Source organism: Pygocentrus nattereri, chromosome 5, assembly GCF_015220715.1.
Source record: "Pygocentrus nattereri isolate fPygNat1 chromosome 5, fPygNat1.pri, whole genome shotgun sequence".
Lineage (NCBI taxonomy): Eukaryota > Metazoa > Chordata > Actinopteri > Characiformes > Serrasalmidae > Pygocentrus > Pygocentrus nattereri.
The window spans coordinates 33,953,420-34,179,010 of record NC_051215.1 but is presented as its reverse complement, the minus strand read 5'-3'; the positions used below and the strand labels follow the sequence as shown (position 1 = coordinate 34,179,010).

At 40.3% G+C, this 225,591-nt stretch overlaps 13 protein-coding genes and 2 long non-coding RNA genes across 24 annotated transcripts in view; 10 read left to right on the top strand and 5 right to left on the bottom strand.

The window, feature by feature from the left end:
• Window positions 1-226: 226 nt before the first annotated feature.
• alox5a (arachidonate 5-lipoxygenase a) lies at window positions 227-12,037 on the bottom strand. The gene is made up of 14 exons (XM_017725409.2): window positions 11,813-12,037; window positions 10,726-10,924; window positions 10,063-10,144; window positions 9,573-9,695; window positions 8,257-8,363; window positions 5,889-6,061; window positions 5,632-5,778; window positions 5,122-5,325; window positions 4,883-4,969; window positions 3,922-4,100; window positions 2,642-2,763; window positions 2,088-2,188; window positions 1,083-1,253; window positions 227-996 (listed from the first exon to the last, which is right to left on the bottom strand). The coding sequence occupies exons 1-14, from the start codon at window positions 11,960-11,962 to the stop codon at window positions 817-819; spliced, it is 2,025 nt and encodes a 674-aa protein (XP_017580898.1). The 5' UTR covers window positions 11,963-12,037; the 3' UTR covers window positions 227-816.
• A 4,118-nt stretch (window positions 12,038-16,155) lies between these two features.
• On the bottom strand, window positions 16,156-73,508 carry slc25a16 (solute carrier family 25 member 16). 3 transcript variants are annotated; one of them, XM_017725445.2, is made up of 10 exons: window positions 73,380-73,508; window positions 28,416-28,560; window positions 24,834-24,926; window positions 24,498-24,631; window positions 23,857-23,920; window positions 23,613-23,734; window positions 23,117-23,183; window positions 22,814-22,976; window positions 22,092-22,160; window positions 16,156-17,964 (listed from the first exon to the last, which is right to left on the bottom strand). In XM_017725445.2, the coding sequence occupies exons 2-10, from the start codon at window positions 28,513-28,515 to the stop codon at window positions 17,808-17,810; spliced, it is 969 nt and encodes a 322-aa protein (XP_017580934.1). In that variant the 5' UTR covers window positions 28,516-28,560; window positions 73,380-73,508; the 3' UTR covers window positions 16,156-17,807. The 3 variants fall into 3 exon arrangements, with proteins under 3 accessions (XP_017580934.1, XP_017580926.1, XP_037394660.1); XM_017725437.2 differs by lacking the exon at window positions 73,380-73,508 and adding an exon at window positions 31,687-31,796; XM_037538763.1 differs by lacking the exon at window positions 73,380-73,508 and adding an exon at window positions 31,304-31,433.
• Window positions 34,577-86,052, top strand: tet1 (tet methylcytosine dioxygenase 1). Of its 2 annotated transcripts, XM_017725421.2 has the most exons (12): window positions 34,577-34,911; window positions 35,784-37,382; window positions 68,526-68,576; window positions 73,506-75,615; window positions 75,801-75,891; window positions 76,266-76,359; window positions 79,653-79,861; window positions 80,026-80,176; window positions 80,507-80,596; window positions 80,823-80,960; window positions 81,349-81,658; window positions 82,033-86,052. In XM_017725421.2, the coding sequence occupies exons 2-12, from the start codon at window positions 35,952-35,954 to the stop codon at window positions 83,115-83,117; spliced, it is 5,760 nt and encodes a 1,919-aa protein (XP_017580910.2). In that variant the 5' UTR covers window positions 34,577-34,911; window positions 35,784-35,951; the 3' UTR covers window positions 83,118-86,052. The 2 variants fall into 2 exon arrangements, with proteins under 2 accessions (XP_017580910.2, XP_037394659.1); XM_037538762.1 differs by lacking the exons at window positions 34,577-34,911; window positions 35,784-37,382 and adding an exon at window positions 68,101-68,355.
• A 2,884-nt stretch (window positions 86,053-88,936) lies between these two features.
• On the top strand, window positions 88,937-95,983 carry eif4e1c (eukaryotic translation initiation factor 4E family member 1c). 2 transcript variants are annotated; one of them, XM_017725476.2, is made up of 7 exons: window positions 88,937-89,040; window positions 90,349-90,440; window positions 91,354-91,449; window positions 91,560-91,623; window positions 91,757-91,870; window positions 92,006-92,145; window positions 94,497-95,983. In XM_017725476.2, the coding sequence occupies exons 1-7, from the start codon at window positions 89,023-89,025 to the stop codon at window positions 94,609-94,611; spliced, it is 639 nt and encodes a 212-aa protein (XP_017580965.1). In that variant the 5' UTR covers window positions 88,937-89,022; the 3' UTR covers window positions 94,612-95,983. The 2 variants fall into 2 exon arrangements, with proteins under 2 accessions (XP_017580965.1, XP_017580947.1); XM_017725458.2 differs by having other exon boundaries at window positions 89,008-89,091.
• A 243-nt stretch (window positions 95,984-96,226) lies between these two features.
• On the bottom strand, window positions 96,227-113,722 carry si:dkey-228d14.5 (uncharacterized protein LOC796266 homolog). 2 transcript variants are annotated; one of them, XM_017725508.2, is made up of 8 exons: window positions 113,485-113,722; window positions 111,524-111,713; window positions 110,347-110,394; window positions 109,528-109,599; window positions 109,373-109,440; window positions 108,974-109,104; window positions 107,436-107,613; window positions 96,227-98,727 (listed from the first exon to the last, which is right to left on the bottom strand). In XM_017725508.2, the coding sequence occupies exons 2-8, from the start codon at window positions 111,586-111,588 to the stop codon at window positions 98,540-98,542; spliced, it is 750 nt and encodes a 249-aa protein (XP_017580997.1). In that variant the 5' UTR covers window positions 111,589-111,713; window positions 113,485-113,722; the 3' UTR covers window positions 96,227-98,539. The 2 variants fall into 2 exon arrangements, with proteins under 2 accessions (XP_017580997.1, XP_017580989.1); XM_017725500.2 differs by lacking the exon at window positions 113,485-113,722 and having other exon boundaries at window positions 111,524-111,827.
• Window positions 112,473-120,473, top strand: zgc:110319 (uncharacterized protein LOC796111 homolog). The gene is made up of 8 exons (XM_017725487.2): window positions 112,473-112,558; window positions 114,515-114,606; window positions 115,037-115,172; window positions 115,579-115,645; window positions 115,773-115,881; window positions 117,200-117,263; window positions 118,053-118,227; window positions 118,378-120,473. Exons 1-8 carry the CDS (start codon window positions 112,491-112,493, stop codon window positions 118,447-118,449), a joined length of 783 nt encoding a protein of 260 aa, XP_017580976.1. The 5' UTR covers window positions 112,473-112,490; the 3' UTR covers window positions 118,450-120,473.
• Window positions 120,474-121,227: 754 nt separating this feature from the next.
• On the top strand, window positions 121,228-139,977 carry ccar1 (cell division cycle and apoptosis regulator 1). 5 transcript variants are annotated; one of them, XM_017725529.2, is made up of 26 exons: window positions 121,228-121,314; window positions 122,388-122,543; window positions 122,917-123,092; window positions 123,444-123,563; window positions 127,461-127,493; window positions 127,943-128,139; window positions 128,250-128,376; window positions 128,473-128,586; window positions 129,731-129,923; window positions 130,024-130,165; window positions 130,442-130,597; window positions 130,702-130,927; window positions 131,135-131,248; window positions 131,961-132,127; window positions 132,899-133,109; window positions 134,246-134,329; window positions 134,422-134,610; window positions 134,815-135,006; window positions 135,374-135,607; window positions 136,513-136,648; window positions 136,741-136,829; window positions 136,928-137,074; window positions 137,272-137,395; window positions 138,076-138,261; window positions 138,428-138,633; window positions 138,733-139,977. In XM_017725529.2, exons 2-26 carry the CDS (start codon window positions 122,432-122,434, stop codon window positions 138,787-138,789), a joined length of 3,732 nt encoding a protein of 1,243 aa, XP_017581018.2. In that variant the 5' UTR covers window positions 121,228-121,314; window positions 122,388-122,431; the 3' UTR covers window positions 138,790-139,977. The 5 variants fall into 5 exon arrangements, with proteins under 5 accessions (XP_017581018.2, XP_017581008.2, XP_037394608.1 ...); XM_017725519.2 differs by having other exon boundaries at window positions 134,422-134,655; XM_037538709.1 differs by having other exon boundaries at window positions 121,301-121,319; window positions 134,422-134,655.
• Window positions 139,978-156,920: 16,943 nt separating this feature from the next.
• Window positions 156,921-177,877, top strand: stox1 (storkhead box 1). Its single transcript, XM_017725540.2, has 4 exons — window positions 156,921-157,428; window positions 172,206-172,358; window positions 173,920-176,227; window positions 177,412-177,877. The coding sequence occupies exons 1-4, from the start codon at window positions 157,098-157,100 to the stop codon at window positions 177,563-177,565; spliced, it is 2,946 nt and encodes a 981-aa protein (XP_017581029.1). The 5' UTR covers window positions 156,921-157,097; the 3' UTR covers window positions 177,566-177,877.
• Window positions 177,706-179,665, bottom strand: LOC119263447. Its single transcript, XR_005130273.1, has 2 exons — window positions 179,475-179,665; window positions 177,706-179,020 (listed from the first exon to the last, which is right to left on the bottom strand). It is a non-coding gene; the product is annotated as an uncharacterized LOC119263447 (long non-coding RNA).
• si:ch211-198a12.6 (uncharacterized protein LOC563253 homolog) lies at window positions 179,665-185,325 on the top strand. The gene is made up of 2 exons (XM_017725566.2): window positions 179,665-179,925; window positions 181,714-185,325. Exon 2 carries the CDS (start codon window positions 181,848-181,850, stop codon window positions 183,426-183,428), a length of 1,581 nt encoding a protein of 526 aa, XP_017581055.1. The 5' UTR covers window positions 179,665-179,925; window positions 181,714-181,847; the 3' UTR covers window positions 183,429-185,325.
• A 334-nt stretch (window positions 185,326-185,659) lies between these two features.
• Window positions 185,660-190,654, top strand: LOC108444380 (toll-like receptor 4). Its single transcript, XM_017725553.2, has 3 exons — window positions 185,660-187,958; window positions 188,119-188,285; window positions 188,375-190,654. Exons 1-3 carry the CDS (start codon window positions 187,872-187,874, stop codon window positions 190,575-190,577), a joined length of 2,457 nt encoding a protein of 818 aa, XP_017581042.2. The 5' UTR covers window positions 185,660-187,871; the 3' UTR covers window positions 190,578-190,654.
• Window positions 190,655-192,437: 1,783 nt separating this feature from the next.
• On the top strand, window positions 192,438-195,161 carry LOC108442180 (toll-like receptor 4). Its single transcript, XM_017722104.2, has 3 exons — window positions 192,438-192,524; window positions 192,703-192,869; window positions 192,959-195,161. The coding sequence occupies exons 1-3, from the start codon at window positions 192,438-192,440 to the stop codon at window positions 195,159-195,161; spliced, it is 2,457 nt and encodes an 818-aa protein (XP_017577593.2).
• A 9,029-nt stretch (window positions 195,162-204,190) lies between these two features.
• On the top strand, window positions 204,191-211,816 carry ftr14l (finTRIM family, member 14-like). The gene is made up of 6 exons (XM_017721468.2): window positions 204,191-204,679; window positions 206,930-207,025; window positions 207,154-207,387; window positions 207,615-207,774; window positions 207,880-207,939; window positions 210,468-211,816. Exons 1-6 carry the CDS (start codon window positions 204,263-204,265, stop codon window positions 210,989-210,991), a joined length of 1,491 nt encoding a protein of 496 aa, XP_017576957.1. The 5' UTR covers window positions 204,191-204,262; the 3' UTR covers window positions 210,992-211,816.
• On the bottom strand, window positions 207,245-214,692 carry LOC108441773. The gene is made up of 4 exons (XR_001858972.2): window positions 214,553-214,692; window positions 207,841-207,905; window positions 207,561-207,684; window positions 207,245-207,381 (listed from the first exon to the last, which is right to left on the bottom strand). It is a non-coding gene; the product is annotated as an uncharacterized LOC108441773 (long non-coding RNA).
• Window positions 214,693-214,701: 9 nt separating this feature from the next.
• The window catches only part of zgc:154058 (uncharacterized protein LOC795538 homolog), a 54,442-nt gene continuing 43,552 nt past the window's right edge, over window positions 214,702-225,591 (top strand). Inside the window, exons 1-4 of the mRNA XM_017721472.2 lie at window positions 214,702-215,059; window positions 215,343-215,561; window positions 221,997-222,044; window positions 224,503-224,589. Coding sequence (XP_017576961.1) covers window positions 215,497-215,561; window positions 221,997-222,044; window positions 224,503-224,589 — 200 coding nt within the window. The 5' untranslated portion in view covers window positions 214,702-215,059; window positions 215,343-215,496. The remainder of the gene's footprint in view (window positions 215,060-215,342; window positions 215,562-221,996; window positions 222,045-224,502; window positions 224,590-225,591) is intronic.

Here is a 225,591-nt window from a genome sequence, read left to right as displayed (position 1 = left end):
TTGCTTGCTTTTTTACCAATTAGACTAAGCGTGTAATGTTAATGGCCTTCCCTGGTAGTTCTTTATAAGAATGCATTAACCAGTCTTTGCCTGGGTTTGGAAAATCTCTCTGAGCTCTCAAGATTGGCCCCAGAGTGCATCAGCCCAGTCCCTGGGGTATGTGAGCCTGCTTCAAATATAAAGTAGTCATTTTCTTATTGATAGTCCAATAACCAAACAGATGCAGTGAGGTGAGATATGTTGTATTCTTTCTTTGCCAGCAGGAGGTGTTGTTCCTGGCTTTTGTCAGATCCTCAGTTAAACAGCCTTTAAACCAGAGGTCACAATGGAGCCAGTGACCGTTAGAATACAAAGTTGTCAGGTTAGCAAACTCATTAAAGATTGTCGACTTTATATGAAAGCTAGAAAGAGCACAAACACTCGAACACATTTGCTCGTGTTCATTCTGAATATAGAGGAACTGTCACTTCTGATGTTAATCTTACAACAATTCTGGGCTCATGTTCTATACTCTAACATGAGTCGCACAGCAAGGTGTGGCTCAAATATGTCTTTATTTAATATTTTGATAAAAGCAAGCAGGAAACATCTCGCACAAGACAAAATGGACAAATCCAGTCATAGCATAAGTGACAGGATGCTGAATTTCACCATGTTTATTTGTGTAGCTATATTACAGAAAGAATAAGAAAAGAAGCTATGTATAAGATGTCTGTGTATGGGGCAAGAACTCCAAAACTTCATGAAACATCTGAAGCAAGCAATGAACTAAATAATGTATCGTCACCCTTTTGAAACTCTGCCAGCTGTGCAGGCTCAGACAGCCACGCTGTTTGGGATTCTGTCTGGGGACAGGTAGTAATAGGGCAGTTTCTTCCCCTCGTTGCGATTCTTGATCAGTTTGGACACCTCCGACAGCTTTTGGTGGAAAGTCTCCACAGCCTTCTTTGTCTGTTTCTCAAAGAAGTGTTCATCGGGATACATGCCTAAGAACAACTGTAAAGAAAATATTTTAGTTTTTCTGAAGTAAAATCATTACAGTAGAGTACGTGCAGTGGAAAGGGTTTGTTTTCTGATCTAACCTCATTTTCCTGGAACTGACTGAGAGCCCACACGGCTCCAAGATGCCAGCAGGAGCGGCCACGGTCAGGCAGACTCTCCACTATGAACTGCATATCCACCTGGCCCTTGTTGGTAGGCGGGGGTTTCCGCATGGTGGGGGGAGCGTTTGGGATCCACGAACACCAGTCATACTGCATCAGTTTTGAAGAGAATGAAAAGTATATTTCATTCATTTGTCCATAAATATGTAGAGACTGTGTGTGCCAAAAATCCCACTGATTTGTGGAACACCCCCACCCACATGATCATAATCATGAACTACTGTCATTACCAGCAATACCACCATTTAGTCTTATGCTGATGTGACTGAAGATACAAGAGTACATGTGTTTGACCTTTGAGTCTGATTATATATTTGCGTTGTGTCGTTCTCCTTCTCATGTTTTCAGAACACTACAGTGTCAGGAAGAAGGCCATTTCTTGTTATAGACACTATAAGTTACCCTACATGGCCAAAAATACATGGACATCACTTTAGCGGGTTTGGTTCTGTCTACCACATCCTGAGACATCTTTCTAACAACTCATTGTCAAATTTCTGCCCTGCTAGCACTGCCCTGGTCAACTGTAAGTGCTAGCAGGTGCACTAGCAAGTCTCAACTTCTATCACACATATATTTAACCTAAGAATAACTCGGCCAGTTTGCACTGTAGTCCACATAGTTGCTGAAATAACTTTAGGATTTGATAAGTCTGATATCATAAGGGGTCAATCCTATTTAATTATATTTTGCATTTGAAATGTTAAAGATTAATGTATGGTCATTAATAGTTCTGCTTTCTTTGGGTGCATTTTTCAAGGTTTAACTACACTGTAGTAACACTCTCATGGTTTGCAATTATTTATGCACCATTATTGCATCAATTCATTATGTTTTCCCATATATCTGTTATCTGACATCTGTTTGGTGTCTGTGTCAGTTTAGGATGGGATTTAGGATTTGAACAAGAGAGAGAAACTCTACCTGTCCGAAGTTGATGGCAGCATGTTGCGCAGAGGCAGTGAAGATGACAACAGTCAGATATTCCACCAGCTGCTCTCGAGTCTGCAGCGATTTAGGGAACTCTACAGACAACCACAATGTACTTTCAGTCAATGTCCTCAGACACAGCTCAGAATGAGATGAAATGTGCCTGGTTTAAGGAAGGATGTTTGTACATGGTGTACATTTGTTTAGAAACCACTTTCAAAATACCTCTGACAACTTTCAGTTGAACTTGGGTTATTTTCTGGTTTCCGTGAGTGTGGGGTTCTTTAGTGCCTTCAAGTTTACATGAAGGCAGTGCAAATGAATAACACTAATTAGGTCAGTCTGGGGTTAGTTAGTTATTTAGACTAGTGTTTCCTGGAAGCCCTTCAACACTGCACAGTTCACCTCAGACAGCAAACACAAGACCATGCTGTGTCAAGGGGGCAATAGGACTGAACTCTGATTTAGAGGTATGACTAAAGTATTCTGCTTACTTACTGTATAGTGCTGCAAAGACATTCATTTTAGTGTGATGACTTTGTTCTCACCGCAGTAGTCAAAATCCTGCATTCCAAAGCTGCAGACATCTTTGATGAATGCCTGTATCTCGTCATCCTCCTGCACTGTCTCATCACTGGCATAATAGATGTTCACCACATCTGTCACAAAACTACGAGAAGACACAAAGAAGAGTTTCATATACTTTTAATATTATATTCTGCCAAATGAAATTTTCTTAGATTCCCATAGTACAAATGTTTCTACTACTAACTCCAAACTACTACTAACTCAAATTACTAACTCAAAACTTAAATCAACCTGAAAACAAAATTCATCTGTTCTGTCTTGTATCTTGTGTTGATCTGTTCTTCATGTCCCTAGTCACAGTGAGCACAATTCGACACATTATATCATTTATAAGCTTGTTGTTCCCTGTAATCCTGAAATTATAGGGGCTTTTGTCCACTAACTGTCTTCTGTCTATAACACGCTTTCTGATTTTTGATTACGTAACCTTTAGAGGTGGAACACAGTAAATGTCTTTTTGGGGATGGGATTTGAGTTAATGAGTTAACTAGTACACTTCTAAAAAAGATGGTTCATCAAGGTTTCTTTAGTAAAGGGAATTGATCTAATTAGATCCATGAATTCTATTGAGAATCATTACATGCATGAAATTGTTCTTCAGATTGATTAAAAAATGTGTTGCATATGGTTCTGTACAAAACCTTTATGACATTGGTTCTATATAGCATCCAAAAGGGCACCTCTATTGTTACAATGTTAATCTTGTAAAAACAGAAGAACTGTTTTTTGGTTTTAAATGGAATCTGTCACGGTTGGCCCCTCCCAGTCCTTTGCTCCTTTGTTTTGGTTTTTAGTCCTGCCCCCTGTTTGGTTACTCCGCCCCTGATTGTGCTCACCTGTCCCTCATTGTTCTGTGTATTTAAGCCCTGTGTTTGCCCCTTGTGTTTGCCAGTCTTTGTTTGTCTTGGTCTTTGTTTGTCTTGGTTTGCTGGTTATTCTGGTTTTTGTCATGTTTTACCCTCGTTCTATCCGTGTTGGCTCATTGACCCTGGACTGCTTTGACCATGACCCTGGATTTGCACTTAATAAATCTCGCTTATCTCAGCATATGCGTCCGCCTCCTCGCTCCCCCTTACAGAATCATTGCTAATGGAATCATTCCATTTACTAAAAAATGCTTGAAGAACCATCTTTTAAGAGTGTAGAGTAGATTTGAATTTGAAAAGATATGCCCATGTAAAAGGTATGCACTGTCATGTTTTTTTCTCTACAGCTGTGTGCAGAATGGCTCTCTGACTACCTTTTGACAACTTCCCACACTCTGTTGCCATCATCTCTGTAGAAGTAGTAAGGCACTTCCTCTTGACTCTCCATGCCTCGAGCCTTTATGGCATCTGGGAAGCACAGGGACTTGTAGGTGAAAGTCTTCATGGCCCTCTGGACAAGTTGTACATGACCACCTCCACCTGTGCCATTAGCCTGTGCACACACAGTCATACTGTCATTTTGCTGTCATCAAGGTCTGGATGTAACAGAACAAGTTAATAACTTGTGAGTTACATACAAAATTCACACAGCTACCCACTTTCTAGTCAAACTTGCTAGATATTGTTTCTGAGATGGTGAATTGTTTGCTTAGTTCATGAGACACCAGTGGAATTATGGGAGCGGCAGTGGACTGAAGCACACAATGAGAATCACAATAAAGTTGGTAATTTTGTACCTTCATTTAAATAAGAACATTTTAATTAAACATATTAACAGAAGAATTACATGAAGAAAACTGATAACCAGTAACAGCAAGGAAAGGTGTGTTAAATAAAATGACATCAGAAGAGTCAATATGTGTTCTAAATGTAGGCTCAATATATTCTGAATAGGTTGCTTCTTATGTAGTGTAATGGCACGTGTTACTGAATATATATATATATATATATATATATATATATATATACTGAGTGTTCAGCCAACACTAGCTGCCATATCAAAACCTCAAAACTATTTCCTTGCACACACTAAGAAAAGTCCATCTGGCTTTACACTGTGCGAACATTTCAAAATGAGTAGACCAACAGAAAACTAAAAATGTTTTTTCCTTTAAAAAATGACTATTTCTGAGAAATGAGATATTTAACGATGCTTAGTTGACATAGGCAGATAAATTAAGTTTAATTACAATAATATAGTGAATAAATAGCAGTGTATACAGATAGAATCACTTGTTTTGGTGAACTACAATTGAGAACTAAAGTTAATCCTACCTTGTCAAAGAGTCCATTCTCACATATGAGCTGCTCACGTGCTTTGGTGTTGATGGCAATCGTAAAGCGAATATGCGGTAGAAGCAACTGGAAGTTGAAACCGTACAACATTTACTTACATTCGTATGTTTAATTACTCTGCACAATTGAATGTGTTCTTATATGGAGTATTAGCAATAATCAAATATGTATCCATTGGTAATATTTCAGTAATGCTTGAAGTTCAAAGTGAAAAATACCTTATAGACTGGATGGACAGCAGGCAGCTGCCTGAACATGGCGATGCCAAAAACTTCTGATATCAAATGGGTTCTGAGAAGGTGCGTCACTGTCTGGTGAACATGGAAGTCGGATGATCTCACCCAAATCTTGGCCAAGAGCCAGTCATGCTGATTATCACTAGGGAGATAGATGGGGCTGTCTTCTCCTGGGTTTTGACTCAGCTTTTAACAGAAAGGATATTTGTGTTATGCCTGACAGTCTGCAATTTAAAGGTACAACACTATCCTTCACTGAGATATTCCTATTCATATTTGAGTTCTACTCATTGCTTATATACAGTATAAATGTGCTGGTTTTTGTCACATCAGAGAAACTTTACACAATATATCAAACTTGTTTGTCACAAAAATCAGGGAAAGTCTGTTTGTCCATGATATGAGCCCTTTAATTGTTCGTTTGAGTCAGTTGTTAGTTCATACGACCATGTGTTGAATATACTGCAGAAGAATGTAACTACAGACAAATACCTGTATGGCGATTGGCAGAATTTTGTTCTGGCTGTTTTTGTACAGCAGGCAAATCGGCGCAGCCAAATACTGTGTGGTGCACGGGTCTGTAGCGTTTGGAGATATATCCTCCATTATCTCATAATCAGCGATGTATAAGTTTCCTGCCTGCAAGCCACAAAGAAAACACACTGACAAGCTAGATTATAGGTTGAGGAGATAAGAGTCAACTTTAGTGATATCAGACTTTTAATTTTAGAGTTTGCTTGAGTGCAAACCTTCAGCTCCTCCTCCAGGGTGAGGTCTCTTTCCAAGCAGTCGGCCACCATTTCATGCGTGACTGGAAACTTCTCCGGTATTTGGGTGCACTTCTGGATCATGACAGGATTGCAGCCATTTAAGAACTGATATCCAAACATAAAGTCTTCCCTCCAATGCTGCATCACATACTCTGGGTAAGAAAATGAAAAATGAACATTGTCATAAGATTCTATTTGTTAGATACCAAGATTGCTGTTAACACTTTGTGTTCATAAGGTTACATGACATCTGCATTTATAGTCCTACACAAATATTTATAAACACTTATGCAGATTAGTGTCAATTGTCATAAAGGTCAAACATGTCAACTTTGATATCTATCTATATCTATATCTACATCTATATCTATATCTACATCTATATCTATATCAAAGATGGATTTAGGGATTCTGCGGCTCTGGGCCTAAGACAAGAGTAGCCAACTGCACGCACATTTTCAAATTAGTGATGCAGTTGGCTACACTGCAAAAAATTATATCTTGGCAAGTGAAGTCTAGTCATTATATCTAATGTTTCTCATTTTGAGATTGCTGTAAAAATAGTTATAAGATTATTTAACTTGCTAGACATTTTTAACTTGAATAATTTTATTATGTGAATCTCACTATATTAAGAACTCTCTTTGCTTGTCTAAAGAAATAACAAGAAAAGTTAATGTAGTGAAATAATTAAGTACAGAGAAAGGTAGAAGTAATGAGTAATGAGATTCTGTTTTCCAGAAAGTAATAGGTCATTTAAACCCATTACATAGTAAGGGTACTAATGAGTAACTTGTAATGGAGTACTTTTTTGCAATAATACCTTCAGCACTAGGAGCTATACACCGATCAGACATAACATTATGACCACCTCCTTGTTTCTATGCTCATTTTCCATTTTATCAGCTCCACTTACTACAATTACAGACTGTAGCCCTTCTCTGCATACTTTATTACCCCCTTTTTACCCTGTTCCTCAGAGGTCAGGACCCCTAAAGACACAGCAGTGCTGCTGGAGTATTTAAACACTGTGTCCACTCACTGGCCACTCTATTAGACACTCCTATCTTGTCAGTCCACCTTGTAGATGTAAAGTCAGAGTGTGTTGTGTTGGTCATTCTCTAGTCCTTCATCAGTGGTCAGAGGACGCTGCCCACAGGATGCTGTTGGCTGAATATTTTTGGTTGGTGGACTGAGGTGTTTAAAAACTCCAGCAGCACTGCTGTGTCTGATGTACTCAGACCAGCACAACGCACACTAGCCACGTTTACATGCACCCTAATAATCCATTAGTAATCCGACTAATAGCTCAATCGGAATAGAATGCGTCCATGTAAACACCTCAATCGGAATAGACTAGTCCGATTGAGGCCATTCAGAATACAATTTCTATCCGATTGGCCGTGCAAAGATTTTCGCCAATCCGATTGAATATAATCGGATTACAGACTCAGACTGAGAGGTTTATGCTCACTCTATTCAACAGTCTGAGGAAAATCTTCGTTTACATGCTCGCTACAAGTAATCCGACGCAAAATGACGCGCATGCGTGGAGTAGCACTTAGAGTGAACGTTTCCATGGCAGCGAACATCACGTGAGGTCCAGTCGGCGTGAGATGAGTTTCCAGTTGGCGCGTTTGTGTCTTAAATGGCTTTAAACTGATGTCAGGCTCAGGAAAACGTCCTTCACATGCGCTTATAAAGGAAGACGTCGCGCTCTGAGACACATAAACTGGACGTCCGTCCCACCGCCGTCTTTTAAAGCTCAGAGTATAAACCTCGTCTCCTCTGCAGACCAGCTTCTGCTACAGTAGGTCTTATCTGTATTCTACAGGAAACCCTCAGGTCATGCAGGCCATTTTGCCTTGCTCACATCCCACCCCCAACATCTATATCAAGTGATAATGCTTTTATCAGATATTAGGTTAAGTCATGACGGTTTCTGAGGTGAAATGACAGACTTTGTATTTACATGTGTCTCATACTGACATAGTGCTGATAATATGACCAAGCTTGCCAGGAGCTTTCATTTACTATTCATAAAATTGAAGCTGTCACATTATGAGTAATATGTCGTTGTGATATACACTGAATTACAGAGTCAGTTCTTATAACATGCTGTCATTCCCCCCAAAATAGCGTCATGACCTGAATCAAAAAAGAAAAACGAGTCATCTGATATCGGTGTTGCATCAGCTTGACGTCAAAAGCAGCCTTTGACATTGACTTTTGTTACAAGCCTTTATAAATGTTCCTGTGAGTTTGTGTCAGTTGTCAGTGCAAGAGTATGTGCAAAATTGGGACTGTAAAATATTCAAACCACACAGATAAAAGAGTCAGCCTCAACCTGATATTGTGTTCTTGATCCTCACAAAGATGCGCTCAAAATCAGAGAAATCGCCCCATGATGACTGGAACATGTGCATGAACTGGTTAACATAGAGGTTCTCTATCCTGAAAAAGGGAGAACAGCCAGGTAAGAATAGAGTTGCATGTATTGTCTGAACATTAACAGAGGTTTGTTGATAGTGAAACAACCTGAACAAAGTTCTGGAACTTCATTAACTTTGCTTCTTAAGCAACATCATGGGTTTGTGGTCTATTTTTCTGGTGCGCAAACATATATAGTCATTTAGAAAGCCACTCAGTGACTCACTCAACCTCATTATGTTCACCAACTTCTTTAGGCTCTTCCAATAAAGTCACGAAGTCATGATGCACCTGCATTTAGTGGTAAATGATTCATTCATGTAAATTCATGTAAATATTTCAAGCTTTCATTACACTGAGCTTTGGGCTGTACTTAGTCTGAAACTGCTGCCTTAGATGTTTACACTGATGCTGCAAAATGAGGGGTCCTGAAAGAAATAAATGAATCAGGTAACTAATTATTTACTAATTACTAATTAAGTATCAAAACTATTTGTATTTCAGGACACTCACGTATGCAGTGTAATGCCAAAAGCTTAATAATGTTAAGATCACTATCACTATGGAGACTGTTCAATGTCATAACTGTAATTTTTGCTAGGTTTTTTTTTTAAAAGATATTTTGCATTACTTTAAAAAAACCCTTGTAGGGCCTAGAGTTTCTTACTTAGAAGACCTCAAAGAAAAAGTTATTTGAAACAATGGAGTGTAGAAAATACAAATGAAAGGAGAGATGCAGAGTGGATAACTAGGATAATTATGGCACCAGTCATAGGCAAACATGGACAATGTTTGTATTTAGGCATAGAGGGATGCATGCAAATATGGCTTACAAGTAACAGTACAATGACTCTTCTGTTGGAAAGTTCCTACAGTTAACCTGGGGTGAGTTGTCTCAGCCTCTAATGGTTATTTGCTATGATGCCTATATTTGTCTATTAGTAAATATAGTACAAATAACTACATTCAGCTCTACATACTAATCAGTACATGGGTATCAAATGCAAAGAGTTCTAATGTTGTAACCTACCCCGCTAGCAGTAGGTGGGGTAAGTAATAGAAAACATCCCCAAAAACTCATCTTTATGAACAGATTTATTAAGCTTTGCTTGTCAATTGTAAATCGTTCCCTTTGTGTTTCTACTGTTGCAGTGCGTCCAGTAGGTTTAGGCATTGGTTTATAACTATAAAACACTTTGCCACAATATCATACAGTAACTCCTCGGGACTCACGCTTTGCTGTAGTTGAGGATGAAGTCTACACCTTTCTCGCTGTCAAACTGGATGTCTCGTGGAAGCTCTTTATGGGTTTTAGCATCGATGCTCATTGGGAAGCCAGGATGCCATTCCTTCCATCTTAAACAAGAAACGTTTATCAGCTGCAGGTATACTTGTACTGAGATGTTAACAAAATCACTGAGAGAAATACAGCATAGCACACACAAAGGAACCAAGCAGAATCTCTGGAGCATATAAAATGAGATTTGATTTGATGGGATCTGGTTGACACACTGTAAAACTGTGAAAACATTCAGGTAACATGCTTAACATGCTTAGGTAGTTTTAAAGAAGTGATTTTTAAAAGAGTGAATCTGCTATAACTGGTTATTTATTTTGTGCAATTAAATTTGAACAAATCAAATGGCTTTCCATTCTTAAACCATTTCAATAAACATCCTCTACTTTCTCTGGTTGGTGAGGTTTGAGGCATTTTAGGTCAGACCTGTATGTCTTTTGTCTGGTTTCCAGTTCTTTGCGTCTGTGCTGTTTTGCCACCCTAGTTTTGTCATCCTGTGGCAGTCGTGCTAGAAAACACACATGGAGAAAGCACACTGCGTCACGGCCTTCTTTAATCTCACAGAAATGACTTACAGCTTTGCGATTTTAAAAAGGTTTCAGCACCCCTGGTCACATCACATGCTTTGTTTTGGGGCTTACTTCTGAATTTAAAAATCCTCTACAGGGATCAGTGTTAAATATGGCAAATCTCCACACATTTTACTGCACAATATTCATTTCTTTGCTGGATTTAACACATTGGAAGAAAATGAAACAGAAAATGTGCCTAAACTTTTCCACAGGCCACAATTTACGTGTAATTTTCTTCCAATATTTTTCAATTCACAAAATAACCCATACACTGTTCAGAAATGTGTTCCCTGTAGAGGATGTGCACTTACTTTTTTTTGTCTAAACTTGTAGTTTGTCCAAGGGTGCCTTAACTTTTGCTTAAGACTCTATAAGTTGTCAGTATGTTCCAAACCACAGCTAAAGTGCATAGATGTTATATATTTTGAATGCATAACTTTTTTATATGATCAGATTGCTTCATTTACAGCAGTTCAGCAAGCGACACCCAAATCAGACACAACAACCTGATCCCCACCTCGGCCATCTCGAAGGACAATCTCCTTATCGTCCACCACCCAGCGAAAGCAGGGAAACTCAATGTAATCTCCAGAGGGGGTCTTCACTGTGATGTATTTACAATACCAATCATCATGCATCCAGTATTTCTTCTTTTCAATCTTTACGAGTTCGATGTCACCAAGGTTCTCCCCCACAGTGATGTCATACGAGTCCACCTTGGATTAAAGAAGCAGTCAGCTGAGAAATAACAGGCTGAGGAAATTGACTAAATGTTCTAAAAGGTTTACTTCTGCAGAAATGTGCACACTTTACTAGTGATATGTGATATAAGAGCTAGTGATAAACAGTACACCCATTGAAAATACACAGGGATAGTTCCTGCAGTCCTAAAAAGAACAGATCATGATTTGACATGAGATAAAAACCTACTGGCAAACAGCCAAAGATTTTACTAGAACATTCACAACTTCTTATTTATCCACCTTGTGTATTTTGTCCAGACTTAGTTTCAAAGTAATAAAAAAACATGAAAAAATATAAAATATAAAAAATTATATGCCCTTTTTTGCGTATGTGAGTGTGTGTGTGTGTGTACACATATGAGAATACAGCATTAAGTCAAAATAAGGTCAAATTTAAGTAGTCATGAATAGGTTACAAATTTCCTAAATGGTTCTAGGAAGAGCTTTTCATTTGTATGAAAGCTTTACATAATATGAAAATTCTTCTACCCCTAAAAACCTCAGCTTTATTACATCCTAAGGCATATTATTCAGTATTATACATAGAAAACAAAGCCAACTGACTGTGATAACTTTAAAAAGGTTCTATAGGCTTGCACAGGTCATCATCATCAGATTTGTGTTTCCTATGCAGGGGTCATCAGTCCAGCACAGTCTGACAAATTAACTGCACACGAACAAAGCCTGGTAAATGACAGTTGAATCAGATGAGTTTGATGGGGGGAAATCACTACTCTGTGCTGGACTGTGGCCCTCCAGGACAAAAATCGATCGCCTCTAATGTACGATGCCTTCTTGGTCATGGATCCCAACCAGTGAAAAGTTAGCAATGAAAAACTGCTACGATATGAAAGATCTTACCGCTCCTCTTTCAAAGTCATTATATAAGGGTTTATCCAGCAGAGTTCTCTCACTGCAGCCCTCCGTCCCCACCAGAGTCAGGTAGATGTAATCGTCTGTACCCGCAAACCACTGGCTGCCCGTAGCCACGGTCACTGTGTAGCAAGGCATCCTTCTCTTATACAAGGACAGGGATCTGTTTCTCCACTGCTAACCTCTGCAGCCTCTTGCAGAATGCATTTCCCTTTCTCTACTGCACACACATAAATGTACATGCACGCACACACACACACACACACACACAACCACATACACACACACACCCAAGTATGCGTTCCTGATCTCCCCAGATACAACATGCAAATGCACAAACATGACGCCGATTCTCAGTAAACTCTGCTCCATGAGAAGGGAGCATTCAGATGGGGATCGAAAAACAAATCTAAATAAGATAACTGTACACTCATAGGCATTTCTTGTGGATGTTAACTAGTACTACACAATACACCCTTGCTAAATACAAAGGATATGTCACACAATGTATCAGAGGCATTTTTGTGAGAAAATTCAAAGTTATCTAATGTAAAGCATGGCAACCACATTATCAGTTAAGGTTCAGTATCTCACATTTGCTGACAATCACAGATAAGGCTGCACACTAAATGTGAAAAAGGAAACGTGACTATTTGCTCTGCTACATTTTCTTTTCAGGACACAAACAGATCTGTTTGTAGGAGGTGGCACGAAGCTGAAACTATTCATTGATCACATTATATACAGGATGGAGTGATTCATGTTATAAGGTAGGCTACATCTTAGCCTTTTGATGACATGTAGGACACGTAGTCTTACTTGTCACTGTATATTCTACAAAAACAACTTTGCAAAATAAACCACAAACAGTATTCTGTGTACAACATATTTACCAGTCAAATTTGCCGCTACTTTATGCAGCAGTGCTATACAAAGCTGCAGGAGGGAAATGCAAATAAGGGAGAAGTCAGACTGCATTCAGTCACAGCTAGAGATGAAAGGTGGAAACTTGGGCCAATCTAGCTAGAACAGTGGTTTCCAGCCCTACTCCTGGAGAACCATCTGCCCATTTCAGTGTTTTCCTTTCTCTAACACTCCCTCTTAGGAAGGGCTTGTTAATCATCTGATTAGTTTGACCTGATAAGTCACAAAGAGCCAAAAATGTCATACGTCATGCAGGAACCCTACAGCTATGTTGGGAAAGCCATCGAATGCACATCGTTCCCTTTGTGAGAAGTACAGTAAGGATGGACGGGTGGACTGATACTGATACATCAACGCTTTCAGTCCTGATGTTTCTCTTTTGTCTTTGAGAAAAATACTGAAGCGTTTAACCTCTTAAAGGACCTTAAAAAACCTGGCCAGGGCCAGCAGGCACAAAGCTTTAATACATACCTCTATGACCTACGAATAGCTCAACTAGTTTGCACTGAAGTCCCTGTAGGTACTGAAAAATAAGACTTAGTATGTAATAAGCCTATGTTTTTAAGGGGTTCACTGAATATCTACCTGTTATGAAACTGACTGTGAATTTGATGCTGATATTGAAAAAAAGACTGATACTGAAGAAAAGTACTGTAAAAAAAAAGTCAGCTCAACATAAAACTATAAGGTAACTAATTCCCTTGCTTTTCTTGAGTAAACTCAACTTGAGAACACCTAAGTTCAGCCAACTCAAACTTTTTAGTTTAGTCAAAAGCTCTCCCAACTCGCATTTCTCTCTATAGAATATAGAATTGTTTCTTTATTCCATACTCCATAGTTGGCACTCTTCTATCATACAATCCCAAAATCAATGTGGTTCAAACTTACAGTCTTCTGATGCTGGATTGAATTATTAGACTGTTGCAACAAACATTGTGTATTTTACAGTGTAGTAATCATTTCAGCACACAAAACTAATTTCAGGAGCTTGTGAGCTGCAATGGCCTAAGCATTCATGTTGACCAGGACGTTATGAGTTTGATCCCCAGTAATGCCGTATCCATTCAGAACTGGAAGCCAAGTATAGAAAATGCCTGGTGGGATTGTTGGATGGAGTCACAGTTAATGGGCAAACTCAGTAAATAAACAAAACTGTAAATTGTTTACTTAACTAAAAACCTGACATCATTTGTACCTATATATGACTTTATAAATTAATAAATTTATAATAAATTTATAATAAATTGACTTTGCAAATACTTTTTATCACTCAGTCTAGACTTGATGTTTGTGTCTGAATGAAAATTCAAGCTACTTATTTTTGTGAGAAAGACAAACTCAAAAGATAAGTAATAAGAGAGCATGTGGCACAGTTACCCAGAATTCCTATAACTAATTAGTGGAATTCTGTTTATTAGCTCTTATGAGATGTTGTCTTCACACAAATAAAAAAATAAACAAAAGTGTTTAGTGTCTCTGCTTAGTAGTCAGTTTGGCAGCTCAAAACTGGATATCTGGCTACCTTAGTTAGACGCATGTAAGTGTCAAGCAGACACAAAGTGAATTATTGTGGGTGCCATTAAAAAACCATGTTCCCATTCACCTCCCTTCTAAATCTATGACTATAGCAGCAAAGTATAATATACATTTTTTTACACTTTCAGTTTCTGAGAGACATTTGCAGGAATTTACACACCTTCAAAGATCTCCATATCCAAATAATTCTAAGCACATTCAGTGGTGAAGTCTAGATTCAAGGCGATTGCCTTGTTCTGAGAACACCAGCAGCGTCTTTATTTGCATATTTCTTCTCTTTTTTTTGCCATTTCTCAGTAACAGTTTCTTCACTATAAAAGCTTTACGTGCTGTTTATCAGATGGTGACAGTTTTGGTGGCCTACCAGGTCTTGCACAGTTGTTTAGACTCATTTTCTCTACATATTTTAGGAATTTTAAACTCCAATTTTGGAAACTCCTGCTTTTTCACTTATTTTGCTTTGTCCATGTTTTATGCAAGTGAATTATCATAAATCTCCTCAGAAATATCTCCTGGAAAGTGGCTGTTTTGACTGGAAATTAAATAAATGAAGGGTGGTCTCTTTTTTTCTGTGTTTTGTATGTTTATATATTGGACAATGTGTATTATTGTTTTGAAATGCCAGTAAAAATAAATACCAATAAAAAATAATACATTAATAACTCAACTAATAACTAAATAAAACATTGTAATCTCTTTGCTGACGGTTATAAAGGGTGCTCTAGAATTCAGTGTGGTTTCCACGATGGTGTGGGAGTAGGACTGAGTACTGGTCATAACTTAAACCTAATAACCCACAGGATTTTAGGCATTCAGCCAGTTTCCATCACCCCTGCAGACTGTTAGGGTGGGAAAAAAAAAAAGTTAGCGCTGAATTGAGCTAACGGAATCAACAGTCAGAACATTCTCAACATCACAATGATGTTGACACAAGGAGTGAAAAAGTCACACATCATGGTGAAACATTTCAGCTGTGTGAGACACGGCTGAGACGCCACTGACTGAACACCACTTTATCTCTTTCCCTTAATCAGAAATTTACACTTCAGAAGATTTCAGAAGATGAACAGGTGCTGGTAAAGGGGCTGTGTGCTCCAGAAATAGTAACAAAAAAGTTAAACTCTAAAACACAAAGAAAGCACATACAAACAGGATCCAGAAATGCTACCACCTTTTCTGGACCTGAGCTCATTTAAAATGAACTGAAGGAAAGTGGAAAACTGTCCTGTGGTCCAATGAATGAAAACTCAATGAATGAGTCCTCCAGACTAAAGACCACTCAGCTTGTCATCAGCGCACAGTTCAAAAGCCAGTATTCATGATGGTATGGGGTGCATTAGTGCACATGGCATGGGTTACATGCTCATCTGTGAAGGTGACATAAATACTGAATGATATATATGTTTTGGCAAAATAGGCTGCCATCGAGACGACGTCTTTTTCAGAGAAGGCCTGGATTACTTAAGCAAGACAATGTAAAACCACATTGTCCATTTAGAGTCTGGGTGCTAAACCGGCCTCCCTGCAGTCCAGACCTGTCACCACTAGAAAGGTCTGGCGCATTATGAAATGAAAAAAAAAAACAAAAACAAAGGAGACCCCGAATTGTTTAGCAGCTGAAATCCTATATTAAGTATGAATGGGATTATGTACATATATGTATGTGTGTCTATATATACTTGCACACAAACATTTACATACACACATAGAGACATGTATTCTCTGAAAGGGATGTGTACCTTATTTTAACATAGAACTCAACATGTAAAACCAAGGGTATTTTGCCTACGACTGTATGCTGAGAACTTGCCTTTTTTTCCCCCCACAGTCATATTTGAAATGTGGATCATAGGAGATGAGGTAGTCAAATAAATACATATCATGGTAGTTTATTTACACAAGCAGAAACATCCATTTAATTTGTGTAAGCACTGGACAAACAGATGCAAAATTAGAATGAAAAAGTACAAAAAAGGCATTTTTCATTGATCTGTAGTTCAATACCAATGAAATATTTGTTCATAGCATTCAGTTGCATTCTGCATTCAGACATATACAAAATACACTATGATCAAATAATAATAATAAATAATAATATTGCTAAAATTTCTCTCACATACATTTTAATATAACTGCAACATTAACAAGACATTTCCTTTATTCTCCAAAACCCATGGCCATCGCATTGAGACATTTTGATTTAATGGCATTGTTATAACAGATTATAATAAAAAGCATGATTGTACAATCTCCCACGTCTGTGTCGTGTCTCAAATCAAGGCTGTATGTGACAAATCTATAAATATTTACTTTCAGTCATTCGTCCAGCCAAACAGACAGAATCATTTATTATGCTATAGAGAGCAGCAACTGAAAGTAAAGGCATGTATAGTGCATGATGGACAGTAACATTGGGTTTAAAAGTGTTTCACTGATAAACCTGATCTGTCCACTCAAGACTGCCACCAAGTGGCGATGGAGATTAAAAACTCAAATTATTCAGATCCAAAAAAAAAAAAAAAAAGGTTTAGAAGTGCAACTCTTGACTGACTTATGTGTCTTCTTAAGCATAAACTCTAACATCATTTTATTTTTTCTACATTAAATGACAGACTGAATGACATTAGACTACATGTTCCATCACATTGGCTGTTACAGCAAAGATACAATATTACAGGTAAAGGTTTCAGGTGGTTTAAAGTAACTGACAAACATAAATCTGGCAAGGTAAATGTGATCTTTAACCTGACCCTATCAGGTTCCCTTTCTCATCTGTAAATAAAAATGTCCATAAAACTCTCCTCTACTACCGGCATGCACATCTCGATTTCTCACCGACTGTGCTTTAAAAGAAGAGAAAGATTTCTGTTGAGATAAAGCATGATAGCATCTACTACAAACCAACAGAAGATCTCGAGCTACTGTAGAAGGCATGTGAGCCATGATTGATCTGAAACATGAGTAGAAATACTACTTTCACAGAATCATATCAGTCCTCCACTTCAGAGGCAGCGGAGGTAGAGGGGGTGGGGGGATGCCGATGAAACATCTAACTGTTTCTGAGTAAGGTTTTCTGATTATTGCAGTATTATCTCAACCCTGACAAGCACTTGATCACAAATATCCCATTCATGCACATAGTGGATTACAGCTGTGACATACAGACACAATGTACACTAACAGCAGCTGAAAGAAAGACCTATTGTGCGTCACTTGTTTTGCGTCACAGAAGACATGAGTGCACAACCTCGCTGATTGATTAAGGCAGACTGTTCAGTGCAACCAAAGTTCTTTCCATAAGCTGATCATTGTAGGTGATAACTGTTACGGGGAATTCCCTCTCTCGGTCTCCAGAGTGGGTTGGTGAGGCATGGCCCTCAACCTCATGCAACCCTGGGGGGTTTGATGGGCAGTCTGACGAGCTGGTCATTGGATTTGGCAAGCAGGGCTGCTGTGATGCTTTAAGTATCTGTATGACAATTTGTTCTTCCTGTGGAACAGAGGATCAGCAACAACTGCTGCACTAGTTCAAGTGCAGGATTTGCTTCATGAATTCATACGTGGTGAAGGCGACTGCCTGGGATGGTACACAGCGGATGTAGTTGAGGGACAACCCACGGTACAGTCCTTTCTTAATCCCATATTGGCCATACACATGCTTAAGGGTCTTCGTCAGGCTACTGCTCCAAAAAACAAAATAGAAATAAATAAATAAATCAGACCAAGGTCAACCACATTTTAGAGCTGCAGGTCCATGTAACACTGACCCAACGCTCAAGGCCAGCTCCAAACAATCTCTTAACTGCACCAACTAAAACACTGTAGGGGTTTACTGGTGCTGGAGAACGTTGGGTCAGTGTACTCTGGCCCTTGGATTTTACAAAAGGCTTCAAAAAGACTCCTGCGCATTTACTGGATTGCCTAAAGGGCATTTACAGGATTTCACAACTGTTAAAGCATAAGCCTTAAATGAAAACAACCAATGTTTGTTTTTTTTGCTTTTTAAAAATACCAATTCAAATACTTAACATTAATAGTTTATTTGCTCAAATGTTTTATTTGCATTTCTCATTGCTCTCCCACACAATTCTAATGTAAATCTAAATTAGTTGCACTGAGTAAACCTTGATTAAGTAAGTCACAATTACAGCTTATTTGCTGAATTTAACATATTGGGAAACCATAATGATAAAAAAAAAAAAAAAAAAAAATTTATTACTTTACAATATGTTAAACTCAGCAAATAAACCAAAACTGGCCACTAACATTAGCAATAAAATGCCAAGTTTAAGTTCTCTGTAGAGGAAGAATCACTTAGAAAATCATTTAAACATGTCATAGTCATATTACACAATCTGCAGTGATGTGGTTCTGTTGGAATGTCCAACAAACTGATAACAGAGGCATCTTTAGATTCACCAGTAGCAAGAAGGTAGCGATGTCTTTCCTAAAATTGACCAGCGGCTGGAAAGAAATGACTTACCAAATTATGCAAGAGTGTGGGACATATACATACCTAAATACACACACACACACACACACACACAATTCCAAAAAAGTTGGGATGCTGTACAGAATGTAAAAAAAAAAAAAAAAAAAAAAAAAAAAAAAAAAAAAAAAAAAAAAAAAAAAAGGTATGCAATGATGTGCAAATCATGTACATCATATTTTTAAAGGAAAACACTACAAAGACAACATATCAAATGTTGAAACTGAAAACTTTTATTGTTTTTTGAAAAATATTTGCCCATTTTGAATTTGATGCCAACAATATGTTCCAAAAAAGTTGGGACGGAGGCCTGCTTACCGCTGTGTTTCATCACCTCTTCTTTTAACAGCACTCTAAGTGTTTGGGAACTGAGGAGATGCTGCTGTAGTTTTGAAACGGAAATGTTTTCCATTCTGGTTTTCCATTGTCTTGCTGAAATAATCAAGGCCTTCCCTGAATAAGTCGTCGTCTGGATGGCAGCATATGTTACCAAAACTTGTATATATATCGTTAAGCATTAATGATGCCTTCACAGATGTCCATGTCACCCATGGCATGCACACGAATGCCCCCTTAAACCATCATGAACACTGGCTTTTGAACTGTGCACTGATAACAAGCTGCATGATCTTTAGCCCTGAGGACAGTGTCCATGATTTCCAAAAGGAATTTCAAATGTTGATTTGTCAGACCACAGGACACTTTTCCACTTCCCCTCAGTCTATTTTAAATGAGCTCAGGCCCAGAGAAGGTGGCAGCATTTCTGGACGATGTTTATATTTGGTTTCTTCTTTGTGTTTTAGAGTTTTAACTTGCATTTGTGGATGCAGTGATGAACTGTTTTCACAAACAGTGGTTTTCAGAAGTGTTTCTGAGCCCATGCAGTGATTTCCATGACAGAATCATGTTTGTTTTTAATGCAGTGTTTTCTGAGGGCCCAAAGATCATTTTTACTATTTCCAATTACATATAAGGTTTAAATGATTTGCACATCATTGCATTTTGTTTTTATTTACATTGTGCACAGCATCCCAACCTTGGGGGGTTGTATATACAGACACACATACGTATGTATATAATATTATATATGTATGCACACACATACATACATACATACATACGTTTTACACTCACTGGCCACTTTATTAGGTACTAAAATGTTGCACTCCATTTTGCCTTCAGTACTGCCTTAATTATTCGTGGCATACTTTCAACAAGGTGTTGGAAACATTCCTCTGAGATTTTGGTCCATCCTGACATGATAGCATCACGCAGTTGCTGCAGATGACTGTGGAGGCCACTGGAATACAGTGACCTCATTGTCATGTTCAAGAAACCAGTTTGAGATGATATGAGCTTTGTGACATGGTACATTATCCTGCTGGAAGTAGCCATCAGAAGATGGGTACATGGTGGTCATAAAGGGATGGACATGGTCAGCAACAATACTAAGGGCCCCAAAGTGTGCCAAGAAAATATCCCCCACACCATTACACCACCAGCAGTAGCCTGAACCATTGATACAACGCAGGATGGATCCACACTTTCATGTTTACGCCAAATTCTGACCCTACCATCTGAATGTCGCAGCTGAAATCGAGACTCATCAGACCAGGCAACATTTTTCCAATCTTCTACTGTCCAATTTCGGTGAGCCTGTGCGAATTGTAGTCTCAGTTTCCTGTTCTTAGCTGACAGGAGCGGCACCCGGTGTGGTCTTCTGCTGTAGCCCATCTGCTTCAAGGTTCGACGTGTTGTGCGTTCAGAGATGGTATTCTGCATTTCTTGGTTGTAACAAGTGGTTATTTGAGTTACTGCTGCCTTTCTGTCACCTCAAACCAGTCTGCCCATTTTCCACTGGCCTCTCACATCAACAAGGCATTTTCCTCCACACAACTTTTCTTTTTTTCTGACCATTCTCTGTAAACCCTAGAGATGGTTCTGCATGAAAATCACAGTAGATCAGCAGTTTCTGAAATACTCGGACCAGCCCATCTGGCACCAACAACCACGCCACGTTCAAAGTCACTTAAATCACCCCCCCCCCCCCCCATTCTGGTGCTCGGTCTGCACTTCAGCAAGTTGTCTTGACCACCTCTACATGCCTAAATGTGGCCATGTGATTGGCTGATTAGCTATTTGTCTTAACAAGCAATTGAACAGCGAGTGGCCGGTGAGTGTGGTTTTATATATATATATAAAAAAGCCTACTGCCTGCTCTTCAGTCCAGTTAAGTATTTCTTTTCAGCACGGTAATGAAAGGTACATCACTGACCTCACATGTCTTTGTTGGACGCAATGGATGCTGCTTTAGAGAAAATCCTAGCAGACACAACATGACTGCATCATGCTGAAAAATGTTTTCTTGCTTTTAACAGCACAGAATATCAGGTGTATCAGGCCACACAGACAGGACAGTTTGAATGGACAAGTGAGAAGCTGCACTGTTATGTTCTTTTTTTTCTACATTAGTTACAAATTTTATATAACATTATTGTATTGAGCTTATTCCTGCTGAAACTCAAAAAAACGGGTACTTTGAGTCCTCCATAATTCAAATGGACCAAACAGTTGTACATGGATAAAATATATGAACATATCATATATACATATATCAGTTTACTTACTTTTGGCCAGAATACTTCTGGCTGTGTTGATATAACACATTTGTGTGCAGTTGTTTACATTCCAAGCACCATTGTTTTCAGCATGTTTGTGTGTGCAATTGCTGTGATCAGTTGGCTACAGAGAAAATGCAAGTTTAATTGAACAGTAAGTAACTTTGCGAAATTAGGTAAATAATTATTTTCTTGTTTGATTGTTATATTAACACTCTTGCAGCAATAATAGTCATTTGATTTTGGTGACATTGAGCTTTTTTAAATATGGATTTATTTAATTTTAAAGCAGGAATTCAATATTTTTAGTCAGTTGTCACCTTTTGCAGGTGACAAAATCTGCAGCACAGTATAAACTGATGTGGTGATTGTACTTATAAATTTCATTACTTTAAAAATGCTGCAGAAAATTTTAAGCAAATAAAAATATATTAAGAAAAGCAATTTGGAAACTGTCATTATGTATAAAAATGAATGAAACTTAATAATAAATTAATTTTAAATAAAGGATTTTGAAGCAATATTTTAACAATGTCAAAGTTTCAAAACATGCCGATCACTGTCCAGTCCATATATGGAAATCATGCTGCAAATACAGCAAATTTTGAATTTACTGTTTCTGTAATGCCACAAAAACTCAATTTCTAAAGAGCTCACGCAGGCAACATCTGGCATCTTAAGTAAAAAAAATAACACTTACAGACATTTATCTGAGTCAGGGAGCACTACTCCTAACTGCATTCTTCTCCGGGCAACATCTAGAGGATATCTAAAACATAAAAGGCAGAGATACAAGAGAAAGAATTCAACTGCAGCAGTAACACTTCCAAATGTGCAGGTGTAATATTTATACTGTACAGTATTACAGAAAAGTGTTTTACTTCAGTGTTAAAAGTCAACCCCCAACCATGTACTGTTATATTGTACTACATCTAGCTTTAAAGTGTCATTACCAGAAACCTGCAGACAATACTTCACTGTAATGGCTCTGTAATACAAGATATGATACATAAGTTGACCTTTTCCTGGTCTTATTTTCTTCCAAGGAACTTATGAAATGCTTAAAACAACAGTGTTTGTAATCTTCTGGTGGCACAATGTCATACGACAAAAGTGCAGGTATAGTCAAATTCAAGAAACAAATTTCTTTGTAAAAGAACACTGACAGAACGAAATGACAAATATCTTTGTAAAATAATGTCATACTTTTGAATGAATAATATATTGCAAAACTAGCTGAGAGCCCTTAAATGGCAGCAGAAAAAGTGACACAGGGGTGCTTTGGGTTGACAACTGCAGGAACTTGTTATGCATATTAAAAGTTAATTCCTGATTTACTTGTAAACTATAAAATGGCACAGAGATTCAAAAACAGAGTACTGTAAGCAACTTCCAAATAAAAACATTCAAAATGTAACTCACGATATAGTCTGAGCGATGGCCCCAGCGACCCCCCCACACAACAGGTTGACATGAGTCTTCAGAACCAGGACATCAGGGTTGTCTAGTGATGGCTTGCCAAGGAGCTCAGGGAAGTGAGCCAGCCCCAGACTCTTTAGAGTACCAAACGTGAAAAAGGAAAAGCCTGAAGAAGAAAAAGAACACCGATTATTATGTCCAAAGAAAAGGCCCCCAGCATCACCGAGTGTGCAGAAGCAATGAAACCAAAAAAAATTATTTAAAAATTAAGCTTTTTGAAGTGACAATAACACATAAAACATTTACCTGCATAGGGAGCCATGCCAATGATGGTAGGAGTTAGACCACGGTAGAATCCAGAGATGCCACCCTCCTTTAAAGAGAAAGCATAACTGGAAGAGATACAGACTCACAATTCTCATTCTCAAACTCTCCCTCTTAAAATAGTGGGTGATATGGCAAAAATATAAACACACAGGTTTTTTGAAATCTGCAAACAAGCTGAACAAAATGCACAAGCAAAACAGACATGCCATATTTATTCTTTATTTCAGCGTTTGCTAAATTAAACTACATAAACTAATGTTAAAAAGAAACAGGAGGGGAAAAATCCAATAATTGGTAATAGTGAATAAAAAAATAAAATAAATAAAAGTGAATTAATCCAGTCAGCTACTAGATGTTCAAAGTTTTAGAACTACTGATGATTTACTCCAACAAGCACATTGTAACATAATTTACCATGATGTGACAGTCAGAGTATATCATGGCTACATTCATTACCCACCCCAACCCCTTATACCTTCAAGTAGATGGTTTGGAAGGCGTTTCCTATGCCAGTGTAGCGATGATCTCCCGTCACCTGAAAAGCCAGGCGAGCACGAACCACGTCAAGAGGATAAGTGCAAATGACTGCAGTCATTCCTGAGGAAGAAACATAGGCACAAAGAAGCGAATTCAAAACCAAACTAAAAAAAAATAAAAATCATTGCTTGAGCTACAATTCTACAAAAATAAAAGTTAAGTGGATGGTGAATATTACACACCTGCCATAGATCCAGCCATGAGCCGATGAATGTGTCCAGATATACCAAGCTGTGTACTAAGAAGCTATATGTGCAAATTACAATGAAGATTATTACATACAGTTTTACAACTAGCATGGGGAACACAAAAGGACAAGTAATTTTACAAACAGTACTGTAAAGTAAAAAAAAAAAATGAATGAAGAAAATAAGGGAAAAAGCATGTGTTTCTAAAACTGGAGTTAAAAAAAAAGTATTAGAAGATTAAAAAATGCAAGACCTAGTAGACCACCAAAACTGTCACTAACTTTCATTTTCAAGAGAGGGGAGAGAATAAAGCTCCACTCTTGCTTCAGAGCTGAAAAAACACAGGTATTTCTGTCCATCCCTCCACTGTGAGAAGACAACGCAACACTATAGGTGTTAAAGGATATGTAGCTGTCATAAAGCTGTTACTGAGAAAAGGATAATTGCTGAAAATGAATAACTTGTACTTAATTTTGATGTTACTTTGATGTAAAATTAAATAAACAAAAGGTGGTCTCTTACAGCTGCACAGTACTTTATTTTAATGAACTGTATTGCACACAAAATAAATAAATAAATGAATTAATAATAATAATAATAATAATAATAATAATAATAATAATAATAAGACATACTTTCTTATAATTGTCAAAGGCCATAAACTGAATGGCTCCATAAGGGAATATCCTGACCATCATCGCCCCATTCCCTTTGTACAGTCCGAGGAAGCCTTCTTTTTTTGGCACAGCCCTGAGAGTAGCAACCACACCTACAAAGAGTACAGGCATATTGAATTTGTTCCAACACTTCAAATTATAAATCAAACTAAATCATCTAGTTCAACCTAGTTTTACATTAAAAATGACAGTGCTAAATGGAAGAAAAGGGGTTCTTTGTATACTAAGGCTCTATATCAATTAAAGCCCTTTTCCTTGAAGAATTCAAGCCAAGAACCATTTGATTTGGCTTACCTAAGTGTTTGTAATGAGGACTGTGAGCTTGGAGTAGAATTTTCACTCTGTCCAGAGGTGCAATGGTGGTCTTGGCACAGCATCCTGCTACACCTATTAAAATAGAGTGATACATCATGTTATCTAAAGCATTACTAATCTTTAATGGCTAGCCTGGGTCAGGAGGTCAAGAAAAGATCAAAAGATGACGAGCAGGTTTCTGTAACATGCATATTAAGGTACCAGCTGTGAGTAACTCACGTCACTGTTAATCATAAACAAACCACCGAAAAAGTGGCATTCAACTCAAAAGCCATAAGACGAGGTTAGCAGTTTAGGTTCCTTTATTCCAAATGGAGCACAACAGTTAACATTTCTTTTTCATCAGACTCAAACAGCATGTCACAGTCTAAAATCTTTTAAGAATATTAATAAAAATATAGTAATAAAAATAGCTTAATTTTAAATCATAAACTAGTCTCTGTGTATTTAAAAAAAAAAAAAAAAAAACACACACACAACACACACACACACCCACCCCAGAAAACAGAGCCCACTTGTTTGCATTCAAATACTACTATATTTATATTACACTCAGCACACAGTGCACACAAAGTGCATACAAAATTATGGGCAAACAGAGCTCTTAGACCCATAGAGATACAGTACTGTGCGAAAGTCTTAGGCACCCAAGACACATTTTCAAAATCAATTTATTTGTGTAGTATGTGTTTATTTGCTGAAAAGTGTTAATATTTGAATAAACAAAATGTATAGAATATATATATATATATATATATATATATATATATATACATACACACACATATATATACGTACATTTATATATATATATATATATATATATATATATATATATATATATATATATATATATATATATATACACACATACATACACACATACATACATTTATATAATATATATATATCACTGTTGTCGAAAGAAAACCTCATATTTCCAAAATGGTAACTTTACAGGAGAAGGCAAAACCATACTTCACTTTCAATGTAAGTCAATGGAACCAGACGTCTTTCGTAGTCATTTTGGGCCATTTCTTTTGGTCCATCCTTCATGAAATTTACACACAATGTAAAGACCAACAGGCTTTTTTATATCATGTCAAAAACTGAAAAACGACAAAAATGGAGATGCAAGGTTTTCTTCAGACAGCAGCAAGATATATATATATATATATATATATATATATATATATATATATATATATATATATATATATATATATATATATATATATATATATATACACACACACACACACACACACACACACACACACACACACATACACAGGGCCAAAAAAGTATTTAGTCAGCCACTGATTGTGCGAGTTCTCCTACGTAGAAAGATGAGAGAGGTCTGTAATTTTCATCATAGGTTCACTTCAACTATGAGAGACAATATGAGAAAAAAAAACAACAGGAAATCACATTGTAGGATTTTTAAAGAATTTATTTGTAAATTATGGTGGAAAATAAGTATTTGGTCAATAACAAAAGTTCAACTCAATACTTTGTAACATAACCTTGGTTGGCAATAACAGAGGTCAAACGTTTGCACAGGTTTGCACACACTGTAGCTGGTATTTTGGCCCATTCCTCCTGCAGATCTCCTCTAGAGCAGTGATGTTTTGGGGCTGTCGCTGGGCAACATGGACTTTCAACTCCCTCCACAAATTTTCTATGGGGTTGAGGTCTGGAGGCTGGCTAGGCCACTCCAGGACCTTGAAATGCTTTTTACAGAGCCACTCCTTCGTTGCCTGAGTGGTGTGTTTGGGATCATTGTCATGCTGGAAGACCCAGCCACGTTCCATCTTCAATGCTCTCACTGAAGGAGGTTTTGACTTAAAATCTCACGATACATGGCCCCGTTCATTCTTCCCTTAACACGGATCAGTCATCCTGTCCCCCTTTGCAGAAAACAGCCCCAAAGCATGATGTTTCCAACCCCATTATTCACAGTAGGTATGGATGCAACTCAGCATTCTTCTTCCTCCAAAAACGACGAGTTGAGTTTTTAACCAAAAAGTTCTATTTCGATTTCATCTGACCACATGATATTCTACCAATCCTCTTCTGGATCATTCATATGCTCTCTGGCAAACTTCAGATGGGCCTGGACATGTACTGGCTTAAGCAGAGGGACACGCCTGGCACTGCAGGATTTGAGTCCCTCACGGCGTAGTGTGTTACTGAGGATAGCCTTTGTTACTTTGGTCCCAGCTCTCTGCAGGTCATTCATCAGGTCCCTCCGTGTAGTTCTGGGATTTCTGCTCACAGTTCTTGTGATCATTTTGACCCCATGGGATGAGATCTTGCGTGGGGCCCCAGATCGAGGGAGATTATCAGTGGTCCTGTATGTCTAACATTTTCTTACAATTGCTCCCACAGTTGATTTATTCACACCAACCTGCTTGCCTATTGTAGAGTCACTCTTCCCAGCCTGGTGCAGGTCTACAATTTTCTTCCTGGTGTCCTTCGACAGCTCTTTGGTCTTGGCCATGGTTGAGTTTGGAGTCTGACTGTTTGAGGCTGTGGACAGGGGTCTTTAATACAGATAACGAGGTCAAAGAGTTGCCATTAATACAGGTAATGAGTGGAGGACAGAAGAGCTTCTTAAAGAAGAAGTTACAGGTCTGTGAGAGCCAAAAATCTTGCTTGTTTGTGGGTGACCAAATACTTATTTTCCACCATAATTTACAAATAAATTCTTTAAAAATCCTACAATGTGATTACCTGGATTTTTTTCTCATTTTGTCTCTCATAGTTGAAGTGAACCTATGATGAAAATTACAGACCTCTCTCATCTTTCTAAGTAGGAGAACTTTCACAATCAGTGGCTTACTAAATACTTTTTACCCCACTGTGTGTGTGTAATACACATATACATATACACACATACATACATACACACACACACACACACACACACACACACCAAGGTGTTGGAAACATTCCTCAGAGATTTTGGTTGGTTATTTGAGTTATTGTTGCCTTTCTATCATCTCGACCCAATCTGCCCATTCTCCTCTGACCTCTCACACCAACAAGGCATTTTCGTCCACACAACTGCCGCTCACTGGATATTTTCTCTTTTTCGGACCGTTCTCTGTAAACCCTAGAGATGGTTGTGCATGAAAATCCAAGTAGATCAGCAGTTTCTGAAATATTCAGACCAGCCCGTCTGGCACCAACAACCACACCACGTTCAAAGTCACTTAAATCACCTTTCTTCCCTATTCTGATGCTCAGATTGCACTTCAAGTTGTCTTGACCACCTCTACATGCCTGAATGCATCGAGTTGCAGCCATGTGATTGGCCGATTAGCTATTTGTTTTAACATGTAATAGAGTGTCCGGTGCATGTATATTGTGATAAATTCACTGCTGAGGTAAATTGTTTCAAAATTTGCTTAGATGCCTAAAACATCTGCACAGTACTGTATCTCTCAGCACTGCATACAGACCAGTAAAAGAGGGTTTGTCAATATATCACCAGATACACAAATTAAGCTCATTCACAACATTTATTCATCAAAAAGATACAATGACAGACTTCACCTCCTGCTACGAAAGAGCGGAACCAGTAGTAGTAGTCCCTCTGAGCAGGACCTGGAACCTGAGGCTGACCAGCTGAGGACACAGACACCTCTATTGCCATGCTGCTTATATCAGGACTCTAGTGCAGCCATGCCTTCGGAGCAATCTGAAACATCAAAACAACATTTTAACAGCTTTGTAAAAATGACATCATGCAAAGCAAAAAATGCGATGAACACTCAATAAACAAGAAGCTTAAATTACTTCATATAAAACCATGATAAACCAACAAATGCTCATTTGTAAGATATTTTAAATATGATCTTGATCTTTGAGAATGGTCTAAAAATAGGACACCTAATTAAATATTTATTTCTGCATTAATAAATATGGACATAGTAATATTTCGTCTTCTTTTAAACAATATCTATTGATGAAGGTGATGGAATTACATGAAACATCATGCAATTCCATCATCTTTGAAATAACTTCTGAAATAACCTCAATTAGACATAAACCGTCTAGCAGTCTCTGACACTGACCGGAAGAAAGTTTTCCCACTCCTTCCTGCAGAATTCTTTCAGTGTTGTGATGTTTAGGTATTTCTAGCATGCAATGCCCATTTCAAATAACCCCACACCACGGTGAAGGACTTTGTCGCATGGTGCGAGAGGAACCACCTGCAGCTCAATGTGACAAAGACAAAGGAACTGGTGGTGGACCTGAGGAGGGACAAGGCACCGGTGACCCCTGTGTCCATCAGCGGGGTCAGTGTGGACACTGTGGAGGATTACAAATATCTGGGTGTGTATATTGACAATAAACTGGACTGGGCTAAGAACACTGACGCCCTCTACAGGAAGGGCCAAAGCTGTCTCTATTTTCTGAGGCGCCTGAGGTCCTTCAACATCTGCCGGACTATGCTCAGGATCTTCTATGAGCCTGTGGTGGCGAGTGCTATCCTCTATGCTGTTGCATGCTGGGGAAGCAGGCTGAGGGTGGCAGATGCCAACAGACTCAACAAATTGATCCGCAAGGCCGGTGATGTTGTGGGTGTGGAGCTGGACTCGCTGACGGCAGTGTCGGAGAGGAGGACGCTGTCTAAGCTGCGGGCCATTATGAACAATGGCTCCCACCCACTCTACGATACGGTGATGAGACACAAGAGCTCATTCAGCTCAAGACTCATCATACCAAAATGCACCACAGAGCGCCACAGGAAGTCATTCTTACCAGTGGCCATCAAACTCCATAACTCCTCCCTCAGTGTGTGATTCAAAAAACTGTTCATATGTGCAATAACAACAATTGTGTGTGTAGAGTACTTAAATCTGGTGCACATAAATACTGTAAATTCTATATATTGTTTTAAATTATACATACTGTAAATTCTATATATTGTTTTAAATTATTAGTAAAGTGTTTATTTTTACATAAATGGCTGCAACTGTAACAACTGCAATTTCCCCCTGGGATCAATAAAGGAATCTGAATCTGAATCTGAAGCATCTCTTAGGATAAAGATTTAGGCTTTAACTTGGCCATTCCAGAACTCTCCATTTCTTTCTTTTGAGCCTTTCCTTGGTGGATTTACTGAAATGTTTAGGGTCACTGTCATGTTGCTTCGGTTTATACATGGTCTCACATTTTCCTCAAGCACCCTCTGATACAATAAAGAGGTCATGGTGGATTCCATGATGAAGAGGTTACCAGACCCTGCTACAGCAAAGGATCCTCATAACATGATATTTCTACCTCCATGTTTCACAGTTGGTATGAGGTTCTTGTGCTCAAATTGTGTGTTTGGTTTGCAGCTAACACGTCCAAAGTGCATTGGGCATGATTCACTAATACCTACATAAGTTTATTCTTAGATTGTTCTTGAGAAAGGATACTAAGAAAAAGTCTCAGTCAGATTTATGATGTGTTCTTAAACTGCAGAACCTTTGTGCTCATGAGTGTGCTTAGATTCTGTTCTTACCCAAGAACAAATCCCAAATAAGAAACCACTAGTGCATTCAGGAATCTTCGCAAAGGCAGCAAAAGTGAGTTTTAAGAATGCTTGGTGAATGAGGCCCATTGTTCCAGAAGTACTGATCTTTGTCTACGTGTTCTCTGGCAAACTTTAGTCTTAACCCTAACCCTAACCCTGATATGATATGATATATGATATATGATATAATATATAATAATATACATTTATTTATTTTTGACAGCAAGGGTTTTCTCACTACACACTTCCCATGAAAATCAAACTTGCCAAGTCTCTGTCTGATTTAGATACATGTACATCAATGAAGTGGCAAGACCACATTTTTGGACTGATAAAGCCTTCTTTATGCAACTTCTGTTGTTCTCGAGCTAAACTTGTTAAGACAGTCTGACCTGAATCTGCCATGATGACAGTGGTTACAAACACCCCCACTTGTAAATTGTTTTCCAGTGGACAGTGGAATGGCTGATTTCTAATTGTTCTGAGACCTTTTTAAAATCCCTTCCGAAAGCATTCATAAGTATCTACAACCTTTTGTCTGAAGGCCTCAGAGAGCTCTTTGGACCTTGCCATGATGATATCGCTCCCTTCAACAATCAAGAGCAAACCAAATTATAAGTCTGAGGTTTAAACGAAACAGGCTCCTCCAAACCCTCTCCAACAATAATCTAATCGGTTGCAGCTGAACTGGTGCACCTTATTCGAACAGGCATTTTAAGTAGTAATAAATGTGGGGGTGCCTGGGAGCTAGACAGACAGTGAACAGCTGTTCTGCAACTGACTCAGTAAACCAGTTTTGGTCATTGCTGGGAGCTAATGCAACGCTCGGCTGATCATTTCAACAATATTTCGAAATCTTTTGCTACTCAATAACAAATACGACATAACCAGAATGCTCGAAATACAGCCGTCCTACCCGATAACCTGATAAGGCCACCTGAGGTCGGGGCTACAGGCAGACAGCCCTTCCACCTGTTCAGGACACACAGACAACACAGACCGAACACCACAGGCCACAACGCCGCACAGATCGTGGGAGTCATGTAATACCAGCTAACCTTTGTACCGCCATATAGTCTTTCGACACGACTAGCTTTCTACACCCGATCACACTCGTTGGATAAGAGCGGACTGTGCGCAGCTCTGTGTGTCAACAGCGAGATCTGCTTCACTCCGCAGTAAACACGGTGATTAGCGAGGAAGCTAACGAATAAACAGCCGGGGGGCGAACTAAACGCAGTCTAACAGCACATTATGTGCATGAGTGTTAAGCCGTACAGATGTGGAGGGTGCACTTACTGGGGAAGCGGAAGACTTCAGAGCTGCACTCTACACGTGTGCGCTCGTTTCAGCGCAAAGCCAGCCGTAGTGCCCTTCATGGCTACTTTTCTGGTCGCGTACTTACCGCGTCATCAGCGATGACGGCTGTCAGATGCACCGCGCAGCACCAAGTCATTTTTAAAGGAGAGTCCCACCGATTTCTCTACGTTTCTACAATACTAACTATAGTATAATGTCTTCTGCAAGATGTAAACAACATGACATCAAAACGTTTGGTTGTGAAGGATTCGGTTCTAAAGAAATGTACCGAGTCAGAATTGTTCGCAGGGGTGGAGATAGGAACCTGACGTCTGGGGCGTTTAATGCTAAAAGGTTATTACAAGAAAAGTCTATAAATATTCTCCCTAATGTGTGAAACGTTGCTCTACAATAGTTTTGAGATAAGGTTTTGCCCCTAAAATATATTTTTTAATTCTGTCTACATGCAGGGCATTGTAAAGCAAAACAGTCCTCGAAGGAAACTTCATCACAGGCTAAACTTGAAAGATCTCTGGGTTCACTGGTCGTTTTGGATGATCATTCAAATGGCCGGATGCACAACCAATCGTGGAACACTGTGGTAATATAGTATAATGTATGTATGTTCAAGTCACGAATATGCTTGAACAATACCAAGTAAGAAGCCTGACTCCTGAAGGGGAATGTCTTCTAAATGTAACAGTATGAGCTACAGCGCACTGGAAGGTAATGGCCCTAAGAACAGTAGTCACATTGTATTACATCATTTTGTTTCTTCAATCTCTTTCGATCCCCTGAGCTGCCAGAATGTGGCTGAAATGCCTTTGAGTGAGGCACCTAACCCCCAACTGCTCCCTGGGTGCTGTGGATAGGGCTGCCCACTGCTCTGGGCAGGTGTGCTCACTGCCCCCTAGTGTGTATGCATTCATTAGTGTGTATGTGGTGTTTCCCTGCATAGATGGGTTAAAATGTGGAGGTGAAATTTCCCTGTTGTGGGACTAACAAGGGTAACTTAATTTAGCTTAACTTAGATATGGACAGCTGTGGATTGCTGGGGTTCCAACTCACCTGCTGTTGGGTTTACAGTGAAGTACATGTTTAAGGACACAGATATCAAAGACATTTTCTGGTGCTCGTGAGTGGGGCAACTAAGCAAGAATTTGAATCACAGTGGTGCCACAGCCACCCATAACTGGGACCCCAAGTGGAGAAAACACCTGGTGGGACCGCCTGATGCACATGGATTAAGCTCTAGTACTTGCTGGCCAAAATACTGCAGACTTTAGGACGCTGCCTTGTTAAACACACCAGATTCAGCTCTTCAGGTAATAAGCATGGCATTCATGAACTGAATTCAAAGCATTAGATGAGGGTAAATGCTAATATCTGCACCCCTTTGGCCTGGAAGATCCCCAGTTTGAGATGCCTGGTCTGGTGGAAGGCATCCTGACTAGTGAGTAAACCGAGTAAAATATATATTGTTTACGTTACTGAGATGCTCATTTTCAAAACTGCGAGTTAGGAGAACCTTTGACTAAGCTAAGACGTTTGAGCTGGGTGAAGTACTAGTGTCCTCAAGCTAAGTTAACTCAAAAAAGGCAGTGTACTTATTAAGGTAGTTATCTTACTATATTAAGTTGAACTGACTTTAATTTTTGACAGTTGGTATGAGGTTTTTGTGGTTCAGGTTCACACACAACACTACATTTTTGCAACACATTTCTTTTTCCATTACAGTCAGACAGCTGAGCTTTGATCTCAGTTCCTCAAGGTCATTCTACCAGACGTCCTGTGAAAGGGCTGCTTTTTAAATATAAGCAATGTAGCAAATGGTCATTTTGGAGGGAGATGGGGTTCTCTTGCATTCCCTTTCCATAAACGCTATTTATGTCCAGTCTTTTCCTGGTGGTGGGGTCATCAGCGCTAACGTTTACCAGATCCCTGGAGGTTCCTTGTTTTGTTTTGTTTGTTCTGATGTTCTACACGGCCATCATCGAGTCCATCCTCAGCTCCTCCATCACAGTGTGGTATACTGGGGCCACTGCCAGGGATAGACAAAGGTTGCAGCGCATTGTGCGCTCCGCTGAGAAGGTGATAGGCTGCAGCCTCCCATCTCTCCAAGACCTGTACATCTCCAGGACTGTGGGGAGAGCGGATCAGATTATAGCAGACCCTTCTCACCCCGCACACGTATTATTTGATCCACTCCCCTCGGGCAGGAGGCTTCGGACCATTCGGACCAGAACCTCCCGCCACAGGAACAGTTTCTTCCCCTCTGCCATTGGACTCAAGAACAATATACAATCACGTCACCTCTTTATAACCCTGCCTTGGTCACTTTACTTGAATTGCACTACTCCACCTGCACTGTTGTATATAGTACTGTTGTACATGCCTTTTGTATTTTTATTTTTATTCATTCTATCTATATATTTGCATAGAGTATTTATTTATGTGGACTTAATTTTGCATGCCTATTACTACTTGTTTTTATGTTGCACCTTCATGCCGAAGCAAATTCCTAGTCTGTGAATCCTGTTCATTGACAATGGCAATAAAACTTCTTCTGATTCTGATTTTGTTTTACTCTGCCGCAGTATGTGTTACTTTAATTGCCATGATTGTGGAAACTGTGGAGATGTTCACTGTATACTTTTATATTTTTAGACTATTCATATAATTCACATGTGCAGCAATATTAGCAACAATATCAACAACAACAGCAACATTACTATTTTTATTATTACTATTATTGCAATGTATTATAGCAATAACACAACCAACAACATTATTATTATTATTATTATTATTATTATTACTGGTGATGTCGTGGTCATTGTTTTTAACAGGCTATGTCTCTAGTACTCAAAGTCCCGACCGACAGTGCGCTGTCAGCATGTACTCCACTCCACGTTTTCCTGTCACCCCTCGGACGTCCATTAAATAGCCGATGTGAGCGGGGAGCGTAGGTCGTGTTTGGGAGAAGGGGCTGTGGTGCCTGGATTTACGGGTTAAAGTGCTGTTGTACTCCGGGGCAACATGTCAGTGTTATTAAGTGTTAGCTACATTATAAAGACTACGTGTCGTCCCGCTGCTCCGGCGTGCTGCTGAACTTATGGTGGCTCGACCAACTTGCCAAATTCGCCAAAGGAAAATGCAGGAGGATCTGCCGAGTCTCACAGGCGTGGAGTATTATTAGCAGTTCAGGCAGTGCAACTGTGTCCGGTATGTGAAGTATTTGAACTCCCTTAAAAGTGTACACGGTGTAACACGCCAGCACAGAATTATCTTCACCTTGGTGACTTGCATCTCTCCACGGTGCAGTTGTGTAGTTACCGTGTCGGTTTTAATCCAAATCTAGAAAAGTAATACGGGCTGTTTCCAGACGCGGCGGTGAGCTTGTAGCAACGATAACGGATCAAGCGAGCAGCAGCAGCAGCGAGGAAACTTGAAGTAGTCCGGCTAAGCTAGCTAAAGCTAAAGCTAACTTAGCCAAGTTCCAGTGTGAATGTGCTAATAGACTTGCTGCGCCTTCACAGCTATGTTAAGCACTTGCCAGCTGTAATCAAACCGCTCGTAGCCTTTGCCGGCTGTATGTCCGATATCTGTTCAAGTGTTTAGCCGAGTATTTACAACTTTGTTTAAGCCCTTTGTGGTCAGTGAATCCTGCCACAATAGGGCGCTATGTTTAAAGCAGCACTGTTGAAAAGTGCAGCCGTTCCTTTTTAGGCTTGAAGTCGCTGGGTTATATGATCTTGTTGGGGAAACGAGCAAAGGCGTTAAGGACGAAAATGTGTAATTCTTAACCGTACTAGTCTTGCATTGTAACTTTCTACATTTTATTTACATTGTTGCCTGTTAATTACACTGTAACTAATGTGTTACTATCTACCCAAGTACACTGTTACTAACAGCAGACCAACAGCTGCACAAATCATATGAACCTTAACACTTCAGTGCCGTGCATTATTACAGCTTGTGCAAGAAATATGATGAATGTGATTCATTGCAATTTTAGCTTGTTGTACTACTAGATTTTAAGCTGAATGTTGAGTGGTAATGATTAGGTTGATCATAATTTGTTTGATTTTTTGCAGGCATGCCCCTGGGAGGCCACAGTGAAATGCTAACTTGTTTATAGTGGGTCTGATGATGGAAAAGGAATCACAAGTGTCATATTTTAAATATTTTAAATCTGAGAATTAATCCATTTCCCATGTCTGCTGGCCTGTCTCTCAACCCTCTGACCCTCATCAAACTTAGCTATGCCTCATCCTCCCAAACCGTCAAAGAAGGTCCAGCCTCCAACCAAGCGAAATGTTAGGAAACTGAAATCCTCCACTGATAGAAGGCGAACAGCAAATTCAAGCAAACCCAAGGGTCCAACAACACGTACAAGGCAAGTAAAGACCAAGAAGTCAACAGGGAAGAAACCGGCTTCCAAGAGGGTCCAGGCAAGTGCTGTTAGCAGGCTTGCCAAGAAAGCCCCCCAAGGAAGAGCAAGCAGAACCAAGAATCCATCTGACTTAACAGGATCTATCAAACTTAGACACACACGCAGCTCTCTGACACAACATGGCCCAGCTGCAGACCTCAGGGGCAGGAGGAGGTCTTTCCGGGGCAGTCTGTTGTCACACAGTGGCCCACAGGAAGTGAAGCCTCCTAGGAGGGTGGCCAAGAGCAGAGAGAGAGGCCAGCAGGCAAGGGAACAGGACACTCAGAGAATTGCAGAACCTGTTAAACAGGCTGATGATGATGATGCTGATGACCAACAAAGCAAGACACCTGTTACCAGTGTAGAGGCTCTACCTGTCAACTCAAGCTCTGAAGAAAAAGCAGATGAGGAGCATGGAGAACCACTTGTTAATGAGACTGCTACAGTGGAGGAGGAGAAGTTTGAGGTCACTACAGAAAGGGTACAAAGTGAAAACAGCCCTGTGCCCCTTGAGAACATGGAGAAACCAAGCACAACTGATAAGTCAGATGATTTGTTCGCAGAAGAGCATGACCCAGCCGCTGAAGCAGACTCTGTTTGTACACTTGATACCTCAGGCCCAACAGTACCGTCTCTGTTACAGTCATGTGACATTGCTTCTCAAAGCGCCCTAGAAGACTCTTCTCTACCAGATTTGTCTGCAGCATCTTCCGTATGTGAAATTCCCAAAGAATCACCAGCACTTCAGAACCCCACAGATGCTAAGCTGGTAGAAGACAGAGAGCCTGACATCACCACAGTCGTGAAAACCAAAGAGGAGGATCACAGAGATGAGTTGTCAAGCAAAAACGAAGGAGCATTGTCGCTTCTGTCATTGAGTGCAGGCATTTACAGTGGCTCTCTGGACACTGGGCCTCAAACAGCAGGCTCTTTCGACAGTAAAGTGTCCAGCAGTACAGATAGCACCCAGTTCTCATTTGATACAGAGTCAGAAGCAGGAAGTTTAGAGCTGGCTCTTGAGCACAGGGCCACTGGTGCTTCTCCGCTGCTGGAGGCAGACATCCGACAGCGCTTACTGCAAGCTCAGGTGAGAAGAGAGAGGAAGAAAAGGAGTAGATGCGGGACCTGCGGGCCTTGCCTCCTCAAGATCAATTGCGGGCAGTGCAGCTGCTGCTTGAACCGAAAGACTGGCCATCAGATCTGTAAGCTCAGGAAGTGTGTGGAGTTGAAGAGAAGACCCTTGCAGACCACAGCCAGAGAGGTAGGCCACCTGACTGTACTTTGACCACTGTTTCTGTTCCTCCCCAGAGGTGAAACTGAAACTCTTGTTTTAAATTGCAGTACTGCATCAGTCTTGACTTGTCATGCGATTACACATATTACACATATTCCATCCATACTCATACATTGTCCATCATACATTTTAAAAGCTTGTAACTTTTCAAGAATATGTCTTACAAAGGAGCATGTTTTTTATTTGCTGTAACAGATTACACTAGGCAAGTTTATTTTGAGGAAAATAACAGCAGACATGTAAATATTTGTAACAGTAACTATTAGGGATGTAAACGATTAATGCTTAACAGACAAATGAGCAATTGTTTGGCCAATGCTATTGGTTAAAAATGTCAACATTAATTTAATTTAAATGTATTTTATTTCTATTTGAAGTGTTTATCATTGACGTTGAGGAATAGTTTTGGTTCTGCAGTTGGTTCTGTTGATGTTGGCCTACTAAAAAATGAAGTGCACAGCTATAAACAGCTACAACAGCTTGGTGGTGTGCTGAATCCCTTTCCGAAAGGATGATAGCACATCCACAATGATCAAAAGAACGTAAAGTAATTAAAAAAAGAATATTATTCCTGCTGTACACATTTTCCGATGCAGCCCATTCTTGTATAAGTGTGCACAGCAGTTTTAGCTGCTACAGGAGTTTTTATGAAGCATAATCATTTTAGTTATTGCTGTTGTCTTTGTACACATGCAAATTGTTATCAAAAAAAACCCAAGCAAGCCATTAACAAGCCATTAACAAAGCTACAGTAATAACATGGTCTTTTATTAAAACAGTAAAACTAGATGCTCTAAAACTTTCGATACCCAGGGTTTTGTTTTCTGTGCATGTTGGCCATCTGGCTTTGAAAGAAGTGGTAAGAAAGAAGTGAAGAAGAGCAATAAGGCAAGCTTTTAATGTGATAAACAGAGGATGGCTCTTATTAACGGCTCAGGGATGGGAAACACATGGGTTTGTAGTAGAGCACTGAGCACTTTTATTGCGGCGCTTCTGCTTAAGAATGCGTGTGGCTGTATTCTCGGTTTTATGTGACTGTTAGCGGTACTCTGAGCTGAATGGGAAAACCCTATCACATGAGCTGCTGTCAGTTCAGCACGTGGTGTAAGTGTTTGTGCGTGTACGTGAATGAAAGCCTTCCATGTGCTGAAGTGTGTCTCCACCCTTCCTTATTTGCTGTTGGCAGAGAAAGCTGTAGCGTGCAGTTTTTCTCCTGAGTTGATCGCTGTGCTTTCAGGACATGTCACGTCATGCATTTTCTGTTAAACTTGCCTCAAGGCAAATGTGAGAGTGCTTCGCCACCTGTGGGACTTAAAATATTAGCTAGTTTCTGCAAATAAGCAACTGGGGGTATCTGTATTAGTGTGTCTGTGGCTTCTTAAGAAAGAGAGGAGGGAGAGGGATCAGGACAACATGACAGTGCCATGGCAAAGTTGAATTCAGTTATTGTAAAATCGTGACAAATGCGTTTGTTAAATGTAACATATGATAATTTTGTTAAAAATGCTGCAGATTTGGTTAAAAATTTTGGTTAAAATCTGAAAGTTGATTTTTTTTATGTTACATAATTGATCATCTGTACAAACATGGTGCAACGTAGTGCATGATTTGTTAAAAATTGTTAGTGGCTTGTGAAAATGTTGTGGAAGTGATCAATTAAAATGTAAATACTTGCAGAGATTTATAGAAATAAAGTGTTGCATATTGACATTTATCTGTTTCCTACCTTGTTAAATCATTGTTGATAATTATTGTGAGAAATCATTAATTTGATTAGTGTCTTCACATAGATGAATATTATTAATTATTAATAATAACATATAATTCAAGGTAAATTGAGCAGATTTGTTATTTCAAAAGTGTGTATCAAACTGGTAGCCCTTCGCATTAATCGGTACCCAAGAAGAAGCTCTCAGCTTCAAAAAGGTTGGTGACCTCTGCACTAGACAGAAGTCTGGAAACACATCATTGGTGCCTAAAATGTAGGTCAGTGTTCACATCTGTCGTGTGGTCTGACTTTGTCATGGATGATATAAAATTGATGAATAGAAATGCTGCCCATGTATCACAGACAAGGTTGAGGGAGGATGTGCTTTTAAAATAATAGGACACAATATATCCTACTATATGCACTATGCACAAATGGATCAAGGTGTTACAGCCCTAGTCACTGAGTGGGTTTAATAAGTAACATGCAAGCATGTGAATTTCTAACATATTCAGGTTAGGTGGTTAACTGGTTGTCCTAATACTTATTATTCAGTAACACAAATAGCCATGCTAAAAGGAAGGCTTATAGGAGTGGGGAAGGCCTGTTTTTTAAAGGCAATGAAGACGATTCACTTTGTTGAAGCATCATATGTTGACATTTTCTTTGTGTTTATAAACTCATGACAACATGTGGGTGGCTGCTTTAGTACCATAGCTTTACACCCGTTTCCACTTCAGGTAGTGCTTTATGTTTTGCCCTGCTCACAGATCACAGCATGTTAAATATCTCTGCACCTTATTCCACCACTTCATGTCCAGAAATGTGTGCTCTGTTGGTGCTGCACTGTCCTGTCTGTTTACTGCGTCTACTGTCTGTTTAATTTATCCCATTTATTTTATTTTCTAGCTGAATTTTTTGTTTGCACACTATGTCTGCACGTTTGCACTTTGTGCTTTTTGTTCCTTGTTGCACCGTGTTGTTCCTGGAGGAACGTAATTTCACTCCACTGTGTATTTGTATATAGATGGAATGACAATAAAAGCCTCTTGACTTGACTAATGTTCAAACATGCATCACGAATATCACATAATAAAGTGAGTAAATTAATTCACAGAGGTTCATGGCAAGTTATTTCTAACAATACTTCTTGCCAGTTTTTAGTATACAAAAATCCTAACTTTTAAGGAGAATGAAAAATGTTAATGGAAATCATTTTGGAACATTTTTGTTGGTCCATTCATTATAAAATTTGCACACAAAAGCCATAATTTTCTAATTTCATAAACAAATAAAAACTGATTGGTTCAGTGAAAGATGTTTTTGGCCCAGATACAATGGCCAGGATAAATCTGAGCCAATGATATAAGATCAGGTGGTTTAAGGATGATTAGGTTAGATGATTCAAAAACAGTTTAATAGAGGTGTATCGTTACACATATTTTCAGGTTTGATATGGTTTTCAGATCTGAGGTCAAGATTTCATTTGAATTTGATAATAAAATAAGCCTCAAAAATCATACATAAATTTAAAAATGGCTTCAGAATAAAAGCGCGACTACATTTTTCAGTACCCACTGATGCCGAGTACAATACCATACTGAATAACCTGCTTTGAATAAAGTCGTTAATGTAAATGAGTGCAGTGTATCTTAAAAGTTAAGTCATTTTTAAATGACATGTGTCAGCTAGCTATGCTACATTAGTTACCTTTGATTGAGTAGTGCTGCATTGGAGAAGAGTGGGCTTTGTTCCACATCACCGATGAATCCCTAGCAATGACGCATGCATTGCCAAAGCCACTCCCCCTCCCTGCCTACCTTACTCTGATAGGATGCACCCAAATGCATAGTTTTGATCATTGACAGTGATTTCCACAAATTATGGCAAATGACAGACCCTTGGAAGAAACTGGGGTTTATATAACCATACAGTTTTAAATTTCTCTAATTTTATGATCATGTATTGAATAAGTTAAACCATTAGTATTAAATGGATTCAAATTGACATTTAATTTTTTTATGTTGCTAATTGATTCAGAATAACGAAAAAAAAATGTTTTGCGAAATTGAGAGTCTCTCAATCTAAAGTTTGTTTATACTTTTTGTTGTATAATGTATAAAATGTATAGTTTATACATTTATGCAGAAGAAATTATAGACCAATCCATTTGTTCACCTACATTCTTAAAAAATCTACTGCAGTTGTGGGATGTGTTTGTGCAGATAACACAAGGACACAAGGTTAAAAGGAGTTTGTAGTGACTCTTCTGGCAGGGTGATCAGGATCAGCCTGTCTTCACACTTACAATGCCAGGAAAGACGTTTTCTACATGTCAAGTGACAAACATAATCCACTAAAGCTGCTAAACAGGCTGAAGATCAGGCCTAGGAACAGGTACTGTACAGTCCACATGTGTAATAAAGCTGGACAGATTTTAAGTTAATCTTTAAAGGGCTTCAGTTATAAACAGACTACCTGTGAAAAATCACTTATCTCATAATATAATGTAGCATGTCTGGCGGTGTATATGTGTCTCTGGTTCTCAGAAAATTGCCCATGTTTCTTATAACGGCCTGTTTGCTGAGACAGCACTGCTGCGTACCTGTAATAGCTACAATTTAGTACCTGCTACATTCTGCCTACCTCCTACTATTTCTGTACTGTAACATTTGTGTTTTGTTTTCATTTGTATGGACTCTTCAGGCTTGTTTTCTTTCTTCCAAGTGGCAAAATAAAGCTGTGACTTTGCTCATGGTTACATTTCAAGATGACATTTTGGAGATTTACCATGTATTCATTCCCATTCGAGCAGGAGTCTAATATTATATGGCCTCTATTGCTCATTTATGGCTTTTTCAGGTAATGGCAGGGAAAAGTCTGGTCAGTGGGCAATGTAGCAAGTTAGCCAGGCCATTCAGAACTGTGGAGTATTCACGTATGGAGGGAGTACAAAAAGCTCTTCTGTAACTATTTAGTGTCTCAGGGTGCCATGGAGATGGAACTACAGCAGTTTGCATTGTAAATGTGACAGAGGCTTGTTGAGCTTTGCAGAGGAGGATAAGGAAAGAAAATCAAGGGAAGATGAATGGTAAGAGGCCAGGTGGCTCAATTAGGTCTGGCTTTAGTCATTTCTGACAGCACTCCTGGGTCACACTGCATGCTCTGGCAACACAGCAATATATGATGATCCAGATACTTCAGCCAAATACGATTTCTAATACAGGGTGGGTTGTGCCACACCACTGGAATTTTACATTATTGTTCTCCTGGGAAGCAGTTTTAGGTAGTTACTAAAGGTAGTACATTTATATTGAGAATAAAGCTTGAGTGCTGATAGCTTGAGGGCCTTTCAGATACTCTTTGTCTTCATAGAAGATAAGAAGACACGTCTGTGCTCTCACTGCCTGGTCCTGAGGCTTGTTCTTGGCTTGGCTTCAATCCTTCCTGCTACATCTCATTCTTTTCTTACCAGAAATCAGCTCCTTCTGTAGTTTAGTAAAATTTTTGGTGCACAATCTTCAGAACATGCTTATCAAAAGGGTGACATTGTGCTATGGAAATATTATTATTCCATTATTCAAGACCCAGTTCTGTGTGATGTCCTAGATTAATGCTGTTTTATTTCACTGTATACTGGTATATCGCTGTCAGAAGAAAATCTTGTATCTCCATTTTTGGCATTTTGTGGTTTTTGACATAATTCGAAAATATGTAATTATCTAAATTTCACGATGAATGGACCAAAAGAAAGGATCCAGAATGACTTGGAAAAAAGTCTGATTATACTGATTCACATTAAAAGCAAAATATGATTTTCCTTCTCCTGTAAAGTTACCATTTTGGAGATACAAGGTTTTCTTCCAACCACAGCGATATGTTTGCGACAACAATTAAGCTCTTATTTCTATTGAAATTGATATCCTGGTTTGATGAGTGATAGATGAACTGTATACCTATACTCTACCAATGTACAGAAGAGTGACTGGATGTGTTGGGTCACCTTCATGAGATGAAAACACCAGAACAGCTTCAGTGACTTTTGGCATTGATTCAAGTCTCTGGAAATGTACTGGAGTAATAGAACTCCATTCATCCAAAAAATCTTCCCTCATTTGGTTTTGATGATGGTGGTAGAGAGTGCTGTCCAACACGATGGTCCAAAATATCTCATTGGTGTTCGGCTGGGTTTAGATCTGGTGACTACAAAAGCCATAACATGATTTACATCATTTCCATACTCATTAGTTCATTCAGTGGCCTCGTGTGTCCTGTCAATGGGGGCTTTGTCATCTTGGACCACTCCCAACAGGATAGAAGTGTTAAATCGTAGGAAAAAGGTGATCAGTCAGAATAACTTCTGATCTGTAGTGACCCTTGCCTCTAAGGGGACTTCTCTGCATGGAGTACCACTTAGAGTAAACGTTACCGTGTCAGCGAACATCATGTGAGGTCCAGTCAGTGAGATGAGTTTCCAGTTGGCATCATTGCTTTAAAATGATGTCAGACTCAGAAAAATGTACCTCACAATACTTATTAAGGAAGCGGCAAGAGGAAGACGTCGTGTTCTGAGACACATAATCTGGACGTCCGTCCCACTGCCGTGTTTTAAAGTTCAAAGCATAAACTTTGCCTCTTCTTCTGACCAACATGTATGGAAGGCAAATCCAGCCAAAAAGGAAATGAAAATAAAAACAATAAAATGTAAATGCAAACTTCTTTTTGCCATTTCTTTTTCCAAACATCTCTGCAAGTATCCTGCCAAAATTGAAAATGAAATGAAATGCCTTCATTTGCAATTTCATTTTTCACATAAGCACGAGCCGTTTGTGACAAAAATAAAAATAAATTGAAAAAGCTAACAAACAAAAGAGTTTGCGCTTCATGAAGAAAAGCCAAAGTGAAGTTTGTGTTCTCTTTTGTCTGTTAGCTTTTTCATTTTAGATTTGGCCGTGAAAAACCAGAATAACGACTAAAATGAAATGAAAGGCGTTTTCAATGTATTTTTATTTTTGTCACAAACGGCTCGTGCTTATGTGAAAAATGAAATTGCAAATGAAGGCATTCCATTTCATTTTCAATTTTGGCAGGATATTTGCGCAGATGTTTGGAAAAAGAAATGGCAGGTTTACATTTACATTTTATTGTTTTCATTTTCATTTCCTTTTGGCAGGATTTGCCTTCCATAAACATGCCCGCCATGTTGAACGCTTTAAACTTTCGCTATAACGCGATGCACATGTGCAGAATGTACTTACATGTTCCGATTGGAATGTAATTGGATTCAGGCATTTACATGGCTATTATTCTTGTGTTTAACGGATTATTTACAAGATTACCCACCTTGATCAATCGGGTGGAAATTGTATTTCGAATGGCCTCAATCGGACTAGACTATTCCACCTGTGGTATTAACATGGACTTACTCTATTCCGATTGAGGTGTTAGCCAGATTATTAACAGATTGTAAGGGTGCATGTAAACGTGGCTGTTGTAGGGGGATCAGTCATTTAGGTCTGTACTGTTCTCTTGGTGTACTCCGTGCTCGCCCACTTATGGAGAACATGGTGAAGGTTGAGTCATCAAATCACTTTTTTCCAGCACTCTGCAGGTATGTTAGGTCTGAAGTTTGTTTTTTGCCCAACTGAGCTCTCAGATGTGCATTCCTATTTGTTTTGAGCAGTTCATTAATTGCGATTATACTATATTTTCCCTCTGTACTTTTATATTTTCCTCTTCCCACTTAATTTCTTATTTTCCCATTCTCCCTCCAAAATCAAGGTTAGCTGGGCCTGCTCAGCATTTTTATACATGCCACTGAGGATGGTAGGATGTTAAATTGCTTCCTTGTATTGCACAGTACAACTGCACGATATAAGCATCTGCACTTGTTATGTTTCTCCACTTATTTTTTCAGAGTTTTCCTTTGTCACCTGTCTTTAGCTAGTGAGCTTTGCATATAAACTGTAGATCTCCTTGTGTGCTAAGATGCATTTAAATCATCTGTCTGCCTGACTGCTATTCTCACACTATTTGATTAACTGAACCGAACTGTCATGGTTTCCATGGTTTCATCCTCAGTCACCTTGACATCTAGTGTCAGAGCATGTGTCTGCCTTCTCAGGCCTTGATATGTTTGGTAGATGTAATAAAGATCAGTATCTTTGCTGTGCTGTGATTCAGGAGTTGCTGTTATTTCTCTTTTTATGTAGTGCATGAGCTTCTGGCCTCTAATTATATAACAGTAAAAGTAATAAATGTTTGGTTTATGAATTGCATTTTTTCTGTGTCCACACATTTTAGCAGCAGACAGATTAATAACATTTTAACATTTGTTTTTCCACTTACAAAAGGTTGTGAATTTTACAATATTATATAAGCATCAAGCTAGGAGTACCATCATTTGATGTTGCTCTAACTTAAATATGGCTAATCGAAGCTTATAGCAGACATTAAAGTACCGTTTTTTTTTTTTTTGCTTCAGTAAGCTTTATTTTTCGGTGTACTGGATGATGGTGTTATCCATACGGCTAATTTCTGATTGTACCACTATGGCATTTGCAAATACCAAACTAACAGCTGTTGAGATGTTGCAAATGATGCTACAAAAAGCTTCCTTAAATTGCTTACAATGACATATTTTTCACTAGAGAGGTCTCCAAATCCCAAAAGGTATGGTGCTGTTTTAAAGGGGCTGTCATATTATTTCCTTAATCCGTTTATGCTTTAATACAGTTACAGTTAATGAATTCCTGTGTCAAGAACAATGTTAGCCATTTCAGTTATGAGATTCTTGCAGTTTTCTGCTTCCTCTCTTATATTTGAGCTGGGTGGGACTATTTTGGAAGAAGCTTAATGTCAAGTTTTTTCTTACTAGTCAGAATTCATCAACTACATCTTGCCGAAGTCTCTTTAGTTGTGCCTTGTCACTAGTGGATCTGCATCCTCTGGTTTGCTCTGCGCACCATTGTCACACGTGTACACTGTATTAGGTACAACACTGCCCAATTGGTACCCTACATGCATGCATCTTATGATGTTGTATTAGCAGATTAGCTTGGAGTGTTTAATACTGAAAACACTATGTAAGCAGTCTCATTCTCTTTAATACTACAATTCTTTCTATGATTAAAGACATTCAGTTTAGAGCACCAGGAGATGGAAAGGATATGGACAAAAACCCAGTAACATGCACAATGTTACTATCATTGGTTTAGTATGAGAGCATGTCTGTGGTTCAGTCTCAAGTGGTTCCTTACTCCCTGTATGGTGCACTGCATAGGTCATGAAATGACACCTTCTGCACCCGGACAGTGCAATAAATGTTAGATAGGCTGTTGTGCATCTATGTCTGAATAGAAGCGACTCTGATTTGGACATACACAGATCAGACATAACATTATGACCACCTCCCTGTTTCAGGACCCCCATGGACACTCACAGAGCAGGTACTATTTGGGTGGTGGATCATTCTTAGCACTGCAGTAACACTGATATAGTGGTGGTATGTTAGTGTGTGTTGTGCAAGTGGATCTGTGTTGATTTTTGATAAAATGGACAATAGGTGTAGAAACAAGGAGGGGGTCATAATGTTATGCCTGATCGGTGTAATGCACTATTCGTATGTAGAACCCTTTAAATATAATGACCTACATAGGGATTAGGAAGCCATTTGAGATTTAGCCTGTATTTTATTCATTCTATTGTTATTGTAGTGCAAATATAGGCCAGGAATGCTATCATGCATAACTCAAAGCAAAACTCAGGTGCTCAGGTGGATGATTACACCTGAACGCTCTGTGTTTTCATTAATAAACATGTAAGATAGCATGCCAACTAAGCAAGGAAGAGTGCAAAATTCTCAGGTAGTCATTACTGAGTTATAACTAATTCATAGCCCAGTTTCTACCAAAAAACAAAAGCTTAAAAAAAACTAACTGCCTGCTGCCATGGTGTTGTTCATGTTGCGTTGACTATGCCACTGTCAACTGCAGCACCCACACAGTTTTGACAAAGCTTTTTAGCTTTTAGCCGTTCTTCCTAATTTAATGTTGGTTAATGATCATTAGGTCACAAATCTTCAGTATCAAGGAGAAAGTTGCAAATGGGTCGACAGCCCCTTTACATTAATGCTAACTCTCTGCACTGCAGGTGTTTCTGTCTTTACAGAGCTTCATTGTATTGTTTCTCAGTCAGTTACATTGTCTCTACTGATTTTGTACCTCTGAGCTCAGCACTCTCATAAGAAGCCTTTAAGTCCAAGCTTTTGTGTCTTAGTGTAGCAAACATACAAATAGTCTGGCTCAGTACTCTCAACACAAACATACACGCGCACTGTGCCAGTGAACTCGTTCAACCCTCTGAAGTTTTGCTGTTGTTCAGTCATGGAAGGAAGTCTTGAACAAAATAAGCTTGTGTGACCCTACACCCACATCCCAGCAATGGTCACTTCAACACTGGGAAATGCCTGGCACTTAACACTGTGATGCTGCACGAAAGACACACCTAATAGGGAGAGTAAAGTGTTCAGTACTGTCAGTACAGCTCTTTTTGTAATTGTACCAGCTTATAATTGTTCAGCATACGAATGAAGAGACATTTGAAGTAAAACTTGCTTTTCCCTCAGAATACAGAAAATGGAGAAACAGTGTAGGAATGTGTCATAAGTGATGTGTGTGTGTGTGTGTGTGTGTGTGCCAGCAGAGTGGGCCTGGCTGGTAGGAGGCTGAGGTGGTAGAAAGGATTCATAGGAATCGTGAAATGTCAAAAACATTGTGAACATCTTTGTAGCACTCCCTGCTATTGTATGATGGCGTCTCATACCCTCCACACTGCCTACCACTGTACACAGAAGGTAGCCACACCTGAAAACACAAGCCACATCATGTTCAATGTCTCTTGACTTGCACTGGGCACATCACAGCTCTGTGAATGACTTCTTTCTTGTAAATTAGGGTTGAGTGAAAGGCACATTAGAATATTTAGGTTTTTACAAAAAATATGGCAGCATTTGAAAAATAAAAAAGAAGTCAACAATTTACCTCAGTAGTCTTTACCTAATTAGAGCTAATTTTGCAGTCTAGCAGTGGAAAAGGTCCATTCACAGGATGAATTAAACCTTTAATCCAGCGCCACAATTAGCTATTTCTAGCTTTTGAGCTACTCTTCTCCATTAACCCTTTAAGGTCTACAATAAATGTTGCTATTTCTGCCATTTAACCTGCTCTTCTTTATTATCCAACATGTTTTATCTTAGTGCTTTTTGTACATCTTTTTTTGCTATATCAAAAAATATGTCAAATTAGATTGGACCTCTGTATTTTGTCAATTGTTACACCCTCATAAAGTTCACATTTCTGTCACCTTTGTTGTTAGTCTAATAAAACAAATCAGTAGCGATCTGAATTCAGTTCTGAATCTGTGCGCACACTCACTCAGAAGAACAAGATAACACAGACAAAGCTGCAGGTACAATGTACTATGCTAAGGCGGCAGAGTATTTACGACACATGTCTTTGAATGTATTTGTGGCGAGACATGCTATTTTTGCAAATAGATTGCTACATGTAGTGACTACGAATAGGCCCGTCATAACTATTACATAATCACCTAATCACAGTTATTTGAGCTAACAGCAGCTGTTATCTCTATCTCTAACATCTCTAGATGTTAAGCTTTCACAGTCAAATGCTTGTGTCACAACAAACAGAATGGGAATCGGTGCATTTTTATCCATCAGACTAAGGATCAAGATCAAATACATGTAAATTAATTTATTGACACACTCATGGGAAAACAACAAACGTTCTAACTTCTGGCTGGTGTTGTACCACCTTTAGAGTTTACATTATGAATAATATTTGTTTATTTGAGCTTGATCTCGCTTCAGGTTGGAGCTACTGTTCAACAGCTAGGAAGGAAGCCAGTATAGCCACTTTAGGCTTGTACTTCACAGTGAGAAATAAAGGTTCTGTGCAGGGACAATGTTTCGTTCATCAAGGTACAACAGCCGTTTTATGGTCCAATTCTGTACCTTAAATATGTTTTTTGTTCCAGGTGAAAAGTACGTATTTGTTCCTTTTCATAACCTAATGTTTTGAAACAGAACAATGAAATAAAAAGCCTGGAGACAAGACGGGGTGTGTGGAGTCAATACAGCTTCGTAAACTTTGTGGGGGGTAGTTGTGGGCTGGAGGTTAGGGAACCAGCCTTGCAACCGGAAGGTCGCCGGTTTGATCCCCTGAGCCGACAGGACATGACTGAGGTGCCCTTGAGCAAGCCACCTAACACCCCCTGGGCACTGCAGACAGTGCTGCCCACTGCTCTTGGCAAGTTTGTTGACTGCCTAGTGTGTGTTCACTAGTGTGCATGTGGTGTTTCATTGCACGGATGAGTTAGATTGCGGAGGTGACATTTTCCCCGCTGTGGGACTAATAAGGGTCATTTAATCTAATCTTAAAAATATAATTTCAATGGATTATGGTACAATTATGTTCCCTGACTAAAGGTATTGAGATGTACCCTTGAGGGTTCCGCCCCAGGGACAGATTCATACCTTTTTTCTGAGATTGTTCAATAGTTCGATACAATGAACAAAAGAAGTTACGTTGTTAATTGCAATTATTTATATAGCAATTAATTTTCAACTAAATTTTCATGGTTGTGATGGGCACAAGTACAATACTGTTTTTAATATATTTAAAACATACTCCTGAGCCTTTGACGTGACGTGGTTAAGGATTCCTGGATTACTATTTACCAATATTATTTATGTGCATTGGATCATCTATAGACCATCTGTGATTGGTCAGAATGCAAGTAATTAAACATTGGGATTGGGTAGAGGCTCATTAGCATATTGTCAGTGAATAATCTGAAAATTATTGAGTTAACTATATTTTGTAGCCCTCTTGCACAACGAAACTACACTGCTCAAAAAATTAAGGGAACACTTAAACAACACAATATAACTCCAAGTAAATCAAACTTCTGTGAAATCAAACTGTCCACTTAGGAAGCAACACTGATTGACAACCAATTTCACATGCCGTCGCAAATGGAATAGACAACCGGTGGAAATTATTGGCGATTAGCAAGACACACTCAATAAAGGAGTGGTTCTGCAGGTGGGGACCACAGACCACTTCTCAGTACCGATGCTTTCTGGCTGATGTTTTGGTCACTTTTGAATGTTGGTGGTGCTTTCACACTCGTGGTAGCATGAGACGGACTCTACAACCCACACAAGTGTCTCAGGTAGTGCAGCTCATCCAGGATGGCACATCAATGCAAGCTGTGGCAAGAAGGTTTGCTGTGTCTGTCAGCATAGTGTCCAGAGGCTGGAGGCGCTACCAGGAGACAGGCCAGTACACCAGGAGACATGGAGGAGGCAGTAGGAGGGCAACAACCCAGCAGCAGGACTGCTACCTCTGTTTTTGTGCAAGGAGGAACAGGAGGAGCACTGCCAGAACCCTGCAAAATGACCTCCAGCAGGCCACAAATGTGCATGTGTCTGCACAAACGGTTAGAAGCCGACTCCATGAGGATGGTATGAGGGCCCGACGTCCACAGATGGGGGTTGTGCTCACAGCCCAACACAGTGCAGGACGCTTGGCATTTGCCAGAGAACACCAGGATTGCCAAATTCGCCACTGGCGCCCTGTGCTCTTCACAGATGAAAGCAGGTTCACACTGAGCACATGTGACAGAAGTGACAGAGTCTGGAGACGCCGTGGAGAGCGATCTGCTGTCTGCAACATCCTTCAGCATGACCGGTTTGGCAGTGGGTCAGTAATGGTGTGGGGTGGCATTTCTTTGGAGGGCCGCACAGCCCTTCATGTGCTCGCCAGAGGTAGCTTGACTGCCATTAGGTACCGAGATGAGATCCTCAGACCCCTTGTGAGACCATATGCTGGTGCGGTTGGCCCTGGATTCCTCCTAATGCAGGACAATGCTAGACCTCATGTGGCCGGAGTGTGTCAGCAGTTCCTGCAAGATGAAGGCATTGAAGCTATGGACTGGCCCGCCCATTCCCCAGACCTGAATCCGATTGAGCACATCTGGGACATCATGTCTCGCTCTATCCACCAACATCACGTTGCACCACAGACTGTCCAGGAATTGGCAGATGCTTTAGTCCAAGTCTGGGAGGAGATCCCTCAGGAGACCATCCGCCACCTCATCAGGAGCATGCCCAGGCATTGTAGGGAGGTCATACAGGCACGTGGAGGCCACACACAATACTGAGCATCATTTTTACTTGTTTTAAGGACATTACATCAAAGTTGGATCAGCCTGTAGTGTGTTTTTCCACTTTAATTTTGTATGTGACTCCAAATCCAGGCCTGCATTGGTTAATAAATTTGATTTCCATTGATGATTTTTGTGTGATTTTGTTGTCAACACATTCAACTTTGTACAGAACAAAGTATTCAATGAGAATATTCAGATCTAGGATGTGTTATTTGAGTGTTCCCTTTATTTTTTGAGCAGTGTATAAGAATACGGGTTGCAGACTGTTGCTTATAAATGAGCTACATTTGTTGAAGAAAACAAAAACTTCTGTGTCCACTTTTCACATATATAAACAGTAAGAGCAGCTCAGCATCTGGATTGTTGTCATGTTTATGTTGCAAGAAACCTCATTGCTATTTGTACTGGCTTATCATACCGTGGTATCTGTGAGGACTGTTTAAACTGAAATGAGTGTTTGATACAGTGTTTCTCAAGACGCCCTGCACTTTTTAGTTTTCCCTGCTTTAACATACCCGATTCTAAATAGGTAATTATCAGGTAAAAACAAACTGCACCCAAGTTGAACTGGGAATCTTTGATCTTAGATGTGCAAAATAGTGGGACTTTCGGAGCAGTATTGAGAGCCGCTGCTTTAATGCATTACAGATTATTCCACCGAGGATTTTTTTATATGGGACTTGGGGATATGGGTCAAGGAGAGAGATTAGAAATGACAGTGCTTTCTGTGGGAAAAAAGACCCCAAAACCATACAAAATCCCTATCCAAGGATATTAATCTCTGTCTAAACTTTTGGTTCATTCAGTTTAACCAACTTACTGTGGTGAGGTGAATTTAATATGCCTTGTGATTTTAGGGTACAGTCTAAACAACATTTTAATGTCAGCTTTCTTTAAGTTAGTTTTAATCTTCAAGTCTTTAACTTAATTTTTCATCTTTGAACTGAACCAGACTCACTGAACTCAAATGAACACACATTCTCACATCCATTTCTAGGAGACAAAAAATAAACAGTCATGGAGCAGTTTACTCGTGGTGTTTTTGCTGCTGTTGTGGAGTGCCACACTAAAGAAGCAGCAGGTAGAACATTTGGGTGAGACCTTGGATGTAAAGTTAGAGTTTTTGATGTACAAGCACTGCACTAAGTTTATTAAAAAGCTTTGGTCCACACAAGTGTCTTCTTGTAAGTCGCTCTGGATAAGAGCGTCTGCTAAATGCTGTAAATGTAAATGTACAGTGCCCTCCATAATTATTGGCACCCCTGGTTAAGATGTGTTCTTTAGCTTCTAATAAATTGAGGGTTTTTTTAAATAATATAGGACCACGATGGAAAAAAGAGCAAAATCCAACCTTTATCTCAAGTGCATTTATTCAGTAGGAAAAAAATCCCACATTAAGAAATAATTGTTTAACATCAAATAATGTGTGCCACAATTATTAGCACCCCTGATGTTAATACTTTGTACAACCCCCCTTTGCCAACAAAACAGCACCTAATCTTCTCCTATAATGTTTCACAAGATGGGAGAACACAGAAAGAGGTATCTTCGACCATTCCTCTTTGCACAATCTCTCTAAATCATCCAGCGACCTGGGTCCTCTCCTCTGCACTCTCCTCTTCAGCTCACCCCACAGGTTTTCAATGGGGTTAAGGTCTGGGGACTGAGATGGCCATGGGAGGAGCTTGATTCTGTGTGTGGTCAACCATTTCTGTGTAGATCTTGCCATATGTTTAGGGTCATTATCTTGCTGAAAGACCCAGTGACGACCCATCTTCAGTTTTCGGGCAGAAGCCACCAGATTTTGTTTTAAAATGTCCTGGTATTTCAAAGCATTCATGATGCCATGCACCCTAACAAGGTTCCCTGGGCCTTTGGAAGAAAAGCAGGCCCACAGCATCACTGATCCTCCCCCGTATTTCACAGTGGGCATGAGGTGCTTTTCTGCATACTCAGCTCTTGTGTTACGCCAGACCCACTTACAGCATTTGTTGCCAAAAAGCTCTATCTTTGTTTCATCTGACCAAAGCACACGGTCCCAGTTGAAGTCCCAGTACTGCTTAGCAAACTCCAAACGTTTACGTTTATGATTGTGAGTGAGAAAAGGTTTTTTCCGTGCATGCCTCCCAAACAGCTTGTTGGCGTGTAGATAGCGTCTGATGGTTGTTTTGGAGACTTTGTGACCCCAAGATGCTACCATTTGTTGCAGTTCCGTAACAGTGAGCTTTGGAGAACTTTTTATTTCTCTTATCATCCTCCTCACTGTGCGTGGTGGCAAAATAAACTTGCGTCCTCGTCCAGACTTGTTTACCACTGTTCCAGTTGTTTTAAACTTCTTAATAATTCCTCTGACAGTAGATACGGACAGGTGTAGGTGAGTGGCTATTTTCTTGTAGCCATTGCCTGACCTGTGAAGGTCAACACACATCTGCCTTACTTGAATGCTATGTTCCTTTGTCTTTCCCATGTTGAAGAGAAATGGCCTCTGTGTCACGTCATAATTATACCCCAGGGAAACAGGAAGTTGTGAATTGCTAATTAAATGTTCCTACATACTTTGATTAACTTCGTAAACTACTGTAGAAGTGACAGAAATTCTTTAATTACATTTATTTCCTAAGAATTGTTAGGGGTGCCAATAATTGTGGAACAGGTGATTTTATGAAGAAAAATTATTTCTTAGTCAGGGATTTTATTTTCCCCCTAAAACTCTACTTGAGTTAAAGGTTACATTTTTCTACAACTTTCAGTGTGACAGTATGTTTCCACAATAAAAACTGAATTTATTTTAAGGCTTTTGACACATCTTAACCAGGGGTGCCAATAATTATGGAGGGCACTGTAAGTGTCTGCCATTTTTCTTTGTTTGCTGTATATATTTCTTTTGTGCCTTAGGTCTCACTGGATGTTGGGGGAAATAATTCAGATTGAGTCATTGACCAGTACACTTTGAGATTTCGCTAAATGCTAAATACCAGCTGATAACTCCAACTGGTTTGAATCTCAATTACAAGACAAAAAATCATCTATGCTAAAGAGTCTATGCCTCTCGCACATGCCTCAATTTTCTCTCCCAACTGTCCAATCTTACCGCCTTAAAAACTGTAGACTATAGCCAACAAACCAGCACAGACAAGACCCGACTGAGAATCTGGGCTAAAGCTGGGCGTAAGGTCATGTAGCGTAAAGCACCAGGCAGTTTGAACAGTTATAGGTCACTTTTCACTGTAAGGCCAGAAGCATAAATTCAAGAATGAAAACGCAAACTACAGTGGCCGGATAACACACTGCAAACTCAAGGCCTTACTGTACAAATCCAGTGCAGATTCTTAAATGACTGTAGCATACGGCTGTCACGAACATGCTAACGATTAATTGTCATATAAATATAAGTTGTTCACTCTATGCATCTAAAGTAATTGGATTATTAGCATCTTGCTTCCTAGCTGTGTTTAGTAGGTAGTTAACATTGGTAGCACAGATAATTGTAAAATATTGGGTGCACGCACACAATCTCACACAAATGGCTCTGCTACACAAAGTTATGGACTTAAGCAAACCATTTTTTTTATTTAGAGTTAAAATATAAGCAGGTCCCATGACGTCTCAAAAAATGCATTTCTGCTTTCTGTTAATTACATTTATTTGCTTCCACCCAACACGGCCAATTTACATTTTGCTTGTTGCAACTTAATATTATTGTTAAATCTAATGGGCAAAATGATCATCGTTATCGTCTCACACAACTGCCTACTGTGGCGATCAAAACACCCAGTATTCAAGGGGTTGATAAAGGACAAATGCATCTGTAGATGGGATCTGTCGTTATTCCAACAGCCATGACTTGTTTTATTGGAATGAAGAAGTGATGTATTACATTTTAAATGAGTGGACTAGTTCTTGGAGAGGCTGGTCTGCGTTGATAGTTGGATGGACGAAATCACGCTGATGGTTCAAGACAACTTGGCCAGGCTTGACTGTCAATATTGCGCTCCTTGCTGCGATGCTCAGAGTGCAGATTATGGATGCATTATGAATTACATTATGCATTATGAATTACGTTGTGACAAATTTTCAGCAGTGCGTGAAACGACGTTAGCTTAAAGCATTTGTGTTTGTGTACCGGTGTGTTTCTGGCCTAACTTTCACTGCTTTTGCCTCTGTTTGTCTGCTTTCCCTTTTCCTCTGCTGTTATCTGAACGGGGAAGGGACAATGAACATGGCCCAAGTGTCATTTGTCTTAACACACACACCACACATCCCCCCTTTCAGGGAACCTGGTGGTAGGAGAACTGGGGTCTGTTTCCTCTGACAGTGATAGAGCAAGCTGCAGGCGCACACTGTGTCTACCCTGTCAACATCCAGTACTGCTCACAAGCTCCACATTCTGGTCTCCAGAGTAATAAATTCAACAATAAGTCTTAAAAGCGTGACTACACCCCAAGACCTTTTTTCATTAACAGCTGAAATGTACTGGTCTGTGAAATGTGAACACATCTTTCCAAACTGCAAAAATGTCATTTTTATCGTGGTCAGTTCCGCCTCTGCAGCTCCGCCTCTGGTTCAACTCTGCTATAGGCACGGATGATGTGTCTTCATACCAATACCATGACACGTCACAGTATGCAAATCAGTCAAACAACGTTACCAGCCTGATGACGCTGTACTTGTGCTGCGCTCATAAATATAAAAGGATAGGAGCCCAGACCGAGGAGATAACCACACTCTCGCATTGAGCTAAATAACCTGGCCTAAATAACCCCAGCGCTGCCTCGCAAGGCTACGATATGCCAGCTGTCTGTACCAACGGTAAATAACGCGGTCAGTCTAAGCTTAGTTTGTAGTAAAGATGTTGGACCGATTAAATGAGGATTCTTGTGAGTTCCCCATAAAAACTGTCGGCCTTGCATCCAATTCACGTTTCCCTCCACAACTCAAAATCTTGGGCGCATGACTTACTGAACAGACATCAACAGCAACCAACACTGGAACTACGGAAAGCGATACGTTTCAGGAAAGGATAAGATTAAATGGCCATTGTTACTGACTGTCCATCTTTTGTCTGTACAGCCTTTCTCAGACTTTCTTCCTGCTTTTCATAGTTTCAGTGTTGCTTGCCATTGATTTCTGTTCAGTGAGTTGACCAAGGGTTCGATTTATAAAGGGGAACGTGAATTTGCGTGGATGTAAGTGCCATGAACAGCTTGCGTAATGTAAGGATTTAGGGCCACTGATATCAAACTGAATGAGCAAAGAAATACACTTGCGGAATTCAGTACATCTAAGAAATCATAAATCAGAAGCTAGCTGTTGTAGTTTTAGGGATTGTTCTGCTGTTCAGATGCCTCCCACACTCGCTGCTAATCATTTCCTGGTCCTATGTTAACTTTTTGGTGGCTTGAGTCATACTGAGTCATACTTGGCACTGCCTGATCAGAAACACCTGGGCATGGTAGTAGAGATAAATCGTCAGCTTCGTAAGACCTTTCATTTGCAAACATGACATTTGATTCAGTCACTCTCCATATTTTTTGGTAGCTAATATATGCAAGCTCTAAAAATAAAGTTTTCCCTTTTAGCCCCACCTCCAAACCCATACATCACTGCAGTGCCCTTCCCAGTGTGCCCCTCCCATTTTTGAGCATGTTTCAAAGTTGAGCCAGGGGTGGAGTTAGATGAAAATAGTGGGGTGTAGTTACTCTTTAAAAATCTCAAAAGGGGTCTTAAAGTAATAGTTATGTGAAAAAAACTGTATACAAATTTATCTTTATCCCAAACATAGTTGACCAGCCAAGACATCTTTGCTGTTTAAGTCTTTAGTTTGGTGCTACAAGGCTAGTGTAGCTAGCAACTAATGAAAGCTCATGACCATAAGTTAGCACTATATGATCTGTCTAACACACACTTGCCTCAAACCTCATTGACTTGGTAAGTAATCTCAAATAGACTTGCTTGCATGGACACTGTATAACACACTGTTATCTATAAAAACAGATATTGTGTTGTGAAAATCCTTAAAAGAAAGACCGTTCACTCAACAGCCATCCTGGCAACACCCCCAGGCAGTTTTTTTCTAGTCATACAAGACCAGGCTCCTGTTCTTTGAATGAAGACAGACCTATAAACCTGAGTCTGAAAGGCACATTAATGTTAATATGTTAAAATGCTAAAATCAGACAAAAAACAATAGTTTTTAGTGTTCTGGCTCAAATAATGTACAAAAACATGTTTTTTGTACACACAAAGTGATCAGCTTTTCTTATTTAAGAGCAGGACATTCTGTGGTACATATGCCATATTGAGCATTATGAGCTTGCCCATTCATTTTTCAGTGAACTTTCATCTGCACCTTTATAATTTGTCTGATAAAAGCCATCTTGAAGCCTGAATTTTGTCTATAGTTTTGTCCATTTTTATAAAAATATTATAGAGATCAATTACATAATTAGTCTTGAAAGCACGGTAATAAAAATGGCCTATTTTGTTCTAATGGACCTTCTGACCTCTAAAGAGAGGTCAGAAAACGATTTGGTTGTGTGTTGGTGTGCAGTTTGCATGGTGCTATTTGGTGGTCATAATTTAATTTAATGAAAAACTAAAAAAGCAAACTTTGGACACTAAACATGTCTCTGCTCATTGACTACAGATCAGAAAAATAACTTTTTTAGTTAAAAGGTTTTCCAAATTCTGTGAGTGACAGTAATTTGCTACTTTCCAAATTTTAGGCTCTGACTCACATGCCTTTTTACAAAATAGAAGGCACTTAGACATATATAATGAATCATATTCACCTGGCTAATGCGTTATTTTATTGGTCCATTGGTTCTGTTTAGAGAGGAGTGAGGTACATGACTCTCTTCCAGGCTCTCTGTTCCTGCTGCCTGGAGTCTCATTTAGCCTGTGGGACCTTGGCCCAGGCATTTAGTCATGCTTCCAAGTTTGCCACCATTTATTCCTTTATGTATCATGAGAAGCAGCTACAACTTTCCACCACTGGTCCATCCACAACTACCACCTGAATACCCTGGGGATGGTTAGCCTCTCTAGCCACTTAATACATTAATGTACATGTAGTACTGACTGGATGTTGATCGCCAAATCGCATTTTGATACATTGCAGCAGTATGGGTGCTTATTTTGCCAATGCGCTGACATGAGCATGATTAATGCCTACACTGCTCATGACTAACGAAGGCTGGTCAGCTTGTTAAAGCACAACATGTGGGACGTTTTAAGAGAAAGCCATTAGGAGCACCTCATGAGAGAGGAAGGTGTTTTTGGAGGGAGACAGAAGGGTTGGACAGTGTTATTATTTTTATATACTATTGAAATGTAATGTAAATGTTTAAAATAATGAATCATTTGTGCTGTTATCCATGATTAATCTGATTTATTTGCTCTAATTTGACCATAAAGAAAGTTTTTTGTCATTCAGAAAGCAGTGCATTTTGTTACACTATGTGAGTGGAGCAAATTAGGTTCAATAAAATATATTTATCACATTCAGTAATTCAAGTGTAGCATGAACATAAAGTCACGTAAACGAAGTTTTCAGTTGTCATCACCAGTGAAAGCAACAGGGGCTGCATGTTTCAACTCTGTGATTCTAGACCCCTTGCTCTAGTTTCATTAGGTTACATGTAACTGGAGCTTTGTAACATGATTTTGTTAGTTTAAGGGTTGTTGATTTTATCCATAGTTCCCCCCAAGCTCTGTATTATAGTCTGTGTCCTCGGTTGCTAACATTGCTGATGGTGTTGTGAGTATTAGCAGTGTGTTTTGCCTGTAAATGACACTTGTGTTTGAACCAGAAGACTACAGTCGCAGATTCTTAGGAACACACGGTATGCGGGCAGCTGGGGTTCAGGCTAGAACAACAGATTAAATGGTTAAACTAGAAAAATGTATTAATGACATAAAAATGGTGTCTTTAATAATTTATTGCATCAACACATCATTAATGAAATAACCTTAACTTTGTCAACGCAAGTATTTATGGAAATACATGTTTAATTCTGTAATTCCATAATGAATTACAGTTACAGTTCTAGGTTGACGCCTTGGAAGTTTGAGTAAAGTAAGACTGTATGCACAACAATAACTTTTCATCAAAGTCAAATCGTAACAAACTATCTTTTGTTATACTCAAGAATTGAAAAATGGAGGAGGCCTGTGTTAGCCTTCGCCCTTTTAGTGTTGGTAGTATTTTGTGACTGGGGGAGTCCAAACTAGCGGGTGGCATTGGAGACACCAAAATTGGGGAGAAAATTAGGTAAAAAAAAAAAAGAAAAAAGGAAATAACTATAAAGACTGTATAAAATTGTAATACAACTGTTAGACTGGTGTAGCTAACATGCCAAAATCCCGCTCACACTGTAATAAAGTGTAATTAAAATTCCTCACAGAACTGCTCTCAGATCAGGTTAAAAAGAGAACCCCTACACAGGCTCTACAAGAACATATTGCGAAAAGAGAAACATCAAACTGCAGAAATACTCTGCAAAGGATTTTCGCATTAAAAGAGAGAAACGGCACAAGATTTTTATCGGATATTATTTCAAACTTTCCTATACAAAAATTACAGAACATTAGAGTTCATTACAGCAGGAGAGGCATGCTATTTCACATGCTTAGGCACATGCAACGTCATGTAAAATGTCTTTTAAGTAGAAAGAATTATTTTCAAGCTGTGTTATATTTAGCACTATTACTCATATCAGCTTTGAGGTGGATTTTCACTGGTCAAATATTACCTCACCAGACTGACTCTTTCTTCTTCCGAGAGGATCTCACACGCGCTATTATTTGACAGCTGCAGCGTGAAGAAGGCTGCTGTCTCAAGGCTGCTGACTCACTACACGACCCAAAACTCAATTCAGCTAGTCACCACAGTCGTCATCACAGAACACACAGCAACAATAGCCGCACATCAGGAGTGCTGGGGGTGGCAGACACACAGTACAAGAAAGCACATTTCAGAGGCAGAACAGAGTGCTTCTATTAGGAACAAGGTTCACATAATATGTGTTTAGCATTAATTGGATCGTGAGAAGCAAAAAAATGCAACCAACTTCTGAGACTGAACTTCTCAGACTGACTATCCCTACAGTTTACTTTGAAAGACAATTCCTAAAATGAATGGAAAAGCAATTCCTAAAATTAATGGAAAGCAGTCGTGGGCTGGAGGTTAGGGATCTGGCCCTGTGACCGGAAGGTTGCCGGTTCAATCCCCAGCGCCGACAGTCCATGACTGAGGTGTCCTTGAGCAAGACACCTAACCCCCAATTGCTCCCCGGGCGCCGTGGATAGGGCTGCCCACCGCTCCGGGCAAGTGTGCTCACTGCCCCCTAGTGTGTGTGTGGTGTTTCACTTGCATGGATGGGTTAAATGCGGAGATGGAATTTCCCCGGTTGTGGGATCAAAACAGTATCACTTAAACTTAAACTTAAAGAGCGGACACGCTAAATACTGAACAAAATGATATTGTTGAGGCCTCTGAGGAATTGCCTATTAAAAGTATGTTTTTTCTGACATTGAAAAATGAATCATTTAATGGACATTTTTGTCTGAAAATGAAATAAAAGAGTAATATGATTTTTGCACAGTACTGTACTTTATCTGTTATAACAGAAAAACATTTGCCTTACTATGCAAAATTAATGCCTTAAAATCCCAGGTTTCTTACTATTTATGGCTTATTATTCAGTAACTCCACAGATTATAATGCAAACTGGAGTTATAATTAAGTTATAGAGGTATATAATAGAAGTTTGGAGCTGCTGATGAATCCTAGCCAGTTAAAGGGCTAAACTCCCATGGTTTAGTAATACAAACAGTGACTCAAACTGCAGAATTTTTTCCCATGTTTTTATATGTACATTTTGATTATGTTTGGACTGCTTTGATGACTAATAGTAACCTCGTCTGACAAGTTGGGCTCTAAACTGACGTTAAAGTAAAACCTGTCACTCCACTTTCAAACAAGGTCATTTCTCCACCAGTCAACAAATGGTCATGTCATACAGCTGACCTAAACCTGCCATCTGTTTGGAACATGCCACCTTAGGTGCAGGTAAACTCCAATTTTCTAATGGAAATATGCATTTTAATAACCATTCTATTCTTGTTGTGTGCTGGCATAGACTGTGTATAACAAGCTGTTGTTTAGTTAGTGCTTGTGTCTGCTAACTGGTAATACCTGACAAGGTGTGTACTGCAGTGCTGAAGGTAGGATGTTACATATTACTGATATTGACATTCAGAGCATTTTGGTTACATAGTAACATGTTGTTTGTCTAAAGTAATTGGTGTTAAAAGTTAAACATAGCAGTTACCCTGTCCTTATTTGACCCCCTTGATCCACATGTGGCATGTGGATTTTAATGTGTGCAGACTGGCTTAAACGTCAGCGTCTAGAGGCAGTGGAGGGGTTTGTGAGAGGACTCTCAGAGCTGCTCTAAACACATGTCTCATGGGAGAGAAAGCACAGCTGTGAAGTCGGAGGTGTTTTACATGTCTCTGTATCCTGAGAGAAAGACTGGAATGCCTGCCGTTAGTGTCTTTTAAAGAAGCATAAGGTTGATGACACAAAATATTGTTTATCATGTGAGTGGAGATGTATTAAAGGGGAATTCCACTAATTAAAAAAAAATTCAGTCATTAAAATGTAAACGGTCATTCAGAATAGTTGGAGATAATTTTGAGAAGGTGTTTAATTTTTTTTTTTACCTAATTTTCCCCCCAATTTAGTTGTTTCCAATTCTACCTGCTAGTTCCTACCTACCCAGAGAGAGCAAGGCCAATTGTGCTGTCTTGGACTCCCGGCTATGGATGGCTGCATTTTCACCAGGAATCAAACTTTAATGATAATAGGGCAACACTTAGACGCTTGCACCACTTTGGAGCCCTAAAAATGTATTTTTGAAAGGCCATTCATGGCAGACAGTTACATGCAGTGCATTGTGAGGCAGAATAGCACCCAATTTTTCCAGATTTGCCACTGTTTCACCATCATCAACATTACATCTAAAAACTCAGAAGACACATGTAGGTGCACTGGTGGATTTGGATAGTAAATAAAATTGCTATATTTGTGTTCTCCTGGGGTCATATTGCAGAAACTACCTTATCTTGTCTTAAGATCTGACAGGTCAAGATAACAAATTCATATTACAGAGGCAATTGTAATTAAATTACTTTAATTTATCTTATCTTACAGCATCTTTTCATAGCTCAAGTTAGCAAATCTTAAGTTACTTGATTGAAGTCAACAATCAACTGTCGTGTCTGTTACCTAGCAATCGACCATACGCACACAGCTGAAATGTAAACGCATCATCAAATTAGTTAGCCAGAGAGCTAATGCTAACTGCAGTTACTGATGTACAATAAAAAGTCAAACAAAACTAAAGCGCAATAAACTTAAAAGTTAATAATGTTGTAACAGCCTTCCCTGTTGTTTATCAGAGCCTCACCACTCTGCAGTTTCAGTTTCATTTCCCAAGCACTTTAGCCAAGCTGCTAACTCTATTCAAGTCAAGTCAAATTTATTTGTATAGTGCTTTTTACAGCTGATGTTGTCACAAAGCAGCTTCACAGAATTCCAGTAAAGGCAAAGTTTTAGCATGAATGTAAACACCCCCAGGTGAGCAAGCCAGGGGCGACAGTGGCAAGGAAAAACTCCCTCAGAGCTGAGGAAGAAAAGTTATTATACTGCTAATATTAATAGCAGTAGTATTAGTAGTAGTAATAGCTAGGAGTCTATGAAAACATAAATGTAAGGTGAGGAGCTAGTCCAAGGCAGGTGGCGATAGCTGGGGTGTGGGCAGCTGGTCTGAAGTGGGTAGCAGGAGAGCTCAACAGTCAGTCGTCCATCAGTGTCTGGCTGGACAGGTGGGCGGTTGTTTACTCGGAAAAAGGTAGAGAAATGGAATTAGATTTGTTCTGTTCGGGTGTATGTAAAACATAGAATGTGAACATTTCCAGAGTGTGGCTAACGACTCCGGCAGATCTGACTATAACAGCTTAACTAAAAGGAGAGAACCAGAAGGACACACAGACACGTGAGCACTTTTAAACAGTTTGGCGTCCCTCCACTCTATTGTCCACAAACCTGAGTGACTGCGTGCAAGCAGCGAGACGACAGCAACAGCATCTCAGTTTACTATAATTCCCTGTGTCCATGGACCCCTGGAGCTGCTGCCTTTATCTAAGGGGGAACAATTAACTACCAAAAGCTAATCTGAACAAGTGAGTTTTCAGCCTATATTTGAAGATTGCAACTGTGTCTCAGTCCTGAACATTTTCTGGAAGACCATTTCAGAGTTTAGGGGCTTTATAAGGAAAAGCTCTTCCCCCAGCTGCAGTCTTATGAATTCTAGGAACTATTAATAAGGCATAGGTAATAGGAAATAAGGTCTTCCAGGTACTCAGGAGCAAGCACATGTAGGGCTTTATACGTCTATAAAAGAATTTTATAATCAATACGGAATTTAACAGGAAGCCAATGAAGTGATAATAGCACTGGACTGATATGATCAAATTTTCGTTTTAGTGAGGACCCTGGCTGCGGCATTTTGAACTAGTTGAGGTTTGCTTAAATTCCTGCTGGTGCATCCTGACAGTAGTACATTACAATAGTCTAGCCTTAAAATAATAACTACTAGTGTTTCTGCATCACACAGGGATAAGGCATTTCTTATCATGGCAATGTTGCGAAGATGTAGAAAAGCTGTCCTAGTGATGCTGCCTGTGTGTTGATCGAATGATAAATCTGAATCAGCTATGACGCCAAGATTTTTTGCTGCTGAACCAGGTGTAACTGGAAAGTCAGCAAGATTTAAAATTAAATCTGGTAATTTATTTCTACTGTTTAGTAGGAGGAAGTTACGTGACATCCAGCCTTTCACATTATCATGCATGGGAGTCTGTATTTGGACTCCAACTCCCAGAATACACCAGGAGATCAGGTGACCTCGGATGTCGCCAAGCGCTCCTATCAGCGCTCACAATCAACTGATTTTTAACTGTCTACACCTGTGAGTCATTTTAGCCTAGAGTACAAAAGCCCGGGATTTAGATAGAGTCAGTGCAAGGTATTGTTCCTTTGACATTACTGAGCGTTCCCTCTTGCATGACGTGTACGACCCTCTGTATTTCTGTATTTGACAACGTCTTTTGCCTTCCGTTTTGGTACCATTGCTGTCTTCTGGATATTGGTTTTTGACCCTTTGCATGAACTCTGTTTACTCTTAGTGTTTTGCCCCGTTTGGATTTGGTTACCCGGTTTATCATTAAACCTCATTCTCTTCCATCCGCAAGTGTCTGGAACTCTCATCACTCCGCATTACACACATCTTTTACACAGTCCTGTATTTTCTTTAATCTGTATTTGTCATCAGGCTTGGCTGATATGTACAATTGCGCATTGTCTGCGTAACAGTGAAAGTTAATGCCATGGTTACTTATAACTGTGTCTAACGGTAACATGTATAGTGTAAATAATAATGGTCCTAATACAGAGCCTTGTGGAATTCCAGATATTACTTTTGAATAATTGGAAGATAAATTGTTTACACTGACGAATTGATAACGTTCGGTTAAGTAAGATTTGAACCACGATAGAGCTGTCCCTGTGATTCCAACTATGTTTTCTAAACTTTCTATGAGAATATTGTGGTCTATTGTGTCAAAAGCTGCGCTGAGGTGAAGTAGCACTAACAGGGATACATAGCCTTGATCAGAGGCAAGAAGAAGATCATTAGTTATCTTATCTAGAGCTGTCTCAGTGCTGTGATGTGGCCTGAATCCAGATTGGAATTTTTCATATATATGGCTCTTATGTAGATATGAACTAAGTTGTTGGGCCACAGCTTTTTCTAAGTTCTTAGATATAAATGGTAAGTTAGAAATAGGCCTGTAATTAGACAATATGCTAACATCAAGATTTGGTTTCTTGATCAGAGATTTAATAACTGCTAGTTTAAAAGCTTTGGGTACATGGCCCAGGCTGAGGGAGTTTACTATAGTTAAAAGAGGGTTTATAATAACTGGTAGTACTTCTTTGAGTAATTTTGAGGGAATTGCATCAAGTGTGCAGGTTGTACAATGTGCAGAAGAGATAATCTTCTCTAGTTCTAGCTGTGGGAGTGGGTAAAAATTTCCCAGCCTTTCTTCTACAACAACATTATGTTTTATATCAGCCACATCAGATGCCCAGTTGGATTTAATACTGTGGGTTGAATTTGTTGTCTAATATTTTCAATTTTATTATTAAAGAAGACCATAACAACTTCATTGGTGAGATTATTCTCGATCAGCGAGGCCAGATATGCTGAGCGAGCTTTAGTGAGAACATTTCTATACTCTATAAGGCTGTCCTTTCAGGCAGAGTGGAACACTTCCAGCTTGGTTTGTCACCATTTATGCTCTAGTGTCTGAACAGTTTGTTTTAAGGTACAGGTTTTATCGTTGTACCACGGGGCAAGCTTTTTCTGTCTTATTCTTCTTATTTTAAGTGGCGCTACACTTTCTAAAGTAGATCAAAAGGTATTTTCTAAATAATCAGTTAGTAAATCTAGCTCCATTTGGTCTGATGGAGTGGAAGCTGGGGTTGATAGTTCTGGGAGGTTTTCTTATTATTGCATACAGCTAGGTTTGCTGCAAAATCACTAAATTATTTTAAAAATTTGGAGTAGGGCCCTGGTGGCCTGTAAATGTTAAATAATGAAAATGCGTTCTGTTTTGTAATGTGGATGGAAAGAACCTCAGAAGAAGTGAAGGTGTCACATTGTTTGTCTGTGATATTATCAGATATGTCTGATATTTTGGTAGATTACACATACTCCACTTCCCTTGCCTGATAATCTTGAGCTGTGTACATAATTATATGTACAGGGGTGGCTTCATTTAGTGTTGAATATTCATCCGGTCTAACCCTTATGGTCACTTATGATTTCATTTACCATGACTGCTTTTGAGTTTAGTGATCTTATGTTGAGTAACCCAAGCTTTAGATCTGACGTGTTGCTGCCATCATCTGAATATGAATTAACATTGATTAGGTTGTTGGAACGGACTGGTTGAGTTTTTCTGTGTTTAAATTTAGATTTGATTCAGGGCAAAGACACATTCTCAATAGAGTTGAAGCTGGGTGACGGCTCAAGGCAGTTCGCAGATGGTTGGTTTAGCCTGTCTGTCTGTGGCCTGGTCCCGGCTCTGGTTTGTCAGCAGTGCTATGCAGCAAGAAAGTAAGGCAGCACCCTCCCATGTGGGGTGGAGACCAGGCTTGCCCTCAAAATGTAACTGATCTATAAATCCCAAACACCACTGTTTTTGATTTTCCAAGCACCACTTGGACATCCAACAGTTTATCGCTAAAAGTCTGCTGTAGACTTCAGCGCTGCACCACATTGGGATGGGGCCAGAGCAAATAATTATTCCTCTTAATAAACAGACACGTTTAGCTCTGTCTCCTCTGTCTCCTTATTCATCACTGAAATATTTTACCTGATGAGTATTCATCAACAAAAGCACACAGAGGTAATGAGAGGGGATGGTGGAGATCGTATCTGCAGTGTCTGGGCTTTTTAAAAGAAAAAAAACTCAAAGCACCATTTCCGGTGTAGAAAAATGTAACGTCATTATCCTGGTTGTAGTGAACTGTGCTACCTATCACTGCATGAAACAATAGCAACAGACGATTACGTTAAGACGCTCTGGGGTTGATTTAAATTTAAGAATTTATTTAGGATGTTTTGGCAGCTTAGGATGTTTCTGTAATGCTGTTTTCTCATCTGGAATTAAGATAAGATTATAGACTTAAGAAATATTGTTCTTTAATAGCTTCTGTCCTAACTTTAGCCTTAACTGATGTTGCCATGACAACAAAGTGGATAAGATATGATCCTAGACTTAAGAATTTTCTGTAATATGGCCCCTGGTCCTTATCACCACCAAAGAAATCTGAGCCAGTCATTTTCTCTACAGTTTACTGTTTCTTATCAAACAAGGCATAATGATTTTTTTTACATCTCAATGACTGAATTGTATAGAAATTTCTTCCTCCACATCCAGATGACTACTTTATGTTGCTGCTTCACTGCTGAATTGCACTACTGTTTGGTTTGTATGCTTTAATGCATATCGCTGCTGTCGGAACAAAACCTTTTTGGCTGTTTCTTTTAGTCCATTCACCAGTGAATTTACACACAATGTAAAGGGACACAGACATATTCAATGCCAGAAACTGAAAAAAGGAGATTTAATTCTGACAGCAGCGATATGTATGTTGTATGTAGTTTTATATAAGGAGAAGCTTAAATGGTAAAGGGTTCCTAAATGGTATAAAACCGGTATAGAATTGTATAGACCTGATATAGACTGGAATACAACTTACTATAACAAATAAGAATCCTCACACTTTCATGTTTCGTTAAGAGAAAATGGTTTGTTAAACAATCATCCATTGAAAGGTTCTATATGTTTATAATATTGTACACTAAAGGAAATCTAATGTAATCTACTCTGAGTACAGTGATTTTTTTTGCCTTGTAGAAGAAGAAACTCCAGCCAGAGCTCTTGTCCCTTTGGTGCTGTTTTTTGAAATCCAGTCCAGTGCTGTGATTGTCCACTCCACAGCTTGACTCTCTCCCTCGTGCGTACTTGTAGAGTAAGCGCCCACATAGGGGATCCTTTGTTTAGGAGGGTCTAGGCATGGGCGATAATTCACAAGCCGCTAAGGTGCCCACGCGATTGGCTGCCTGGGCTGTGCATGTGTGTGCGAGAGGCGTGTGTGGGGCGTCTGCGGCAGGGGCAGGCTGCGGCTGCTTCACTCCGCGCTGATCATGCCAACCCAGGCTGCTTGCTCCTCATCCGCCACCACAGCCAGTCTGATTCTTTCTGAAGCCGAGGGAGGCAAGATGGCTACCTTTTAGGATTATGCTGCCTAAAATTGAGGGTCTGCCTTTGAGGAGCGAGAAGGTACAGCCCGGGACTGCCTTTTTTAATGGCCATTGTCTCAGCCCCAGACGCTCTGAATAGCGTGCTGTGGCCGCGGGGCTGGCGGTTTGCTTTGTGCGTCTGACTGTGTTTTGTTGTCATCACTGTGTTACTAATGCGTTTATGCCCTGTGTTTTGGTTCTCCTTTACAGGTGGGGTGCAAGAATCTTCCCAAACCACGGAAAAGGACCCGAGTCTCCAAGGTAACGGACAGCCAATTTTTTTGTGCCTTTTTAACCAGTGGTCGGTGCCTGCGGCATTTGTGTCCTTTCTCTTTCTCTCTCTCTTTTTTGACCATTTACAGTAGGGTTTTGGCACCTGCTGCTCTTTTGATTGAGGAATGCAGCGTTCGTAATCAGCGTGGAGCGGAGTTTGGGGCTGGCCGGACAAGCGGGAGAGAGAGTGAGGTTTTCGTCTGCACTATGTTTAGTCTGTTTTCTGTTGGGTTAAGTGAAGTTGAGAGACAGGAAAGGAGTGTGTGTATGAATGAAGCCACTACTAGCAGCTTCAGAGAAACACTCACCAGGAAGGAAGCATACTTTTTTAGAAGTCACGTTACAGTGAAGGCTTAGTGCTGTGAAATTGTGCATGCAAAGCAGTTCAGAATTACTCTTTGATGTGTTCAGAGAGCACTAAGGGAGCCTCTCTAGAGTCATTTGTCAAGTTAAGAGAAACGGATTTCAGAGCGGTTGGTAACTCAAACGCATAACAAAGTGTTACATCTGCCAACTGCTTGTTGTCACATTGATTCTCATGTGGTGTTTTCTGAAGCTGTGTCCTCTGATGAAGAGGTGAAACGATCTAAAATAGCCTGTTTTAGATGCCTCTTTTTTCATTTTCCAGTGGCTTGTTATCTTGAACCGCTGTATGTGTTTTGTGACTAAGAGTTCCTCACTGTGTATAGTTAGTGAGATGCTGTGCTCCTCTGTGTTTGGGTTGAAAACTCCCCCTCTGCTCTAACTTTCCCTGGTAACGCTTCCTAAGGGAGGCTTCTTAGGATTCTGTAGGCAATACGCACTCTGTTGCTAGGGGTGTGTGTGTGTGTGTGTGTGTGTGTGTGTGTGTGTGTGGTGTCGGTGTGGGAATGGGGTGCATGCGTGCTGGACAAAGTTGTTACAGTGCTGAAAGGGAGTCTAAGTCAAGTGTGACTTTCTGGGTTTTTAGGGCTCCAGACACAACAACTAAGCAACAAAGAACCAGAGGCACTGCTGCCTGAGACTAATATATGACGTGCGGAGAATGACCAAATCATCCCCTTGTGTGCCAAGTGATCTGAGCAAGCCCTCAGAATGTGTTGGTCTTGATGTCAGTGTAAACAAGAAAACTTGATAACAGGATAAAGTTAGTCAGATATTCCAATTTAGATCCTGCTCTGATGTACACATGAGATCTGAAACCATGAGGTCAGAAATGAATTCAGTCACTACGGTTCCTTAGTATTAGTGTTTCAATAACTGACAGTACAGACTCATTTTGCTATTCATGACCACTATGGGTGGGTAATATGATGTGATAAATTTATTGTTATAAATTATGACAGATTTAGACCAATTATAGAGAGCCTGTAAACAACAACATGAACAACCAATGTACAGTGACTGTACAAGCTGCATATTAACAAGTAGCCAATTCATTCTGTAACGTGGAGCGATGAGGCGGATGTATGCGCTGAGAAAAGCGAGATTTATTCTGGGCAAATCCAGGGTCATGGTCAAAACGGTCCAGGTTCAAATAGCCAACACGAAGAGCAGGAGGGCCAGACATAACAAAACAAAACATCAAATTCCAAACAGCACAAACAATACATACAATACAATCAGCACATCAGACAAAGACCAACACAGAGCAGGGCAAACACGGGCCTTACATGTCACAGGGATGACGAGGGACAGGCAGGAAACAGGTGGAAACAATCAGGGGCGGAGTAGCGAAACAAGGGGGCAGGACATCAAAGAATCAAAACAAAGAGGCACCTGGATGACCAGAAAGTAAACAGAAAAGCACATGGAGGAGTGGGAGGAGCCTATCGTGACACAGTCCACTGTTGTTTTATCTTACTTTACCAAGTCCTCAATTTTTCCTTCTTTTCCTTCTTAAACACGTTCATAAATGTGCCTCTTTGAGCGATTTCAGGATTTGAGAACTTTGAGAAGATTTAAGGATCTTCATTTAATGTAACAGTTCTATTTAGGATGCACCGATTCAGGAATTCCGATGCTGATATGTGATAACCTAAGACTAGATCCCCTTTTTTGTAAGGTTACAAATGAAGTAAAATGAATGAAATGCTGGTATTTTAGTGCAGTAGCCCAGTGTCATGTAAACATTCTGTTCTTCTGGAGTGTAATACATGCATCATAAAATATTAGTTTAAAATATCAGTCAGATCTGATTGTCCAACACCAGTATTTTTTAAGCAAATAGCCTCCGTTATTGATAAGAATTCAATACTATTGTGCGTCCCTATATTTGATTAGAGTCTAAGGTTCCTTGCTAGAAAGTTTTATGTAATTTGGAGGTTCATCACACTCGCGCATCTCATTTACGAAAATGTTCTCCAAAGAATCATCCATTGAAAGGTTCTTTAGAGAACTGCTGTTGTTTTAGTGGGTCATTTTGTCTGTTGACACTTAGCAAAACTCTGACAAAATACAATGTTGTAGTGTATAAAACTGTACTTAGGTATGTTACATTTGTGGCATATCGCCCGCTCTCAATCATCAGGATTCAAAACATCAAGATCTTGACAAGTGAGCATAGAAGATGTATGGACTGTTGATAATGGTTAAAAACCATAAAAAAGACAATAAGCAGACACCTTTGTTTTCTATTGTCAGTTTACTTTCCTGTCATTTAGTCTTCTAGAAGTTAATTTAACACTAGCCTAGTACCCAAAAAACAAACAAACAGAGTGAGTGTTATTTAGTACACTGTAGCCATTAAGTGTTACTGTGTAGGACCTGTGGTTTGCTAACCTATGTTAGATTTTTTTACATAAGCATTTCTGTATCTGCTCATATCTCTGATTCAATTTGGATTTGGCTTTAGTACGCAGCTCCTCTCTCTCTCTCTCTCTCTCTCTCTCTCTCTCTCTCTCTCTCTCTCTCTCTCTCTCATTCATGCACTCTTCTGCCAAAGTAAAGTCTTTAGAGAGTTTAACATGTCATTGTTATTAGCTGTTCGGATGCTTTAGAAAGTGACCCTAACTGAACTCACAGGTCAACTGAAGTTACGGACCACCAATGGCTGTGTTGCAGATTCATTCACAACCTGTACAACTCACTCTTCAGTTTAATTTCACACAACCATTTGCCATTCCATGTTAACATTTATTTTACTGTCACAGAAAATCATGTACTAAGCAACTGAAATAATGCTAAATAACAGCAATGATACTGTATAATCTAATGATTTTAAGTGGTCTGCTTGTTTTTTTCTGGGATTTGGTCCAGAATGCTTGTTTACGAAAACCAGTTTTAAACAGTAGCCAAGGCGGTTGCCTTCATTGTCTCACTGTGAAACGTCACAGAAGCTGATTACTATTTTTTCTACTCCAGCAGTAACAATTGCAGAGGCTGCCAAGTTGTTGCCTCACTCTCATTTTGGCCCCTGTAGTCTGTTGCATCACCCCCTGTCTTGGCATGAGGGTTAATCATAAGTGATGTTTTCTAAATACAATAATATAGAAAATGCTGAGTTTATTTGCACACCACACTGAAAGGCTAATACAGTGTATAATTAAGATCCTAAGTATATTATAACAACATCCTCACTCAAAAATGGATGTTTACTTCTTTACCCCCTTAAACATTCGAAGTTCTCTTTTTTATATCTATGCAGAAAGTAATCGTCTTTAAGAAATGTGTTTAAATTATTTTGTGAATTGTTAGAAGCACTTGACTGTGTGAATGAACTATTGGTGCTTTCACATGCAACTAATGCTCTTCACGTTATTTTGCTGTTGTGTCATTCAGTTGATTTCCTGTCAAAACAGCCATTAAGTTAAAGTTATTCATTTTTAGGAGATATAAAATGTAAAAGTAAATGAAAAAAGATAAAAGATACAAAGAAACTGGGACTCAACAACTGTACAAGACCTGGTTGACCACCAAAACTCACCATCAGATAAACAGAAAAAAGATCAAGCATCGCATCCTTAAAAATCCACTGGTGTTTCTGTCACTGTTAGACAACTTAACACTATGAATCAAAAAAGAAGACAACAAAGAAGAAAATTTGCAAATGAAATAAAGAAGCTGCTGGTATTTTTAGAACAATGGGCTGACCACTGCAGAGTCCAGATATCAGCATCACTGTGTTTGTGATCACTTGGATCAGGAGAAGTAGAAAATGCAGAAACTTGTAACACTGAACATTGGAGGTGTGGAAAAATGTCCCTGCAGATTTCTTTGAAAAACACAAAGCATGTTTACTGAAAAGAATGGAAGGCAAAGGGTGGACACACTAAATTGTGTTACACATAAATACTTCACTGTAGCATATTCTCACTAACACTCCTTTTATGTTAATAAAAGTTCCACTGAGATTAGTCAAGGCAGCGAATTTCCAAAATCTGACTAAGTAACGTTGACAGATGGGTATAGCCGTGTTTTATAGCAGCACACTGTTTATGAAAAAGGTGAAGGTTATTTTTTTTATTTGTTGTCAATTGAGTATCTTGGGGATGACAGTTGGATATGTTTGTATATTTGTCTTATGCTTGGAAAAATGAGTCATGATTTTACAGTTGGTAAAAGGTTTTTTGGGGTAAAGAAGACAGTGTTTGAATGCTCAGTGGCTACTGTCAAGCAGCCAATAATACTTTTGCATTCTGTTAGTATCAGTTATAACGTTACCACAATGGATTGTCTTCGTTAAATCTGATAAAAGATTTAGATAATTAAATCAGCCAAGATTTGTTTACAACTGTGTCATCATACAGCAGAGCAAGAGGCAATGGTCGGCAGTTGTTTTCATGTTGTTTACTGTTAGCTTTGTGTACTCACTCAGAGTCCTGGCCAAAGTCCTGCTGAGGCACCGGCTGTTGAGTACTGATGGCCAGTGACAATGCGCGCTGCATCATTCCTGCGCCAAAACCTCTTAAATCATCTTTCTGTTTTTATCTTCCTCAGGTTGAGTTAGAGGGCATCTTAGTAAATGGCACTAATTCAGAGCGGATGGAAGAGACCTGTGTCGTGCCAGAGGACGAGGCGTGTGACGTATCTCGAGCACACTCTGTTCCACCTGACTCTCCCACGCCTCTCCAGCATGACCCTGCACCAGCTGAGAGAGCCCTCCAGCCTGCTGTCAGCCCCCATGCACTTCTTACTCACCACAGCTCTTTAAGCTCCTGTAATGGTGCTAAACACATGAAACCAAACACTGAGGATCACAAAGATCCCACTGACTTGCAGTCCGAGTCTCAAAGGTCTGTGAATATGCTAACAGAAAGCCAGCCACCCGAGGCACCTACTGAAAGGACAGTTCCCCTGAAAAAAATCAAGTTGGAAGAGCTGAGCATGATGCCGGCTGAACAAAGTGCATTGCACTTAGATAACAATGACTGCTACGAGGATGCTCTGTCTACACTAGCAGCTGTAGTATGTTCCACCATCACCCATAGGAAGGGTTTTGAGGAGACGTTGCTCGGTTCTCAGATCTCAGATGTCAGTTCTTTTAAAACTGAAAGAGAAGAAGAACCATGTCATAGCCATTCACACCAGAAAAGGACTTCTAACAGTCCCGCAGGTGCTGACAACCCTCATCACAAAGACTCAGTTGCACTTTCAATAAATAGTGTTCAGTCTTTGGTTGAGCATAGGAGCATAAGCATGGACCAGGCCATAGCTATAGAGGTCTTAACCCAGCTGGCAGCTATCCCAGAAACTGCGTCTTTCAAAACAGAGAATCAGGATCAGAACCCTCAGCAAGGAAGCACATCAACCACAAATATTTCATCAAGCAGGCAGATACCTCAAGAAACTAAATCTGTATCAGAGGTTGTCTCCAACAAAGTCTCGGTAATAAGCTCATCGTTGCATCAGACCTCTGTCATTTGCAGCCCATTGAACAGGCAGGAAAACGTCACCCATCGCAGCACACCCACCCACCACAAGCTGTCTTTACAGGATCTCCTGAAAGCTAGCTCAGAATGTGACAGGCTCTTGCATACCCCAGAGAGTGGAAGACTCAGTCAAGCACTTTGTAAAACAGATAGGTTAGATGGCACTTTTAAGAAGTTCAAGCATGTTGAAAGGACACAGAGCTCAAGGAGGAGAGATGAAGAGGAGGTTGCAGCCCAGTTGGTGCAACTTGCATTCATGATTGAATCAAGACATAAGCCAGTGTCCTCTGAAAACAGTCCCCCCAAGGGGATGCCAGTACAGACCATAAAATACAACCATAATGCTATTGGACAGCATTTTAAAAAGCAAAGAAAAACAAAAACAACTCCCTCAAGTCCTAGGATATCAAAAAAAAGAGCCTCTGGGATTGAAGGAGGCAACCATAGGATACCACTAGCCAAGAGGACACCCAATAGCAAAACCCCTTTCAAGACGAAGGCACAGAGGGAGGCATTGCAGCAAAAAGCAAGGTTACACCCTAAGAGGAGTCCGTTCCTGCCACAGACTCAAATAGACCTGAAAAAATACCTAGCACAGGCTCATCTTGAGAGGCAGCTTTTCCATTTCAGCAACAAGAGAGAAGACACTCTCGTGAGCTGTGAAAACCAGAAAGCTCTGAGTCATTCCCATGGTAACCAATCCCAACCAAATGGACACTGTCACAGTCTCACCAATGGTCACATAGGTGCTACCCTTGGCCAGAAGCATGAATGTGAAGAACATTTGATTTCTCAGGTATTGAAAACATACAGTGTGCTAAACCATGGTGCTAAATCACAAGCCCAGTATGCCATGCCTAACGTCCCCGGTGCAGATCCATATCAGAATATAGGGAGTTGCCACAGAGTTAACAGTCTGAGCTGTGAGCCACGGCAAACCTCCCTTGATCAGAATGGATATTACAAAGTGGAGACGTCTGGCACTTTTACAGTTTTGTCTACAACAGCTGGAAATGCGGAAAATGGTGACGGGGAATCCTTTGGAGAAAACACTCCCACTAAGCATATGCTCAACAGCTTTTTGGAATCTCCGTTGAAGTTCTTGGACAGTTCAACCAAGAATGTAATCAACACCCCTTCAAAAAATAACTCTGAGCTCCCGTCCTGCAACTGTAGGGGTAAGCTGCACAACATATAAAAGACTATAAACAAGTATATATTACACAGGTTTATGAGTTGTTGCAGTTTTATTTTACTCATCTTCTGGGTCATATATGTTAATGGTTATGGATTGTGTCCTTATATTCTTGTGTATGAGCAACGTTTTTGCAACAATGAAACCAGAAATTAATTTCTGTTGTAGAGCATATCATTGAGAAAGAGGAAGGTCCCTTCTACACGCACCTTGGCTCTGGGCCAACTGTAGCAGCTGTGCGAGAGATGATGGAGGACAGGTAATATTCTTTTTTTTCTTTTTCTTTTTTTATATTACTTTTATAGAATGGAGGCAGTTATTGGCTGTAGGCCTATAATCTGCGTTTCATTTTCTTGATAAGGTTACATGTCTACTGCGAAACATTAATGTATGTACTCATAGAGACAGCCATGCTGACATGCATAAAGACCGAAGCCTGTTCTCATGCATTCTCAAAATCACAACAGGAAGCCACTTTCTATGCTCAAGGGGCCCAGTAGAGTAACTCTTACCACAGTGAGGTCAACTTACAATTGACCATCTGTAGGTGTGGTAGGCTTATGGCAAACTTGAATTAGGAGATTGTGTGTTGTGTATGTTTAATGACTCTCTAAAACTACCTTTTTGTTTCAGGTTTGGGGAGAAAGGCAAAGCAGTACGTGTGGAAGTTGTAGTCTATACTGGGAGAGAGGGACGGAGCTCCCAGGGTTGTCCAATAGCGAAGTGGGTTAGTGACCTGTCTAAAATTTTGGGTTTTTTTGGGGGGGTTTTTTGGAAATCATCAGAATCAGGAATGTGTATCAATACCACATTTATGTTGGTAGAGGTGGAAGAGGAGATGTTTCATCATTTGAATTTTTTGAGAAATTATTGTTGTCCATAGCCATTTGCAGAAACATTGTTTACATTTTTGCAATATTTTGACTTCAATCTATTGACACAGAATGTAATTTGAATCTATTATGGGCTGTATTCATAGCTGGCGACTTCAGCTGGGACATGTAAGTTCAAAAGGTAGATCAATAGATAAGCTGGACAAGTTATCCGTTTAGACTTGTGCAACAAAAAGGTTTTTCTGGTCAACAAAAATATTCACACTATTCAAAGTACTTCTGTGGAATTCACAAAATTATGTCCATCCATCCATCCATCCATTATCTTCCGCTTCTCTGGGGTTTGGGTCGCGGGGGCAGCATCCTAAGCAGGCCCAGACCTCCCTTTCCCCAGCCACTTCCACTAGCTCTCCAAGGGGGATTCCGAGGCGCTTCCAGGCCAGCTGGGCGATATAGTCAGGCCAGCGTGTCCTGGGTCTTCCCCGGGGTCTCCTCCCAGGTGGACTTGCCTGTGACACCTCCCGAGGGAGGCGTCCAGGAGGCATCCTAACCAGATGCCCGAACCACCTCAGCTGGCTCTCCGCCGTGAAGAAGCAGTGGCTCTACTCTGAGTCCCTCCCGGATGACCGAACTTCTCACCCTATCTCTAAGGGAGAGTCCAGACACCCTGCGGAGGAAACTTATTTCGGCCGCTTGTATTCGCAATCTTATTCTTTCGGGCATTACCCAAAGCTCATGACCATAGGTGAGGGTGGGAACGTAGATCGACCAGTAAATCGAGAGACTTTCCTTATGGCTCAGCTCTTTCTTTACCACAACAGACCGGTAAAGAGCCCGCATCACTGCTGACCCAGCACCAATCCGCCTGTCAATCTCCTGCTCCCTTGTACCATCACTTGTGAAAAAGACCCCGAGATACTTGAACTCCTCCACTTGAAGCAAGAGCCTATCCCTGACCCAGAGAGGGCTCTCCGCCCTTTTCCGCCTGAGAACCATGGTCTCGGATTTAGAGGTACTGATTCTCATCCCAGCCGCTTCACACTCGGCTGCAAACCGATCCAGCGAAAGCTGAAGTTTGCGGCCTGATGTCCCCAATAGGACCACATCATCTGCAAACAGCAGCGATGTGACCCTGAGGTCACCAAAGCGGACACCCTCCATCCCCTGACTGCGCCTAGAAATTCTATCCATAAAAATTATGAATAGAATCGGTGACAAAGGGCAGACCTGACGGAGGCCAACTCTCACTGGGAATGAGTCTGACTTACTGCCGGCTATGCGAACCAAACTCCAGCTTTGTTTGTACAGGGCCTAAATTGGCTCGTAGCAAAGAGCCATGTACCCCGTACTCCCGAAGCATCTCCCACAGAATACCCCGGGGAACACAGTCGAATGCCTTCTCCAGATCCAAGCCAGACTCTCTTCTCCAGTACCCCTGCATAGAGCTTACCAGGGAGGCTGAGGAGTGTGATTCCCCTGTAGTTGGAACACACCCTCCGGTCCCCTTTTTTAAAAAGAGGCACCACCACCCCAGTCTGCTAATCCAGTGGCACCGCCCCCGTCCACGCAATGTTGAAAAGGTGTGTCAGCCAAGTCAGCCCCACAACATCCAGAGCCTTGAGGAACTCAGGGCAGATCTCATCCACCCCTGGAGCCTTGTCACCAAGGAGCTTCTTAACTACCTTAGCGACTTCGGCCTCAGTAATGGACAAGCCTATTCCCATGTCCCCAGACTCTGCCTCCTCACTGGAGAACGTGTCGGTGGGATTGAGAACGTCCTCAAAGTATTCCTTCCACCACCCAATGACGTCTTCAGTCGAAGTCAGCAGCACACCATCTCCACTATATACAGTGCTAGTGATACACTGCTTTCCCCTTCTGAGTCGCCTGATGGTTTGCCATAATCTTTTCGGAGCCGATTTAAAGTCACTTTCCAAGGCCTCACCAAACTCCTCCCACACACAGGTTTTTGCCTCGTAACGACGACTGAAGCCACAGATCGCTTGGCCTGTCGATACCTGCCAGCTGCCTCTGGTGTCCCACAGGCCAACCAGGCCCGGTTGGAATCCTTCTTCAGCTTGACAGCATCACGGGGTTCGAGGATTACCGCCCCAACAGGCACCAACTACCTTTCGGCCACAGCTACAGTCTACCGCTTCAACAATGGAGGAGTGGAACATGGCCCATTCTGAGTCAATGTCCCCCACCTCCCCCGATATCTGGTCAAAGTTCTGATGGAGGTGTGAGTTGAAGATCAATCTGACAGGTTCTTCTGCCAGACGTTCCCAGCAAACCCTCACTATACGTTTTGGCTTGCCTGGTCTGACCGGCATCTTCCCCCACCACCTGATCCAACTCACCACCAGGTGGTGATCAGTTGACAGCTCAGCTCCTCTCTTTACCCGAGAGTCCAAAACACATGGCCGCAAGTCCGATGACACGATTGAACTGCAGCCTAGGGTGTCCTGGTGCCATGTGCACTTATGGACATCCTTAGCCCCTCGACTCGGTGCCTGTATGTTGGGGTTTTCTCCGGTTGACGAGAGGGTAGCTTCCCTACGCCTTCTGGTTGGGGAACGGGTCCTGACTGCTGTCTGTGCTTATGCACCGAACAGCAGTTCAGAGTACCCAGCTTTCTTAGAGTCCTTGGGAAGGGTGCTTGAAAGTGCTCCTCCTGGAGACTCTATTGTCCTACTGGGGGACTTTAACGCTCACGTGGTCAATGACAGTGAGACCTGGAGGGGTGTGATTGGGAGGAATGGCCTCTCTGATCTGAACCCGAGTGGTGTTCAGTTTTTGGACTTCTGTGCAAACCACAGATTGTCCATCACAAACACCATGTTTGAACACAAAATTATGTATTTCACAAAATGTCAATCTTTTTATTATATATTAGTTTACATAATATATAAATGATAATAATACATTAAATGGGTCTGAACAGCACATAAGTCTGCAGATGCATCTGAAGTCTGAATGCTGATGAGCACGATTTTGCTATTATCTCCTCGCAGTGCACTCTGAATGTAGCCCAGCTAATTTATTATGTAATTACATAACTACAATGAAGTAGTAAAGCAAAATGAAAATAACTGAAAAAGATAATAACTCTAAAAGTTAATCAGTGCTTGGTGATGTATTTGAGCGTATTGTAATTGTGTTTGTGTGAATGGGTTACACTTGTCAGGTGATCCGTCGGGGCAGTGAGGAGGAGAAGCTGCTGTGTCTTGTGCGCCAGCGTGCCGGTCACTGCTGTCAGAATGCAGTGGTGGTCATCCTCATCCTAGCCTGGGAGGGGATCCCGCGCAGCATGGCTGACAGACTGTACCAGGAGCTTACACAGACCCTGTACAAATACGGCTCACCCACAAGTCGCCGCTGTGCCCTTAATGAGGAGTGAGTCAGAAGCCAAAGAGAGTAACCATTATTTAAACACACACATGCACAGATGAAAAATGTAACTTCAGGGGTGTTTATTGAAGATGGACTGCCAGGATACTTTTTGGTGTTACTTTGCAACTAATATGCTTTTTTTGCCCCGTTGTTTTATGTCTCCTCAGTCGTACCTGTGCTTGTCAGGGTCTGGATCCAGAGACCTGTGGCGCTTCTTTCTCTTTTGGCTGCTCGTGGAGTATGTACTTCAATGGCTGCAAGTTTGCCCGCAGCAAAGTGCCCCGAAAGTTCCGGCTACAAGGAGACTACCCTGAGGAGGTGAGCACAGAGAGAGAGATAAAACTCAGCTTTCTTCCTACTAATACAGCTAAATTGCTTCCATGTACTCTGTAATGTGGTCTGCTTTGATTATTCATTTGAGTACAATGTGTGATCTGATTAATAATGAACGCTTAGATCTTGTAGATCGGTATGGCTGCTTGCCTTCCAGTGGCCATATATATAGCCTCAGCCTGGCAGTAATATATTACTGACAGAGCCAGTCCAAAGTAGTGGTGCTTGTAGTGTTTATTATGCAGGAAATTAGAGCTTAACATACTGTTAGAAAACCAAATCATAAGGTCTGGCCATTTTTCTGCCTTTATCCAGGAGGGGAAGTTAGAAAGCAACCTGCAAAATCTGGCGACGGATGTGGCTCCTTTGTATAAGAAGCTTGCCCCCGAGGCCTATCAAAACCAGGTAGGAAACACATAACCAGAAAATAATGTTAAGTTGTGCTAGAAATGCGAAGTCTACCTGCCTATATGAATATCTGTGGCTTGTATATTGTAACTGGTGCTAAACACTAGTCCCCAAAACCACCTCACCCCCAGCCCTTAGGGGTGTCTAAAATACCCTTTCAACACTTTACTACAGCTTACAGCTATGTAAAACAGAAGCCTTGACGTGACTTTTGACCTTTCAGGTGGAGCAAGAGCAGACAGGCGAGGACTGTCGCTTGGGCACGAGAGAGGGACGTCCATTCTCTGGTGTGACAGCGTGTGTGGACTTCTGTGCTCATGCTCACAGAGACACACACAACATGAACAATGGAAGTACTGTGGTAAGCATCACCTCTCACCTCACAAGTCAACCCATTCACACTTTGGCAAATTACACGTTACGTTTATATTACATTATAATCATACTAAAAATAACAAATCTTCTCACCCAAAATAACATTTCCAAAAAACAGGTCATTAACTAAATTAGGACACAGAATCGCCGATGCAAAGCACAACTCTTCCAAAGCTACTTGAGTGCAAAGGTCTCCCTTTGTAGAGAATCTTCAGTCTGCTAAATGTAAAATCCTAAATGTGACTGATTTATATAATTAAAGCCAGGTCCATCAGATGCTTCAGTTTCAAAAAGTATTGTTTTTTTTCTCTCTCTTAGTCAACTGGTCTGGCCTGTGTCATATAAATACTGCTCTGTCTCTGTTTGTTTTTTAGGTATGCACGTTAACAAAGGAGGATAACCGTGCAGTAAGAAACATTCCAGAGGACGAGCAACTGCATGTCCTTCCTCTCTATAAGATCTCAGAGACCGATGAGTTTGGTCGTGTAGAGGGACAGTTGGCTAAGATAGAGACTGGAGCTCTGCAAGTCCTCTCTTCCTTCCCAAGAGAGGTGCGTCTTCTGGCTGAGCCTGTGAAGTCTGCCCGTAAGAGAAGACAGGAGGCCAAGAGAGATCGAGAGAAACCCAGCAGCCAGGAGAAAAAGCAGGTCACCCCAGTGAAAGTGAAGAACGAGCCCCTCAAAGGTATCATCATAGTTGCCTGCCCTCTAAGGAACTACACTGTCTTTATGATTTATTGAGATGATTCTTTGATCTATGTTGCTCTTAGGAGTTCTCACTAAGCCTTTGTAGAATAGAACACCCTTGTCCAAGATTTGCAAGTTCCATTTGTACTTTGTAACTTTGTAACAACAAAATAAATCATTGCATGAACTTTATGTTCATGATTCAATTAAATAAAATCAGCAAATGTAGACTTTGTTACCTCAACATTTGCTGTTTGCAAATCACAACCGCCTTGATTAATTTTTTTAATGTAGAGAACAAGTCCGTTTACTCATTGTTTTTCCTGGTACCTGTTAAATTTCTTGCTTACAGACATTTATTTTCCCTCATAGGTTTTAAAAGCACTCCCTCTGAGCTTTCCCCTTGTTTCAAAACAGAGGCCTCTACTCCTTACTCTTCCCCTATGCGAACGCCCAGAACTCCAGACATGGGGAGCCACTTACTAGACTTACTGGACTCCTCAAGTGCTTACAGGAGCACAAACTATACTCCTCCAGTGAGCTCTAGCCGAGACACAGCAGCACTTTCTTCATCCCCTCGCACCATTTTTCCTGCACCACATTATCAGAACGCTGGAAAATTGTCCCCAAGCAATGGATCTCCTCTTCTCAGATATGGAGCAGGGCAAGAAGCAGCAAGGCACAGCTCTCCAGAGCTCTCAGAACAGAAACCATTCAGAAACCAGCAGCATGTAGATAGCCCCTTGGGACCGAAGTCTTCGGTTTTCCGTGACCACTGTTTCACAGTACAAACTGAGCCTGAGGAGATGCGTTGTTTTCAGGGTGGAGCTGCTCCCATACTGCTCTCTCCATCCCGAGCTGAGGGTCTCCACAGCCGTCTGAACTTCCACCAAACGCAGCCAGGCCTGGATGACCACGGCCCGCCAATGCTCCCACGACCCATGACCCCTGAAGAGGTCAAAGCCGAGGAAGTATGGTCAGACAGTGAGCACAACTTCTTGGACGGAGATATTGGTGGGGTTGCAGTGGCACCCTCTCACGGTTCCATTCTCATCGAGTGCGCTCGACGAGAGCTGCATGCTACAACCCCAGTCCTGCGGCCGAACCGCAGCCACCCTACCCGTGTCTCTCTAGTCTTCTACCAGCACAAGAGCCTTAACACACCCAGCCATGGGCTGCACCAGTGGGAGGCCAAGATGGCGGAAAAGGCTAGGGAGAGGGAGGCAGAAGCCGAGCGGCTGGGACTGGAGCCTGGAGCCCTCAACTCTGCCAAGGCCAGAAGGTCAAAGGTAGCGGAGAGTGATACAGAAAGCGGAGAGGAAGACGTGTGTCAGGACGAGAGGGCGAAGCTACAGGTCCCAACTCGCCAGTCTGTGACAGCCACCCGGGATGGCCTCATCACATCAGCCCCGTACTCCCTCACCCAGGTCACCGGGCCTTATAACCGCTGGACGTGACAGTGGCCAGTGCAAGTTTTTTTTAGCTAATGCCTTACCTCAGTCAGCTCTATCTCTTTGACACCTCTATGAACATGTGCTCTTTTTTTCATTTGTGCTCTTCATCTCAGCTTTTTAAAACGATGCTGACCACCCGTTTGTCAGTTGTGAAACTGTGAGTTTTGGTGCATATACATGTCTGGTTTTTAATGTAAAGAGATGGTGCTCAGAACAGATGTTTAAAAACTGGTTTTATAGAAAAAAGAGATGAAATTAGTGCATAGAAGATGTGACTATTTATTCTGAACGTTTTCACAACTATTTGTATTTAATTTCTGGTCCAAGCCTGTTTACTGCAATATGACTGTGTCCGCCTGTAAATGATGTGTGTAGTAAACACTCAGAATTGACATTGTAAAATGTGAATTCGATTGTTTTTGTTTTGTTGGGTTTTTTTTTTTTTTCATCTTTGGGTGCTCACTTGTCAGACATTCAGTAATCGCTATTTTATGGTGCCATTGTAGCAGTAGCTTACTTTGAATAACCGCAAACATACATTACTCTTTTAAAGTTTTAAAGTATTGTGACACAAAAGGTTATTAGTTAGATTTGAATATACATGTAGCATTGGTTTTATCACACCATGATATTGGTATTGAAGGTACATAGATACATAGATTCTGGATTATGGAAAAAATATTCCTGTTATACATGGCATTGTTTGAAAAAGCACTTTTAAACAACTTGATTTTCGAAATGTTCTGTATGCACAGTTTTGTTTTGTTTTTGTTTTTTTTTTTCATTTGTTTGTTTATGAGCGACCTCCTTCAACCAATTTGTGTATATATGCTTTGCATGTCTGTTTGGAACCATGATTTTTAAACCATGCTTATCAAAGCAATAATCATGGAACGTTATATGCTGCATTTTGATAATGTGTCAAATTGAAACCATTTTATTACTGGAACATAAAAGATATTATTATTATTATTGGTTTCCCAATTTTTGAGGTTTTTCAACTCCCAAAGAGTTTAAAACATGACTTGAAACAGCCTTTTATACATGATCAGATATGTTATATTTTGTCATTCAAGTGTGCTAAGATATGTCTGAACAATATTACTGTATGTTTCTCACTGGTGCTTTTTGAAGACCTACTATACATCCTCCTGAGATCAGATCATGTTATTTTTACTGGTGCATAGTGTTTTTATATTTCAAATAAATCACTCCATATCTTATTTCATTTCACTCCATATCTTATTTATCATTTGTTAACTTGCCTAATATCTTTTTTAAGCCAATATGATGATGATTTTTAAAAAAAATATAAATCCCATTTCACAGCTCTATTGTAAAAATGTCTCTGTGCAAAGTCAGTGTAGCTTCAGCCAAGAAGAAATGCCCACTAAAGTCCTTTTATTGTAGACATTTTATAGGTCTTTTTACATTTTGAGGTGCTAAAAATGTACTGTGTAAATATGCCACGTCACGGTGCACTCAAAGCTCTTCTAATTCTAATTCTTAAAGCCCCTGCGTCTTCATGCCAGCTGTGTGACGTCTTGTCTAAGAGCCACACTGTATTTTGTTCTTACTGCAGAGGCAGAGAAAGGTCCTACAAAACCCAATGTGAATCTACATTACGGGGAACTTGAAGTCAGAGAGTGGCATGGATATGTTCACTCTAGTGGGTATTTTTATTTAAAGCTGCTTTTGCTGAACAAGGAAACTGTTGCCTTTGTGGAAAACCCACACTGACAAAGCATTGTGTGCAGAGTTATTTTGTAAGACGTTGAAAAGCAAATTTTCCTAAATAAATGAAGAGCACCTATAGTAACACTGGGCTGTTATGTCACTCTTTGTGGGGAGAAGAACTTGATTCTTGATGGTGCCGATAAAGAGCATTAGCCCTTCTTCACTGCCTGTTTACATGCAGCTTTTTGCTTTGATGAACATCATTTATCGTGGTGAATCACTGTGTTTGTTACTCAAGAACATTTCATGACACAGTTTAATAATTATTTGATGACAATAATGACCTTTACAATTCATCATCGCTCTAAAGTATACTGAATTACACTAAAACTTGAGGTTTAGCTGACTTATTTTTGAATGATTTAATTCTTATTATTAAAGACTGAATAGAGAACATTTCAAATTTTCTCTACAGCTTAGTGTAATCCAACATCCCCCCAGAAAGAAAGGAATCCGGCTCAGTCTGTGGTTCAGTGCTTTCAGAAATGTCCACTTCTAAAAGCTCCTAGTGAGATGCAGTCATATGCAAAAGTCAGACTACATGTTTTTCTAAGTGAAAATAAAACCTCTACTGGAAACAAATGTAGTAAATTTTAAAGCTAATTTTAGTGCACATTTTCTATTTATTTGCTTATATCTGAAAAAATAAATAAAAATAAACGTGCAGCAACTTTTGCACAGGCCAGATTTTATGTTTTATTTTTTCTCCAATGTTTTAAATTCAGCAAATAAACGGCAATTGTTCACTGAAATGTGCAGAAGTTTGTTTTCTATAGAGGATGTGTTAACCTCACTTTGTAATGTCGGTTGATTAGGAGTGCCCAAACTTTTCACATGACTGCATTTTTTTGTCATGATTGCAAATTTCACTCATCTTTAAGCTAATTTTATAGCTAGCTGTCCAATATATCAGTTTGTCTTTTTTAACTTGTGCCCACACATTTTTGGAATTTTCCCCTTGTCTTCCTGATCAGATTCATGTTCTGATATGACACTTTCTGCACAGTAACGGTTTTGAAACTATCATTATTTTTGAATGTAAACCATTAAAGGCAGTGACTTTTCCCTGTGTTGTGATATATGTTATATATACCACCCAGCGTCTTGCTGTATCACTGGGAGTATTTTTGGTCAAGGACAGTAAAACAGCACCAGCTTTTGAGTCTTCAGAGAAATAAAATGTACATGTGACAGTTTGAAACCTCTGTTAGTCTGTTTTTGTCTATAAGTGCACCATAATGTAAAGAAGCTGAATCAGTCTTTCCCAAAAATATACACAATATAATCATCCTGAGAAATATTCCTTTACAAATATGCCGTATTTGACTGCTATCAGAGTAGTAAATGAGAACTGGCATATCGCTGCTGTCGGAAGAAAAGCTTGTATGTCTATTTTTTTGTTTCTGACATCATTTGAAAATGCCTGTTGCCCTTTATATTGCGTGTACATTTCATGATGAATGGACCAAAAAAAAATGACCCAAAAACGACTTGGAAAAAATTCTAGTTCTATTGACATTAAATGTAAAGTAGGTTTTTTTCCCTTTTCCTGTAAAGTTACCATTTTGGAGATGGTTACCAGCACAAGAGCTTTTCTTCCAACAACAGCGATATGTAGGCACTGTAACACAGCAGTACAGAGGCTGTGGTGTGATGTGCTTCACAATATGTGTTACATAGCTACTGAAATTTCAGAGCAGGAATCATGAGGGAAAGAAGTGCTTAAACTAGGGTAAAACTAGCATCACTTGCATAGTTAAAATATCTATTAGCATCAACAACTAATAAACATTAGAATTAAAATTAGCTGCTACTTCATAATTAGAGTTTTTGTAAATGAGCAACCTGCTAACCTTAAATTCCCTGTGTTGTAGGCAGCTTTTTAGCTGCATTTTTTTCAGTTTACAATACAGTTCTCAGTTCCGTGACTCTGGTCCTTTCCATTGACATTTTAGAAGCAGTATGTGTTGAAAGCCTTAATTTTTACTAAGAGCGATAATGACAGATAACAAACCGTGGTTAATTTTAGTGCAAGTCATTTGTTGGTGCTTCAGATTGTTCTGAAAAAACAGGTTAATGTAAAACTACATAAACAGTAAGAAACTGGTGTTCTGTTTGCCCGTCTGGTGATACTGGCATCAGTTTGTCATCACGTTTTATAGATATATATGTATAATTTAAGCCAAATCATTTAAAGTCTTTGGGCTGTTCAAAAAAATGTGTACAACTCTACAAATATATTTAAAAGAAATTGAAGCTTCTATTAATTTATATCAGTGATTCCACTTCATTTTTATAAGCAAAAGACAGAATGACAGTAAGACACGATAGGTAAAATAAAAATTAAAGACGAGATTACACATTAGTGAAAGTGAACTAAAAACATTTGGATTGTAAATTTTGTTCATTAATTTGTGTAATTATATTATTTACATGCTATACAGATGCACGTATTATTAGTAGTAGGTCAATATTAGCCATCTTTTCACTCTACAGTACAAACACTCAACACACACACACATAACTTAAACTATTGAATATGGAGCCCTGCTGTATAAATCCTGTATAAATAAAAGTAATGAGAGGCCACAACTTAGTAAGGAATGGGAACAAGATCCTAATGTGTGGCCACAACTTAGTAAGGCAGGATTTTGTTCCCATGCCATGCTAAGTCATGGCCATGACTTAATTATCTCATTCCCACACCTTACTAAGTCATGCATTATTTTTATTCATATGAGATGTCACCAGATGTCATTCTGTAAATCAACAACAACATTAACAACAACAAAAACAGCAACAAATGTCCTTCTCAGTGGGGAGGGATGGAGCATGCATCCTAGCAACCTACACAGTCTGAACAGAGTGCCTGTGGGCACCCCATTCCTCTTTGTGGGCCCCGTCCTTGCCAGGGTGGCTCCTTGAAGCACCTTACTCTTGAGTGTGCCGTCCTCCTTTGACCCTAGAGGACAGCTGAACTGCAGCTCTTTGGGCGTCTTCTAAATTGGTACGCTGGAGTGAAGAGACTCTGCAGCCTCCTCCTGAGGTGGTGGGACTTCTCACAGCACACAGCATCAAGTCTGGTGCCACTGGATACAATGGCAGCAGCAACAGCACTCCTCTCAGTTGCCCATTGCTTTCTCCATCATGCACCATGCCATCGATGGCAGTGAGGCTGCTGCTCATATCCTCAACTCCCTGCCTCAAACTCTGCCACTGCATGCCATGACCAGCTTCACCTGCCCCATCTCCAAGCAACAACACTGACAAACCTCTTCCTGCATTGCTAGCATGCCAGTTGCTCTGCTGCCCTTTGCTTGAGGGTCGTGCAGCATGCTGTCTCTCCCTTAAGTGTCTTTCCTTTAGTTCTAGATATACTGTAGGAAGAGTTATCCCACTTCTGATATCACTGTGACATCTGTGCAGAAGTCTCAGAGAATGTTTATCACAGAGAAATATGTATTTACTCAACAGCAGAATAGGCAATGAAATGTAGCTGGAATGGAGAGCAAGGTCACTACTAGTCATATCTATTAACTTTACGTTAGATGCACAACCCACTCCAACTAAACCCACAGCACAATAAAGTACACTCCACAGATATACACAAATGAATACACAACATCAAAAATAACAAAACCAACAGCAAATGCCCTCAGTTGGGAGGGGCAGAGCATTTTGTCAGTAAATTAGACCACCTAACCTGTGAAAAAATCAGTGCCAATGCATTTCAGGAATGGGGCAATCCAGGTGAAATTTCAGAGTTAAGTAGAGTGTTACAGTGAATGTTTCGGGATTAGATTTGTCCCCATTTGATCAAGCGAGGAATAAGGAGAGGGGGGCACATCTTGCACTGCGGGCCTTTTTCCTCCCAGTTACCCTTTACATGCACTTCATGTAGCAGAACAAGAGAAAGTGGGAATAACAGCACAGCTGGAGTTCGATGGTAGTGAAACGTATTAATAGTCTGAAAATGACCAGGCAGAAATCTGCAAATAGATGAGAGCACTGACGTGGCCGGCGATGCCGTGGGCGCCGAAGATCGGCACTTATGAGTCACTCGTGTCTACATTGTCCTAAAGCGCGTGTCCGCTGCGGGCTGCCGTACAATCCGAGAGGTTTCGCGTGACGCAGGGGCGCTGAACGGACAGCAGAATCTCATACAGGCAAGATGGCGACATCGGAGCCGGTAAGAGGGGCAGGGGAGCACGGAGTGAGGGCTTTCTCGCGGTCCGAAATGGTAAAGCAGGGGTCGTTTCGGCTCGCTCAGGGGCCGCTGTTTCTCCCTCTGTGTGAATTTGGGAGAGCTCGGGGTGCATTGGAGTGTGTTTCTGTGGGGAGGGGTGTGAACTGGGAGCTGCTAGGCTAACGCTTCTAACGCAGGCGGTATTTAAGGGACTTGGCGGCGGCATCGGCGACTCTGTCGGCGCGGAGACACAGGACAGCGCTTATTGCTCCATTTTCGGTCACATTTATCTGCCAGTATGGATCATCTCATTAGTTCGGTGACGTTCGTTCGTTTAAATGAAGCGACGGCTTTATTTTTGCCGTTTTGTCAGTGTGAAGCCAGTCGTATCCAGACATGCGGACACGTGTGTTGGCTGCTAGCTCGGTTTACAGGCTAACACTGGCACGAAGCTGAAGTCAGCTTCTTATTCGCCAGCTTGTTGTTCGAATTTCCCCGTTCCACCTTAAATGGTCCAGAATTCGCTCTGGTGCGAGGCGCCAGATTGTAACTGCTGCACCATTTAAGGTGCAACGGAAGAATTCGAACAACAAGCTGGCGAATAAGAAGCTGACTTCAGTCTCATAACACGGGCTACGCAGCTCTGGACCGAGATTAGCTCTGCCTGCCTGGCTGACTCGGTTTAACTCGACCACGGTGGTCGGTAGCTAAGTGAAAATAATGAAACGTGGGGGATTTGACCGTAGGCGGAGTAGCTAAGCTGACCTGTGTCTCATTAAGAGGTGAAATTTGAACGGGCGGCGTTCTTCTCCTTATGAATGAACTAACGTTAGCTACATAGCTAACATTCATGGTATGAACCAGATTTATGAGGTCGAGTTTGGTTTTCTCGACAGTAGAGGGTGTGTTTGCTCCAAGCTGAACTCGGTGTGTGGTTCCCTTTTTATATCGTTGAAGGCAGTATGCTTCTAAACGGCATAGCTAGTTGACCAAGTTGGCTTCAGTGTAGCTACCTACATAGCTCGGATTGTAACTGGCATTGTGTGAGCACAAGGCACATATACTGGGATCTACACAGTACCGCATTTCAACATCTGGTTCTAGTTAGCGGGGAGCGTGACGTGGTTTGTGTACGCGGAGATCAGATTGATGAAAAAACAAACTGTTCTTTGTCATTGTATTGTAAATATATTTGCTGTGCTGTGTGTTTAAATAGTACAATCAACTTGTCACACTGACGATTAAAAAAAAAAACTCACAGTACTGTGGTTTCGTTATGATTCTGAATTAATTTCATGTTTGTTCATGCAGCGAGGAACTGAAAGTGAAGAAGCTTCAAATGATAGTCCGACACCGGCTGTTGCAAGTCCTGAACAGTACATTAAGCACCCTTTGCAAAACAGGTACCTGAAATGCTCTTGTATTGAATTAAAGGAACTGCAGAAATTGTACCACATGGGTGGTACAAATTGTACCACCCATGTGTCTTTTAGGTTTCATGCCGAGTCCTCCTGGTCCCAGCTAGCCTTATAAGCTGTTCAATCAAGGATTATCCCATTTATTACAGGTAGGGTCTCTACTGGCAGCTCTGATGACAAAAAGCTGTTCGATGTGATTTAAAGCTTGCTGTGTTATAAAATATGTGTTAAATTTGAGTAGTTTTTCTACAGCATGTAAATGTGGCGTGTAACTGCAATATTATGTCATTGTCACTTTATTCTGCCTCCTCTGAAAGTCATATGTGAGCAATGCAGTGGCAGTCGGTCATTGCGCTGTAGGCTGGTGGGAAGTGCTGACCATACATGTTGAGCTGTCTGTTTCCAGACCCATCGGCCTTGTCACAGTACATTGCTCACTGTTGCTCATCTCTGGCAGAATACTCGGCGTGTAAAGATGAAGCCTTTTTAGGTGGATTTAGTGGCATTCTTGCTCCAAGGCCATTGTCCATACGCCTTTAAGGGTAAACTTGGCCTCAGGCCAAGACCACATTGTGAATTGGAGTTTAAAATATGGCACACTGACCACCCCTGCCTTTCTGCCTGGATAAAGGGATAATGTTTCTGCATACAATGGCTTTTTGATGGGAACACTATTCATTGTTCTAGTTAGCCTAAAAATTGTCAAGGTTCTTTGTTGAACTCACACGGTCTCTATTCATCATGAAGAATAACCAGATTCTCTCATATAATAGTCATTTTTTTTTTGTGTCATCTGTTACGTGTAAATGCAGTTTTGAATGAAGATGTGACTTCGTTTAGTTTGTCTTCTGTAATTACTTAATCTGTTATTCTAAGACCTGCAACTTCTCCTCTGCAGATGGGCTCTTTGGTATTTCAAAAATGACAAGAGCAAAAGCTGGACAGAAAACCTGCGACTGATCTCCAAGTTTGACACAGTGGAAGACTTCTGGGCGTAAGTGTCTCTGGAATTTGTGATGTTAGAGTATTGGCACTGATCTTAGTCCTAAATATTGGCAGTCCTTGTAAATGTTGTCTTTTTGTCTGTTCTATTTAATTCAACAGATTATACAACCATATACAACAACCCAGTAAACTTGGATTTGGATGTGATTACTGCCTATTTAAGGTATGATGGAAAGGAGTTTTGTTTTTGCTTAGATGTGTTAAAAATCAGTGTTGGGTACAAGCAAAACCCAAAAGCTTTGTAAGACTCAGCAATGATGGTAGATTCACCTCATATATGCTTTTGGGTGTCTCAGGATGGCATTAAGCCCATGTGGGAAGATGACAGGAATAAACTTGGAGGAAGATGGTTAATGACCCTCAGTAAACAGCAGCGACACAATGACCTTGACCGCTACTGGATGGAGACGGTAGGCTGCCATGTTTCTTAGCACTAAACTAAATACTCTGGACCAGAGAACATCTAAATATAGCTTGATTATTGTTCACTGAATTTGTCTTTATGGTATGATGTTCTAATTTTGCTTTATTGGTCTGTTTTATAGCTGTTGTGTTTAATTGGTGAATCTTTTGATGAGGCCAGCGATGACGTATGTGGAGCTGTGGTCAACGTTCGTCCAAAGGGGGATAAAATAGCCATCTGGACAGGAAACTGTCAAAATAGAGAAGCTATCATGACGATAGGGTGGGTCACTTATTTCTTTCTTTATATTTGCATATTTATTTCTTAAGCGAGTGTCCTAATAGTGGGTAGTATGGCCAAAAATTCATATTGGTGTCTAATTGAAATTTCTAAAGGCATGGTATTTTGCTTAACCACACGTCCCTGTCAGGCTTGGTACTGAACTAAAAAAAAATTGACACCGAGGAGTTACATCTCAATGACAACAGTAAAATCACTTTTAGCTATTTTATCATGTAGAACCAATGCTTTCTGTACATTTTTTCTATTAGTATATAAAATATGCATAAGACTTTCCTTACTAAGGGATGCACCAGGATTTTTTTGGCGTGAGCATGCAAGTTTATCCAGAACAGAATTCAGATCAGTAGCATTATTGATTTATCTAGCTAGTTATGATAAAGCATGATTGAACTATGACTTTTACTCTTTATGCGTTTACTTCAAATGGTAGTTATCAAAGAAATGCAATTGCGTTCAGAAATTCAGCATTCAGAAATCATACTACTAAAGGAAATGTGTAGTTAAAGGGCAGAAATGGCCACTTTTTTGTGCCTGTCTTAATGAGTTAACAGATCTGCCAACCTCTACACATTTTGCATAGCATGCACACAGTTGGACCTCAAAGTACGCTGGCACTATTAGTCCCTTTAAACTATGCAAGTAGTTGGTGACATCTGAGTTCAGTTGTGGCTGTGCAGCCCTCAAACCTAACAGCTTCTAGCCTTTCGAAAAACAAAACGGGAAGATTTTGACCAGTCAAAGCGCTGTTCATTCCATCAAATATTGAAAAGTTTAAATTATGAATAGAATTAACTTTTAACAGCAACCTGCCAACCTTGGGAAAATTTTTAACACTAACATTTAGCTTACTGATATGTAATTCTTAAGCTAGCTTGCTTGTTCACTTGGCATTTAAGTTGGCGAAGTAAAGTAATATTGTCCACATTGTCACAGATTGTTAAATGTGACTTCATAGTAATGTATTCATAATTATTATTGCAGCCAAACCCATAGCCATAATGAGAGGAGCAGATCATGGCAGGATGGGGGGAAAAAACTTTAAATAAATTTACTGGGAGGGTTGTGAATGTATGTGTCTATAAAGAAGTGAGTCTATGCCCCCCAGAAGTTTCTCACAAATTATCAGCAGCCATGGCTGTGCCTCTGCCCCTCAAAACCTCCAAATCCTGCATTTTGCACATTGTGCAATTGTGATTTTGATGTTCTCCACTAAGTAGCCTCAGGTAATAATGTAGCTAAACCTCTAGTTACAAAGGCCGACTTTCCTAGATATTTTTTTCAGTTGAATAGGCTTTTTTTTTTTTCTTCATTGGGACTATATGATGTGTGCTTATATAACCTGATGTAATTTTGTAACTATTAAATAAAATGTAAATCCCAAACAGAAAACAGTTTCTGGAAATACTTAAAAGTTAAAACATGTTACAATATACCAAATAAATTATTTTAATTTTTATCAAAAGGTTCTTATGGTTATCAGTTTGTATAAGCACACATACCGTGAAAGATTAGTCATAAAAAGTGGTTTTAAGAAAGTGTACTGAAACTTGACCTTTAGTTTATATTATAACTCCCATGCATTGCAAGTCCTTGTTGTAGAATAAATATTGCCTGATCATTTTAACAGTCAAAACTAAGGTTAAGCCCAAAAACAGCTGTCTATTCCTAAATGTGAATGTCTTTTCAATAAAAGTTCCTCTCAAGAATATGATATTATTCAGTTTATTTTCTTCATAGCCCACTCATATGTTGAATAGCCCAACTTAATATGGCACAGTGTGGAAATGCTGTGGTAAGCAAAGTGCTGTAAAATCATGTGAACCAAGTGTTACAGTATTGTGGTATTTAAAATATTTTCCCAAGGTTGGTGGGCTCGTTATTCTGAATTGTCCTCTTTTAATAAGAGCCCTATTTAACAACTAAAGCAAATCTAGACCATTTTATTTTACAAAGTAGGAAAAAAACAACTGAAAGGTATTAAGTAAATGTCAGTATTACTTTCTAACCCTAACCATATCAAAGGCCAATGCTTTTAAGCGCACATTAGCTTCTCTAAGCTCTGCAAAAACTGCTAAATGCACACTGCTGGGTTTGCTCAGTGACTACAAACAAATATACCCAGTTATCTCCCAACTTTCTTTATCTGTAGGTGTGATTTGTGTCCACTAGGGGGGTATTCAAGATCTGGGAAACAACAACTAGTTGTAAATGGCTCATTTTAATAATATAAATTTTTATATCAGTAGAAGAATTTAGCAAATAATTTATTTTTTGCAGCATGATCAGTGTACTGACTTCTGACTTCTCTTCCCCCCCCCCCTTCCATTCAGGCAACAATACAAAGAACGCTTGAGCCTCCCTATCAAAATGGTTATTGGATACCAGTCCCATGATGACACCTCTAGCAAAAGTGGCTCTACGACAAAGAACATGTACTCAGTTTGAAGAAGACTTTCAACTTGTAGGTTTATAAAATTACAAATTTGCAACACATTAATACTTTTGAGTTGTCAACTACTGTAGTGTCCTTCCTTTTTAAGAAAAAAAAGAAAGAAAAATGTTAAATATGTAAATGTGTAGTACTCTCCATCCTAAATGATCAGTGCTGATGGTGAGGATCAAGGAATGTCTAATGGTTTAGACCTGCGAGAGGGGGGACTGTCAGCTGAAGCTTTACGAATCAAGCTAGATGACAATATTTTAGGCATCAAAAGTTAAACTAACAAATAAAACTTCCCTAGAGGTTCTAAGGCTTAGATTGAAGACACCTTTCTTTCCTTTAACCTTTCATTTTTTCTCCTTCTTCTTGTTAGGTGTCTCCACACAAAATGTTGACAACTTAATTCACACACATTTTTAGGGCCACAACTATTTTAACATGCTTTGGTTGGAGGTGTTCGGCATGAGCAGTGATTGCAGAGATGCCTGCAGATTGAATATCTTAAAGGTTTGTAACAGATTAGATTTGGTTGCTCTCCAGATTTAGAATTTGGAGGAGTGGCCATTTATTGTTTCGGCTATGCTGAAATTGTGATATCTTGCTTGTTAGACCTATTTTCAACTTGTGTTAGCCCCACATCTATTTATGATATGCATTGCAGTTGAACTGAGAGGATGACTGAAAAATCAAGTTCTTGTTTTCATTAATTTTCCTTCCTCTAATTCTTTTTTTGAAGTTGTTAGCAATGTGGACTACTGCTTAATATAGAACATTTTTTACAGTGTGTTATACAGTAAATTCCTATACATCCATGCTTTCTAGGTGTGCTTTTCACCTTTCCCCTCCTAACAACATTGTATACATTTTCTAGTTTGCACCACTTCTGTGAGTGACTTCAAATGGAGAGAGGATATTCATTGTGAATTTATTTTGCTCATAATGTATCTATCTGTAATTTTCAGGATGTATATTACCTTCTTTTGAGTAAAGGTTAAGTGCTTTGCATTAACAACAGGATGATCTGTGCTGTTTCTTAAGTCTCAGTACACACAGTACTAATGAAATGACATGAAGTTTACATTAGTTACCTTTTGGCACTGGTATAATCGTCGTTTCTAACAGCTGAATTTGCCCTTCCTCCTTTTTTTTTTTTTTTTTGTAAAGAAAGTACAAATGTAACCGTCGCTGTTGTGAAATTAGCCCCTGAGGTCAGTATACCACACCCATTATCCTGTTTTCAGACACTTGAGTGGCTTAAAATGAACACTTGCAGTCATTTCCTTGCCGTGTGTCACAGGTACAAACCTGGTTGTCAGTATGCAAATGTCACTGTGTGAATACAGGTAGTAGACTCAATAAAAATAATCCTACAGTCTACTGAATGCTGTTGTGAATTATGAACAGTCTCTAGATACAAACCTGTTCAAGGAAGGGTATAAACTAAAGCATTGGCTGAGCAGATACAAACCATCAAATATAAAGAGCAGCATTAAAGTTACAGAATAGACTGGGGTCAGTTCTTTCACTCCATGTACATGACTCAAATATGTACATGGGGAGGTTTACCGGACCCCCTTATCTCCGGCAACCCAGAAGAATAAGCAGCTTAGAAAATGTGTATTTGTGAGAGTTGGCTGGTGTTTATTATTGATGTTTAGCCTTCAATCAGTATAATAGGTTTCAAAATACATACATACAGATAAATAATGGCATGGGCTCAGTTAAACACACGTTGTTGACAGGTTATCAGTTTTGGTTCCAAGCTGCAAGTGAACCACACCTGTCTTGGAACATGCTAAGAATTTGTATGTTGTGAAACCACATAGACCTGTCATGAGACTTTTGTCTTGAAAGCTCTAGACAGGTATAGCTGAAATGGCAAAACAGCCTAATGGCTAGTTCTTAGAGAGAGTTGTTACAAATGCATGTAGTTTGGTGTTAAAATCCTGTGTTACTGTAGTAATGAAAACTTGGCTTAGTATCTTGGCCTAAAACCACACACATTTCTATAAAAACAAGCCTGAAGTTCAGTTTAATAATTTGTTTTAATAGTGTAAATCAAGTTTTGTTTGAATTGAACCCACAATAGTAAAGATCTCTGCACGCTTCAGAGCTTAATAATCTCTAGAGACCTTCAGGTAAAATGAGTACTAGCCTGAGCCTGTAAACAAGTGTTCACCATTATCTTGAAGCATATAACCATTTCTTTAAAAACAAAAAAGTGGTGGTAAAACAAGACCAAAGTGCAGCATGCAAAGTAATTGTTAGTACTAATTAATTCTAATGTCGTCTGGATGAGGGTTTGGTGCTTTCTCTGCCATTAGAATTGAGAAACGGTTATCACCTGTATTGAAATCTCAAGTGTATTGAAACAGGAACAGGACATTCACAATCTGAATGGAAGTTAAACCACAAAACTGGCTGATATGAGGATTTTCATAACAAAATCGGTCCATGTGAGGTCAAGTTTCTCAAGTGCAACATTCTTCTCTTTGTCCTTCCCACCATAAAAGTCCCATGTATAAAATCTACATAGTGTACTTCTCAGACCATCAGATTTCCAGTGTTTGAGGTATTTTGTGATTAGATTACAATTTAGTTAATATTACAGGGCACCCCCTGAGCATAAATGCCCTGCACTGATGAGCAGAAATGCTGGAGGTTTTGCATTTCCAATGAAGGACAAAGGTGGTATTTCTAAAATCTATAAAATTCCAAAAACATGCCTGCATGCTTGAGGCTCTGGTTTACTGGTAGTCTTCGCTGATCATCTCCAGTATTCATCATAAATATCAGCAGAGCAGAGTTGGGATGTAACGGAATAGAAGTATGAGGAATACATATTCAGGATACAGAAATTGAATGTGTTCAGCCCAAGTTACACTTAGTAAAGGCCACATTCAGAATACATTTACTTTTTACAAATTTTACAGTTGTAGGAGTATGCTTACAAAACAAACACATTTAGTTACTGTAACTGTACTGTTAAAATCAGCACACTGCATGTAGCAAACATGCTTGTAAGTTTAGCATTGAGTGTGTTTACATGCTTTTAATAATCTGATAACTGCAGAAAATCAGATTTTGTCAGTAATCCAATCAATGTGTTTACATGCATTTGAGTTATCAGATGATGTGTAAACTCTGGGTCAACATGAGTCAGGCAGTAATTTTCTGCTTTGCAACCATTTAACAAATTCACACAAAAAGATATGACGCAAACATAATGTAAACTTAAAATTATAATGAAAAAATGATTTTCTGCTTATTTCCAGTACCACTGTCTGTTTCGCCCATGCGCAGACTGAGAAATCCAAAAGAAATCAGACTAAGAGTTTAGGTGCACTGAGAAATCTGATTACTGAGCTACAGTCCAGCTCTCTTTATTGGATTTCTTAATCAGATCGCTAGACTTTACTCTGAACTAAGAAATTGGAGTATGCTGTTTACGTTGACCATTTTTAATAATTAGATAACTGCAGAAATCCAGATCTGATTATTGAGTGCATGTAAACACACTCATTGGTGTTGTACTGGACTCCTGCTGGAAGGATTGTGTGAGCAGCAGTGGATGGAGGCAGATGGTGAAAGAAAACTTCTTTTAAAATGATAAGCATATTTTTATTAAATGCATTAACGGGGGAAACTGCAAATTGTAGCTTACCAAGATGTACTGTAGATGTATTGCAAATGTATTCTGAATATGGTATTTTTTAATGTACTGTACCAGAATATGTTACTAAATACATTTATTATAGTGTATTCAGTATTTGGCCATCATTACTTTGTGTTTTGTCCAACCCTGCTAAGGAGACATTATGTTCAGGTGTAACTGAAAAGATGATATGTATAAAGGGAAAATATGACGGTGCAGAGGTCATCCATAAAGGTAAAGACAAAATAAATAATCTAAGTTGGATGTAATGCCAGTCATCAGGACAAAATGAGGGGCTTCTCTTCATCTCTCACTGCAAGAAGTACTGAGAGCATCGCTGAGGAGAAAAAGTAAAACTCTGCAACGTAGCTGAGTTCAAAGAGCTCCAGGTTCACACTGAGTGTCCACTCAAAGATGGCAGAGATGTGCTTGTAGTAGTAGTCCTTTTGGACAAAGAAGATACAGTCTGACAAGTGGAGGTTAAGGAATAAGGAATTATATATATAGTAGGCACCCCTGATCAAGTGACGTTTTGTGAAGTGAAAATAACACATCCTCTACAGACAGCACACTTCTTTACATTTTTAATGCATAATTGCTGTTTACTTGCTGGATTTAACATATTGGGAGAAAAATAAACATTAAATGTGGCCTGTGCAAAAATGGCACATTTAATATGTAATATTTTATTTTTTTCCTATATGTTAAACTCAGCACATAAATAAGAAAAAGTGCACTATAGAAAGTGTGCACTAACATTGGCAGATAATGGCATATTTGATTAAGTTCACTTTAGAGCATTTTTTAACATAATCTTATGGATGCAGTACAAGATATGAATCTTATCAGTATTGGTAGATCATTTTTTTAAAAATATCAGCATCAGAAAAATGTTTAGATTTGCCTAATATTTCAAACCAATATCTGATTCTTTTCTCTGTTTCAGAAAACTATCATGTTTAGCTGAGCTACTGAGAAATGTGTATTTTATTCATTTTACTGTGTTTGTAAACCAACATGTATGTGTATATTATATATACATACACACACACATACACACACTTACCAGCCACTTTATTAGGTACACCTGTTCAATTGCTTGTTAACACAAATAGCTAATCAGCTAATCTGTGACTTTGAACGTGGCATGGTTGTTGGTGCCAGACAGGCTGGTCTGGATATTTCAGAAACTGCTGATCTACTGGGATTTTCACACACAACCATCTCTAGGATTTACAGAGAATGGTCCAAAAAAGAGAAAATATCCAGTGAGCAGCAGTTGTGTGGACAAAAATGCCTTGTTGATGTGAGAGGTCAGAGGAGAATGGGCAGACTGGTTTGAGATAGTAGAAAGGCAACAGTAACTAACAAATAACCAACCAACATCTCTGAGGAATGTTTCCAACACCTTGTTGAAAGTATGCCATGAAGATTTAAGGCAGTTCTGAAGGCAAAAGGGGGTACTAGCAAGGTGTACCTAGTAAAGTGTCTGGTGAGTGTATATACACACATGTAAGAACCGCTGTACATCTACATGATCAAGCAATTATCTAATCAGCCAATTGTGTGACAGCAGTACAGTGCATAAAATCATGCATATACAGGCCAGCAGCTCCAAGTAACGTTCACATCAAACATCAGAATGGGGAAAAACGTAATCTGTGATTTTGACCATGACATGACTGTTGGTGCCAGGCAAAGACATACCAAATTTGGAAATTTAAGATTGAAAAAAGAAAGACACATGGCAACAATAGCATCCATGGGAGAGTTGCAAGGCACAAACCACTGCTGACCAAAAACACACAAAGGCTTGTCTTGCCTTTGCCAGAAATATCTAGATGCCCCCCAAGACTTTTGCGATAATATTCTGTGGACTGATATTTCAAAGGTGGAACTTTTTGGAAGACGTGTCCCATTACATCTGGCATGAAGCTAACACTGCATTCCTCCCTAAGAACATCATACAACAGTCAAACATGGTGGTAGTAGTGTGATGGTCTGGGGCTGATTTGCTTATGCAGGACCTGGGCAACTTCTACTTCCGTTCTCTATCAGAAAAACCTGAAGGAGAATGTCCAGCTATCAGTTCATCACCTAAAGCTCAGGCACAGTTGGGAAATGCAGCAGGACATTGATCCGAAGCACACAAGGAAGTACACCTCTGAATGGCTCAGAAGAAATAAAGACAACGTCCTGACTTGAAACACATTAAGTTGCTGTGGCAAGACCTTAAATGGGCAGGTCATGCTAAAAAAAACAGCCTTCTTCTTCTTTCGGCTGCTCCCTTTAGGGGTCGCCACAGCGGATCATCTGCCTCCATCTTGCCCTATCCATTGCCTCCTCTACTTTCACACCAACCATCTCCATGTCCACCTTCACTACATCCATAAACCTTCTCTGAGGTCTACCTCTTCTCCTTCTACCCGGCAGCTCCATCTCCAACATTCTTTGCCCAATATATCCACTATTCCTCCTCAACACATGTCCAAACCATCTCAACCTTTCCTCTCTGGCTTTATCTCCAAACTGCTCCACCTTCACTGTCCCTCTGATCTGCTCATTTCTAATCTTGTCCAGCCTTGTCACTCCCAACGAAAATCTTAGCATCTTCATCTCTGCCACCTCCAGCTCAGCCTCCTGTCTTTTAGACAGAGCCACAGTCTCCAAACCATACATCATAGCTTGACGCACTACTGTCTTGTAAACCTTCCCTTTCACTCTTGCTGCTATCCTTCTGTCACACATCAGCCCCAACATCCTTCTCCACCCACTCCATCCTGCCTGCACCCTCTTCCTCACCTCTTTTTTGCACTGTCCATTGCTCTGGATGGTTGACCCAAGATATTTGAAGTCATCCACCTTTATGACCTCTAGTCCTTGCATCTTCACCTTTCCACCTGCCTCCCTCTCATTCACACACATGTATTCCGTCTTATCTCTACTGACCTTCATTCCTCTCCTCTCCAGTGCAAACCTCCACCTCTCCAGATTCTCTTCCACCTGCTCTCTACTCTCACCACAGATTACAATGTCATCATGGTGCATGGAGCCTCCTGCCTGACCTCATCTGTCAACCTGTCCATCACCACTGCAAACAAGAAGAGGCTCAAAGCTGATCCCTGATGTAACCCTACCTTCACCTTGAAACCATTTGTCACTCCAACTGCACACCTCACCACTGTCTCACTATCCTCATACATGTCCTGCACCACCCTAACATACTTTTCAGCTACACCTGACTTCCTCATACAGTACCACAGTTCCTGTCTTGGCACCCTATCATATGCCTTCTCTAGATCCACAAAGACACAATGTAGCTCCTTCTGACCTTCTCTGTACTTCTCTACCAACACTCTCAATGCAAAAATTGCATCTGTGGTACTCTTTCTGGGCATGAAACCAAACTGCTGCTCACTGATCTGAACCTCTCACCTTAGCCTTGCTTCAACAACTCTTTCCCATACCTTCATGGTGTGGCTCATCAACTTTATACCTCTGTAGTTACTGCAGCTCTGCACATCATCCTTGTTCTTAAAAATGGGGACCAGTACACTACTTCTTCACTCATCAGGCATCCTCTCACTCTCCAGGATTTTGTTAAACAACCTGGTTAAAAAGTCCACTGCCTTCTCTCCTAAACATCTCCATACTTCCACAGGTATGTCATCTGGACCAACTGCCTTTCCATTCTTCATCCTTTTTAAAGCTGCCCTCATTTCCACCTTACTAATTCTCTGCACTTCCTGATCCACTATCTCTCCCCCCATTGTCCTCCTCTCTCTCTCGTTTTCCTCATTCATTAGTTCTTCAAAGTACTCCTTCCATCTACTCAACACTCTCTGTTCACTCACTAGTACATTTCCCTCTCTATCCTTTATCAGCCTAACCTGCTGTACATCCTTTCCAGCTCTATCTCTCTGTTTAGCCAAACGATACAAGTCCTTTACTCCTTCTTTACTGTCCAGCCTCGCATACAGCTCATCATCGGCCTGAGCCTTTGCCTTTGCCACCATTCTTTTTGCTATGCGACTAGCCTCATTCCTCATTCCACCACCAACTTTCCTTGTCTTCTTTCCTCTGACCAGACGAAACACCCAACACATTCTTGCCAGTTTCTCTCACCACCTTTTTTCCCAGTCCCCAGGTAGCTCCTCACTGCCCCCAAGGGCCTGTTGCAATTTTTCCCTGAACTGCCTGCAACCATCCTCCTCCTTCAGCTTCCACCATCTAATCTTTGGCTCTGTCTTCACTCTCTTCCTCTTCTTTGTTTCTAATCTCATTCTACAGACAACCACCCTATGCTGCCTTGCTACACTTTCCCCTGGTACCACTTTACAATCTCCAATCTCCTTTAGGTGGCATCTCCTGCTAAGGATATAATCCACCTGTGTGGACCTCCCTTCACTCTTGTATGTCACCCTGTGTTCTTCCCTCTTCTGAAAATACGTGTTCATCACAGCCATTTCCATTCTCTTTGCAAAATCTACAACCATCTGACCTTCCGCATTTCTGTCTTTCACACCATACATACCCAGCACCTCTTCATCCCCTCTGTTTCCTTCACCGACATGTCCATTGAAGTCTGCACCAATCACCAATCTCTCCTCTCTAGGGACACCATCTACCACTTTATCCATCTTACTCCAAAATTCCTCTTTCTCCTCTAACTGACAACGAACCTGTGGTTCATATGAACTGACCACATTCAAAATCACACCATCAACCGCCAACTTCAGGCTCATGATCCTGTCTGACACTCTCTTTACATCCAGAACACTTTTCCCAAGCTGTTCCTTTAGGATTATCCCTACTCCATTTCTCTTCCTCTCTACACCATGATAGAACAGTTTGAATCCACCTCCAATGTTCCTGGCCTTACTTCCATTCCATCTGGTCTCCTGGACACACAGAATATCTACCTTCCTTCTCTCCATCATATCTGCAAGCTCTCTGCCTTTACCAGTCATTGTCCCTATGTTCAGAGTCCCTACTCTAACCTCCACACTCCTGCCTTTCCTTCTCTCTCGCTGCATTCTAACCCCTCTTCCTCCTCTCCTCTTTGATGGTCTTCGACCTACAGAAGTCCAATTTCCACCGGCACCCTGCTGGTCAACAGCACCGGAGGCGGTTGTTGTTAACCCGGGCCTCAACCGATCCGGTATGGCAATCATATTTGTGATCCGCATGATAGTTTTGGCACAAGTTTTACGCCGGATGCCCTTCCTGACGCAACCCTCACCGTTTATCCGGGCTTGGGACCGGCACCAGAAGTACACAAAGTACACCCCTAATGGCTGGGTTATGCTAAAAAAAACAGCCAATGTAGCTAAATTAAAACAATTCTGCAAAAAAGAATGGGCCAGAATTTCTTCACAGTGATGTGAAAAGTACTTTTTCACAGCACTGTACATACACACACCAGCCAACAGCACTGTTGTGTCAAATTAGCATAACACACACTAACACACCACAGCAGTGCTGAGAATGAACCAAATAAGAAGATAAAAGGAGGCTCATAAAGTATACAAAGAAACAAGTGGACTTTTGTGGAACTACAGTGAGCACCTATATGGTAAGTGAATCTGATAAAATGGACAATGAGTGTAGACACAATGAGGTATACTGAAGTGGCCAGTCTCTGTGTGTGTGTGTGTGTGTGTGTGTATATAATTTTACAGGAGAAGGAAAAAACATTCTTGTAATTGCAGTTAATGTAAAAAGTTTTTTTCAGAGTAATTGTGGACCTTTTCTATTGGTAACATCGACATACACTTTATTTCCAAAAGTATTCGCTCATCTGCCTTCACACGCATATGAACTTGAGTGACATCCTATTCCTAATCCATAGGGTTTAATATGATGTCAGCCCACCTTTTGCAGCCTTAACAGCTTAAACTTTCTGGGAAGGCTTTCCACAAGGTTTAGGAGTGTGTTTATGGGAATTTTTGACCATTCTTCCAGAAGTGCATCTGTGACATCAGACATTGATCGACGAGAAGGCCTGTCTCGCAGTCTCTACTCTATTTCATCCCAAAGGTGTTCTATCGGGTTGAGGTCAGGACTGTGCAGGCCAATCAAGTTCTTTGACATCAAACTCGCCCATCCATGTCTTTATAGACCTTGCTTTGTGCACTGGTGCACAGTCATGTTAGAACAGGAAGGGGATGTCCCAACAATGTTCTCACAAAGTTGGGAGCATGAAATTGTCCAAAATCTCTTGGTTTGCTGAAGCATTAAGAGTTCCTTTCACTGGAACTAAGAGGCCAGCCCAACTCTGGAAAAAACAACCCCATACCATAATCCCCCCTCCACCAAACTTTACACTTGGTACAATGCAGTCAGAGGGTTACTGTTCTCATCCAATTGCCAGATGGAGAAGTGTGATTCTTCACTCCAAAGAACACGTCTCTACTGCTCTAGAGTCCGGTGGCAGCGCTTTACATCACTGCATTAGACGCTTTGCATTGCTCTTGGTGATGTAAGGCTTGGATGCAGCTGCTCGGCCATGGAAACTCATTCCATGAAGCTCTCTACACTGTCCTTGAGCTAATCTGAAGGCCACATGAAGTTTGGAGGTCTGTAGCGATTGACTCTGTAGAAAGTTGGCGACCTCTAGTCACTATGAGCATCGGCATCCGATGACCTCGCGCTGTCATTTTATGTGGCCTACCACTTTGTGGCTGAGTTGCTTTTGTTCCCAATCACTTCCACTTTGTTATAATACCACTGTCAGTTGACTGTGCAATCATGACTGGGCTCGTTGCACAGGTTGCATCCTATCACGGTACCATGCTGGAATTCACTGAGCTCCTGAGAGCGACCCAATCCTTCACAAACGTTTGTAGAAGCAGTCTGATACTTGGTTTTATACACCTCTGGCCGTGGAAGTGAATGGAACACCTGAATTAAATGATTTGAAAGGGTGAGTGAATACTTTTGGAAATATAGTGTATAACCCATGGCAAAAATGATGGCATCACCACTCTTGGAAGAAAATCTTTCAATTGTTTAATTTTCTAGAAAAAAGTTAATTCACAGAGACATGCCACATTTTTTTTCAAAATTCCAACCTTCTGGCATTAAGAAAACAAAAAAAAAAAAGAAAGAAATATAATTGTTGTAGTCAGTCACAATTGTGTTTGTAGATCAAGTAGAGGAAAGAAATATGGAATCACTAAATTCTGAGGAAAATACTATGGAATCGCTCTGTAATTTGCAGTTCTAAAACAAAGACCTGCATCAGACTAAATCTGGTAATTAGTCTTCAGTTAAAAAAAAACCTCACACCTTGGAGAGCTGTTGCACAAAGTGGATTGACATGAATCATGGCTCCAACACGAGAGATGTCAGTAGAAACAAAGGAGAGAATTATAAAACTTCTTAAAGAAGGTAAATCATCACAGAATGTTGCAAAAGATGTTGGATGTTCCCAGTCAGCTGTGTCTAAAATCTGGACCAAGTACAAACAAGATGGGAAGGTTGTAAAAGGGAAGCACACAGTTAGACAAGGAAAACATCAACGCATCAAGATAGAAAACCTAAACAATGTCTTGAAAACAGAAAATGCACAACAAAACAAATGAGAAACAAAGGGGTGGAAACAGTCAATGTCTCTGACCAAACTGTAAGAAATCGCCTAAAAGAAATGGGATTTACATCCAGAAAAGCCAAACGAAAGCCATCATTAACACGTAAACAGAAAAGAACAAGGTTACAGTGGGCTAAGGTAAAGCAATCATGGCCTGTGGATGACTGGATGAAAGTAATCTTCAGTGATGAATTGCGAATCTGCACTGGGCAAGGTGATGATGCTGGAACTCTTGTTTGGTGCTGGTCCAATAGAATAAAATAAAATAATAAAATAAAAAGATGACTGCCTGAAGAAAACATGTAAATTTCCACAGTCGTTGATGATATGGGGCTGCATGTCAGGTAAAGGCACGGGAGAGATGACAGTCATTACATCTTCAATAAATGCCAAAGTCTACATTGAAATTTCGGACACTTTTCTGATTCCATCAGCTGAAAGGATGTTTGGTGATGATGGCTTAATTTTTCAAGATGATAATGCATCTTGCCACAGGGCAAAGGATGTGAAAACTTTCCTTCAAGAAAGACATATAATGTCAATGGCATGGCCTGCAAATAGTCCAGATCTCAATCCAGTTGAAAATCTCTGGTGGGAATTGAAGAAAATGGTCAATGACAAGGCTCCATCTGCCAAGCTGATCTGGCAACAGCAATGACAGACAGTTGGATACGGATTGATGAAGAATACTGTTTGTCATCAGTTAAATCTATGCCTCAGAGAATTCAAGCTGAGGTGGTGTGACTAATGGTGCAATGTTTTTCTCATGATTCAATAATATTTTCCTCAGAATTTAGTGATTCCATATTTTTTTCCTCTACTTGATTTACAAGCACAATTGTGACTGACTACAACAATTATATTTATTTTTTTTTTATTGTTTTCTTAATGCCAGAAGGTTGGAATTTTGGAAAAAAAAATTGTGGCCTCTCTCTGTGATGAACTTTTTTCTACAAAATTAAACAATTGAAAGATTTCTTTCATCCATTCATTTTCCAAGCCGCTTCTCCGTCAGGGTCGCGGGGGGTGCTGGAGCCTATCCCAGCGGTCATTGGGCGAAAGGCAGGATACACCCTGGACAGGTTGCCAGTCTATCGCAGGGCAGACAGACATACACAATCACACACACACACTCACACCTAGTGGCAATGTAACATGTCCAACTGGCCTGACTGTATGTCTTTCGACTGTGGGAGGAAACCGGAGAACCCTGAGGAAACCCACACAGACACGGGAAGAACATGCAAACTCCACAGAGAGAGGACCCTGGTCACCCGGCCCTCCTTGCTGTGAGGCGACAGCGCTACCCACCGCACCACTGTGCCGATTGGAATTTTGAAGCAAAGAAAAAAAAGTTTTGTGGTATGTCTCTATACATTTTTTTCTACAAAATTAAACCATTGAAAGATTTTCCTCTAAGAGTAGTGATTCCATAATTTTTGCCAGGGGTTGTATATTTACACTATAAATCAGCCAAACTCACTGTCCTTGCCAGAAGCAAACAGATTAATTGAGACGTTGTACATGCTGAACGGTGAATACATGTTATCAGCATTGCATAATGCTAAATGCTGAAAGGATACAAAAGATGGTCACTAGCACCTGGATGCTAGTGAAGATGATGCGTATTGGGTAGAGGAAGTGCTCCAGTCCGGTGAGGGCACACCTACTGGTCAGGGAGGTCAGCAGACTGGTGTAGAAGCACACACACACAAAGCTCAGAGCAGCACCGAGGTAATGCAGCAACACCAGCTCTGCAGGCTAAGAGAAGAACACAAGAGCTCAGTCATCTCTTCAGTTTAAGCATTATTCTTTGGATTTGATTTGGTGATTGATGTGAATACTCCATCGTACGCAGCTGGTAATGTTGGCAATGGAACTGAACAAATCACACACGTTCACTTATTATTGTATACAAGATCACAGCACCGTATTTACTCACTGCAATCCACTCTCACATAACTTTTGACACAGTCAGTGCCCAACCAAACCTGTTCAGGGAGACTTCATTTGTGGCCTCACCTTTGTTTATAATTTTAGATTGAGCTGAATAGATAAAGAATTTTTAAGTCTTAACAGGCCTTTTTAAGAAACCAGGAACTGACCTCAAGAACTGCCCAGAGAACTCTGCCCCTGCTGAGTAACAGATACAGCTTTAATTGTTAGCTTTTCTGAATGCTTTGATTAGATGGACTAAGTATTGCTTCAGTGTAAGCTCTAGAAAATGCTAGAATGTAAACGTTCAGGATCAGGGTGGGGCACTGCTGACCTAACTCTGTTTGGGCAATGAATTACTCATAATCCAAAAGCTTTGCGGTAATTATTTTGCAATGTTTAAAACAAGTTTAACACCTCAGTAAATCTACCCCAAAGCCTTGGAATGTCTTTAAGGAGATGTATGTATGTATGTATGTATGTATATTTCCACATGAACGGAATAGCAATTCAAATGAATGTAGAACATTCATACAGATCAAGGCTGCCTGATCAATGTGGAAATATAAGATTATAATCACAATTTTATGCACCATTCAGCCAGAATATTAAAAACACCTCCATTTCTACACTCTTTGTACATTTTATCAGCTCCACTGGGATGCATTTTGTAGATCTACAGTTACAGACCGCAGTCTGTCTGTTACTCTGCATACTTCGTAGGCCCTTTTCACACGGTTAGGTCAGGACTCCCACAGGACCACCACAGAGCTGGTACAGTGCATCAGTGAATCAGACACAGTATGAGTTTTTAAACACCCCAACGTCACTGCTGGACTGAGAATAGTCCACCAACCAAAAATATCCATCCGTCCTATGGGCAGCGTCCTGTGACCACTGATGAAGGACTAGAGGCTGGCCAACACAAACTGTGCAGCAGCAGATGAGCTACTGTAAAAGGGGGCAGACAAAGTACAAAGAGAAACAGATGGACTATAGCCTGTAATTGTAAAACTGCAAAGTGCAGCTACATAGTAAATGTATAAAGTGATAAAATGAACAATGAGTGTAGAAACAAGCAGGTGGTTTTAATATTATGGCTGATCATAAAAATCTTAAAGCAAGTTTTAATTTTACATAATGGTGAGTGAAACGGACAAACTTTGGCTAACCTGTGTTTACTTACATTGCAGTTCCCAGCCACAAATGCACCAATGGCTGCGACACAACCGAAAACCATGGCAAATTTACTGAGGAGTGCGTTGACGCTGCTCTTGTCCATGATATGTGCATGATGGAAAATACAGAAAACCAGGACTGCAGAAAGAGAGGGCACATGGAGTATAATAGAGGTTTCCCACTGTCTTAGCCACAGGTTAAATAAATAAAAAAATGACTGGTTAATAAATCGGATTAAGATTCTGATGCGTTAGCAATTCTCTCATTTCACTTATGTTAAAAGTAGCATCTACATGTTTTTAGACTTGGTTATAACATTTGTTTCATACATCACGTAGAAAAAAAATTAAACTGTGACTAAAATGATTTCATGAAAGACTAATCATGGAACAGTTGGTCCACTTACACAAAAAAGAACCGGCATTGATTGTAGCACTAAAGAGGGAGTTTTCTGGAAAATTGGTTCCACTTGAACTGTGAAGTAAGTAAAAGATATGATGGGTCATTCAGAACTGCTGTAACAAAGAAGTCTAAGCAAATTATGATTATGGTTTTGCTGACCTTATGGTGGGTACATTATTGACTGTACAACAAATCTTAGTGTCATTTGTCAGACATGAGTTTCTGTATTCCCTGGAAGGAAAGAGAAATAAATAAATCAATCAATAAATAAATAAAAGTGTTTTACATTAAAATAAACCTGAAATCTACTTATTTTCTATCTTTGCTAGTTTAAGTCTCAGGTCATACTGAGCGTGATTTGTCATGTCTCATCATTTACGAGACAAAAGTCTTGTTTTCCTGTAGGTGTCCTTCAAAACGCCATGATGTTCACTGGTGTCTAAACTGCCTTCTGAGTTTGGATTATGTCAGAGTGCACCATTAATATTAAACAACAGAAACATTAATATTAAGCAATAATTTCTTCTGTCATTTACCCTTTCTCCATACCCCATCTGTCACTGAACGCTCAGATAGCTCAAAGACCCCTAATACCATGTGTAACTTAGAAATCACCTGGAGGGAAAAAGCATTGTGATCCTGAGTCAAGTTTAGTCAACAAATTTTAAAAATACCTGTCACTACTCTTATGTGTAGTTTTCAAAGCATCTGCAGTAGAGACTGAGTATCTATAGCTGTTACATATCTTCTTTTCTTTATACAAGATTGACGTCTCAGGCTGTGTAAAAATTTAGAAATGCAGTTTATGTACTTCAGTGCTTTAAAGCTTTGCGTCTTGTTGCAATGACATCCTTAACACGTAACACTGGTACAGATCCACTGTACAGATCCAAAACCCATCTTAATTTATTAACCATACAAAAATGAGAGAATAAGGAGAAATAATTATCAATAAGGAAAATAATTATCATCCCATACCAGTTACTGAGTGGGCAGACATGGTGGAAGCTTATTGCAAGGCCATACCTGAAGAAACGAAGACAAGAAAGCAAAGTATGATTGCAAAAAGGTATGTATTTATTATTAAGCTCTATTGTTATTTACAGTAGGTTAAGCCCTCGACAGCAACTGAGCTGCATCACGTGAGTGGTTTAATGTATAGCCCGGAACTCGCTGATAGTGATTGAGTCAGACATCCAGAGTTATAAGCTGCTGGACAATTAGCCTTTCACCAGTGGGATATACTAGCACAGAATTAGTGGATGCCTACTCAGCTAAATTAGCTTATCCACTGAAAATGAAAGGAGAGACAAATCAGGCCATTTGATTAAAGCCAAAACAAAACAGGCCAGGCAAAGTTAAGATTCAACAAAACAAACACTAAGCAAGCCTTGTCTCTGTATTCATCTACCATAATAGAGTCTGTTTGCTTAGTGGGTACAGCAGAGCATGCCATATGTCTTACTTTGACATCAACACCCAAATTACTTACGTGTTTTTTTTTTCCTCGCCGGGCTGGTTACACTGCATTCTTTTACATGTCATTATCATTGTCAAATAACAAAATTTATCAGCGGTTTAAAAAACAAGATGTAAAGGAAAAATAAAAATGCTGAAACATAATGCTTTTAATAACTCTCCCTCATTTAAAGCAGACGTTACTTATACTTCATGTAGGTTGCTTGTTCCCACAGTTGTATCCATAAAATTGCTACCAGCCTCATTAACTCAGGATTGTTGTAGTTATTGAAGGAAGACAGGCAATGTAAATATTCTACCACAGATGACTCTTTTTTGTAGTTTAATTTCCATAAGAAAGGTGTAAATTCCATATGCTCACTTGGAAATCTTTCAAAAGTCTGTCTGTGTACAAGGACACCTCATTCTTTTCTTATTTGTCTCCAGAACATCTTAAAGATAACTGCTTATGTTATGTCTGTCTTTTCTCCTACTGGAGGTTTATGAGAAAGAGCTTACAAATCAGTAATCCTTCACTACCCCAATCTTTCATTTCTGCTGAAATTAAGAAAAGTTGACCTTAAGAAAGAAATTTTGTCCAGTAGGTCACAGTTGGCAGAGGACCTCAGACTATCATTTGTACACCCGGCCAACACTATATTATCTTAACCGCTAAGAAAATGAGAGTTCAACTTACACGGCCCAGCACCCGATGAGAGAGACAGCACAGAGTATGATGGGTAAAATAATCCAGAAGCCCATGTCTTTTGGGCAGAGATATTTGAAGGATTCAGAAGAGATGCTGCTGTGGTCGTCTTAGGTTTCAAACAGATGTTAACCAGCCAGGTCTTTGGTCAACTTCATTGTGTTTCTCTTCACCTCAGCGCCTAAATAAGCAAGAGGAAACTTCACTGAAGAAGAGAAGACTTTACCGGTTTGCCATGCCTTCCACCACCCAGACTGCATTCTTCCTTTTCAGTGCAAAGACAGCTTTAAGAACTTTAAGGCTGACTGCCCCCTCTAACCACTCCTTGAAGCAGCTTGCCCTGTCAGAAAGCCTTGAGGAACTTTGGGTTGGGTCAAACACTGGCCTTATCTCAGTGTTTGCTTAGGCCTACTGTCTATGCACGTTCAGCCATCAGTCCACTAAGTTAAAGAGTGAAGTGTAATGTTAGTGAAGTGGGTTTTCCTTTTATTACCGAAAACCCTTGATTAGTATGAATTAGGAGAAATCATAGAACCTTTTGGATTCCTTTATTTTTTTATTTTTAAAAAATCATTTCATAAACTATTCTAAAAGCACCAGAGGTCTTCAAAGTTCCTCCACACAGCAAATCTATTTTATTTAACTTTATATTTGATCTATTAATAAACTGGCAAATAAAATAAACCAATCAATCAACCCATTAGGTGCCCCTCAATAGCGATTTATTAAAGACCTCTGGAATAGCCCACTAATCAAATGCCATGAAAATAAAACAGAACATGCCATTTCGATTTGTGCTACTAATATTTTAAAAGCTCTATTTTTGTTAAGCCTTTCTCAATGTTTTATGTCTAATATTCACCGGTTTTTCATTAGTTCGTGATTTACAACTATATATACTCTTTTCAGGAGAGGAAACGTCGGCTGAATTTGGGTCCTAAATTCCAAAACAAACGAAATGGCGGCGGCTGTAAGATGGAATCTGCTGCGGGTTTTACGCTCCCAGGCTGCTTCGCCTCCGATTAGGTTTGTATTGAAACTGCTGGTTTTCGAAGCATTCATAATCTGGCCTTATGAGATGTAACATAAGCTAAAGAGGTGCATTAACTTTGGTCAATGAGCACCAACTTTAAGACTTAGCTTAGCCGGCTAACGTTAGCAACTACCCTGCAAAATGGTGCAGCAGTTGAATTGTAGTTATAACGGCTGCATTAATTGAGGTATGATGGGAATTCAAACAAGAGGCTGAGGAATAGTAAACCAACTTCAGCTTCGTGTTGGGGACGTTAACTAATTCTTGCATTAGACTGCGACCTTTATCGTCGCCCACACGAGAGAAGCCCGTAACTAGATTTACGACCACTTACTGAAAACTGCCTAACCCAGGTTAGCTAGGATCACTAACCCGGCTAGTTAAATATTTAATTATCTGGACATTATCTTATTAACTGCAGAACTGTGCAGAAGTGAAGACGTGAGCATGTGTAACTAGTCAGGTTGTGTTAACTGGCTAGCTAGCTGACCTGACACATAAGCGCTGTTTGTTTGACTGCCAGCTTGTTTGTTTAACGGGCCGTTGAATTGTTTATTATTATATTGTTAATTTTTTTTCCTGCAACATGATAACATTAGCTAAAACCACTACCATTTCTGCTGGTTGAATGATAAACTTAGATAAAAACGATGCCTTTGCAAGGGTGTTTGTCATTATTTCACTGTTTTAAAGTCACAAGTTTCATATTACAATTACAGTTTATAACACACTGTTTTATAGGACCTATGTACTATACCAAATAAACAGGATTGGCAAATGAAATACCCCAAACATTAATCGAAACATGAATGAATCCAGTAAACCATTAGTTCCCTATTTTTTTAAGGAATTATACAATCATTGCATAATAATCTAGTGGTTATGTGTTTATAAAACCATCACTTGCCTCTGGACCCACCCAAGTTTCCTAATATTCTTCTCCACCCACACTCAGCCAGCAGATCCTTTGCCTCCATCATACCATCTTACCAGCTCTTTACACTCTTTACTCTTCTTATCTCAACCACCTTGTTCTGTCACTGACAGGTGAGTTGTTGGACTGTGGTTGGTCAATGGAGGCATCCGTCAAGTAGCCCATGAACAGCAGTTTCCTAATATGGCAACTTATTTCAATTTTACTCCTTTCTGTAACAGGCAGTCCATTGTGATATGAAGAGTTAGCTGCTCCATATGGTAGAAACTAGCTGCTGTTAGGCAATCATCACAGAGCATGAGATTTACTTGGGATGAGTGAACTAGCAGGTCAAGCTTGTGCCTTATTGTGCAAATGATGGTAATTAGGATTAATTTAATATAATTATTCTGACTGCTGTGGAATATATGAGGAATAGGAATTTTACGTGTTCCAGATTATTGTAACCTTAAGTGTCACTTTTGATCCCTAATCTATCTCTCTGTGCTGAATGGAGTGCTTCCTGGGCCTGCTGTAAAAGGGTGTTTTTTTTTTTTTCTGATGTGGAGAACATGGAATAAAGCTGGTCCAGGCTATAAAGTAGCCAGATGATAAGGACATTTTAAGTGTATCCAGTTATTTTGGTTATTTGTTGTTGGACAGAAAATTCTCAATGACGTTTTTTAAGAGTATCCTCAGCAGAGCAGCCTTTAAAGGACACATTGTTCTGTTCTTGAACATGCTAGTTTCAGCACATATGGTATGATTGAAAAATGCATATGCTGACCATGAAAAACAAAAAAGGCTGGCGCTGCTTTGTGATTCCATTTTAATGGGTTTTCCACAGCTGCCCTTAGAAAATTGATGCTCCAATTAATGAGTGAATGATTTTACACACTTGGCTTGAAGTATTAAGATGTCAGTCATCAACTGCTCGAGCAGATGGTCTAGTTTTTGTATCCAATGGCAAAAACACAGATTTATGACTGCATACCTGAAACGCATAACACAAGTAACACATGTCTTTTCTCTGTAGGTTTTCACTGAAAGACAGAAGTCAGTGCTACTCCCTGTGGTTAGCCCAGAAGCACAGAATACTTCAGCAGTCAGAGAACAAACAAATCTTAGGTGAGACACTTGAGCAACTTTCCTGCTTTGTTTGTACAGTGGCCCCAAAATGTACTTGGGCACATTAACCATTTAACCACTGTATTGATTGTTGACTGATGGTTGTTAGGTTTCTTATAACAAAGTATCAAACTGATTATATGCATAGAGAAAGCCTAAATCATACCGACCATACCTGAAGTCCACCCTTTGAAAGAATACATTGGCAAAAAGAAAATTACACTCTTGGAATGGTCTGTTTAAAATAAATACCACTTGGTTTGACATTTTCTTTCCTTAACTTAATCCATTTTGACAGAAATATGCTGCAAATGTCCAAATACTTTTTTAGGGGCCCCTTTGTAGCCCCCCCCTCCTTTCTTTTAATTTCTGTCTTTTCATTTTTATAGCTTAGTGTATTTCTAAAGACAACATATCCTTTCCTTGGCAGTACGATGTCTGTCTATTTTGACACAAGACACACCAAACCCCAGGAGTTTAAAGTTTCTTCCTGGGAAGCCTGTGCTGGGAACAGGAACTCTAGATTTCCCAACTTCAAGTTCTGCAGAGTGTTCATCTTTAGCAAAGTAAGCACTTTTCTAAGTAAATTTGTGCTTCTCTTTTTACTGTTTCTATTAGGCTCTGTCACAATAGAAAAGTCATTTAGATTGCCTGTTGATTTTAGCTCTTTATCTAAAAAGCTTATCAACACATTTTTGCCACTTGAGTTATGAGATTAATGCTAGACAGAAAACATGCCACAGTAGGCAGGGGGCCAGAACAGCTTATCAGTGTTTTCAGATACAAGCCCGGTCATTTTGTCCTTGTTCTTTTGATGGCTCTTGAGTGCAGAACGATCCAGTACTCTCAGAATGTGTGTTTGTGTAATATTGTTAAGAGCTGAGTTTTCAGTGTCCTCTTTTAAGACATGGATAGCTGGGGTATAAGACCTAAACTACATGAAGTATTAACATTGTTCTGTTGTTTCTACAGGAATCTTTTTCAGGTTGAAGGGGTGAAAAGTGTGTTTTTTGGCCCAGATTTCATCACACTGACCAAGGTGTTTTAGTGTTTTTTTTTTTTTTCTTTTCTTTTTTTTTTAGTAAATGTTTGTTGTATTGATTGTGGATCCATCTCATTGTAGAAAATGGGTACTTGGCTAATACACTGAATATTTGTGATTATAGATAGATGATGTGGAGTGGATGGACATTAAAGACAATGCAGTTGAGGTCATCACTAAGTTTTTTGAGAGTGGAGAACCTGTCACAACTGGAGTGACGCATCCTGAGAACAGTGAGAATAGCTCTGTTTCTTGTCATCATGCCAAAGCAATGATGGGTTGCTACATTTATGATTAATATGCCCCTTAATTAGACAATTATCTGTTTTCCTTCCTTGAAGGGGAATTATTCTGCTTTTTTTTTTTTTTTTAAATTCTGCATAGTTCAGTTGTTAAATAATAAACAGTCATTCAGAGCAGTTTGATGTGAAATACTCTGCTCTAGAAAATGTTCATAGTGGTGGTAATAGGAACTGGACGTCAGAAGAGTTTAATGCCTCTAAAAGCTTCTTCACAGAAACAAATATGAAATAGTTGGGATGACATTGTTTAGACGTTGTGTGTGTGTGTATGTATATGTGTATATATATATATATATATCTCTTTAACCCTAACCCTTTTCTAACCCTTATCCCATTTCTTCTTTTTGCCCCTACTCCTTGTTTGAGTGTCACTCTAACCCCTTGGAGCGGAGATACAAAGGATAGTGGTTGAAATCTTGCCCTATGAAATGGGACAATACTAAAAAAAAATAAAATAAAAAAACACTGCTTCGTTAACAGCTGCTTTCAGTGATCGGAGAGAAGGGAAAAGATTAGCAACCTCGCTACTGGGCTTTAGTTACATTTAGGGTAACATATGCAAGAGGGGGTATAAGACAATTATTTATTATCAGCTACTGCTAATTCATTCATGATATGAAGCTGAGCTCAGTTATTCTTGTTCGAATTTTCCCGTTCCACCTTAAGTGGTGCAGCAGTAACTTTCTGGCGCTTCAGGCGTCAATACTACTGGGGTATTTAAGGTGGAACCAGAAAATCTGCTAACTATTAACATACTTTTTTTTTTTTTAGGCTTGTTACGAAGAAAACAACCATAATAAATTGAAAGGAAAGTAAACTAATGTAATACAATAGTATCATAATTTTTAACAGAGAAAATACTTTTGTGGGTTACTTTGTTCACTCTCACAGCTATATTGCCAGGTTTCTTTTTTTCTCATAACTCTCCATTTGAAGTGAGCCTCTGAAAAATCCCCATTTGGAGGGCCATGTAGCCCTAACACTTCACCCTACCCCTCTATCTCAACAAAAATCCGGACACCAAAACCCTAGACATGAACGTGCAAAACGCAGGGCTGAGGACTAAGTGGTAGGGGCAAGGGGTGAAATGGGATTGGGCCCAAGTATCCCTACAGTTAACCTTTTCACGTCAAATCACTCTGAATGACTGTTTACACCTCAATGGTTGACTTATGTACAGACAAAAAAAATGGTATTCCCCTTTAAGTCTCAGTAGACATTTGTGTGTATGTATTTTCTTTTGTTACAGGTGTTTCAGAAGAGGATGATGACATTGTCTCTATGATTAAAGAGCTTTTAGACACAAGAATCAGGTACTCTGTTCATGTTGAAACGGTTTTGCACCGAAGGGACTTGCAAATGTCATGCTTATAGCCCTGATTGCTGAATTATTATTATTATTATTATTATTATTATTATTATTATTATTATCATTATTAAAGCACAGTGCTTTCAGTTTTAAGGAGAGCTTTGTGTTGCAGTAAATAAATGCCATTAAGCATTGACATAGCAGTCTGATGCATGGCTATTTAGCCAAGAATATTCTTTGTAACCCAGCATATTTACAAGAAATATAAATATGAGACGATGGTCTCATTCTTGCACTGTGATTTATATGATACATATTGTGAGTGGGGATGCAACAAAGCAACAAGTATTTAGCGTTCATGACAGTTAAAGTTTATCACATGATTAAGACACTCAGCAGGAATGAAGCACACAGGACTCTCGCAGGACAAAAAAGTGTCATTTGTTAATTTCCTGACATTGTTCTCTTGTGACCTTTTGTAATAACATTGTGTGGAGGTCAGTATTATGTCAGATGCACAGTATCTTGTTCAGATGACTCATTCTTAGTGTAGTGAAATAAATGATTCATTTTTGAGATCGCTTTGTGACTTTTTAAAGCTAATGTTATGCCCGTTTTGACTAGAAATCAAATATCAAGCCAGATTCTGTAATTAGGAACAGTGTATTTCGTCCTCAATTATACATGCTGTCGGATTTTATTTACATTATACGTTGTTTAGGATTAGATCTGACAGTACCATAGACTGTAAAGGATGATCCCAGCAATATTTGACATCTTCTCTACTTATTAGGCCCACTGTACAGGAGGATGGAGGTGATGTCATCTTTAAGGGCTTTGAAGATGGCACAGTGAAGCTGAAGCTGGTTGGCTCCTGCACAGGATGTCCCAGTTCAACAGTTACGTTGAGAAACGGCATTCAGAACATGCTGCAGTTCTACATTCCAGAAGTGGACGATGTGGAACAAGTAAGAGTAATTTGCCGAGGGCGCAATTAAATGGCTTTTTTTTTAAAGGGAAAGGTGCCCTTATATGTGCCCTCACTTCTACACTTGCCAGTTTACCATTCACAGTTGCTTATATTCATTTTTCCAATATCATAATGTTTTCTTCGATAGGTGGAAGATGAAGTGGATGAAATCAACATGAAAGTGTTCACAGAAGTGGAGCAGAAATTAAAAGACTCATAGCATGACGGGTCATTCTGTTGTCTCCAGATCACCATGGAATAATACAGTAGAATATTTAAATATCGGTTGTATCATCAGAGAATTGTAAGAGACTTTGAGCATGCATATAGAGCAAGATAATAACACAGCATACAACCAGTTACAACAAGCTGCAAACGTATTCAGACTTCTATAAAGGTTTCAAGTTTCTTCTATATTGCAACTTACACATTAATAGATTTTTTTTTTCCATGCTTCTAGGATGTTATGCACCTAGTATAGCATTGTAAGGCTGATAAGACCACCCTGCAAAAAACTGAAAGAACTAAATTTTAAACCATTACTAACGTTGGACAGGTTAACCAGCTTTCCTGAGTTAATGTAATTGTTTGCTAAACTAATTATATATCTTAGAAAATACCAGCTTGAGGTTGCAAATATTTTATTTAGCATTTATCTGTATTTACTCATATGAATCGTTGCATTCTATTTTAGGCTACTGAAATAGACTAGCAATGACGAAACAGCTTATTTGTTTAGATTTCCCTGATTGCTATGTGTGGAAACACAAAATATAAAGTCCTAAAAAAATATTTTAAAGAGGAAGTTCACCTTTTTTTTTTTTCTTTCTCTCAAAAATGTCAGCATAATTTACCTAGAAATGTAAACAAAGTTGGGGTTTAGGGGGTCTTTCTGACTGGTTTACTTTTCAGTGGTGGTGATAAGAACCAGAACCACAAATCCACCGACTCTGTTTGCTATCCACAATGACCAGTAAACATACACATCTTTTTGTATACAAAGTTATTAGTGATAAAATTGCAGTAAATCTGGCGGAAAAAAAGGTTTCTTTGGGCGCTATTTTGTCTTACAGTGCCCTGTATATATCAGATTTATTTTTAAAATATATAATAAAACAGTGTCCCAGGCATCACACAATGTGCTTGCAACCATTTCATGTAGTAACTTTCTATGATGTTTCTATCCCCACCACTGACTTTTTTTCAAGAATGGTGCATTTCATATCAAATATAAACCTTTTTAAAGAGATATTTAATAACGTGTTCCTAGCTGTAATTCTGTCCATTCATTTTTACATGACAACATTTGGCTGTTGAAAAGTGTCATGTACAGTGCAGCATGTCTGAATATGTTTGCGGTTGGTGGTGTTGTGTGTCTAGACCAGGGATCAACTTAACCTGCAGCTACAACAGCTTTTTGCAGATTTCATTTCAACCAAGCAAGAGCCCTCCTCATATAACTAACAAACTGCTTGAAGGCCGAGATCAACTGATTGGTACCAGATGTGCTTCTGCCAGATGGGAATGAAAACATGCCGCCACACTAGCCAACTTTTCATTCAGCAGCACCTTAATAATCCACTGTAAATGACATGATTAAGGTTTATCAGATAGAGTTCAAAGTTGGTTTCACAATATAATTTGCATACTGTTACATATACATCATTGACATAACTGTATACTGTAGTGCTTGTGTGCAATATTGTGCTGATCATTTTTTTATGTAGCTTTACAGTTTCCAGACAGCTCGACTTGAATGCTTGTCTTTGGGAGGTTTGAAATTGTGTTGCACACAGCAAATTGATACAGTTTGAAGTCTATACCAGTGGTTCTCAAACCCCAGTCCATGTTTTACTTTATTTCAGCTCCACATCTGAACCAAACCATTCGAAAATGCAGAAAACCTGATTTAGGTGCATTAGGAGCTGGGTTAGAGCATAACTGTGGACCCTGAGGACTGGTTTAAGGTCTCTAATCTACACTATAGATCACAGATTTTTAGGTTAAAGAGCAAAATTGCACAATTCAGAGGGACTGAGATTGAATTATGTTCAGCTTTTGGTCTGTATGAGCAAATTCATTTCTTTGTGCACAGACATTTAGATTAAGTAAATATTTCTAAAAACAAATGGTTAAATGTATTGTACTAGCCTTCAAACAGTGTCCCTGCAGTTGTTCACTGTAAAGTTCTTTGAGAAGTAATGTCAACTTAAAATGTGTAAATAAAATACAGTCTAAGAATCACATTGGCTTGTGTCTTTTCTTATGCGACTCCAGACAGAATTGCTTTGTACTGGGGGAATGCTGAGAGTATAAACGGAAGCTTAATTTTATGGTCATTCATTAGTCGTCAGAATTGAAATAGCTCATCGAAGTTATAGAGGGATAAAGTGATTTACACAAAGCTAAACAAAGAATGTCAAAAGTGGGAAGTAACTGGTAATATGTATTCAGTTGAACATAAGTAAAATTTTGATAGTTTTGCATTTTCTTGAGCAAATACTTTAAAATACTTCAGGAAATATTCAAATAACTTTAGTTCTACTCAGGTATACATCCATAAGCAAAAGTTTAAACACCCCCTGTGTAACATATTGGAAATAAATATAAAATGTGCCATAACTCAACATTTGACACCACATTTTATGTTATTTTAAGTTGAGCAACTAAACAGTAAATGTGTTAAAAGGTGTGTATTTCTTTGTAGAGGATGTGTTAACGGTCCTCTAGAGTTGATTTACACATTACATTCTGTTTTCATTTATACTTTGCACAGCATCCCGACTGTTTTGGAAGCAGGTTTGTAATTCAATATTGATTTAGGATTGCTTTAGGTTACTCTACCACCTCTGTAGTTATTTTTGAGTAACTTTGCGGTGTCTGAGTCCGTAAATGTAATTATTTATCTTCCATCAGATTCAATCTAATCAGATCAGCTGTTTCTCTCAAAGAAATATTACATAATCTGATCCTATTTTCGTGCTGTGGGGGTTTGACGCCGTCTTATTGTAATGCGCATGCGCGATCTGCTCTACCAGCGCTGTGTCTGTGTGTCCACCGGTCCACACGCAGGACGGAGGAGAGGGTAAGGTGATAACACTGACGGCCTGCGTTTTTTGTTATGTTTATAGCATGTAGCTAGATACTGAATAGTATGTCTTGTGCGATTGACCAACACAGCGCTTACGCTAGCTATGTCTGATAAACTGTGGGCCTTATTTACAGACGGTGGTTCAACAAAGTCGAGCGCGACGCCCTCGCACACACCGACCGCGAATTAACGTTAACGCTGCTCGGTTAGCCTAGCCTGCTGCAAGCTCTGCAGTTTGTGCTGACTTATCATTTTTGGCCACTGAGACCGTTTTGCAATGTAGGTTAAGTAGATAAATGCGTTGATTTGTCTTTGCCGTTTGCCTCTCGATGCGTAAATCGAACCGCTGTTGTTTCTGTTCAGTAAATCGTTGTTCTGAGTTGTTAGACCTTTTGAGGCGGCTGGTGTTGTTGTTGCTTGCTAGCCAGTGTGCGGCTTGTCAGTGTGTCTGAGCTACCTAATTTAGCTCGTGTTAGCTTAGCTCGCTTCAGGCCGGCTACCTTTGCTGCTATGAGGTGAATATAACTAGCCAGCTAACAGCTGTATCCGTCGTTGTAACCTGTATCCGTTGTATCCGTCGTTGTAACCTGGCGGTAATGGTACGTTTTTGTAGCAGTCAGTTACGTTAAGTTATTATGCGTTTTGGAGTCATCTGAGGCTTGCGTTTGTAACGAAGGGGGTTGAAAGACCGTGAATAGGTAGGTAGCTTTTACGAAGCTGAAGTCAGCTTTTTGTTCAGTTTTTTCTGTTCGCCCTTAAATTTTGCAGCACTTACTGTGTGGCGCCTGCACAGTTTAAGGTGGAACGTGAAGATTCGAACTAGAAGCTGAAGAATATGAAGCCAACTGCAGTCTGGTGCTAGCTGGTCAGGTTGTTTACTAGCTAGCTGACCCAAGCTAGCTAGTTAGCTAACTAGCTAGGTTAGCTAGGTTGCAGTCGCCTGAAGCTGACAGGACACACGTTGCGGTTTCATTTCATTTATTTGTCTTCGGGTTTATTAAAGAGAACATGTGTGATTATCAGTACTTATGACTACAGTCAAATAATAACGAAGACCATCCCAACAGGATCGTGTCTGCTGCTGGTCCATCAGAAGCCTAAGCCGGTCTCCATGGCCCAGTTCGGGGGCCAGAAGAACCCTCCGTGGGCGGCTCAGTTTGCCGCTACGGCGGTATCTCAGCCCGGCCATTCAGGACAGTCCCTCGACTTGAACAGCTTACACTGTAAGTAATGTCAGACGTGACTTTTTGAAGATATTTTCTGCTTATGTTTTTGGATATACTCTTCTAGGCAGTGGTGAATTTACCCCTACTTACAGTGTTTGTATACCTCTAACAGGTAACAGCAGCTCTCTAATAGGAAGATTTACAAAGATGACTATAATATTTTTGTAATCCTTCAATAGATTAGAATGGGTAAAAATTTTCTTTGTTTCCCTTTATCTACTTGTGAGGATTATAGGTTCAATATGTTCAGTCAATGGGCAAACAGTTTGTGCTACTGTCTACTTTGGACTCCGTCAAAATCTGCTTTGAACAGCCGACCTGTAGAAGTGGTGCTGCAGGTTTGCATTATGGCCTGTTTGTTGTGTTGCAGCGTTGGGTGTTCAGCAGCCGTCTCTCTTGGGTGCTTCTCCCTCAATGTACTCACAGCAGTCTGCTTTGGCTGCAGCATCCCTCAACACACAGTCAGCTGCCAATTATCAGATTTCCCAGCAGACTGCAGCCCTCCAACAGCAGGCTGCTGCAGCTGCTGCAGCTGCGCTGCAACAGGTGAGCTCCTTTACCACACTCTACTGTATTTGGGCTTTTGACCAGGCTGGAAGTCTGCAGTGAAAGAATAATCACACTGCTCATCTGTCACACTCCATTTTTTTCTGAGTTTAGATGTGTGAGACCAGATGTAGCAGTATATCCATTCTTGTTTTTATTTGACAAGCATCTATTCTGTCATAGATTTCATGTATCTCTTTTATGTAATATGTACCATCTTGTGTAAAGGGTTCATTCTGGTGGTATGTATGTTGAGGTTGTACTGGAATTCCAGGCTCTGGCATAACTGTAATCTACTTCTTTTCTGGTGCAGTGAATAATCTTGAGTCACTGGTATGTGTTTAATTTTAGTCTCAGATCAATTCAGCACTGCAGCAATATCAGCAGCAACAGCAACAACAGCAGCAGCCACCTCAAGCTCCCCCGCCACAGCCACCTCCTCAGCAGACCCTCTACAATGTTGCTCACCAGGTATGCATGCTCGCATATTGCCGTCCGTTTTATTTTGATCTGAAGGATGTAGAAGTAGAACTTCAGATCACAATTAAATAGAAATTGCGTGTATAATTTGTACTGTCCTAAGTGATCATGTGGATTTAAATGTACTTTCAAGAGTATTACTTTTGTCCTCTTTGGAACATTAATGTAATGTATTACAGCTGTAATATGCACTATTGAGTTAAATTATTGGTACAGATCAGACATTTGCAGGAACATTTGCTTTTAGTACTAATGCAGTTGGAGTCTCTCAGCAAAATGTTGCCTGGGAACAGGTCCAGCACTGAAGTGCTCTCATTGCTGCACTGTACATTCATCAGAGGATCTTTGTTTAGTCTAATTTCTGAGTACAGTTGACTGATTTCATTATTTATTTCTGCTTTCTGGAAGTTGGGTTGCAGCAAGCTTGTGTGACTGAAAATCAGTATATTATTGTAGTAGTATTTTAGCTAGGCAATTATATAAAAAGGTGTAAAGAACAAGCTGGTTATCAAACACCAGCTGTGACTGAAGGGATCTAACCAGTCAGAATTTGGGATGGAGTCAAGTTGTTTGGATGTGGGTGTAGACTTTGGCACCATTGCTCTGAGCTGCCATAGTGATGGTGAACACTATCAGACCCTTGTTGCTTTTACTAGTTTGATGTTTTAAATGTTATTTAAAAGGAATATGTTTCAGCTGTAGACACAGTTAAAAAGTATTGTTTTCCTTTTGTTTGTTCTGTTAACTTAAGGTAGCAGTTTTTATGAGGAAAGTCATTATCAAACATAAACTGTTAAAAGCTAGCCAGCTTGCTTTTCTGTTTGTCTGCTATCTGGTAAAACTGTTGTTCACCTTTTTTGTCCAACCAGACATACCAGTGATCTATGAGCTTTACCGAGATGCAAATCCTGCAATAACGTGACCTTAACCACTTAAGGGCATCACTGTGTGAAAGCTTGATAATAAATTCATGCTGAAGCATTTTAGTTTAGAACATCATCTACAGATTAGTGTCCATATTTACAAAATTCATCCTGCTTGTGCTATTCTGTTTAGTTCAGCATGAGTGGCATAGCAGGGGACCGCTGGGACATGCAGATATCAATCAAGCACGCTCGCTAGAGTATTGGGCCGCATCTAAACTGTTCGGAACAGTGAATGTTTAATAAATGCTAAAGTGGGGTATCATGCAAACTTTTATTTAATTTTTTTAATGTCTTATAATGCTTTGGAATTTGATTCCTCTCAGAGCTGTATGCTTTAAGTCAGGCCATACAAAGTTGAATAGCTGTTTATTAAGTTTACCATCTTCACCTTCACAGAAATACTTAGAGTTTAATGGCAAAACTGTTTTACACTTTGACTTCAACAAGTACAACAGCGATTTTCTGAGTTTTTTATTTTATTGTATTTTTTTTACAATAGTTGTGATCACAGGATCTGTTGACGTAATGGTTACATTGCCACAGGACCCTGTCTTTAAAGTAAACACACGTTTCTGAATGATTAGTGCGTTTTAAAAACAGTACCCTCCAACTAGGACAGGTTGTTATGTACAAATTCTGTATTATGTATGATATTATTTACATATATTACCTTTTCAGATGGCTAGTGGCAAGTAGTCATGCTAATTGCAGAACTTCAGGAGCCCTTTCTCACATCTATACACTGTGTGAACAATTATTAGGCCAGTCTTATTTTTGAGGATTATTTTTATTAATGACCAACTTCAGTGCTCTCGGTTAATCCAAAATGTTAATAAACCTCAAACATGAATGTTTAAGAAAGTAAAAGTGAAGTTTTGGCTTTCTTAGGAGAATATTACCTATATGTGCACATTTATTGGGCAACTATAATAGTGCAGAATTATTACGCAGCTAAATGAAAAACACACATTTTACCATCTCACTTTTTTTTCATCTGTTCAAGTGAGAATTATAAAAAAACAACTCAAAGCTTTCCAATGAACATTTCTGAGAAATAAAAAAAAAAAATAGTGACCAATATAGCCACCCTTCTTTTCAATAACAGTGATAAGCCTTCCATTCATGGAGTCTGTCAGTTTCTTAATCTGTTGACGATCAACTTTTTGTGCAGCAGCAACCACAGCCTCCCAGATACTGTCCAGAGAGGTGTACTGTTTTCCTTCACTGTAAATCTACTGTTTAAGAATTGCCCACAAGTTCTCAGTTGGGTTCAGGTCAGGTGAGGAAGGGGGCCATGTCATAAGTTTTTCATCTTTAAAGCCTTTACTGGCGAGCCATGCAGAGGAGTACTTGGATGCATGTGATGGAGCATTGTCCTGCATAAACATCATTGTCTTTTTGAAAGATGCAGATTCTTCCTGTACCACTGCTTAAAGAAAGTGTCTTCTAAAAACTGGCAGTAGGCTTGGGAGTTGATTTTGAGCCCATCTTTAACCCGAAAAGGTCCAACCAGCTCATCTTTAATAATACCAGCCCATACCAGTACCCCACCTCCACCTTGCTGGCGTCTGACTCGAAGTGGAGCTCTGTCCCGTTACTGATCCAGCCATGGGCCCATCCATCGGGTCCGTCAAGAGTCACTCTCATTTAATCAGTCCATAAAACCTTTGAAATTATGGGGCAGTCATGGGCTGGAGGTTAGGGAAACAGCCTTGTGACCAGAAGGTCGCTGGTTCAGCACACAACTGAGGTGTCCTTGAGCAAGACACCTAACCCCCAACTGCTCCCCGGGCGCCGTGGATAGGGCTGCCCACCGCTCCGGGCAAGTGTGCTCACTGCCCCCTAGTGTGTGTATTCACTGGTGTGTATGTGGTGTTTCACTTCATGGATGGGTTAAATGCGGAGGAGTAATTAATTTAATTAATAAATTAATTAATTAAAAATCTGTCTTCAGATTCTTCTTGGACTAGTCTAGACACTTCAGCGTATGTGTCTTGTTCAGTGGTGGTCGGGTTTCAGCCTTCCTTACCTTGGCCGTGTCTCTGAGCACTGAACATCTTGTACTTCTTGATACTCCAGCTAGGTTGCAGTTCTGGAATATGACAGAACTGGAAGATAATGGGTTCCTGGTAGCTTCATGCTTGATTCTTCTCAAATCCTTGGCAGTTCATTTGCGTATTTTTTTTCTCAGCACGTTTCTTGCGACCCTGTTGACTATTTGCAACAAAACGTTTGATGGTTCTGTGATCACGCCCCAATATCTTAGCAATTTCAAGAGTTCTGCATCCCTCTGAGAGACTTTTGGTAATTTTTAACTTTTCAGAGTCTGTTCAATCTCTTTTTTTGGCCCATTTTGCCTAAAGAAAAAAGCTGCCCAATAATTATGCACACCTTGATATAGGGTGTTGACCTCCTTAGGCCACACCCTCCCTCATTATACAGATACACATCACCTGCTATGTTTAAATCCATTAAGCATTCAAGTTTATCCAGCTTGGAGTTAGAAAATATGCCTAAAAATGATAATATGGTCAAAATACTCACTTTCCTAATAATTGTGCACACAGTGTATAAAGTTCCTGATGTGCTGAGTACACTTGTTGACAGCTTGTGCAGTAAGCATATTAAATGGTGCAGCCTGGAGCGCAGCGAGTCTTGACAAGTTTCCTTTGTGTTTTCCTCCCTCTCAACTAGCGAGCTGCAGCGTCGTTTTTAGAATTCAGTGTTATTACATATCACTCAAACTGCTCTGGAACAAACTGCCAAAATTCAGATGAAATTGTGTCTGTTGTGTAGTTATTTATAGACTTTTAATATCACTAATGCTGCCATAGGAAAATGTTAGCAGTCAAAACATGATGTCAGATGGCTCTATCATCTGAGATCCATTAGCCTCTTCTCTCTTCTTCTAGACCTCATTAGTTTCTACTGATGACATTTTTCCTATTTTTTATGTTGACAGCTCCCTCAACCGCAGCCTGCCCTACTTTCACAGGTAATTTTCATAGCTATATGTGTTCAAACCAGTTTATTCACAGTCAATCATTTAATAGGCCCAGCTCTTTATGATCCTTTGCTATTAATCCGCCAACCTAACCATTAAACAGTTGGTACAGTGGTAACCATTGACATTGGTACAGTAACCAATTATATTTTAAAAGCCATTTTTTGTAATAGGTCATTTTCTCAGTATTGGCTTTGGCCGAATTATATAAATTGTTGTAACTAGCTATCAGAAAGCACAAGGAAAAAAGAAATTATTGCTGTAAAATAGAAAATGTAAATTTATTTGTTGTTTATAAAATACTTTTAAATATCACACATTTTAATAATGATAAACAGTGATTTAGTGCAAAACTTGCATACATGTATACATACATGCTGTTCCGCTCGTATCTGTATGGATTTCTATTTTGTAAAGCAATTGTCATTTCTGTTCCCTAGCCTCCTGTTGCTTTGCCTACTAGTCTGAGTTTGTCGAACCCGCAACAGACCGCTCAGATCACGGTCTCCTACCCGACCCCCCGCTCCAGCCACCAGCAGCAGACCCAACCCCAGAAACAACGCGTCTTTACTGGGGTCGTCAACAAGCTACATGACACATTTGGTTTTGTGGATGAAGATGTTTTCTTTCAGCTTAGGTGAGAGCTGACTATACAACTGGGGGTTTTCAAATGGTTCTGAATTTTTTTCCACTGCATGAATGATGGTTAGTAACACTCAGGTTATTTATTTTATGTTGTATCTCTAGTGCGGTAAAAGGAAAAACGCCACAAGTTGGTGACCGTGTTCTTGTAGAGGCCGTCTATAACCCCAACATGCCGTTCAAGTGGAACGCCCAACGCATTCAGACTTTACCTCAGTTGCCCAATCAAACGGTGAGAACCTAATTTGCTAAGCTGTTTGTCCTCTTATGCTTCCAAAAACGTGCCATTGCACTGCCATTGATTACTTTGTTCTCAATTTCTATGTAGCACCAGCCGCCCCAGCCCTTACCTCAGGTTTCCCCACAGTTGTCCAGCTTTTACTCTGATGCAGGAGTGCAGCGCTACTCTGACATACACTCTGCGGTGGACTCAAGACCAAATGTAACCCTCTTTCCTTTCTGTTCGTTTTTTCATGCCCTCCATTTTCTCATGGTACAAACAGGTGTTAGTCACAGTTCCTCGATTCCTTTCTTTCTGCCCAAGATGAGTTGCTGCTACAATATTACTACTTGCTCTTTCCGTCTTACAGCTCTAAATTTGTGTTCGATGAAAGTTCTGATAAATTGTAATTTCTCACAGCTCATAGTCTCTGACTAATCAGTGTTTGTCTGTGAAATTAAATCTTGGGAGGATTTTTTTTTTTTTTTTGTCTTCTCTCCCCCAAGCATTCAGTGGCTTTTCAGATTTGCCTTATGTTAGCATGTTAATGTGATGGAGCAAGAGCATGATGAAACAAACAGAGATTTGCTGTGGTCAGTTTTGTTTTGTGTAAATAACTAATGCTGAAAGTCTTGTTCTGCTTCTGGATTTTAAGCTCTAGTAGTGGAAGGCCTCAGCACTTCATAATTTGTTTTAGGAAAGGTCTTGGTAATTAGCTCGTTATTTGAATCGGATGGGTTTAAAAGAGGAAGACGGTTAACTGCTGCAATGTTGTTGCCCTCCAGGACTAGAGTTTAAGGACCATGTTCTGTTTTAGTCTATACAGGAAAAGTAATCTAGATGTCTTTTGCTAGGTCTGAGAGAGCAAGAATCTTTTGAAACAGCCAGAATGCACAATGTGCATTAATTTTCCTGACCAGCTCTACATTTTCTTTCCTTTTTTTTTTTTTTTTTTTAAACACAGTCTTGGATTTCTGTCTTTCAACAGGGCCCAAAAGTGCTAACATTTGGTGCTGTAATTGAACTTCTTTCTGGCTCTTTCCTATTTAGCTATTTTTTGTCTTTTCATGGGGTTTGTTGCACCTTAACACAGTGGGCTTATTTTCCCTTCAGAGTGGGTCATATCTTTCAGAACAGGCCACTCTTGTACTGGAAATTAACTAACACTTGTATTTCCATACAGCTTTTTCACATTACAGTTTCAGTTAACTTATAAATGTATGTATAAAATACACACAGATTTGTTGTACATGCATACATGGCCAGCACCACTGCATTTGGCCTAGTCTCAGATTTGTTGACACAGTCTTCTGCTGGTGAGTGAGTTCGTTCTGACTCGTCTCTGGTCTGTTTCTGCCTGTTTCAGAGCCAGCCTCCTGGCCCCAACATGATCAAGCCAGGTCCCTCTATGCTTCAGTCTCTACCTCCACCAACTACCTTCAGCGTGCCAACCCAGGGTCCCCCTCCCTCCCTGCTTCAGGCCCAGCTTTCTGCAGCCTCTCTAGCTCCGCTCCTACAGAATCCCCCTCAGCCTCTCCTGCCTCAGCCACCCCCTAAAGGTACAGCAGTTTAATCATGTAGAATTCTGTGGTGCTTAATATGGATAAAATTATTAAAAGAAATACTATATCTTTTTCATTTTTTCTGTCTTTCTTGTAGATTCTGTATTTTCAGGGGGGTTACTGCAGCCTCCAGTGCGGATGATGCCCCAGCCACAGCCTGTGAGACGTATGGATCCCTCTCCTCGCTTTCCAAGCCGCAGTGACAGACCAGAACTCATTCTGAGAAAAGATGACCGTAGGTGAGTAGCAGAAGAGCACTGTTTGCACAGTTTTAAATTTGATTAGGCGGCCTTGATTAGCTAGCACTACAGGGAGAAACAAAGCTACCCTACCCATTAGTTGATGGCTACAGATGACTGGCACTTGGAAAACTTTCTAAATTGAACTACCTAGCTGCTCCATTGGGTTTCCCTAACCTTTTTTAAAATTCCATATCTAATTTTGAAAGCCAATTTTGTCAGAAATCATAAAGAGGGTTACCATGTTAACAAAAATGCATTTTGATTTTCCTGCAGTCGGGAGAGAGAGAGAGAGCGGAGAAGGTCAAGGGAGCGTTCTCCAACACGCAAGCGTTCGAGAGAACGCTCTCCTCGAAGGGATCGCTCTCCAAGACGCCCACGCAGAGTTGTACCACGATATACTGTGCAGTTCTCAAAGTTCTCGCTTGATGCGTAAGTGTGAACTATTAGACTTTAATTGTAATTAAAACCATGTGACTTTGTTATTAACTGTGACATCTCTAAATCCTGTGCGTGCGCATGTGCATAATGTACAGATACAACTGTGACATGATGGAGCTTCGGCGGAGGTATCAGAGCCTCTACATCCCAAGTGACTTCTTTGATGCCGTTTTCACCTGGGTGGACGCTTTCCCCTTATCGCGACCTTTTACATTTGGAAACTACTGCAACTTCCACATCATGCATAAAGAGGTGGACTCTTTAGTTAAGAACACAGCTGTATTGGACCCTCCTGATGCCAACCACACCTACAGTGCTAAGGTGTGAGGTCACATTCAGTTGTACTTTTATTATTGACAAAAGCTGTTTGATTGTATGTGCACTAAATTTTTGTTCAGTGTTTGTCATTGTGAATTTTTAAATTTTGTGTTTTTTAGGGGCAAGAGTCTTGTTTTTGGCTTTCTCATTCTACATTTGCTTGTTTGCTTGTATGTGCATGCTAGACAAATATATCTGTTTGTGGTGTAGGTGATGCTGCTTGCCACGCCCAGTTTGGATGAATTGTATCATAAGTCTTGTGCCCTGGCTGAGGACACACAGGAGCTACGGGACTCTTTTCAGCACCCGGCCCGCCTCATTAAGGTACAACCGAACTATACTCTGTCTAGCTATGCATCTGCTTCACTAACCATTGCCAGCTTACTGGGGCAATTAACTTTTGTTCTCTGTGGTATGGTGTTTCATGTTCATCAATATAATCTACTAATCATAGTCAAGTGTGCTTTCACAAGTCTGCAGTATGTTGCAGGACTTGACAATCTGACAACAGTCTGGGCAGCAGTTAATGTTTTACTCTATTATTAAAGCTAGCCAACTTGTACTATATGTTTGCCTAGACTACTAAAGTGCTGATTTTAAGACTCAGAATAAGCTTTTCTGTTGCCCACAGATATAGTTGAAAGTTATTTGTCCACTCAATTCCTCATATAATTCTGGGTTATTTTGTGTTCATGCTTTTGATGGGAGGTGACTGTGATGCCTATGTCCTATTCCATTGCTGAACGCTTAATTGTGTGGAGTAAGCTCTTCTGATGTTGACTCTCCCCATGCCAGACATTCAGAGCATTTTTCCATCACATGCTTTCTGCACTTGTTAGCATTGCTTCACTTAAAGCACTCTGCTCTTGCTTCATTTGGTTAGATTTATTTCATTGCCTAATACCTTTTTAGCCACTAGATTCATGTAGTGTGTGTGTGTGTGTGTGTGTGTGTGTGTGTGTGTGTGTGTGTGTGTGTGTGTGACCTTTTGTGTGTGTGTGACCTTTTGTGTTTTTGTGAACTCCTCTGTTCTCAGTTTCTGGTTGGCATGAGAGGCAAAGATGAGGCCATGGCCATTGGTGGCCATTGGTCTCCCTCCTTGGATGGAGCTGACCCAGAGAACGATGCCTCAGTCCTTATAAAGACAGCAATACGTTGTTGTAAGGCTCTGACAGGCATTGATCTGAGTTTATGTACCCAGTGGTAAGTACAACTCCATTCTAACACTGTTTTGATGTATGCCCTCTTTCCGTGTGTGTATTTATCATTACTAGGCCTGAGCAATACTAAAAAGCCTAAAAGTAAATGTTCAACAGTCTGTGACCCACTGCATGGATTTGACAAAAGCTCTGTCTCCTGACATGTCGGAGGCTTTTTGTTTTATTTTTGGTTTCATTTAACTGTAAATCTGTAATTTTATGTATTTCTTTGCTCTTATCTTTTGTTTTGCAATGTCCTTTTTGCTAATGTGTGTAGCAGTCCTGCCTCTTTATCTGTGTGGTGAATGCATTTAATCTGTCGCTCGAAAAGCAGAGCTGGAGGAGTCGCCGCCACCATTACTTTCTGTTTTATATGACCTTTGACCTGTGTTAAATATCTTACATATTTAACTTGCTTTCACCATGTCTTTGAATCTGTCTTTCTCACACCATTGGGGTATGTACGCTATCCTACACAAGCACCAGTTCAGACTCACGAATGCTAGGGAGAGGGGCCTAGCAGGAGGAAAGGGGGGAGAAATGTCCGGATTGTCGTCGTTTTTGTTTACTTTGTCTGTCAGTTTCCCCAACACGTGGCTGCCGTTCATCATGAGAACCTACTGTGGAGATCTGCAGACTGTATTTTCATTATGACTTATTCTGGGGTCAACTTACCACAAAGGGGAGGTAGGGGGATTGGAGTGTATTTGGGGTTAGGCCTTGTGTGATGTCTGACAGAATGTTTCTTTCCAATGCACTTCTTCCTTTGCGACAGGTATCGTTTTGCAGAGATTCGCTATCATCGCCCTGAGGAGACTCACAAAGGGCGCACAGTTCCCGCTCATGTGGAGACAGTGGTTTTATTTCTCCCGGATGTTTGGCATTGTCTTCCTACCCGCTCAGAGTGGGAAGGCCTGTCCCGCGGACTCAAGGAGCAGCTGGCAGAGAAACTCTTGGCTGAACGGAAGGAGGCTGATGGAGAACAGGCACTGAACGCTAATCCTTCTCTTCTCATTTCCGCTTCTCACAGGCACAGGAATAGACAGACAAAACACTCAAAAAACACACAAAAGCAAACAAGTATCACAGGCATCATACAAAAACCCCTGTTTATTGTCCCTGTGTTTTGTCCCTTTTCCTCCACCCCATCCCCTCCTGCTTCCTCTACCTGCTCTCCCAGCACCGCCCTCGTCCCTCCACCCCACCCAGCCCGCAGTCACACACAGCGGAACAGATTAGCCCATACTTTAATGACACTTCAACTGGTAAAACAGCTTCCAGCTCTGCTTATGAAATGTAATCACCAAATCTGATGAGGAAATTCATCATTCTCTTTTATGTATAGTAGTGTAGAAAATTTTGCTCAAAGAGCAAAGTGACATACTTCAATTTCCTCAATTTCCAAGTGGGATATGTACGTTTCTGAGTTTTAATTGAGATTTTGGAGACGAATGCTGGAATCTGGAGAGCCAGTTGGGATAAAATGTGTGTTTTTAGAATGTTTTCTTTTATGATTAATTTTACATTTTAATTCAATACCTGCTGAACTCCAAAAAAGTTCTGTCTCTTGTCTGTCCCTTTATTGATTTTTACACTATTCTCGGATTGGACTGTACCTAGACTTTGTGGTTTTTCCAGGGAGTTTGGTTGATCCAAGGACAGTCTTCTATGAGTAGATGTTGAAAAGGAGGGAAAAGGAGTAGTCAATTTGCAAATGTAGTTATAGGGAACCCGTACACACACTGAGTTTGGAGACCATCTCTGAGTGCATCTCTCACATTTTACATTTCTTGGACCCACTGTCATTGATTACCTTTTTGTATTCCACAGAACTGGCATTGATTGGCTGATGGGTGGGGTTTGGATCTGTTGTAAAAGCTAGAGAGCTTCCATGTACCCTAGAAGTGGACTTTTGTTTTTTGTTTTTTGTTTTGTTTTGTTTATTTATTTATTTATTTATTTTTACCCAATCGAGACCTCAGTTGGAGGAGACAATGAGAGACAGTTGTGACCTTGCTTCTTGCACGGATCAACTTTTGTTTCAGAAGCTCAGACAGTATAGAAGAGTTGCTATTTAACATTTTGCTTTCTCTCTCTTTTCTCCTCTCTAACCGGATGGTAGGAAGAAGAGGAGAAAGATGATGACGATTCAAAAGAGGTTACTACACCCACACACTGGTCTAAGCTTGATCCGAAGTCTATGAAAGTAGGTTGCCTCCATTTAAAAGGTTGAGTATCCGATTTGCCTCCGTTTTCTCCTGAAGAGTCTCTTCAGCTGCTTGTGTGTTCTTTGTTTAGGTCAATGACCTGCGCAAGGAGCTGGAGAGCCGATCTCTAAGCTCTAAAGGGCTGAAGTCTCAGCTGATAGCTCGGCTCACTAAGCAGCTGAAGGTGGAGGAGCAGGTGGAGGAATCCAAAGAACCAGAGAAGACTGAGTCTGTTGGTGTAGAGGAGGAGGAGCCCTGTAGAGCAGAGGAAGACCGGGAGGTGAGCGAAGAGACAAGCTGTGAGAATAACTACATGATCAGAAAGGTGCCCACTTGCACTTCAAAACTAATGTTTTATGCATGAATAGACTGTAGAAGGGCTCAATTTGTGGGAATTGTTTGAAAGGCCAAAGTGTTGTTTTAAAGGGAGTTCACTCTTAATCTTAATTTGTAATGTCAGTCTGATTACTTCTCTTCTCGTCAGGAGGAGGAGCGCAAGCGGCAAGAGGAACTGGAACGGCAACGTAGGGAGAGGCGGTATGTCCTTCCTGATGAGCCCACTATTATTGTCCACCCGAACTGGGCAGCAAAAAATGGCAAGTTTGACTGCAGCATCATGTCTCTCAGTGTGCTGTTGGACTACAGGCTGGAGGACAATAAGGAACATTCCTTTGAGGTGAGGAAAACCAATCCATTTTTAAATGGTTTCATTAGAGCTCATCACGTTGTAAATGCTTTTGGTCCCTGTTTTCACACAGGTCACTTACCTGAGTGTCAGCTCCTGGGGTGCTAATTTAAATCATTTAATTGGAGTACTTCAATCAGATTAAGTTTAAATGTTTTAAATATGTATAATATTTAATCATGCCTCTTAGCTTTCAACAAAATTTAAAGTGTGAATATTTTGCCTATGCTCAGTAAAGGAGAGCAGGTGTTTTGCTTCTTTTCCTGGGTTGTATACAGAGGAAATTTAGGTTCCAGTCACAAAGTTGATTTCTTCTTTTTTCTGCTTCAAAGCATTCGTGTTTTGTCTTCTTGTTTAGGTCTCGTTGTTTGCTGAACTTTTCAATGAGATGCTTCAACGAGACTTTGGCTACAGGATATACAAAGCTCTTGCTGCTTTTCCAAGTAAGGATGAGCGAAAAGAAAAGAAAGAGAAGGCAAAAAAAGAGGCAGAGAGAAAAGAGTTAGATAGGAGGGATGCAAAGAAGGATAAAGAGGAGGAGAATGGTGAGCCTTCCACAAAGAGACAGAGGGAGGATGAGGAAAAGAGACGGGTGAGTAGGTTATTCTTTAATCATTTTTATTTATATAGGCTTTTGTTTGTTCTTCCACATGGTTTGCTGTTTTATTTCAATATACTCACTGACCACTTTATTAGCTACATCTGTTTAATTGCTTGTTAACAGAAATAGCTAATCAGCCAATTACATGGCCACAACTCAATGCGTTTAGGCATGTAGAGGTGGTTAAGACAACTTGCTGAAGTGCAGACCGAGCATCAGAATGGGGAAGAAAGGTGATTTAAGTGACTTTGAACGTGGCATGGTTGTTGGTGCCAGATGGGCTGGTCTGAGTATTTCAGAAACTGCTGATCTACTGGGATTTTCATGCACAACCATCTCTAGGGTTTACAGAGAATAGCCAGAGAAAGAGAAAATATCCAGTGAGTGGCACTTGTGTGGATGAAAATACCTTGTTGATGTGAGAGGTCAGAGGAGAATGGGCAGACTGGTTTGAGATGAAAGAAAGGCAGCAGTAATTCAAACAACCACTTGTTACAACCAAAGAATGTTTCCAACACCTTGTTGAAAGTATGCCATGAAGAATTAAGGCAGTTCTGAAGGCAAAAGGGGGTCCAACCTTCTACTAACCTAATAAAATGGCTGTGATTGTATGCCATGATGAACTATCCTGGAATGCTTTTAGAACAGATGCCACTAACCTTGTTTAGGGAGAACTACAGTGTTGCTGAGTTTAGTCCCATTCTAATGCAACTGAATAAAGTTCAGGTTCTTCACCAGCATCTGAATACCAGAAAAAGGGACTGAAGTAAATACTGCATCAAGTGTTATTTTTTATTTATTTGTTTATATACAGAATATGCAGAGAGGAGAGACATGAGACTTGTCCCATGTCCGGAAACAAGATGTAAGTGGCCTTCTTTGTTTTTGTGCAACAGGATGATGACAAGGAGAGGGTTCTAAAGAAAGAAGAGTCTAAAGATGAAGATGATAATGAAGATGAAAGCAGCAATAACAACGCTGACGAGTATGATCCGATGGAAGCTGAGGATGCGGATGACTATGACGATGATGGTACAATTCACGCCCTGTTTTATCGAGGTAAAACCTCAGAGGCTCATGCTTAACTTTTCTTGACTGCTGAACATTTTTGTTCTAATTTTCAGATAAAGATGATGAAGACTCCAACGGTAGGGACAGAAGGGATGACCGCAGAGATGACAGAAAATCAAAAGACAGAGCTTCTAAAGATAAAGTGAGTTGCGTATGGTTCACCTTATACTTCGCGAACTGAACTTGCACACCTAGTCAGTGTGATTTAAAGGTGGTCTTTGACACTTTGTATGTTTGTAGGATGAAAAAAAGAAGCAAATGGTGACATTTGATAAAGATCTTCTGATGGCTTTTGTGTACTTTGATCAAAGTCACTGTGGGTACCTACTAGAGAAAGACCTGGAGGAGATTATGTATACACTGGGCCTGCATCTTTCCAGAGCTCAGGTACTGTTTATTTATAAGCTCCTTATGTCAAACTAGTGTACATTTGTGTGCTTTATTTTTTTGTATGCTTGTGCTTACATCACATTCTTTTGAAGGCTGCCTGAATAACTGATTAACAGTGCCATGATTTCCTTACTTTTTGTGTAGGCTGTGGAATGTCAGAGCTAGTGCTGATGGAGTGTGAATTCATTTTGCAGGTGAAAAAATTGTTGAATAAGCCAGTGGTGAGAGAGTCCTGCTACTACCGTAAACTAACCGATAGACCCAAAGATGAGTCCAGCCCAGTAGGGACTCCTGATTCTCAAATAGAAAACCTCTTGGGTAAGTAGAAATACCTGCTACTACAACTTAAACCTTGGTTTTGTTTCATGAATGAGGAGTTATGGCTTACCCTGCTAACTTTAAACATAGGCTTTAGTCAGAGCCAGTAAAATGCTATCCAAACCATGACGCATTTGAAAAGATTTCTAAAGAAATGACTCCACGTTGCCAAAGAAGAATGAAGAAATGTTAAAGTCTGAAAGCAAAGTTTACAGAAACCAAGGAAATGAACCAAATAAGTGAAAAACCCAGCTGTCAGCCTACTGTGATGCTGGCAAACGTGAAACTGAAACCTTCAGCAGCCGTTACTACTGACGGCAATTTGACTTAAGCATGTAGATGTGGGCCACTTGTGTGGCGAGCCCATCACATGGTAAAAATAAACCTTTCCTCTTGCAAAACTGTTCTGTTGGCTAAGGGCAGCTATTCACCAGCCAGGTCCAGCAGAAGTTTAACTGGTTGTCCTCAGATGTGTGTGTCTCGTTAAGAGATCATGTCTGGGCCTGGGACACTAGGGTTTGTGAAGCTGAAATTTAGTAAAGAACTTTACTCAGTTGAATATGTTCTGTGATACAGGCCCCAGGTCATCTGACAAGATAATGAGCATGTGACTAATTAAGCACATTCAACATTTTCTGTTGGCGCATTGCTACATAGTATATTAACTGTGTGCTCCACAGGTAACCGATCTCTGCTGCCCAGCCAGAAGACAAAGCGAGAGGGAGAGGACCACACTGAGACGGGAAGTCTTATTGTCTATAATGGCGCTATGGTGGACGTGGGGAGCATGCTACAGAAGCTGGAGAAGAGTGAGAAAGGCAGAGAGGAGATTGAACAGAAACTTATGCAGCAGGACACTAAAATGGGTAACAGTCTGTGTAGTGTACTCCTTACTTGGGCTGATTTTTACATAAACGTTCCTTACTTATAAACTGTTGCTATCCCTGTGGTGTTTCTCTGCCACACTAACAAATGAATTGCTTTGGTAGGCATTTGTTTGTTGCTCAAGTACAACTGTTATTTGGCTTCCAGATGAAGATGCTAAGAATATGTCGGAGTTGGAGTCAGCCAACCGCAGTCTGATGAGGGAGCTGGAGCAGGTGAAATCCAGTCTGAGAGAGACGGAGAAGAATCTCAGAGCCTCTGAGCAGCAGAAGAGCTGCTATCAACAGCAGCTGCACAGCACACTGTCAAGCCTTCGCACAGTCATGAAGGAACTACAGTGTGTCTTACCTAATGTATGTCCAATCTGTCAGCTTCTATATATTAAGCTAGCTTCTTAAACATTTTTAAGATTCTTCTTAACATGAATATTATGTCTTATCTGTTTGACACAGGCTGATCATTCTGAAGACAGTGAGCAGAAAACTCAAACTAACGGCTCAGATGACTGAACTGCCGGTTACATCTGTTTGTCACTTGTCCTTCTCCTCAGATCTGTAAATAAGCACTAAATCCGTTTAATTTGAAGCTAATTTTTGATAAATATTTCCTTTTTGCATTTTGTTGTTGCCATGTACAGAATTTTAAGGACAGAGGAGAACACTGTAACTTAATTTTCCTCCTCATAATTCTTTGACCTAAAAAAGTAATTTGACAAGCTACTTCCTACATAGTTAAATTATCATTACAAATAAAAAGCTTATCAAATTCACGTGTGATATTTAAGTCTTGTTTTAAAAATGTTATTGATGATTTTTTTTTTTTTTTTTTAATATTCTAGAGAAACCTTTTCTTCCCAGTTGCCAGTCATTTTAATTTTGTTTGTTTTTGTGGTGGCCATCTTTTTCTGTCAACTTACAGCATCATCTGTGCTAGTATATGTGAGGTGAATTTTTTTTTTTTTTTTTTTTTTCTCCCAATTTAATTAGCAATAATGGTGTTATTTATGTGTAAAGTGAAATAGAGCTGAAAAGTTTTTCACATCAGGACCTGGGTAGAGCTGCATAATGAGTGCAGAGCCAGGCTCAGGGTGAATTTGTTATACTGATGTAACAGATCAGTAGTTGCATTCTTTGTTTACTGTCTGTGAACATTTTTGCTAACTTGCTGCTATCCTATTTCTTGATATGCATCTGAACTAATGCACGCATATTTGCTTAATCCTAACTATTGAGTTTGTGATTTTGTGTAATCCTTTGAGAAGTGGCATTGTGTGAATGAAGCCGTTCTTTTTGTCTCTTCAAAGGGACGTTGATGCACAAAAGCTCAGCCGTCGTTTTAAAAGAGCGGTTATCATAATTGACTGACTCTGGTGTTGTATGCTGCAGAGGAATCCAAACAACTTGGTATTCCATAAATAGTATTTCACGAGAATGTGTTGTCCTGGAATTGAAGCAGTTTGTTTTTGTTTTTTCCTCCCACTAATCCATTTAGTTTTTCTTTTTTTTTTTTTTTGTATTTTTGGAGACGGGGAGTCGGTCATCAGCAACTGACTACAGGAAGTTGTGGATGCTGAATGGAAAAGAGCCAAACTTAGTAACAATGAGCCCAAAGCAACCAAGTGCATATTATTTTTATATTTCAGATGTGCTATCATGGTTGTCCTGTGTAAAAAATAAAAGTGGTTCATTTTAATATTACATTTTTCCCCCCTCTTTCTGGTCCTTTTTGTTGGTCAAGGGACTGTGATTTTAATGAATCTGCAAAACAAACAGCCTGTCCTCTAGATGGCAGTGGTGGCCTGATTTAGAACTGCTGTGTGCTTTTTAGAGGTAGAGTAGCAACAGAAGCTTCACATCACTCTTAAAGTAGTTTGTTTGTGGCTTATTGTAAGTGTGGTTGATGTGAGTTATCGCTCAAACGAATACAAATCAATTCATGGACAAAGTCGAAACTTTCTTCATCCTCAGCTTGGTGCAGCGGTGCATAGGCCAGGTAAATTCAGTACTCAGCCGTGAAGGTTATTCAGAGACATGGGTTCCGTTTTATTTTCATTCATCGTTTCAGACCTGAGCACTTTATTGTTCTAAAGGACTATGTATAGTTATTCATGAGCCTTTTGTTATCTGTGCTTCCCCCGCCCCGGGCGTGCAGTGGGTGTCGAGTGGAGGAAGCCGTTTTGGATGTGATGGCCTACTTGGGCTGCATTCCATGCCAGACTACAGCTAACAAAGGAGCATTTAGCAACACTTTTGTCACTTCAGCCAAATGTAGTGACACATTTTCCTTTTCTGTTAAAGAAATGGTCATTTCCTTTCCCACGTTGATGACCCTGTATGTGTCGATGCTTTTGTCTGTTTTCCTGCGGTGAATGCGAAGCATATAATGTCCATGTCCTGTCTTGTCCAGGTGACAATGGCTTTCCATTGCCACTCACAGCGGAGTAAAACCATCCAAACTGCCATCCCCTCATTTCATTAGAAAACCCTTAACCTGTCTGGCCTGTGACAATTAAGCCTTTCCATAACTCCTAAGACCAAACGAAGCAATATGAAACTGGAAGAGCAAATTCAGTGAAGGGAAAAATTGCTAATTTTCCACTGGGGAACAAGCAAATATACCAAATAAAGCCAGATATGCATTCTAACTTCAGAACAATTTCAGCTACAAATATGGCACACATACATTGTGCTGCCAAAAGTATTCACTCACCCAACCAAATCATTGGTGAAAAGTGGTGTTTCAATCACTTTCATGGTTACATGTGTATAAAACCGAGCACCCAGGCCTGCAGACGGCTTCTACACACATTAGTGAAAGAATGGGCCGCCCTCAGGAGCTCAGTCAATTCCAGCGTGGTACCGTGAAAGGACGCCAGCTGCGCAACAAGTCCAGTCGTGAAATTTCCTCGCTACTAAATATTGCACAGTTAACTGTCAGTGGGATTATAAAGTGGAAGCGATTCGGAATGATAGTAACTCAGCTACGAGTGGCTGGCCACGTGAAATGACGGAGCGGGGTCGGCGGATGCTGAGGTGCATAATGAGCAGAGGTTTACATTTATGGCATTTGGCTGACGCTCTTATCCAGAGCGACTTACAATTTGATAATTTTACACAGGTAGGCCAAGGTGGTGTTAGGAGTCTTGCCCAAGGACTCTTATTGGTATGGTGTAGGGAGCTTACCCAGGTGGGGATTGAACCCCAGTCTACAGTGTAGAAGGCAGAGGCGTTAACCACTACACCAACCAACCACACCAACTTTCTGCAGAGTCAGTTTCTACAGACCGCCAAACTTCATGTGGCCTTCAGATTAGCTCAAGAACAGCCTAGAGAGCTTCATGGAATGAGTTTCCATGGCCGAGCAGCTGCATCCAAGCCTCACATGACCAAGCGCAATGCAAAGCGTCTAATGCAGTGGTGTAAAGCGCCGCCACTGGACTCTAGAGCAGTGGAGACGTGTTCTCTGGAGTCATGAATCACACTTCTCCTGGCAATCCGATGAACGAGTCTGGGTTTGGCAGGTTGCCAGGAGAACGGTACTTGTCTGACTGTATTGTACCAAGTGTAAAGTTTGGTGAGGGGGGATTATGGCGTGAGGTTGTTTTTCAGGAGTTGGGCTCGGCCCCTTAGTTCCAGTGAAAGGAACTCTTAATGCTTCAGCAGACCAAGAGATTTTGGACAATTTCGTGCTCCCAACTTTGTGGGAACAGTTTGGGGATGGCCCCTTCCTGTTCCAACATGACTGCGCACCAATGCACAAAGCAAGGTCCATAAAGACATAGATGAGTGAGTTTGGAGTGGAAGAACTTGACTGGCCTGCCCAGAGTCCTGACCTCAACCTGATAGAACACCTTTGGGATGAATTGGAGCGGAGACTGCGAGACAGGCCTTCTCGTCCAACATCAGTGTCTGACCTCACAAAGGCACTTCTGGATGAATGGTCAAAAATTTCCATAAACAAACTCCTAAACCTTGTGGAAAGCCTTCCCATAAGAGTTGAAGCTGTTATGACTGCAAAGGGTGGGCCAACATCATACTAAACCCTATGGATCAAGAATGGGATGTTACTCAATTTCATATGTGTGTGAAGGTAGACAAGCGAACACTTTGGGTAATATAGTGTATCAGAACTGACCCTCACTAGCCAGTGTGAAATTGAGTTGTGACGACCAAGCATCAGCCAGTAATCAAAATTACACACAAAATCCACTCGCTACTGTGATATTAGCTCTCTGCTTTTAGCCTTCATGCTAAAGGGTTAAAAGAGTGACACTATACACATATTAGAACACTCATAATAGCAAACATGCAACTCTGTATCAGGGTTTTAGCAGTCAGTATGAATGCAAGAGGTCAGAAAATAAATAAAAATATGGTCACCTAATGCTAATTAATAAGCAATAGAGTGATCCACAATCAAATTTCTTACATTTTCAACTCAGAGAAACTCTGTATAAACAATTTCTGAAAAGATATGACACTTTTCAAGATCGTTATAAAAAACGTACAAACTTTTGCAGGCACTTAGTACATTTATGGTCAAAAATTTGCCAAATTCATAAAGATACCAATATGTTGTTGCCACTTACATGTGAAATGACATCTGAGCAGCCCAGGGTCTCCTGAAATAAGATATGGCATGTGTGACTGTCTCATGTTAAAACTTTATAATTGTAATTTAACAAAATACCAAAACAATTCTACCATATTATCTTGTGTTCAAAGAGTTAAAACATTTTCAGATGGATGGCCTGGGGCAACTGGGTGCACAGTCTCCACTATTCTGGGAAGGCTTTCCTCTAGATTTTGGAACATGGCTGTTTCACTTCAGCCACATAAGCGTTTGTAAGATTGGGCATTGATGTTGGATGAGAGGGTTTGGGTCACAGTTGGCTTTCCAGTGCATTGTAAAGGTTGGGTGAGGTTGAGGTCAGGCCAGTCAAGTTCTTCTACATTAAAGTCAGTAAACCATTTCTTAATGGATGTCACTCTTGTCACAGCTTCGTCATGCTGAAACAGAGACATCTTCTCTAAACTGCTGCCACGAGGTTCAAAGCAGAGTTCTCTAAAACGGTGTTTCCCAGCCATGGTCCTGGAGGCACATTGCCCAGCATGTTTTAGTGCTTTCTCTCCTTTAACACACCTGTTTCAACCCAGTAAGCACTGCTGGACTGGGAACAAAATGCAGCCCTGGATGTTTTTCTTAGACCAGCCCAATACAGTCACATCGATTCTACCAAGAAACCCCCTTTTCAGTCTTCCTGTGCATAAACGCCTAGCAGATGACAGTTAAATGCTAGAATATGGTTCACCCAATAGCAAAAGAAAAAATCATGTAACATGCATTTCTCTGCATCCTGTTTGAGTGTCCCCAACCCCACAATGATTTCTGGAGGTCTTCTCCACCTCACTCTAGCAACAATTTACCTTTCCTAGTTTTTGTTATTATACTTTGTCTTTGATTGGCATCACTTCTGCGGCACTGAATACAGTGGACCACTAATGTTTTTAGGTATGTGCACTCCAGTATTCGTCCAGGCACATGATGTTTATCAAGGATCATTTTCATTAATTTTATGTGGCATATGTGCTCAGTGTATAGTTAAATGAAGTTTCTCTTTCTCGCTCTCTCAGTAGCCCACACACATCGTGGCCCTCTGGGAATTGTCTCGGTCCTCCCAATGGCCGGTTCATCCCTGTAAGTAAGGGGTTGGTAATGAGCTAATTAGTTGGATCGGGTGTGGAGGGTGCATGGACAACATCAAAATGTGCAGGGCAGTGTGTGTAAAGGACCAGGGAAACACTGCTCTAGAGTGTCACTGTTAACTATAGCAGTAAGATTTCCCTTTCTGGAATTAAAGGGTCCAATCCATTATTCCTCCTCCACCAAACTTTGCAGTTTGCATTATGCATATGGACAGGTAATATTTTTCTCTGAAACCGACAAGCCCAAATTCGTCCCTCAGGCTACCAATTGGTGACGTGTCATTCATCATTCCAGAGAACATATTTGCACTCTAATGTCGGTGTGCTTTATACCACTCCAGCTCACACTTGGTATTGCACATGGTGATCCTGGGCTTGTGTGAATTTGCCATGAAGCTCCCAAAGCAAAGTTTGGTTGCTTCCAGTTGCACCTTGGAACTCAATAATGAGTTGCAACCGAGGACAGATGATTTTGCACACTGGGTGCCTAGGATGCGGGAAGGTGTTGCTAGTTAGGGGTGCTGAAATTTTAAGCAGCATATACATGATGTGATTGATGATGTCATGCAAAATGTTTAGCTTGTTTTCATTTGGATTTTTTGATGCTTTACATCAAACAGAATGTTTCATACTGCACTGTAAAGAGTCAAGAGACGACAATATATACATCTAACGGACACATCAGATCGTTGATGCACATCTTTTCTCTGGTCTCTCATTCTGGAGGAACATTATGAGCTGAGCTGAGCAAATGAGCTGAGAGGAGACCAATCAGATTGTTGATGTCTGGCACTGTAACCAATTGTGTCAGGCCCACAGTCACATTGCCAGATTTAACACTGGAAAATGCACTGAGCGGGAGATACATTTAGTAAAATGTTATTGTTACGTTAGATGATTTTTACGATTTTAAGCTTTGGGGCTCACAACTGGCCTCTGTCTCTGCATACACTTTCTGTTTGCACCTCAATCTGCGCGTGTTTTAGTGATGCACCCCAAAAACAGCTGAGGTCGTCGAGGGAAGTGATTCACCTCACTGTAATGAAAACACATCACTGACTGAAACGGGGAAAGGCCACTGCAGATTTTGAAAACATATAAACAAACAAATAAATAAAAATAGAAAAATAGAAACTCCTCTCTAAAACAAGCATGGGTAAGTCCTGCTACACTAAAATTATAAAAAGGTTCAAATCTTTGTTATTGCTGTTTTTAGCAGATGCAGTTCTGAAATAACGGGATGCTGCAGCACCCTCAGCACCCCTCAGAGTCCCTGCTACATGCTTTAGCACTCGGCAGTTCTATGAGCTTGCCTTGCCTACAACGTTGCGGCTGAGCTGTTGTTGATCCTAGACGTTTCAACTTTACAGCATTTACAGTTCACAGGGGCAGCTCTAGCAGGGCAGAGTTTTGACTAGATTGAAAGGTGTCACACTATGACAGTGCCACATTAAAAGTCACTCTACGCTTCAGTATAACTCATTCTACTGCCAATGCATGTCTGTGGAGGTTGCCTGGCTGTGTGCTCAGTTTTATGCAACTGTTAGCGATGTATGTTGCTGAAATAGCTCATCTTTCAAAGTGAGACTTTTTCCTTTCATTTTGAACTGAAACAATTATGGGATGGCCAGCATTGGTCTAGCAATCAATGCTACAATGTCACTCTGCAGTCCAGCTGCAGCAGAGGCACAGGAGTGTTGTGAAACTGGAGCGTGTGCAGGTAACTACACTCTCTCTGTGAGACAGAGAGCTTTTGTGCCTCCACCTTCTCTCAGCCTCGCAGGCCCGGAGAACACTTGCACATTACAGAGCCACGGGACAATCGGCTCATTTAACACAGGCTTAGAGTGCTTTCCCCTCTCTTTTCTTTTTGTGGGTGGGGAGTTTGGATTCTTCTGTTAAGACAGCATTTGAGAAAAGATAAGGTTGCAACTTGTTCTTGAAGGTATGGCTGATTCTTTGAACAGAGAGAAAGAAAAGAGAGGCTTTGAAATTTCCCCTGCATGTTTCTTTAGTGTACTAAAAGGAGGACTCTAATATTTTACAATCAAATCTCCTTCTACTACATTTGTATCTTACAGTTGATTATCCCAAAGATTTCCTGCACTAACCAGGCTAAGAGGTTTTCCGTTCCACAAGTCCACATGCACACTACAAAATATGATATCCTGTCAAGTAAAATTATCTTAAATATAGGCAAAAAATCTTATATTTCTCTTGTAGAAATTGTTGTAAGCTTTTTCTACTCTATGTCTATATCTATTTCTAGATATTTGTACTTGTTTTAAGTAGTTTTATTAAGTCAAATAATCTCAGTATATTGGCAGCTAATTTTGCTTCGTTTAAGAAATGTGCTTAAAACCAGCAAAACCATCTGCCAGTGTAGTGAGATAATTTGACTAGAGAGCTAGAAAATCTTATAATAAATGCCCAATCATCTCGAAGTTGGAAATGTTAGATATATCAACCAAATGTAAGATCATTTCACTGACATGATACCATTTTTTGCAGTATAATGGGAGCAAATGGGCCACTTCTCCAGCAACATGTCAACATCATGTGTTAGCTAACCATATTCTAGAAATGTTACAGTTGGATGCAAAAGTTTGAACGCCTGAACTGAACAGATTTTCTGAAAGTTTTGGTCCATAATTGAATTTCTTGCTAAGGTTAAAACATTCCACTGGAAAAATCTAAGTGTGAAAGGTGCCATGACTTTTGCACAGGTCACATTTGACATTTTACGTTAAATCCAACAAAGGAACAGCGACTGTGCATTAAAATGTAAAGAAGAATGTTCTCTGTGGAGGATGTATACTTATTTTCACATGTTCACCCTGTGAACCCAAACTTTTGCATATCACTGTACACACAGAGATTAGGTGGAGTGTTTAACCTCTTTACACACTATGGAGGAGAAATTGCTCATATAAACAAGGCTTTGTTCACACACTGTGCCACCAACAGTGCAATCTGCAGTAGTTTGGGTGCTGAAAGTCTCACTTTGAATGCGCTGATCGTCACTCGAATCGTTCTGCCTCTCCTTTTCTTTCTCTAAGGCTATTGTCTATGCTGTAGAGCTGTGTACAGGGACCTTTGTCTCCCAGAAGGCCCATTAACCCCTGATCTCTGTGTTAGATCTGCGTCTGGCCTGGACCCCCTTCTCTCTCCTCCCCCTCTGTTCACACACTGACGTTCTTTCTGAAGTCAGGCCCCAACGCTACACACGGCTCCCTCCTCCCCATTACTCCATAACAATGTTGTAATTATCACAACAAAGATGAGTCGTCATTCTTGGGAGGCCTTGTCTGGCCTGTCATAGTGCCTTTCATAATGTGCCAAGCTTATTTGTTTATTTGTTATTTTATTGTTGGCATGACTCCCTGACAGTGTTAGGAGGTTACAGGCTAAGTTATATTATTCCATGAATTTGTAACAATTTTGAGTATGATTACTTTTTGAAAAGAATAACAGCTGGTATATGATGACCACGTTTTATTTCTCTATGGTGATATTAATCACAATAGAGCACTAATATTTCTTGTATGTATAACGTCCATCCCAACAACATATATATGTTGAAAGTAATCTATGACAATATGGAACTGAACCCTTCAATCATATCCAAAAATTTGAAAAACCCTGGTCTAATTTTAGTGAAAATAAGTTAACACATTCTCTACAGGGAACAGTGTCCAAATGATATTATCTAGCCGAATTTAACATTTTGGAAAGAAAAACATGAAATATGAAGTAACTTTTTTCACACGCCACATTACATGTTTTCTCCCCAATATGTTTAATTCAGCAAATAACAGTAAATGTGCATTATAATGTGCAGAAGCGTGTTCTCTGGAGGATGCATTCACTTATTTTGAACATATTCAGTGCTCAAACTTTTGCCTACAACTGTATATAATACAAAACAATGTGGGTCAGGAATGAAACGCGCTTGTGAAACGTGATGGAAAGAACCCAGTAACATAACAGGTTCACTCTGGTGTGACTGGCCAGCTTTTCTCATTGTCCTTTTTTTTACATACTCAAGGTACATGTGATGTGGTAATGTGAGCGCTAACCAACAGAAAAAAAAGAAAAAAGATCCAGTGCAGCCAAATCCAAACAAACACAAAAAACCACCCACTTATGTGATGTTTGATACTTTAGGTCAGTGATACATGAGAGCAGCCATTGATGGGCATCTTTAGCTTTGCCTTTCTTATCACTAGCCTGGGCCCCTATGGTGTGTGAAGGGTCCTTATGTGTGGCTCTGCGTCTGCTTAGCGGCCTCAGGAATGAGCAAAGTGGTGTGGTTGTTGAGGAAATTATCCTGTTTCCTGGCTCGGAGGCCAGGGAATACAGGGTTACAGTGTGAAAAACCTGTGCAGTTGTTTTTGCCTGGATGCCGGGCATCCCCCAGTGGGAGCACCGCACCCCTGCGTAGTCTGGAGCTGGCACAGAGGTGCAAACTTCTACACTGACCAGTCCTCCTGCTAACCTAGAATACACTGGACCTGCAGTCATCACTACTGGAAGAGGAGTCCCTGCATATATTTTTACTGAACTAGTTTTACATTCTGGATTCAAAACATTGTGCACTTCAATTCCACTGAGTTTTCAAATTTTCTGCAAAATTAAATGGTTAAGATATAAACAGTGCCGTTCAGAGTGGTTTGATGTGACATGCTCCATTCTAGAGAAGCTTACTGAATCAGCATTCACAGCAGTGGCAATAGGAATGCTCCCTCACAGAAAGCTATTACATGAAATGGTTATGTCTGAAACAATGTCCTGTGATAGTTTTGATTCAATTAGGTATAAAATCTATTTTTTAAATCCATGCAGGGCAGAGAGGTGCGTTGTAGTGCCCAAAGTAATTTTTGAGAAATTGCCACTGTTTTATCATCAACATTACATATAAAAACACAGAAGACACATGTAGGTTCACTGACACTGAGACCTCTGTTTCCTGTCTTAATTTAACCATTACTTATAAAGAAATCTGGGTCTGAAAGTTTCTCTACAGTGCACTATTTCACATCAATCCGCTCTGAATGGCTGCGTTCACATCTCAACTCCACACATCTTTAGGATACGATTCACTACACCGTGTCAAAATTCCCTCTGATATGATTCAGTTCAGAAATAATTCAGATTTATTCTTAAAAATATGCTGAATACACAAATGTGATGAGAGGAACTAAGTTACACAGCAGTGGAATGTGGGCATTAAAGAGCTGATATCATGGGAAACAGTAAAAGAGTATGAATTAGTGTGTAAAGTTTTGTCATTTCTAGCACTGAAATGTCAAATGGATATAAAAGTGTACAGTATGGGCCCTTTAAAAACAACACCAAGATAAGTTTGAAAATACATGACACATGTCCATTTCATTTTGAGCAAAACGTAAGTTAAATTTATTGCTTTCATTATTATATTGTTGTTATTGTTGCTGCTGTTGTTGTTGTTGGGGCAGCCACTTTAATGCATTTTACCCCACTAGAGGCTGCTAGGACAATTTAGTAATTACTATGAAACAGCATTAATAACCTTTTTAGTGGCCAAATTACATGTTCTGCTGATTAAATGATCTAAGTGAAAGTAAGTGAACACGTTCTCAACATGGAACAAACATTTACACATTTTAATACACGGTTTATTTGATGAATTAAACATATTAAACAATAAATACGTTTTATTTATTCCTATATGTTAAACACAGTCAGTAAATACAAATTAGGCAGTAAAGGTTGCAGAAAAAAGTAATATTTAAATTGGTTCAAAATCCACAAAACACCCATTGTTCAAACTTTCGCATTGGAAAATGCAGTTACATTTGAATATTTTCTGCCCTTCACACCGAGAACACTTCATGATGAAAATGACCTGGAATAAAATCTTGTTTATATGCATTAACATTAAGAATATTCATGTCCTTTTCTTATAACGTTACCATTTTGTAAATACAAAGTCTTCTTATGACAGCAACAACATGTAGATGCTGTAGGTGATGAGTGTGAAGTAAAAGCAGTGTTACTGTACTAGAATCACAAATCATAACTGTAAATCTTCAGAGCTTACGGTGTGCTATTGCGTTTCTTTTTCTCAGTCTAATGAAAAATGCAGTCTAATTATCTCTGTACATCGCCTTCGGGAGTTTGGTGTACTATTGAAAATTCCAGACATGCGATTTTGAGAGGGGAAACATTCCTGCTTGGAATAACTCTAGGCATATTTCCATGTATGCACCAAAGCAACAACGGGAACAAACACAGGAAAGCGGTTCTTTCCTTCCAGTCGCTGGGCTGCATCTGAGAATGAGCTGACAGGTCTTCTGTTGAACTTGTGCAGAGGAGGTCATCTCACCACCAATCTTTAACTGTGAACAAAAGGAGGTCTTACAGAATAAGCCTGAGGTGTACATTTGATAAGACCAGCTAGAGGAAGTGCGGTACGTGTGGATATGGACATTTGTGTTCCTGCTGTTTCTTTCCTCCAGATCTTTGTCCAATCTTATTACATTTTAGCTGCTGGAACTCTGTTGGGTTGTTTGAATAAGCGGCCTCTCTTTCACTGCGAGTGAGTAATACTATACACTGACCCGGATCGCTCTCTCATTGATGTGCAAAGAGCTAAAACAGTGCAGGAAGTCCAGCGGAGGCATTTCCTGCATGGTTTGAGTCACCCTGGTGTAGGGTCACTGGAAGCAGCAGGAGATCCTTTAAAATGCCCGCATTCTTAATAACCACCAATACACATGGCGTTTGATGTTTCTTTTTTCAAAAGGCACTACGGCTGAAGATTTTTCTTTTTTTTCCTGTTTTTTACTCCAGCATTATTGCATAGTAAAGCCACAGGCGGCCTTGATGTGGCAGTGAAGTAACAGATGATGCTCTGCACATTCTCTAACTGGGCCGAAAGTAGAAGGGACGGGTCGTTCTGCGCAGTGTTTTCATGTAAGTCAGGCCTCTGAAAATGTACTCATAATTACTTCAGAATCAAAAGGAAATTTGAAGGACAATTCCACCAATTTTTCTACATTTCTGCATAATTCCATCATTGAAAACACTGAGTGTTTTGACGTTATATTGTAGAGATATTTACCAACATGATTTCCTCTCAGTAATGGTGATGGGAATCAGAGGTTGCAATGTCAGCAACACAAATATTAGCCATTTTATTTGCTACCCAAAATAATCAGTGAACCTACACGTGTCTTCTGAGATTTTACATGAATTAATCGATTTAAAAAAGTACATTTTAAGCCAGAATTTCCTCTCAAAACTATTGTAAAACAACGTCTCACTCCTCAAGCAATGTATTTGTAGCCATTTCATTTAGAACATTTCCAATGGTGTGATGTGAGACTCTTAGTTCTTATCACTACCATCATGAAAAATTCTGACTTGCTAAGGGTCCCTAGGATGGGGGAATTTTGCATGAAACCCTTCTGAATCAATTTGCTTACATCTCAACTATTTCATTATACAGAGGTTTTGAAAAATCAGTGGAATTCCCATCAGAGACTGAACTACTCAGCCATTCTACCAAAGTACATGTTAATTTCTGCACCTGCATCCTTGTCCATTTGTTCAGGTGCAGTCTTGGTAGCTTCCCCCCTTCTTGTAGCACTCATTGTGTTACTCCTTAGGCACTAACTAGTGCACTTAAACCACTGTCATATACCTCTCTCACCTGGCTGCGAATGGCACTATTGTCAAGGCCCTAGTGGGATATTACTCTCTACTGTTTATGTAGTTCAGTGCAGTATTGATTACATAAAAGCTGGTTTACAGGCCACAGGAAGCTGAGCAAATCTTCATAACAGCCACATTTCCACATCTATCACTCTTTAAACTATCCCCCATCACCATAACTGTCTATCACCAAGAACCTGTCTTTATACTTGAAGTCAAGTCTAAAATCAGGGTTCACCATTTTACACTGTCAACTTAAAATTCGTCATATCAAACAGTTTAAAAGACATTTCCTATCGTTTCCCGTAATCTTCCATCAAAATGTAACATTTGTTGACCTCTAAAACACCATATACCAGCAGGAGGGGGAAAATAATATTAACTTATAATATCATGTTTCACCTCCCCCTCCCACCACCCTCATCTATCATCAAGAGAAAATACATCACAGTATATAGGGAGTATGTGCTACAGTTTGCAATATTATTAAATCTAAATCAATTAGATAAATGAAAAATGCTAATTGTGCAGATGTGTTTTCTCTGTAGAGGACTGTTACTTTCACCTACAAGCTGCTTTCCACCTGGAAAAGCGTTTAAAATGATTTCAAATGAAAAAGTTTTTTTCGTTTTAGAGACTTTGCACAGGCCGATATTGGAGTCAGATTACTATTTCCCACATTAACTTACCGCACTGTGCAGTACAAAAATCAGACACCCTTCATTTAATTCATTTCCAGTCAAAATGGCCATTAAGTACAAGTTATTCATTTTTCAGCATCAGGATTAAAGAGAAACTTATATTTAACAGAAAATTACACAGATGCCTCAGCAACTAAAATATAGTACGATCATTTTCAGTGTTTATTGTGTCTTTATTACAGCTTCCATTCTTTTCATGAGACAGTTTTCTGAGAAATCTGCTTATACTTAATGACTATTTTGACTGGAAATTAAATATATGAAGGGTGGCCTCTGAATTATACGTTATACTTAACATTAAACTGTCTTTTGTTCCTTTGTGCAGAATGTAAACTGGCACAGTATAAAACTGTCCAAAGATTTTTTTAAACACAGGCAAGCTATGTTCCTTGGGCCAAACAATCCGCCTTCACTCGCAAACATGGGTTAAAGTTGTGCGTGGCAAAAAAAGAAAAACTGTGTTTATGAACAAGCTCTTTAAGAGACGACGACAGACTTACCATATGTCCATTTAGTTTCAGTAGCACATGGGGTTTTTTCCCTCATGCTTAATAGCACTTTGGCTTGTTAGCGGCTCTTTATACATCAGCACACACCATAAAGATTTAACAGGGAGCGGTGAACAGCGTCTTTGATCCAGTTTACAGCCCAGTGCTTACACATGCACTCATAATAAAACAGTAATGAGGGAGAGACGTTTCGTGCAGGAAGAGCAAACTCACTGTCAATGTGCATGCACTAAATAAACCAATTCCACTAGTTTCTTCTGGAAGGCTTCATGAATTTGAAACGTAGTGGTAGAGATCCATTACTCACTAAAGAGTCACTTAGACAAGACAGGCGCCTGGAATGTTAATCCTTTTCACTCTGAATTAGTAGTGGATTATTGAATTTGACAGAGTTGGTGAGAGTTTGTTTAAACACATGTTTACAGCTAAGCTCACATGCTCATTAACCTTAGGGGCCGGACACGGACTGAGGCCATCTGAGACCGAGAGGGATTTTCAGTGTAGAATCCCCGTCCCCAGAGGTAATTATGTCCATGTGACTTAATCATGGGTCAGGGTGAACAGTTACACCTTTACAGATACACACACACACACACACACACATATATATATATATACTTATATAATAAAATATATAAAACATATACATAAAAGGTTGACCAGTGAAATGTGTTGATTTTCTAAATGAAAGTAAGTTTAATGAATTGTAAAAAAACAAAGCGTAAAATATAAAATGTGACTTTTGCACAGACCACATTTTATGTTAAACTCAGCAAACAGTAATTGTGCATTAAAATGTGTAAAACTGTGTTTTCTGTAGAGGCTGTGTTATCACTTTTAAAAATCAACAAAACAAGTAATCTGATAAGGGGTTTTAACTTTTTGCATAAGAAAGTACCTAATACTTTGACAACATTCTATAGTACTATATTATAATTTGAAAAAATCTGTAATATTTCTACCTCTTTATAATATTCATGTCATAAATGTCTAAACCATAGTATAGGAAACTGTAATAATTCTAATAGGAGGCTTCAATAAAGCCTGTTGAAGTTCATGTATGTCTTTTTCATAAATGAATGTTTACAAATGCTTAGAAAAAGAGTATAGAGATGCACTGTGATCAAATATGTGCCTTCATTCAAAACAGAGCTCATTTTGACCACATCATGTTCAACATTTATATGATAAAAATGCGACAGAACCTGTTACAATTAATCTACAGTGATGCAAGTTTGTGTAGTTAAACCTTGGATAAACATTTTCTACTATTATTATCTATAATTTCAATACATTATTAATTTAGTCTATTCAATTGACTACTATTTTGAAGACATCTAAAGTTCTGGTAAAAACTCACTTTATAGCCTTTATATACTTTATATATGGTTTCATCAGCTATGAGAGAACATATCCCTGCCGTCAGAATGTCTAAACGTCTCCATTTTTGTCGGTTTTCACTTTTTGACCTAAGTTTAAAGTATGCATTGCCCTTTACATTGTGTGTAAACTTCATTAAAAAACTCTGGTTCCTTTTCCTGTCAAGTTATTATATTGGAGATATGAGGTTTTGTTCTGACAACAGTGATATGGACCCAAGATAATGAGCCAAAACGGAAATAAATGGAGCCCAATTAAACCTAGATGGCATGAAAAATAACAATAAAAAAGCACCAGAAAATTAGATAATCCAAATATGTATTTGCTGCATAATCGGGAACTAAGCATCTCTTAATGTTCACATGTATCCCCAGTATGTGAAACAAAACACTGCTCAGTAAACATCAGGATGCTGACTGCAATGAAAGCCTCTGAAGTGGGTGCAGGCTGTCACGCCTGCGTCCAAAAGCACCCACAGGGTGATTTATAGTGGGAAGATGTGATGTATACTTTACATATACAAAGGAAACATAGTATCCTGTTCCACTGCTGGCCCCCCATCTCATGGTCAGATGCAGCAGTTGCCTTTTGGGGGTCTGTCGAATCATTCCACTAGAGCAGCAGTGCTTTGATTTCAGGGAGCTGATATATGAGGTGACTCTCCGCCTGTAAAACATGAGTCAAACCCTGCACTGATTGTGAAGGTGGAGGTGGACCATGCAACATGGATCCACTACAAAGGTGGTCACCTAAAACATGAAAAGTTAAAACTGAAGTAAAATGAACCCTTTAAAACTAGCAAGTTACATGTGTTCATGTACAGATTGTATGAACTTTAATTATAAATATAAAATTCATAATAATAAATATATCTTCAGTTGAGCGCTGTCGCCTCACAGCGAGGAGGGCCTGGGTTCAATTCCCCAGCCGGGTGACTGGGGAACTCTTTGAGTGGAGTTTGCATGTTCTCCTTGTGTCTGCGTGGGTTTTCTCCAGTTTCCTCCCACAGTCCAAAGACATACAGTCAGGCCAATTGGACATGCTGAATAGCCCCTGGGTGTGAGTGCCTGTCTGCGTGCATCTGTCTGTCTGCCCTGCGATAGACTGGCAACCTGTCCAGGGTGTATCCTGCCTTCCGCCTGACGACCGCTGGGATACGCTCCAGCACCCCCCCCCCCCCGCGCGACCCTGAGGGAGAACCAGCTTAGAAAATGGATGGATGAATATCTTCAGTCAGGATTTCCTCAGGAGCGTACCATCAAACTGTTAGTATGAGGAATAAAAACAATAAGAACACTATACTGTGTTTTTGTGAAGCTCATCTCATGTTCCTTGTTATGAAAGAATAAACTACATTTTTGCTCATCAAGGTACAAACAATGTAATTGTACGTTTAAAGGTACAACAGTAGTTTTAAGATCCAAGGGATGTGTGGAGTCAGTACAACTCAGAAAATATAATTTTAATAGATTATAGTACAATTTTGTTCCTTGACTAAAGGTACTGAGATGTTCCCTTCAGGGAACCACCCCAGTGACAAGAGGCACTGCCCAGGTGACAGTTTCATACCCTTATTTCTGAGTAATGTACAACTGAATAAAATTAAGCAAGTGATAAATATGTATATATCCTCATGATCAGAATCCGTTTGAACCAATATTGGCCTTAGGATTAATATTGAAAAATTAACCACCATTTGTTTTAAACCTGCCTTTTTGCGTCCTGCAGTGGTGCTCTCTGCAGCAGGACTTTCTGCTTAAAGACAAGGGAAAAGCCTTTCTGACGATGTATCTTGAAGGTAGGAGGAACATATGAAAAACTACTTTACGAGGAAAAACGGCTTTAGGAGGATATTTCTTTCTGCTAGCTGGCTAATGCCAGATAAGCCATAGCTACTCTGTGAGGAAGCTCAATTTCATGCCTATATTTATTAGCCTTTACATCAGTGGATATGCTAGCCATCAGGAGTATTGCCTTAGAGGAATTCCCTGCGGTTCTATGACATATTTGAATAATGTGTACTGGGGTTTTGTAGGAAACAAAATTGTGGATTCTGTCAAATCCATCGCCCCGAGGGATGCATGCTGTGACACAGAGTAACAGCTGGGTTAGCTACATAACATTAAAAGTGGCATATGAGGTGCTAGTTTTAGGCCAGAGTGTTCATTTAAAGGAATGGTTTGCCAAAGATCAAGCATACACAATTTTCTATTAAGCCCTGACGTAGCCAACTAGCCAAGATATGTTGGGTATTCACGTTTTGCTTCTTTAGTTCAGCACTATGACTATGGAACTACGAGGCTAATGTTGCTAACAAACACTTAAGCTCAGTAGTCACCCAAATCTTTTGTAGGTACATTCCCAAATGTCTCAAACTGCATTCAGGTCTTCAGTAAAGAATGTACTTTAGTCCACAGTGTGGCTTCTTACTAAATGAACTAAAACTCGCGTGTATTAAACGGTAAAACGCGATTTTTTCGCCGAGCCGCTCCTGTAAGTTAAAATCAGTGTCTCCAGCTGCACCTGCCTAGCAGGACGAGGACGAGCACGCCTGCGTCATCGTTATAAGCGCTCTTATTGGTCTATGGTTAGCGAAGTCGAGCGCCGTGACTCCGCCCCCTCTGCCACCGTTGCCTTGGGAGCGAGACGAGCCAACAGAGCCGAGAGCGCTGAGAGGGGCGAGCGGAGCTGCTAGGGAATGAGACACGCTGAGGGGGAAACAGGGGAAATTGCACTCGGTGGTGGGTGAGGCAGAAGACGTGGTCGCGTTTCTGCCTCGGGTGGTGTTAAAGATTGTGTTCTAAGGAGAAAACGCGGAGAAGCGATGTCTCAGCAGCAGCGGGTGGTGCAGCTGTCAGCGGCGTCGCTGGCTGTGGTGTTGTGGAGGGAGGAGGACAGCTCGGCAGCCGCCGGCGGAGGAGCCAGTGCGACCTGTACGAACGGGCAAGAGGTTTTCATGGATTTTAAGTCCCAGAATCTGCGCAGCTTCTGGAATAAAAGACTCGTAAAGGCAGTGGCCGAAGTTTACTTTCAGGGATGGATGGAGAATTCCGTGCTGCTCGTTCAAGGGAACGGCAGTAATTTGGAGGTGTTGAGGGAGGCGTGGATGCGGAGGGCGCTGAGGTCTCCGAGAGGATTCACCATCAAGGCAGTGGGTAGGTTCTCATAAATGTCTCATTTTGCTTTATGCGGCGCTGAACCCTAAACATGCCAGGCGTGCAGTCTGCAGGAGGCGAGTTTAGCTGTGAAGCTGTGGATAAGAGCAAAGTCTGCATTAAGGCTGTGGATTGAGTCCCGTGGGAAGGAAGCGTCGTTAACATTGCACTTTGAGTTGTCATACAATTTTAAAGGCCTGGACAGCTCTCAGTAGGTCAGTAGGTTTAATGTCTTCCTAGAGCCTCTGAGGCTTTAAATGTTACACCAGTGTCAGAATTGTAAACCGTGGGTGTTATTAAACTACCACTACTGCAAAGCTAGTGCCCCAAAGAACAGCTCCTTTTCATCTGAAAAAGCAGAATAGTGTGGTTACATCTAATCTCCACCCTATTTAACAACCGGTACTGATCATACTGATTGGTGGGCTTGGGAGCAGCCCATGGTAGCCACTTTGCATATATTGTATAAAGCTATGCATTGTATGCTTCTTTTATGTGGACTCTAGTATAACTAATCTCTATCAGAATTTCCCCAAGTGCTATTCTAGTTTCTAGTCTCTGCAAAGTTGTATTAGTAAAGTGTGGCCCCATGAACCCAACCTGACTAGCAGTTCTGGGAGATATCTCTGCTCTCATGCTCGAGGCATAAAAGTGTGTGCAGCATTACTGTATTATTTCCAGATGACAGGAAATATAATTTCAGTGGAGAGCGGCCTTTAACCTCAGCACACCGACAACACCCCTGCACTGCCTGCAGCATGAGCTCACTTTATATGAATTACACTCAGAATCTCAGCATTCTAAGCACGTTTACCGTTAAGGATTCCCTGCCTGGGACTTTACTGTATAAAGGCAGAAGTTGTTTTTGTTGCACACATGTTGAGGTGGCAGGTCTGTGGCCCCCTCACACATGATTGCCACTGCTGGGTGGCTGCTGGTTCACCTACACAAAGCCATCACTGCTGTGTGAGATCAGCCATTTGCTCCTGCTGTCAGGGCCCTGGAAGGTGGAGGTCAGTGTGTGTGTAGAGGGGGAGCACAAAGCTGAGGAATTTGGGGGCAAGACCACACAGTGGGAATGGATATGTTGGTGGGGGACTCAATTAGGTAAGACTGAGATCTCCTTGAAAGTTCAGATGCATAAGCACATGTATTTCCTATTAAGTTCAGATCAGATGTGTTCCATTGTCATGGGATGTAAGCTCAGCCTTAGTGTCACTGTAATTTACTACCCCTTCACCATATTGCATAGTGCAGAGGTATCTCTTGTCCAGTGACTGCTCCACAAGGCCACTTTATGCCTCTTGGTCATGGACACTGATGCCTCCTCACTGCACAGCAGAAAGCTGCTGTTGCTTTTATTGCACCCTGAAAGAGACTAGACATTTTGTGTGGTCAACATCAGAGCCTCTACTGTTCATGGAAGATATAAATAGGTCTGAACTGGTGTGTGCAACTTTGCATCAGATTTGCATTTTGTGCTATCTGATCTGTTGTTGATGCATGGAAAAAAGTGATGCATTTAGAGATTGCACTATACCACTTTTTCATCTGTTGATACTGATCATTATTACTGATATGTTTCACTGCAAAGCCTGAAATAGTCGTTTAAAAGTCAGAGGCATCGGGTCGGCCTCAAGTGCAAAATCAACAGTATTCTGATTAAGATATGATGATGGTAGTAGATAATTCACTTACACCCTCAGAAGACATGCCTTCACTAAGTATGAGTCCTCTTTACGTACTCTTTCAGCATACTCACAATCCAGGGTTCACATTTAGGGCTGAAATGTTACAGGATTAGATCACGTTAATTCTTTTTTTTGTCCCTGATATCTGATCCATCATTTTCTGTTGATATGTGCCTGATACTGATCCCTAGTATCAGATTGGTTCTGTCTCTAGATGTGTGAATTAGTTAAAATGTCTACATAATTTCCACATTTTCAAATTCAAATAAATGCATGGGCTCACTTCGGTGCTGTTTTTTTTTAAAATATGTATTTCACTTTTTAAAAGAGAAACATGCCATCATAAACATTCAGTTAAGTCCACCTTGCTCCAGGCCTGTGTTTAGTCAGCAGGAGCTGGTTAGTGCCAGCCTGTGATTACCTATCAGCAGATGCGATGATGAATTGGTCCACCTCCCCTTATTCTGTGCTCCTGATTATCAGTGTACATTAAGTGAAAAGATGGATTGTTCTCTGGGGCCGCCGCCGTCTGACCCGGCAGGGTGAGAATGACAAGACCCTGTTATTTTTTTTCAGTGGTGGAAGCCTGTTGTCCATGATCCCCAGTTTGACCTTTTTTAAGTTGCAGTTGTTTCCAGAGTCTCTTATGCCCGTCTTCATGAATGCTTTAACTTACTCCATTTCCACTGAAAGCACTTGCAGCCCAGCTCCATTTACTTACATTGTTGAAAGACAACAGCTTAGCTTGAATCTAAATTGGAGTTGAAGCAGGATCTGTGCTATTCAGGACTCAGGGGATCTTAATTAAGTTTGTTTGTGAATAGTCAGTGTATTTCTAAAGTGTGTAGTGTTACTTAAAACAGTGGCTCACTATAAGAAACCTAAGCAGTCGAGCTGAAATGCTCTTTTTCTCTACTGAAAGGAGTTTACTGTAAATAATTCCTGTAGTCCACATTAAGAGTATAAAAGTTGTGCAATTCCAAAATAAGTTCTTGAGGTATACGTATAGTTAGACGCTGTACATCACAGTGATGTGTTTTGACATGCTTTAATACTCAGCAGTGGAATATAGTCTCGTCAAGGCCATTTCTGTACGGTGTGCTTGTGTAGTGAAATTTGAAGCTCTACTCACAATGGTTGACTGGGGCCTCTACATTATTGAGAGGCTCCAGATCGAGCCACAGGGATCTAAAGGGTAACACATTCATGCAGAGCCGCACTAAGCTGCATAGAGGTGTCCAGTACCAGCAGGCACTGTTAATATGTGCTGTGTAATCCTTAAACTGCAAGAACCTGTGGATTTAATAGTAATAACTAAGGAATAAGCCTGCCGGTTAACCTACAGAAGTTATATGCTGTCATTCAATATTTTTCACTCATAACTCATCAAAACTAGCACAGATCATAAACACTTCCTTTTTGTAAGTAGAAGAGGATATTTTAGTATTAGAAATTTGATAAACAGTTGTTGTTGTGCAGTCTTGTTTTACAGAAACAAGTACCATCCATCTTTTACTTTAGGTTTTCTAATGACAAATTACACATTGATGCATATTATCCTATTAAAAATGAAGTCATTTTTTCCTATAGAAGATATTTGCTTAATTGCATCTTATTACTGTAAGTGTAGAGCCAAATACAGCCACGCCACAGTAATCTTGTGGTTCAGGTGACTATTGTTAATATACATCAAAACAAATATTAAAACAAACAAAAAAGCTGGAAGTGCACCTGTTGAATGTAAATAGAATGTGTATGTAATTAGTTGTGGAATAAATACTTAAGTTACATTTGAATAATACAGAAAAACTAAATTAGTTCCTTATAAGAGTTAAGGGGTTAGGGGTGTCATGTCTAACCTGGTTGAAGTCTGTATTTACATAATTCCTCATTTTCTTATTCTTCGGTGCAACAGGAAATGTTTTATATTCAAGAGAGTGTTCGCAGTGTTACACACTCTGGTATCTTGTAGTAATCTCTGACTGACAGCGATATTGAGAAACATGACAATGGGAACTTGGGAACTGTGGTTGTCTGGGAGTCAGATTGCTCGATCCCTGATGATTGGTAAATGGCTAGTACAGGACTGAAGGTCTGCTCATCAATGTGGGGGCATGTCTCCTAAATCTAAGCATATTAGCCATGACTAGGCTCCATACTGGACTGCTGTAACCAGAGGGGAGCACCCTGTGGTGCTTAAGCATTGAAGGTTGCCCTCTCATGTTAACTGGGGACCAAAGGTCACTCCTCCCTGTCCTGTCCTCAAGGAGCTCATTGCGGACCTCAGCAGATAAACACAGCAGTTCCAGGTGTGCCCCATGCACAGAGGAGGCCCAGTTCAGCCAACATATGCTTGTAAAAGAACACAAGCCTTTTTACCCTCATTAAAACAGAACTTGCTTTCCTTCCTGAAATTACTTAATGAGGACCAATACGAATATGTTTATGCAATTAACATGTCTGAACACTGCAAACAGTGGATTCTAAGGCACAGTATGAAAACATCTATATTTATCTGGATGTGGTAACTGTGCAAAGATAATTCAAAGCAAGTGACAAAACAACTAGAAAGTTGGAGGGACAAGGGGTTTCTGGATATCCAGTGTTGACAGACAGAGTATGTTGGATCTAGTTTCTAAGAAGGCTACCACTGGAATGTTTTCTTGTGGTAACCAAACACCAAACCAAAGTCTACCACAAGCAGCTGTGTGTGATGCCTCCTTGACTTCACCCTCTTACTCCAGTGAAACCTCGTATCCTTTATCCATCAGCGTAGTTAAACAACCTCGACGGCAAACAGATGGATGGAGTCGGAGGCAGGAGTTGTGATCTGGTCACTGGATTTCTCCCCTACTCTTGGAGCCTCTGGCTGTTTCTGTCCTTATTCAGGCTAAATTTACTTTTCAGAATTACATCTCACCCTGTGACTTCAATTACCTCAAAATCTCCCAGCCTGAATATCGTCAAAACACGACACATGAGATTTTCCATTTTGAGCATGAAAACCCTCCAGATTTTGGAGCACAAGGGTTTATGCAAGGCACAGTGGTATTTCTAAATGTGTAATAAGGGGAGTTTTTGTGAGTTGTTATGAATCTTTTTCCTCTCAGGATGTAGCCGAGTCTGGCTCCTCTTATTAGCTCTGATATGGAAGGGGACCTTGCCCTCAGTTCTAGAACCTGACCTCTGTCTGAAAGCATTCTGGACATCGTTTGTTGCATCCTTTTCCCATTAGACAGGAAGCCCACTTTTTAAGAGATCCGAGTCGACACATTTATGGTCCACGAGCAAACCCAAGACCTGGGTCGATAAAAACAAATGAAGAGATTAGCCTGCTCCCCTCTAGTTAAGCGAATCCTGACTTGCTCCAATTTCCCTGATGCTTCTCATGTGGGAGGAAATATCATCAACTTTTGTAAATTTACACTCCAGTGGAGATGATTTTTGACCTCCTAAAAGGGTATCCTTATTTTGATGTTTATAGTATTGCTTTAGTTCTGTACTCTTGCTTGATTGAAATCAAGATATATTGTGCTTTTAACTCTAAAGCTGCTAGGGATTTAGACCATGATTAAGCTGTTGCACTTGCAAAGGCCTCCCACTGTAAGGATAACAAACTGAATCTGTTGTAGTTCAGTCTTACTTGGAGGAAATGGCTCTCATCTGGTGTGAATTAGTGTCATGGATCTTGATTAGTGGTGTGTGAGCGCAGTAAACGTGGGCTCCTCCAGCTTCTGGAGGTGAGACCAGCCTGAAACACCTGGAATGTCTAAACATCTCATGGAGGAAATCTTGTGAAATGGAACCCCCAGCATTTCTCCAGGCCCTCTCTGTCAAACAAGCGATTATAGAGGACAGGGACCATCAGGGTGGGTAAAAATGGAGGGGAGATATTAGTTACATGATATTGAATGTAGGATTTTTAAAAAAAATAACATTAAATAGAGACTTCTGATCAAAGCAAACACTCTGAGTTTAACCATTTTTCTTTGAAGTCAACCAGCTGCTGAATGGGGGAGAAATGGAGGAGCAATGAAGAATACGCAGTTGCATGGAAAAGTTTTGACACTCTTGGTTAAATAACATGTTTTTGTTGATTTTCTAAGTGAAAATACTCAACAAAAAACACACGTTAATGCACAATTATTGATTATTTGCAGAGTTGGGAAAAAATATAAAATGCAGTTTGTGCAACAGTTATGGCACATTTTATATTTTATGTTTTATTTTTATCTAATATGTTAAACTCATATCTTATGTGTTTCCTGCAGAAGATGAGTTATTATTTTCACATAGAGAACTCATTTTCACTTAGAAAATTAGCAAAACATGCAATTTACCTTGGGGTAAAACATTTCCACGCAAGTGTATTCTTATCTACTCAAAGTTTTAAGTTTAAAAGTTTATTAAGGATCCCAATTTAATTTCAGGATGTTTGTTGAATTTCTAAATAAGTTGTTCTATCTAAATTCAGAGCTTTGAATTTCCCCAACTGTACTTGCCTAGCACTGCCATTTGGCAAATGTTTGGCACAAGCTTACAAATGTTCATGGCCTCCTTTTGTGTAACCCGAGGCCTGGTGTCTCAGAGCAATGGCTAGCATTGCTTTTTTCTTTTGCGCTGAAGAAGTGACTAGAACTGGCATGTTGATTGCAGTTTGGTGGGTTTCTTCCAGGAGAAATGTCAGCAAGCATTTTCTCACAGCGTATGTTTGTAGATTTTAAATATATTGCCCATTGTGTGAAGGGGCTGCAGCTGAGATACAGAAAACTTGAATCACTTTGCTGATTTTACTATTTCCTCATGGGAAGATGGGAAGAAGATGATAAGCCACTAGACTAAATATTGGTCTTTAAACACTATCTGAGCCTTAGTTTTACTTTCCTGCACACAGATGCCCTCCACTATAAACACTGAAATATTTATTCCCTCTCTTTCGGGAGGGGACAGGCTGATTTGAGTGTTGAAAATCAATAGAATAGCTAAGCAATCATCAAGCACTTAGAGAAAGGTTGTTTTAGATTTTATTGCATAAAATGTGGACATAATTGCAGAGGAACATGTGTGTCAGACGTCTTATCAGAAGAACTGCATGAAGCCGTTTCCTCTGTTAATCAGTACAAAAGTCCACGGTTGTTAATGGTGTCTTTTTAACTAGAGTCACTGACTGGCGCAAAGCTGCCAGGCATGTTCACTCAGTTGGGCAAACTGTAACAGAAATTGAGAGAAGAAAATCCATATGAAATTTGTGATAAACTACTATGTAAAGCACATCACTGTCTAAACAAATGATGTCTAGTGGACTACACAAGAGCTTCATAGTTTGGTCGGCACTGAGCTACTGAGTTTACTTTCTTTCCACACTCATGACTGAATGGCATTTAGGCAGTACTGTAACTATCAACTTACAGGTGAAACTGGTTTAAATCCCAACGTGTTTTGTAAGCCATGTAAAGCTAAATCTGATATGTTCATTGAGTTTGATTCTTCTGTGTTATTTCAACTATACTGGTAAATGTTTTCTTGAGCATACAGCTTGAGTGGGCCTCGCTGAGGGGCTCTTTCAGTCTGTTTATAGCTTCTCTTTGCTCCCATTTTCTGAACACCATGGCAGCCAGAACAGCACTGCCTCATAAAAGCTGCTGAATGCTGTTGCTGGACCCTGGCACCTTCTAGTGACATTAAAAAAGATTTAACAAGTTAACTCACTACATCACAGTACTCAAAGACCAGAACTGACCAGGCAAATGAGCTATGAGGGCATTTGATCATTGTGAGTGGAGCATCTGAAAAATATAACATCAAGATACTTGAAGACATTTTCATAGTAGACTGTACAAAACCTTGAATGGGCAGAATGTGCCAGTAAAAGAGCGGTGCCACATTTTGAACATTTTTATGTAAAAAAAAAACCCAAACATATTTAAGAAGGAACATGAGGAAAAATCAAGCAATTTGTTAAAATAAACAAAGACAACAGCATAATAATCTAACATTCTGACAGCTAGCCTACTTGTCTCTGTGCTGTTGCTATGTTGGTTGTATTGGTTGGTCTTTTATATGATACATATAGTTGTTCAGTGTTCTAGAAGTACTCAAGATACCCACGATATACTCAGAAAACCATATTGTGATAACCATTTTGATAACAGCATAGTGCCCTCCCCTAATTGTAGATTAAAAGTGCTGATGTTTCTGCACACCTCTTCCTTATAGAGGCCAGGAATGTATCTTTGATTTCCAGGCCCCTGAAGCTGATAGAGAGCAACAGCTCAGTATAATCTGGTGAAGTGGTGATGTGTTTCATTGCTTTCTTCTAGCAAATCAAACAGGTAATTGAAGACCTGATGAGGCAGGGTTTATTGCCTTCATCCTTCATGTGTGGTGCTCACGATGAGACTCGTGCCACTCGGTTCCACCGTGGAACAGTACCAGGTGTCCAGGTGTCATTTCAGAGCTCATGACAGCTGGACACAGTGAAACTGTGTCTAGGCCAGACAGAGACGAGGAGAGTTAGGAATAAGACCGGAGATTAAAGCAGTGTGATGAAGTAAGCACTTGGAGTGCAGTCTTGGCAGCTTGGTTGCTGGGGGAGCCAGTGGATCAAGGATTACTTGGATTAAGATTGCAGTTAGATAAGAGTCCCATGATCCAGTGATTGCTGGACTTCTCCACTAAGATGTCCATCTATACAATACAGTAAATCATTTTTAAACATTTTTTTGTAGTCTTGTGTATATAGGAATAGAAAACTCAGCTAGCACAGGAAATTACATTATCACAGTCTACCCTCAGTAATATGTGTATATTGTTATTCTGTTTGATGTAAGTTATGGAAGAAAACAAACAAATAAAAACAAGCAAATCATTCTGTATATCAGACTGTATATATGCTGCTTACATTTTGGCCCCCCAATTTACTTTACAACACTTTCATGCCAGGGGACTTTTTCAACTAAGGGACCCTTGTAAAGTTTAGATGAACTTCATTGATAGGTTGAAAGGTTGAGGTTTCCCTGATCTAAACTACAAATGATGTTTTTCTGTTTTTTTAAATAATAATTTCATAAGTCACCTGCTTTGACGTTGTACAAATAAAAAAAGTCTGTTACTCAGTGATTTTGCAACACTAATAACATTTCATGTTGTCAATGTGCATTTTCATGGGACCTAAGTGTTGTCCAAATGTCTCGAGGGCAACCTTAGACTATGAGTTAGCACATTTCCGCATTTTCTTGTTTGTTTTCAGAGAAGGTGCCACTCCACTTACATCCATCCTCTTCACGTGAAGGTCTCCTTCAGCGATTTGTGTGCTTCAGGAAACTGTTTCAAGTCAGAACATGCTCGGTTGTCTCTAACCATGGACACTGCAAACATGTGCAGTAGCTTATACAACCCCAATTCCAATGAAGATGGGACGTTGAGTAAAACATAAATAAAAACAGAGTACAATGATTTGCAAATCCTTTTCAACCTATACTCAATTGAATACACTACAAAGACAAGATATTTAATGTTCAAACGGATGAACTTTATTGTTTTTTGCAAATATTCACTCATTTTGAATTTGATGCCTGCAACACGTTCCAAAGAAGTTGGAACAATAGCATGTTTACCACTGTGTTACATCACCTTTCCTTTTAACAACACTCAATAAGCGTTTGGGAACTGAGGACACTAATTGTTGAAGCTTTGTAGGTGGAATTCTTTCCCATTCTTGCTTGATGTACAACTTCACTTGCTCAACAGTCCGGGGTCTCTGTTGTCGTATTTTTTGCTTCATAAGACCACAGGACACTTTTCCACTTTGTGTCAGTCCATCTCAGATGAGCTCGGGCCCAGAGAAGCCGGCGGTGTTTCTGGGTGTTGTTGATATATGGCTTTGGCTTTGCATGGCAGAGTTTTAACTTGCACTTGTAGATGGAGCGACGAACTGTGTTCACTGACGATGGTTTTCTGAAGTGTTCCTGAGCTCATGTGGTAATATCCGTTACAGAATGACGTCGGTTTTTAATGCAGTGCCGCCTGAGGGATCGAAGGTCACAGGCATTCAATGTTGGTTTTCTGCCTTGCCGCTTACTTGCAGAGATTTCTCCAGATTCTCTGAATCTTTTGATGATATTATGGACTGTAGATGATGAAATCCCTAAATTCCTTGTAATTGCACGTCGAGAAACGTTGTTCTTAAACTGTTGGCTAATTTGTTTGTGTTTGGTGTTTTTTGAGCATTCCTTTCCCAGTCTTTTGTTGCCCCTGTCCCAACTTCTTTGGAACGTGTTGCAGGCATCAAATTCAAAAGGAGTGAATATTTGCAAAAAACAATAAAGTTTATCTGTTTGATCATTAAATATCTTGTCATTGTAGTGTATTCAATTGAATATAGGTTGAAAAGGATTTGCAAATCATCGTATTCTGTTTTTATTTATGTTTTACACAACGTCCCAACTTCACTGGAATTGGGGTTGTAGATACTTAGACAAAATGCCTTATAGGCAGCTCGCTCATGTTCTGCTTTCTTCACCTCCTCCACCCCTCACAGAGGGAAAACACAGCCTCAGAATCACCCTAAACACCCCTGCATTTGCTTTTGCCCCTCACCTCACCTCCCCGCTGCTATGGGTGGGCCAAGCAGAATGGTGTTTGTGGTCGTGATGAGGAATGAACCTCACCACATTAAAATCTCAGCTTTATTAGTACAAGGACATGCATTACAGGGGAGTCTCAACCCCCTGAGTACATATGTGTGTGAGTTAATCAACAGCACCTTTGCAAGTTAATTACCTTTGTGGTTTGCTTGAGTAAAGTCTGGCTCCCACACACACGGCTGGATTTCCTCTAGTTTAAGTGGAGTAGACGAGTGCTCCCTCTCTGCAACTGTTTTTTCACCCTAAATTGTGTGACAGCAAACTTAAACAATAATTAAACTATTTTGATTTAATTTATGCTCTGGACAAGTTTTAGCTGCTGAATGGCCAAGAACTCACCCTTTGCTTTTTTTGAATAATGTATATATATATAATGACCATAAAATTGCTAGGCAGAAATGATTGGTGTTGAAACACTGTTGCTTGAGATCAAAAATAAACCCAGTCGTGGTAAATGAAATATGGAGTAAAAAACAAACCATGTTTCTCCTAAAAAGCACAAGAATGATTATATTTAAGTAGATTTATATTAATTAATATAATTAATTAATGGGCGGCACGGTGGCGCGGTGGGTAGCGCTGTCACCTCACAGCGAGGAGGGCCTGGGTTCGATTCCCCGGCCGGGCGGCCAGGGTCCTCTCTGTGTGGAGTTTGCATGTTCTCCCCGTGTCTGCGTGGGTTTCCTCCGGGTTCTCCGGTTTCCTCCCACAGTCCAAAGACATGCAGTCAGGCCAATTGGACATGCTAAATTACCCCTGGGTGTGAGTGTGTGAGTGACTCTGTGTCTGTCTGTCTGCCCTGCGATGGACTGGCGACCTGTCCAGGGTGTATCCTGCCTTTCGCCCGAAGACTGCTGGGATAGGCTCCAGCATCCCCCCGCGACCCTGACGGAGAAGCGGCTTAGAAAATGGATGGATGGATGGATTTATATTAACTTAGTAGTGAAATAGTAAAATATTTTATAGATAATCAGTTACAGTCCAGCCCTCTGTAGCATTAAAGATCCTGTTTTATTCAATAGTTGAACATAGCATTGCATAAATGGTGTGCCTTATACAGAATATGAATAAAAGGAATTCATAAGACATTAGCCTTTTCATATGCATGTAAATATTGTATGCTTGCCATTTAACTGTCGGTAGCCAGTAAGTTCAGATATGTTTTTTTTTTTGCATACCTGAAAGATTAAAATGTAAATGAAGTCATTTAGTGCAGTTTGATATGAAATGCTCTGTTCTGGAGAAATTTGGCTATCAAGTCAGAATTGTTCTCAGCGGTGATGACATTCACTTTTTTTAGATTTACGACTACTTCTGTTCTTTACTTACATCAACTATCCATATAAAACATGTGTAGGTCCACTTGTCACTGGTCAGTAAATAGAATGGCTATATTTGTGTTGTAGACATTTTGATCCTTGGTTTTTATTACCACCACTGTAAAGCAAGTTTATGTATATAGCACATTTCATACTAAAAGCCATTCCAGTATTTTATACTAAAAGCCAATGTGTTATCATGCAGAACACGTGTAAAAAAACCTCAGGCAGTCTGTTTCACAAAACACAATTTTACATCAAACCACAGCTGAATTATGCAGAAATGATGAAAAATCAGTGAAACTCCCCTTTACCTAGAGCATCAACATGCAAGACTGTCATTTCTCTTCAGATCTATTTATTCAGGGTTCGTGACCCAAAACAGGACCTTTATTTGTTAACAAAGAATATCAGCCCTAAATGGAAGCCACTAATGACTTTTGCCCCAGTCTCCTGCCACCCCATCCATGCCTTTGTGGTATACTGCGGAGTTACCATGGCACCAGGCGGGGTATTCATGTTGTATGCGACAAAGGTCTTAATGTCCGGAGAGCTGCCTCATGTTACAATGAACACAGAGTCTTTTCCCTGGAGAGAAGGGAAGTTACATTTGCCCCACGGTTGCAGTCACACCCTGCCACCAGCTGAATTCAAACTTTAATTCCAAGTCTTTGTGAGATGTTTTCCCACCTGCTTTTGACAACATAAAGCACTCAAACTGAAGCCTAGTCACATGGTTTTAAAACATTTGGAGTGTGATGTGTTAATGTTTGCTAATCAAGGAAGATTTTGTCTAGGCAGTTTGTTTAGTTTATTTCAAAAGTGATGTAAATATCCTTAGTGTTGTCATATGTCCTCCAGTGATATGAGGACACACATATAGATGGTTGAGAGTTGAGAGAGTTTTATAAGGAGTGTGTTGTTACTGTCCAGAAAAAAACATGTTCAGAATACTAGGTTTGCAGAAGTAAGGAAGAAAAACCTGATAAGGAAAAGAACACTCTTTTTAATGTAAGTTAATGTAGAGAGATTTTATATTCCATGTAATCTTGGAGCATTTCTATTGGTCCAATCATAATGAAGTTACATTATGTAATTTTTTTGGGCAATGATGATGTGTTTTATTCTTTCCTCTGTTTCCTCTTTCAGTCCAGACAGGATTTGCCCTTGGGAAGGAGAGATAAATGAGAGAATAACAATAAAACCAGGATCAGAGAGCTTTTATCTCTAAGCAATCTAATACAACAAAAGACTTGTTAACAAGGCCTGTTACAGTAGCTTCTCTCTATTGGCTTCCGATTTAAAGGAGACACAGTTAATGTACAGTCAGCCTGATTTCTCTTTAGAAAGTGTCAGTAAATTGTCTTTCTGACAATCATATTAAAATGGTGTGGACCCTCTGGCAGGTCTAAATTTGACTACACACACTTCTATAAGCCTGGGATTTTAAGTGGTTAAGGAAATTACACATTTTCCAGATTTAATAGGTAATCAGTTACAAACAGAATGTGCTTCCTTAAAGGTTTGTTTCCTGCAGTCTGGTCTCTTTCGTGCAGTAGTGTGGAGGAGTGGCCTTGTTCAGCTTCTAGCCTGGTAATAGCAGCTGCCTGATTAAAGTTTTATTTCCTTTATCCCAGACATAAGTGCTGCAAGTGTGTGAAGCCTGCTTAAATTTATTTTAGTGTTTTCTTTAGTGCCCTATGGCTGATACAAGAAACCAGACTAAGTTTCTCTAGGCTATGAGGTGGTGAGCTGTTCAGTGTCTCATTTGAACACATGTTCTAGTTTATCAGAACAAGTCTGGAGAAATTAAGAAAAGGAATAGGACTTACTGATTGCTGATGATGACTCTTATTCTGTCATATACAAAAGTATTGACCCAGGCAAAATAATGTTTTGCTGATTTTCTGCAGGGAATAAACTTGAATATGTCTAAATTTAACATATTGTAAAAAAAAACAACAACAAAATGAAACATAGAATGTTCTATATCTGTTGCACATGCTACATTTTATGTTTTCCTTTTCATGAATATGAATTAAACCGTTATTTACAGAAATAAACAGTAATTGTGCATTAAACTGTGCAGGAAGTCCCTGTAGACAGTGTGCACTTTAAAAAACAACAAAAAATGTTATCCGGGGCGCCCAAACTTTTGTATACAACTGTGCATATTGGCTACATATGAACTTGATGTGAGCAACATTGCTGTGGTTTTGTTTTTTTAATTAGTCTGGAGTCTGTAAAATGGAGTGTATAACCGGCCTCTCTGGTTTTAATCTGGCCGTCTACAATTAATGATTAATGCTCAAAGAAACCAGATGCGGTATAGTTATAGGGGTTGTAAGACCCCTGTTCTGTTTGGTGTTAGAAACATCACTTGCTGAAAACAGCACACAGTTTCTGAAGAAGGGAGATGTCAGAACAGAGGGACTTGTTTTGAATAGCATCTGGACCATCTATTAAGAACAGTCATCTGAAAGTCTGAAGATGGCCTTAATGCTGATAAATATGAGCTATTATCCCTCTTCCATGTACTCACCCGCTAATCATTTCAAATATGGAATAGTAACAACTATGATTACTCTAATGCTTTGAATGACTATAATGACACTATTATAAGATAATAATGTTCACAGACATTGTTGCCATTTTGTAATAGTTATTATTCAGTGACTTTCTGCACTTCATCATTTTGTACTTCATTATTTTGCAATAAGATTTTTGTCTTGTCTTTTGCAGGAACTCCAGAATTCTTTCAAGTTCATAAAACTGTCAGTCGTTGATATATTGAAATATTTCCCTGTAATTAAGCTTCATGCCTAGTGTAACAAATCACAACTCATTCTTGACTGGATTTAGCATTCTTTGATGTTTCTGTGTTTTTATATCCTAGCTCTGAACTTCAGACAGTGTTTTATGTGGTTTTATGTCATCCCTTGTTTAATGCCTAAAAACATAGACAGTGGCTTAGGCACAGTTTTAATGTGCCAGGTTTGAAGACTGTATGTTAAATGGCAGAAGTAGACTGAGAGCAAAGATGTTTGCCTTTGAAAGAGAAAGAAGTATGAGCATGAATATGAATAATATTTCCTCTATGTATCTGTTTTTTTTCCCCTCAGGTGACTTGTCCCCAGTGCAGATGTCCCCTATTTCCCAGTCGCAGTTTATACCTCTGTCTGAGGTGCTGTGCTCAGTCATATCTGACATGAATGCTGCTCATATTATGGTCAACCAGGAAGCTCTGATTAAACACATGATGAAGGCCCACCCAGGTACTTTAACAGACAAAACATTATAACAGGTTTATAACTGCTCTTATTACCATTGTGGTTAATATAGTCTTTGGTTAAAATAAAAAGACCTCACTTCACATAATTGGCCAAACTATTTCTCAGTCCTTTATTGTTGACCTTTACTGCCCTTTACTCACTGCTGTGAGCTGATCTGTCTGGATCGGGACATTGGCTTTTATTCATTAAAGTCATATGGTCACATCAAAATACACAAATTTTACCAACAGTTTTGTTGTTTTCATTTTTATCTTTGGTGTATTTGTAGCGTTAAATTTGAGCATAATAGTTTAATAACCTGAAAAAAAACGAATTGGAGTTCGGTAACCAAGACTGTTATCATATACCCAGCATATAGCAGGTACTGTTTGGGTGGTGGATCATTTTCAGCACTGCAGTAACACTGAGGTGGTTGTGGTGTATTAGTGTGTGTTGCGCTGGTACGAGTGGATCAGACACAGAAGTGCTGCTGGAGTTTTTAAACATTCACTGGCCACTCTATTAGACACTCCTACCTTGTCAGTCCACCTTGTAGATGTAAAGTCAGAGATGATAGCTCATCTGCTGCCGCACAGTTTGTGTTGGTCATCATCTAGTCCTTCATCAGTGGTCAGAGGACGTTGTCCACAGGATGCTGTTGGCTGGATATTTTTGCTTGGTGGACTATTGTTAGTCCAGCAGTGACACTGAGGTGTTTAAAAACTCCAGCAGCACTGCTGTGTCTGATCCACTCAGATCAGCACAACACACACTAACACACCACCACCACGTTAGTGTGCTGGAATGATCCAGCACCCAAACAGTACCTGCTCTGTGAGGGTCCATGGGGTTCCTGACAGGGTAAAAGGGAGCTAATAAAGTATGCAGATAAACAGATGGACTACAGTCTGTAACTGTAGAATTACAAAGTGCACCTATGTAGTAAGTGGAGCTGATAAAATGGACAATGAGCATAGAAACAAGGAGGTGGTCATAATGTTATACCTGATTGGTGTTTATCATCAATATAATCTGTAATAGCAATAATGAAAATAGAAAATAACAATAACACTAATAATTTGGTAATCTAGTACAAAAGTAGATACAAAACGCAGCTGATGTGGAAGCTTCTAATAATACAGCATTTAAATATGTTATTGTTGGAAAATAATCATACTACACCATTAAATCATTACTACACATAATCATCATTAAAAATTGACATTTTATTCACTTATTTAATGTTTGGTCAGTAGGGGGCGCAGTGCACACACTGCTTGACCTCAAGCACTAGCATTGACTAAAAAGCTGCTGAATGCTGTTTTATTGGCTCCCTACCAAAATATCTGTATGAACTAGGGTGTCTTCATGTAAATACCGATGAGGTGCTTGTAGGGTGGCTCTTGATTTCACGCACTGAGGCTGATTCATCATTTGAGTTTTATTAATCAAAAACAGAGCAGTTTGTATGTTATTCAAAGTAGGAAAGTCTGTGCTCCTTTTTCTGCCACTTTGATAGGTAAGGACCTTTTTTTTATCAATTATTTCCTTTTCAATATTCTAGGAATGACCATTCCCACTCAAGACATCCTTTACAATGCTCTGGGCACACTCATTAAAGAGAGAAAAATCTACCACACTGGAGAGGGCTACTTCATTGTTACTCCTCAGACATACTTCATCACCAACAGCATGGCTAAGGAGAAGAACTGGTGGACAAATGATAGTGATCATCCCTCTCCTCCTCCTGTCACTTACCTGGTGAACAATGAAAGCTGCATGGATGCCTCCATTGAAGTACCCATCATGGCCCACTGTAAGTCCTGTAGTTGCTTCACACCTCAGCCAACAGCTCCTCCATCTGTCCAAGACCAATCTATCAGTATAAGTGAATGTACTGGGAAAAGCCTCAAGTGGCCCAGAGAACATAAACCCACTGTCCAGCATCAGTCCACGTCTACGGCAGCAGACTACCAGGCTAGTGAGATCAGCAAATCCACAGTGACTAGCCGCAAGGACAAGGAAAAGCCGGGACGCAAGTTCGGCCTCAACTTGTTTCGTCGTAACACAGGAAAGAAAGAAACCAAGCTGAAGAAGGAATATGCCACATTTTCTGGGCAGTTCCCACCTGAGGAGTGGCCAGTCAGGGATGAGGATGATCTTAACAACCTTCCAAGAGATCTAGAACATGCCATCATTAAACGGATCAACCCTGAGCTTACTGTGGACAACTTGGTCCGCCATACAGTCCTGATGAAGAAGCTGGAAGAGAAGGCAGAGAGAATGACAAAGGCCTTGACAAGTGATAAAGGCATGTCCACAGAGATCCTGCTCCCTAAGCAGAGACACCATTCATCCAAGGCTCCTGGAAAGAGGCCTGTCTCTAAAGCCACTAGGAGCAAGAGAAGAGGCCCTTCTGCCAAAGAGAAACAGAGGACAAAGAGCAAAGATGTTCCATGTGACAACGACTTAGAGGGAGATGATCTCATTCCATCTCGCCTCAGGCCTGAATTAGTCAAAGATGAAACTGACAATCATGAGGATTGTACTCCTTTGGATACAAAATGCGTCTACAAGAAACGCATAGAGAATCCATTTCAGTCACTGCCAGGACGGGATGTAGTACCAACCACCAATCACAAAGAACAAAGGAGGAGAGAGGCCAAGATCTCCAGTCGGCGAGAGCGAGCGGGTCACAGGTCCAAATCCTGGGACCCTCATCGGGCAAAAGCGGTCACTGAAGAGACAGAGAAATCCCAGATACCGATGGACCGATCCTGTGAACAGCTCCATGAAAGAGGGCTGAATTTAGATTCCATTATAGATTCTAAAGCCATTAAAGAGCTTCCTGGAGATTACAGTTCTGTTTACCCTGAAAGCAGCACACTGAGGATAGAGGACAAAGTCAAGCTAAAGGAAAGCAAAATCAGAGGCAGGGAGTTCAGAGATGGGCGAGGAAAAGAGGTTAAACAGAAGGCTTTTCAAGGAGACTTGACAAGTGTTTCTAATCAGAAGCGCATAACAGACCTCACATCACATCCATATGACACAACAGAATTACCTATGTCTTGGCCTAAACCTACAGTTAAGCGTAGACTGTCCCTCCATCTAGTCAACAGTAAGGAAGAATCTGAACACTGTCCTGACCTCTTGTCCTCACATCAGCAGATTAGCAGCCAACAGGTGATGGACACTGAGGGCACTTTCAGAGACACGAGCCATGCAGACAGAGAAGTGTACATTGATGACGAACACCGCATTTACCAGAAAGTAGAAGAGGACGATGATGATGGATGTAGCTCACTCTGCTTGAATGAGGAGTGCGTCAGTGATGTGGTTCACCCTGGAACAGCTCGCTGTCGTGAGCCAGTCTGTCTGGTTGGGGACTGGGACAGCACTTTCATTGATAGAGTTCCACTTCTTCATCAAGACCCCATACGAGCCACACAAAGACAGCATGAATACAGGTGGCAGGCAACTGACTGCCAACCTGCTCTGTCCCACCTGCCAACAGATATCATCCCCAACCTAAAGGCTCAGTGTCTGGAGGAGAGACTTCATGAGCCCAGCCCTGGACACTCTGAACCCATTGAGGCCCTGGACAGTAGCATCTTTGATTACTGTCAGACAAGTGAAAGAGACTCAGACGCTGAAACAGTTCTCAAGTCTGCAGATGAAGTAGGAGGCCAGTCCAGCCACTGGACCTGTCACCCACAAGGAAAAGACTACAATCAGAGTCAATTTGAGGCACCAGAGAATGCTGATGACCTTCAGTGTGCAAGCATCAGTCATGGTGACCCTTCTGGGGCCTGTATAGTGGAAACAGCAGAACATCAAAGCAACACAGCAGACAGTGGGATTGACTCACCAAGGTCAGTCACTCAGTCTCAATCTGAGTTCTATACAATGTGTTTCAAAGCTACAAATTCCTACAATGTGTTAAAACTGCAGTAAACTGAAAAGCCAGTTTAAATGAATGTTTGCTATGGTTGTCTTTTGCACTGTGTGTATTAGTAACATTGCCATATTTGAGTAGAAACATAAAAATCAAAGACAACCATAATTTATTTAGTCTAGTCTCCCATCAAAACAGCCTTTAAGTCCAAGTTATGTATTTTTCAGGAAATATTTCTGAGGAAATTAGATGTAAGATGTATGTGCATTAAGAATAACAAGGTCAAAACAAAATTATTGAAATTATAAAAAAAATGAGTTTTCAAGGCTATTACAGAGAAAAGGAACTAGTCAAAAAGAAATTTAGCACTGGAACACTGGACATCTGAGACGTGGAGTAAAGTTTTATGGACTGATGAGTCTAAATTTGAAATCTTTCAAAGTATGAGAGAGGGCAGGATTTTACGCCGCCGACAACGAAAGACTCTTTGAACCATGTCTACAAACATCAGTCAAGTATGGTGAAGAATGAGGGCATGTCTGGGGATGTTTAACAACATATGGAGTTGGTGATCATTACTGATGATACATACAAATTTTAATACTTCTTGCAATACCCCCTGGAAAACATTTATTTAGGAATGAGCTTCATTCTACTATAAGACAAAGACCCCAAGCACACTTATGAGAAGATTGAGCTGTACTAATCAAACAAAGAAGCTGCCGGTGTTCTCTGAGCAATGGATTGGCCACCCCAGTCCAGACCTGAACATCACTAAATGTGTTTGGGATTATTTGGATCATAAAAAGCAGAATTTCTTTGAAAAACTGAAATGCAAGTGTTTGGAGAAGAATGGAAACTGTTAAAAAGGTACGCTAAATAGGACGCACTAGGTTGTACGCACTAAATACCAAATAATAATAATAATGTACTTGTTGAAGCTTCTCTGTAATGTTCTATTAGTCATATTTCAGTGCCAGGGAAAAAGTATCTAACTTGTTCTTAATGGCTGTTTTAAATACAGGAAATGGTGTTATCTTACACAGTTCTGTAGTTTCTGGTTGGCTTTACCAAAAATATGTATGAAATGTTCTGGTTGTTGGCGTGTATAGAGTAAATGTGGTAATAATATAGTGATCTGTTATGTTTGTTTATTTGCAGAACACGCATGAGTCTAACCTCGCGTAACTCGTTGATCCTGAAAGGGCTAAAGCAACGCGGTTTCCTACAGAACCTTGAAAAGCTCCACTCCAAAAGCAACGGCATTCATCCTCAGAGTTCACTGCTTCAGCTCACACCCGTCATGAATGTGTGAATCGAGTCAAAACACTGTGCTTTCAGCTCATTTAGATGCCTATGTATAAATGTGTATATTTATCACTATTACATGTAAATATCTTTTTTTTTCCACACAATTCTGAGCAGTACATTCAGGTGGCATTTTTGGGTACTTGGAGTATTGATTTAGGGTTTTATAGTTTTTCTTAAGTGCTATTTTTAGTACTAAGATCCTCTGTTTATAAAGAGGGGTGCATTAGTTACATAACCTTTTACCCATCAAATTTAAAATACGAAGATCCATGTATACGGTGAAAAAAAATAATAAACCACGTACTTAAAAAGAAAATCATGCTCCAGTGTTGTCATGTGTGCTGATTTTTCTCAAGAAGAGGCTACAGAGGCTCAGTCACTGCTCAGGAAACATCATGGACAGCATGGCAGTACATCAGTGACCCATTTTAAACATATAGGCTCAGATTTCCAGACCCAGATTTGGATTAAAAAAGACTAAACCATATACAGTTATAGACTGATGAAAGAGTTTGGGGTTAAATGGGGTGATTTTTGCTGTATAGGAGACATACAGAACAGAGTTTCTTTAGATACAATCACATTGTCAGCATGATGTTACAGGATCACATGGGAAAAGTCTTTATTTTTAAATGTAGTTAAGTACAGTAGCATTCAGCATTGGACACTGACCCTTGTGAATACTGTGGAACCGTTTCATATTTTATTTAATGTCCTTTTTATTTTCTGCAAAATGTAACATAAAACAAGGTCGTGCGTCAATAGAAGAGGAGTAGTGTGAATTCTGTCTTCAAATCCATTACGACTGTGAAGCGACGCAGTCTGCGTTTGTGGTCAAAGCTGTAAAGTTAAAGGGAACTCCTCCACATTTCTGAATAATTCGGGCGTTTAGGTGTAAACGAGGTCGTGTAAACGGCGTGTGGAAGCCAAGCTGAAATGGCTCTGAAAATTGAAGGAGTTAAAAATGGGCCATTTCATTCGTCCAGAGTGGGCCTGCCTGTCTGTACTGATGGACTCCACCCTAACACTGCTGTTCATATCACTCTTAACCATCACTGGACAAAATGACTGAAGGGCAGACAAAAGCGAGGTTCTGCGTAAGAGCGAATGAGTGCGGAGATCTTGAATGTCGACTTTCAGAAAGGTGATTGGCTGTCTCAGATTTCATGGGCCAGGTAGACAGAGAACAACAAAAAGACTTCCTCCTTTCTTTGTTCCTGAATAACCGGCATCTGTTCACCGCGAATAAACCAGAACCATTTAAGGGCTGTAGTCTGTAATTGGTTGTAGTCTGCAGTGCTCCGCTGCAGGCGGTCACAGACGACGGTGCCGGACTGCTGCGGTCAGGCTGAGGTGTTCGTGCAGATGACTGTACTGCTCCTAAATCCTTTTGTCTGAACAGACCTGCTGAGCGCCGTCACCGACTCTGCAGCGGGGAGAAGGTGCGCCCTAACGGCTACTGGTGGAAAAACAGGAGCCGCCATTAGTGCCCAGCCGAGGAACCCCTGGAGCACCGCTACGAGCGTCTGACCCAAACCTGAGTCCGAACAGCTGAATGAAATGTCCTTTCCTGTCTGATTTCCTCGGTTTTGCCTGATATGGTGGCCACGTGCCTGTCCGTTTAGCCGGTTTATTCAGTGAAGTCGAGGCTGAAGTCGGCTTCCTGTTCGAACTTTCCTGCCCCCCTTAAATGGTAAAGCAGTGCCATTCTGCCTCGAGGCTGGCGAGGCCATTTAAGGTGGAAAGGGAAACATCGAGCCACAAGCTGGCGAACAGCTTCGCTCAGTGAGACAATCGACTAGAAACCAGACAAACTCCAGAACAGAAATTAGGAAAGGTCGTTTCTACAGCCTGAGTGGCACATCTAAAACATAACGGGTGGCTATGAAAACTGTAGTAATCAACTGTATTACCCGCAAACTGAGTGCGGCTCCGACTCTGCACGTGACATCTGCGCAGCTCTGAATGAACACATTTTCCTGATCCTTGGCCTGTCTGGCCAGTCTGGGTGGTTTATTATGTGCATCATTGTTATTGTGGCATGTTGAGGCGCCGAGGCGGTAGGTGGCAGAAGAGTGGTCGCGTGGTTGAAGTCCTTCCCTTTTGCTCATGCGCTTAAACACACTTGGCGCCAGAAGCTCTGTGGCGCCAGCGCGTACACACGCACACACACTCGGAGAGAGAGAGAGAGAGACAGAGAGCGAGCGAGAGAGGGGGCGAGTGAGCAGACCGCAGCCAAGCAGTGCAGACGCAAGCAAGCAAAAAAAAAACCTAGAGGCCGTCTGTTGTGCAAAGACTGCAAAATAACAGCCGGCCGTTTGCGCTTTGAAGCTCGATCTGAGGACGTACAGATCGGGAAAATAGGTAACGCTACGGTTGGTTTTTGTATTCTAGTAGCGAACATGTGGATTAGCTGTTTAATCCACGGTTTGCGATTAAATATTACAATCCAGCTAAGTGGCTAACTAGCGTGCTACGGGGACGAAGTTATTATGCGATAGGCGTTAGCCTCGGCGCGTTTTCTCACTTTTTCGTTTTAATACGCCGTATTTATCCTCGCAGATGGTGTAGATTGGTGTTGAGTCGTGCTCTCGGCCGTGCCAGCAGTAAAATTGCGAGCGCGTCACTAAGCTCCTGTTGGGTAGCAATGGCGGTAGGCAGCTCGTAGTCCGCTAGCTTAGCGAGGTTCACTTTAGCAGGACGGTAGGCCATGTTGTTTCGCCGAGCTAAGAACGTGCTATTAGAAATATCGCCGTTAGCTAGCGTTATCCACACTGTTCGCAGCGCCCATCCACTCGCTCTAGCTGTCCTTCGGGTTCCCCCGTAGGCAGCGAGCGTGTTTACAGTTATTTTGATGAGCAAAGGCGCTCGTTGTTGGTTATGTAAGATGGGGGACGCCTTTCCCGGGCTTTTCGCGAGGCGTTCAGCCATGGTTAGCCATTTTGGTAGCCATCCATTTTAAGCCCCAAATGTGCTCGTTACTTATTTATTTATATACACCACGTCCTTTGTATGATTGGTGCAGTTGTCTTTCATTGCCACAGCGACTTTTCTGCGTCCGTTATGGTCCTCGTTGTTTTAATTTGCCCACGGCGCAGCGGTGTGTTGGAGACCTAAATGCGTGGCTACATGCCTCTGAAGGGCGGAAGCTAGCGGCGGCCATTTTAGAGCTAGTTAGCTGTTCCAACCTCAGTCGTACAAGATGCCCACCGCTAAAGGCGGCGTAACTCTTAGAACCGGTTCAGTCAGAATCTCCACGGCTCAGCACGCAGGGGTCTAATCCCGGACTGATGAACATCACTTTAACGTGATTTTAAACTTACAGTCTCTTAGAGAGAGAGAAGGCGCCCGATGCACTAGCCAAATTGCTAGTTAGCCAGCTAGTTAGCTGATATTGCATGCTTCATGAAGCTAACTAGCAGGCTATTTAGCCAGCTAACTTAGCCAACAGCAGAATATCCAGTGTTTACGTTCAGTATGTGGTTAAACATCGTAGGTTCTGAAGCTGTAATGTTCAATAGACTTTAGTGTTGCAGCCAACAGAACCTACGTTGTGTAACCTAAGATCTGGTACCGTTTAAGGTCTTTTCGAAATGTATAAACCTTTTCCACAGGTATACCTAGCCAGCAAAGTTAGCTTCAATAATAACTGTCCATCGGCTAACACTAGCCAGATTTTAGCTCTACAGAAATTTGCTAACTAGCTTAATGGTAATAGCCAAATAGCCTTATTTGTGTTTACTGTACTTGCGCAAAGTTAGTCCTTTTTGGTTTGTTTTTTGTTTAGTTGTTGCGCTGTATTTTGTTCGGCCACCTGCTCTGTTGTCTGTAAGCAGTACCTTTTAGTCTTGTGGAGATGTTTTGTTTATGCATCGTCTTTCTCCTTTAGCACATCTATAGTTCGTGTTAGCCTTATGGCCAAGCAGTTTGCTGTAAACTAGTGTTTTGCTGGTTCAGCTTGAGTTAGCCATAGTCATTTGTATACATTGCTGAATTTAGTTACTTTGCTGAATTTAAATGTATTTATAGTTAAGTTTGGCTAATTTAGGTGTTGTAATTTACTTGAGCTTTTCTTTATTTTTGCTGTGTAACTGAGATTTACTTGCAGACCAAGATGTGTTAGTTACTGTGTTCTTTTTTTGTCGTCAACAGGCAGGATACTTCCTGGCTCAGGCTGATCACAAGGCCTCCCATATCTCTTATTCTGGGTTAGCGGTGCTCGTAGAGCAACGCTAAATTTCACCTAAGCTTTAAAAACGGAAGTCGTCAGGCTGGAGTGCGTCCTGATGGCTGAGTCAGAGACTGAGTGTGACACACCAGGCCTCGACACGTTGGGGTCTGAGTGTGTCATAGCACACACACAAGTTGGAGACTTGCACTATGCAGCGGAGACTGAAATCATGACCCAAGAGGACAAGAGGCTTGACCTGGAAGCCATTCATGGCGATCTGGGGGCAGTCACCTGTGTTGATGCAGTAACGGAGACGGACCATGACTATACAAAATCCGAGGTGCATCATGAGCCACATTATTTTACGACTGCGGACATGAAGGGCAATGAGGCCCTGCTTGGTGAAGTGTTGTTGAAGACAGAGATGGGTGGAGCTGGTGCAGAGCATGTGGTAAAGGTTGAATCTGACCATGGAGGAGAGCTTACAGTGGAGTCAGAGAATGGTGTTATCATTCATGAAGCCCATGGCTTGCAATGCAATGAGTGCGGTGAGATATTCGGCAGCATGACTGATCTGCACCAACACTTTGAAATACACAAAGCAACCAACCCCTACATCTGTGTCCACTGTGGTGAGAGCTTTGCAATAGAAGCTAGTCTGAGAGGGCATATGAAGATCCATATGAAAGAGAAGAGCTACGTTCCCACTGGTGTGGATTTGGTTGGTAAAGGAGTCATTGATGCATTCAACCTGAAACCCCACCAGATGATGCACTCCCCTGAAAAGCCACATCGATGCTCGGAATGTGGTAAGAGCTTTGCTGCAGCGATCACACTCAGAGAGCATATGAAAATGCATTCTGATGACAAGCCCTACAAATGCACCCAATGCAGAAAGAGTTTTGTCCGCAGACGCCATCTAAAGAAACATCAGGAGTTGCATGCTCGTGAGAAGCCATTCAACTGCCCCCAATGTGGTAAAGGTTTTGCTACGTCTTCTAATTTGAAACAGCACCAGAAGACCCATGCTGGTGATAAGCCCCATCGATGCTCCCAGTGTGGCAAGTGTTTTGCTGCAGCAGCCACCTTGAGAGAACATCAGCGAATACACTCCGGTGAGAAACCCTACAAGTGTAACCAGTGCCGGAAGAGCTTTGTGAGGAAACGCCACCTGAAGAAGCACCAGCTGGTCCACCAGGGTGGTAAACCCTACCGATGCTCTCAGTGTGACAAAGGTTTTAACCACTCTTCATCCCTGTCTAGACATCACAAGGTCCATCTAGAGGCCAAGATGTATCCCCAGCCTGACAAGGAATTCCCCTTTGACACCCCTATGAAGAGGGGAATGCACACGGGTGAAAAGCCATACAGCTGCAACCACTGTGAGAAAAGCTTCAATCACTCGTCGTCACTGTCCAGGCACCAGAGAACTCATTCTGATGGGAAAACGTACACCTGTGCCCACTGTGGCAAGAGGTTTAATCATTCCTCTTCTCTTGCAAGGCACCAACGTGTTCATTTGGATGAGAAGGCCTCCTATAGTGCTATTCCATCGGGAAAGGGATTCCCTCATACTACGATCTTGAAACAAAGAATTCTGCAGAGTGAGAAGCCATACAGGTGTTCTCAGTGTGGCAAGGGTTTCAATCATTCTTCCTCCCTGTCTAGGCATCATAGAAGTCATATTGATCAGTGAGATTGCCGCTAATGTGTTGGAAGTATTTTACAATCTGTCCCAGCTTAGTTTCAGGACAACCCTAAACAGTTTGTCTTCAGAAAAATGTGACCTTAGAAATCTCAAATTTAATCTGGGCCTTTAGAAGGATTTTGATGCTATATTGAAAGTAAGCTTTACCTTTTAAGAGCGATGAATTTCAATAATTGGTATGATTGACCTTGAGCTGATACTGATGTGCATACAGAGCTTGCTGTTTTTAATTTGACTCCTGTATGATAATGTAGACAAACTTGTAGCAATTTCCTGCTTAGTGACTTGGGCCAGTTATACTCTTAGCAATGTCCTTGGAGTTAATTGGGTAGTGTGGGTAGTTATCAGAACTATCGAGTGCATCCTAGGATGTACCTTAACTCAAGCCTGGCTTTAGGCACAATTGGAGACCAAGTAAAGCAGATTTTGACTCAGCTAGTCACTCCCCAGTCCTTGTATCTATCATCCTATCTTTATGGGCTGTTCAGAAGCCGATATCATTTGTAAATAATGTTGATTTTTTTTATATATATATTCATGTGTATAGGTGAGTAGTGTGCAGTTCTAAGTATTGAGCTCCCCCTTTGTTTTTTGGTGTATGATAGTTAGTCTTGACCATCTGTGAGACAAAAAAAAGTGATGGTGCTTGAGGGTTTCTCTGGCTCTGTACAAGCTGTTGGTAAAAGTGGTAAAATCTGTTTCAAAGGTAGTTTGCTGAAAATTTGAGTGACTTGGGAAGCTCTAGTGCTTTCAGCAGCTGTTTGTCAGCCTTGTAGTGCTTGAGAAAATGCACCGACTAAGAGAAATTTAATTGTAGCATACCCTCAATGATGTGCTTGCAGTCATGCCCTTCCAAACCTGTTCATGACTCTGATGTGCTGCATTGTTCAGCCTGATTTCTAAAATAAGCAGCAAAGAACTTTGTAGGCCCAATGAGACTGTTGGATGAAGAATTTGTATTCTTTCCTTTCAACTTGTCTGATTTATGGACTGATTTGAGCACACCTAATTTGACAAGTTACTGTATACTACAAATCTGGTGTAATTTGAGCTAAATGTTCCCTCTAAAATGTTGCTTTACTGGTTTTCTTTTGGTACTCCGCCACTTGTTACTAATGAGTAAATTGTGCATATTTCCATACAGACTTGCTATAGAACTCCTTCAGTCATCTATATATATATATAGCCTGTAGTTAACTTATATTCTGGACACATGCAGCAAAGTATCAAAATTTAGTGTAATAGATTGTGTATACTTATCAAAACAAATAAAAAACTATAGCTTGCTCTCGATTCAGTTTTTCAAAATTCCATAAATATGCGCTTTCTACTTACAGTTCTGTGTATGGAAAAAAATCTTTTACAAACTGATGTATTTTTTTAATATGGTTTGGGTAATCTGAAAGGGAAACGAAAGGAATACTGTTTTTATGGGAGTGAACGTTCTATTGAATTTTTCCCTTTTTTCCGTTTGAATAAGAATTGTGCTTCAACTCATAGCATAGGCTTACTCATTGTGTTAGATAGGTGCCTTATTGCATGCTGTGTAGAAATGTATGTTGAGCTGTAATAGAAAAAAAAACGATTTTTTTTTGGCTCTTCCTCCCTTTGTTCCTTTACATACTAACCAACATATTTTACTTTGACTTCAGGTAATTTGTTTTGCTTCTCTGTATATGAATATGTTTACACTGTTACTGCTGTCTTTTAATTTCCCTGTCAGCTGGCCTCATTGTAGAATAACTAGAGGTTAAAATGAGAAGTTACGATGCCATTGATTCATATTTTCATTGCCCTCTTTTAAGTGGTCAGATCTTGTTCCATGTCTTTTCCCCATCTTTGAGTGGTACACATGGATAAATAAAGGTTCTTGACTATCTGTTTACCTGCTTCTTAAACTGATTTTTCTCCTTTTAAAACGTTAATACACAAAAGATGCTTTATGCAGATGGGTTTCCAGATACTTAGTAAATCCCTGTGTGTATGAACTGTATGCTTTTGCTGATTTTCAGTACCTTGGTTCTCAGGGGCTTTTCACAGAAGGGCTTTTCACTTAGCCAGATAATTTAAGCCTGAGGTCGAGGGCTGTCCAATAGGAATGCCCCTTTGCGCTTTGCTTTTGGATGGGATTAATGTTGGGCTTGTATTATCTGGCTAAACTAAACATCATGCTTTGTGCCCCCCCCCCCCCCCCACACTATACATGTGGTGGTCCACTACTTGACTGTTTAATAAACCCTGGGTTGAAGTGATTGGGGAAGAACTGAACTAGGAAACGGACTTGGAAGACTAGATGGGCGCAGGCTTTAAGGCTGATCAAGGCCTGCACTTGTGAAAGCAGCCTTTGTGTGGCGCTGTTGGACGCGGTTTGTACGTTGCGGGTATGTGTTGTGACGCGTCACGGCTGCTGTGGTCGCAGGTGTAAAATCGAGCCGGTGGCGTTTCTCCAGAAGGTCCCACCGCGGTCGTGCGTTTAACGGAGTCACTGGTTAAGCCGCCAGCGTCCGCGCGGAGCCGCGAGGTGGAAGGTTTTCATTCCAAACGGGCGCTTCCGTCAGTCTCGGTGTTAACGCGGTATCGTCTGTTTCTGCTTTTCTCGGCAGCCAGTGCGACTCTTCACGGATAAGTTCGGCCGCCCCTGCTCCACAGTCTGTATCAGCGGTCTGAGCTGTGCCTGGTGGGCGGGGTCAGGTCCTCTTCATCTCTATCAGAGCGATGCGAGCGAGCCCCCCGTGGCCGTCGCGGCCGCTTATATTAATTCTTTTCAAACTGCACGTAACATTTGAAGTATAAAACCAGTACTCTTTATTACAAAGACCACAAAACGTACATAGACGTACCAGATGTTTAGACGTTTTCAGCATCTCACAAACGAGCGTTTGTGTTTGAGTAATAATAAGGAGCGATACAGGCAGTACGTTTATCGTGTGTGACTGAGTTTTGCTGCACTTTTCTACACAGAAAAAAGCTTTGACTAACATACTTTCTAACCCTAGAAAATCGTTTGTTTCATTCCTGCTCACAATTTTGAGGTTCTTCAACAATTAGTTAAAATGTTTTTTTTCCTGTCAGTTTTGTGTAAATTGTCATATCTACAGTGCCCTGCTGGTGCCATCCTGTATAAATAAAGAAGCGTGACCATTACTTAGGCGTGGGAATGAGATGATTAAGTCATGGTCACAATTTATCCTTGACCACAGCTTAAGATATTATCTTGTTCCCACACCTCAAGTCGTGGCCAGGACTTAGTAAGACGTGGAAACGAGATCATTAACTGGTGGTCATACATTAGGGTCTGGTTTCCATGAAGTATATTTCTTTATACAGGACGTCACCAGGAGGCCACCACACATATCCTACTATAGGATAGACTCAACACCAGGCCAGGAAAAGTATCCAAAAGTGGCCCATGAGGATGCTTAACTTGATCAACCAGAAAGTTACCCTAACTTCACCACCTCACTGAATGAGTTATTTTACACGTGTATTTGTGTGTATATATTAATACTTTGAGGTGAAATAGTTTATTGCAGTAAAATACATTTTAAAAACCCACCTTCATTTTTGTCGATGATTTCAGTTTGTCTTTTTGGCCGTTAACCCACAGCCACAAAAAGTTTAGGCACCCATGCTTTACAACTCTTCACACTCACAAACCTTTTCTTCACGGCTCTTCAGGTAACAAAGTGGTTCCTCTGTTGCATCACTCAAAGAAACCTTTATGAGTTTTAGTCACCAAAGGGACGCACATTCATACAGAAAAGAGCATTCTACAATGTCTGGTTTCCAGGCCTCCAAAATCTCTTGGAGCCATATTAGGAGACAAGGCACCACATCTCTGTCCATGGTCATGACATTTTAAGGCAGAACTGCAGGTTGGTCTCTAAATAGACTGCGCAGAGGTCCATGCTGTACAGAAGAACATACAGTAGTTGGGTATTAAGGATCACTATACATTCTGTTATTTTAATAGAACATTGATTCAAATTCACAGGCATTATTCTTGATATAGCAAAGACACATACCTTTCATGGGATTATATCAGCCTATTCCTCCCTTGTGCTTGGAATAACTCCACCTCACTCCCCAAAGGAAGTGAGAGTTGGTTACGTACACACAAAGTACAAAGGGACACAGTGTGCTTATCAAAGAGCTCTAAATAGCCTGTTTTTGTTTCATTCAATAATTGCTCTGCTGCATGTATTACATTAGCACTTTTTATACTGAAAATCAAAACCAAAAGTTATAGTGTTGGCCAGAATGAATCTATGGAATTTTTTGGGTTGCATTGTTTCCCATGTGACACCCTGTATTCATGCAGGAATTAGTTCCTTATTTAATGACGACACAAAACAAGTTTCTCAGAATTTTGGTTTCACAAACACTTAGACACTCAATACAACACTCAACAAATATCGATCCTACTTTAATATGACAGCCTGTTGTATAGATAAAGGGATAATCCTGTATGTAGTGTTCTTTCTTGTGCAAAATGGAAATGGAGAGGAGTGCACTCAGGTATGCTTTACTATGTGAATCAGTGACAAATTCTGGGGTGATTTATATGTGATATGATTGATATTGTTCAAATTTGTCTATACTTGTTAAGCATTTTCATAGGAATGTGTGATGTACTAGAGTCAGTGAACACTACATTGAAATTATTTTTGATTGACAGATTAGAAAGGATGGACATTACACGTGTGGCGGAAGGAATCTCACCTGCATACCTACCAGTATTCCTTCCTCTGTGGAGATGCTGGACTTCAGTTTTAATTTCTTGCCCACCTTGCGGAGGACTGTATTCCCTCAGCTGTATAATCTGAAATGTTTAGATCTCACAAGGTAAGTGAATTTCATTTGTGTGATCTATGACAGACATTCTTTCCTCCTACTCTTAATGGGCTTAATCTGTTTGTGTGTTGGTCCTTCAGATGTCATATCCATCATATTACTGACGATGCTTTCCACAATGTGAAGAATGTGGCCACTCTAATTCTCACTGGAAACCCTGTCTCATATATAGGACCTGATGGATTAAACTCATTACGTAAACTACAAAGATTAGTTCTTGTGGACACTGGCCTGTCATCTTTAAATGTCCAGTTCAACAATCTCACCGGGCTTCAAGAACTAAACATTGGGACTAACAACATTCAGTCCATGGCTCTTCCACCTTTCATGATAAAGTTCAGGGACTTCAGTTCACTGGATCTTCATGCTAATAACATATCCATCTTAAGAGTAGATGACACTGATGTTCTACGACGGATGAGGGGGAATATCACATTAATCCTCTCACAGAACCCGATATTATACATAGAACCAGGGACATTTCAGAACCTTCACCTCAGAGAGCTGAACATACGGAGTGCCTTCGTTTCACTCAATGCACTGAGGGATGGTCTAAAAGGACTCGGTGGTCTTAATGTTGACAAATTCATCATTGGAAACTACAGAGAGGGCAATGCAGGGACGCCTGAGGGCATTTACCTTGATGGCCTCTGCATGATCAATTTCAAAGAAATTGAATTTCTCAGACTTGGCTCATCAGCTTCTGACTTCCATTGTATTGTCAATGCAACAAAGATCAAAATTGAACGAGGCGCTATAAGAACAATAGAAAACGTTCCGTTTCAGAACATTAAAGAGCTCTTTATAGGGTACAACAATGTACCCATGAACCTGAAACTTTCACATCTACATTCTTTAGAAAAACTTGTGATACTTGAGAATAAGTATACGTTCTTTAAAGGTCTCAGCGACATGCCCAAACTCCAGCATGTAGATCTGAGTGGAGGCAAAATGAGTCTAGTGCGCTGCTGTTCAGAGTATTTCAGAGGGATGCCAAACCTTCGCAGCCTTAACCTGAGTGTAAATACAGATTTATCTTTGAACAAGGAGCCATTTTCTGGACTTACCTCCTTAGAGGTTTTGGATTTACACCTCACAAGTTTAAGTGGACTAACTGTGCAATTTGAACTTTTTAAAAACCTCCCCTATTTACAATTCCTGGATATTTCATATTCAGATACTACTTTTAGGAGCACAATGACATTTAGTTATCTAAACAATCTAAAAGTACTAAAAATGGCAGGCATCAATATCCAAGGAGATGCACTGACTTATTTATTCCAAAATCTCACATTTCTGGAATTACTTGACATCTCAGATTGTAAGATTGAGAGCATAGCCTGGAAAACATTTAAAGGTCTCCCAAGACTAAAGCATTTAGTTCTTAATCAAAATAGATTCATGGTTTTGGATTTCTTAACCCACCCTAATCTAAAAGGCTTAAGAGTATTTGAAGTGCACACAAATAACATTGCTAGCATTGCACTAAATATCCTACAAAATCTGCCAACGAATCTCTCAGTTTTTGATCTGTCCTTTAATCCAATTGATTGTTCCTGTTCACAAATGAATTTTATCTTGTGGATTACTGGTCATCAACAAATATTCCCCAAATCAAATGACATTTTATGTAAAATATCATCACAAGCTCCTAAAATGAGGGTCATTGACTTTGACGTTGAAAGTTGTATACACATCAGAAGACTTGCAATTGTTTTGTCCATATGTGCTGTACTTCTGTTTGTGCTGGCATCAGTTTTGGCCTATAGGTTCCAGTTTTACCTGCGGTACGGGTGCGTCCTGCTAAGAGGCTACAGAGCCTCCAGACAGCAAGAATGTTCCTATGATGCATTTGTGATCTACTCCAACAAAGATGAATCCTGGGTAATGGATGAACTGGTGGAAAATCTGGAAAATGGGATCCCACCCATCCATCTGTGCCTCCACGTGCGGGACTTTGAAGCAGGCAAGACCATCACCTCCAACATCATAGACGAGGGCATCATGGGCAGTCGTAAAATTATAGTGGTCATATCTAAACACTTCATTGAGAGCTCTTGGTGCCGATTCGAGTTTGAGGTGGCTCAGTCCTGGCTGGTGACACAAGGCAACGCCAACATCATCATCATTATTCTGGAAGATGTGGAGGAGGAGAAGACCAAGAAAGTGTTCGGACTCCATAAGCACCTGAAAAAGAACACTTACCTGAAGTGGAGCGGGAACCCCATCAGTAACATGAGGTTCTGGATTCGGCTCAGAAAAGCTGTCATGATGAGAAATTGATGTGCACATCACATTGTGTCAATGTATTAATGAACTGGTGACCACATTGTATGCAACAGAACTGCAGATAGTGTGAAACTCACCTTTATTTACAATAAAGCTGTCTAAATCCATTTCTATGTCTATAACTGTGTTTTTTGAAAGAGAACAGGCAGTAAGCACACATATGTTTATATACAGAAAATACAAACAAACGTCTCATGATTATCAATGAGATACTTCTTCTTCTTCTTCTTCTTCTTCTTCTTCTTCTTCTTCTTCTTCTTCTTCTTCTTCTTCCGACTGCTCCCTTTAGGGGTCGCCACAGCGGATCATCTGCCTCCATCTTGCCCTATCCATTGCCTCCTCTACTTTCACACCAAGATTATCAATGAGATACAAATGTTCTTTTTAAGGATTTCATTTTCCTTCTGTCACCATATTAGATTACTAATGTTTTTATTGTGTGAATAATCTACTGTATGTAGGCCACAAGTTGGTTTGGTGGAGCTCATAATAACCTATGACATGCAACCTTTACACTTATTACACTTATTTATGCATCATTTCAACCACATGTAGATGTACAGTGAAACAGAATGGTGTGTTTTAAGGGCTAAGTTGCAAAATATAACCTGCAAAGCATGACATGATTAATAGAAACACAAGATTAAAGGGGAATTCCACTGATTTTTCAAAAACCTTGCATAACTCACCTGCTGAGATGTCAACAAAGTCATTCAAAGTGGTTTTATGTAAAAGGCAACCTTCTAGAGAAACTTGCCAACTCAGATTTCTTTACAGGCGTGATGGGAACTAGGGGTCACAATGTCTACAAAAACGCAAATGTAGCCATTTTTTTACTATCCAAAAATACCAGCAAACCTATCCAAGTCTTTTGAGTTTTGATATGTAATATTGATCATTGTAAAATAACAAAAAATCTAAAAAAGCAAAATTTTCTTTGGGGGCTATTTTGTCTTAGAAGTCCCTGCATATATCACTCCTCCAGAAATAGAGCTTAAAAAATGATACATTTTAGATAAAAACATCAAAAAACAAACCCAAAAAGAATGTCGCCATCATCAGGCAGTGTATTCATAATCGCATGCTGTGATAACTTCCTGTGAAGGAGCTTTTAGAAACATTAAACTGCTCAGATGTCTGGGTCCTATCGCCACCACAGTGAATTCTGTTTCAACTCAATTCAAATGAAAGAAATCCACTAAAGAAAGGTTAGTACACAGAGAAAAAAAGTAAAGAAAACTAGGAGTAACTTGGTTTGGAACTCTAGAGTGATAGTCAGTATAATCTAATATCTAGTCCTTCTCTTTCTGCCTTAACTTAAAAAAGACAACAGCAACAGTGATCATGAGAACAGGTAAGGTGGAAGAGCGCTGAAAGTGACAGCGATGATTGGGAGAGAATAGTGTGAGACAGCTTCTTTTAAAAATAAAAGTTCCTATTTTTTTTAAATTTAGCTTTGGACTGAGTTCAAGGAAAAAACATTAATTGATACAGAACCTTTACTTCACATAGAGGTTCTTTAAACTTTTAGAAAAATGTTTTTTTCCCAACAACCATTCACGAAAAGTTTCTTTAGGGAACCAAAATGGCTCTTTTCATGGCATTACTCCAAAGAATCCTTTTAGGCATCTTTATTTGGAAGAGTGTAGGTAGAAAAGTTTCAGACCTTGTTCTGATGTTCAGTAATCACATAGCCTCACTCTTGTGGGCGTTATGGGAATATATTGTCCACCACGCCATGCTTCCGATGACATCCCCTGCTTTTCACTGTGTGAGTTCCTTATTTCACATTCCTTATACAGTTAGTTCCACATTCAGTAAGAAACCGTGGTTGAACACTGATCCTAGTGTAATATGACAGCCTTTTGTACAGATAGAGGCATGTTCCTGTATGTAGTGTTCTTTCTTGTGCAAAATGGAAATGGAGAGGAGTGTACTCAGGTATGCTTCACTATATTATTTAATTACAGATCTGTAGAGATGTGTGATGCTATGGTCACTGTGTCTTGTCTGTTAATGAACATTGTGCTTTATGTTTATTTAACAAATATGTAATGTACTCACATATTAGTGTCAGTAAACATGACTGGTAATTGTTTTATGAATTTGACTAACATAGATCAGAAAGGATGGACATTACACGTGTGGCGGAAGGAATCTCACCTGCATACCTCCCAGTATTCCTTCCTCTGTGGAGATGCTGGACTTCAGTTTTAATTTCTTGCCCACCTTGCGGAGGACTGTATTCCCTCAGCTGTATAATCTGAAACTTCTAGATCTCACAAGGTAAGTGAATTTCATTTGTGTGATCTATGACAGACATTCTTTCCTCCTACTCTTAATGGGCTTAATCTGTTTGTGTGTTGGTCCTTCAGATGTCATATCCATCATATTACTGACGATGCTTTCCACAATGTGAAGAATGTGGCCACTCTAATTCTCACTGGAAACCCTGTCTCATATATAGGACCTGATGGATTAAACTCATTACGTAAACTACAAAGATTAGTTCTTGTGGACACTGGCCTGTCATCTTTAAATGTCCAGTTCAACAATCTCACCGGGCTTCAAGAACTAAACATTGGGACTAACAACATTCAGTCCATGGCTCTTCCACCTTTCATGATAAAGTTCAGGGACTTCAGTTCACTGAATCTTCATGCTAATAACATATCCATCTTAAGAGTAGATGACACTGATGTTCTACGACGGATGAGGGGGAATATCACATTAATCCTCTCACGGAACCCGATATTATACATAGAACCAGGAACATTTCAGAACCTTCACCTCAGAGAGCTGAACATACGGAGTGCCTTCGTTTCACTTGATGCACAAAGGGATGGTCTAAAAGGACTCGGTGGTCTTAATGTTGGCAAACTCATTATTGGAAGCTACAGAGAGCATCATTCAAATACTAAAGACATTAATGACCTTGATGGTCTCTGCTTAATCAATTTTGAAGAGGTTTACTTTTTCCAAAACAAATGGTTAGATTTAAGCAGCCATGTGTTTCGCTGTATGGTCAATGCAACAAAAATCACTCTGAAACAAGGCCATGTAAGAGTCATAGAACCTGTCCCATTTCGTCGGCTTAAAGAACTTCACATAGATAAAAATCGTTTAGAGGAAATACCCCAACTTTCAAACATACAGTCCTTAGAAAAACTTGTTGTTGTTAACAACAATCAAGTATTGTTTAGAGGTCTCAGAAATATGCCCAGTCTCCGGCATGTAGATCTGAGTAGAAACCAAATGTCACTGGGATCCTGCTGTTTCCGGTATTTCAGTGACACACCGAACATTCGCCACCTTAATCTGAGTCTGAATGCAAATATAATGTTCCTTGCAAAACCATTTTCTGGTCTTGACTTGCTTGAGGTATTAGATTTTCATCACACAGAGATAGGTGTAGTGGGGCAGTTTGGACTTTTACAGAATATGAAGAACTTAAAATATTTAGACCTTTCATATACAAGTAATACTTTTAGCAGTACTTCGTCTTTTTCTGGTCTTACTAGTCTTAAAGTTCTGAAAATAGCAGGCAATGCTTTCCAAGAGGAAACACTGGGATATTTATTTGAAAATCTTATCGTTTTGGAAGTTCTTGACATGTCAAACTGTGGCATTGATCGATTAGTCTGGAGAGATTTCAGAGACCTCCAGAGACTACAGCATTTACTTCTAAGTCAAAACAGATTAACAGCTTTGGATTTTTTGGCACAGGCAAATCTACCGAGCCTAAAACAGCTTGCTTTAGACCAAAACAGTATCTCAAGTATTCCACAAAATACTCTCCAAAATCTACCAAAAAATCTCTCTGTTTTTGATTTATCATTTAATCCAATCATCTGCCTCTGCACCCAAAGATATTTAATTCAGTGGATCATCAAACATCAGAAAATGTTTCCTAAACCTCATAATGTTTTATGCAAAACATTACAAACAGACTCAAAAATGAGGGCCATTGAGTTTGACATTGAAAGTTGCATACATGCACCAATACGTACTCTTGTTTTGTCCATATGTGCTGTACTTCTGTTTGTGCTGGCATCAGTTTTGGTCTATAGGTTCCAGTTTTACCTGCGGTACGGGTGCGTCCTGCTAAGAGGCTACAGAGCCTCCAGACAGCAAGAATGTTCCTATGATGCATTTGTAATCTACTCCAGCAAAGATGAATCCTGGGTAATGGATGAACTGGTGGAAAATCTGGAAAATGGGATCCCACCCATCCATCTGTGCCTCCACGTGCGGGACTTTGAAGCAGGCAAGACCATCACCTCCAACATCATAGACGAGGGCATCATGGGCAGTCGTAAAATTATAGTGGTCATATCTAAACACTTCATTGAGAGCTCTTGGTGCCGATTCGAGTTTGAGGTGGCTCAGTCCTGGCTGGTGACACAAGGCAACGCCAACATCATCATCATTATTCTGGAAGATGTGGAGGAGGAGAAGACCAAGAAAGTGTTCGGACTCCATAAGCACCTGAAAAAGAACACTTACCTGAAGTGGAGCGGGAACCCCATCAGTAACATGAGGTTCTGGATTCGGCTCAGAAAAGCTGTAATCTCTTAAAATGTTTCTGTCTGAGGTGCCAAAATATTTGTATAATTACATATTTTTTTCATGCATTTGTTTACTAGGATGCTATTTATACTGCTTGTGACCCGAGGGCTACCTGATTCCAAATTGTGACCCGAGGGCTACCTGATTCGATTATTATTCGGTAACCAACCCAAAGAATTACCTAAATAAGGCACGCAGAGACGTTAAGAGGCTGGTATATTAACAGGTTTATTAAGGATAGAAAATTTGACAGCTGCACACATCATAGCGATCAGACCCACTTCTAAAATCACATCACCCTAGCACAATCTGGGCCTCGATGGGTTATTAATTACTAATGGTAAAATAACCACGCATAAAAAAAAGGAAGGAACCACAATACCAGCCTAGGTTCAACCCCCCATACTAAATTACACACTGTGATTAAATAAAATCAGTAGACAATGAAAAGAGATTACATAAATATACTTCCAGTCACCCACACTAATCAAATCAAAAATAAACCAAACGTGACACAGCAACCTTCAATATAGGTGGGACAGAAACCCGGCTTAAATGAGCTGAATATCCTCTACCTTTCAGCGTGCGCCTCCTAACCGTCCTTCCTAAATTAAAAAGGCACCAGATTAACCAGGGGTAAAATATATTAGGGGCTGCCCTGGGTCAAAAAGCCTCCCAATAATATACTAAAATATTCCTTTATTAACTATTTAAAAATGATGTAATGCAGAGGTATTAAAAAAGGGGAAGAAGAAAAAGCAGTGGCTATTGTTGCTGACCGTACAGACCGGTTAACTGTAGCAGGTGGAATGCACAGCGCAACTTCACTTTGTAGTACTTCAGATATCCCCAGGGGCTCACACAATATCTGTCACGCCACACTGCTGATTCAGAAAGCCCCCCACTCTCCCTGTGTAAATGTGGGCTTCTCGCACACACACGGCGCCAGCAGGCTCAGTCACGTTCCTATGGTCTTCCCCAAAAGTTTAACATGCACATTAGCAACATACAGCTTCACGGATCTTCCCGACGCCGAGCTCAGATTTGCCCCCACGAGATCAAACGATACTTCGTTCTCCCTGCGCGAGACTATATAGCGGGTGAAGCCGAGATCAATCAAAACACCAGTGTCAAAATAAAAGCCCCCTCTATGCTTCTACCCATCACATCCACCCCTACTTTGAAATGTCACCGTCCCGGTGACAAACAAACCACAAGGGTTACCATGGTCTAAAGAAACACTGGACTGTATTAAGACTGGGCTGAGCTGTAGCCCCTACCTCCTCATGCTGGAAGGTGACTGATCGTGGGAGGTTATACAAATTCGAATGCTGGCCGGCCGTTTTCCGGGCTGAACGTCGTACTGGCACTGATGCCACTGACGGGGATAACTCAGGCTCTGGTGGGACAAGGTTTCCTACTGGCTCTATGTTCAGGTCTAACTCTGGAACAGCCTCTTGCCTCACCATCCACTGGCCAAAAATTGAATCCTCTTCACTACTACTTTCTGTAGAATGCTCCTCCACTGATTCAACCCTACTCGAGTGTTCTCTCTGTGAAGCCACTGGGGATGTAACTTGTCCCGGGACCACTCGTAATTCAGACCGGTGCAGGTTTCTGGTAGGACCTAGACCGTCTACTTGCCTAATGGTGTAAACTCTGCCACCTCCATCCAGGCACTTCACCACTTCATACGGCGTACTATCCCAGATGTCTTGAATCTTATTCCGACCTTGAAGGTGATTCCTTCTATAGACTATAGTACCATAAGGAAGCACAGGGGCAATCCCCTTTAATGAGGTCGGTACTTGCCGCCTGGTGGCCGCTGTTAGTTGCCGCTGTGCACTTGCATAAGCAAACCGTAGGAACTCTTGCTGCTCTTGCACCCAATCTCCTACCATACCCTCCACAATTTCTTCTTCCGCAACGCCCAGCAGTGCGTCAATGAGTAGTTGAGGTTTCCTCCCAAACATCAATTCGTATGGGGTGTGGCCTGTTGACTGATGCACAGTGGTGTTATATGCAAACAATAACTGGGGTAACTGTTGTGGCCATCTTCGTTTTTTCTCCACGGGCAAGGTTCTCAGTAAATCATGCATAGTGCGGTTAAACCTTTCGCACTGCCCATTACCTTCAGGGTGGTATGGTGTTGTTCGACTTTTCTGTATCCCATACAATTTACATAATGCTTTTAGCATCTCACCTTCAAAGCACCGGCCTTGATCCGAGTGTATTCGTTGCGGCACCCCATACACATAAAACCACTTCTCGATCAGGGTACGTACCACAGTGTTGGCTTTTTGGTCAGAAGTAGGGAATGCCTGTGTGAATTTTGAAAAAACATCTGTCACCACCAGTACATTCTCTCGACCATCGCTGGCCTTCTCAAGCAAAGTGAAATCTATAGCAAGGATTTCCAGAGGTTTAGAGGCAGACAAATGCCCTGGAAAAGTTCGCACCTTTGGAAACTTAGCTTTAGCTACTACACAACGGGCACACTGCTGACACCACCGTTCGATGTCCTTCCCCATCTGGGGCCAATAGCACCTCTGCCGCACTAGGTATGCTGTTCGTTCACACCCCTGATGGCCATGGTCGTCATGAAGAGCAGTTAATACTTCGGCCTGTAATGTCTCTGGTAACAGCAACTGCAAAAACTCCTTGTACTCCCCTGGCCCATGAGTCAGGCGGTAGAGCACCCCACCTCTCTCTCTTATCCGTTTCCAGTGCTTGACCAGTCCCAGTACAGGTTTCTTTTCCATTGCTCGCTCTTCAGAAGAAGGGGGTCGGCCCCGCCCCCAATACACTAGAAAAGCTCCTATTGTTGGATCCGCTGATTGGAGGGCTACAAGATCTACTTTTCGACGTATAGGAAGGGCGTCTATAGTAGCCAAGGACCCAACACACGGAGGCCCACCAGACAAATTTGGACCAATGGGTGGAACAGAGAACCCAGGAGCAAGGTCTTCAATATAAGAAGGTGCAGGTAAGTCAGGTTGTCGGGACAAAGCATCAGCAGCTCTATTGGTGCTTCCAGGTCGATACTTAATGTCAAAATTAAAAAGAGCCAACTGTGAGGCCCAGCGCTGCTCAACTGCACCCAACTTGGCAGTCTGGAGATAGCTCAGAGGGTTATTATCGGTTAGCACTGTAAACTTGGCCCCCAATAAGTATTCTCTGAATTTCTCAGTAATGGCCCATTTCAACCCCAAAAGCTCCAATTTCATGGAACTGTAATTAGACATATTTCTCTCTGTAGGATGCAACCCCCTGCTTGCGTATGCTACTGGACGTGGTTTTCCTTCTTGTTCCTGTGACAACACAGCCCCCAGACCCGTATGACTTGCATCTACTTCCAAGATAAAAGGCTTGGCAAAATCTGCATATGCCAAAACAGGTGCAGTTACCAACTTGTCTTTGAGTAGGCGAAATGCCTCCTCACATTCGTCACTCCAATGCCCATCTAGTAGGCTCAGTCTGGGTCTCGACTTAGCTCCTTGAAGGGTGGCCACTAATTTATGAAGCGGCGCAGCATATCTAGCAAATTGAGGGACAAATCGCCGGTAGTAAGAAGCGAACCCAAGAAAAGATCGAAGTTCCTTCACCGTGGTTGGACGCTGCCATTCTGACACCGCGGTAATCTTATCAGGGTCAGTCGCTACCCCCGAGGCAGAGATCACATGTCCAAGGTAATGGACTTCATCCTGAAAGAAATGACATTTCTCAAGTTTTAGTTTCAAGTTGTGCTGTTGTAATCTTCCCAAAACCATCTCCAAACGCTGTAAGTGGGACTCAAAAGAGGAGGAAAAGACCACAATGTCATCCAGGTACAGTAACAAAGACTGAAAGCGTTCATCTCCAAAAATACGTTCCATGAGTCGCTGAAAGGTACTGGGCGCATTACAGAGGCCAAAAGGCATTCGATTGAACTCAAAAAGGCCGAAAGGAGTGCAGAATGCTGTTTTTGGCTTGTCCTTTTCTGCCATAAGGACTTGATTGTATCCACTAGTCAGATCCAAGGTCGAGAACAATCGAGCACCCGCCAAAGCATCCAAAGATTCCTCAATCCTTGGTAATGGGTAAGCATCCTTTCTAGTCTTTGTATTCAACTGCCTGTAGTCAACACATAACCGTAGAGTGCCATCCTTTTTCTGGACCACAACAATTGGAGAGGAATAGGGACTACAGCTCACCCGCACCACTTCCCTCTCTAAAAGCTCTTGAATATGTGCCTTAACTTGCTCATACTGGGAAGGTGGAAGCCTGCGATAACGTTGACGAACTGGTGTATCATCAATCAATGGAATTTCGTGTTGTACTAAGCTGGTACACCCTAGATCACCTTCAGTTTGGCTAAAGACCCCACTATACCGTTGGAGCAACTCTTTCCCTTTTTGCCCCTGAGCTAATGACAAGGTAGGCCAAGAAAGATTAGACAGATCTAGTGGCTGACCCTCAACCTGTAGTGCCTGTATAATGGCAACACTCCCCTGATCTTCAACCCTCTCCTCCAAAATCACCACCGGGTTTTTGGTTTGTAGCGCTACCAAAAATAGACTTCCCAACACAGTACGGGGTGGTAGCCACACATCTCTGGTCTCCACATTAACTACCGGCACCCAAGTCTGGCCTCTACTAAAAGAAAGATAGGCTCTAGAAAGTAAAATGCCAGGTGGTAGCTTACTGTTCCCAGGCTCCAGCAATACTGACTGTAGTGATGACCCCACATGCTGATTGCCAATAGCTTCCACCAATTGAACTGAGCCTGCTGGAATGCGGATGGCCATACGTCCTGCTACCTTCACTGGGCCCAGGCAACCACTCAAAGGCAGGCAATCTAACTGATGGCATTCTTTGAAAGCCTGCTTCCAAACATACCCCACCGACTGCAAAGGAGGGGCCTGAAAAAGAGTCGAGCCATGTTGTTCAAACAATTCACGGTAACACTGGCCGATAACATTCATGCCCAATAATCCCGGGACCCTAGACTTTTGAATTTTACTATGGGGATCAACAGGATCTCTAATAACCAAAACACCCATTGCCGCCAAGGTCCTACCTAATACTTGCATATCCAACTCCAAGTAGCCAATATAGGGAACTTCCAAACCATTAGCTGCCCTAAGTTGAAGCCAGCGACATTGCTGTAAGGGTCTAAAAACAGACTGAAAATGTTGATTAAAAAATGTTTCAGTAACAGTAGTAACCATAGAGCCTGTATCTAGTAAGCAAGGAACAGAAACCCCTCCCATGCATACATCAATAACAGGACAAACTCCCATTAATCTAGATAATGGGCTAGAGGGCAAAGTGGAGCCTTCAATATGCCTAGCTGGCGGTTGGCCCTCCCCACCAGCCGGTATTAGTTTTCCTGCGGCTTGAACGGAATACCCGCGCTCCTCGATCCCCCACTATCTGGAAACCTACCCCCCCTAGATACTGGGTTAGATCCTCTACCTTCCCGACAAAACCTTGCAATATGGCCTGGTTGCTTACAACGAACACAAATAGGCCTACCAAAAGAATCATATGGATAAGATGGAGCAGTTTGACCCAAGGAAGCCCCCTGTGTAGAAGGTGACTTATTACCCAAAGACAAATGTGTCAACAACATATCCAGTTGAGCTTGCTGCTTTTTCAAACACTCCTTCAATTCAGCTAATTCATTACTAGGTTGAGCCGTTACTGCTTGGCTGGCAGCCCTATACTCACCTACTACCTCAAGTTGAGTATCACAGGAGTATGCGCGGGTCCTTGCCAATCCCCCATGCTCACCTTCTTCTACCCAACGAATAGCATCACTGCGTATAGTTAAAAAGGGAACATTAGGGTTAAGCCTCACTGTACGTTTTAACTCCCGCCGTAACATGCTATCCCGGACGTACTCAATGAATTGATCCCGTACCAAATGATCGCCATTTGCAATGGGCCTAGGGCTTTGGCGTTTAATAATCTCCATTAGGGATAAAAGAGAATGCGAATATTCTCGCAAAGACTCCCCTTCTAACTGTCGACGGTGGAAAAATTGCTTTTGTAATCCAATATAAGATTTAGAACAGCCATAAATATCAACCAGAATGGTGAGAATTTTCTCTGGATCATTTCTTTCACTCGCTGGGCGAAATTTAATCTCCGTTTTAGCTTCCCCATCTAAATGATCGTATATAAATAAGGCTTGCTCACGTGGCGACATGTGACGACCTTCCAAAGACCTGCGCACCTCCTCAACCCAATCTTCTACTGAGGGCATATCTGCAGATTTGCCAGAAAACCTAGGACATTTTCTCTCTCTTGGAATGTAGATATACCGCTCAAACCTATTTTGGCTAACCTCTGCTCGCATACTGGCTTGTGTCTCCTCCCCATTACTGGTGCTAGCACCCACATTAACACCTTCAGTAGCTTTCAATCTATCATTTTCAGCTTGCAACTGCTGCACACGTTCGTTCAAAGCCCTTAGTTGTTCTTCCATATCAGAATTAGGCAGAGACATGTCGCCCAAAAAAAAACACACCAAAAGGAGTCAATGTACTTAAGACAAAAGAAAGAAAAAAGAAAAAATGGTTTCCAGCGTCACGAGGAGCGGTCAGGTCTGCAGTCTTCCTTGATAGCGGCTTCCTTTCTGGCAGCTTCCCAGACGACCCGGTCCGTGGTCCCACTGGATCTGCTAACAAATAACCACTGCTTTTCTTCCACCCTTTTTGTTTTCTTCTCTGCCAAAAATCACCCTATATGCACCGCTACCCTATCAAATATTAAATATCCCCAAACAAATCGGTTAATATATGCTCGGAAAAGCTACACCAGCACTCTAATCCTGCCGACTACGCCAAATTGTGACCCGAGGGCTACCTGATTCCAAATTGTGACCCGAGGGCTACCTGATTCGATTATTATTCGGTAACCAACCCAAAGAATTACCTAAATAAGGCACGCAGAGACGTTAAGAGGCTGGTATATTAACAGGTTTATTAAGGATAGAAAATTTGACAGCTGCACACATCATAGCGATCAGACCCACATCTAAAATCACATCACCCTAGCACAATCTGGGCCTCGATGGGTTATTAATTACTAATGGTAAAATAACCACGCATAAAAAAAAGGAAGGAACCACAATACCAGCCTAGGTTCAACCCCCCATACTAAATTACACACTGTGATTAAATAAAATCAGTAGACAATGAAAAGAGATTACATAAATATACTTCCAGTCACCCACACTAATCAAATCAAAAATAAACCAAACGTGACACAGCAACCTTCAATATAGGTGGGACAGAAACCCGGCTTAAATGAGCTGAATATCCTCTACCTTTCAGCGTGCGCCTCCTAACCGTCCTTCCTAAATTAAAAAGGCACCAGATTAACCAGGGGTAAAATATATTAGGGGCTGCCCTGGGTCAAAAAGCCTCCCAATAATATACTAAAATATTCCTTTATTAACTATTTAAAAATGATGTAATGCAGAGGTATTAAAAAAGGGGAAGAAGAAAAAGCAGTGGCTATTGTTGCTGACCGTACAGACCGGTTAACTGTAGCAGGTGGAATGCACAGCGCAACTTCACTTTGTAGTACTTCAGATATCCCCAGGGGCTCACACAATATCTGTCACGCCACACTGCTGATTCAGAAAGCCCCCCACTCTCCCTGTGTAAATGTGGGCTTCTCGCACACACACGGCGCCAGCAGGCTCAGTCACGTTCCTATGGTCTTCCCCAAAAGTTTAACATGCACATTAGCAACATACAGCTTCACGGATCTTCCCGACGCCGAGCTCAGATTTGCCCCCACGAGATCAAACGATACTTCGTTCTCCCTGCGCGAGACTATATAGCGGGTGAAGCCGAGATCAATCAAAACACCAGTGTCAAAATAAAAGCCCCCTCTATGCTTCTACCCATCACATGCTCTTCATCTTGAGATATGGACATACTGATCAAATGAAGTACTGCTGATCCTGATAAGCAGTGGTGGAAGGCAGTGACCTAATGGATCTACTGCACTTTGTACTTTCAGCAGGTTGTTTAATGATCTGTAGTTTGTTTAGTAGTATTGCTTTGTAAACAATAATATTTAGCAGTATCTTTCTCAGTACTGGAAAAATGACTTAAATATTTCAGTTAAAGTATTAATCTCTGTTGAGGCAGCACTGCAATACAACTGGAGGTAATTCTCCTGATCTGCACAAAGGCCTCTTGATGGATTTTAACAACCTAAGACAGCTGAATTCACAGAGACTTTTATATATATATATATATATATATATATATATATATATATATATATATATATATATATATATATATATATTTATATATATATAATCACAGACATTTGTATAGCAGTCACAGTCTCAGTTTCATAATTGTAACAACCCTTATAAATAATAAAGTCCCCTGAAGGAAGTCTCTGTGAATTCAGCTGTCTTAGGTTGTTAAAATCCATCTAGAGGCCTTTGTGCAGATCAGGAGAATTACCTCCAGTTGTATTGCAGTGCTGTATCAACAGAGATTAATATATATATATATATATATATATATATATATATATATATATATATATATGATACAAAAAGACAGAGCCACAATACAGACAGCCCCCCACACCAACCAGCTGCCACTGTTGCTGGAGAAGCCTGTTGAGAAAATTCATAATTTTGTTCATTTTTAACAAATCTATCATTCAGCTATGTATTCAAAGATCTGACACAGTCATTCTTTCTAAGAGAAAAGTTCCATGTAGTTTTTTCCAGCTCTTAAACAGTCTGGAATTTCTTACGTTCCCAATTTTGCTGCATTACCGTTACATTTTTAGCATGAAAACCATGTTTACTTCTCTTTTCATCACTACTAGTCAGTTACCCTTATATGGAACTGTGGTATGTTTTTCTCTTCCACCCTCCAAACCCTCAGTCTGAGCCAAAGTCACTTTTCGTCATCTGCCACACCTCTCCAGTCCCACCCCCCCCACAACAAGGCATACTGGTTTATCATAGAGTTCACTCATTGCTCACATTCCCCCATATAAGGCTGTGACACAACAGTTTCATTGAAACTAGACGGCACACAGAGACCTTGCCTGTGGCTTTGCTCTGCGGGAGCAGCAGAATGTCTCGCCGCAGTAGTGTGGCTGACCAGAGCCGGTCCGGCACAATGGGGAAGTCTCAGAGAAGTGATTCATATGGCAGGTACAGCAGCCCAAGACCCAGCAGCCGGGATGTTCAGCGGAATGTCCTGTGTGACTTCTGCCTGACCAAGAAAATGAAGGCTGTGAAGTCCTGTCTAACATGCCTGACCTCGTTCTGTGAGACCCACCTGCAGGCCCACTACGAATACCCGGCACTGATGAAGCATAAGCTGGTCACAGCAACGGGGCAGCTGAGGGAGAAGATCTGCGCTGAACATGACAAACTGCTGGAGGTCTTCTGCCGCTCCGACCAGACCTGTGTTTGTGTTCTGTGTATCATGGAAGAACACAAGAAACACAACATTGTCTCTGCTGCAGCTGAGAGGACAGAGAAGCAGGTGAGAGATGTTTTTAACTCATTTCCATACAACCTTCCTGTACATGAGGTAGTAAAACATTCATTATGTTCCCTACAATAGGCACAATCTTAAAGGGCTCATATCCTACATTTTTCTTGTATTTTATCTTTTTTCTCTGAGCTTTACTTATAATGTTTGTGTGGCTTTACATGCCAAAAACAGCCTTTTTTTCCAACCTGCCATTAACCCTAAGAATGCAAACAGACTCAACATTATTTTTGCTACTGTGCCCTTAGGACTGATGTATGTAAATGAGCCCTGTTCTGATTGACTGGCCTATATTGTACCTCATTCAAACACTCATTGTAATTCCAATATGAGTAGATGGAGCTGAATTGCTATAGGCTGAATCGGTGGTTGTGTAATGTAAATGTATTGTTTTCTGTGACATCACAAAAACACTGAATTCAAAATGGTTTCTGCAGCTTAGTTTTCATATGGGGGCTGTACAGACTGTATTTCAACAGTATTTATACACTACATCAAGGTCCTTTCTTTCACAAAAATTAAAAAAATGTAGTTTTCCAAGATATGGCCCCTTTAAAGATGTAGGTGTAACTGCACTGTGGAGTGGAAAAGTAATCATATAGTATTTAATATATAGTATTTAATATTGTAGTAATGGCTTCCTCAACCTTATATAGATGGCTAGTTCAGTGAAAAATGAAAAGTTCACAATTGTCCTCTCACCCCAAATGTAGTCTATACACAAAGACACGTATAGTGTCCAAAGTCTGCTTCATCAGTTTTGCACTGCAGCTTTGTGGCTAATGTAACTGACAAGTAAAGCAAATTTATAGCAATAGTTAGCAGTATGTAAACTTGCAGGCTTAAATCACAGCAGACTCAAAATGTACAAGAGTAGCACAAAATTCAGGCATCAAGATGGCTGGTACTACTAATTAGCTGTGTAACGTAATTGTGTCCACCTTTGTATAAAACAGTATGTGTACAGTATCAGAAAACACAAAGTCTTTTTGAGATTATCAGCCTATTAGTTGACCTTATCTGAGCCATGCATGTCCAGTACTATTTCAAACAAGACATGTTTCTTTGGTTATTTGTCTCTATATCTGCTTCTACCTCCTTATAAATTAATATAGTGCATAGCTTTGACAGGGAACTACACAGATTCTTGTACTTCTAAAAATTCTAATTTAAATTTAGAACTAAAAAGCAATTCCACTGCTTTCTCAGCATTTCTGCATGCTTTCTGCATTCAGTTGTTTCTGATGTAAACAAAGCCGTTTAGGGTGGTTTGATGTGAAATGGTGCATCACAGAAAAATTTGAGAGTTAGAATTCTCAATAGTGATGATAGAAACCAGGGGTCAAAAATAGCCATTTTTTTTTAACTACATAAACCAACATGAACCTACACGTCTCCTTGGTTGTAATATGGTCACACCTTATTTAGATGGTTCTCTATAGTTGATCTACAGATACTCATATTATTATATTATTACAAACTATCTGGTGATACTCAATTGATTATCAACAACATTAAGGTTACGGTTAGGCTTAGGAGTAGGTGTAGGTTTTGCCTTGAGGTTAAGGTTAGGGTTAAGTTTAGGCTTAGGGACAGTTTGAATAGAATTGTTCACATGCGATTTCAAATTCAGTTGCATCTAATAGATATTTAGTTGAGTGTTTGTTAAAGAGAGTTTGAGCATTTATAAAGCATCTAGAGTGGATCATCAAAATAAAGCATTACTGTAATATGTAAGGCTGCTGATGATAAAGCTTTTTTGCTTACTGCTTTGCCTAACAACACCCTACATGTCTCTCCACCATGAAAGGATTTTAAAAAATGTTGAAACATCATCGTAATGATCCCAAAGCTATTGTAAAACAGTGACTCGGGCATTTGTAACAATTTCATGTAATAGCTTTGTGTGATGTAGCGTTTAGAGGCATTACCCTCTTCAAACTCTTCAATGGCACATTTCACATCAAACTACTCTGAATGATCTTGTTTACAGCTTAATGATTTAATTATGCAGACATTTTTAAAAATGTGTAGAATCCCCTTTTAAAGTGAAAGTTAACAACCAGACACGAGTGTGTGATGATTTACAGATGTTTGCATGACACTACACTGTGGTTATCCCCTGCGAAACTAAAGAAGCAAACTTCAGACATTAAATACGTCATCAGCATTTGGGCTAAGGGGTGATTTTTTTTTTGCTGAACTATCACTTCAAGCATTTGATGCGGTTCACTCCTGCAGAAACAGCTCGGGGCTAAGCTGATGGCCTCTCAGCAGATGATTGATGAGAGAGTGAAGAAGTGGCAGGATCTGAGGCAGGCGGCAGAGTCTCTAAAGGTGGGGCCTGAATGGTTAGAGAAAAGTGGACACCCCATACTTCTTTTTTTTTTTTTACTCTTCTCTGCCATAATGTCCATACAGCTCATGTAAGCTCAGACGGACGGTCCTCTGCTGTTTTTCCACAGCACTCATCCCAGAATGTGCTGGAGGAGAATGAGAGGATCTTCACTGAACTGATGCGAGCACTGGAGAGGAGATACATAGACGTGAAGGAGATGATTAGAGCTCAGGAGGCAGCTCTGATGACCCAGTCAGTGAGACACCTGGACCGAATGGAGGAGGAGATCACTCTTCTGAGGATGAAGCACAACGATCTGGAGAAGCTGTCACACTCTGATGATCATATCCATTTCCTGCAGGTAGATGGCATAAAAAGTCCCCTGAAAAAACAAACTGTAACTGAGACTTTTAGAGAAAATGATGTGTATAGTAATGCTTTTGTATGAAATTCTCATGAAATATAATTTGATTGAATCAATAATGAAAATGATTTTGTAACATAACTAATGAAACATATACATAGTATGATTACATGTTAATTATGACTTTTCTACTGTGAATTATGAATTGTCTACTCTGGCCACAGAGCTGGCAGTCTCTTTCTGCACCCTCCGGATATGAAGACTTGTCCAAAGTGACACTGGCCCAGCAGCACTCTTTTGAAAAAGCAAAGAAAGCCATCTCAGAGCTTAAAGTGCAGTTAGAGGATGTAAGTAAGGATGAACTGAGCAAGATCTCATCTGCAGGTCAGTAAAGTGTAGTATATATTGTTCTATATATAATATATATTGTTATCAGTTGATTGGGCTTACCTCATTTCCTGTTTTTGAGACTTTGCATTGTCTTTCCAGTAAGGGACGTTCAAATTCTGCATGCTCTGGAGCCAAAAACAAGAGAAGACTTTTTACAGTGTAAGTTACTGTTTTCACCACATCGCCATCACAATTCAGTCACCAGGCTGACCAAAGACTACACTTTCATTCCTCGGTATAGTAACCAAAGAATGAGATCTTAAAACCTCAAGGGCCTGTTTATTGTGCACACTGTATGAAAGGTGAGCGAAGCTGCAGTTCCAGTTTGCGGAACAGGTTTACAAGCAAAATTTTCCATTCTGCAGGAAGATCTCAGCGCAATAAAGCTGTCACTCATCCAGCCGACAGAAGTGAAAACATGGCCTACTGAGTATGCGAAAAACCTCAGCAGTGATACAAAAGCATTATTGTTGCATCCATTTAGACCTCATCCACATGAGTGTCTGTATCTGGTTTTTCAGCATACACACTGATTGATGTCATTTGCCACGACAACAAATCCAAGGTTATTTGATTTAACATATTTGAAACAAAGTCAAACCGTCTGGTATTGCACATGTCCAGGCAATATACTACTGGATAGAAGTCAAGTTTACTTGCAGCTCATATTACGTTTCAGTAAATCAAATTCTGAACACTCAAGACAAGACATGTTGTAAGACCACAGAAGAACCACTTTTGGTTCTCATCGATGGCTGTTTAAGGGAACATTTTTGTGAATGACTTCCCTATAAACCCCAAAAAAACATTACTATTGGTCTCCAATGCAAGCCATTAAGCCAATTCTCATTAGAAAGAAAAAACATTAGGTTTTAATCCTAATGATTTCTTATGGTCCTTTTTCATCAGAGTTGGTCATGTGAGGAACCTTTTCAAAGGTTAAAAATCTTTGTAATATAATGTAAAGGTTTAATACCAATGAATGTTTTAGCTAAAACCATACAGCCAAGCCAAGAATGATTAAGGAACCCCTTTTTTAAAGTGTTGAAAAGCTCAGTCTCAAACTTCTGATGCAAACGTCTGAAAACAATTATAGAATCATTAATTCACAAGGAAATTTCTTTATACTACTTTATCAAAAAAATTGTAGACACCTGCTCATCTAATACTGCATGCTTTCTGCAGTCAGTTGCTTGTGATGTAAACAAAGCCGTTTAGGGTGGTTTGATGTGAAATGGTGCATCACAGAAAAATTTGAGAGTTAGAATTCTCAATAGTGATGATAGAAACCAGGGGTCAAAAATAGCCATTTTTTTACTACATAAACCAACATGAACCTACACGTCTCCTTGGTTGTAATATGGTCACACCTTATTTAGATGGTTCTCTATAGTTGATCTACAGATACTCATATTATTATATTATAACAAACTATCTAGTGATACTCAATTGATTATCAACAACATTAAGGTTACGGTTAGGCTTAGGAGTAGGTGTAGGTTTTGCCTTGAGGTTAAGGTTAGGGTTAAGTTTAGGCTTAGGGACAGTTTGAATAGAATTGTTCACATGCGATTTCAAATTCAGTTGCATCTAATAGATATTTAGTTGAGTGTTTGTTAAAGAGAGTTTGAGCATTTATAAAGCATCTAGAGTGGATCATCAAAATAAAGCATTACTGTAATATGTAAGGCTGCTGATGATAAAGCTTTTTTGCTTACTGCTTTGCCTAACAACACCCTACATGTCTCTCCACCACGAAAGGATTTTTAAAAATGTTGAAACATCATCATAATGATCCCAAAGCTATTGTAAAACAGTGACTCGAAGCATTTGTAACAATTTCATCTAATAGATATATAATATTTCTTCTGAAAGGGAATTAATAGAGAGTTTCCACAGTAACAGCCTCTACTCTACTGAGAAGGCTTTACTATGGATGTTGGAACGTTGCTGGGAGGATTTGACTGTATTCAGAGCACTAATGAGGTCAGCTACCGATCTTAGATGATTATTTCTGGATCGGAAACACTCATGATTCATCCCAAAGGACTTGGATGGTGCTCTGTCACTCTAGAGAACACAATTCCACTGGTCAACAGCCCAGTGTTGGGGGCTTTATACCCCTCTAGTCTACACTTGACATTGGGCATGGTGGTCTTAGTGTCACGTGCAGCTTCTTGAGACCATTCCATTCTGAGTGCTTTTCTATGTAGTAAGTGCTTTTCTTGTGGGTGAAATTGAACTCTTCTCTCAGAGTTCACCTTAAAAAAGATTTTTTTAAACACATTTTCTTCTTACCACAAAAGAAGCTAATCAGTAAAGACATCATTTTGGTGTTCAAAGTTTGCATCTTACATTTTGCCCTGGTCCTACCAGGCTAATATAACAGGAGTCTATGTAAAAAAAAATTGGGTGACACAGACTTTTACTATTTGTTATATTAGCCTATTTTAGCCTTGTAGCTTCAGTACAAAACAAAAGAAGAAAACGTCTGACACAAAATACGTCTTGATTGATCAACTACACTGAGAGTAAGGAGAAAACTGTGTAAAGCTGATTTTTCTGTGAGTCATTCCTTTAAGTAGAGTCTAGATACTTTTGGACAAATAGTGCAAGTATCCAAGCACATTTCCATTAGAATGTATAAACTCTAATCACAGGTTGTTTTTATCTCGTTTTCTGTGCAGATTCCAGCCACCTTTCTCTGGATCCTTTAACAGTTCACCCTAACCTGCACCTCGCTGAGGGGAACACAGTGGTGCGCATGAGCAATGACCCCAAGAATTATCCTGACCACCCTGAGCGGTTTGACCACTGGCAGCAGGTGTTGTGCCAGGAGAGCTTGTCTGGCAACCGATACTACTGGGAGGTGAACTGGAGCGGTACAGAGATTGACATTGCTGTGACTTACAAGGCAGTTAGCAGGAAAGGCAACGACAACATCTGCAGCTTCGGATGGAACGATATATCTTGGAGCCTGTACTGCTCTGAGTCCAAGTACTCCTTCATGCACAACAACAAAAGCACCACTCTACCAGTGCCCACTTCATCCAGAATAGCAGTGTATATAGACCACAAGGCTGGAACACTGGCCTTTTACAGCGTGTCAGACAAAATGACTCTTCTCCACAGGGTGAACACCTCATTCACTCAGCCACTCTACGCAGGGTTTGGAGTCTGGGGTTTTGGAACTACTGTAAAGATATTATAAAAGAATCACATACATTCTTAACAGTAATGGTTCCTATATGGCTTTTTGACTTTTTTTTTTTTACTTTAGGTTTTAGAAAAAAAAATGTATAATGGTGTAGAGCCATTACATCATTGAGATTATTTATACTTTAAAAAGGCTCTTCACACTCCTACATCTCATTTCCATTAACAGTTCTTTAAAGAACTGTCCATTTACAGGTTAATTCAGAACTTTCATGGAATCATTCCATAAAAATCCTCTTGGTATGCCTATTTTTAAGAGTGTACGGTGTCTTTTTTTGGACCTTTCACAAATGGACATACAGTTGTATGCAAAGGTTTGGGCGCCCCTGGTTAAATTACATGCTCTAAGTAAAACAGGTCCACATCCTCTACTGGTAATACACTTCTGCACATGGTAATGCACAAATACTGTTTATTTGCTGAATTTAACATATTAGACAAACAACAAAACATACATTTTGCACAGGCCAAATTTTTCATTTATTTCTGGTATGTTAAACTCAGCAAATCAATTTGACATTGTGCATAGAATTGTGCAAAAGTGGCATATTTCAGTTTTTTTGTGTGTAGTTTTTTTATTTCAAAAATCAACAAAATGTGCAATTTGACAGGGGGTGTTCAAACTCTGCATATGACAGTCCTTATTTTTTTATTTTTTCAATTCTGTTGACGAAACTAATTGACAAAGTAAAAGGGAGAAATGACTAAATGGTTGCAGGCGATTGGTGCTACTACTGCACCAATCCACTAGGTGGAGCAATTCCATCTTTTTGTTACTAAACAGTAAACAAATAAATAAATAAATAAATAACTGACTGGCTTTCTGATTTGGTTTGTGTATTTTTTTAAATCCAAGTCAACAAATTGGTTGATTCTTCTTTCTAATTTTGGCCTTCAACATACACGGTCATTAAGGGATGGAAAAGAGAAGCATAAAGTCTGTCACTTTATTCAGCTTTAGCCAGCTACAAGCCACAGCGCTATGGTATAACATTCACAACATAAATAATAATAATAATACTACATTTAACATACTAACTAGTAGTTGCCTTGATATTGTCCAGAGGTGGTTCTATTGAACTTTGGACATCACTGATGAAAGACTTGCTTATGAATATAAACAATAATACATCTGAAATTGACTGAATGTTCAAAATCATGCTTATAAAAAGGCTTAATATTTCAACACATACCATTAATGAAACTCAAATATGTTAAGTTTACAGAATACCCCAACTGCTATATCTCCTTTCAAGTGCTTTTGGTAGACAGTACCACAGGTCAAAATCCTGTGGTCAGCAGTGCTGTGAGATTGAGCTGTCTTGATTAACTGTTTTTGTTCTTTAACAGCTGAGTGAAATCTTCAAGACAAAAAGGAGATCAAACCTTAGACACTTAATTGACAGAAATCCTGACTTAGTACTTTGCTGAGTAACAAAATATACACTCAGTGCTATATTTATTTTAACAATGTAAAATTACATAGAAAAAAAAAATCAGCCACCCAACTAAATAAGATGTTCCCACAAATTTAAAAACTATATTTTACTAAAGGTCTTAATGAGATGTATATAGTACAAAGGAAATAAGCACAAAGGAAATTTTTCTTACAAAATGTAGAGCTGTCAAAATGAACCTAGCTGCAAACGTATATTCCGGTGTACTTTCCTGTGATGTACAGAATCATATCTGGGAATGAAACTGCAGACATTGGTTCTTACGTCATACAAGTGAATGTGTGAAGCTTTTGAAGCAGATCTGTAACCTGGGCATTTCTTAACTGGACACAGTGACCAAATAACTCTGCACACAGACAGTACATTCAGACCATTTAAAACTATTTAACCTTAAGTTTAGCATTTCAAGTTCAGCCATGCTTAGAACTATGTCTCACATGTTTGTAGGAGCCAGTCTGAGTATAATTACACAGCCTCATTTTCTATGAATAGGAATATTGTTCATGGAGCGATCTGGTTGTGGGGATAACATCTCTACGTATACAACAAAACACAAAGACATTTTACATGAGAACTAAAACAGAAAATGCTGACTTTGCGAAACCACTCAAGTTGGTTCCTCAATTACATTAATTGCTTTGTATTTTGCTTTTTACAGCAAGTTGTTTACGTCCCTTTTCAGATCTGCAGAGATAACACAAAAGAATGCATCATAACAGCAATCCATCCCCTTTTCCTGTTTATATTCATAGTCCATTTGATACATGAGATTTATAACTAAATTAATTGTCATTGTCTACAAATTAGAAATACGGAGCGTCTTGTACACTCACTGGCCACCTTATTACATACCTGTCGTTGGTTAGTGTAGTGGTTAACACTTTTGCCTTCTACGCTGTAGACTGGGGTTCAATCCCCCACCAGGGCAGGCACCCTACACTATACCAATAAGAGTCCTTGGGCAAGAATCCTAACACCACCTTGGCCTACCTGTGTAAAATGATCAAATTGTAAGTCGCTCTGGATAAGAGTGTCAGCAAAATTCCATAAATGTAAATACCTTGTATCCACACTTGTCCACTTACCATAGAGGTGCACTCTGTAGATCTCAAATATGTATTATAGTTCCTCCGTTTCTATGCTTAATTTGTTAGCCCCTCCCCCTTTACCCCATTTATGGATGGTCAGGACCTCTACAGGCCCCCCCACTGAGCAGGTGTTATTTGGGTGGTGGACAATTCTCAGCACTGCTGTTGCTGGAGGTTATAAAACACTGTATAAATTTACTGACAAGTTTGTTAGTGTTTAAAACCTCATGCACTTTTTTGCACTGTACCAGTGTAATGACCGTGTCAGCGCTGTTGCTGTTCTGTGAGTGGTCCACCACCCCAATAATACCTGCTCAGTGGAGGGCTTGACCTTTGATGAATGGTTTGGGGCGGGGCTAACGCATAATGCAGATGAACAGATGGACTACAATCTGTTTACGATCCATTCAACACAACCATTCCAAAATGTTATTTATCCATTTGAAGCCATTTTCAAAATGACAGGCTTTTAAAAAACAATAACAGCTGACGTATGATGGAAAACACACGTTTATTTCCCTAATAAAGGTGGTATCAATCAAATATAGCAGTTGTATGTACACAGCCCACTCCCAACAATGTGTATCATGAACAATTATGTCAAGATTCTGTCTACAATATTTGGTGAAATCAAGCTCGCATATATGGTACGTAGGCCTGATAAAACGACCAGTGAGTGTTGATAAAAGGGTCCTAATAGACTGGCTAGTGAGTGCATGTTATTCTCTATGAACAAATAATACCAAACAATAAACACACCCAGAGGTGAGAAATATTCTAAAGGAGATCTGCTCTTATTCTCGTGTGCTTTTAAACATGGTTAAGTCCTGGGGCATTTTCTCCTGTTTCTGAAATTTGGCTCCTGAGAAATATGTGATTTTCTCACTTTGATCAACAACCTCAAGAAATGTGTTTTCCCTTGGGTACAGTCACAGTTCATAACACCCATTACAGCAGTATTACAGTGGAGGACACTAAAAGACTGACCAAAATCTTTAGAATAGGTGTTACCTGATCTTAGGTTATCTGTCTTACCCAGTTGCCTCAACCTTCCGTTCCCCTTTTACAGTTTGACCTCTAACAGCTGAGGAAGGATACGCATGGCTAGTGTCTCAGCAGAAGACAGTGGTGCTGGAGTGATGTAAAGTAGAAGCTGGTGGGTTTGTGGTGTTTGGAGGTGCAGCAGAGTGCGGGGAGGGGGAGGAGCAGCTCCAGCTGTCTGATTTTAACCCAGCAGCGCCACAGAGCAGCCAGCCCAACGCAGCAGGGCTACGCTAACACAACGAGCCCGGAGAGACAGGCAGCCAGAAAAATACGCTCCTGAGGAAAAAGGCAGACTGGCTGGGCGGTTCTGAATTCCTGCTGCAGTCGGTGGTGCGCTGGCAGACGGAGGAGGCTGTAGTTTCTCAGACATCGGTCAGTCTGCGGTGCTCGAGATTTGGAGAGTAACAAAAGGTGGGAGAGAGAGAGAAAGAGAGAGAGAGAGAGGCTACTACTGTCCCTCATCAGAGGGGGAAGGTAAGATAACCAGAGACCTGGAGCTCATACGCTACCCGAGCTAGCTACCTCTGTATGGCTCTTCAGAAGTTGCTGCCGCTGCACCGTTCAGCCATTTTGCTGGGAAAAGTGTTTGGAAAGTTCCCGGCTGAGTCGCTTCTCCTTCACGCTCGAATGTAACTTAGCCAAAAAAGAAATAAGGGCAGAACCCGAGACAGGCGAGCTGTACCTTATCTCAGCCTTAGTAAGCGCTTCACCTTTTCCTTCTTCTTTTATTTGCTTCCTCCGTGCTCTTCTGCTCCAGGTGCAGTTATGGTCTGCTCGGAAATGAACGCTTTGGGGTTCGTGCCAAGACCTTAAATGCAAATTGATGAGCAGCGGGTGACAGGCTGGCGAAGGCGAAGAAAGAAGCGGAGCTGTGCGGCGTGGCGGCTGCTGAGGACGGCCGGGTAGAGACCATGTCCCTCTGGATGATTTTACCCGTCAGCCTCCCTGCCCTCACCATCACCGGCATATGGGTCGTGTGAGTGTTAACCTCTCCGCTCCTCAGTCGCTCTGACACACCACGTTAGACTCGCAGACAAGACTAGAGTCGAGTACTTCGAGCAGCTTTACTGTCTTCAGTCCGAGATGAACACATTTAGCCTACACTGCCCTGCAGCGGTTAGACATGCTACACAGGTGGATGAATTCAGCATTAAGAGTCTCACCCGAGGGCTCTTACTGGTGTGGTGTGGTGTGAAGCGAGCCCCATCTGATTCGTCTAGCTGTGTATTTTAATGTATTATTTTTATATCAGTGTGAAGTGAAACTGCACACAACTATGTTAATTTAAGTTTGCATGCAGACCAGTGGTGGCCATCACCGCAGCACACCGCATTACCAAAACAACCCAATTTATTTGAAACACGTGCTTTTTGCTTTTATATACTGGATTATGTTGAATGGATGCTTTCTGACTTTCTCTGCAGTACCTTTACTTTTACTTGAGTACAGTTTCTCTGCTTGTAACACCCCTGCTAGCAAACAAATTATTGTGCACAAGGGTTTGTTAAGTTTGACCTGGCAACCCGAGAAAGCCAGATGTTTTCAGTTTTAAAACGTATCATTTTCAAAACGCGTGATTTCACCTGCATATATTGCGCTACATAGTATGTAGTTGAGGAAGTAGTAGTTTCTTCTCTCATAAAATCTTATAAAATTAGGTTGAGCTAACATAAATGGACTTTGACTCATCATTTGAATTCAGCAAATAGGTTTATATTGACGTCCTTGATAAAAGATGCTGTATGGTGTTTTTCAAAGGCGTACCTAGCCTGATATAAAGCTGCATTATGTGCAGTGGGCTGATGATTAGGTTGTGTAGCTGCACTATTATTGCGCAATATTAAAACTGCCCTCTTAGCTTAATTTTAGTGACCGGGTTGGATATGACTTTTCAAAAGACTTCATTTTGAGTGTTTTTCTGGGTTAAATGAAGCTGTTAATGTCGTCTCGTTTATCATTTTTTTGCCGTGTCAGCAAAATCTTTACATTTTTTTAAAGACCTTCTCATATCCTATACAGCTTGTTTCACTGGAATTGCTGATAGGACTGAATGATTTGGGGGTGATATCTAATTGAGATTTTTTTGGATAAATATTGCAGTTGTGATTTTTAATGCTTTAATTTTCTATGAATTTCCAGGCCTGTTTTTTTTTGGCCAAGAAGAGCAGTGTATTCACTTTTTCTGGCACAAAGCTTGAACGCTGAATGTGTTAGTCTACCAGTTAGTTGTGATGGTTGTGATCATGTGTGCAGAGCTTGGGTGTTTGTATCTTCTCATTGGTCCAGCTCATCTACAGGATGTTTACAAGCTCTCTGTTATTAGTTGTTTTTTTCCCTGTAAAACTTATTAAGGCAACATTGTTGATATTGTTTTATAGAATAGCAGCTCTTGTGAATTTTCACTCTTTCAAGTTGCGATATCAGTATAAAAACAATTCATCTTTCAGCCCTTATTGCTAAAGCATGTCTTCAAGTCTTCACTCTTTGTGTGCTTTTGTAGGCACGGGAGCTCTTTCGCCTGAAAATCATGTAACTAGTCTATGGATTTGTTATGTAGCCTGAGGGATTTTTTTTCTGATGTAGATTTCTAGTTTGAGGTGTTCTAGAAGATCACACCGTCCGCTGGTGGTGATGTATTCGTATTAAATTACTAGTGACAATGGGTGTAAAGATAATGTAGTAACTATAGACTAACTTGTTGGTCAGATTGTGAGAACGTGCATTATAAACTCACCTGATGCTCCTTCTTGAACATGACACTTATACAATGCTAGCTAGTTATGTCTTAATGTACAGAGGCAGTGAGATGAAATAAGTATTCAGACCCTATTGTTTGTATTATTTGACATGTGTTCAGTGCACATATCCACAATTCTAGCACTTTGTTACAAAGCCCTTGTTGGCAATTACGTTGAGATGTCTATGTTTGCAGAGAAACAGCCTCTTGTCATGATGCTCCCACCTCCATGCGTCACTGTGGGTTTGGTGTTCTTGGGGTCAGGGGTCCACGGGAAACCCTTGTTTCTTCAGTTATGATGATTAGATGTGCATTGCGCTGCTTCTTTTCTAGAAGGGGAGTTTTGCAGTTTTTTTTGTTGCATGTTGCATGAACATGTACATCTTTGTTCATGTTTAGAAGCACTTAGCCAAAAGCCAAATTATTTGTATACGTTTGACATGAATATAGGTACTGGAAGAACAAAACAAGAACAAAAGCAAAAGTTTTGGAATACTCGTTTCCCCTCACTGTGTGTCTTGATGTTATGCCCCGATCCCTGAGAGCCAGAGAGGTGTGCTGTGAAAAAGATCAAGTAGGGCACAGGCATGTGAGAGATAAAAGGGGTTGGATAAAGAAGTTGGGTGAAGTTGAGAGAGCACTGGGACTCTCTACCTGTCTGGGTTTTTTTTTTTTTTTTTATTTAATTTTTTTTTTCTTGCTCTGTGATCATCGCTCTGGAATGCAGGCCCAGGAGGCGAACGCTACATGTAGCTTTCTCTTTTCCCCTTCACTTGAGGTGCAGTAGTAGTAGTGCTGCCACCTCCGATCAGCACTTTCCTTCCTGAGGAACGCTTGCAGACGCCCATAAGCATCCCTTTCCTTCTTCGTCCAGCAGGCCCCCGAGCGCGGCAGGGCAGGGATGGTTACATAAAGCTCCCGCCAGCCTGGGAGGAGGAGAGGAACGCAGGGGTGGAGCTCATGGCTGTGCTTTCCGCACAGCATCAGCTACTTCTCATTGGATATGAGAAGGTTTGGGCTTATTCTTTCCATGTCTGGGCTTATTCTTTCCACGTCTCCTTTAGTGATGGCCTGGGAGCAGTTTGCAATAAAACTTGGATGAACTTGCACTGCTCCTTAAATAGTTTCACCAAGAGTTTTGTTTTGGTGAAAAAGGCACCTGTAATTATGATCCTACAGATGGAATTATTGTAAACCCCAGTGCTTCACATACAAATTGTAATGTTGTGTTCTTTGAAAAGGGGTTTCTGACGTGTTATTGTTATTGTTTAGAATGTGCTCAAGAGTTTTTTGTTGCATAAAACACTCACAGTTAGATGCGGTTTTGGTGCTTTGGCTGTTTATGGAACACAACCCCCCAGTTAGAGCCAGAAAGATTTGTTACTATGAATAATTCAGTGTTGGTGCCATATTGTTTAAACCTTTCCATTTAGGCTGAGTTTCCATGGCAGTGTTTCCATCCAGAGTTTTCTTTATGTTCAGGCTGTTAAATGTGAACCAGGAAAATGTGGTTTTGTTCCTGCTCAGCCCTTGGGCACACACACACACACACACACACACACACACACACACACACACACACACACACACACACACACACACACACACACTGGCTCAGTCTCAGTCTTGCTTGGCTCATTGTGTGCGAAGCTGTGATACGCAAACGCTGTCTTTAATGCTTATCGTCTTTCCAAGTCACTTCGAAGTCTTGATTGGGAAATGCTGAAACGATGCCACAGCTGCCCTAAAGCTAGCTCTTGGTTTTCACAGAGGATGGGAACCATATGACCTTGTGATGTTTTTATCATTTGTTGATGTTACCAAAAACTGGCCTGCCAGTTGCAGCAGTCTCTAATTAAGTCTTTTAATTTTACAGCATGTTCTAACCATAAATCTGGATATGTAAATAAGGGGAATATGCAGATGAATTGAAAACATATTTTTTTTTTTGTTACATCCAGCTTTTAAAAAAAAAAAACACAAAAAAAACAGAACATCTCCATAGCTTATACACTGTGTTTGTGTGTGTGTGAGAACAGAGCTTTCAAGTCTGTGTGTATTGTAAACTCTGGGGTGGGTTACTTGTTTGATGGTATAAGATTAGAATTCATTAGAACTCAGGCTGTTCATTTAGCCTTTCCACCTCTACCACTGTGTCATGAACTCATAGCTCATAAACATGAGTTTTTGTGAGTGCCTCTGCTCCATTATGTAAGAAGGATGAAGTCTTGAAAAAGCCAGACGCTGCCATCTGTTTTACTACGGCTGTTCGTTCAAACCCACAATGTTCTGTCTGCCCTTAAATCCTGTAGTTTTTATTCTTAACCATACTCTTCTTTCTGATTTGTTTGGACTTGTTGTCTGTGTGAAAAATGGTGTTACATTTCGATTGCCTCACTTTTTCTTTAAAGGGCATGTCATGGAAAACTTTTGCTTGCCGTTTCACATAAGTTTTTGATGTGTATTAGTAATGTTAAATGTCTTCAATGTACCTTTAAATCCCCAGTCAATATATGGAATTTAAGCAGCCCGCTTTGAATTAATTGTTTTTGTGATTTGATGTAAACTATTTATATGTATCCACTTATTCAGTTTGTAGTAGTGTAGTGCCTTCCATCCATGTTAAAATTTAAAGGGTCCATAATCTACATAGGTCCAATTCTAACATTTTGTTTGGTTTTACTAACCAAAAACATTCATTTGTTTTTACACAACCTTTTTCCAGTTTCTTTTAGAAATTAGAACCTTAGAATTAAACAGGCTGTCTTTGTTCCTGTGCCTTTAAGACTAATTATTATATTTATTACATTACATTATTGCATTTAAATGATCTCTGTTTTGATTGGCTGCCATGTATTATGTCTTGTTCAGAAAGCAGTCTTGGCTGAAACACTCATTAATGTGAGTGGGTGGAGCTAAACTTCTGTAGGCGCAATAAGTAGATGGATGCAAATTTGATGGTTTTGTGACCTCACAGAAACGGTGATCTCAGAACAGGCTTTTTTGGAGTTTAGTTTCTGTATGTGGATTGTATAGAGTGGGTAATGAACAGTTTGTTTTGGAATTTTAATAATGCGTATGGACTACATCAAATTCTTCTATGTAAAAAAGATGGGGGCTGTTTTAAAGGAGTGTTTCAAGCTCTGACTGCTTTTTTGAATGAGACAAAATACAAGGTATTTTGATACAATACAAGGTAATCAGATCAGAGGTAATTTCCATGTCTTAGTCATAAATTCACATTCACAGAAGCAGCCTGTTTAACTGTAAGGGATAAACAGAGGTTAGAAAATGATCTATGAATGTGAATGAATTATGACAGTTTTTGTTACATAAAACCACAGTAATCATGGGGCTACCTCAGAGACACAGAAAAATCAACATAAATGTGAGATCTTGCCTTCTTGAGTGAAAACATGTTTGGGTTGATTTAAAATAAAATAAAATAAAAAAAAGACTGATTCTAAGACACACCATACACACCAAAGCATCTGTCATAAATGCGGTAGTTATGTCCAGTAGGCCGAAATTCACCTCTTTCCCCACTGGTGTTACAGGTGACCTGGTAACACTGTGTGTGAATATTCACAATACCAATTGAACCAGATGGCAGAATGTTTGTTTACCAAATGTAATTTCACTCACTGTAATGCTAAGTACTGAACTGAGCTCTGGAGGTGCATCTCACTGTGTACATGCATACATGCACACACACAGATGCAGTGAGAGATGGAAACTGTCCTAATTGGTGTTTAGCCTGTTGCTGACCCTGCACACTGCCAGATGCAGTCACACAGCACAAACACACAGTGTGTGTTGTATAGGAGAAATGAGTGCTGACAGTAGCCTGGTGTACTGGTAAAATGCAGTTTGCTTGACTTCTTGCTGTAGTTTTCTAAGCATGTTTCCTTTGCTGAAACTGTGCACATTCGGGAGCCGTCGTTTACTTTGACCGTTATCTGATGCCCCTCTGTTCACTGACATCCTTTGAGGGTTGCTGTGAACTCTGAATCAGCTACTCTTTGACCTTGTTACAGCAGCTAAAGATAGGACTGAAATATAGGCATGATGCTGCTGTGAGGTCAGAACTGACCCTTCAAATCAGTTAAATTCCCAGCGCGATCAGAAATTCCAACATAAAAATAAAGCACACAGATCAGTCAAGAATGTCTAATATGACGTGATCACTCTGCAAGTCCCCTTCCCATACATTGCCTAGCACTGTTCCGTTGTCATTCAAATGAGACAGATGATTATTTCAACTGATGGAAGTTCATGAGACTAAAGACAGTTTATTTTGGTTTGAAACTGTGTTTTAGAACAGTTCAGTGTTTTGTATTGTAATATAATGTAATATATTACCTTGTATCTCCATTTTCACTTTATTGCATAGTTTGAAATTTTCAGATGCCATTGACATTCTTTCTTTAAATTTCTTTATGAATGCACCAATAGAAGTGATCAAAAATGTATAAAGAATGGATAAGAATAAAATTATTACTTAAACCTTCATTGAAAATTGACAATTGTTTTTTTTTTCTTCTGAAAAGTTTTGTTTAAACAGCAACAATAGGCTAGCTAATATGTACCATATAGAGTGATGGTATAGTCATATCACTAATCACTTGATCACATATCCCTAATCACAATTTGCTCTCTTGTATTTTACATTAGGTATGCAATGGCCCTGTACAACCAGCATGTCTGTCCTGTGGATAACTGGTAAGATCTTGTGCATTTTTCTTCACACTTAAATCATTTTTGTATTGTATTTCATTCTCACTGCAGTCAAACTTCATTCAGTTTCATTTAGTATGAATGTTTTTATGTGTCTCAACCAATTTGCTCATCTTCTCCATTTGGACACTTGTTCTGAAATACTGAAAGCTGTTGAGTTTGCAAAAAAAAAAAAAAAAAGAAGCAGAACAAAGAGTTTTATCATCTGGATTTATATCATGCAGTAGTTTGGCTGTAAGGCTGCATCGGTTTTACAGTTTGTAGTGCTATTCCATCCTCGATTAAATGGTCACTGGTTTCAGACTCAATGAAGTATGACTTAGTTTGAAATTGAGGGCCTATTGATTTCATGCCTTACTATCTGTTTTAATGAGTTATTTATTCAGAGGCTGAAAGAATGTCAGATTGTCATGGTTATCATGGGTAGGCAGGTTAGTGAATGACCAATTTGAACTTTCTGTCCATCTAAAGTCAAACATTTCAGATTAACTGTTGCTTAGGACAGTTTTTTGATTTGGTCAATCATTAGAGAGTGAGAGATTGCCTGCTCACATGTAAGTAGAGCAGACATGTATCAGTGTGATTGGTGCAGATAGTGGCGGATCACAGAGTATGTGTGTTTAAGTCTGTCTGAGTGTGATATGGTTGAGGGAGAATGTTATCCAGTAGCTTCAGTGATCTTCCCATTGCTGTGGGTCCTTGTGCACTTTGATGTCCTACCCAAACTCTATTGTCATGTGACTAGTTTGAAGGCTTGGTGTTTTTCTTGCCCAGAGTTTTTCTATGTTGAAGAAATTGTTTTTTTTTTTTCCCCTTTACCCTACATTTAGTAAGTAAGTCTTGTCAGATGGCCCAAGTTTGCCTCTATACTTTTTCACTGGAAGCTAATGTAGCTAACTAGTAGGCCTGTTAAAATTTTTAACATAGCCATGTGATCACAGATATTTGAGCTGATCACAAGTATTTCTCACAGTTGTTAGCTTCAGCCTTAGTGAGCTTTGGTGTTGCAACAAACAAAATGTGATTTGGATGTGTATAGACCAATATCAGTACTTATTACTACTAAGCTTTAAAAATTCAGTTATTTGTTAAAGCACTTCACTTAAGATGAGCATCTAACAGTAAACTATCCTCCTCAAGCACTGCTGCCTCATAGGAAGCTAAAACACACAGAAAAAACACGTATGTGAATATTAATGCTAGATTTGTTGCAGGATTGGATCAGATTTTATTCCCCCACTGACAAACAGTCTAGCATTTTTTTGCTGATATAGTCCATTAACTGTCCATTGATAAGATAGTAAACTATCTCTAGCTAGGATTGGGATTTTAGGCTTGTACTTTAATAGTGTAAATCAAATTAATATTTGCAATTATGACACAACACACACACACACACACACACATTTTCTAAGCCGCTTCTCACCTCAGGGTTGCGGGAATTATGACGCACATTTTCAGCTAAAATCACATGATGGTTAACAGATCAACTAAAAAGAAATGGAAGCTCATGTCCCACCAGTTAAAATCTCAAATTAAACTGTAAAAGCATCTTGATGCCTGAATTTTGACTGTACTTTCTTCCAAATAAACAAACTTCAACCACCAAACGTGTTGGCTGATTGACTACATTTGGTGTAAGAAGAAAACAGTAAATTAGATTTTTCACTGAACTTCCCATTTAAAGCTGCTGAAGTGCTGCATGGCCAGAAGTTGCAATGGCACACCAGAGGAGACATGCTTACATGACTAAGCTGAAAGATAGTAGGGAAAAATAAATATATGTTTTGAACAAAACTAGGTGGCACAAAACTGATGCACAATCATCAGTTTAATATAGAGGTTTAATATGCAAAACATTACTTCTAATGTAAGTGTAAACAGTTAATTCTGAGTAATCACACACCAGCTCTGCGCAAATGAGCCATTTAACATCAGGTTGTTTTAAATGGCACCTTTTGACCAAGTGCAATGAGACTACGTTCCAGGATAATTTTATGTCCTGAAAACAAACGTGCTGTTACGCTGTTTCTGTTTAGAATGATTCATCAAGTCTGTAGTGCAAAGTCAGCTCCTTTAGTGAAGCGTGACTACTGCTTAAAGTTTCTGCTCAGAGTTTAAAGATACTTTTAAGTGTGTGAATTGAGGTTCTGTGTTTTGTTTTGCTGACTTGACTGTCAAAACATGTTAGTTTTGGCTTATAATAGAAATTTTCAACACATTCATATTGTGTAAGGAGCTGGAATGCAGCACATGGTAACATCCCAGCTCTTTCTGTGTTCACAGCCAGGTGCGCTCATTTTGTAAAAGGTGTTTAGACTTGCCTTTGATTGATGGCTATTAGGGGGATGGAGTTCAGACGGTCATGACCAATATTCTGGTGGTCTAGCCAACACTGGTTACACTTCATTGACTTCGTATGCATGTTCATGTGTGTTATTAGGATGTATAATCAGTCGTGTGAGGAGGATTTGCCCATGCAGAGGGGACCAACACTATGCTGTACACTGGACAATGTGCCACTTATCAGGTCAGTCAACCCCTATGATATAGTATAGTGTGTGTGTGTGTCTCTCTCTCTCTCTCTCTCTCTCTCTCTCTCACACTGCATCTCTCTCTCTCTCTCTCTCTCTCTCTCTCTCTCTCTCACACTGCATCTCTCTCTCTCTCTCTCTCTCTCTCTCTCTCTGCATCTCTCTCTCTCTCTCTCTCTCTGCATCTCTCTCTCTCTGCATCTCTCTCTCTCTCTCTCTGCATCTCTCTCTCTCTCTCTGCATCTCTCTCTCTCTCTCTGCATCTCTCTCTCTCTCTCTGCATCTCTCTCTCTCTCTCTCTCTCTCTCTCTCTCTCTCTCTCTCTCTCTCTCTGCATCTCTCTCTCTCTCTCTCTCTCTCTCTCTCTCTCTCTCTGCATCTCTCTCTCTCTCTCTCTCTGCATCTCTCTCTCTCTCTCACACTGCATCTCTCTCTCTCTCTCTCTCTGCATCTCTCTCTCTCTCTCACACTGCATCTTTCTCTCTCTCTCTGCATCTCTCTCTCTCTCTCTCACACTGCATCTGTCTGTCTCTCTCTCTCTCTCTCTCTCTCACACTGCATCTCTCTCTCTCTCACACACTGCATCTCTCTCTCTCTCTCTCTCTCTCTCTCTCTCTCTCTCTCTCTCTCTCTCTCTCTGCATCTCTCTCTCTCTCTCTCTCTCTCTCTCTCTCTGCATCTCTCTCTCTCTCTCTCTCTCTCTGCATCTCTCTCTCTCTCTCTCTCTCTCTCTCTCTCTCTCTCTCTCTCTCTCACACTGCATCTTTCTCTCTCTCTCTGCATCTCTCTCTCTCTCTCTCTCTCACTGCATCTCTCTCTCTCTCTCTCTCTCTGCATCTCTCTCTCTCTGCATCTCTCTCTCTCTCTCTCTCTGCATCTCTCTCTCTCTCTCTGCATCTCTCTCTCTCTCTCTGCATCTCTCTCTCTCTCTCTCTCTCTCTCTCTCTCTCTCTCTCTCTCTGCATCTCTCTCTCTCTCTCTCTCTCTCTCTCTCTCTC

Excerpts from the sequence above, each read along its gene's own strand:
- alox5a (XM_017725409.2), bottom strand. The coding sequence starts at position 11,962 with ATGCCTTGCTACACAGTGACCGTGGCTACGGGCAGCCAGTGGTTTGCG. Across the intron at positions 2,764-3,921 it reads GTGTGGGAAGTTGTCAAAAG|TTTTGTGACAGATGTGGTGA; the intron begins GTAGTCAGAGAG and ends GTCTTCTCGTAG. Across the intron at positions 997-1,082 it reads GTCAGTTCCAGGAAAATGAG|TTGTTCTTAGGCATGTATCC; the intron begins GTTAGATCAGAA and ends TTTTCTTTACAG.
- slc25a16 (XM_017725445.2), bottom strand. The coding sequence starts at position 28,515 with ATGGCAATAGAGGTGTCTGTGTCCTCAGCTGGTCAGCCTCAGGTTCCA. Across the intron at positions 24,927-28,415 it reads CCGCTCTTTCGTAGCAGGAG|GTGTAGCAGGATGCTGTGCC; the intron begins GTGAAGTCTGTC and ends CTATTTTAATAG. Across the intron at positions 23,735-23,856 it reads CATGGCTGGATCTATGGCAG|GAATGACTGCAGTCATTTGC; the intron begins GTGTGTAATATT and ends TTTCTTCCTCAG.
- tet1 (XM_017725421.2), top strand. The coding sequence starts at position 35,952 with ATGCCTCATCCTCCCAAACCGTCAAAGAAGGTCCAGCCTCCAACCAAG. Across the intron at positions 37,383-68,525 it reads TGCAGACCACAGCCAGAGAG|GTGGGGTGCAAGAATCTTCC; the intron begins GTAGGCCACCTG and ends TCTCCTTTACAG. Across the intron at positions 75,892-76,265 it reads CGAGAGATGATGGAGGACAG|GTTTGGGGAGAAAGGCAAAG; the intron begins GTAATATTCTTT and ends TTTTTGTTTCAG.
- eif4e1c (XM_017725458.2), top strand. The coding sequence starts at position 89,023 with ATGGCGACATCGGAGCCGGTAAGAGGGGCAGGGGAGCACGGAGTGAGG. Across the intron at positions 91,450-91,559 it reads ACAGTGGAAGACTTCTGGGC|ATTATACAACCATATACAAC; the intron begins GTAAGTGTCTCT and ends TTAATTCAACAG. Across the intron at positions 92,146-94,496 it reads GAAGCTATCATGACGATAGG|GCAACAATACAAAGAACGCT; the intron begins GTGGGTCACTTA and ends CCTTCCATTCAG.
- si:dkey-228d14.5 (XM_017725508.2), bottom strand. The coding sequence starts at position 111,588 with ATGGGCTTCTGGATTATTTTACCCATCATACTCTGTGCTGTCTCTCTC. Across the intron at positions 110,395-111,523 it reads CTCATCGGGTGCTGGGCCGT|GTATGGCCTTGCAATAAGCT; the intron begins GTAAGTTGAACT and ends TCGTTTCTTCAG. Across the intron at positions 98,728-107,435 it reads GGTGCTAGTGACCATCTTTT|ACTGTATCTTCTTTGTCCAA; the intron begins GTATCCTTTCAG and ends TCCACTTGTCAG.
- zgc:110319 (XM_017725487.2), top strand. The coding sequence starts at position 112,491 with ATGGCGGCGGCTGTAAGATGGAATCTGCTGCGGGTTTTACGCTCCCAG. Across the intron at positions 114,607-115,036 it reads AGAGAACAAACAAATCTTAG|TACGATGTCTGTCTATTTTG; the intron begins GTGAGACACTTG and ends TTTCCTTGGCAG. Across the intron at positions 115,173-115,578 it reads GAGTGTTCATCTTTAGCAAA|GAATCTTTTTCAGGTTGAAG; the intron begins GTAAGCACTTTT and ends TTGTTTCTACAG.
- ccar1 (XM_017725519.2), top strand. The coding sequence starts at position 122,432 with ATGGCCCAGTTCGGGGGCCAGAAGAACCCTCCGTGGGCGGCTCAGTTT. Across the intron at positions 123,564-127,460 it reads TCTACAATGTTGCTCACCAG|CTCCCTCAACCGCAGCCTGC; the intron begins GTATGCATGCTC and ends TTATGTTGACAG. Across the intron at positions 129,924-130,023 it reads GCCTCAGCCACCCCCTAAAG|ATTCTGTATTTTCAGGGGGG; the intron begins GTACAGCAGTTT and ends TCTTTCTTGTAG.
- stox1 (XM_017725540.2), top strand. The coding sequence starts at position 157,098 with ATGTCTCAGCAGCAGCGGGTGGTGCAGCTGTCAGCGGCGTCGCTGGCT. Across the intron at positions 157,429-172,205 it reads ATTCACCATCAAGGCAGTGG|GTGACTTGTCCCCAGTGCAG; the intron begins GTAGGTTCTCAT and ends TTTTCCCCTCAG. Across the intron at positions 172,359-173,919 it reads CATGATGAAGGCCCACCCAG|GAATGACCATTCCCACTCAA; the intron begins GTACTTTAACAG and ends TCAATATTCTAG.
- si:ch211-198a12.6 (XM_017725566.2), top strand. The coding sequence starts at position 181,848 with ATGGCTGAGTCAGAGACTGAGTGTGACACACCAGGCCTCGACACGTTG.
- LOC108444380 (XM_017725553.2), top strand. The coding sequence starts at position 187,872 with ATGACAGCCTGTTGTATAGATAAAGGGATAATCCTGTATGTAGTGTTC. Across the intron at positions 187,959-188,118 it reads ATGGAGAGGAGTGCACTCAG|ATTAGAAAGGATGGACATTA; the intron begins GTATGCTTTACT and ends TTTGATTGACAG. Across the intron at positions 188,286-188,374 it reads AAATGTTTAGATCTCACAAG|ATGTCATATCCATCATATTA; the intron begins GTAAGTGAATTT and ends TTGGTCCTTCAG.
- LOC108442180 (XM_017722104.2), top strand. The coding sequence starts at position 192,438 with ATGACAGCCTTTTGTACAGATAGAGGCATGTTCCTGTATGTAGTGTTC. Across the intron at positions 192,525-192,702 it reads ATGGAGAGGAGTGTACTCAG|ATCAGAAAGGATGGACATTA; the intron begins GTATGCTTCACT and ends TGACTAACATAG. Across the intron at positions 192,870-192,958 it reads AAACTTCTAGATCTCACAAG|ATGTCATATCCATCATATTA; the intron begins GTAAGTGAATTT and ends TTGGTCCTTCAG.
- ftr14l (XM_017721468.2), top strand. The coding sequence starts at position 204,263 with ATGTCTCGCCGCAGTAGTGTGGCTGACCAGAGCCGGTCCGGCACAATG. Across the intron at positions 204,680-206,929 it reads CTGAGAGGACAGAGAAGCAG|AAACAGCTCGGGGCTAAGCT; the intron begins GTGAGAGATGTT and ends TCACTCCTGCAG. Across the intron at positions 207,388-207,614 it reads ATCATATCCATTTCCTGCAG|AGCTGGCAGTCTCTTTCTGC; the intron begins GTAGATGGCATA and ends CTCTGGCCACAG.